Here is a 202972-nt window from a genome sequence, read left to right as displayed (position 1 = left end):
TTTCTTCGTTCAGAGCGTCGGGAATTATAATTAACGGATGCCTTTGTTGGTTTTTTACGGTGGAAGCGTTTCGGCGAGACTAGGTTTCAACACTGGCGCTAATTAGTTTGCTCGAAAAATAAACGCTTTGGAGGTTTTCTAATTTTAGAGACGTTCCATCTTAGCACTTTTTAATACTGGTGATTGTATTTATTTCTCCTGCTCCAGAATTAGCGAGTGATAAAAACTGGTTACAACTAGGAAAATACTCGGAAACCAGTTTTCAGGAGGAAAAACGGATGTAGACACGTTCTTAATTAACTTTTAATTTTAGTTTCATTTATACACTCTGTGTATGGATTTTAACAAAAACTAGTTCTACTCGCCGCTACGATTGTATCAGATGCAAATTGCACAACTTGAGGCCGTAATCTATAATTTTCACGTTTTTTCAGCCCTTTCGATAAGAACTTGTAATTAGTCTCGATTCGTTAAAATCCGAAAATTATTATCATATAGGAACACCGCAGATAACACATTCTCGTAAATATTCATAGAAATCCATTAGTTTAAAAATTGTTTATCTTTTTAATTTGACTTTATTTTACTTGTTTTTAGTTATTTACTGTTGAAACGAAGAGAATAAATTAAATATTGATGGTTCTATGTTTAACCACCTACAGCTTCTAATAGGAACCAAGGATGACTATAAAACTTGAGCTTAGCTTGTACTTGTTTGTAACTCAAGTGTCAAGGTTTCAAACGAAAAAATTTATTGACTGGCTGAGCTACTACTTTATATAAAAATTTGATAACTTTGATTTATGTCCAAGTGGTCTGAATTTTATTTCCTCTTGTATCAGTGTCATGTAAAGAGCTAAATCTCGAGAATTTTACAATTTGTGAGTTGTTAAAACCGTTAACTTGGAAAGAAGGAAGGAAGAGAATTAATGAATTAAACGATGAGAACGAATTTTTGATTTTGAGTTGGTTTTACAAGAAAAAAATTTCTGAAATTTTCTCTTTTTGTTCTAAAATTCTATAATTCAATACACTTAATAAACATCTATAAAGTAGTAAATATGCGAAATTTGATTGTTCTAATCTTAAAACTGTTAGAGTTACAAAATTTAAAAGAAAATTTTTGATTTTGAGTTAATCCTGCATATAAAAAATTCTAAAATTTTCTCTTTTTGTTCTAAAATTCTGTAATTTAATACACTTTATAAGCATCTTTAAAGCAGTAAATATACCAAATTTTGTTGTTCTAATTCTAAAACTGTCGAAGTTAAGGAATTTAATGTAAAATCTTAGATTTGGAGTTAATCGTACAAGTAAAAAATTCTAAAATTTTCACCTCCTGTTCTAAAATTCTATAATTTAAGACACTTAATAAGCATCTTTAAGCTAGTAAATACACCAAATTTCATTGTTCTAACTTTAGCAGTGTCAAAGTTACAAAATTTAATAGAATTTTTTTTATTTTGAGTTAGTCCTACGAGTAAAAAGATCTAAAATTTGTTCTTCTTGTTTTAAAATTTTAAAATTTAATACACTTAATAAGAATCTTTAAGGTAGTAAATACAACAAATTTCATTGTTCTAACTTTAAAACTGTTTTTGATTTTGAGTTGGTTTTACAAAAAATTCTGAAATTTTCTCTTTTTGTTCTAAAATACTATAATTTAATACACTTAATAAACATCTCTAAAGTAGTAAATATGCGAAATTAGATTGTTCTATTCTTAAAACTGTTAGAGTTACAAAATTTACAAGAAAATTTTTGATTTTGAGTTAATCCTGCATATAAAAAATTCTAAAATTTTCTCTTTTTGTTCTAAAATTCTGTAATTTAATACACTTTATAAGCATCTTTAAAGCAGTAAATATACCAAATTTTGTTGTTCTAATTCTAAAACTGTCGAAGTTAAGGAATTTAATGTAAAATCTTAGATTTGGAGTTAGTCTTACAAGTTAAAAATTCTAAAATTTTCACCTCATGTTCTAAAATTCTATAATTTAAGACACTTAATAAGCATCTTCAAGCTAGTAAATACACCAAATTTCATTGTTCTAACTTTAGCAGTGTCAAAGTTACAAAATTTAATAGAATTTTTTTTATTTTGAGTTAGTCCTACGAGTAAAAAAATCTAAAATTTGTTCTTCTTGTTTTAAAATTTTAAAATTTAATACACTTAATAAGAATTTTTAAGGTAGTAAATACAACAAATTTCATTGTTCTAACTTTAAAACTGTTTTTGGTTTTGAGTTGGTTTTACAAAAAATTCTGACATTTTTTTTTTGTTCTAAAATACTATAATTTAATACACTTAATAAACATCTCTAAAGTCGTAAATATGCGAAATTAGATTGTTCTATTCTTAAAACTGTTAGAGTTACAAAATTTAAAAGAAAATTTTTGATTTTGAGTTAATCCTGCATATAAAAAATTCTAAAATTGTCACTTTTTGTTTAAAAAATTTAAAATTTAATACACTTAATAAGCATCTATAAAGTAGTAAATGAATCAAATTTTATTGTTCTAACTCTAAAAGTGTTCGAGTTACGAAATTTAATAGAAAATTTGTGACTTTGAGTTAGTCCCACAAGTAAAAAATTCTAAAATTGTCACTTCTTGTTCTAAAATTCTGTAATTTAATACACTTAATAAGAATTTTTAAACCAGTAAATATACCAAATTTTGTTGTTCTAATTCTAAAACTGTCAAACTTACGGAATTTATTGTAAAATCCTAGATTTGGAGTTAGTCCTACAAGTAAAAAATTCTAAAATTTTCACCTTGTGTTCTAAAATTCTATAATTTAAGACACTTAATAAGCATCTTTAAGCTAGTAAATACACCAAATTTCATTGTTCTAACTTTAGCAGTGTCAAAGTTACAAAATTTAATAGAATTTTTTTATTTTGAGTTAGTCCTACGAGTAAAAAGATCTAAAATTTGTTCTTCTTGTTTTAAAATTTTAAAATTTAATACACTTAATAAGAATCTTTAAGGTAGTAAATACAACAAATTTCATTGTTTTAACTTTAAAACTGTTTTTGGTTTTGAGTTGGTTTTACAAAAAATTCTGAAATTTTCTCTTTTTGTTCTAAAATACTATAATTTAATACACTTAATAAACATCTCTAAAGTAGTAAATATGCGAAATTAGATTGTTCTATTCTTAAAACTGTTAGAGTTACAAAATTTACAAGAAAATTTTTGATTTTGAGTTAATCCTGCATATAAAAAATTCTAAAATTTTCTCTTTTTGTTCTAAAATTCTGTAATTTAATACACTTTATAAGCATCTTGAAAGCAGTAAATATACCAAATTTTGTTGTTCTAATTCTAAAACTGTCGAAGTTAAGGAATTTAATGTAAAATCTTAGATTTGGAGTTAGTCCTACAAGTTAAAAATTCTAAAATTTTCACCTCCTGTTCTAAAATTCTATAATTTAAGACACTTAATAAGCATCTTTAAGCTAGTAAATACATCAAATTTCATTGTTCTAACTTTAGCAGTGTCAAAGTTACAAAATTTAATAGATTTTTTTTTATTTTGAGTTAGTCCTACGAGTAAAAAAATCTAAAATTTGTTCTTCTTGTTTTAAAATTTTAAAATTTAATACACTTAATAAGAATCTTTAAGGTAGTAAATACAACAAATTTCATTGTTCTAACTTTAAAACTGTTTTTGGTTTTGAGTTGGTTTTACAAAAAATTCTGAAATTTTCTCTTTTTGTTCTAAAATACTATAATTTAATACACTTAATAAACATCTCTAAAGTAGTAAATATGCGAAATTAGATTGTTCTATTCTTAAAACTGTTAGAGTTACAAAATTTAAAAGAAAATTTTTGATTTTGAGTTAATCCTGCATATAAAAAATTCTAAAATTGTCACTTTTTGTTTAAAAAATTTAAAATTTAATACACTTAATAAGCATCTTTAAAATAGTAAATGAATCAAATTTTATTGTTCTAACTCTAAAAGTGTTCGAGTTACGAAATTTAATAGAAAATTTGTGACTTTGAGTTAGTCCCACAAGTAAAAAATTCTAAAATTGTCACTTCTTGTTCTAAAATTCTGTAATTTAATACACTTAATAAGAATTTTTAAACCAGTAAATATACCAAATTTTGTTGTTCTAATTCTAAAACTGTCAAACTTACGGAATTTATTGTAAAATCCTAGATTAGGAGTTAGTCCTACAAGTAAAAAATTCTAAAATTTTCACCTTGTGTTCTAAAATTCTATAATTTAAGACACTTAATAAGCATCTTCAAGCTAGTTAATACACCAAATTTCATTGTTCTAACTTTAAAACTGTTTTTGGTTTTGAGTTGGTTTTACAAAAAAATCTGAAATTTTCTCTTTTTGTTCTAAAATACTATAATTTAATACACTTAATAAGCATCTTCAAAGTAGTAAATATACCAAATTTCATTGTTCTCACTTTAAAAGTGGCAAAGTTGCAAGATTTAATAGAAAATTTTTGATTTTGAGTTAGTCCTGCGAGTAAAAAATTCTAAAATTTTGACTTTTTGTTTTAAAATTTTGTAATTCAATTTCACAAGTTGTATATCTACTAAATTTGATTGATCTGTGAAGTATGTTAAATGGTGGAGGAGCATAAAGCAGACTTTTCTGGATCTGCGAAGACGACGAAGAAAATAGCTAAAAAACGTAATTATTGTTATTATAAAATATCAGTATAATTGCTTCAGTATCAACTCTTTGGATTACGGTAAATCGTGGAACGTTTTTCGAAATGTAACAAAGTTTGTTGTTGCTCAAACGTGAGAGTTGAGGTCATTAGCTAAAACCAGTCCATCTGAATGATTTGGTTGAAAGATCTGCAAGAGGAGTTCCCGAAAGTAGAGTTTATGCTATTGAAATATGAAATTGTGAGAAAAACCGTAGTAATCTTTTGTCGTGTCTGTCGGATCCTCCTATTTTTCTACGACGATATTAACTATCACATTCTTAGCACAGAGTCCGTGCGTGCCGCGTCCATGTTATTACACTAATTATTTCAGAGAACTCCAATCCCATGGGTTTTTATCAAGGCATGAAAGTGGCCCCGACGAAAACGTTGTATGTACACAGGAAACCAACGGCGCTACAAAAGCACACAGAAAAATCCAATGGTTTCACACAATGGATCGAATGAAGCGTATCACTTCATACCTGCCGAAATGATTACCTGGCCAGTTTACGGCGTCGCTTCTTTCGGGAAATCGGAGCCGTCGAGGTCGTCACGTCCTCTGGAATCGTTTCCGCTAATTAGTGGATATGATAGGCCTTATCTGATCCATGCCCGACACAAATTTATTTGCAATTAGAGGAATTTCCCTCGGTGCACGTATCTGATCCTTTCTCTCGACCGAGTAAAATTTCTCTTCGTTTTTTCAGAAGGAATGACCATAGGATGAGTCGACAAAAGCGGCTCAAAACAAAAAACTTACTTAATGTCGGACCGATAGACCACGAAAGATGAAAGAACGAGAGTTCGTGGAAACGGAACGTTTCGAAAAAAGCGGATTTAGTGTTTTAAGCACTGATGAGCTTAATGAAAGGAGCGGACTAAAAAACGGCAAGTAACGCGATTCTCACGCGGATTTTGATTCCTCGACCAACGCGCTGGGAAGGTCACAAAAATTCTAGCATTCGTTTATTTTTCTTCTAAGCGAGGATTTTTGCAAAAATCGCACATCATTCCTTTGCGAGATAACGAGTGCTCGATAATCATCAGTAATGAATTATTAGGTTTTTTAGATCCGCAGTTGCTGCTTCACGTCAAAGAAGTTTTGACGAAGCAGCAGTCCACCTTGATTTAGAAAAAATACACAGGTCTTCCTCTTTTCGATACTCGGTAATGAAACGAGTAATTTATTAACGCTGATATAATTTGAGATCGTGATAGTTTTCTCAAGTAGCACCGCAAATTTATAATTTGTTTGCAACAGGAAACTGACGCAAAATGAAGAGTCTTCATAAAGTAATGAATTTACCAAATTTCATTGTTCTAACTTTAACACTGTCAAAGTTCGGAATTTAATAAAAAATGTTAGATTTTGAGTTAGTCCTCTACAAGTAAAAAATTCTAAAAATTTTAATTCTTGCTCTAAAAATCTACAATTTAATACACTTAATAAGCATGTCCAAAGTAGTAAATGTACCTAATTTCATTGTTTTAGCTTTAAAGCTGTCGAAGTTACAGAATTTAATAGCAAAATGTTAGATTTTGAGTTAGTCATACAAGGAAAAAATTCTAAAGAAATTTCTTTTTGTTCTACAATTCTATAATTTAATACACTTAATTAGCATCTCCTAAGTAGTAAATTTACAAAATTTCATTGTTCTAACTTTAAAACTGTCGAAGTTACGGAATTTAATAAAAAATGTTAGATTTTGAGTTAGTCCTCTACAAGTAAAAAATTCTAAAAATTTTAATTCTTGCTCTAAAAATCTATAATTTAATACACTTAATAAGCATGTCCAAAGTAGTAAATGTACCTAATTTCATTGTTTTAGCTTTAAAGCTGTCGAAGTTACAGAATTTAATAGCAAAATGTTAGATTTTGAGTTAGTCATACAAGGAAAAAATTCTAAAGAAATTTCTTTTTGTTCTACAATTCTATAATTTAATACACTTAATAAGCATCTCCTAAGTACTAAATGTACCAAATTTTATTGTTCTAACTTTAAAACTGTCGAAGTTACGGAATTTAATAAAAAATGTTAGATTTTGAGTTAGTCCTCTACAAGTAAAAAATTCTAAAAATTTTAATTCTTGCTCTAAAAATCTACAATTTAATACACTTAATAAGCATGGCCAAAGTAGTAAATGTACCTAATTTCATTGTTTTAGCTTTAAAGCTGTCGAAGTTACAGAATTTAATAGCAAAATGTTAGATTTTGAGTTAGTCATACAAGGAAAAAATTCTAAAGAAATTTCTTTTTGTTCTACAATTCTATAATTTAATACACTTAATAAGCATCTCCTAAGTAGTAAATGTACCAAATTTTATTGTTCTAACTTTAAAACTGTCGAAGTTACGGAATTTAATAAAAAATGTTAGATTTTGAGTTAGTCCTCTACAAGTAAAAAATTCTAAAAATTTTAATTCTTGCTCTAAAAATCTACAATTTAATACACTTAATAAGCATCTCCAAAGTAGTAAATGTACCTAATTTCATTGTTTTAGCTTTAAAGCTGTCGAAGTTACAGAATTTAATAGCAAAATGTTAGATTTTGAGTTAGTCATACAAGAAAAAAATTCTAAAGAAATTTCTTTTTGTTCTACAATTCTATAATTTAATACACTTAATAAGCATCTCCTAAGTAGTAAATGTACCAAATTTTATTGTTCTAACTTTAAAACTGTCGAAGTTACGGAATTTAATAAAAAATGTTAGATTTTGAGTTAGTCCTCTACAAGTAAAAAATTATAAAAATTTTAATTCTTGCTCTAAAAATCTACAATTTAATACACTTAATAAGCATGTCCAAAGTAGTAAATGTACCTAATTTCATTGTTTTAGCTTTAAAGCTGTCGAAGTTACAGAATTTAATAGCAAAATGTTAGATTTTGAGTTAATCATACAAGGAAAAAATTCTAAAGAAATTTCTTTTTGTTCTACAATTCTATAATTTAATACACTTAATAAGCATCTCCTAAGTAGTAAATGTACCAAATTTTATTGTTCTAACTTTAAAACTGTCGAAGTTATGGAATTTAATGGAAAATGTTAAACTTTGAGTTAGTCCTACTAGTATAAAATTCTAAAAATTTCTCTTTTTATTCTAAAATTCTATAATTTAATACACTTAATAAGCATCTTCAAAGTAGTAAATGTACTAAATTTTATTGTTCTAACTTTAAAATTGTCGAAGTTACGGAATGTAATAAAAAGTGATAGATTTTGAGTTAGCCCTACAAGTAAAAAATTCTAAAAATTTTAATTTTTGTTCTAAAAATCTACAATTTAATACATTTAATAAGCATCTCCAAGGTAGTAAATGTACATAATTTGATTGTTTTATCTTTAAAGCTGTCAAAGTTACGGAATTTAATGGCAAAATGTTAGATTTTGAGTTAGTCCTGCAAAAAAACTTCTAAAAATGTTTCTTTTTTTTTTAAATTCTATAATTGAATACACTTAATTAGCATCTCCTAAGTAGTAAATGTACCAAATTTCATTGTTCTAACTTTAAAACTGTCGAAGTTACGGAATTTAATGGAAAATGTTAAACTTTGAGTTAGTCCTACTAGTAAAAAATTCTAAAAATTTTAATTTTTGCTTTAAAAATCTACAATTTAATACATTTAATAAGCATCTCCAAAGTAGTAAATGTAGCTAATTTGATTGTTTTATCTTTAAAGCTGTCAAAGTTACGGAATTTAATGGCAATTGTTAGATTTTGAGTTAGTCCTACAAGGAAAAAATTCTAAAAATGTTTCTTATTGTTCTAAAATTCTATAATTTAATACACTTAATTAGCATCTCCTAAGTAGTAAATGTACCAAATTTCATTGTTCTAACTTTAAAACTGTCGAAGTTACGGAATTTAATGGAAAATGTTAAACTTTGAGTTAGTCCTACTAGTAAAAAATTCTAAAAATTTTAATTTTTGCTCTAAAAATCTACAATTTAATACATTTAATAAGCATCTCCAAAGTAGTAAATGTAGCTAATTTGATTGTTTTATCTTTAAAGCTGTCAAAGTTACGGAATTTAATGGCAATTGTTAGATTTTGAGTTAGTCCTACAAGGAAAAAATTCTAAAAATGTTTCTTATTGTTCTAAAATTCTATAATTTAATACACTTAATTAGCATCTCCTAAGTAGTAAATTTACCAAATTTCATTGTTCTAACTTTAAAACTGTCGAAGTTACGGAATTTAATGGAAAATGTTAAACTTTGAGTTAGTCCTACTAGTAAAAAATTCTAAAAATTTTAATTTTTGCTCTAAAAATCTACAATTTAATACATTTAATAAGCATCTCCAAAGTAGTAAATGTAGCTAATTTGATTGTTTTATCTTTAAAGCTGTCAAAGTTACGGAATTTAATGGCAATTGTTAGATTTTGAGTTAGTCCTACAAGGAAAAAATCTAAAAATGTTTCTTATTGTTCTAAAATTCTATAATTTAACACACTTAATTAGCATCTCCTAAGTAGTAAATTTACCAAATTTCATTGTTCTAACTTTAAAACTGTCGAAGTTACGGAATTTAATGGAAAATGTTAAACTTTGAGTTAGTCCTACTAGTAAAAAATTCTAAAAATTTTAATTTTTGCTCTAAAAATCTACAATTTAATACATTTAATAAGCATCTCCAAAGTAGTAAATGTAGCTAATTTGATTGTTTTATCTTTAAAGCTGTCAAAGTTACGGAATTTAATGGCAATTGTTAGATTTTGAGTTAGTCCTACAAGGAAAAAATTCTAAAAATGTTTCTTATTGTTCTAAAATTCTATAATTTAATACACTTAATTAGCATCTCCTAAGTAGTAAATGTACCAAATTTCATTGTTCTAACTTTAAAACTGTCGAAGTTACGGAATTTAATGGAAAATGTTAAACTTTGAGTTAGTCCTACTAGTAAAAAATTCTAAAAATTTTAATTTTTGCTCTAAAAATCTACAATTTAATACATTTAATAAGCATCTCCAATGTAGTAAATGTAGCTAATTTGATTGTTTTATCTTTAAAGCTGTCAAAGTTACGGAATTTAATGGCAATTGTTAGATTTTGAGTTAGTCCTACAAGGAAAAAATTCTAAAAATGTTTCTTATTGTTCTAAAATTCTATAATTTAATACACTTAATTAGAATCTCCTAAGTAGTAAATTTACCAAATTTCATTGTTCTAACTTTAAAACTGTCGAAGTTACGGAATTTAATGAAAAATGTTAGATTTTCAATTAGCCCTTCAAGGAAAAAATTCTATTTTTTTTTCTTCTAATTATAAAATTCTGTTATTTAATACACTTAATAACCATCTTCAAAGTAGTCAGTGTTCTAAATTAGATTGTTGTAACTTTAGAACTGTCTAAGTTACGGAATTTAAATGGAAAATGTTAGATTTTGAGTTAGTCCGACAAATAAAAAATTCTAAAACTTTCTCTTCTTGTTCTAAAATTCTATAATTTAATACACTTAATAAACATCTCCAAAGTAGGAAATATACCAAATTTGATTGTTTCAACTAGAAAATTTGTTGAAGTTACGGAGTTTTATTACAAAATTTTTACTTTCGAGTTGGTCCTACATACAAAAAATTCTAAAATTCTCATTTCTTGCTTTAAAATTTTCTAATTTAATACACTTAATAAGCATCTCTAAAGTAGTAAGTATACTAAATTTAATTGCTGCAGCTTTAAAACTGCTGGAGTTACAAAATTTAATAGAAATTTTTTGATTTTGAGTTAGTCCTGCATATAAAAAATTCAAAAATTTATTCTTTTTGTTTTAAACTTCTGTAATTTATTACACATAATAAACAATTCTAAAGTAGTAAAAATACCAAATTCGATTGTTCCAGCTTTAAAACTGTCGAACTTACAGAATTTAATGGCAATTGTAAGATTTTGAGTTAGTTCTACAAGAAAAAAATCTAAAATTCTCATTTCTTGTTCTAAAATTCTGTAATTTAATACACTAATTAAGCATCACCAAAGTAGTAAATGTACCAAATTTGATTGTTTCAGCTTTAAAATTGTCGAAGTTACGGATTTTTTTTTTCTTGTTCTAAAATTCTATAATTTAAGACACTTAATAAGCATCGTCAAGGTAGCAAATAAACCAAATTTGATTGGTTTAACTTGAAAATTGCCAAAGTTACAGAATTAAAAAAAAAATGATTTGAGTTAGTTCTAGCTTTAGCAGTCCACTTGATTTATGAAAAATCCTTAGGTCTTCCTCTTTTCGATCCTCGGTAATGAAACGCGTAATTTATTAACGCCGATATAATTTGAAATCGTGCCAGTTTTCTCAAGTAGCACTGAAAACACCTAATTTGTTTGCGACAGGAAATTGAAAAGAGTTTCCATAATGAAAAATGCAGACCCCGCGTTTTCGTGCCGGTGTCCTAGAAAATCTATGGATTTATATCTTTGTATTTTTTCACCGAGAGTCGTTCTCTGCGCGATTAATCATCTCGCTATCTAATACAAGTTGTAATTTGTAATGCTCGCCAAAGATGGAATATTGCAGGATATTTCACGAAGAGTTATGTGTGTAGGTTGAACATTTTCAATAATAACTTGTTTAAACAATCTCGTTGTTGGACCGTGATATATTTTTTGCAGGGTCGTAATTGAGCGATTAGCGAATTCTTCAAACTTTCAGACTTCATGTCAGCAATTAATTTGAATATTTCGCATAAAAATATATCGGCGATCCGCCATCGACTGATTTATCGTTATTGATATGTCATAATAATTATTTATATAGAAAACATGGATATAATTAATTATAACATAAAAATACTTATAAAATTTAATTAGTCGCTATCTTGCGGCGCATAAATAATCGATGGATTAAGGAGACAACGCTGTTTATTATTCGTTTTTTTGTACGAAAATGTATGACAGGTGATTTCGTTGATTATGAGACGCGGAGGAAATCGCAGCATCGATAATGACCGCTCAGTATGGCGCTCTTGCAACATAACGACGAGAAAAACGGAAAAAAACGATCAGAAAATGTAACAGATTAAAAGAACTTATGGAAACCAGAAGCATATCTCAAGAATGTGATATGATTGAAGTGGACATGCTGAAGAAATTATATAACTTAATCAACCTTTTAGTGAATAGAGGAGATTCCCAGAAATAAAATTCATCAAGGGAGAAGTGGGTAGAGTTTCTGTGGTGAGATGAATGCGAGCGAGTTAGTTGGAAAAGGTCCCGTTTGGCATGTGCAAGGTAGTATTTTAAAATATTCGCAAATACCGTCTTAAAGAAGTCACGTTACATTTTAGCCTGCCATATTTATCGTCCGGGCCGCGTCCGCATAAGTCCGGGATTTATTATAATCATATGTGCATGAGGTTCGCGTTTTGAGGTAGCGTCGAAATCTCTCGTGGACGGATTTATTGTCGGTCGTCGTAGTCATTGGCGAACGTGAGCACCGGCGGCCCGCGAATAGACAAGACAATAGTTTGTTTCTGTGGGTTTGAGACAATGGTCCCCTTTTCAAACTTGCCGCCGTAGGTAAGTGTATACCTGTGCGCCTCGGCCTCGGCCAGGTAAGACAGGTTGCGGGGCGCGGCAGGAGGCTGTTTGGAATGCGGGGAGGGCATTCGCAGTCGCCGCTTCTACGCTCTCGCTCAGTCCATCTCAAGACCGTAGACGACGAGGCGGTCCGCGTTTCTTTTCGCTGTTTCGTCATTCAACAAGTGAGCGACGGCGCCGCCGTCACCGAGTCATAACCGGGGTGCGTGCGGAGACGTCGGTCGCGGCGTCGCGGTGCCAGTGATCTGTGTGCGAGAGTGCGCGCCGGTGTCTCGAATACGCTGGATTACGAGTTCTTCGATGGTTTGATGGTTTGATGGTTTCCCGCAGGTGAGCCAAAGACACGGCGGCAGCGCAGGAGTCGGAGCCTTTTAAAATTCGCCTTTTTTCGACGCACATTTTCCTCTCCTACACGAACGGTTAACCTCGCGAAATCGCAACGCTCACGCCTCCGGATTACCGTGCACCCGTTTTTAATCCCCGGAACGGCACCTTCAAAAGAATCCGGTAAATTGAGGAACCATTACAAACATATTTAGAGAGCGGGCGCGCGACCGACGTTTTCAGCGACGATAGTAGCGCTTTTGTTCTGGTTATTAGCAGCTCCGTATCAAGGGATGCTCCGGCCTTCCGCCTTGCCGTCGAACCACGCATTTCACCAATTTACCTCTTTTACGACTCCCATTCCTTGTCTTTTTGTCCCTTGCTAACTCTCCCCGTTGCAGGATGTGCCGCCCCCCACGATGACGACGTCAGCGACCATGTTGCTGCTCCTCCTCCTGCTGGCGGCGTCTCGGGCGGAGCACGTGCGCGACCTGGAGGTGTCCGAAGGCGCCCCCGTCGGCACCAGAATCGGCTTCATCGGCGATGGCGCTTCCGACAGTGGCCCTCCTTACCTCATCGTCCCCGTGGGTAGTGCAGTCGACACGGACCTCGCCATCGACCAAACCACCGGTGAAATCCGCACCAAGGTGTCTTTAGATCGCGAAACTCGTTCGAGTTATTCGCTTGTGGCCATCCCAATCAGCGGAGACAATGTGAAAGTGGTTGTTAAAGTGCTCGACGAGAACGACAACGCGCCGACGTTCCCTATGGCGGTGATGTCCATCGAGTTCCCGGAGAACACGCCGAGGGACGTAAAACGGACTTTGCATCCAGCGAAAGACCTGGATTTGGATGTGTTCAACACGCAGAAATACAACATCGTCTCTGGGAACGTCAACAATACGTTCAGATTGTCTTCGCATCGAGAACGAGACGGGGTGCTGTACCTCGACCTGCAGATCAACGGGTTTTTGGACAGGGAAACCACTCCAGCTTACAGTCTCGTTATTGAAGCTTTAGATGGAGGAAGTCCTCCTCTGCGAGGAGAGATGACCGTCAACATCACCATACAAGACGTTAATGATAACCAGCCGATTTTTAACCAGAGCAGGTATATTGCGACGGTGCCAGAGAACGCCACCGTGGGGACGACGGTCCTCCAGGTGTTCGCCGCTGATAAAGACGCCGGCGAGAACGGCCAGATCGAGTATTCCATCAACAGGAGACAAAGTGATCGTGATAACATGTTTAGAATTGATGCGGCGACGGGTTTCATCGTCGTGAACAAACCTCTGGACTTCGAAACCAAAGAGTTGCATGAACTCGTCATCGTCGCCAAAGACCACGGATTACAGCCTTTAGAAACCACCGCTTTCGTCTCCATCAAAGTGACGGACGTGAACGACAACCAACCCACAATTAACGTCATCTTCTTGAGCGACGATGCGACTCCTAAAATTAGCGAATCCGCGCAACCGGGTGAGTTCGTGGCGAGGATCTCCGTCAACGACCCTGACTCCAAGACGGAGTATTCTAACATCAATGTTACGTTACGTGGAGGTGATGGACACTTTGGGTTGACGACGCGGGATAACATTATATACCTGGTGATCGTCTCCTTGCCTCTAGACAGAGAGTTGCAGCCCAACTACACGTTGAATGTTGTGGCCACGGACCGTGGAAACCCTCCGCTTCACGCGTCGAGGACCATCAACTTGATGGTGACAGACATCAACGACAATGCTCCCGAGTTCGAGCAGGAGATTTACGAAGCGAATGTCATGGAGGTTTCCGACCCTGGAACGTCCGTGATCCAAGTCCTCGCCACCGACAAAGACGAAGGCAACAACAGTGCGATAATATACTCGTTGAAGGATAGCGCCGCGACGCATTCCTCCTGGTTCCAGATAGATCCACGCAGTGGTTTAGTGACAACTCGCGCTCATGTCGATTGTGAAACCGATCCGGTGCCGCGTTTGACCGTTGTTGCAACAGATAACGGGTTTCCGCCGCTATCGTCTTCGGCGACAGTGCTAGTGACCATCCACGACGTCAACGACAACGAACCCATTTTTGACCAGAGCTTCTACAACGTCTCCGTCGCGGAGAACGAGGCCGAAGGACGTTGCATTCTTAAGGTAGGGAAAAAAGGCGCTGGGATAGGTGGTGGGAATCATCGTCGGAACGCGAAAACGAACAAACAAAAGTAAAAGTTCAACCGCGAACGACACTGTTAATTGGACAGGAGGTATGACACGGTGGGTTACCGCGAACGGACGAGATATGCGACATATTTCAACCGTTTGCATTGCTGACAACACGCGGCCAATGACGACGTTAATCGACTATTTTCGCTCGGATCGGGGCGGCGGCGGCCACCCATCGATACCATTAAAAACGAACCAAACCACCAAATTTACTACAAGACCAGCCTATTTCATATGCAGGACCGCAATCAGTGACCGGCGATAACAGTTTTTCCGGTGGTGCTTGTAACCTCATCTGGCGTTCAAGTTTTACAAAAATTCAATATAAATCGTTTTTTTTAACGTATTTCGATAGGGTTCGTCACTTACGAGAGTTGAAGTCTCCAGTGAAATCACCTCTTTCTGTTCTTTTGAATAAACTTTAGAACTCGGATTTTGAAGATCCTTCAGGTTGGTGTTTAAAATTATTGTTCGGATTCTCTAGAGTCAATTCAAACTTCAAATTTCAATTCCAATTAATCTTCTCCAAAATGGATAGGAATATTTTAGTTTTATTTTTGTTTTCGACGTTTTTCCGGGAAAGTTAGTCGCTTAAAAGCGTTGAAGTCTCCAGGAAAACCGCGTTTTTTCTTGTGGAAACCAGTACACGTTTTGTAACCAAACAATAACCACCAAATTTATTACAAGAGGAGCCTATTTCATATGCAGAATCGCAATCATTGCCCGGCGATAACTGTTTTCTTATTTCCTGAAGTTTCCCAAAAAATTGGAGATATTTGCAGTTCTTATTGAGCATTGAAATCACTATTATACATGCGGCACGCACATTTTCAGCCGATTTCTTGGCTTTCAGAGCCAAACTCGCTGCACCTACCGTTCTTACTGGGCGTTTAAGTCTCTCTCTAAATCCTACAAATTTGCAGTTTTCGAGTGATTTGTCTCCGCGAAATGCGCGGTTTTGGTCGACGTAGAGATTTTCCGGTCATCGGCGCGTAAAACCGCTGCATTTTTTCGACGGATTGGTGGATTTGGGCCCGGGCGCCCACGTCCCGATAAAACATCTTGGAGTTTAAGTGCGAATCGGTGTTAGACGACTATAAAATTTCACTCTCGAGATACCGAACGAAGTGGGTCACAGGCGCAATTTGCATTGACAACAAAGTAAATAAAACTGGTAAAGTTGAAAGTTGAGGCAGCACACAGGTGCCTTAGCAGGTCGTTTCCGATTATTTCATTCGAGTCTAATTAATCATAAATCCTTTCTCTCTTGCATTCTAATGAGCGCTGCGCCCGCTTTTCACAATTCGCAGATGATGTGAACGGGGTCGAAATACAAATTTCCTGATTTCTTTCAGGGACACCTGCTTGACATATGAAATATGAATACGATGATTATGCGATTGTGTAATATTTGTATTGTGAATTTACGGTCGATTGGATTTTTATTCGAGCTGATGTCATTTCCGGGGAAAGTGCAGGATCGGTATCAAAAATTCGTTTCGTAATGATTGTCAGCAGGAACGCGAAATTTTTGGGAATAGTTTTCCGTGTAACTGGTTTTCGCTCGCAGCCATCAGAACCATATCGAATAAATAATGAGGCAAGGCCGGCGTTGACACTAACGGCTGTCCGAGCCTCCAATTATCAAAAAAACGCTTTTCTTTTAAGTTCTTTATTTTCTGTCCCAATCTACCGTTAAAATCGCCAACGTTCCTAGTGTTAAAAACCTGTTGAAACGCCGAAACTAAAAATCTCGCTTCTTTTTTTCAATGGTGAAACTTTTCTTAATTCGTGCTGGCACGGTTGTAAAAACCTAACTGTAAATGTCTCGTCCTGTATATCTCGTATTACGAGCTCTTAACGCTCACTTTCATGTTAATTGCGTTACTCAATCATACCATTGAAATTGTCGAAACCTGTCGGATCGTGGGAGGTTGGGAAAAAAAATCTGAAAGTAACAGGTTGCATCGTATGCACAGAAAAACACGTCGATGACCCGTCCAAAATCATAACATTTTTTACAGGACATCACACCGCCGCTGCTTATAAAACAAGCGTTTAAAACAGCGGGAGACACTTAATAAATTCTGTTTGGAAAACCGGCAATTTCCCGCGAGTTTCCTTTTCGGTTATTGAGTCGTTCGCTCGTGCTCTATGGTCGGCGGAGGATTTATGGCCATCGCGATTAATACCTCTTTTACATGCGATATTTTGATGGCGGACGTAAACTGGATTATTTAGGTCCTTGGCTGCAAATCCGGTCATTTTTCTCTATTAAGCAATGGTTTTTCCGGTGATGCTTGTAACCTCATCTGGCATTGAAGTTTAATAAAAAATTAATATAAATCGTATTTTTAGCGTTTGTTTGGTAGGGTTCGTCGCTTAACGAGAGTTGAAGTCTCCAGCTTTCGTCTTTCTGTTCATTTAAATCGTTGAATAAACTTTAGAATTAAGATTTTGAAGATCCTTTAGATTGACGTTTAAAATTATTGTTCGGATCCTCCAGAATCTGTCAGCACCTACTTTAGTTTAATTTTTGTTTTTGGCGTTTTGCCGGCAAAGTTACTTGCTTAAGAGCGTTAAAGTCTCCAGCAAAACCGCGGATTTTTTTTGTGGAAACCAGGTGGGTCTTGTAACCTAATCTGGCATTCAAGTTTTACAAAAAATCAATATAAATCGTATTTTTAGCGTATTATTTGGTAGGGTTCGTCGCTTAAGAGAGTGGAAGTCTCCAGCGAAATCGCGAGTTTTCTTATGGAAACCAGCACAGGTTTTCCCGGTGATTTATGGGAGAATGGCGTCCGCCGCCTCCGCTCCTCTAATTTTTCTCTATTAAGCAATATTTAAAAATCCATTAAAGCCAACACGCCGGTTTGACAAACAGGTCTTTTTTTATAAACGTTACATAAAATCGTCTGTATTCGTACAACCGGGCCTCGATAGTATCTATGGCTCGTTTTATAGCGGCAATAAAAAGGATGTTTTAAATTGTACACAGGGATTATAATTAAAAAAATATATAAAGAAATACTTAGACTTTATTATTTCGTATGGGCCGACCTCCGCATTTTAATGCCCCGGAAAATTGTCTATTTTTAATGCGGCTCATAATTTTTATTATTACAAGAATCCCTCGCAATAAAAACGATCTTTACGGCTCCTATATTGATTATAGTCGCCCTCGAGCCCAACTTTCTTTAAACTTTAATCCCAATTCATTAAACTGCTCTAAAATGAGTTTTTCCGGTAGAGTTCGTCGCTTACGTGCGTTGAAGTCTCTAACAAAATCGCGATTTTTCCCGTACAGTGCTTGTAATCTCATCTGGCATTTAAGTTTTACAAAAAATCGATATAATGCACCGGAAAATTGTCTATATGGTTCCTATATTGATTGTCGACGCCCTCAAACTCAATTTTCCTTACATTTTAATTTCAATTCTTTGAACTAAACTGCTCTAAAATGAGCTTTCTCGATAGAGTTCGTCGCTTACAGGCGTTGAAGTTTCCAGCAAAATCGCTGTTTTCCTCGCGTTAACCAGCACACATTTTTCCGATGGTGTTTGTAACCTCATCTGGCATCGGAGTTTAACAAAAAAATTCATATCTATAACGCTCAGGAAAATTGTCTTTTTTAATGCGGCTTAAAATTTTTGTTATACGAATCCCTCGCAATAAAAACGATCTTTGCGGCTCCTATGTTCTCCTCAACCCCAATTCTTTGAACTAAACTGTTCAAAAGATGAGTTTTTTCGATAGAGTTCGTCGCCTAAAAGCGTTGAAGTCTCCACCAAAATCGCGGTTTTCCTCGCGTCAACCAGCACACATTTTTCCGCTGGTGTTTGTAACCTCATCTGGCATTTAAGTTTTACAAAAAATCGCCATAACGCCCCGGAAAATCGTCTATTTTAATGCGGCTAATAATTTTTATTATTACACGAATCCCTCGCAATAAAACGATCTTTACGGCTCCTATATTGATTATCGACGCCCGCGAGCCCAACTTTCTTCTCTTTTTTTTCGAGTTGACCAACCCACCGGTGCGTTATCAACTCAATTCGCCGCAAAATCACGTCGTAAATCTGCGAATTTTTCGTGAAAGTCGCGGAGCGCCCAAGATGCCACCGGTTAATTTATTAATAACACCGATGATAATTTGTCGACTTTCACTGCTTCGCCATAAATAATCGGCACGGAGAGGCGGACGAGCGGATAAAATTCGGTCTTGCAGATCGAAAAGTCGAGGAAGAGATGTGACCTCTTGTTCTCGTTTCGGAGTTTCAGCGAGCTCCAGAAAGTGGCGCAGTCAGTGGCTTTGTTACGTGGGAGCAGATTCGCTTCAAATCGAAGAAAAATGTTTGTAGTTCTGTGGCGTAGACAGTCGTCCGTATCTTCTACGCCACATGAATTTCAAATGGTACTTACCGACCAGAAAATAGTTACAAATCGCAATTAACTCGTTCTTAGATAACATTAACATAGTCGTAAATATTTATCCGCGTTTTAGCTAAAATTGAGTTATTAGGAAGCGGCGGCTTCGATCATTAATGTTTCCGGGTAATAAACCGGAAAGAAGAACTCGCCCACTACGTTTCCGATGAATTCGTTTTATTGCAGTGGCCATATTGTCGATTTTTTATTGGGCACTCAGCGGCTATTCTTCGGATAATAAAAAAGATCTTGATAACGGCGCGCCTCTGGAGAGGTCCTTCGTCCTTCGCATAGAAAGTCGTGCGGTTCGTTGTCAAATCAATTTCTGCATTCTAACAGTGTCAGATCGACTGCGGCCGCGTTTAATTGACACATATTATGATATTAAGATGAAACGATATGCAAATAGGGGCGTCCCGTGTTTGGGGAAACGAGATCCTGCCGGTCGATAAGGACGATTGCCGGAAAATCGAGAGCAGAATGGTTTTTTGCCGATTGAGCCATAAGGTGAAATGGAACATGATCGATATTAATGAAGCAATTATACACTTAATTAGGTGGAATCGTTTGGTAGCGCGGTGGAATTTCGACTTAAATGGAACCAGGATCAACAAGAATAAGCGGAAAATTAATGGCGTGTATTTATATTGTCGACCTTATAGATAAATTTTCGATGGTACCGTTTAGTTTTATTGGACTTTACAAGCTCGCTTTTACTATTTTAAGTATTCGTACCGAAGGAATGTCGTGGCCTGATAAGTCTCGACTGTTAAAATTTAATTAATGTGTAGGAAAAGCATAAAGCTGTGGAATGACCGACGGACGATATGTTCCAAATTTTAAATTTTTAATTGACAAGAAAAAGTAGAACGAGCTTCTCAGATTTGTACACTCTTGCGAAAATTAGAGACAGCTGTTGGTACCCAGGAGCAGTCTATAAATTAATAATAATGTGGCGTTTTATTGGCACCAAATTATTGTTTGGAAAAGTCACGACCTCTTGACATTGCTGTTGTCATCTCGAGTATTAAATATCCGAGCATTGTTTACAATAACGTTAAATAACAACGAATGACTTGTGCTAGGTTTTTATGCTTCCATTGAACTTGAACGTTTGCACGCTTTTCTGGGCTTTTAAATCGCTGAATAAACTTTAGATTCAGATTTTGAAAATACTCTCAATTCTAATTAAACTGCTCTAAAATAGTTTTTGGCATTTTTTCGGTTGGGTTCGTCGCTTACGAATGTTGAAGTCTCCAGCAAAATTGCGATTTTTCTTGCGGAAACCAGCACAGGTTTTTCCGGTGGTGCTTGTTACCTCATCTGGCATTCAAGTTTTACAAAAAAAAATCTGTATAAATCGTTTTTTGGCGTTTTTTTGAAAGGGTTTGTCTCCAGCAAAATCACGACTTTCTGTTCTTTTAAATCGTTGAGTAAACTTTAGATTTCAGATTTTGAAGAACTTTTAGACTGACGTTTAAAATTATTGTTCGGATCCTCCAGAATCTGTCAATTCAAACTTCAAATTTCAATTCCAATTAATTTTCTCTAAAATAAATAGGAATATTTTGGCTTTATTTTTGTTTAGGGCGTTTTTTTGCTAGAGTTCGTCGCTTTACGAGCGTTGTAGTCTCCAAAAAATTTTGCGGCTTTTCTCACGGAAATCAGCATAGATTTTTCCGGTGGTGCGGTAACCTCATCGGGCATTCAAATTTTACCAACAATCAATATATCGATCTAGTTTTTGGCGTTTTTCTGGTAGGGTTCGTTGAAGTTTTCAACAAAATCACGTCTTTCTGTTGTTTTAAATCGTTGAATAAAGATTTTGAATATCCTTTAGAAGATTGACGTTTAAAATTATTGTTCGGATCCTCCAGAATATCTGTCAATTCTTAAACTTCAAATTTCAATTAAAATTTTTCGAAATAAACTGCTTACAAATAAATAGGGATATTTTGTTAAAATTCAAATTCTCTTTTAGAAAATAGTTATTTATGTACCAAGTCAGTAAAGTGATTCTTTATCGACCGAGTCTGAGATTACAAGCCGAGTTCGATAAAAACACATTACTGACGTGGTGCATACAAACTTTGATCGCCAACAGTTAAACCATTAGAATATAACACTAAAAAAGCAAAACTTTCATTTAAGATGTTAAATACATAGGCCTCGTTGTGTTTTTTTTTTCAAAACGTGAAACATGCAAATATGGAATATGCGTCAGGTAAATAACTACGATTGTACAAGTACAATAAAGTGAATGTTTACTTCCGCAAATCACTATGGTAATGTGTCGCTTTCTAGGCGGTGGGCGATAGGTACATTATTTTTTGACTTGAGTGGTTTTGCATAAAAAAAAATATTAACCAATAAGGAAATATCATTATTTTAAACACATCCCATAGCGCTTTAGTCACACGCTGAAAATGGCGCCGTCATTTTAGTCACAAGTTGAAATTAGCTAGCCTAACTGAAATTGACAGTTGGTTGGAAATAGATTTGTTTTAAATTTGACGTTGTAGAAAAAGTACAGTATGTAACACGGTTATAACCTACTCGAGATAGTCGTACTTTAAACACTCGCTCCGCTCGTGCTTAAATAAACTCGTGCCTAAGACGACATTTATAAGTGTTGTTACATAATATACTATTAAGTGGCCATTTTAGTGATGCTAATTGACATTGTAACACTAAAGTGGTGCTTTACTCACGAGCTGAAGTTAGACACTGATGAAATTGTGATTAATTTGTGGTTTAATTTTGAATTTGAGGTCGTAGAAAAAGTATAGTTTGTAACACGTTTAAAACTACTTAAATTTTATCCAAAAATGGACTTTCTAAGGATGTTACAAATTTGTTAAAAGACTGAAAGACTGAAATTTTTTATGTGACCTTTTCTAAGCTATAATTTCGAGCCTTTGTCCTTAGAAGCTGTGAAAACTGTAATTTCCCAAGCATGTCAAAGCGTAAACGTGAATATTCACTGTGTCATATTAAGCGGTATGAAGAAAGAGTAAACCAGATTGGGAATGCGGAATTAAGCGCGCTTAAAATACAATTAAAATTTATTGGATTAATCCGCTATTAATTAATCAGTAATATCAATTTCTAGGCAATATTTTTAATCTAGACATCTTTATGCATGGCTGTATAGAAACAAGGTCGAACAGTCACTTAGAAAATGGACCAAATTTCATTTTAGCCGGAATAATTTATTGTCGTGTTGGGAATAAAATCTTTGTTCGAACACGTTTTTCTGCAATTTCGATTGCGAAACAATAAAACTCACGCATTTTTGATCTTTCTCATTGATTAAGTGTGAGAACTGTCATATCCGCTCGTTGCAGCAGCGCCCTTGACATAAGTAAAATGTTATATTCATAATAAAAATGGAAATGACTGTTAAAACACCTAATTTAAGTCACCCACATTAATTGCCGATCAAATTTGAATAACAGAATAATAAATCTGGAAATTGGCAGAGAAGGTCCTCGCACCACAATGGCGACAGAAACGTGTAAATTCCGTTTGATTTATCCGATTAGATGGGAGCATCTCGTTTTCGTCTTAGAACTCCGCGTCAGATTGTTGACCATTTTGTCATGTCGTTGGACACATTCCACACATGACACCCGTCGGTCGTTAGCCCGCCGATCCATAACACATCCAGATCGCAATCGATGTGGCTGATCTAATTTGCTTGCACTATTAATCAACAGATGTCGCTACTTATCATGGTCGGTCGGCAAAATGCCACCATTATGTCTTGCTTCTAGCATCGCGTGTTTCCAGACACTGCCGGTTATCTGTCTTATTCCATGTCAATTAAACTTGTACACAAGGAAGACGTCTCCGCTGCAAATTAAACGAGACGAAAATCACTTTTCGGAGGTCAAACTTTCTCGTGGACATTGATTTGTTTATCGCCGCGTGGGATGCTTCAGAACCGGCCGTCATACCAACAGGAATTAAGAAATTAACAGAGAAATCAAACCTGATCGGATAATCTGAGACGGCTTTTCCATAAAAGCCCACGAACGCCAAAGGCTCCAACTTCCCTCCAATTCGCGCGCTTCTCCCCTGCGTGTTTTCTTCAGTGGCCATTTTTAACCTCCATTGTGTGCAAATCCGCGCTATGAATTTGTTAAACATTCAAATAGCCGCTGTCAAAGAATAGATAAATGATACTTTTACATCTAACTAGTTATTAAAGTTGGAAAAAAATGAATTAGGACACATTACTTCCATAAATTAAAGCCTGCTTATGATCGCGGACTGTTATTTCCTTTTCAATAGGGTCCATCTGTGCGGTCAGGGTCGGTTCGTTGCTTCACCTCGCGTCGAAGTCTCCACGCAAAAGCCCAATTCCTCCGTTTTTCGTCATGTTTTTGTGTTGCAAACGTAGGTTCGTTGCTTCACCGCGCGTCGAAGTCTCCACGCAAAGTCCCGATTCTTTCCTTTTTCGTCATGTTTTTCGGTTGCAAACATCGGTTCGTTGCTTCACCGCGCGTCGAAGTCTCCACACAAAAGCCCGATTCCCCCGATTTTCGTCATGTTTTTGTGTTGCAAACGTCGGTTCGTTGCTTCACCTCGCGTCGAAGTCTCCACGCAAAAGTCCGATTCCCCCGATTTTCGTCATGTTTTTGTGTTGCAAACGTCGGTTCGTTGCTTCACCGCGCGTCGAAGTCTCCACGCAAAGACCCGATTCCTCCGTTTTTCGGTTGCAAACATCGGTTTGTTGCTTTACCGGGCATCGAAGTCTCCACACAAAAGCCCGATTCCTCCGTTTTTCATGTTTTTCTGTTGCAAACGTCGGTTTGTTGCTTCACCGCGCGTCGAAGTCTCCACGCAAAAGCCCGATTCCACCGTTTTCCGTCATGTTTTCGCGTTGGAAACAACGCGGAAGGGTAAAACGAGGCCGGGAAAACAAATGTGTCGGAAAAATCCTCCGGTGATTTACGACGAAAGGTCACAACATCGTCAACATAGGACACCGAGCATATAATTAGCCAACTTCGCATAAATCAACGCGATTTATGGATTTCCCAAAGACAATACATTTGTTTGGTCATGCAACTGGTTCAAGGTATTAAATCTGGCAATCTTGGTGACCATGGAATTAAACCAAAAATGAAAACGATAACGCCGTTGACACTTGACCACTCCCAGCCGGTTTGATTTCCTCGTAATTTGTACGTGTAGGAATTATTTTAAAGATAATTGTCATTTTGATCAATTAACTGACAAAACGCTGACATGGAAAAAAGAAGGGGGCTCCATAGGTGGTCGTAGAGAAAGAGGTTTTCGAATCAAGGTAATGCAGGATTTTTTACCATATTTTGCATATACAGTAATTGGGATAAGGTCAAGTAGGCTTGATAAGCCGACTAGATCAAGATGTGAAATTCTAAGAAACTCTCACTGTAACGCCAAGTCATGTTTCGAGCCTATTATTAAAATTAGAAGCTAGAAAATTTTCGTCGCTTATTATTGCGTTGAAGTCTCCACCCTCGTGTGGGGTCTCAGCTGTGACGTCGGCGCTTTTTGGTGAATACTTGCGATTTTTGTTCTTGGGCGAACAGGTTTGTTCAGTAATAAAATTAAATGTAATTGTCACCTAATTAGTTATGAGCCGCGATTAGCGCGTTATAAATCCTGCCATATGTCCTGCATTCATTAATGGAGATCGACGCTTCGTGCACTTGTTCTAATGGATTTATATTAATAATAAAACTTGTATTAACAAATTTATGTAAATTATATTCAACGTTGCAGGAGTGCGTTCCAAAAAAAATTCCTGCGATGAATGAACAAACGATGTTTATTAATAATATTTGCTATTGTAACCTTGGTGCACGGCACCTACACGGTCGCAGTCGGCCAGGACAAAAAAATATGCAAGGACAACTACCGAAGTGATTTTAGAAATATTTCAAGCTTAGTTGCATTAAAATTTCAAATTTGTCTGCGAAATGCTGTTTGTCTGGATAATTTTCGGGATTGTCGACGGGCCGTAACACTCGATTTGGACGTTTTTCTTTGACCGCATACCAGCGATCTCGGCGGATTTGCTGCCGAGAGATGGCCAGGATAAGGAATTTCGTTTCTTGAGCGACGAAATTTCGAACGCATTTTAATTATCCAGCGCTGTGTTAATTTTAATATCCGCAATAATTGTACGCAGGCCATGATTTATTCCGCAATCAGAACGAGTATAATAATGAAACCATTAAGCGGGTTTATCGTGATTATCCCAGGCGATCTCGGTCGGCCATGCACCGAGAAAACAATTCAAGATCGGAGGCCCGCGTGGATATATTGCGGGTATTTTTCCTCGAAAGCGCAAATAATAAAGTGGAAGGTTGGCTCATCTATAACCGGCGATCGGGCCGATTATTAAAATTCCTCGCAGTCTGCTACTGTCAACAAATTGCATCTTATTCCAGCTATCCAACACGGCGAACACACGGAAATGCTATGCTTTGATGCATTTCTGATTAATTGCGTACAGCGACATTAATTACTTGCTTGGAAACGCACGCATCATTCCGAGACTTAATTATTGCGATTTTTCGTCGTTTTTCACTCCGGAAAAAGCATTTCGGAAAGCCGGACTTGGATCGACGCGTTCGAATCATACATCAAACCCAACTGTCAGATGGAATATAATTGAAAATTTATTATAATTTTTCACGAAGATTAATGACTCGGATAATTAACGTGCGAGCCTTTATTATAAACAAAAACGCAATTTTAATAAACAATTTCGATTTCTATTAAAACTAAGACTTTTTGTCCGCTCGATCTTTAATAGCTCTCGGGGTGATTATAGTCCTGACAATTTAGGTGCAGACTTTGCTTATTTCTTGATGCTCACATTTTTGGCACTCGTTGCACGCTATAATAAATCGGGTAATAAATCCTCCTTTCAATGCATTACAGAGCCTGCTATTTTTAACGGAATTTGTAATAAAGGTTAGGAACGCCTTCCCGGCGGGGAGTCTGTTTCTAATAATTACAGTCAATTAGTCATCTGTCGTGACCACATCTACAGGTTTTTGGCGTTTTTCCGTAGGGTTCGTCGCTTACAAACATTCAACTCTCCAGTGAAATCGCTTTTCCGGGGGTGCTTGTTGGCTCATCTGGCATTCAAGTTTCTCAAAAGCGCTTTAAAGGTGTCGACAAACCGTAGGTATGTTATTGTTAACTGTACAGAAATCTGAGTTCTATTCATCCAATCTAGTTTTTGGCGTTTTTTTCGGTAGGGTTCGTCGCTTACGAAAGTTGAAGTCTCCAGCAAAATCGCGTTTTTCCTTTATTTAAACCGTTAAACAAACTCTAGATTTAGATTTTTCAGTTCTTTCGCAGTCAAATTTTGAAGATCCTTTTGATTGACGTTTAAAATTATTCTTCGGATTGTCCAGAATCTGTCAATTTAGCGTTTTTTCGATAGAGTTCGTCACTTACGAGCGTTGAAATCTCCAACAAAAACGCGTTTTTTTACTAAAACCAGCACACGTTTATTCTGTGGCGCTTGTTACCTCATCTGGCATTCAAGTTTTACAAAAAATCAATACGAATCGTTCTGTATGACCGTGTATCAAGAATCAACGGCTAAATCTGGAGAAAACGGCAAAAATCTGCATGAAATCTCCAAAATTAGTAGAAAAATCCGCTAAATTTGATCTTAAATGACCATTGTTCGCACATTTAGACGATTTTTGGGCTGTATTCCCAGAATTCACCTCAAAACCCACCAGTTTTTATCAAGATTCAACGGCTAAATCCAGAGAAATCTGCAGGTTGTTTTATTAAAAGTTAAAATCTCCAGGAAAATTGCGTTTTCTGTTCTTTTAAACCGTTGAATAAACTGGAGATTCAGATTTTTCACTTCTTTCGAAGTCGAATTTTAAAGATCATTTTGATCGACGTTTAAAATTATTGCTCGGATCGTCCAGAATTTGTCAATTTGGCGCTTTTTCGATAGAGTTCGTCGCTTACGAGCGTTGAAGTTTCCAACAAAATCGCGTTTTTTCTTACTAAAACCTGCACACGTTTTTCCTGTGGTGCTTGTGACCTCATCTGGCATTCAAGTTTTCTTGAAACTCTTTTTATCAATATCCAACGGCTAAATCTAGACAAAAAAGGCAGAAATCTGCATAAAATCTCCAAAATTTATAGAGAGCTTCGCTAAATTTGATGTTAAATGACGATTTTTCGTACATTGAGACGGTTTTTGGGACTGCCTCCGCAGTTTTTGTCAAGATTCAACAGCTAAATCTGAAGAAAACGACAGAAATCTGCGGTTCGTCGCTTACGCGTGTTGAAGTCTCCAGCAAAATCTCGCTTTTCCGGTGGTGCTTGTAGCGTCGTCTGGCATTCAAGTTTTACAAAAAAATGAATACCTATAAATCGTTTCGTAGGTACAACCATTTTGAAAAAACGCTCGTGTATGTGTTAAAAAGTGTCGACAATCCGTATGTTCTTGCAAATTGTAATATTAAACAAAGATCTACTTATCTGATCTAGTTTTTGGCGTTTTCCCGGCAGGGTTCGTCGCTTGCGCGCGTTGAAGTCTCCCGCGAAATCTCTCTTTTCCGGTGGTGCTTGTAGCCTCATCTGGCATTGAAGTTTTACAAAAAATCAATATGAATCGTTCCGTATAACCATTTTGAAAAAGCGCTTGTGTATCCGCTCAAAGGTGTCGACAATCCGTATGTTATTGTTAATTGTATCAATCTGTGTTCTATTCATCCGATCTCCATAGGACGCCGAGGTATTTGCTCCCTGCGGTGTACAAACATCCATCGCTCCAAGCACGATAATAACTTCAGAAATTGTGGGTCATTCGATAAAAACGCCTCCGGAGCTCCGACTCTTCAGCGGATTTTCAAAAATCGCGCCTAGCCCAGTCGTACCAAAGAAGAAAAGCGGTCAAATCGTAGGCAGCTTCTTTGTGCGAAACAAATATGTCAGCGGCGGTGATTAATCCTGTGCCTGAAAACGGGACCTGAAATGTAAGAACTTAGTTAACATACATGAACTACTGGCTTTTACTGCTCTTTGTTCCAAGAGAATCTTCCTCGTTTCTTTGCGGGAGTTATGGGCGGCATTCTTGTTATTACGATGTCTTGTTTTAGCTGTAAAATTCAAGATGGGAGGTTTTAATGAGGGTGATTGGCTCCGGGAGAAAATGACGAAATTGCCGTTTGAGATTTAATGGGAACACTTGCTGCTGATTAGGGATAATGGGGAGGAACTTCTACGAACACTCAACTTTTGCCAGATTTTTATGGCACAAAGAAAAGAAAGGTTCTTCGGCATCGGAGCGATAGACTAAATAAATATCTGCAGAGGTTTTTACGGCTGCTAAATGAATGCGTGATCTCACCTACCTGGAGATTTGAATGCTCATAAACTGAAAATAAAAATTGTTCTTCATTAGATATTTCTTTATATTCTTGCGTTTCTTTGGTCATTCTTGAAAACCTTCAAATCCCGGATATCCTTTAAATTTTCTACCATTTTTAGGTTCTGCAAATCGGTCGAATTTTATACTTATCTGGAGATTTGAATGCTCAAAAATTGAAAATAAAAAATTGTTTTTCATTGGATATTTCTTTATATTCTGCCACATGTTTATGGCACAAACAAAAGAAAGGATTTTCGTCATCAGACGCTAGACTAAATAAATATCTGCAGAGGGTTTTACGGGTGCTAAATGAATGCATGATCTCTCCTACTTGGAGATTTGAATGCTAAAAGACTGAAAATAAAAAAATGTTCTTCATTAGATTTGTCTTTATATTCTTCTGTTTTTCTGGTCATTTTTGAAAATCCTCAAATCCAGGATAACTTTTAAATTTTCTACCATTTTTAGGTCCTGCAAATCGGTGGAAATCTAGATTTACCTGGAGATTTGAATGCTCGAAAACCGAAAACAAAAAATTGTTTTTTATTGGATATTTCTTTATATTCTGCCACATTTTTATGACACAGACGAAAGAAAGGTTCTTCGTCATCGGACGCTAGACTAAATAAATATTTGCAGAGGGTTTTTACGGCTGCTAAATCAATGTGTGATCTCCCATACCTGGAGAATTAAATGCTCAAAACTGAAAATAAAAAATTGTTCTTCTTTAGATATTCTTCCGTTTCTCTGGTTATTCTTGCAAATCTTCAAATCTTGGGAATCCTTTAAATTTTCTACCATTTTTAGGTCTTGCAAATCGGTCGAATTCTATACTTACCTGGAGATTTGAATGCTCAAAAATTGAAAATAAAAAATTGTTTTTCTTTAAATATTTCTTTATATTCATTTGTTTCTCTGGTTATTCTCGAACATCTTTAAATCCCTGAAATCCTTTAAATCTTCTACCGATTTTAAGTCCTGCAAGTTCTCGCAAATCGGTGGAATTCCATACTTATCTGGAGATTTGAATGCTCAAAAACTAAAAAAAAATATTTTTCATTAGATATTTCTTTATTTTCAGCCACATTTTTATGGCACAGACAAAAGAAAGGTTTTTCGTCATCGGACGCTAGACTAAATAAATATTTGCAGGGGTTTTTACGGCTGCTAAATGAATGTGTGATCTCCCATACCTGGAGAATTAAATGCTCAAAACTGAAAATAAAAATTGTTCTTCATTAGATATTTCTTTATATTCTTGCGTTTCTTTGGTCATTCTTGAAAACCTTCAAATCCCGGATATCCTTTAAATTTTCTACCATTTTTAGGTTCTGCAAATCGGTCGAATTTTATACTTATCTGGAGATTTGAATGCTCAAAAATTGAAAATAAAAAATTGTTTTTCATTGGATATTTCTTTATATTCTGCCACATTTTTATGGCACAGACGAAAGAAAGGTTCTTCGTCATCGGACGCTAGACTAAATAAATATTTGCAGAGGGTTTTTACGGCTGCTAAATCAATGTGTGATCTCCCATACCTGGAGAATTAAATGCTCAAAACTGAAAATAAAAAATTGTTCTTCTTTAGATATTCTTCCGTTTCTCTGGTTATTCTTGAAAATCTTCAAATCTTGGGAATCCTTTAAATTTTCTACCATTTTTAGGTCTTGCAAATCGGTCGAATTCTATACTTACCTGGAGATTTGAATGCTCAAAAATTGAAAATAAAAAATTGTTTTCTTTAAATATTTCTTCATATTCATTTGTTTCTCTGGTTATTCTCGAACATCTTTAAATCCCTGAAATCCTTTAAATCTTCTACCGATTTTAAGTCCTGCAAGTTCTGCAAATCGGTGGAATTCCATACTTATCTGGAGATTTGAATGCTCAAAAACTAAAAAAAAAATATTTTTCATTAGATATTTCTTTATTTTCTGCCACATTTTTATGGCACAGACAAAAGAAAGGTTTTTCGTCATCGGACGCTAGACTAAATAAATATTTGCAGGGGTTTTTACGGCTGCTAAATGAAAGTGTGATCTCCCATACCTGGAGAATTAAATGCTCAAAACTGAAAATAAAAAAATGTTCTTCTTTAGATATTTTTCCGTTTCTCTGGTCATTCTTGAAAATCTTCAAATCCCGGATATCCTTTAAATATTCTACCATTTTTAGGTTCTGCAAATCGGTCGAATTCTATACTTAGGTATCTGGAGATTTGAATGCTCATAAACTGAAAATAAAAAATTGTTTTTCATTAAATATTTCTTTATATTCTTTTGTTTTTCAGGTCATTGTTGATATCCTGGAAATCCTTTAAATTTTCTATCAATTTTAGGTCTTGCAAATCCTGTAAATAGGTGGAATTCCATACTTATCTGGAGATTTGAATGCTCAAAAACTGAAAATAAAAAATAGTTTTCATTAGATATTTCTTTATATTCTGCCACATTTTATGGCACAAACAAAAGAAAGGATCTTCGTCATCGCACGCTAGACAAAATAAATATCCGCCGAGGGTTTTATGGTTGTTAAATGGCTGCGTGATCTCCCAGGTGGTTTAATTTGGGCTGAGGTTAATTTAAATGTTCAGTGGTCCACTAAAAGTGTAACAAATTGGAGTGTTTATGAACATGACGTTATGACAAAAAGGAAGAGATTAAGAATGTGGTCATACGGTGGGCATAAAACGGCCATAAAGCGTAGATTTTACTGTGAGGGTTTATATCGAGAGTGACTTTCGAATTACCGCGCTAAAAATACATCCGCAAATTGGCCGGGATGCAGAGTTGGGTTTTATGGGATTTATACGGTTGTTTAAAATCGAATCGAGCTTATGGCGTGTGTGGCATGGGAATGGTACCAGGAGATAGAAGAAACCTAATCATCATTACGCATGGAACATCGGGTCCGTAATTAGGCACGAGGTGAATAGTGGCCGTCTTTAAATAAACATTATATCGGTCGAAAATTCCATCAACAAAACAGAAATCCAAGTTTATTGACCGCATTCTCGATTGTTATTCAGCCACCTTTTATACGCTCGGCATAAAAGGAACATTTGAAAATTAATTGGTGGCCTTCGCATTATAATTGACACAACTAATTCACAAGAATACGACGCGTAAGGCTTATTACTTCTTTCGCTAGCTGAGCAAACATAAGTGAATTATCATTACGTCTCGTTATCTCCGCCATTATCCGCGGAAATCCAATTGTTATTATGCAACGTGATCAAACATCTTTTTCGATTCGAGGAAAGCGTCTTCAACGGAAATTAACTTCTGACAGATTCACATATTTTCGCATTTACCATATATTCATTAATTAATTCGATTTTCTTCACCTGCTGGTAATCACAGTTGAAATAAGGGGAAATGGAGCATAATCACATTAATAACATTAATATCTCTTGTTTTGTCTAGATGACAGAGCAGTTTACACCGCTGAATTATTGCTGGCGGTTTAATTTGATTCTGACAAGTCTCTTCTGTGTTTTTACTCAAAACAATTAAATCAGACGAATGGATTTCGGATAAATTTAATTAAAAGTCTGCGCGAGAAAAAATTTTGTGCGGGATTTAAAAAAGGGGATTCAATCAACGCTTCGAAAATCATTTCCGGCTGCCAAATTTACCAAAGAGATTTAGTCCGTCATTTTAATTTTGTGTTTGGATTTGTGCCTGGAGATTTCAATGCTCAAAACTGAAAATTAAAAAACACGTTCTTTAATAGATATTCATTTATATTCTTCGGTTTCTTGTTGAAAAATCTTTAAATGCCGGAAATCCTTTAGATTTTTACCACTTTTAGGTCCTGCAAATCATGCAAATCAGTGGAATCCTATAATTACCTGGAGATTTCAATGCTCAGAAACTAAAAATTAAAAAAAAACCGTTATTTATTAGATATATCTTTATATTCTTCGGTTTCTTGTTGACAATCTTAAAATCTCGAAAGTTCTTCACATATTTTACCACTTTTAGGTCCTACAAAACGAATTTAATGCTCAGAAACTGAAAATAATAAAGTTCTTCATTTGATATTTCTTTATATTTCTCGGTTTCTTTAGTCAATCTTGAAAATCTTCAAATTCCGCTTGTGTATCTGTTAAAAGGTGTCGACAATCCGTGTGTTATTGTTGATCGTATTAATCTGTGTTAGCTAGTTTTTCCGGTAGGGTTCGTCGTTTATGAACGTTGAAGTCTCCAGCAAAATCGCGGCTTTTCTCGTGGAAACCAAAACATGTTTTTCAGTGCCGCTTGTAAACTCATCTGGCTTTTAAGTTTTACAAACATTAATATGAAATGAAATGTTCTCCATTGGATTTCTTTATATGCTTTGGTCATTCTTAAATATATTCAAATCCTTGAAATCCTTTCAATTTTCCGGATGTTTTAGCTCCTGCAAATCCTGCAATCGGTGGAAATCTATACCTGCCTATCTGGAGATTTGAGTGCCAAAAATTGGAAATAAGAAATAGTTCTTGATTGGATATTTGTTAATATTCTTTGGTTTTTCTAGTCATTCTTATTGAAAATTTTTCAAATCCCGGAAATAATTTAAATTTTCCACGATTTGCAGGGTTTGCAGGACCTAAATAGGGTTGAAACTGTATATTTAGCTGGAGATTTGAATGCTCAAAAACTGAAACTAAAAAAATGTTTTTCCTTAGATATTTCTTTATATTCTTCGCTTTCTCTGGTCGATCTTGAAAATCTTCAAATCCCGGAGATCCTGCAAATCTTGTAAATCGGTGGAATTCTCTACTTAACCTGGAGATTTGAATACTCAAAAACGGGAATTGCAAAAAAATGTTTTTTATATTCTGGTTTCGATGGTCGTTCTTGAAAATCTTGAACTCCCGGAAATTCTTCAAATTGTCGAGCCCTTTTAGCTCTGCAAATCGGTGTACCTCTAGACTTCTGGAGATTTGAATGCTCAAAACTCCTTAAAAAACAGATCGTCAAGTCATATTTCTGCATTTGCCCGAGTGAATGAATGAATAAATTCCAGTTCTTCGTTCGGCCTCAGGTGCGAATTAAAAAAAGCACTCGACGACCCTTCATAAAAAGCTCCGATTCTGGCGATTATCAGATCACAGGTGAAATACGGTGAAATGGGGCATAATGACTAATGTATTGTCTAGATGACAGAGCAGTTTAGACCGCTGAATTATTGGCTTATTCTGGTGGCGATGATTGGTTTAATTTGCTTCTGACAAGTGTTTAGTCAAAATAATTAAAGTTCGCTTTTTCGATGTTTCGTTTGAGTTTTTGTTAATTAAATTCAGTCAAGTCAATTAAAAATGTGAGGGAAATAAAAAGATGCGCCTCGAACTCTTGTGGCTGATCCAATCAAGATTCGGTACGAATCTTCTTTTTTTTCGTGGAAAAAATGACATCTCGGAAATATTTTTGAGGGTGATGTTGCAATCTTATTATGACTCGGAGGTCTGGTTTTTAATACCTGTAATTTAGCAAAACCTCAAGTATTGCATGCAAGATTAGATAATTATAGGCCATCCACCGGAACCAAAAAAATTCGAGTTTTGGTAGTGAAGCTAGAGATGGTCTGGGCGCCCTTCCGCGACCTCGACGTCGCGTGCAGCAAACAGAGACAAGTCGCAATGACTGTTAGTCTCACTCCATGAAAAGAAACGTCCATAGACGCACAAGAAGGAAAGAAAAACACGAGAGCATCGGGCTACCTCGCGGCCATCGCCATATTTCATGTCGTCTGTGGCTCGGTTGCCACATCTCGCTACCAGAGCGAATTCGAGCGTACTTTTCGAGCACAGGACGCCAACCACCCGATGACGACTTATCTACATACAAACCTGTACGTAAGTCAATCTCTTACGAAAAAATGGCGGCTTGTCAGCGAGCGCATACCTAAAAGGACATCCCAGGACGAGGACGCGATCCTGAGCTTTGTCCTGCTAATGTTATAATTAAAGCGCGGACACTTTGACGGGTTGGCTCGGCAGTAAAGCTGTCACATCATGTTTAATGCCAAGCGGCTTCGTCGTTCGTTTGCAACCCCGCTAAGAAGTAGTTGGCCGTCGGTTAATGAGTTTATGACTGCCGAGATTTCAGGAGGTGAGCGTCGGATTGAAATTTTCAGGATGGCGTCACGTGCTTTCAGGAAAAAACACAATTAAACGTCGTTACCAATTAGCGCCTACGTAAGGCATGGAGGTAATTACCGAGCGAGTTTATACGGTCCGTAATGCTCATTTTTCTGCCGGGAAAATTATACTTGCAAGTAATTGCGAATTAAGTTGATAGCAGTTCTCGCAAAACTGGTAGTGCCTCCATACCAACTCGAAATTTCAACCGTTTTCGTTTCATTATTTACCTCAACTTTACTAGATTTGGCCCCGACAGTTTGCCCCTGACAGTTCGTCTCCGGCAATTTGTCCCCAAACCTTTTCGTCCCCGGTCAATTCGTCCCCTTGAAAATTCGTCCCCTGCAAATTTGTCTCTGAAAGCTTTTATTTATTATCTGCATATGTTCTGGTACCAAATTTTACATTACTTGCATCATTTGTTTAAAAGGATATTTTATTTTTTATTTTGTCGTTTCAAAGTCTACGTCTGTATGGATTAGGTTTTCTAAGTAAATAATTCCACAAATGAAACAAATTATTAATTATTTTTACCCTCTTTTCTTATTAACTAGTAATTTTTATATTAATACTAATTCCATATTTAAAAATTTGAAAAAATCTTATAAACTATAAAATATGGGGATTTTTTTTGTCTAGAAGACTAGAAGTCAAAAATTAACTTCTAGATGTTTGTTCTTAAAAGGATGTTTTTTCCGATCATTGAAAAACAAATTTACCGGGGGACCAATTGGTGAGGGACGAATTTTTACGCTATGGCAATAAAATTTGGGGAGTTTCTAATTTTGAGAGAGATGATCAACCCCACCAGATTTGAAAGTTGCGTTGCAAAAGGAACGGTTTTTAATAAATATTAGTTTAAGAATGAACTACAAATTTCAAATTTTTCAAATAAAAATTCGTAATTTAGGTAATTTTCACTCTATAGCAATGAAATTTGAGGAGTTTATTGTTTTGAGCACAAATATCAACTCCACTAAATTGGAAAATTCTGGTGCCAAAGGGGCAGTTTTTGTAAATTTTTATTTTGGGAATAAACTAGAAATTTCAAATTTTTGAAATAAAAAGTTGAAAGTCCGGTAATTTTAATGCTATGACCACGAACTTTGGGGAATTTATTGTTTTGAGCACAATTCTGAATTCCACTAAATTAAAAAGTTGCGGTGCAAAAGGGACACTTTTGGAAATTTTTATTTTGGGTATAAACTACAAAAGTTTTTAAAATAAAAATTCGTAGTTGAAGTAATTTTTATGCTATGGCAATGAAATTTAGGGAGTTTATTATTTTAAGAGCAAATATTAACTCCATCAAATTTGAAAGTTGTGGTGCAAAACGGACAGTTTTTGGAAATTTTTATTTTGCTAATAAACTACAAATTTCAAATTTTTTAAAATAAAAATTCGTAATTCAGGTAATTTTCACTCTACAGCAATAAAATTTGAGGAGTTTATTGTTTTGAGCACAATTACCAACTCCACAAAATTGGAAAGTTGTGGTGCCAAAGGGACAGTTTTTGAAAATTTTTATTTTGGGAATAAACTAGAAATTTCAAATTTTTGAAATAAAAAGTTGTAAGTCTGGTAACTATTATGCTGTGACCACGAACTTTGGGGAATTTATTGTTTTAAGCACAATTCTGAATTTCACTAAATTGAAAAAATGGGGTGCAAAAGGGACACTTTTGGAAATTTTTGTTTTGGGCATAAACTACAAATTTCAAATTTTTAAAATAAAAATTCGTAGTTCTAGTAATTTTTATGTTATGGTAATGAAATTTGGGGAGTTTATTATTTTAAGAGTAAATATTAACTCCATCAAATTTGAAAGTTGTGCTGCAAAACGGACAGTTTTTGGAAATTTTTATTTTGCTAATGAACTACTAATTTCAAATTTTTAAAATAAAGATTCGTAGTTTTAGTAATTTTATGCTATGGCAATGAAATTTAAGGAGTTTTTTATTTTAAGAACAAATATTAACTCCACCAAATTTGAAAGTTGTGGTGCAAAACGGACAGTTTTTGGAAATTTTTATTTTGCAGATGAACTTCAAATTTCAATTTTTTTAAATAAAAATTTGTAACTGTGGTAATTTTTATACTACGGCAATGAAATTTAGGGAATTTATCATTCTGAGAACGAACATCAGTTGCACTAAATTGTAAAGTTATGGTGCAAAAGGAATAGTTTCTAGCATTTTTTATTTTGCGAACAAACTAATTTAATTTTTTAGAGAACGCAACACATGCAAACATTTTCAACTTGTATCCGTTAATTGGGTCAATCGGTTAATCGGTTAAGATCGGATTCTTAGATGGAAAATCGCAAGAAAATCGGTGATAAAAACCGCATCTTCCTATCTGTCATAGTTGCGAAGATATTGAGTTTATACTTTTCAGACCTAAAAATTAACAATCTGCAAGTTTAAACGCTTCTAATTCGGTTATTTATTGACGTACGTTAAAAATTCAAACGGTTTTGAATTCTGCGTCAAATGAGCACTAATAGATTAAAAATGATTTGTAAATAAGCGAGATATTCAGATTTTTAGGTAGAAAAGCGACAAAATGCCCCATTTTTTCGATCATTAAAAATAATTTAATTTTTTTTTTAAACAATAATAATAATCTAATTCTTCGTCGGACTCTTTTTAATTTGTAATGCGTCTTTATCGCATGCTAATATTGCAACTTTTTGTATGCCTTCTCTATAATAATTTTTATTTCCCAGGGAGAATTTTATTATTTTTGATTTTTTTTAATTGAATAAAACGAATTTTCTTAGAGCCGAGGAGAAATTGACTGGTCGCATCCCACTTTACCAAAACAATAAAAGCTTCGCCATTAAGCTCGAGGTCCAACATTTCGGTTTTATGCCTTCTTTATTGGCATATTTACCATTTTGAGTTTTTACTGTCGTGACAGATGCGTCCGAACTTGAATTTTATCAATCACATAAATTATGTCATTTTATTCATCGATGAATCGTAAATCCAGTCCAATTAACCGTTTTATAGACCTGTTGGATTTCCAATTTTCACCGAGGTCAAAAAGTGCGCGATTCTTCAGGTGAAATCCTCTCCTCACCAATTACATTGACAAACAAAAGAATGAATGGAACGAATCGGTTGTTGGTTTTTTGTGGCACTTGTCATCTCGTGTATAATACAATTTCAACCTTTGACACTTTGAGAAAGTTAAAATCACAAACGATACAATAAAGAAGACTCGAGGCGGTGCGGATCGATTACCATTCCATTATGTAAATAATAAAATCTTATTGATTGGGACTTTCACCTGTTTTTTGATGGGTGGAAAAACGACGGGCCTTGACAAGACGGGAGAGGTGCCAAAGAAAGGAACGAAGGGAAAGCGCGCGCTGATTTCTAATTGCGCATTTTTAACGGTTGGGGCTAGTTTTCCACAGCCCATTTCTAAACTGTTGGGTAACTGGATAGACGCCGAACTTCTTGCAGGTAGTTGCATCAGCTTATAATTTTCTACTCTCAGCTTATGAACTGTTGAATCTAAATTACAGGTATCCACAAAAATTAATCCCACAGATTATAGAACGGACCTAAATTCAGAGATTTCAAGCTCATTTTCCTAAATGGGGGGAATTTGGTTCTGTTTCTAACGGAAAATCTAAGAACAAATTAAAAACGATGGCGAAAACAATTTCTTTTTATTTGTTGTAGTTTCGAAACGGCCATAAATCAGTTATTTGTTGCCGTACGTGAATTTCAAGCCTAGATTTGGAATCTGCACAAAATTCTGCGTAAAATGAGCCCTAATATCGCCAGTTTTCTCTAAAAATAAGCTTGAAATCGACCGAAAGTTTACACAGTTTGGATCATTTCTTTTGCTGCCGACTGTACCCATCCCATTTTTTTATCCAAAATCGCCGCAATTAAAACTGACAGCCTCAAACGCTCCACGCCGAAAAAATTTATTAATGCAAATTCTCGTTCCAGCAAAGTCATATTTCTATATTAACACAACTTAATTGATTAAGAAATTCGAGTTTCTTCGATGCCGCTCGAAGTGCGAAGAAGCGCACCAAAAAGGGTGATATGGGCTATGTACCCTCTAGATAAAGGGCAGTTCGCACTGCTAAATTCTTAGTTTTAGGGAGGGTTTAAAGGGCGAATTTTTCTGTATTAAACTCGTTCCAAAAATGCTGACGCGCGTTTCGGCAGCAAGACTACCATCATCGGAGCGATTATTAAACCGATTAATTAACAAATGATTAATCATCCCTCTGATGATGGTAGCCCTGCTGCCGAAACGCGCGTCAGCATTTTTTGAAGTGTTTCGTGATAATTGAGACCGGAATTTCGAGATTTAGATGTAATTTCGATTTCCGGGTTTAATTACCCGCAGGATCAAAGCAGATCAAAGTAAAAATGTGTAGTTGGAGCTCCCGTTGCTCCACGTCTGCAGCCATGATGCTGTCACGTTACAAGAGACTTTTTACTTATCAGAACAGGAAGTAACGTTCAGTAAATGCACGGCGGTCCGAGATATCTATGTTAGTGTTTCTTACCTCTGCATACACAATTACTAGGCGGCGGCTTAGGATGTTCCCCTCTCGATTGTATTCGAGAAGGTAAAGGTCATAAAGAAGAGAAATTCTAAACTGCACCTTATCAATTTTTCTTGCTAAAGAGGTTAGATACACTTTCCCTTAAGACATTCCAAATGATGTGCGAAATGACCTTTTCTGTGGTCATTTGTAAAGCGCCAAGACCACCAAGAATGTCACTGTTAAACTCACTGTTTAGTGGTTGCGAATTTTTCCCAACAATCGGAAAGATAAGATGGGTACATGCAGTCACCGGATGGGAATTGATGTTCCATCTACTTCTTAACGTTTGTTTGCAAGTACTGGTAATTTGTACCATCCAGACAAGTGGTGAAGTGCCGAGACGAAGACGAGCATACCAAACACCGCCTCCACTAATTTTATTCGCGAGTGATTAAACGCGTTTTGAGAGAATAGTCAGGCAAAATAGACACAAAAATATCAAAAGCTTTTATTTAAATTCCGTAACTTTGTCAGATTTTATCCTAAAACTGTGAAATTTAGAGGTTTTATTACTTTAGACTTGCTTATGTACTGCTCTAATTTTCAAAATTTTAGAGCCAGTAATAGAGCTTTTAAAAATTTTTATTTCAAAGACGGACTAAAAATGCTCAAATGCTCATGGTTTTTACTTAAATTTCAAAACTTTGTCAGATTTTATTTTAAAACTGTGAAATTTTGAGATTTTACTATTTTAAACTTGTTAATTTACTGCTCTAAATTTCAAAATTTTAGAGCAAGAAATAGAGTTTTTAAGAATTTTTATTTCGGAGACGAACTAACAATTTTCATGTCTCTCACTTAAATTCCCTAATTTTGTAAGATTTCTTTTTAAAACTGTGAAATTTAGAGGTTTTACTACTTTAAACTTGCTAATTTACTACTCTAAATTCCAAAATTTTAGAGCAAAAAATAGAGTTTTTAGAAATTTTTATTTTGAAGACGAACTAAAAATTTTCATGGCTTTTATTTAAATTCCGTAATTTTGTCAGATTTCATTTTAAAACTGTGAAATTTGGAGATTTTAATACTTTAGACTTGCTAATTTACTGCTCTAAATTCCAAAATTTTAGAGCAAGAAATAGAATTTTTAGAAATTTTTATTTTGAAGACGAACTAAAAATTTTCATGACTTTTATTTAAATTCCGTAACTTTGTCAAATTTTATCCTAAAACTGTGACATTTGGAGATTTTACTATTTAGAATTTGCTAATTTACTGCTATAGATTTCAAAATTTTAGAGCAAGAAATAGAACTTTTAGAAATTTTTATTTTGAAGACGAACTAAAAATATTCATGACTTTTATTTAAATTCCGTAACTTTGTCAAATTTTATCCTAAAACTGTGACATTTGGAGATTTTACTATTTAGAATTTGCTAATTCACTGCTATAGATTTCAAAATTTTAGAGCAAGAAATAGAACTTTTAGAAATTTTTATTTTGAAGACGAACTAAAAATTTTTATGACTTTTACTTAAATTCCCTAACTTTGTTAAATTTTATCTTAAAACTGTGAAATTTGGAGGGTGTATTACTTTAGACTTGCTAATGTACTGCTTTAAATTTCAAAATTTTAGAACAAGAAATAGAGTTTTTAGAAATTTTTATTTTAAAGACGAACTAAAAATTTTCATGTCTCTCACATAAATTCCTTAATTTTGTTAGATTTCATTTTAAAATTGTGAAATTTAGAAGATTTACTATTTTAGACTTGCTTATGTACTCTTCTAAATGCCAAAATTTTAGAGCAAAAAATAGAGTTTTTAGAAATTTTTATTTTGAAGACGAACTAAAAATTTTCATGACTTTTATTTAAATTCCGTAACTTTGTCAAATTTTATCCTAAAACTGTGACATTTGGAGATTTTACTATTTAGAATTTGCTAATTTACTGCTATAGATTTCAAAATTTTAGAGCAAGAAATAGAACTTTTAGAAATTTTTATTTTGAAGACGAACTAAAAATTTTTATGACTTTTACTTAAATTCCCTAACTTTGTTAAATTTTATCTTAAAACTGTGAAATTTGGAGGGTGTATTACTTTAGACTTGCTAATGTACTGCTTTAAATTTCAAAATTTTAGAACAAGAAATAGAGTTTTTAGAAATTTTTATTTTAAAGACGAACTAAAAATTTTCATGTCTCTCACATAAATTCCTTAATTTTGTTAGATTTCATTTTAAAATCGTGAAATTTAGAAGATTTACTATTTTAGACTTGCTTATGTACTCTTCTAAATGCCAAAATTTTAGAGCAAGAAATAGAACTTTTAGAAATTTTTATTTTGAAGACGAACTAAAAATATTCATGACTTTTATTTAAATTCCGTAACTTTGTCAAATTTTATCCTAAAACTGTGACATTTGGAGATTTTACTATTTAGAATTTGCTAATTCACTGCTATAGATTTCAAAATTTTAGAGCAAGAAATAGAACTTTTAGAAATTTTTATTTTGAAGACGAACTAAAAATTTTTATGACTTTTACTTAAATTCCCTAACTTTGTTAAATTTTATCTTAAAACTGTGAAATTTGGAGGGTGTATTACTTTAGACTTGCTAATGTACTGCTTTAAGTTTCAAAATTTTAGAACAAGAAATAGAGTTTTTAGAAATTTTTATTTTAAAGACGAACTAAAAATTTTCATGTCTCTCACATAAATTCCTTAATTTTGTTAGATTTCATTTTAAAATTGTGAAATTTAGAAGATTTACTATTTTAGACTTGCTTATGTACTCTTCTAAATGCCAAAATTTTAGAGCAAAAAATAGAGTTTTAAGAAATTTTTATTTTGAAGACGAACTAAAAATTTTCATGACTTTTACTTAAATTCCCTAACTTTGTTAAATTTTATCTTAAAACTGTGAAATTTGGAGAGTTTATTACTTTGGAGTTGCTAATGTACTGCTTTAAATTTCAAAATTTTAGAACAAGAAATAGAGTTTTTAGAAATTTTTATTTTAAAGACAAACTAAAAATTTTCATGGCTTTTACTTAAATTCCGTAACTTTGTCAGATTTCGTTTTAAAACGATGAAATTTGGAGGTTTTACTACTTGAACTTGAAGATATACGATTATCCATTTTATTTGTTTCAGTATCTTTTGAAACTATAGCAAGTTCTTTGAGAAAATAGAAGAATCATAATTTCATACGATGTTAGAAAATCTGGTGAATTAGACTTTTTTTTGATTATTCCGTTATAAAAAACAGGCTTAAAATTTTCAATTTTGAAAATGCTGTGAAAAAGAGACTATTTCTTGTAAATCCCAAAAAAATCACTATCTTGAAAACGATTAGACCTACGGAAAAAATATTTTTAGCGGCACATTTTTTAGGGACAGTAGATAATTTTTTTAGAACAAAAAATCAGCCTTACGCAAATTATTCCGAGGTTCATGTTTATTTTCCCTGTAGTAGAAATCTTTGAGTAATTACAATCTCTCATTAGCACAGAATTGAGCCGTTGCCTACTTCGAAGCGATTTTTAATGAAATTATCCTTTCACCACCTGTGACCCACTGCAAGTTTTCGCGTTTCGCTTTCGACCGGAAGTTTCCGCGCAAATATGACAAATCAGCGAGATTTGATCGTGACAACGTCGATACGTCCATCCGCAGTCATATCTATAATTGCATGCGTTCGTAAAAGGAGAATACCACTAGAACGTAAGGAATACATAACGTGAAGATGTTTTACGACGGGGAAGCTCAGTATACATGGTGTCGGCGAAAATTACGATACAGATTGTTTATCGACATGTTTTACATACGTAAGATGAGCCGTGAGCTTTGTTGTACAGGTGATTGAACTTGTTCTAAATTGGGTCGTCCGATTTATGACTTATTTAACTTTTAACTTGACAAATCTAATCATGGATATTATCAACTTAACTCTAACAACGCCCACGTCTTATTTGTATCGATATCCATGAATTGTTTAAGATAGTTATTCGTAACGTTCTCTAAGTGATTTTCACAGCCGTTAAATTCTCTTCTCTTAAAGCATGGAATGTGGTATTGATTGAAGATTCCGAAGTTTCGCTCAATTAATGCAGAAATTTGCTTCTATTCTTAAGTAAAGTTATGAGAACCTAGTGGGTCCGAATTACCACTAATTGCATTTTATGTTCTTTTTACTACCGGTCGTATGTACATAAGGAAACAGAAAATGATTATAGAGGAACCTGGAGATGGGAAAAAACTGTAAAAATATTAAGTGCTTATAATGAACTTCGATTTAACGATCTAGGAGGAAAAAATTACGTACAGAGATCTATTGCAAATCTACGGACGCTCAAAGGAATTATCTTCATAATTTCCCAGGTCTTTAAAACAGCCGAAGATGTTAAATGAACATCTCTAAAGAGTCTTGGGAATACAAAGAATTCAAGCGCCGTTACAAAGCCACGGATCTAAAATTTAAGAATCTAAGAAAACTTGTAAAGTTGTCTGACAGTGTTTTAGTAAGCTAATTTAACGAGTTTTCCAATGACCAGGAAAACTCGTTGCTAGGGTAACTACTTTCCATGATATTTTTGAAAAACTGATCGTATGTCAATAAAAACGCTCGATTTTCATGTAACTCAAAAATTATTACATCGATTTTTATTCTGAATTCAGTTTTGTATTTTTAGTCTTTTTCTATTGTTGTTATTCTCCAAATTTAATTGTTTGACTTCCATTTTTTTGTCTGGTCTTCTTCTTCGTCCATTTTTGCTCCGTTTTATTTGTTCTTAGCTCACTGTAATGGAGCAACGTGCAACAGAAAACCTTTAAACCTGAAAACTTTCAAATTTTGCAACCTGAAACCTGAAAATATAAACATCTGTGAACTCGAATTTTTTATTTCAAACCAAAAATTTCTTCATTTTTTGTTAAAATCTGTAATTCTGGTAATTTTAACCGTAGCGCAACGAAATTTGGGGAGGTTACTATTTTTGACTTGCTTATTAAGTGTGCCAAATGCCAAAATTATAGAACAAACGGGACCAAAATTAGAATTTTTTATTTTAATAGCGACCAAAAATTTCCTATTTTTTTGTAAAAACTTGTAATTCTGGTAATTTTAATCGTAGAACAATGAAATTTGGGGCGGTTATTACTATAGACTGGCTAAGTAAGAGTGTCAATTTTCAAAATTATTGAACAAACGGGACCAAAATTAGGATTTTTCATTTTAAAAACGAACTAAAAATTTCCTGATTTTTTTCTTAAAATTTGTAATTCTGGTACTTTTAACCGTAGAGCAACGACATTTTGGGAGGTTACTATTTTTGACCTGCTAATTAAGAGTGCCAATTTTCAAAATTTTTGAACAAACAGGACCAAAGTTAGAATTTTTCGTTTTAAGAGGAAACCAAAATTTTTATAACTTTTTTCTTAAAATTTGTAATTCTGGTACTTTTAACCGCAGAGCAACGAAATTTTGAGAGGTTACTATTTTTAAGTTACTAACTGAGTGTGCCAAATTTCATAATTATCGAACAAACGAGACCAAAATTAGAATTTTTCGTTTTAAGGGCAAACCAAAAATTTCTTAACTTTTTTGTTAAAATCTGTATTTTTCGTAAATTTAACCGTAGGGGAACGAAATTTGGGGAAGTTACTATTTTCGACTTGCTAATTAAAAGTGCCAATTTTCAAAATTATTGAACAAATGAGACCAAAATTAGATTTTTTCGTTTTAAGAGCGAACCAAAAATTGCCTATTTTTTCTGTTAAAATTTGTAAATCTGGTAATTTCAACCGCAGAGCAACGAATTTTGCAGAGGTTACTATTTTTTACTTGCTAATTAAGAGTGCCAAATTTCATAATTATTGAACAAACGAGACCAAAATTTGAATTTTTCGTTTTAAGGGCAAACCAAAAATTTCTTAACTGTTTTGTTAAAATCTATATTTTTGGTAAATTTAACCGTAAAGGAACGAAATTTGGGGAGGTTACTATTTTCGACTTGCTTATTAAGTGTGTCAAATTTAAAAATTATAGAACGAGCCAAAAATTAAAATTTTTGGTTTTAGGAAACGAAAATTTTTTTATATTTTTTGTTAAAATTTGTAATTCCGGCAATTTTATCGTCAGAGCTACGAAATTTGGGGAGGTTACTATTTTCGACTTGCTAATTAAAAGTGCCAATTTTCAAAATTATTGAACAAATGGAACCAAAATTAGATTTTTTCGTTTTAAGAGCGAACCAAAAATTGTCTATTTTTGCTGTTAAAATTTGTAAATCTGGTAATTTCAACTGCAGAGCAACGAAATTTGCAAAGGTTACTATTTTTGACTTGCTAATTAAGAGTGCCAATTTTCAAAATTTTTGAACAAACAGGACCAAAGTTAGAATTTTTCGTTTTAAGAGGAAACCAAAATTTTTATAACTTTTTTGTTAAAATCTGTAATTTTAGTAATTTTAACCGCAGAGCAACGAAATTTGATCAGTTTACTATTTTTGACTTACTTATTACGAGTGCGAAATTTCAAAACTATAAAACAAACCAGACAAAAATTAGAATTTTTCGTTTCAAGAGCGAACCAAAAATTTCTTAACTTTTTTGTTAAAATCTGTATTTTTGGTAAATTTAACCGTAGGGAAACGAAATTTGGGGAAGTTACTATTTTAGACTTGCTTATTGAGTGTGTCAAATTTAAAAATTATAGAACAAACGAGCTAAAAATTAGAATTTTTGGTTTTAAGAGGAAGCCAAAATTTTTTAATTTTTTTTGTTAAAATCTGTAATTCCGGTAATTTTATCGATAGACCTACGAAATTTGGGGAACTTACTATTTTCGACTTGCTAATTAAAAGTGACAATTTTCAAAATTATTGAACAAATGGGACCAAAATTAGATTTTTTCTTTTTAAAAGCGAACCAAAAATTGCCTATTTTTTCTGTTAAAATTTGTAAATCTGGTAATTTCAACCGCAGAGCAACGAAATTTGCAGAGGTTACTATTTTTGACTTGCTAATTAAGAGTGCCAATTTTCAAAATTTTTGAACAAACAGGACCAAAGTTAGAATTTTTCGTTTTAAGAGGAAACCAAAATTTTTATAACTTTTTTGTTAAAATCTGTAATTTTAGTAATTTTAACCGCAGAGCAACGAAATTTGATCAGTTTACTATTTTTGACTTACTTATTACGAGTGCGAAATTTCAAAACTATAAAACAAACCAGACAAAAATTAGAATTTTTCGTTTCAAGAGCGAACCAAAAATTTCTTAACTTTTTTGTTAAAATCTGTATTTTTGGTAAATTTAACCGTAGGGAAACGAAATTTGGGGAAGTTACTATTTTAGACTTGCTTATTGAGTGTGTCAAATTTAAAAATTATAGAACAAACGAGCTAAAAATTAGAATTTTTGGTTTTAAGAGGAAGCCAAAATTTTTTAATTTTTTTTGTTAAAATCTGTAATTCCGGTAATTTTATCGATAGACCTACGAAATTTGGGGAACTTACTATTTTCGACTTGCTAATTAAAAGTGACAATTTTCAAAATTATTGAACAAATGGGACCAAAATTAGATTTTTTCTTTTTAAAAGCGAACCAAAAATTGCCTATTTTTTCTGTTAAAATTTGTAAATCTGGTAATTTCAACCGCAGAGCAACGAAATTTGCAGAGGTTACTATTTTTGACTTGCTAATTAAGAGTGCCAATTTTCAAAATTATTGAACAAACGGGACCAAAGTTAGAATTTTTCGTTTTAAGAGCGAACCACTAACTAACTAACTTTTTTCATAAGATTTGTAATTTTGGCAATTTTAACCGCAGAGCGACGAAATTTGGAAAAGCTACTATTTTAGACTTGCTATTTAGAATCAGGAGACAATTCTCCTTCAGAAATGACTTTCCACAGCTCCTACACGAGTTTCTTGTATAATCTATAAGGATTTTGAAGATTTTCTAGAATCGAACGAGTCAAAAAATGCAAGGAATGTAGATAATCCAGGAATGAACACATTTAAGCATTCTAAAATCAAAATAATCTAATAATAAGAATGACAGGAATCAGATCTCTAGACTCTAATAAAATCTCATTGATTCTGAGAAACCAGAAACTCCAATTAATCCAAACTATTCAAGAATCTACGAGATTTAGCAGTTAAAGTCTCAAAAAACCTGAACAATCTCAAGAATATTAACAACGTAAGAAACTCAGAATGTAAAAAATTAAGAATCCTCCTCAAGTCATTCTCATTTCGTTGTACTTCAAAAATCCGTGTTTTATGGGACAAATTTAATAATGATCCTCCAAGTCCAATCCAAAATATCCGTCGTCGCGTTCCTCGACGTATTTTATCAAAATTGACATTAGCGACCTCATCAATGGTATAAAATGTAAATTTTTTGATCACATTAAGAGAAGAATTTCCTTCGTGACATAAAACTTTACAGCCGGTTATTTAATTTAAATACCTCGTACTTGCTGGCTAAAGAACCGAAACAAAATTCTCCTGTCCATTTTCGACGGTATTATATTTTTAATTTCGCCGGTCCGAACATTACCGAAGATTGACCGCTTCGCATTAACCCATTTCTTGTTTTTCTCCGGATGAATTTTCAGCTCCTCCGCCAGGGCCGGCTCGCCCCGGGAATAATCGAGGTCAATGGGTTTTGTGCGGCATTTACGGTAGCTCAGCGATCGAACCGGGTATTACCAGAGACCGGTAGGCTGCCTGATAAGAATCTATATGCTCTGTCAAATGTTTAATTTGTTCAGACTATTTATTAATGTTCGGTATTTATGAACGTGGACCGCCCTTTAGCCGAACAACGCGATAAATTCTTTTTCCGTCCCAACCCAATCGATTTTGTTCTTCTCTTTCGATTTTAATAACAACAACAAGCGAATTCCTCCGGCTGGTAATGAACAGCGACGACCCTCTGTTATTTAGTGAAATCATTCCGAAAATTGTCTGTTATTAAAATGCGATTTGGTCAAAGGACCGGACCGGACTAGAATTGACTTTAATTATGGTTTCTAGGCAGCATTACGGCGGATAATGGCCTCGGCTTTACCTGCTCGCTGCGTTATCTATCACCTGTCCCGGATGGGAAAATTGTCACCACTTGTAATTTCAGATCTTCACTTGCTCCTTTTTCTGTTGCAGGTAAGCCCGAGTCGTAAACCAACTCAAATTACTTACGAGCGGACGCAAATGGTAAGTCAAAATATTTATTGCGCTCGGTAGCCATTGTTCGGCTTAAAAGAATCATAAACGACGGAAATTGCGCCTAATTTCATAACCAGTCACCTTTACCTCTCTCGCTTGTTTTAGCCTTTTTCTTGTTCTCTTTTAGTTTGTTGTTTATTGCCGACGAGCCTACATTGTCGATGTAATGATTGTTAACGACTGCTGGATTTGAGGCTGTTTCACGGGTTCATGGACCGCTGCCCTCGGGGCTAATTTCACAAATTTCGGTCCGGGAAGGGGCTGGAAGCGAGGGGTTTTAAGTGTACATAAAAACGACATTCCTCGGAGGATTATTTCAATCATTTTTTTCAATTAAGGTTGAACTATCCATATTTGGAGAAAAGTTCGTTCAAAATAGCACGAAAACGAACAGAGCTATTTACATGCGGTTTTTGTGCTTGAAAGAGCACAAAAATTTGTAGTGACGCTACCCTAACTTGGTTTTAAAAATATTCTTTTTCGATTTAAAAAAAAATATTTTTCGTTATGAAAACAATAAACCGATTGGCGCAAGAAAAAAGTCAATTTAATAATTAGGGCGGCTCTACTTTTGTTTAAACTTTTGAAATTTTAGCAATTTTGGAATGGTTTTTTCAAAGATGAAAAATTTTGTGATGCGATAATAATAAAAACTGAAAGAAATGGTAACAAAATTGCTTTAGTGGGATTTTTTTATTTCTGTTTTAGTAAACTTTTCATGTTTTTTTTTGTTTTCTATATCTTTATTTATTTCTTACATTTTTTTTGTTATACACCGTATGCAAAATTGATTGACTAATTTTTAAAATGGCTTTAAAAAAATATTGACGATTCACACCAATTTGACAGAGCTTTAATTTGAAAGAGCATTTAATAGGACAATCCGAAAATGCAAAATTGACTGATGCGGCAGCATTCTGCAATCCTTTCAGAACTAATAATCTACTGATTTAACACAAATGTGAAAAAATCGCAAGAAGTTAAAAATTTAATTGGCTGTTAGCCACAAAGAATACTGATTGTTATCAATATTCGAGGAGATAAAACACTGTGTCAAGGCCAAGCGTCAAAACTCACCACAATCCCCACTTTTGTTTTACGCAATTTTTTGGAACAGGGGCGAGTTTTTTGGAAAAGTTTTGATTTTAAATTGTGAAAACTGCTTGAATAAACAATCATGTACAAGGTGTTTATAAATGTTTCTAGTATCAAGGGTGGCTCTGGAATTCCTGTCGTTCACTATTTTGCCGCTTTGTTTTCATAGTGAATATAACTATCTTGAAAATTATTTATAATGTTATTTACGTCAGTGACGTTTCAGTTACAGTTTTGTGTCCAAGTTTTTGATTTTCAGGTTTCAAACCACAATTAGAACAGTTTTTTTTTCAAAACTTACTTTACTTCATGTTTGCAAATGCCAGTTGAAAAATCGAAACCCACATTTGTAATGAGCGGCAAATTTCTTTGACATTTCATTGCCACCCTTGATGCTAGAAACATTTATAAACACCTTGTATTAGAGACCAGATTGAGAAAAAAAAATTTCATAGAAAATTAAATTTTAAAATTTTTTGTTGATTTTTGGGCGCAGTGTATTACAGTAGAACCTGCATTATTCGGACTAATTGTTGCAGAGGTCGCCCGGATAATCAACACTCCAGATAACAGAATATATGGAAAAAAAACACAAAACATGATGCAAAACTTGGATTATTAAAAAAGTTAAACAAATACAAATATTATACAGGGTCCGGCAACACTTGTGTCCACCCCCAAAATCGTCTTTAATTTTAACAGTCACAGTTGACAAAGCTCTAGAAGCTGACGCAAAAATTGTTTTTAACACTGATTGTTTTGGCGTCACGACGCCTTAAAAATGTAATTTTTAGTTAATTGTGAGAGTTTGTGATATCAACCCCTAATTCAATTTTTTTTCAATATAAATGTGTTAAAAATATCTCCGTTGTCATTTTAGATTCAATGCAAATTGTCTTCAAAATTGGGAAAAAAAAAGCTGTTTTATTAAGTTAAGTGACTTGAGAAATTTTGGTGTAAACGTAGTTTCCCACTGCGCTGTCATAATTTTGAAAACTAACTTGATAAAACAGCGTTTTTTCGCAAATTTTAAACACAATTTGCATTAGATTTAAAATAAAAACTCAGATATTTGTATCACTGTTATGTTGAAAAAAATTTAGTTCACGAATATTTCCGCAAAAACTCAAAAATCGCTAAAAATTATACTTCTTAGGCGTCGCGACGCCAAACAAACCGTCATAAAAATAAATTTTTGCGTCAGCTTCTAGAGCTTTGTCAACCATGCAAATTTCTAAAATTTTATCTTTAAAATTAAAGACGATTTTAGGGGTGGACACAAGTGTGTATATTAAGTTTTTTTTTCAAATATTTTGAAACTGATAAGGTACAGTTTTGCCTCTTGATGGCGGCCAAGTTTTGAATTCGCTTGAGGTTCAGTAAAGCGACAGTGTCGAACTCCGGTTGCTTTTCGAACCACTTTTAGCCATAGAAACGAAACGTTTTTAAAAAAAACTCTTGAGCACGCATTTTTACTGGCGTGAGATAACAATAGATACTTACATAACAAGTACGGAAAGTGACCAATTTCGCACGAGTGTGAATGTAGATGCACGAGTGCAAGAAAGAAACTTACCGACGAGTTACGTACACTATTTTTCCTACGACCTTCCATCATCAGGATGAAACTATAGGTCTTGACAGTTCATTTCTTATCTGTTCAAAATGTCATTTTTCTATGGCCTCATATAAAAGTGACGTATTCCACTTATGGTTGATGTTTTCATACATCCATTTGCGAAAGTAACAGTCACTAGTATGATATGAATATATCCGCACAGACCTGTCAAAATTGTCTTGTTAGACACGACCTAACCAATTTATTTTTACCATTATGCATGTTGTTTTGCAGTGAATCGTCTAGAAATTTGAGCCTAAAATTCAAGAGTTATAACTGTCAATTTTCGGAGTCATTTAACCATGTGAAAAATGCCACTTTCTTATGGGGTCGAGAAAAAACCTTTCGCCACGTATTTTTTTTTTAAATTGGTGATCCGGATAATCGAGGTTCTACTGTAGTGGCTTCGAAACTGAAATTTCCCGTTATGATTTTGGGAAAGTTTGATGCAAATGCCGGCATCCATTCCATTGTTTGGCATCAATTTGTACGAAGAGGGCACTTAAGATTGTGTTAGATTAGTCCCAACATATTGCGTTAATATACGAGCCGTACTACCCGAAAATTAATCACCGTTTTGTCCTCCCCCCGCCGGTTTTTCTCATTAGCCCGCCGCTGAAGGACTGACCGGAGGAAATTAGGTTCAAAAACCGGCTCCTTTGCATCTCCGCCTTGTGTGTTGTGTTATGATTCGGACCTCTTGCGTGGTCGACACAGAAAGCCAATTACGTTACACGTGCAAGAGTGTCGAAGGATATAACACAACACATGTAAGTTGGTGCATACGCCGATGATTTTTGAGATGCTCGCCACAATGGCTCAATTATCCTCGGGATAATGCAAAGACAAAGGGCCGTTTCCCGGTCAATGGACAATCGCCACTCGAGGAATCGGCCCAAGTGGGTGGCACGAAAAATGCGGCATTGTGCGAGGGGTGGCGGCGGACGTAGCCCCCCTGCGGCACGATAAATTAGTTTGATTGAATCGAGACACCTATGGAGGTGGCGAAGAGCAACGCGGAGATTTTTGTGGTGAAACTTGGTCGAAAATCGGCGATTTTCGAGCAAGTCGCAAGGTCACCGACCCGACTTTTGGCACACAGCCATCCGCGATGTGACTGCCAGTCGATGGCTGATGAATAAGTGATAAGGATGGCGTTTGACGGCGGACGAAGAAGGTTCACGGGACGTCCGAACGGCGGACCTTCTCACGTTTTCTCTTATTTTATTATGTGGACGATTGACGGACGAAATTCTGGACCAGATACCAACGATTAATAAAAACGCTGTACGAAGACGAGATTTTCGAATTAAGTAAACAAGCAATAAAATTGATAGAATTTCCTGCCCGTTAACGACTCGCTGCTCGTCGGCCCTATGCTGTCGGCCGAAACACAATATAGGAGTTGGCTAAAACGGCGGATTCCTGCCTTTATTACTGGAATTACGTCGTGTTAGTTTGCATTTAATGATCTGAGGCGGCGTTGCCGCAATGATCGCTTATTACAAGGCCCACCTCGACGTTTTTCCCGGTAAATGCAACACTGTAACAATGAAAACACGTAAAAATTACAGTGAAATACGGGATAATTTTAAAAGGCATCCACAGCACCATAAATTACACATCCATAAAGTACGAACGGTGTACAACGTGTATTTCAAATTCGCTACGACCGGCTAATATTTCCTAGGATTTATCTCGAGTTGCATCATTTTAATAGCGCGCCGATAACATTCCTCGTCAGCACGAAAACAGCGAAAATCGAAGAAAACGATTAAGACGATGCCCTCTTGATTTAACAATAGGAGACCATCAGGAACAGGTGTACGAGAACCTAGCGCTATTATGACCGCGATGACAGCGATGATCGAACATCGCTATCAATTTGCCGGGGAGTGGGGGGCGTCCTGCTGCGAGACATGTCACCTTGAGAAGGGGTAACTCCGGGGGGCACACGAACACCCCGTACGCAACATTGTCGCCATTGTTAAACGCATCATTAGGTCTTTATCGTTTTTTTGGACGAGCCGCGACGAGGTTCTAACTGTGTCGCACTAAACTACTATTTTTCAAAATTTCAAGAATTTTATTCTTTTGTGCGCCACAGGCGAAACATGGAATTTTGTGCCTTTTTTTAAATTGAAAAAGCAATTTTACACCAACTTCTGCAAATTCTTTTTCATGGTACTTATTTTCTTCATGAACTTCTTCTAGTTTTTGAGAGCGCTCAAAAGAACAGGATGGATTTTATGTATATTTTTGTTGAAATCGTACAATTTTGACTCATTTACCTAAGTTTCAGGTAGTTACCACATACTGTTAAAATAAAATTTAACTTTTTCACGCAAAATTAAAACTATACGAAAACTTTTACCACCATTAAAACAATTATTTTTCACTAGTTTATTTGAAATAAATGAAGACAGTTTTAATTGCCTTCTAAACTTCATTTTAGTCTTCATGTCTGTCTTCAGCAACAATCAGCAATAATAAAGTTGGTCATTACCAATATTTAAAATTGGTTATGCTCAACATTTTTAACCATTTTGTCAATGTAAAATCCTTTAGAGTTCTTAACAGCAAAAATGGTTCTAAGGTCTTTAAAATACTTTGTTATACATTAAAACTTTACCATTAGTCAACGTTTTCGTAGGTAGGTACACGTGAAAATTTAGAAAATTTTAGAAATTTTCTTTTTGAAGACGAACTAAAAATTGTCATCACTTTCAATTAAATTCTCTACCTTTGTCAGATTTTATCTTAAAACTGCGAAATTTGCAGGTTTTATTACTTTAATCTTGTTAATTTACTGTTCTAAATTCCAAAATTTTAGAGCAAGTAGTAGAATTTTTAGAAACAAGATTCAGTAAGTGTTAATTTTTATTTGGAAGACGAACTAAACATTTTCACGGCTTTTACTTAAATTCCGTAACTTTGTCAAATATTATTCTAAAACTTATTTGGAGGTTTTATTTCTTTAGAGTTGCTAATGTACTGCTCTAAATTTCAAAATTTTAGAGAAAGAAATTGGGTTTTTAGAAATGTTTATTTCGACAACGAACTACAAATTTTTATGACTTTCACTTACATTTCGTAACTTTGTCAAATATCCTAAAACTCTGAAATTAGGAGGTTTTACTACTTTAGACTTGCTTATCAACTGCTCCAAATTCCAAAATTTTAGAGCAAAGAATAGAGTTTTTAGAAATTTTTATTTCGAAGACGAACTAAAAATTTTTATGACTTTCATTTAAATTCCGTAACTTTGTCAGATTTCATTTTAAAACTGTGAAATTTAAAGGTTTTACTACTTTAGACTTGCTAATTTACTGCTCTTAATTCCAAAATTTTAGAGCAAAAAATAAAATTTTTAGAATTTTTATTTTGAAGACGAACTAAAAATGTTCATGGCTTTCACTTAAATCTCATAACATTGTCAAATTTTATCGTAAAACTCTGAAATTTGGAGGTTTTCCTACTTTAGAGTTGCTAATGTACTGCTCTAAATTTCAAAATTTTAGAGCAAGAAATTAGGTTTTTACAAATGTTTATTTCGAAAACGAACTAAAAAGTTTTATGACTTTCACTTACATTTCGTAACTTTGTCAAATTTTATCCCAAAACTCTGAAATTAGGAGGTTTTATTACTTTAGACTTGCTTATCAACTGCTCCAAATGCCAAAATTTTAGAGCAAAGGATAAAGTTTTTCGAAATTTTTTTGACTTTCATTTAAATTCTGTAACTTTGTCAGATTTCATTTTAAAACTGTGAAATTCGAAGGTTTTACTACTTTAGACTTAGTAATTCACTGCTCTTTAATTCCAAAATTTTAGAGCAAAAAATAGAATTTTTAGAATTTTTATTTTGAAAACGAACTAAAAATTTTCATGGCTTTCACTTAAATTCCATAACTTTGTCAAGTTTTATCCTAAAACGGTGAAATTTGGAAGTTTTATTATTTTAGAGTTGCTAATGTACTGCTCTAAATTTAAAAATTTTATAGCAAAAAATAGAGTTTTTAGAAATTTTTACTTCAAAGACGAACAAAAAAATTTCATTTTGTTTAAATGTTTATTTAAATTCCGTAACTTTGTCAGTTTGCATCTATTTATTTTATTTTATTTATTTATTTGTTAGATATTTGTAGAGAATTGTTGTCTTTGACATTTACCACCGTGTATCTTTTTAGCTACCAAAGTTTTGACAATTTGTTTAGAACAATAAAATGAGGGTCCACTCAAAAAATGAGCCTTATGCGAATTATTCCGAGGTTCGTGTTAATTTTCCCTGGCCTATAGGGGAGGCCCGTCTATCGGGCGCTGATTTTTTTTTCGAAACAACAATTTCACACTCCACCAATATTCGAAATGCAACGTTTCTCCCACGAGTTAACCTTTGAACTTCCCCGAGTCAATTACACCACACCTCGGGGACTTTTTACGAGCAAAGTACGAACAATGGCGAGTGTGACATTTACAGGGCAGGCAATTAAAACTCACTAAAACGCGATCGAAAGACACATTTTGATCCCGCAGCCGTTGCCTTCTCAAATTCAGTCGTAAACGAGCAGATACTCCTCATTACTGCAAAGGTCAAGCTTGCAGGATAATAAACGCACGCCGCTGCGCACGGCTCTTAATTGGCAACGGGGTCCTGCAGGAATATCGCGGCATTCCAATGTAGACCCGTGCACGGAACCACCCACACCGCACCCGCGCACCTCATTACCAGTACTCTGCAAGTACCGCTCGTACGTTATTCGAACCCGCGCATAAATACGTACTGTGAAGCTATTTAGTGGCGTGCTAAACAAAGGACTGCATTAAAAGTTGCGCCTATAAAGCGCAATCAGAGAGACAAACCGGACGAAAGCGGGAAAAAAATACTTTTCCGGAGACTGCAATGATGGGTCATGAAAGATTCGCTCGTTGCTGGTAGTGCCGCGACGTTTCTAATACAAAACGGAGGTCAGCAGGGCACCCATTAAAGTTTCGCTATTGATGGTTAGTGCTGGTAGTACCGGATTTACAGAGAGGAGAGGAATCGGACGTGCGCGTCGTAAATGAAGATGAAAATCGTCGCCGTTGTCGCTTTTCTTTGCCGAGGAAAATTAACAGGTGAACTCCTGTAATAAGATATTGTGTGAGACGCGTCGAGAGATGTTACCTCGTGGTGGAAGAACACGTTTAACGCAGCTCTTAAGGCAATACATTCGATTAGAAAAACTGCCAACTTCTATCTGATTAAGCGTCACTGGATTTTAATTTATGATCTGAATTATTATTACATATGTATAAATTCAAACGAGCGTTTGATATATAGAGTGGTGGCCGGTGGAAATGAGTCGATTTCCTATCGTTGTGCACCGGGCCGCCCATAAGTGTCAAAATACTTTTATTTATTTGAGGAGTGTGAGAGCGCGGTGGCTTTGTCGCACTGTCTTCGCCGATCTTAATCTGACGAGCGGCCGGCTAGAGGAGCGTTGGGAAAGTTGAAGTAAAAACTGAAAATTGTCACTTAAAGTCTGACTGGAGATCAGATAAACACCGACGTGCACCCCCAAAAAAAGAGAGCTTTGATTTTGCATAACGAGGCGGTCTCCATGCAGATTCTGTCAGTGTCGTTATCCCGAAACCGGCGAACAAAAGGCGCGTAAATTGGCCTTGCGATCGAAAAAATGCCGGCGTCCTGTCCGTCGTTGCCGAAATCCTCAACAGGTATTTTAACTAAGTATATCGTTAAGTTACGGCATTGTCTTTCGGGCCCCGTTGTGCCGCCGTTGACATCCTCGTATTTTCGTTTCGGGCGCGCATGCATCTCTCAAGACGATCAGATAAAGTGCAACCCTTAAATTCGCGAGTCGATGAACTGCTCGTTCCTTCTCTCGGTCTTCAGCATAATAAGCTCGCATTTGTGCGCATGCAAATGTCGAGAAGACGACGACGACAGAGCTGCCTGCTCCGAAGAAGTTTACTGCCCGGATCGGTTACGGCCATGTAGGCTCTTTCTTGCATGCAGATCTCGCACAAGTGTCATTTATCGTTGCGGCTTGACGGCGGCACTGGATTTCCGTATTTAGCGACCGAATTTTCCTCGGAAGTTTCATTCATTTCAACGAAATCCCAGGGAATTAAACGCGGGGATTTCTAAAAACTTTATTTTTTGCTCTAAAATTTTGAAGTTTATAGCAGTCTAAATTAATAAAACCTGCAAACTTCAAGGTTTTAAGATAAAATCTGACAAAACTTAAGACCTTAAGTTCGTCTTCAAAATAAAAAAATTCTATAAATTCTATTTCTTGCTCCAAAATTTTGAAATTTAGAGCAACACATTAGCAAGTCTAAGGTAATAAAACCTCCAAATTTCACAGTTTTAGGATAAAACCTGACAAAGATAAATAATTTAAATAAAAGCCATGAACATTTTTAGCTCGTCTTCGAAATAAAAATTTCTAAAAACTCTATTTCTTGCTCTAAAATTTTGAAATTTAGAGCAGTCAATTAGCAAGTCTAAGGTAGTAAAATCCCCAAATTTGATAGTTTTAAAATGAAATCTGACAAAATTACGGAATTTAAGCAGACGCCATGAAAATTTTTGTTCGTCTTCAAAATAAAAATTTTCTAAAAACTCTATTTTTTGCTCTAAAATTTTGGAATTTAGAGGAGTAAATAAGCAAGTCTAAAGTAGTGAAACCTTTAAATTTTATAATTTTAAAATAAAATCTAACAAAATTAGGGATTTTAAGTGAGAGACACGAAATTTGTTAGTTCGTCTCCGAAATAAAAATTCCCAAAAACTCTATTTGTTCATCTAGAATTTTGGAATTTAGAGTAGTTAAATAGCAAGTCGAAAGAAGTAAAACCTCCAAATTTTACAGTTTTAAAGTGAAATGTGACAAAGGAATTTAAGTAAAAGTCATGAAAATTTTTAGATGGTCTAAAAATGTCTAAAAACTCTATTTCTTGTTCTAAAATTTTAAAATTTAGAGCAGTAATTAGCAAGTTATTAGCAAGTCTAAAGTAATAAACCTTCTAAAATTCACAGTTTTAGGATAAAATTTGACAAAGTTACGTAATTTAAGTAAAAGTCATAAAAATTTTTAGTTCGTCTTCAAAATAAAAATTTCTAAAAGCTCTATTTCTTGCTCTAAAATTTTGAAATTTAGAGCAGTAAATTAACAAGTTTTAAATAGTAAAACCTCAAAATTTCGCAGTTTTAAAATAAAATCTGACAAAGTTTCGGAATTTAAGTAAAAGCCATGACCATTTTTAGTTCGTATTCAAATTTCTAAAAGCTCTATTTCGTGCTCTAAAATTTTGAAATTTAGAACAGTAAATAAGCAAGTTTTAAATAGTAAAACCTCAAAATTTCAGTTTTAAAATAAAATCTTTAAAAATCTTTTAAAAAATTTTTAATTCGTCTTCGAAAAAAAAAAATCTATTTCTTGTTCTAAAACTTTGAAATTTAGAGCAACACATTAGCAAGTCTAAAGTAATAAAACCTTCAAATTTCACAATTTTAGGATAAAATCAGACAAAGTTACGGAGTTAAATAAAAGCCATGAAAATTTTTAGTTCGCCTTCGAAATAAAAATTTCTAAAAACTATATTTCTTGCTCTAAAATTTTAAAATTTAGAGCAGTCAATTAACAACACTAATGTAATAAAACCTCCCAATTTCAAGGGTTTAGGATAAAATCTGACAAAGATACAGAATTTAAATAAAAGCCATGAAAATTTTTTGTTCGTCTTCGAAAAAAAAATTTCTAAAAAAATTATTTTTTGCTCTAAAATTTTGGAATAAAGAGCAGTAAATTAGCAAGTTTAAAGTAGTAAAACCTTTAAATTTCACAGTTTTAAAATGAAATCTGCCAAAGTTACGGAATTTAAATGAAAGTCATAAAAATTTTTAGTTTGTCTTCGAAATAAAAATTCCTAAAAACTCTATTTTTTGCTCGAAAATTTTGGAATTTGGAGCAGTAGAGAAGCAAGTTTAAAGTAGTAAAATCTCCTAATTTCAGAGTTTTAGGATAAAATTTGACAAAGTTACGAAATGTAAGTGAAAGTCTAAAAATTTTTAGTTCGTTTTCGAAATAAACATTTCTAAAAACCCAATTTCTTGCTCTAAAATTTTGAAATTTAGAGCAGTAAATTAACAAGATTAAAGTAATAAAACCTCCAAATTTTACAGTTTTAGGATAAAATTTGACAAAGTTACGGAATTTAGGTGAAAGCCATGAAAATTTTTAGTTCGTCTTCAAAATAAAAATTCGAAAAATTCTATTTTCTGCTCTAAAATTTTGGAATTAAGAGCAGTAAATTGGCAAGTCTAAAGTAGTAAAACCTTTAAATTTCACAGTTTTAAAATGAAATCTGACAAATAAAAAGTCATAAAAATTTTTAGTTTGTCTTCGAAATAAAAATTTCTAAAAACTCTATTTCTTGCTCTAAAATTTTGAAATTTAGAGCAGTACACTACCAAGTCTAATGTAATAAAACCTCCAAGTTCTACAGTTTTAGCATGAATTTAATTGAAAGCGATGACAATTTTTAATTCGTCTTCAATATGAAAATTCCTAAACTTTCTAAATTTTCACGTCTACGAAAACGTTGACTGATGGTAAAATTCTTAATGTAAAACAGAGTGTTTTAAAGACCTTAGAACTGTTCTTAGAATTCACTTAGACCCATGAGAATTTAACATTTTATTTTATTTAGAGAACTCTCAACAACTAGAAGTTCTTAACGAAAATAAGAACCAAGAAAAAGAATTTGCAGAAGATTAATTTCACAAGTTGCTAAAAATTTTCGTGGGTTAAGTTCACTCAATGTAACAAAAGCCACTAAGTTGTATGTTTGGACTGTGGTGAAAAAGAATAAAATTCTTAAAATTTTGAAAAATACTTTCATATCTCATTTCTGCCGCTTAACGGCGGCACTGGATTTCCATATTTAGCGACCGAGTTTTCCTCGGACGTTTAATTAATTTCATCGAAATCCCAGGGAATTAAATGTGAGCTTTGTAACCGTAAAAGCGGGGATTATTTCGTTTTGAGACGCGAGCTCCGGTGCAGGAAATAGATTGAAACGTTTATTGCCGCATAAATCCAGCTATTTATTTCTTTAATTATCTCTATGAATACGACCGCCATGTTTTAGAGCATCCGCAGGACCGATCGGAATGCCACACCATATTTTACTCCTTCAAAGCAGTCCTTTAATTACTCATCCTTTTTTTCTCGACCGAGATTTTCCTATTCATCGCCGAGACGCTAATAATACAAGAATTTATTCAGGAACGAATTTGCATATGCACATTTATTTATTCCAACAGAGTCTCGTCCTTTTTTCAAAGCAAAAATGTCACGTATCTTTCCTGCAACACAATTTTATAAACGAGTGGGTTCGTCGCCTATTCAAGTCTCCAGAGCTAAACTTAAATTTACCTTAATTAAAAAACGGGCTCGGTATAATTTGCGTCCGTGGAGTTAATACCACGTAGTTATGAACAGATCCTGGTGTTTTTTGACCGGAAAAATCTCGACTTTTTATGACTAGGAATTTTATTGCTTGTTTTATGTGGTCGTTTTATGGCTCGCGATGACACAAGATATTAGGGCTAAGAGGCGTTTTCTGACATCGAGAATGTTCCTCCGCTCCTGGTAATGACCTATCAATCCCAGATGGGTCACATGAACCATGTGCACTGTTATTAACTACCTCGCATGGAAGATTACGCGTAATTTCCCTCACGGCGTAATCAAGCTATTATGAAAATAGAATAGCGTTAGGACTGCCATTAAAAACGTCACGATGAAGCCATCATAAGAGTCCGCAGATTTCTATCGGTCGTCTTGGTTTTGTGGATTTTGGCATTCCGGGAGTCGGAGAATTTGGTGAATTATTAATTGGCAATCTTCATTTAACCGGAACGAGTTAATAACGGCGTGCAAGTGTGGGGTTTCGCGTCGTTTACGTTTTATGCGTTTTGAATTTTTCCTCGTCGCTGACTAAAACGATAAAATGGCGGCGTACCCGTTTATTAAGGTCCGTAAGCAATCAAAAAACCAATGTTACCCGCCGAACAAATGACGAAAATTAATCGAAATTTCGGGGAACATCACAATCTCGCGAAAATTATATTATTCTGAATTTCGCAAATCAATCCGGGCCAAATTACGCCTATTTACGAATAATGACGGTGCTATTACGTTGACCGCTCGACTCTTGTTGCATTATAAGACATGGAAGTCTTTTATTTTGTGGTCGGGATGGAAAATCTCTTGCTTGGGGAGTTAATGACGTCGTCACACCTTGATCCTCATTAGGCCGAGCCGACCGTTAAATCGCAACTAACCACCCACAATCGGCTCCGACAGCTCAAATACTAAATCGTTGGTAACTAGACGGTTTCCGCCAGCATTATTAACCCAATTCTACGGGCGTTAAAATCGTAAATGGTCTACGAGGGCGGCGATTGATATTCTTGCGAAACCGATCGCTGATTAAGATCTGCGAAAGGGAAAAGTAGTCCAGGCTAAATAAACTTGAACCTCGGAATAATTCGCATATCTAAGGCTTCATTTTGTTGTTCTAAAGAAATTGGCAAAAGTCCCCATCGATAGGTGTGTTGCTAAAAAAGTTACGCGGTGGTAAAAGTCAAAGAAAACAATTTTTTTCAAAAACACCTGTTATAAAAATTGTTCCTTATCAAATTTGCAACAAAAAAAAGTGATTTTTTTAGAATTTACAAGAAATTGCCTTTTTTCAGAGCATTTTTTTCAAGATAGAGTCTAATTCACCAGGATTTCTAACATCGCATGAAATTAATTTTCTTCAGATTAAATGTCTTTGCGTATATTTTCTCCCAGAACTTGATATAGTTGCTAAAGATCCTAAAAGAAATAAAATAGATAATTTTATATCTTGAACTTCAAGTAGTATAACCTTCAAATTTCACACTTTTAATTTATTTTTTATTTCTTGCCCTAAAATTTTGGAATTTAGAGCAGTAAATTAACAAGTTTAAGCTAATAAAACCTCCAAAATTCACAGTTTTAGGATAAAATCTGACAAAGTTACCGAATTTAAATAAAAGCCATGAACATCTTTAGTTCGTCTTTGAAATAAAAATTTCTAAATATTCTATTTTGTGCTCTAAAATTTTGAAATTTAGAGCAGTAGATTAGCAAGTCTAAAGTAAGAAAACCTCCAAATTTCACAGTTTTTTGATAAAATTTCACAAAGTTACGGAATTTAAGTAAAAGCCATGATCATTTTTAGTTCGTCTTCAAAATAAAAATTTCTAAAAATTCTATTTCTTTCTCTAAAATTTTGAAATTTAGAGCAGCATATAAGCAAGTCTAAAGTAATAAAACCTTTAAATTTCACAGTTTTAGGATAAAATTTCACAAAGTTACAGAATTTAAGTAAAAGCCATGAACATTTTTAGTTCGTCTTCAAAATAAAAATTTCTAAAAATTCTATTTCTTTCTCTAAAATTTTGAAATTTAGAGCAGCACTTTATCAAGTTTAAAGTAATAATACCTCCAAATTTCACAGTTTTAGAACAAAATTTCACAAAGTTACAGAATTTAAGTAAAAGCCATGAACATTTTTAGTTCGTCTTCAAAATAAAAATTTCTAAAAATTCTATTTCTTCCTCTAAAATTTTGAAATTTAGAGCAGCACTTTAGCAAGTTTAAAGTAATAATACCTCCAAATTTCACAGTTTTAGAACAAAATTTCACAAAGTTACGGAATTTAAGTAAAAGCCATGAACATTTTTAGTTCGTCTTCAAAATAAAAATTTCTAAAAATTCTATTTCTTTCTCTAAAATTTTGAAATTTAGAGCAGCATATTAGCAAGTCTAAAGTAATAAAACCTTTAAATTTCACAGTTTTAGGATAAAATTTCACAAAGTTACAGAATTTAAGTAAAAGCCATGAACATTTTTAGTTCGTCTTCAAAATAAAAATTTCTAAAAATTCTATTTCTTTCTCTAAAATTTTGAAATTTAGAGCAGCATATTAGCAAGTCTAAAGTAATAAAACCTTTAAATTTCACAGTTTTAGGATAAAATTTCACAAAGTTACAGAATTTAAGTAAAAGCCATGAACATTTTTAGTTCGTCTTCAAAATAAAAATTTCTAAAAATTCTATTTCTTTCTCTAAAATTTTGAAATTTAGAGCAGCATATTAGCAAGTCTAAAGTAATAAAACCTTTAAATTTCACAGTTTTAGGATAAAATTTCACAAAGTTACAGAATTTAAGTAAAAGCCATGAACATTTTTAGTTCGTCTTCAAAATAAAAATTTCTAAAAATTCTATTTCTTTCTCTAAAATTTTGAAATTTAGAGCAGCATATTAGCAAGTCTAAAGTAATAAAACCTTTAAATTTCACAGTTTTAGGATAAAATTTCACAAAGTTACAGAATTTAAGTAAAAGCCATGAACATTTTTAGTTCGTTTTCAAAATAAAAATTTCTAAAAATTCTATTTCTTGCCCTAAACTTTTGGAATTTAGAGCAGTAAATTAACAAGTGTAAGGTAATAAAACCTCCAAAATTCACACTTTTAGGATAAATCTTGACAAAGTTACGGAATTTAAGTAAAAGTCAAAAATTTTTATTTCGTTTTTAAAATAAAAATTTCTAAAAATTCTATTTCTTCCTCTAAAATTTTGAAATTTAGAGCAGCACTTTAGCAAGTTTAAAGTAATAATACCTCCAAATTTCACAGTTTTAGAACAAAATTTCACAAAGTTACGGAATTTAAGTAAAAGCCATGATCATTTTTAGTTCGTATTCAAAATAAAAATTTCTAAAAATTCTATTTTGTGCTCTAAAATTTTGAAATTTAGAGCAGTATTAATATACTGCTAATGCACGTCTAAAGTAATAAAACCTCCAAATTTCACAGTTTTTTGATAAAATTTCACAAAGTTACGGAATTTAACTAAAAGCCATGATCATTTTTAGTTCGTCTTGAAAATAAAAATTTCTAAAAATTCTATTTCTTGCCCTAAAATTTTTGAATTTAGAGCAGTAAATTAACAAGTTTAAGGTAATAAAACCTCCAAAATTCACAGTTTTAGAATAAAATCTGACAAAGTTACGGAATTTAAAAAAAAATCCATGCAAATTTTTAGTTCGCCTTCAAAATAAAAATTTCTAAAAATTCTAATACAAGCTCCAAAATTTTGAAATTTAGAGCAGTAAATTAGCAAGTTTAAAGTAATAAAACCTCTAAATTTCACAGTTTTAGGATAAAATTTCACAAAGTTACGTAATTTAAGTAAAAGCCATGAAAATTTTTAGTTCGTCTTCAAAATAAAAATTTCTAAAAACTCAATTTCTTGCTCTAAAATTTTGAAGTTTAGAGCAGTAGATTAACAAGTCTAAAGCGATAAAGCCTCCAAATTTCACAGTTTTAAAATGAAATCTGACAAAGTTATGGAATTTAAATAAAAGCCATGGAAATTTTTAATTCGTCTTCAAAATAAAAATTTCTAAAAACTCTATTTCTTGCTCTAAACTTTTTAAATGTAGAGCAGTAGATTAACAAGTTTAAAGTGATAAAACCTCCAAATTACACAGTTTTAAAATGAAATCTGACAAAGTTACGGAATTTAAATGAAAGTCATGAACATTTTTAGTTCGTCTTCGAAATAAACATTTCTAAAAACTCTATTTCTTGCTCTAAAATTTTGAAATTTAGAGCAGTAGATTAACAAGTCTAAAGTGATAAAACCTCCAAATTTCACAGTTTTAAAATAAAATCTGACAAAGTTACGGAATTTAAATGAGTCATGAAAATTTTAAGTTCGTCTTCGAAATAAAAATTTCTAAAAACTCTGTTTCTTGCTCTAAAATTTTGAAATTTAAAGCAGTAGATTAGCAAGTCTAAAGTAATAAAACCTCCAAATTTCACAGTTTTAAAATAAAATCTGACAAAGTTACGGAATTTAAGTAAAAGCCATGGAAATTTTTAGTTCGTCTTCAAAATAAAAATTTCTAAAAACTCTATTTCTTGCTCTAAAATTTTGAAATTTGGAGCAGAAGATTAACAAGTTTATAGTAATAAAATATCCAAATTTCACAGTTTTTGAATGAAATCTGACAAAGTTACGGAATTTAAGTGAAAGTAATGAAAATTTTTAGTTCGTCTTCGAAATAAAAATTTCTAAAAACTCTATTTCTTGCTCTAAAATTTTGAAGTTTAGAGCAGTAGATTAACAAGTCTAAAGCGATAAAGCCTCCAAATTTCACAGTTTTAAAATGAAATCTGACAAAGTTACGGAATTTAAATAAAAGCCATGGAAATTTTTAATTCGTCTTCAAAATAAAAATTTCTAAAAACTCTATTTCTTGCTCTAAACTTTTTAAATGTAGAGCAGTTGATTAACAAGTTTAAAGTGATAAAACCTCCAAATTGCACAGTTTTAAAATGAAATCTGACAAAGTTACGGAATTTAAATGAAAGTCATGAACATTTTTAGTTCGTCTTCGAAATAAAAATTTCTAAAAACTCTATTTCTTGCTCTAAAATTTTGAAATTTAGAGCAGTAGATTAACAAGTCTAAAGTGATAAAACCTCCAAATTTCACAGTTTTAAAATAAAATCTGACAAAGTTACGGAATTTAAATGAGTCATGCAAATTTTTAGTTCGCCTTCAAAATAAAAATTTCTAAAAATTCTAATACACGCTCCAAAATTTTGAAATTTAGAGCAGTAAATTAGCAAGTTTAAAGTAATAAAACCTCTAAATTTCACAGTTTTAGGATAAAATTTCACAAAGTTACGTAATTTAAGTAAAAGCCATGAAAATTTTTAGTTCGTCTTCAAAATAAAAATTTCTAAAAACTCAATTTCTTGCTCTAAAATTTTGAATTTTAAAGCACTACTCTAACAAGTTTAAAGTAATAAAACCTTCTGCTTTGACATTTACCACCGCGTAACTTTTTTAGCAGTTATAGATGGGGCCTTTTGACGTTTTGTTTGAAACAATAAAATGAACGTCCATACAAAAAATCACCCTTATGAGAAATTTGTGTGTCTATTTTGCCTGTACTAAGGGGTCAATTCGCAGCTGGAAAACCTTTTGGGGCTTTTCTCTGGAAGATGTTTGGAATAAATCACGCCGGTTGTAAAACGTTTTATATAAACGCTCTTGTAGCAGTCTGGAATAATGGCCGCGACAGACATTTAACTTTATGGGCAATTAAGCTTGTTAGATTGGAAATTGAAATTCCTAAAATGCAAAACTAATAAAATATGTAAATCTAAAACAATAGCTGGTAGCATTTCTGCGAATCGTCTTGTGTTAAATTCTTTATTCGGCGAAGCTAATAGTAGCATTCCGCTGATAGAACAGCAGCAGCGATGCTAATTCGACGCATTGTATTTTTTCGGAAAAGCAAAAAGGTCGTCGTTCTGGACAATCAGAACGGTAAAAATGTGTGCGCCCCGTTAATTAGCAAGGCAAATATTGAAGACAAATACCGAAAGAGAGAATCCAGCATTCGTGTTGCGAGCGATAATTAAAATAATTGCTCAAGTCGCTTCGCAATTTTACAGATCAATAAATCGCAATGAACTGGATTATAACGTTGAGACGTACAACCAGCGACCGCCGTAATAAAATCCACGAAAACCTTGAGACCACCCCGCGAATTCTCATTCTCGTGTCGTTAATAAGTTGGAAATTTTTGCGTTTTCGTTCGCGGGCAACTCGTGCCGTCATCCGTCAACCGATGCGATCTTCATGTCTGGAATTTTTTCCCGAATTTATAAATCGCGTATTCAATTTCGTCGAAGGCTGATCTTATCAGCGACTCTCTCAAAATGAAAAAGCACGATGCTAATTACGAACGCGGCCGTTCTCAGGGAAGTCGACGACGACCTCTTTATTATACAGCGTGTTGGACGCAAACGAAAACGTTAGAGAGTTTATTGCGAGATCCGGACCATTTAGTGCGCTGCTCGCGCCATTGATATGTCAATTATGGCGGGAACCTGTTGAAATGCCCTAACGAAGCCGCGGTGGAGTCCAGGCCACGACCAAGAACCCCATTAAAAAACGCACACTCTAACGAGCCAGCCTGACACCTGACCTCCGCCAAAAACATACACTTTCGACGCATTATTAAATACAGTGCAACCTTGATTATGTTTTCAAGCATTTTTGTTAGTCTTTTCGAGCATCGACTTTTGGTCAATTTGGCTATAACTCGGTTATTTGTTAACGTTCATGAATTTTGAGCACGGATTTGGATTTAGCGTGAAATTCTGCCTAAAATGAGCTTTTGTAACGTCAGTTTCCTCCAAAGATAAGCGTGAAATCGATCTCAGAACTTTGACATGGCGATTTTTTTCTAAAAACTCAAACTTTCGACTTTTGAAAAATTTAAAAACGATTTCTTAACTAGAAGATCGCGATGAAAACGATGGCGCAAACCGCATCTCAATATCTGTAATAGTTTTCGAGATATTGAGCACGGAATGTTTGGAACCTTCAAAAATTCGGCCCTCTGGCGACAACCCAAAAATTCAAACGGCCATAACTCAGTTATTTGTTGACGAAAATTGAAAATTCTCATGTTTTTGAATTCAGCGTGAGATTCTGCGTAAAATGAGACCCAAATTTGTTGAGTTTGCTTAACAAATAAACGCGGCATTGACAAAAAACTATTTTGAAGAGGTTATTTTGGGGTGATTTTCAATCAATGTTTTCAAAATGAAAACAACGTTTAATAGCTTTGAATTATACATCAGTCGAAAGAGGAGCTCGAAATCTATCTACTGGCCAAATTTGAAATCGATCGGACAAATAGTTCACCAGCTATGGCCAAAAATAAAATAAATGAAAAATTTTCATTGTTTGAGTCGCAATTTTTTTTCGAGAAAAATCGACTATCGAATTTTGGGCTTTTGAGAACATTTTTTAACGTAAAATGAGCCGAGAAAAACAATGGCGCAAACCGCATCTCGATATCTCAAATAGTTTTCGAGATATTTAACTTTGAAAATTAGGAAAAATGAGGAAAAATGAAAATCAACAATTCTAAACTTTGATCGGCCATAACTCAGTTATTTGTTGTCGGATCTAAAATTAAATTACAGATTTAGAATCTGCGGAAAATTCTGCGTACATTGATGTATAATAACTCAAGTTTTCTCAAAAAATAAGTGAGATATCGATATCGGAAATTTGGCCATAGTTTTAGTCATGAATTTTTGCGAAAATTTGGAAATTTCGACTGTAGAAAAATCAAAAAACTATTTCTTATGTAAAAAATCGCGAGAAAAACGATGGCGTAAACCGCATCTCAATATCTGAAATAGTTTCCGAGATATCGAGCATGAATTGTTTTGAACCTTGGAAAATTTGGTCCGTTATTTGTTGACAAAAATTAAAAAATTATCATGTCTTTGAATTCAGCGTAAAATTCTGCGTAAAATGAAACACAAATTTGTTGAGTTTGCTTAATAAATAAACGAGTTATTGGCCAAAAACTGTTTTGGAAACATCATTTTAGGGTGATTTTCAATCAATGTTTCCAAAATGAAAACGACGTTCAATAGCATTGAATTACACATCGAATTTTTGGCTTTCGAGAACTTTTTCTAACGTAAAATGAGCCGAGAAAAACAATGGCGCAAACCGCATCTCAATATCTCAATTACTTTCCGAGATATTTAACTTTAAAAATTACGAAAAATGAGGAAAAATGAAAATCAACTTTCCGAAACTTTGATCAGCTATAACTTAGTTATTTGTTGTCGGATCTGAATTTGAATCCCAGATTTGGAATCTGCGGAAAATTCTGCGTACACTGATGTAAATAAGTTTAAGTTTACTCTAAAAAATAAGCAAGATATCGATGTCAGAAGTGTGGCATAGTTTTAGTCACGAATTTTCGCGAACAACTGGAACTTTCGACTTTTGGGAAATCCAAGAACAATTTTTTATGTAAAAAATTGCGAGAAAAAAGATGGCGCAAACCGTTTCTCAATATTTCTAATAGTTTTCGAGATATTTAGCTTTAAAAATTAGAAACTTTTTCGCAACTTTGATCGACCATAACTCAGTTATTTGTTGTCGCATCTGAATTTCACTTCCAGATTTGGAATTAGCGTAAAATGAGCCCTAACATCTCTAAAAGATAAGCGAGAAATCGACCGAAGCAGGTTTGCATATTAAAAATTCGATTTGTGCACCCGGATAATCGAGGTTCTACTGTATCACATTTAGTTACTTTGTACGCCAAACCTCCACGTCATCTTCAATATCAATCCCGTTGGTAATAAAGTTTGCTGTCAGATTTGAAATTTGCAAAACATTGAAAACATCGCGAGAAAAACTGATGCAAACAGCTGCGAGTTTTTACACGATTAATTAAACATTGATTTATTTGAATGTCGAAGAGTTGGGGTGAAACAGTTGTTTTTGCGGAGGGTTTAGGAGAATCTGTCTCGTTATTAGCGATGCGCTGGCGTATTAGTTTAATTGCAGTGGAAGAGCGGCGCGAAAAAACGGCAGGCACAATCTCCATTAGGTGGAAGATTTGCGATTCCCAATTACATGCTATGAGCCAGCAGATTCTTCGTGTCGCGACTATTTTCTACATATAACACGTCGTCTTGGTCGCTTTTAAATTCCGAAATAGTGTGCGTTCAGGAAATAAAACGTTTCAGTTGAATACCTGTCGGCCGACTCCAGGACAGATTGTAGAATAAATAGTGCTATTTACTGTATACGATTTACATCGGAATCGAGGGATAAACTCTGGCCTTTTGTGCCGGTTGAACATAATAAATAGCGATCGTTATAACGGGGATTTAGCCAGAGTTGCGTAAAAGTGGTGAAGTTGGTCCTTTCGATTCAGTTTCCGTCCACTTGACCTACTGTTACAACTCTCGATGGCTCCATATTTGGTCCATCCGAGAAAAACGCGGCGAATCCCTCGAATAATAACGAAAGTTGGCATCGAACTGAATCAAAAAAGACAGAAACTGACCAATGCATCAGGTTCTTAATATCGCGAGTGTCCAATTCGGTTAAAACGGGTTTCGTCTCGAAGATTCGACGATTAGTGGTCTTTCTCCTCCTGCATCTTTGGCAGGAAACGACTTTTGTTCGCTCGTTTCATTTCCCACGTCTGCTCATGTTCCGGTCGCTCGTTGCTGTTATGCAAGGACAATAGTTCCGATCCTGCGATAGGGTCTTCCGAGTGCATTCTTTTGGGCGTCTGTTTTTGCAGGCGATCGAGCCGTCGTGCATCCGAGATCTCGATAAAGCCTTATTATAGTGCAACAGAACGAAGAATGTATAGGAATGCTTGTTCCAATGGGACTTAACGACACCTCGTTATTTTTTATATTTCCAATTCTTTATACCGAACTATACAATCCAAATAATAATTATGACAAAAATGTGCCACGCCGTATAATTTCCGATGGCTGGTGCCCCACGTAATGACAGAGTAGAGCCATGTCATTGCGAGCCAAGGTTGCTGCCGACAGCCTCTGGCGACGAACCCTCCAATTCGAGGGGCAATCAGACCCCGAACACTATTTTCACCACTTCCTGCGCCACAGAGAATTTTAGTCGAAAAAAATGTGTTCTACAGCACCGCCGTTTTTCAAAAAGAGGCAAATTTTAAATCATCACAGTCGAACTTCTATTACTCGAAATTTTTCAAAATTAGTTTGTAAAAGATGATATTGTAGTACTTTCCTGAATCTTCTGAAGTTGATTAATAGCATTAAATGCCATCAAAAATCTAGAATTTTATCAAAAGTGCTAGATAGTCATGAAACTCGCAACAAGATGCCTAAAATTGATCTTCTGGGTTGTGTAGAATAAATCCGCCATATGGAGCTCTAATGTAAACAAAAAAACTATTCCAAATTTTATTTCGAAAATCTGGTTTTGGTAAGTTTTGGTAATTTCTAAGTGCAAGAAGAAGAATATTCTAAAAAATCAGATGAAAATCAGATCTTTAACAAAAATTTCAGAAAATTATTAAAACTGCAACTCGAAACGATGCAGATTTTGAAGATTTACATTTACAAGTGAAAAATGCGTTTGAAATATTGAAACTCTTTTTTTACTATGACATTAAGATATATAAATTTTTTATTTTAGTTTTAATTTTTCTTTAACTCGAACCAATTGTGGTTTCCCTTCAGGTTTCAACTGTATTTTTATTTTGAAAAATTATGAAAATTTATGTATCAATATTTGAATTTTCCTTATTTATGTTGTTATGTTGGAAAAATTTTATGTTCGACCTAAGAAATTTTTTTTAAATTGCGTGTCCTTGGTTCGATCGTTTTGTAACTTATCACAGTTAATAATCAAGTTACAAATACTCAGTACCCCAAAATTCATTGTCATATCTTTAAAATTGCCGGAATGACAGTTTTTAACACAAAATGTTGGAAAAATTTTATGTTCGACCTAAAACAAAAAAATTATAGATTGCGTGTCTTTGGTTCGATCGTTTTGTAATTTAGCACACGTAATAATCAAGTTGCAAATACTAAGTATACCAAATTTTGTAGTCATATCTTTAAATTACCAGACTTACAATTTTTAACACAAAATATCGAAAAAATTTTAGTTCGACCGAAGACAAAAAAAATCTAAATTGCATGTCCTTGGTTTGATCGTTTTGTAACTTTGCGCAGTTAATAATCAAGTTGAAAATCCTAAGTTCTCCAAATTTCATTGTCATGTCTTTAAAACTACCGGAATTACAATTTTTAACACAAAAGATCGAAAAATTTTAAGTTCGACCGAAGACAAAAAAATTCTAAATTGCGTGTCCTTGGTTCGATCGTTTTGTCACTTAGCACAGTTAAAAATCAAGTCAAAAATACTAAGTTCACCAAATTTCATTGTCATATTTTTGAAATGACCAGAATTACAATTTTTAACACAAAATATGGAAAAATGTTTAGTTCGACTGAAGACAAAAAATTGTAAATTGCATGTCCTTGGTTCGATCGTTTTGTAACTTAGCACAGTTAAAAATCAAGTTGAAAATCCTAAGTTCCCTAAATCTCATTGTCATGCCTTTCAAATTACCGGAATTACAATTTTTAACACAAAATATCGAAAAATTCTTAGTTCGACCGAAGACAAAAAAATTCTAAATTGCGTGTCCTTGGTTCGATCGTTTTGTCACTTAGCACAGTTAAAAATCAAGTCAAAAATACTAAGTTCACCAAATTTCATTGTAATCTTTTTAAAATGACCAGAATTACAATTTTTAACACAAAATATGGAAAAATGTTTAGTTCGACTGAAGACAAAAAATTGTAAATTGCATGTCCTTGGTTCGATCGTTTTGTAACTTAGCACAGTTAAAAATCAAGTTGAAAATTCTAAGTTCCCTAAATTTCATTGTCATGCCTTTAAAATTACCGGAATTACAATTTTTAACACAAAAGATCGAAAAAATTTTAGTTCGACCGAAGACAAAAAAATTCTAAATTGCGTGTCCTTGGTTCGATCGTTTTGTCACTTAGCACAGTTAAAAATCAAGTCAAAAATACTAAGTTCACCAAATTTCATTGTCATCTTTTTAAAATGACCAGAATTACAATTTTTAACACAAAATATGGAAAAATGTTTAGTTCGACTGAAGACAAAAAATTCTAAATTGTATGTCCTTGGTTCGATCGTTTTGTAACTTAGCACAGTTAAAAATCAAGTCAAAAATACTAAGTTCGCCAAATTTCATTGTCATGTCTTTAAAACTACCGGAATTACAATTTTTAACACAAAAGATCGAAAAATTTTTAGTTCGACCGAAGACAAAAAATTCTAAATTGCGTGTCTTTGGTTCGATCGTTTTGTAACTTAGCACAGTTAAAAATCAAGTTGAAAATCCTAAGTTCTCCAAATTTCATTGTCATGACTTGAAAACTACCGGAATTACAATTTTTAACACAAAAGATCGAAAAATTTTTAGTTCGACCGAAGACAAAACAATTCTAAATTGCATGTCCTTGGTTCGATCGTTTTGTAACTTAGCACAGTTAAAAATGAAGTCAAAAATACTAAGTTCGCCAAATTTTATTGTCATATCTTTAAAATTGCCGGAATGACAATTTTTGACACAAAATTTTATGTTCGATCTAAGAATTTTTTTTTAAATTGCGTGTTCTTGGTTTGATCGTTTTGTAACTTAGCACACTTAATAATCAAGTTGAAAGAACTAAGTTATATAAGTTAACCTACGATGATTTAAAATTTGACTTCTTTTGAAAGGAGGGGTGTTCACGACCAGAAGGTTCGTTTTCGTTTTCATGAGCAATTTTCTTCTTCCGGCGAACTGTGGCGCATTTCTCGTCCTCGATGAAATGTGTGCCACGATGCAGATCCTCCGGTGAAGGAGGGAAAGAAGTCGTCCCGGTGTGCGGCCTAGCCGCTGATGTTTGGTCTGTAAAAGGCGTCGTCGCCGTGAAAGCCGTCCGAATGGGGTCGGTTTTTTGTGATTCGGCGAATTCCACTCATGATGGATTGGTTTCGAATTAATATGTAAATGACGTTAAAATGTTGCATATTCATGTCAGAGGACGTCGGCGACGGCTCTCACAACACGAAGCGGCCATCCACGAAAATCCCGTACAAATGTGGGATTGTTAATGAGTTTCTTAATTACTTGGTAAGGTCATTTAGCTGCAACGCATACCCGAGACCTCAACTTTGTAATTAATGGTTGCCTTTGTTATGATTATCCCACAAGTGGAGCTAGAAAATTGCTGATCGGGTTTTGATTGGTTTCTTAAGAGGTCGATGTTGCCATCCTCGTCTGCGGAAGAAGGACGAAGACGATCCAACCAGAAGAAGGCGACCGCACAAAAACTAATGAACAGATCGAAGCCTTTCCCTTTTTCATTTTATTTTTTATGCTTCGTTATTAATATTTTAACTCATTTTGGCCGGTGCGGATGGGCGCATGCGTCCTCGAGAGATAACATCGCGTCTTGTGCATAATTTCGGGAAATTATCGCTGGAATCGTCGTTAATTAATATGATATATCACGGCGTAGGATCTGATTGGGTGCTCTTTTAAATTGCTTTAACGTCCATCAGGTGACGATGCCTTGCACCGCTACACCACATTGTCATTACATCAATAAAACGCAACTTGATACCACCAAACGGGTTTCGCGCTGCGGACGACTCCAAACGTGCTCAAAACTCGAATAAATTCACATTTCTAGAGGCGCTTTTCAAACTCTATTAATACACGCTTTCCATCGGGATTTTCGACAAGGGAGGATGAAGCAATTACCGCCGCTGCACCTCTGAAATTTTTACGGCACTTTTATGGATTATGGTGGTAATTAAATCACTGGTCCAAGTTAGAAAACAGGACGAGCTATAACTTTCAAAATTATGGCGGCTTCTGAAATCGAAATTACCAACATGTGTAATTATACCAACGACTTACTTATTATGAGGGTAGGAAGGAAAGGCGCCAGCAGACCTGAAAAATTCACCGAGATATAGCGTATCCAAAGGTTACTCTTGTTGTTCCATTAAAACAAATACTTATTTTATGCACGAGATATTGTTATTGGGAAAATGCTCACAATGCGTGAAATAATGAGAGCTGTTATAGCAGTGATTTACAACAAAGTATTTCCTTTGAGCTCGTTCTTTCCTTTCCTTCTTTTGCTAAAACTTAATTTTTAGATCGGTTTTTACATCCGAAAATTCACAATCGTTTTGATTCCCCGGAGACTTCAATGCCGATTGTTTTTGTTCACTCGATAACAAAAAAATTGTCAAACGCGATTCTTTTGCGCGATAATTTTGTAACTTGGCACAGTAAATAAGCAGGCTTGAATAAGTAAGTTCCCTAAATTTCATTGTCGTATCTTTAAAATTACCGGAATTACAATTTTTAAACAAAATATCGAAAAAAATTTAGTGCAACCGAAGACAAAAAAAAATAAATTGCGTGTCTCTTTGGTTCGATCGTTCTGTAACTTAGCACAGTTAATAATCAAGTTGCAAATACTAAGTACATCAAATTTCACTGCCATATCTTAAAAACTACCCGAATTACAATTTTTAAGACAAAATATTGAAACTTTCAGTTCGACTGAAGACAAAAAAATTCTAAATTGCGTGGCTTTGATTGGATCGATTTGAAACTTAGCACAGTTAATAATCAGGTTAAAAGTACCAAGCACCCCAAATTTCATTGTCGTGTCATTAAAAATCACCGGAATTACAATTTTTAAACAAAATAGCGAAAAAATTTTAGTGCAAGCGAAGACAAAAAAAAAATAAATTGCGTGTCATTGGTTAGATCGATTTGAAACTTAGCACAGTTAATAATCAGGTTGAAAGTACCAAGTACCCTAAATTTCATTGTCGTATCTTAAAAACTACCGGAATTACAATTTTTAAGACAAAATATTGAAACTTTCAAGTTTGACTAGAGACAAAAAAATTCTAAATTGCGTGTCTTTGGTTGGATCGATTTGAAACTTAGCACAGTTAATAATCAGGTTGCAAATACTAAGTACACCAAATTTCATTGTCATATCTTAAAAACTACCGGAATTACAATTTTTAAACAAAATATCGAAAAAAATTTAGTACAACCGAAGACAAAAAAAAATATAAATTGCGTGTCTTTGGTTCGATCGATTTGAAACTTAGCACAGTTAATAATCAGGTTAAAAGTACCAAGTACCCCAAATTTCATTGTCGTATCTTTAAAATTACCGGAATTACATTTTTTTAAACAAAATATCGAAAAAATTTTAGTGCAACCGAAGACAAAAAAAAATATAAATTGCGTGTCTTTGGTTCGATCGTTCTGTTACTTAACACAGTTAATAATCAAGTTGCAAATACTAAGTACACCAACTTTCATTGCCATATCTTAAAAACTACCCGAATTATAATTTTTAAGACAAAATTATGAAACTTTCAAGTTCGACTAGAGACAAAACAATTCTAAATTGCGTGTCTTTGGTTCGATCGATTTGACACTTAGCACAGTTAACAATCAGGTTGAAAGTACCAAATACCCCAAATTTCATTGTCGTATCTTTAAAATTACCAGAATTACAATTTTTAAACAAAATATCGAAAAAATTTTAATGCAACCGAAGACAAAAAAAAATAAATTGCGTGTCTTTGGTTCGATCGTTCTGTTACTTAGCACAGTTAATAATCAAGTTGCAAATACTAAGTACACCAAATTTCATTGTCATATCTTAAAAACTACCGAAATTACAATTTTTAAGACAAAATATTGAAACGTTCAGTTCGACTGAAGACAAAAAAATTCTAAATTGCGTGGCTTTGATTGGATCGATTTGAAACTTAGCACAGTTAATAATCAGGTTGAAAGTACCAAGTACCCCAAATTTCATTGTCGTATCTTTAAAATTACCAGAATTACAATTTTTAAACAAAATATCGAAAAAATTTTAATGCAACCGAAGACAAAAAAAAAATAAATTGCGTGTCTTTGGTTCGATCGTTCTGTTACTTAGCACAGTTAATAATCAAGTTGCAAATACTAAGTACACCTAATTTCATTGCCATATCTTAAAAACTGCCGGAATTACAATTTTTAACACAAAATATTAAAACTTTCAGTTCGACTGAAGACAAAAAAATTCTAAATTGCATGTCTTTGGTTCGATCGTTTTGTAACTTAGCACAGTTAATAATCAAGTTGAAAATCCTAAGTTCCCCAAATTTCATTGTCATGTCTTTAAAACTACTGGAATTACAATTTTTAAACAAAATATCGAAAAAAATTTAGTGCAACCGAAGACAAAAAAAATATAAATTGCGTATCTTCGGTCCGATCGTTTTGTAACTTAGCACAGTTAATAATCAAGTTGCAAATACTAAGTACACCTAATTTCATTGCCATATCTTAAAAACTACCGGAATTACAATTTTTAAGACAAAATATTGAAACTTTCAAGTTTGACTAGAGACAAAAAAATTCTAAATTGCGTGTCTTTGGTTGGATCGATTTGAAACTTAGCACAGTTAATAATCAGGTGGAAAGTACCAAGTACCCCAAATTTCATTGTCGCATCTTTAAAATTACCGGAATTACAATTTTTAAACAAAATATCGAAAAAATTTTAATGCAACCGAAGACAAAAAAAAATATAAATTGCGTGTCTTTGGTTGGATCGATTTGAAACTTAGCACAGTTAATAATCAGGTTGAAGGTACCAAGTACCCCAAATTTCATTGTCGTATCTTTAAAATTACCGAAATTACAATTTTTAAACAAAATATCGAAAAAAAATTTAATGCAACCGAAGACAAAAAAAAATATAAATTGCCTGTCTTTGGTTCGATCGTTCTGTTACTTAACACAGTTAATAATCAAGTTGCAAATTCTAAGTACACCAAATTTCATTGCCATATCTTAAAAACTACCGGAATTACAATTTTTAAGACAAAATATTGAAACTTTCAAGTTCGACTGAAGACAAAAAAATTCTAAATTGCGTGTCTTTGGTTGGATCGATTTGAAACTTAGCACAGTTATTAATCAAGTTAAAAGTACTAAGTACCCCAACGTTCATTGTCATATCTTAAAAATTACCGAAATGACAATTGCATCAATGATTTACAACAAAGTATTTCCTTTGAGCAGTTTCTTGGCTTTCCCCCTTTTGCAGAAACTGAAATTTTCGGCACGTGTCGACCTCGCCCATTCCATTTGGGTCAGCCCGTTTTTTACGTCCGAAAATTTACAATCGTCTTGATTCCCCGGAGACTTTAACGACGGGTCATAGCCGTAAAGCGCCTCTTTTTTATCGGGCATCATTCAATTTTAGTCGAAAATATTTATAGTGCGTTTGTTACGACCCTACCTATCAATTTGTCACGGCACGTAAAATCCGCGCATAATTTATGGCCCGGGGGTGTGTGGTTGCATAATCCACGAGCGCCTCTTTAGCGGTCGTGGTGAAAAAACCCCAATAATTTTTATGACCGAATCTTATCTTAATACCGCCGTCTTATCAAGCCTATATATTTTTTCAACAATGTTCTGTTGCTTTAATGAAATCGAGCACTATTTCAGGTTATAAAGATAGACTTGTACGCTCGGTTTACCGTAAATTTAATTATCTCCATGAAGACACATAAAATTTTAAACGAGTTTTCAATTTACATCTATGTGGCTTGGGAATGTGATAAATTAACTTGCATCGTTTTATTTTTTTTTGAGGAGTCAAATCGTCGCGCACCCATAAAACTGGGTAATTGCGGCGACCTTCGAGGGCAAATTCGCCTTCGTCTAATCGCGTGTTTGGGTTTCTATGATTAGCCCGGAGGATCGGATGCCTAGACGTGAAATTTTCGTAAACAACGCGCTAATTTGAGGTTTTTACAATTATTTCGAAGCGAAATTGGTGTCTTTGTGGCATTTTTTGCCATCAGCCATAATAACAGATTTCTTCGTTTGCGTTTTTTGTCTGAAACCTGCGATTAATTTTTAAAAGTAGCAAGATTTGTGTTTTCATCGCGAGAGAATAAATAACGAATTTAAAACAATCAGATCGGCCCGTTTATAATCGAATAGAAATTTATAGCTCCGTCTATAATACAGTTAGGATAATTTATTTTTATCGAATAATTAATACGTTTCGACACTGTTTTTCCTGCGCTCGCTTTAATACGAAGAGCCGGAATGGTTTCAGCTATTAGAAACTAAGTACCTACATACCAAACTAAAAGCTGTTATTATCCAAATTCTATGTCTACAGATCGATGGAATTGCTCCCGATGGAATTATCCGAGCTCGCTACCATCAAGAATTTTTCTTAAGGCTAAGGCACGTCATCTTATACACGCCTACCATTAAAAATAGGCAAAAAAATTTCAGCAGCGCGGACCGTTTTCAATTACACTTGTCGACGAATTTTGGAAAAAAATTGTACTGGGGAAGTGGAAAGTTGTTTTTTTCTGTTTTGTTACATCGATTTCCTCCGATTTTAAGTCGATTTTTCGATTTTTTCTTAGCATCGATTTTAGGAAAACTGTTAATTTTTGAACGATAACTTTACAGAATGTTTAAATTGGTGAAAGAGACATTTTTGATGTTTTATCAGTTATCACACATTTTTCTAATTATTTCTGAGAGCCCAAATTTTGGAATTTTGGAATTTTGGAATTTTCCACACACAATTCACAAAAATTTTTTGTTCGACCAATGATAAACTATTTCCTTTGCCTTTTTTGTTTGCTTTCCTTCTTTTGCTGAAACTGAATTTTCAGATCGTTTGTTACGTCCAAAAATTTACAATCGTTTTGATTCCTCGGAGACTTCAATGCCGATTTTTTTGTTCGACCGAAAACAAAAAAATTGTCAAACGCGTTTCTTTTAATCGATGATTTTGTAGCTTGGCACAGTTAATAACCAAGTTAAAAGTATTAGGTATCCCAAATTTCATGGTCATATCTTTAAAATTGCCGGTATTACAATTTTTAACACAAAATATTGAAAAATTTTAGTGCGTTCGAAGACAAAAAAAATCTAAATTGCGTGTCTTTGGTTCGATCGTTTTGTAACTTCGCACAGTTATTAATCAGGTTGAAAATACTAAGTACTCCGAATTTCGTTGTCATATCCTTAAAATTACCGGAATTACAGTTTTTAACACAAAATATCGAAAATTGTTAGTGCCACCGAAAACAAAAAAATTCTAAATTGCGTGTCCTTGGTTCGATCGTTTTGTAACTTTGCGCAGTTAATAATCAAGTTGCAACTACTAAGTACCCCAAATTTCATTGTCATGCCTTTAAAACTACCGGAATTACAATTTTTAATACAAAATATCAAAAAAATTTTAGTTCGACCGAAGACAAAAAAAATCTAAATTGCGTGTCGTTGGTTGGATCGATTTGAAACTTAGCACAGTTAATAATCAGGTTGAAAGTACCAAGTACCCCAAATTTCATTGTCATATCTTTAAAATTACCGGAATTACAATTTTTAAACAAAATATCGAAAAAATTTTAATGCAACCGAAGACAAAAAATATATAAATTGCGTGTCTTTGGTTCGATCGTTCTGTTACTTAGCACAGTTAATAATCAAGTTGCAGATACTAAGTACACCTAATTTCATTGCCATATCTTAAAAACTACCGGAATTACAATTTTTAAGACAAAATATTGAAACTTTCAAGTTTGACTAGAGACAAAAAAATTCTAAATTGCGTGTCTTTGGTTGGATCGATTTGAAACTTAGCACAGTTGATAATCAGGTTGAAAGTACCAAGTACCCCAAATTTCATTGCCATATCTTTAAAATTACTAGAATTACAATTTTTAGCACGAAATCTTGAAATATTTTGAGTTCGACCAAAGACAAAAAAAAATCTAAATTGCGTGTCCTTTGTTCGATCAATTTGTAACTTAGCACACTTAATAACCAATTTAAAAATATTAAGTACACTACACTTCATTGTCATATCTTTAAAATTGCCAAAGTTACAATTTTTAACACAAAATATTGAAAAATTTTAGTGCGATCGAAGACAAAAAAAATTCTAAATTGCGTGTCCTTGGTTCGATCGTTTTGTAACTTTGCGCAGTTAATAATCAAGTTGCAACTACTAAGTACCCCAAATTTCATTGTCATGCCTTTAAAACTACCGGAATTACAATTTTTAATACAAAATATCAAAAAAATTTTAGTTCGACCGAAGACAAAAAAAATCTAAATTGCGTGTCTTTGGTTCGATCGTTTTGTAACTTAGCACTGTTAAAAATCAAGTCAAAAATACTAAGATCGCCAAATTTCATTGTCATATCTTTAAAATAACCAGAATTACAATTTTTAACACAAAATATAGAGAAATGTTTAGTTCGACTGAAGACAAAAAAATTCTAAATTGCGTGTCGTTGGTTGGATCGATTTGAAACTTAGCACAGTTAATAATCAGGTTGAAAGTACCAAGTACCCCAAATTTCATTGTCGTATCTTTAAAATTACCGGAATTACAATTTTTAAACAAAATATCGAAAAAATTTTAATGCAACCGAAGACAAAAATTATATAAATTGCGTGTCTTTGGTTCGATCGTTCTGTTACTTAGCACAGTTAATAATCAAGTTGCAAATACTAAGTACACCTAATTTCATTGCCATATCTTAAAAACTACCGGAATTACAATTTTTAGGACAAAATATTGAAACTTTCAAGTTTGACTAGAGACAAAAAAATTCTAAATTGCGTGTCTTTGGTTGGATCGATTTGAAACTTAGCACAGTTGATAATCAGGTTGAAAGTACCAAGTACCCCAAATTTCATTGCCATATCTTTAAAATTACTAGAATTACAATTTTTAGCACGAAATCTTGAAATATTTTGAGTTCGACCAAAGACAAAAAAAAATCTAAATTGCGTGTCCTTTGTTCGATCAATTTGTAACTTAGCACACTTAATAACTAATTTAAAAATATTAAGTACACTACACTTCATTGTCATATCTTTAAAATTGCCAAAGTTACAATTTTTAACACAAAATATTGAAAAATTTTAGTGCGATCGAAGACAAAAAAAATTCTAAATTGCGTGTCTTTGGATCGATCGTTTTGTAACTTCGCACAGTTATTAATCAGGTTGAAAATACTAAGTACTCCGAATTTCGTTGTCATATCCTTAAAATTACCGGAATTACAGTTTTTAACACAAAATATCGAAAATTGTTAGTGCCACCGAAAACAAAAAAATTCTAAATTGCGTGTCCTTGGTTCGATCGTTTTGTAACTTTGCGCAGTTAATAATCAAGTTGCAACTACTAAGTACCCCAAATTTCATTGTCATGCCTTTAAAACTACCGGAATTACAATTTTTAATACAAAATATCAAAAAAATTTTAGTTAAAAATTGCGTGTCTTTGGTTCGATCGTTTTGTAACTTAGCACTGTTAAAAATCAAGTCAAAAATACTAAGATCGCCAAATTTCATTGTCATATCTTTAAAATAACCAGAATTACAATTTTTAACACAAAATATAGAGAAATGTTTAGTTCGACTGAAGACAAAAAAATTCTAAATTGCGTGTCGTTGGTTGGATCGATTTGAAACTTAGCACAGTTAATAATCAGGTTGAAAGTACCAAGTACCCCAAATTTCATTGTCGTATCTTTAAAATTACCGGAATTACAATTTTTAAACAAAATATCGAAAAAATTTTAATGCAACCGAAGACAAAAAATATATAAATTGCGTGTCTTTGGTTCGATCGTTCTGTTACTTAGCACAGTTAATAATCAAGTTGCAAATACTAAGTACACCTAATTTCATTGCCATATCTTAAAAACTACCGGAATTACAATTTTTAAGACAAAATATTGAAACTTTCAAGTTTGACTAGAGACAAAAAAATTCTAAATTGCGTGTCTTTGGTTGGATCGATTTGAAACTTAGCACAGTTAATAATCAGGTGGAAAGTACCAAGTACCCCAAATTTCATTGTCGTATCTTTAAAATTACCGGAATTACAATTTTTAAACAAAATATCGAAAAAAATTTAATGCAACCGAAGACAAAAAAAAATATAAATTGCGTGTCTTTGGTTGGATCGATTTGAAACTTAGCACAGTTAATAATCAGGTTGAAGGTACCAAGTACCCCAAATTTCATTGTCGTATCTTTAAAATTACCGGAATTACAATTTTTAAACAAAATATCGAAAAAATTTTAATGCAACCGAAGACAAAAAATATATAAATTGCGTGTCTTTGGTTCGATCGTTCTGTTACTTAGCACAGTTAATAATCAAGTTGCAAATACTAAGTACACCTAATTTCATTGCCATATCTTAAAAACTACCGGAATTACAATTTTTAAGACAAAATATTGAAACTTTCAAGTTTGACTAGAGACAAAAAAATTCTAAATTGCGTGTCTTTGGTTGGATCGATTTGAAACTTAGCACAGTTAATAATCAGGTGGAAAGTACCAAGTACCCCAAATTTCATTGTCGTATCTTTAAAATTACCGGAATTACAATTTTTAAACAAAATATCGAAAAAAATTTAATGCAACCGAAGACAAAAAAAAATATAAATTGCGTGTCTTTGGTTGGATCGATTTGAAACTTAGCACAGTTAATAATCAGGTTGAAGGTACCAAGTACCCCAAATTTCATTGTCGTATCTTTAAAATTACCGGAATTACAATTTTTAAACAAAATATCGAAAAAATTTTAATGCAACCGAAGACAAAAAATATATAAATTGCGTGTCTTTGGTTCGATCGTTCTGTTACTTAGCACAGTTAATAATCAAGTTGCAAATACTAAGTACACCTAATTTCATTGCCATATCTTAAAAACTACCGGAATTACAATTTTTAAGACAAAATATTGAAACTTTCAAGTTTGACTAGAGACAAAAAAATTCTAAATTGCGTGTCTTTGGTTGGATCGATTTGAAACTTAGCACAGTTGATAATCAGGTTGAAAGTAAAAAGTACCCCAAATTTCATTGCCATATCTTTAAAATTACTAGAATTACAATTTTTAGCACGAAATCTTGAAATATTTTGAGTTCGACCAAAGACAAAAAAAATCTAAATTGCGTGTCCTTTGTTCGATCAATTTGTAACTTAGCACACTTAATAACTAATTTAAAAATATTAAGTACACTACACTTCATTGTCATATCTTTAAAATTGCCAAAGTTACAATTTTTAACACAAAATATTGAAAAATTTTAGTGCGATCGAAGACAAAAAAAATTCTAAATTGCGTGTCTTTGGTTCGATCGTTTTGTAACTTAGCATAGTTAATAATCAAGTTAAAGATACTAAGTACCCAAAATTTCATTGTGATATCTTCAAAATTACCAAATTTACAATTTTTAACACAAAATATTGAAAAATTCTTAGTGCCACCGAAGACAAAAAAATTCTAAACTGCGTGTCCTTGGATCGATCGTTTTGTAACTTAGCACAGTTAATAACCAAATTGCAAGTACTAAGTATCTCAAATTTCATTGTCATATCTTAAAAATTACCGGAATTACAATTTTTAACATAAAATATTGAAAATTTTTTAGTCCGGCTTAAAACTGAACATTTCTAAAATTTCAAAATAACAGTCTTTGAAGCATCTTAAAATAGTTCTGAAAGACCCTTAAAGAATCCTAGAAGAATCCAAATAAAGACATGCGAAGTTCCAAGAAACAAGAAAAATCTGAAGAATTTGAAAAACAACTCGAACAATTTTTAATGTTCTGAATTCTCAAAGATCTTCTTTAAATTCAGCATGTCTTCCTTGAATTTCAAGAAAAAATTGCATAAAATCTAGAACTCTCGAAAATCGCTAAAAACTCTATTTTAAAGCGTCGCGACGGCAAAAATATGTGTGATAAAAAACAATTTTTTTTGGGGGTGTTCACAAGTGAAGAGTTAAAAATAGAAAGTGTTGGTAAATATCCCGATCGAATAAATCGACGTTTGGACGTTTTTAGTGCCCGGTTGCCGATGATCATCCCGCAGTGGGATCGTAAATGCCCGTCTGATAACCCCATCATCAAAGCCGTGAAGATTTACGGCACGCTTGTCATCATCCAGAGGTCATCAGCGTCACCGTCGTTGATTAATCACCGTCGCCGTCGTCGTTAGTGAAAAATCCCGCGTTTTGAGGAATGCATTCCACAATGAGAAATCATTAACTGCATGCTGGCGTCGATTTTTACGAATTTAATTACGCGATAGCGTGGACACAAAACCGAATTCAGCCCAGATATCCTTTCTTCGGCGATTGGATTTTCAATTGAATCCGGTTGATTGAAATCGTCATTGGTAGTGAATGGCGATGGCGCGCAACAATTTACGATGGGCTTTCTTAAAGAAATTGCCTGGATATCGTGGTTGATTAATATTTTTACGGATTCCGGCATTTTTCTGTTTGGTTTGGCTGTAAATGTTTTACGACATGTCTGCGAAAGGACAATAAAGCTGGAGCTTCAAAGAATGGTCTCTCAATTATAATGTCTTTGTTAGATCGGCGTATCGCATTCGTTAACGAAGCTCAACTTTGTCGATAAAGAGCGAGAAGTTATTAATTACCAATATCCATGTAGAAATGGTCTTTGGTCTCATTGCAAATAACGATTCGCCGTATTGCAACCGTGGAATTGAACTCGGTCCATAAAACCTATGATGGTACATTCGCACGGTTCGCGACGGTGACACCCCCGTTCCAAGCGCGTTATGCTAATTAAGAGCAAAGAATGATAAATCAAAGCTGAATCTGCCGCTTGACGGCCGCCATCTTGTAATTGCGTCATTATTCCGTTTCTAACACTCATTATTTCTTTGGGTGGGCCCTCGCGGAGCATAAATCAGATTCATTGGCTTTTATCATTGATAAGTGGTCGGCTTTATGGTCGTAATCCTCTCAAAGACAAACGTGCCTACAACACACACATACATACCGGTAGTGGCTCAATTAAACGCACGAGGTTGAATGTTTTGTGTTGGTAACGCTGTTGGCGTATTATTTGCTTGCTCGGGATCTGAACTGTGGGAATTAAAAAAGTGCAGCAGTAGCGCGCTATACTTCTAATTCATTTGCTGCACGACTTGCTTTTGATATCCGTGCTGCTGTTTTTGCCGGTCGAACCGAATCGGGAGGAATTCCGATCTTGATTGAATTTCGACAAAAGCGCCTAAAAGCGATTAGGTCGACGAACGCCGATCCACACAACGACAATTTCGCCATAGAAAAATCGATGCGATTTCGGTTTTAATGACACTGAAAAAAACTAGTTCTTTCACACCTCCTCGCCAAAGATAAGGCGATTGAGCCATTAACTCGAACCCGTTTCGTCAAATTCACGGATTTCAAAGAGAAAACTCCTTTTTCTCTTTTCCGAACGGCTAAAAGCCGAAGAATCCGTTGATAACACTGGCCGACAAAAAAAAGTTAAAACATGGCGTCTTGATAAAAATAAATTAGTATACTCTATGTAATTTTTACAGGATGTCTAGTTTTTGATAATTTGAGTGCAAAAGCATCTAAAATCATCTCAAGATAGTGTAAAATATTACGAAAATTGATGAATCCGTTCTTGAAAAATTAAGATTTTATAGTAAAATTTCTGAAATTAGATATAAATTTCTGTCGTTTTCATTCGTCTATCTGGAAGTCTTAGTTTTAAATTAAAATATTGTTTTAATAAAAAAAAAGAAAATTATGTAATTTTACAATTTGGTGGAGTTCATACTTGTGCCCAAAATAATAAATTCCCGAAATTTCATTGCCATGGCAAAATTACCAGAATTACAAATTTTTTATCCTCAAAATAAAAATTTCTAAAAACTGTCCTTTTTGCGCCACAACTTTCCAATTTGGTAGAGTTTATACTTGTGCTCAAGATAATAAATTCCCCAAATTTCATTGTCAAAGCATGAAAATTACTAGAAATACAAATTTTTATTTCAAAAATTTAAAACTTCTAGTTTATCCCCAAAATATTTTTTTTTAAAAACTGTCCTTTTCCAGCCACAACTTTCCAATTTGGTGGAGATTAGACATGTACACAAAACAACAAATTCCCTAAATTTCATTGCCACAGCACGAAAATTACTAGACTTACAGATTTTTATTTGAAAACATTGAAATTTGTAGTTTATCCCCGAAATAAAAATTTCTAAAAACTGTCCCTTTTGCACTACAATTTTTAAATCTGGTGGAGTTGATAATCGATTTCAAAATAATAAACTCCCCAAATATCATTGCCATAGTGTGAAAATCACGAGAATTACGATTTTTTATTTTAAAAAATTTGAAATTTCTACTTTATTCCCAAAATAAAAACTTCCAAAACCTGTCCCTTTGGCACCACAACAATTTGGTGAACTTTATATTTGTGCTCAAAACAGTAAATGCTCTAAATTTCATTGCCATAGCATAAAAATTAGCAGAATTACAAACTTTTATTTAAAAAAAAATTGATATTTTTAGTTCGCCCGCACAATAAAAATTTCTAAAATCTGTCCCTTTTGCACTACAACTTTCTAATTTGGTGGAGTTTATACGTACGCCCAAAATAATAAATTCCTGAAATTTCACTGTCATAGCATCCAAATTACCAGAATTACAAATTTTTATTTTAAAAATTTGAGATTGTTAGTTCATTCCCAAAATAAAAATTTCTAAAAACTGCCCCTTTTGCACCACAACTTTCCAATTTGGTGGAGTTTATACTTGTGCTCAAGATAATAAATTTCCCAAATTTCATTGTCATAGCATGAAAATTACTAGAAATACAATTTTTTATTTGAAAAAATTGAAATTTGTAGTTTATCCTCAAAATAAAAATTTCTAAAAACTGTTTCTTTTGCACCACAACTTTTAAATCTGGTGAGGTTGATAATCGATCTCAAAATAATAAACTCCCCAAATTGCATTGCCATAGTGTGAAAATCACGAGAATTACGATTTTTTATTTGAAAAAATTTGAAATTTTTACTTTATTCCCAAAATAAAAATTTCCAAAAACTGTCCCTTTAGCACCACAACTTTCCAATTTAGTGGAGTTTATACTTGCGCTTAGAATAACAAATTCCCTAAATTTCAGTGCCATAACATGAAAATTACCAGAATTACAACTTTTATTTTTAAAAATGTTAAGTTTCTAATTCATAAGTAAAATAAAAATTTCCAAAAACTGCCCCATTAGCATTACAACTGTTTACTTTGGTGGAATTCATACTTGTGCTTATTAATAATAAATTCCCCAAATTTCATCGCCATAGCATTAAAATTACCAGAATTCCAAATTTTTATTTAAAAAATAATTGAAATTTTTAGTTCGTCCGCAAAATAAAAATTTCTAAAAACTGCCTCTTTTGCACCACAACTTTTAAATCTGGTGAGGTTGATAATCGATCTCAAAATAATAATCTCCCCAAATTTCATTGCCATAGTGTGAAAATCACGAGAATTACGATTTTTTATTTGAAAAAATTTGAAATTTTTACTTTATTCCCAAAATAAAAATTTCCAAAAACTGTCCCTTTGGCACCACAACTTTCCAATTTAGTGGAGTTTATACTTGCGCTTAAAATAACAAATTCCCCAAATTTCAGTGCCATAACATGAAAATTACCAGAATTACAACTATTATTTTAAAAAGATTTAAATTTCTAATTCATAAGTAAAATAAAAATTTCTAAAAACTGCCCCATTAGCATCACAACTGTATACTTTGGTGGACTTCATACTTGTGCTTATAGCAATAAATTCACCAAGTTTCATCGCCATAGCATTAAAATTACCAGAATTCCAAATTTTTATTTAAAAAATAAATGAAATTTTTAGTTCGTCCGCAAAATAAAAATTTCTAAAAACTGCCTCTTTTGCACCACAACTTTTAAATCTGGTGAGCTTGATAATCGATCTCAAAATAATAAACTCTCCAAATTTCATTACCATAATGTGAAAATCACGAGAATATCGATTTTTTATTTTAAAAAATTTGAAATTGCTACTTAATTCCCAAAATAAAAATTTCCATAAACTGTCCCTTTGGCACCACAACTTTCCAATTTAGTGGAGTTTATACTTGCGCTTAAAGTAACAAATTCCCTAAATTTCAGTGCCATAACATGAAAATTGCCAGAATTACAACTTTTATTTCAAAAAATTTTAAGTTTCTAGTTCATAAGTAAAATAAAAATTTCCAAAAACTGCCCCATTAGCACCACAACTGTTTACTTTGGTGGACTTCATACTTGTGCTTATAACAATAAATTCCCCAAGTTTAATCGCCATAGCATTAAAATTACCAGAATTCCAAATTTTTATTTAAAAATAAATGAAATTTTTAGTTCGTCCGCGAAATAAAAACTGCCTTTTTTGCACCACAAGTTTCCAATTTGACACAAAGTCATATTTTGAATATTACCTAATAAATTTTTAAGAAATTTCACTTAATTATGGGTATTAGAGTAACAAAAACATTCACTTTTTTTGTTTTTTTTTTCTTTTTTGATATTTATCTTTATCTCAAAAATCTTTTGGATAAAAACAAGTGATTATTTTGAGTATTTATACATATACCCCAAAAACTAGCAAATTTTCAAGGTCACCATCGCGTTCAGGGGATGAAATTACACAAGCATATCAACTCATAACACCGGCGACAAAAATCGTGTTGACCAGTGTAATTAATCAACGTCCGTGACGTTGATGACCTCCACGCGATGACAAGCGCACGTTGTAAATCTCGACTTCATGAAGCGTCATTTCACACATCGAGGGCTGGAAGCGCGAATTTAAAGGGAAACCATTCGAAAGGAACGAATCTATTGTTCCCCGGACAAAAACCTCACTCTTTTCAGTTTCAATTTGTTGCATTCCGATCGGACGTCCAGCGGTCCGGCGCGCATCCCCAAAGCGGAGTTTTTTGCCCGCTTTTTCGAACTTCCCGGAATCGATTCAGAGGGTATTTTTTCTCATCGCCACGAACCCTACCGCATTGCGACTCTTCAAATAGCATTGCGAACACGTGTAGAACCCGTTTCGTGATTTTTAAATGCAGCTTCTGATAAATTCGATTCATTTGTTGTTGGAGTTGGGAATTTGTCACCTCCAGATGGCCGCATACTTGGAGCTTCTCCGTCTTCCGCCTCCGTTTCAAATCTCTTTGTTTATGATGGACGTCGAGATAATCTGTTGTGTGTGCGTTTCCTGGAGTGGTGGGGCTCTCGAGAGCGCTCTCCAAGTCAGCACTCGAGAACAGCGCCTAATTAGCAATTGCCCACGAGCCCCATTGTAGCCACTTTAATCGATACGACTTATCGAAACGGAGGAAAAATATGAAGACAACAATTAATTAATTGATTCAGCGGCGGTACGAGGGATTTCTCGTTTTCTTGGTTTTTATGAGAAAGTCATGAGAAAGCGCTGTGGCTTAAAAGGGGGCAATTTACTCAGTTCTCACTTCCTACAGCCTGTAGCTTTGCTTGTTACTAATTATATTGTAAACAGATCATATTCGTGGATGATTGTGCGTTGGAAACGCATACCAGGCTCTCATTATATGAGGCATACAGTACTCATTTTCAGTAGGTGGATTTAATGCAGAAAGCACAAAAATTTGCAACGGGAGACAATTTCCGGTAACGGACTTTGAAGTCGGCACACAGAAAAAAGGGCATTTTGTCGCATTTTTCCGAAAAAATCTGGATATCACACTTATTTACGGAGCAATCTTCATCTATTAGTGCTCATTTTACGCAGAATTTCACGCGGGATTCAAAACTGTTTGAATTTTTTACATACGTCAATAAATAACAAAATTAGAAGCATTTAAATTTGCGGATTGTTCATTTTTAATTTAGTGAAGTTAATATTCGCCCTTAAAATAATAAACACCCCAAATTTCATTGCTATAGCATAAAAATTACTAGAACTACAGATTTTTATTTTAAAAATGTTAAAAATTTGAAATTTGTAGTTTATGCCCAAAATAAAAATTTCCAAAAACTGTCCCTTTTGCACCACAACTTTTAAATTTAGTGGGATTCAGACTTGTGCTCGAAACAATAAATTCCCCCAAAGTTCGAGATCATAGCATAAAAATTACCAGACTTACAACTTTTTATTTCAAAAATTTGAAATTTCTAGTTTATTCCCAAAATAAAAATTTCCAAAAACTGTTCCTTTTGCACCACAACATTCTATTTTAGTGGAGTTTATATTTGTGCTCTAAATAATAAATTCCCCAAATTTTATTGCCATAGCATGAAAACTTTCAGAATTAAAAATTTTTATTTTAAAAATTTTATATTTCTAGTTTATCCCCATAATAAAAATTTTCAAAAATTGGCCCTTTTGCACTACAACTTTCAGATTTGGTGGAGGTGATACTCGTTCCCAAAATAATAAATTCGCCAAATTTTATTGCCATAGGGTAAAAATCCCGAGAATTACAATTTTTTACTTTAAAGTATTTGAAATTTTCAGTTCTAACGCAAAACAAAGATTCTTAAAAATTGGCCCATTTGCACCACAACTTTTCCAATTTAGTGGAGTTCATAATTGTGCTGAAAATAATAAATTTCCCAAATTTCATTGCCGTAGCATGACAATTACCAGAATTACAACTTTTAATTTCAAACATTTGAAATTTCTAGTTCATCCCAAAATAAAAATTTCTAAAATCTGTCCTTTTTGGACCACAGCTCTTCAATTTAGTGGAGTTCCTACTTGTGCTCAAAATAATAAATTCCCCAAATTTCATTGCCGTAGCATGAAAATTACCTAAATTACAAATTTTTAACTTGAACTGTTTAGAATTTCTAGTTCATCCGCAAAATAAAAATTTACAAAAACTGTCCCTTTTGCACCACAACTTTCCAATTTGGTAGAGTTTATACTTGTGCTCAAAACAATAAATTCTCCAAATTTCATTCTCATAGCGTAAAGATGACAAGAATTATAATTTTTTATTTAAAAAAATATCAAATTTTGAGTTCACCTGCAAAATAAAAATTTTCAAAAACTGTCTTTTTAGCACCACAACTTTCCAATTTGGTGGACTTGTGCCCAAAATAATAAATTTCCCAAATTTTATTTCTATAGCATGAACATTACCAGAATTACAAACTTTTATTTTAAAAATTCATATTTTTGGTTCGTCCGAAAAATAAAAATTTCTAAAATTTATCCTTTTTGCACTACAACTTTTTAATTGGATGGAGTTTATACTTGTGCTCAAAATAATAAATTCTCCAAATTTCATTTCTATATCATGAAAATTACCAGAATTACAAACTTTTATTTTAAAAATTCATATTTTTAGTTCGTCCGGAAAATAAAAATTTCTAAAATTTATCCCTTTTGCACTACAACTTTTTAATTTGGTGGAGTTCATACTTGTGCCCAAAATAATAAATTCCCAAAATTTCATTGCCATAGCATCAAAATTATCAGAATTACAAATTTTTATTTTAAACATTTGAAATTTTTAGTTCATCTCCAAAATAAAAATTTCCAAAAACTGTCCCTTTTGCACCACAACTTTCCAATTTAGTGGAGTCTTTACTTATGCTTAGAACAGTAAATTTCCCAAATTTCATTGTCATAGCACGAAAATTACCAGACTTACAACATTTTATTTGAAAAATTTGAATTTTCTAGTTTATCCTCACAATAAAAATTTCTAAACTCTGTCTCTTTTGCACCACAAGCTTCCAATTTAGTGGAGTTTATACTTGTGCTTAAGATATTAAACTCCCCAAAGTTGAATCTCGTAGCATAAAAATTACCAGAAATACAAATTTTTATTTCAAAAATTTGAAATTTTTAGTTTATCCCCAAGATAAAATGTTTTAAAAACTGTCCTTTTTGCACCACAGCTTTCCAATTTGGTGGAGTTTATACTTGTGCTCAAGATAATAAAATCCCCTAATTTCATTCCAATACTGCCATTGTGAAAGAATTTGGTGATTTTTATTTTTGCATGTGACAATTTTTTTAATACATTTTTCATTGATAAAAATTTGTTATATTTATCTTAGAAAATGGTCGTAGATAAGGCACAGTATGACACTCGTATGTTATGGCATCTGACTAAAACGTTGGTAAACTACTTTTACAAAATTATAAACTAGACACTGATCTAGGCCACCTGGATCGCTGAAGGGATAAAACTGCCTCAACCTCCGCTTAGTTTTTCTGTTTGTTGTTTAAATAGTTTCCTTTATGTCGATTTTGACGTTGGACAAGTGCCACTATTGACAAAACTCCAAAATGCCAGAACGTTTCTGCGTCATTTTCTGATTTTGTGGTGTGTTCGGCATAACACTTTCCAATAATTCTTACACTTTTCATGTTCCTTCGTCATTTTACGATGCTTTTATTGCACTCGGATAATAAATTACATAATTAAAAAATCTTCGAAAGCCATAAAAAGCGTCATTTCCATATTTCGCATATTTATATGCATATTCCGTCCGTTCTTTCGTTCGCCTAGCTATTTATCGGCTTTTAATAATCCAACGGATATGTTCTGTTGTTGGTAATAATTGCAAAAATCCGTCGGTGTGACCGCGGTCAAAAGAGTCGACTGTGAAAAAATCTTACCTCGTCATCTAGACTAATTAAGCGACCCGGTGTACCCTAATAACACCAATACACAATCCTCCTAATATAATTACAATGCCGTCTGTCCCGAATGGCATTAATTTGGTTGAAGGTGGCAATTTCGCGTCATCAAAAAGGGCAGAAATTTCCGTTTTGAGGAATTTCGTTTTTTTCGCGCGTGTAGGTGATGACACGTTGGAACTGCACCGAGTGTTAATTAATCATGTTGAAGAAGAATAGTCGTGACGTTAATCAATTGATGGCGTCTTTGTAAAGTGCGCGATTACCGTCCATTTGTACACACAGATGTAACAAATAAAAGCGTCGTCCCATGGCGATGTGGGTGGTTTTACAGCCAGCTTTGTCAGATAATAGAACTATTTTCTTGGCGCAATAAATTATCGTCAACAAACGGAGCTGTTGATGAACAATTGTAATGCTTATCTATAAACACAATAAGTATGCAAAGTAAACGCGATCTACATAACATGACTCCTCGTCATTTCTTCGTCTTCGGACGGAAGCCACAACCCACTTGTTCAAACAAGTCGGTTTTAACACCCTCTTAAACCAACAACCCTCTGGGACCTATCCAAACAGACAGAGGCGTGATATTAGCAACGCAACATCCGCGTCATTGACATTCTCCAGAGGCGTTTTCTCGTGCTCGCAGGAATAGTCCGCGTCAATTACTGGTTATAAATATGTTGTCCGACAATTAAAAACTTCCCGCCAACTAATTGTGTTTTCTTTCCGTTTCAGGTATGTGGCCGAGCACCTTTTACACGCTTCTATCGCGAGTTATGCGAAGAAGTCCCATGTCCACTGGCTTTTCTTGGAAGAATTTCCGTTTTCATCGCTCACCGTCTTAAATCACTCCTTCGACCGTAACTTTCTGCAAGTAGCCAGCGTATTTGTAGAGCTTTCATCGCAGGTAATTAAAGGCTAGATTCCCTTTAACGCCGTCGTATAATTCACCGTCGCGAATCCGGACTTTTCCGGATGATTTACTCCGGGAAAACGTGACGACGGCACATTCATCATTAAGGTTTTTAGAAAGCGGACGCGCCCGCGTGTGCTCTCTAATAGATTTACGACGCATTATTCCACAAGAATTTTCGAGATACGACTAGTTCGTCCCCGACAATTCGTCCCCCGGTCAATTCGTCCCCAATGCAATTTGGCCCTAGTTTAATTCGTCCTGGTGTGATCTGAGATAATAATTAAAATTTTTTTTATAATTTTGCTTAAAATTACTAAATATACTAAGAAAATTCGTTTTATTTCAATTAAAAAATCAAATATAACAAAATTGGGCATTTTGTCGCTTTTTTACATAAAAATCCGGATATCTCGCTTATTTACGTAGCATTTTTAATCTTTTAGTGCTCAAAACCGTTTTAATTTTTTACGTACGTCAATAAATAACCGAACTAGAAGTGTTTTTATGTCTAAAAAGTATAAAGCTCAATATCTTCGAAACTATGACAGATAGAAAGATGCGGTTTTTACCATCGTTTTTCTTGGGGTTTTCCATCTAAGAATCCAATCTTAACCGATTAACCGATTGGCCCAATTAGGTTGATACAAGTTGAAAATGTTTGCATGTGTTGCTTCTCTGAAAAAATTAAATTAGTTTGTCCCCAAAATAAAAAATTCTAGAAACTATCCCTTTTGCACCATAACTTTACAATTTAGTGGAAATGATGTTCGTTTTCAGAATGATAAATTCCCCAAATTTCATTGCCATAGCATAAAATTTACCAGAATTACATATTTTTATTTTAAAAAAATTGATATTTTTTGTTCGTCCGCAAAATCAAAATTTCTACAATTTATCCCTTTTTTCACTACAATGTTCTAATTTGGTGGAGTTCATACTTGTGCCCAAAATAATAAATTTCCCAAATTTCATTGTCGTAGCATGAAAATTACCAGAAATACAAATTTGTATTTTAAAAATTTGAAATTTCTAGTTTATCCACAAAATAAAAAAATTCTAAAAACTGTTCTTTTCCCGCCACAATTTTCCAATTTAATGTACGTACCTGTCCTCAAAACAACAAATTCCCTAAATTTCATTGCCATAGCACGAAAATGACTAAACTTACAACTTTTTATTTGAAAAAATTTAAATTTGCAGTTTATCCCCAAAATAAAAATTTCTAAAAACTGTCCCTTTTGCACCACAACTTTCAAATCTGGTGGAGTTGATACTTGCTCTCAAAATAACAAACTTCTTAATTTTGTAGCGTGAAAATCACGAGAATTACGATATTTTAATTTAAAAAATTTAAAATTTTTAGTTCATTTGCAAAATACAATTTCCAAAAACTATCCCTTTAGCACCACAACTTTCTAATTTGGTGGAGTTCATACTTATGCTCAAGTTAATAAATTCCCAAAATTTCATATCTATAGCCTAAAAATTACCAGAATTACAAACTTTTATTTTAAAAAAATGATATTTTTTGTTCGTCTGCAAAATAAAAATTTCTGCAATTTTTTCCTTTTGCACCACAACTTTCAAATTTGGTGGAGTTAATATTCGCTCTTAAAATAATAAACACCCAAAATTTTATTGCCATAGCATAAAAATTACTAGAACTACAAATTTTTATTTTAAAAATTTGAAATTTGTAGTTTATATCCAAAATAAAAATTTCCAAAAACTGTCCCTTTTGCACCACAACTCTTCAATTTAGTGGAATTCAGACTTGTGCTCGAAACAATAAAATCCCCAAAGTTCGTGGTCATAGCATGAAAATTACCAGACTTACAACTTTTTATTATCAAAATTTGAAATTTCTAGCTTATTCCCAAAATAAAAATTTCCAAAAACTGTCCCTTTGGCATCACAATTTTCCAATTTGGTGGAGTTGATGTTTATGCTCAAAACTCTTCAAATTTTATTGCTATAGAGTGAAAATTAACTGAATTGCAAATTTTCATTTGGAAAGTTTGAAAATTGTACCTATAGTTCATCCTCAAACTATTTTTTTTTTAAACAGTCCCTTTTTGCACCGAAACTTTCAAATTTGGTGGAGTTGATACTCGCTCTTGGGGATTTATTTTCATATCGTGAAAATTCGTCCCCTGGTAAATTTGTCCTCGGTTTTTTCGTATCGCGGTCAATTCGTTCCCGGATCTTTTGTCCCCAATGCAATTTGCCCCAGTTTAATTCGTACCGGTGTGATCTTTGATAGTAATTGAAAAATGCGACATACAAAAAGTTGCAATATTAGCATGCGCTAAAGACGCATTACAAGAAGAAGAAGAAGAAGAAGAAGAAGAAGAACTAAATAATGATTATTATTGTTTGAAATTTTTTTTAAAACATTTTCGATGATCGGAAAAAAAGTCTTTTTAAGAACAAACATCTGCAAATTAATTTTTAACTTTTAGAAATATACAAAAAAAACAGCATATTTTATAGTTTATGAAATGTTTTTTCAAATTTTTAAATATGGAATGAGTATTACATATAAAAATTACTAGTTAATGAAAAAAGAGGGTTTAAATAATTAATAATTGGTTTCATTTGGGGGAATTATTTACTAAGAAAACCTAATCCATACACACTTTGGAACATACGGCAAAATAAAAAATGAAATATAATTTTATTAAAAAAAATAATACAAATAGGTAATGCAGATAATAAATTCAAAAAAACGGATTACATTTTTATTGCATGTGACTTTCCGGTACAAATTTGCAGGGGACGAATTTTCAAAGGGACGAATTGACCGGGGCCAAAAAAGTCGGGAACAAAAACTGTCCGCAAGTCGAATTTTCTTGTAAAACAAGTTTAGTCCAAGATTTATCTTTCCGTTTTCGCGCATTTTCGGCGCTGTTTCCATCGTTGATTCGAATGTCACGTTTGGCATTCCGCGCCTGGTGTTTATATCTTAATCTCGCATTGAAGTTGGAAAAGTCGGTGACATGTGCGCCTGTATCCACAGATCACGTTGAACGGGACATTCACGTCGATCGCCCGGAGTTTACCGTTAAGCTATTTGAATTTAAATAATTGAGAAATGGCGCGCGTTCTCGTCCCGGTCGGGATAAATTCGTGGTTGTTCTTTTTGTGTCGAGTTCTTCTACCTGTTGGAAATGAGTCCGTCTAATGGGCCGTCTATCAAGCAGGCTCCGAGTTGGCCCTGGCGTTGTGCGGTTCGAGACCAAATTATAGGATTGGAGGTTGTTCAGTCTCTCCTCGTTATAGACAATGACGGAATGCTTCTTCGAGGGTGTTTCACCCATTCGCGGGAAAATGCTGCGACGATTTATCTAGTTTTGACGTAACGGGCTAATAGAGCAATTATATCGATAAAGCCTAATTCGAATCAATTTTTCCGTGTTTTAACGCGCGCCCGTTGTAGTAAAGCGAGTTTTTTCGCTGAGAGCATTCTTCAGAATTCTAGCGACATCGGTAGGATAGCCATTAAATATTTTATGGCTTTTATATCTCTGTTTAGTTTCATATGAACGTTCGAAAAGCTGTTAAAAGAACGACTCTCTGAAAATAGAGCTGTGTAAGCAAATAAATAAAACTTTAAGTGCTTTTTTAATTTGACTCCAAGGTTTCTTTGGAAAACTACTTAGGACCAACCCCCGAATTCAATACCAAACTATTAATTGCCTCCAAAACAACCAACTCACCGTAAATTACAACAATTCCAAGCTTTTAACGGACAGCCAAAACCCGTTTTATGTCATTTCGTCGTATATTTTAATAACAGATTAGGCGATTTTACATACTTTTGGCTCGATTATCAAGAAATTCTTGTAATTAGTCCAACGGCGCCTTGACTTTTTCTGATCACACGTTAAATCCCTCGAGCTGTGAGATTCTTTCGATGAAAAAACACGACGAACTCGGGGTAGCATCTGTTGGTGGCAGGCTGTCGCCCTCGCTGTGGGTTCGTTGTTCGATCTCGCATCGATGTCTCCGCCATTTTCGCGTTTTATCTCCTCTGGCGCGACCAAAACAGCGTCGTAATACTTTTTATTTCGACCGAAGCGACCTCCGGTTCTACCGCCCACACATTCAAATACCCGAGTACCTCTACGTCGTACGTAATTTATAACATCTAACGACCTCTCGAGGAAAATCGAAAATGATTCGCGCCCCGTTAATTGAGAAGTCGTCTTCTAACAACGAAAAAATTAAATTCTCTCCTCTGAAGACATTCCGGATTCCTTCATGGTGTTTGAAAAAGTAATTGCACCACTAATGCGTTTGTTTTCTCGGAATAATAATTTAATCGTGTTAAAAACGACGATATGGAAATGTAATTTGCTTTCTGGAACGTCACGTGACTCGGAAAGGCCGTGTGTAGTTTGATGGTTGCCGACGAAATACTCGCTTCACGAAAATTTCACGGAGATTAAATTTTTCTTCAAACGTGATCATCAGCCGCTCTTAAATACCGATGGTATGTCTTTGTGTTGCGTTGTGCTTCGATCGTCGATGTTTAGTCACCGTGAGGGCTTTGTACAAATACCAATAGAGATTTTTTCGAGGGGGAGCCTTCAAAGCGACGACCATTTTAAGCCTCCTTTCCACAGTCCGATCTAGAGTGAACCAAATTTGACTTATGAATTTATGAATATTGCGGTCAGATTTCTTAGCAAAATAGAATGTAGAAAAACGCGAAAAAAAATTCTGTGCGGCAATAAATTGTTCCTGCGCGGAGAAAAGGATTTTATTCGGGCTTTAAATCTAACGAGCCCGTTAAACGGTCTTGTTTTATAGCGCAAAATGACCCAGTGTGACTCTGCCGTCATTAACAATAATTATGAATGTGTTTGATGATTTATATCTCGCATCGTCTAGACAAAATAAAATTAAGACGATTAGTGCCTCGCTTGGAAATTCGCTTGGTCATTTCCGAAATTAATTATCAAATAAGAAGGAGAGATCGGTAATTAGGTAGTTGGAGCGGTGTTTGGACGGAAAGTCAAACAAAACATAAAATTGAAAGACACTGTTTTAACATCCCCGGAAGGAGTGGCGTGTTTGTTCAGTCTACCGGGTGTTATAAAATAAACATCGCGACGTTTCGTCAATGATGATGTCCTCCCACCCCGAAGGAGATCGTTATTGATTGGAAATCACCGGTTATTACTTGGTACTGACAGTAATAGTCGTCGAGGCTTCCTGGCATTTGATTCATGGTTGTTAGTTTGCGATGCTACCACCAAATTACGAGGACTCCCGCCCACGAGCGGCCGATTTCTGGTTGCTGGAAGAGCGGCCGTACATAAATCCGCTCTTTTATCTGGGATGATATCGATTATCCCTTAATAATACATTTAGCGAGCGCCGTAAATTAAAAATAATTAAACAGTGTGTGAGGACGCCGCATTCGGCATTCCATATATTATCTCCCAACTTATGATACCTTTAACAGGTGATTTATGCCCGTCATACTTTTATTTTTAACGAGCTTTCTCAAGGTTCTGTTTTGGTTATTACCAGGTCAACAACTCCGCGCCACCTACCACCCCTGGAAACGTCAAGAATCACTTTCCCAAACATCGTTCCATCAACATTATGCGAAGGAACGCAATCATCAGTACCCACATAATAAGCGTTGCCGTACTTTTTCTCAATTAAAATGTAAATTACGACGCCATTTTGTAACGCCCTTTCAAGATCCGCCTCCGAACCGTCCATGCTACGATACGCATCCATTAATTCATTAAAACCGTAAATGAATAATTTAACCATTGTGCCGAAATTCCCAAGCCCAGATACCATCGCAGGAAATTTTGCGACGGAAACGGACGGGTTCGTCGCCTGATCGAGCATTGGGTCTCTGCGAATTTCTCGATTTATATCGACTCCTAGGGCCGATTTCAACTGGGTTTAGTTTAACTGGTGATTTTAAACTTAGTTTTGTTTGTTCTGATTTCACCAGGGAAATCGAAGTTTCCCTAAACCGAGATTTAGAAAACTGCGAGGAAAATTCATCTTTTTAACAGTGAGTATTGATTAAAAAAAAAGCACCAAGGGTTAAGATTTCTTCGGCGTTCTGTAGAGCTTCTTTTTTTGTAGAACGATCATTAAGTCTGTAATAGACTTGAGAGAAACTCGCGACACTTCTCGCGCGAGTTCTTGCTTATGTGTTTACACTGTTTACAATAAATTCTGCAAGTTTCTCTCGCGAGAATTTGAAGAGTTCTGACTCCTTATTTGAAAGAGTCGCGAGAACTTGAGCAAGATCAAAAATGCTTGTATACACTGGAGAGAAAATCGCTCGCGCGAGAATTTTCACGAGTTCCAGAGAGTCAACTTGACTAGGAACTGCACTGTCCGACAAAAATTCACGCGAGATTTCTCGCGAATCTATTTCCGCCTTTACCATTGCTTAAGAACCTTTAAAAAAATCTAAAGAAAAAGTGAAACACTCACTAAAAACTGTTGATTGCTTGAAACACAATAAAAATGTTAAATCGAACTTCAATTAAATTAAAAACTAATTCCCCGTGATTTCTCCCAATTAATTGCAGTTTTCTTGTTCTCAAATGTTCAATGTATCTCAAAGTAATTGTCTACCAGCTACTGGCGTTCGATGTTCTCGATGACTTGAATTATCTCTTTAGCATGTCTAATAGGATCTTAACAACATTTTTGAATTGTTTCTTTGGCTATGAGATAATTTTAAGACACAAGAGGGAGTTACCTAAATTTCCGGAATCCTCTAGAAGAACGTCTTCCTCTGCTCTACGAATTATGTGCAGAAGATCAGTTGCTGCAAGAAGAATGATAAATTAAAATTGTGTTGAAAATTCAAGTAACGTTGCAACTGGCTTCAAAACAAATTACCTTTGACAGTTTTTACTCCAAAATAGTGAAATTTGGTTTTATTACTTTAAACTTGATAACTAATTGTGCTAAATTTTAAAATTTTGAAACAAAAAAGAAAATTTTTGATTTTGAATTTTCTATTAAATTCCGTAACTTTGATAGCTTTCATTATAAAACAGTAAAATTTGGAGGTTTTACGACTTTAGACTTACTAATCAAGTGTGCCAAATTTCAAAATTTTGGTGTGAAAATAGAATTTTTGGGAATTTTTATTTTTTAAGGCAAATCAAATATTTTCCCCATTTTCTCTTAAATTTCGTAACTTTGACAGTTTTTACTCTAAAATAGTAAAATTAAGAGGTTTTATTACTTTAGACTTGCTAATCAAATGTGCTAAATTTAGTTTTAGATCGTTAACTAGTTGAACTTGGCCAGTTACTTGCTGAACGTAGATTAGTACTAAACCCAGTTTAAAAATGTTGGTAAAATCATATTTTATGTTGATCTAAGTGGGTGGTGAAATCGGCCCTCAGTGAAAATGAGCCACATCGATAAGAGGAGCTTTTGGCACCACGAATGGATGAAATTGAAGGAAAAAGCGCGTATTTTTCACCCGGCAGACAATGGGTGTTTTATCGTCCGGATTAAAGAGGATTGGAACAAGTGCCCTGCAGAAATGCGGTTTAATTTCGTCGATAATGGTCAAGTCGTGCCGTTTGGTCGTGTAATTGAACATCCGGCGAGTTCCGAGACAATGCTTTTCTACATATTCTACGTGGCGGTTGGGTCCAAGTGGACCATCCACAGGTATTAATTAACAATTGTGAATACAAGTGCGAACTATCAATCAAGTTTGAGTGTTTCGTAATTTGGCCAATGTAAAGGGTTAATATCCGTTCCGGGCAACGAGATGTCAAACCGGAGGATTCGATATGATAGGTGCAGCGAGGCAGGTGGACCCGGAACGCCTCTCTCCTAATTACAAGATCACGTTTCTATCATTCCTGTTTTATTGTCGATTCCTTGAGCTAACGCGCCTTATTTCGATTCCTCGCGCATGAGTTATGTTCGTAAAAACGTGTAATTAAAGCTCACAAATAGATTGGATTTTCGTCCGGAAGATTTTCGCCCAAACGTTTTTAATTAAAATTTGGACAATCAAGATCGGCGGAGGGATAAAAAAATTCCAATTAGTTTCCGTTTTAATGGAATTTTCGGGCGCAAAACGTACGATATCTAGTTATTTATCGGCGCGTATTTAATAATAAATTCGTTAATTGCGGCGCGCTGCATTATCGGCGCATGGAATCGAACTTTCCCGGATTAATTGTGGCCCTTAATGTTATTCATCGACCAAAAAAATGACGTAACATCGGCCGCCGTTGCAAATAAACTACTGTCCGGAGCACGGCCACTTATCTTTAATAATATCGCGAAAACCTTTTAAAATTAATTGCATGCAGAGTCGCTGTTATTTTATTACTAAATTAAAAATATAATACATAGCGCTGTTCAATCTTTCGGAGCATTTTCATAATATCACGTAGGTTCAGATCGGGTCGAAGAAAATTACACGATAATAACATACTGGGTCCTGTATTTTAAACACTATCATAAGTCCGCGCGCCTCTCCCGGACTCGGCAAGCACATTCGCATTATTCTCATTATTTCGACCATTCGAACGCGCAAAAAATTCATTTTTAGGCGACTTAAACTGAAATTGAAATTTTTAGGCCTTAAAACCGGCCTAAAAGTGAGTCTTTTCGGGCCGCAGACATTTTCGGCCTATCTATGGTGGCGCCATCTATCCATAGTTTTATAATTATTTTATAATTATTTGGGTAAAATCAAACCGAATTCATACAAATTGTGAAGCTACACATGCCGAAACTGCAAATGTAAATAAAAAAAATATGAACTTTTCTGAAGGATTAATAAGTATTTACAATTATTCAGTTGTTATAAATGATTAAATCAATAAATCATAAGTAAAAATTAATTAACTAGTAAATTTAATGATGTAGCCTAAAAAATCTTGTGTGTATCACGACCAAAAAGTGCCATTTTGCCCTCGCCTTCTTTCGCCTCGGCCATTAAAAAAAGGCTCGGCCAAAAAAGAAACATTTTTTGGCCTTGGTACACAAATAACTATTCTAGGCGACCGTAACTAAAAACTGAATTTTCAGTTCTCAAATGCGGACGTAAAATGACCGTTTTCAGGCCGCTTTCATTTTTGACCGTACTAGGGTTACGCCATCTGTCATTAATTTTTTAAACTACCGACAATTCGTCCCCCGGTCAATTTTATAGTTTATGAAATTTTTTTTCAAATTTTTAAATATGGAATGGATATTAAATATAAAAATTACTAGTTAATAAGAAAAAAGGGTAAACATAATTAATAATTAGTGTCATTTGTAGAATTATTTACTAAGAAAACCAAATCCATACAGAAGTAGACTTTGAAACAATTTGCAGGGGACAAATTTTCAAGAGGACGAAATAACTGGGGACAAATCACCGACATTATCCCCAATTTTATAATTATTATTCAAAGATTCATTAATATTTACAATCATTCAGTTGTTAAAAATGATTAGATCAATAAATCGTAAATAAAAATGAATTAACTTGTAAATGAAATAATGTCGCCTAAAAATCTTGTGTGTATTATAGGCAAAAAGTGCCATTAAAAAACGGCTCGGCCAAAAAACAATCACTTTTTGTCCTTGGTACACAAATAAGAATTCTAGTGCGGCCTCGGGGCAGCGAATAGCTCTATGTTTTGACAGCGCCCAAAGTGAGTATAATTAAGGGTGGTGGGTTAAGCGTTCCTCAGCGGCGCATTAATTAAAACTCGCCTCGTTCGCCCCGAATGCAAATGGCGCGTCGTAAACCAAAAAGCTCTCGCCTCTCTCGGGTTTCTTTTGTGGCCATAATTATGAAATACGATTGCGAAAAAATGAGGGATGTAAATCTGGTCGTGCGGACGGGCGAATCGTCCGAAACCGTTGAATTAGTGTTTTCCATATGGACCGGGACGTTAACACGATACAATAAATAATATCGGGTTCACGGGGTATCGCTTTTGAGCTTCCAAGTGGCCGCGTGCTTGGTGGGGGAAGATTACCAAGGACACGCGGGGGGGAAGGTGCGGTCGTAACGCACACTCTCACAAACATGCCGTATAAATTATTTGTTTCATAATAAATACACACGCCGTCTTATAATTACATCGCGCGAATGATTAATCTGCCGGATCTAAATTACTGTACCGAAAATGATATTGGGCGATCGTAAATTCGGCGAGCTTTTAATTGCTTAGTATTGTAAAGTGTGCTTTATCGGAGTGAAAGCTGGCGGAGAATGAGGAGGCGTCAAAACACTGGATATTTTACATTTAAAACAAATTAAGATTAACTGTAATGAGAAGAAATATTTTTAATTAACATTCCTTTGAACCCTTGAGAGTTTTCGTCGTTTCCAGCATCACTTCCGCCGTCCTGGGACGCCTAGACTTGGGTTAATAACCGCCGAGTATTCGATAATAACAGTATGTGCAGCACACATCCAATCTTTGGCTGATGAGCAAGGATGTTTGTCAAAGAAGCGACTCCACCCAACGACCACATCGCAAATTGCGAGAGCTCGGGACGCCCATTATTACAGTACGTGAACTGGAGGTGCTCCCCTTTGGGGGGCTGTCTGCATCTGATACTAGCTAGTCTACTGCTGTTAATTAAACAAAAATGACAGTCTGATGATTTACTGTTAATAATTATTAGGTTAAATGCGAGCCCAGCAAGAATGAAGAAATTTATTAGATAATCGAGAAAAAAGACAGTCCATCAGGCCTCCACTTCCTGTTGGATATTTGCATAAACAACTTTCATAATTCCGTGTCTGCTGGTGTTTCGCGGAGGTGTTAATCAGACCGTTTTTATCTATTAATCAGAGAATTTATTATCTCGTCGACTTGTCTCACCATCGAAATAATGTCTCGTGTACGACGACGTTATAATTATTATCTAATTGCGATAATAACCTCCGTGTAGTAAACGGTGCACTTGGAAACGTTTAAATACCTCAAAGAAACTAGTTTAAGGCATTATCGGCCGCGCCACGTAATACGAAATACCACAGCTGCGACCTTTGACATCCAAACCTTATGCATCAACGTCAGCTTTCGGAAAGCTCCGTTCTTAATTACTACAAGAATGTGTTCAATGAACGCTCAGCCCGCTTTCCACGAAATTCTCTCGCTAGGAGTGCACAGTTCGAGAAAAATTGCTCATGAAGACGAAGACCAACAAGGTGTTCTACAACACCCCTCTTTCAAAAGAAGTCAAATTTTATGTCATCCTAGGTTGTTTTTCTGGTTAAAATTCTATAATCAACAACAGAATATTTACAGAAAAAAGCATTTATTTATGTCATACAACTCTAAAACCAAGACAACAAGAATTTTAAACGGGTAAGCCATCAAAAGTTTAAAAATGATTTAAAATTTGTCAATTTTTTTCGAATAAAACTTGCTTCCGCCAAACTGTGAGTGAACTCTGTCAACTTGGCGTCGCGTTTTTCTGCTAGTTGCGCCTGGTGCATACAGGTTGTATTTTTTGCGTGCAGGCAGAGATAGTGTTGTATTATTCAGGTATGCCCGGTGACAATGAGCGGACGGCACGCCTTCCCGATACCAGACTACGATAAAGAGCTAACTTTATATGCATGAATTTCATTATTGGCCTTAGTGCGCGCGTCTCCATAGACCACTTTAATGGCTCTCCGTGCGATCGTAATAAGTCTATTATGGTCGACCAAAGTGTATTGTTCTGGGTCACTGTTATAGCCACCGTAATAAAATTATACTACAATATTGTTCTTTGTGTGTACACACACGAATTTGTTTACTCGGGTTATTACGAGCTCGCATACAAGCCATAAAACAACGACATGGCACTGACTACACACAATCGAACACGAATATCAAGACATCAGCTTGACGATTACGTGATTTTACCCCGGGAATTGATGCCTCCTTTCCGAGTAATGACGCAGCTGCGCTCGACATCGATTCTGTTGTGTCTAGTTTACTGGAACGTGATCGGACAGGAGTTGCTGCCAAACTCCTGGAGTTGGAATTGCAGGCCCAAGCAGCGCCCGTTCGTCCCCGACTTTTTTGTCCCCAGGCAATTCGTCCCCTGAAAATTTGTCCCTGAATGCATTAGGTTTTCTTAGCAAATAATTCCACCAACGAAACTAATTATTAATTATTTTTACCCTTTTTTCTTACAAACTCGCAATTTTTATATGTAATACTCATTCCATATTTAAAAATTTGAAAAAAATCTCATAAAAACTATAAAATATGCAGATTTTTTTGTATTTTCCTAAAAGTTAAAAATTAATTTGCAGATGTTTGTTCTTAGAAAGATGTTTTTTCCGATAATTGTAAATGATTTAGATTTTTTTTCAAACAATAATAATTATTATTTAATTCTTCAAAAGAGACAGTTTTTGGAAATTTTTATTTTAAAACTACAAATATAAAATGTTTAAAATAAAAATTCCTAGTAATTTTTATGCTATGGCAACGAAATTTGGGGAGTTTATTATTTTAATAGCGAATAATAACTCCACCAAATTTGAAAGTTGTGGTGCAAAACGGCCAATTTTTGGAAATTTTTATTTGGCGGATGAACATCAAATTTCAATTTTTTTTAATAAAAATTTGTTATTCTGGTAATTTTCAGGCAATGGCAATGAAATTTGGGGAATTTATCATTCTGAGAATGAACATCATTTCCACTAAATTGTAAAGTTATGGTGCAAAAGCGATAGTTTTTAGAATTTTTTATTTTGCGGACAAACTAATTTAATTTTTTCAGAGAACGCAGCACATGCAAACATTTTCAACTTGTATCGGTTAATTGGGTCAATTAGTTAAGATCGGATTCTTAGATAGAAAACCGCATGAAAAACGATGGTAAAAAACGCATCTTTCTATCTGTCATAGTTTCGAAGATATTGAGCTTCCTACTTTTCAGACCTAAAAATTAACAATCCGCAAGTTTACACGCTTCTAATTCGGTTATTTATTGACGTACGTAAAAAATTTAAACGGTTTTGAATCCGCCTGAAATTCTGCGTTAAATGAGCACTAATAGATTAAAAATGCTCCGAAAATAAGCAAAATATCCGGATTTTTAGGTAAAAAAGCAACAAAATAAATATCATTAAAAATGCTTTAGAATTTTTTCAAACAAAAATAATTATTATTTAATTCTTCGTTAGACTCCTTTTAATTTGTAATGCGTCTTTATCGCATGCTTATATTGCAACTTTTTGTATGTCTTCTCGATAAATATTTTTATTTCCCAGTGACAATTTTATTATATTTGATTTTTTTAATTGAAATAAAACGAATTTTCTTGGTACAGTCGAATTTCCATAACTCGAGACCTGAAGGAAAACCACAAATGGTTCGCGTTAAAGAAATTTCGAGTTACAGAAAAACTAAAGAAAAAATGAAAATTTTATAGAAGCACATAATCCGTTTTAAATTTTAGCACAAATGTTTGTTCTTACAACTTTTTTCGTAAAATTGTTTTTTAAAGAATTATAAAAGTCAGTATAGCATTGTCATAGTAAAAAAAGGATTTCAATATTTCAACCGCATTTTTCAGTTGTAAATGTAAATCTTCAAAATCTACATCGTTTCAAGTTGCAATTTTTATAATTTTCTGAAATTTTTGTTAAAGATCTGATTTTGATCTGATTTTTTAGGATATTCTTCTTCTTGCACTTAGAAATTCGTTTTCTGGTTTGAAATTTTGAATAGTTTTTTCGGTTACATTGGAGCTCCATATGGCGGATAAGATTTTTACACCACCCAGAAGATCAATTTTGGGCATCTTGTTGCAAGTTTCCTAGCTATCTAGCACTTTTAATAAAATTCTAGATTTTTTTGACATTTAAAGCTATTAATCAACTTCAGAAGATTCAGGAAAGTACTACAATATCATCATTTTCAAACTAATTCTAAAAATTTTCGAGTTATGGAACTTTACAGATCGTATGTTGGCAAAATTTAATTCGATTTATAGAAATTTTTGAGTTATAGAATTTCGAGTTATAGAGATGAAATAACATGAAAAATTTAAAGGAAACACCAAGTTTCATTAGGCAAATTTTAAGGCACGAATCCAAGTTTTATAAAGGCTGAGTGCCTTAATGGCCTTATGAACGAAGTTTTTATACTATTTTTTCTAATTTGTTTTTATAACAGAGCTATAGTATCGATACGCGATGCTATAATAGCTTTGTTTCCATAGCAACATGGGAATCTTTAAAATACAAAATTGGGAAAAATAAATTTCGAGGTGTAGAAAAATCCGAGTTGTGGAAGTTCGACTGTATTATCAAAGATTACACCGGGACAAATTGTGCATTGGGGACGAATTGGTCGTATCCCACGCAGCGCATCTCCTAGGCTAGTGCGCCGTGGGCTCGTTTTGCATACTTGCATAAGTTAATGAGGCAGCTTGTTGGCGATGCACCAAGGCTGCGGACACGTGTCCGCGTCCGTAGTTAAGCGCGTAAGTTAGTGGCTGACCTGCGAATAAATTGTTGTGTTCATTATGGTCGTCGTGTCTTACTTGCTCGAATGTTGAAAGTCCGGAACGACTTATCGACCGAACAGATTTGAATTCTTATCTATCTCGCAGCATCTTAAATACATCTGCTCTTACATGCATCTCGTGGAGCGTTCGTTTCCTCCATCCCGGATTGTCACCGGAGCCGCGCCGACTCCGGTCATTACTGTCTCGCTGCGCTAATGAGCTCGCTCACTATTCATGAGTGCGGAGGCGGTCGTGGATCCACACCACACTAGAACACGACCGGATTCTCGGGAATTATTTATACAATTATACGAAAATTTACAAGTCAGTTGGGAGTTTAACGACTCAATCTCTGAGCGATGACAGCTTAATTACTTCGTTTTCCCGAAGGCGGATCTATTTTCGCACTCGATTCGGGGGGTTCCGCGTCGCAGACACTTTATGGAGCGCCGTGTGCGGTTATTTTTATTCCAACAGTGTAAAATTGATCGTTTACAATAGTTAACGCAGCATCCGATCTGATATGTGCAACTTTACCGTTTGCGCAACGACGGGTGGCCTCATAATCTTCGATAAACGCAACTGGAAAGATAAGCGCAGCGTGTGCTAATTGCGCCAGGTCGAGGGACATCTGACCGCGACAAAAATCATTTCAATTTGGGCCTTTGGAGGAACAAAGCTGCACCGATGTCATTGCCTGCGAGAGCCAGGCCAACTCTCTTTTTTGGAACGATGACGAACGATATCATGCCGTGTTTTAATTGAGTGTCTGAAAGGGACTTTTGTGACTAATTACCGTATAACGTAGCAGGAGCAGGTAACGTGATCAATCTGCAAAACAGCTTCATAAAGCACAGACCGCACACTCGGCCCGGACTGTTATTATGATTGGGTTTAATCAAAACGGAGCCCTGGACCGATTTATCTGAATCGAGAATGAGTGGGCGTCGGAGTGTTTGCGTTCAATGGAATTTCGGACAAAAGTCGCGTGGAAATAAATCAAGGAAGTGGTGAACAGTTAATCAGGATCATACAGATTAAAGACCTCAAGTTGATTATATCTGTACTTATCAAAGTTACTTTTCATACTTATTTCATATAGAGACGTAATTATTGTAATAATCCCGTGCGTTTATCTCTACCTTCCGGTGCAAAACCACGTCGACAACTTGAAGGAGACAGCTGCTTTTCTAACTAGATTTCTCGTTAGCTCCATTGGGATTTTTCGCGAAATCTGGGCACAGCCGATTAGTTTTATTTCTTCGTTGATTGCTTGTAATGATGTCGTTAAAATGGAACCATTTTCAATAACCCGTGCCGTCCGGCGTGTGGAAAGTCGCCCATAAACAATAGGTCGTAAATTAAACTAAATACCCGACGATTGGATAATGATGCATGCATTAAGTACGAAATTCGTTTAATTTGCGTTCGAACAATCGAATCTAAACTTCCTGACAAATTCTTTTACTCGCTGGTAAAAAATGGGCTATTTTTCCTTCCGGGCTCGGTTATTGGATTCCCTTGAACAATTTCGATTATTGATTGCGGTCGCCGCCAGACACTCGAAACAATAATCGGCAGACCACTGGCAGGATATCGGCAATCAACCCCGACCGCAAGAAATTGTGACTTATAAAGCGAACGGATCGAAATTTCAAACGAGATAAATCAGAGCGGAAAACTGCACCCACTCCTGGAAAGCAATGCAAATCGCGGCTCATTTCAATACAATAGTCGGGATTCAAGGAACAAATTTGTCCCTAAAAACAAAAAATCTCATAACTATAAAATATGCAGTTTTTTTTTAACATTCCTAAAAGTTAAAAATTAATTTGCAGATGATTGCAATTCTCAGTGACAATTTTAATTGAAATAAAACGAATTTTCTTAGTATAAACTCTAGGAGCAAATTGCATTGGGGACGAATTGACGGGGGCGCCCTTAAAGTCCCCGGAGCGGAGAAGAAGCCATGCTGTCTTGGGCAATTACCGGCGATCGTCGCAGAGCTCATCATTACGACTACTGTTATTATTATCATTATTATGTGACGATGCGGCCGCGTTAGCCAACCGGTAGCCGGGCAGACTCCGGCGTCCACCAATCCCAACAGAGCTAAGACCGGTCGTCCACCGCCTCTTGATGAGAGGCCACCAAAAAATCCAAGAACGTTTTCCTGGGAACCGCACAATTACACACCGCTCGACCGATCAAATGGTTCCATAACGATGCCGAAATACTCCCAAATTGTCCACACCGCCGCGTCTTCGTACTTCTGGAAACGATGATAATTGTTGCTTGGCTTTGTTGTTGATTGTTATTTTCTCGACTCTTTCATGGCTTGACGTGAAGGCAGATCTTCTTAGACAACTGGTTTTGATTTTTGTCTTGCATTGTTTCACCTTCAAACAAGAGTTGCAAGCAACAGTTTGACTTCTTGTTCGCTGCTTTATGTGTGCGAACGTGAAAGGTAACGTCAAAATTGTGATATGTTGGAACAAAACGCCGTTCTTGGATCCGAAAAAAGGCGAAAGCTGCCTTGTTCCAATGAGGCAACTCCTGACGCGGTTGCAGGATTTCAAGCCGAAATGTCGTTTTTATTTTACTGCAAATTCCTCCAAGTTTGGGGCTAAGCCTAATAATAAAAAAAATCCTGCATTTTGCATCAAAGCTACTGAAATTTCCTGTTCTCTTTCGCTTTCAAACTAGCAATCAAGCCGCGGATAATCCCATTTCGGCGTAGTAAACAAGCAGATATAGAGCTTATAGCGGCCGATTCCTGCTGTTTGACTTCTTGTTCGCTTCTTTATGTGTACAAACACGAAAGGTAACATCAAAACGGCGCTTTTGAATTCGAAAAAAGTCGGAAAGATGCGCCGTTTCACCGAGGCAAGTCCTGCCGCTGCAGGAAAATTTCGGAGTTTGGGGAGATTTTTGAGCGATCAAGCAGCAGATAATCCCATTTCGCCGTAGTAAACACGCAGATTAAGGATTTATAGCGGCCGATTCCTGCTGTTTGACTTCTTGTTCGCTGCTTTTTATGTACGAACATAGAAGGTAACATTAAAAATGTCAAAACGGCGTTAAAAAGGTCCAAAGATGCGCCGTTTTAATGAGAAAATCCTGTCGCTGCTTGCAGGAAATTTTTCGTCAAAATTTCCGGATTTTAAACCTCTTCAAATATTTCATTGTTGTTTATTACGAATTCCTGCAAGATTGGGAAAATTCTTAAACTTTAGAGCCTGTTTTGCAGGATTAGATCAAATAATCAAAGAAATAAATTCCTGCTATGTAAAATTGACAAAACGGCGGTTTTGAATTCGAAAAACGTTGAAAGATGCGCCGTTTTAATGAGGAAAATCCTGCCGCTGCAAAAAACTTTTGGAGTTTGGGGAAATTTTTTGAGCAATCAAGCAGCAGATAATCCCATTTCGGCGTAGTAAACAAGCAGATTAAAAATTTATAGCGGCTGATTCCTGCTGTTTGACTTCTTGTTTGCTGTTTTAGGTGTACAAACATGAAAGGTAACATCAAAAAAAATGTTCGAAAAAAATCGAAATGTGCGCCGTTTCAATGAGAAAATCCCGCCGCTGCTTGCAGGAAACTTTTCCCCAAAATTTCCGGTTTTTCAATCTCTTCAAATTTTTCATTCTTTTTAATGCGAATTCCTGCAAGTTTGGGAAAATTCCTAAACTTTAGAGCCTGTTTTCTGGATTAGATCAAATAATCAAAGAAATAAATTCCTGCTTATGTGTACAAACAGGGAAGGTAACATCAAAAATGTTCGAAAGAAGTCAAAAAATGCGCCGTTTCACCGAGACAATTCCTGCCGCTGCAGAAAACTTTCGGTTTTGGGAAAATTCTCTGCCGGAAATAATGCCATTTCGGCGTAGTAAACACGCAGATTAAGGATTTATCGCGGCCGATTCCTGCTGTTTGACTTCTTGTTCGCTGCTTTATATGTACGAACATAGAAGGTAACATTAAAAATATCAAAACGGCGTTAAAAAGGTCCAAAGATGCGCCATTTTAATGAGAAAATCCTGTTGCTGCTTGCAGGAAATTTTTCGCCAAAAATTTCGGTTTTTTTTGTTGTTTAATGCGAATTCCTGCAAGTTTGGAGAAATTCTGATCATTAAATCAAATCATCAAAGAAATAAATTCCTGCTTTTTCGTATCAGAGAGGTTCCTTCTTGCTATTGGAGTCTTATAGCAGCCGATTCCTGCTGTTTGACTTCTTGTTCGCTGCTTTATTTGTACAAACATGAAAGGTAGCATCAAAAATCTCAAAACGGCGTTTTTGAATTTGAAAAAAGTGAAAAGATGCGCCGTTTTAATGAGAAAATCCTGCCGCTGCTTGCAGGAAACTTTTCGCCAAAATTTCCGGATTTTAAAACTCTTCAAATATTTCATCATATCATATCATTGTTGTTTATTGCGAATTCCTGCAAGATTGGGAAAATTCTTAAACTTTAGAGCCTGTTTTGCAGGATTAGATCAAATAATCAAAGAAATAAATTCCTGCTATGTAAAATTGACAAAACGGCGGTTTTGAATTCGAAAAACGTTGAAAGATGCGCCGTTTTAATGAGGAAAATCCTGCCGCTGCAAAAAACTTTTGGAGTTTGGGGAAATTTTTTGAGCAATCAAGCAGCAGATAATCCCATTTCGGCGTAGTAAACAAGCAGATTAAAGATTTATAGCGGCTGATTCCTGCTGTTTGACTTCTTGTCTGTCGCTTTATGTGTACAAACATGAAAGGTAACATCAAAAATGTTCGAAAAAAGTCGAAAATTGCGCCGTTTCAATGAGAAAATCCAGCCGCTGCTTGCAGGAAACTTTTCCCCAAAATTTCCGGTTTTTCAATCTCCTGCAAGTTTGGGAAAATTCCTAAACTTTAGAGCCTGTTTTCTGGATTAGATCAAATAATCAAAGAAATAAATTCCTGCTTATGTGTACAAACAGGGAAGGTAACATCAAAAATGTTCGAAAAAAGTAAAAAATGCCCCGTTTCACCGAGACAATTCCTGCCGCTGCAGGAAACTTTCGGTTTTGGGAAAATTCTCTGCAGGAAATAATGCCATTTCGGCGTAGTAAACACGCCGATTAAAGATTTATAGCGGCCGATTCCTGCTGTTCGCAGGAAATAACTGTTGCAGGAAAAACTTCCTTGCAACATTAAACAACTGTTTTGAGACAAACGTGTAATTTCGCTTTTTCAAATTACAAAACGACTTGTTGAAATGAGTGAAGGAAATGTATCGACATTCTTCTATTCCTGCTGGCATCCTTCCTAGCATTTAGGAGGTTGTAGAGGTGTGGGCATTGAACTGTTTTGTGGCATGTATCGGCCGCCATTTTGTAAAAATGTCGGTTAAAGGCCATCGAAGCTATTGTTTACCGCGCTCTGCTCTAGATAGTCTAAATCGCTTCTAATAAATTTATTTATAAAGAGAAAGGGACTGGGTATGATATATAGAGTCTCATAATCCGTGATTAAGCCACGCTTATAAATAATAGGAAATGCAACGTATTATTTATGGTGTTAACTCGGCGGATGATTGATTTAATGCTGCGTCTGTTGTAATTGTCTTGTCCAACGAACACATATAACTATATTACCGATTAATTTTATTAATTCTAACGGTTTTTTCGCCTGTGAAATTATGACCACTGTGTGAAAAAAGCCCATTATCTCGGAGGCGACTATAGATTAGGAAATTATGCAAAACTGAATGTCTCAATCACGGCGAAGTTTCAATCAATGATAAAGATGGCGGATCGCGAGTTTTTTCCTTCTAAATGACGCTCCACTGTAATTGATAAATTATAGTACCAAAATATTCCAGAAAAAGTGCGCGCCATTACGCAATTACCCACGGATTTATCAGAAAAAGTGGTGAAATCGTAAATTGAGAAAATGACGGATAATTACCCCTAAGAGGGCCCACTTGGGGCCCAATTAGCGTCGTCTCTAATGCTGCTGAATCATCCCGCTTTTAATGGTTTCGACACGATCGGACGTGTAATGTAAATACGTTGTCTTATCGGTTCCATCTGCTTTCGGGTGACCGAAGTGTGGTGGATACGGTCCTGGTTCGGTTCGCAGATAGAGATTAGATTGCATAATATGAAAACCGATGCAACTACTCCCAGTGCCACTTTCCCATGCACCTGCTCGATGGGTTGAAAGAGAATGAGGAATGCTCGAAGGTGCAGGCTGCACCCTGCTCTACATCAAGAGGTGCTTAGATAAGTGCGCGAAATACCACCAAATTCTCGGAGTTTCAAAGGAGGCGCTATCGCCATTTCAGACGTCAAATCGGAATTGAACACGACAGTATGAATGTTATAATCTCAAACGTGCATTTGATTTGATGAAATCTGACAGGTGAAGGTTATTGTCGACGATAATTAATTTAAAACGGACGATTTATTAATATTAAACTCTAGTGTTCTAGATTAGATCGCGATAAAGAATTTGCATGTTTTTATACTTTTATTATAAAACCAGTGATACATTCTGATTGTTCTAGTGAATTGAACGGCGCCAGAAATAAAGAAAATTTTGAAATAGTCAGAATGGAGATTGCACAGAATTTTTGAGAATTTTTTAAACTAGAGCGATTTAGTAATTCAAGAAATATTCAACACATTTATAAGTACGGAAATTTACTGCAAAATCGATAAACACGAATTTTGGAAATTTTAATTTTTGGAATGAACCAAAAATCGGCAACTTTTTAAACTAAACTAAAATGACCCGTTGATTGCTTCTAACTTCATTATTAACAGTGCTACATTACAAACTTGTAAAGGAAATGAGACCAATTCTAGGGAATTTTGTTTTTAAGAAGAACCATATTTAACCAAATTGTAAAAATTGATCAAAGTATGCAAAAATTCCACAAAAATAATCGAAAAATCACCAATTTTTGAAGCAAAATGAAGATTTCTAGTACAGACAAGCGGTTTTGAGGGCCAAGTTCATCAAAAAGTCCGTTTTTATCAAGATCCAACGAATAATTATGGAGAAATGGACCGAAATCCGCAAAACACCTAAAAATTCTTAGATTGTTGCAAATTCGAGCCCGCGCAAAAATATCGCGAATGAAAAAAGTGGCTCCATAATTTCCAAGAGCAGGTTTCTGACTATAAAACAGTGTTGACATTTATTCGTTTTTAACAACTGATTAGAAACAGGTGGCAAAACTCGCAAGAGAAGACGCCACCGATAAATCACCTCGTCCGATGTTAGTTTTGGTGTCTTTGCGCTGAGTGTCTGTTTTTTGGTTCGGTTTATGAACGTGTAAAGAAGTTTAACAGCTTTTAAATGCACTCCCAGCTGCCTCGGAATATTAACACCGGAGCGCTAATTCTTCGAGTGAAGAAAAACAACGATTTCGCTTCGGCCCATCATCGGATTAACGTTATATTGTGCAAAAGGCAATTAGCGAAGTGAATGTGGTTTATAAACGAGGCTATCGTGGGTATTTGTGTGTCGCTGCTCCGACTGCACCACACTTCTGGATGCCTTACGTAAACAGTAATTACTCCTAGTTACGCAAATGAGAAATGCTGAGACCGTTCGCGAACGCCGCTCGGAATGTCGATTGGGAGAGTCGCGCTTTTGTCAGCGATTTTTCACTTTTTGCCGCCACCCCAACCCTAATGACGCCACCGCCGGCCATTGACAATTGAAAAACGGACTTAATAACGACCCAGCTTAGGTGAAATTACCGCTTTCGAGGCTTTTTCTGACGAATGCCGCGTGTTTATGGCACATAATGAGCAATTTTCTTTGTCGTTGCTTCTTCAAAGTCTATAATTTCAGAAGCGCTCATTTTTCAACAGACCGAGAAAAAATCGAGGATCTCTCTAATGGCGCGTTTCCGGAAATGGACCAACTTGTTTCGTGACAAGAATTAAATATCAAAAAAAAAATGAAGAAGTCCTAGTTCAAAAAGTTGCAGATTTCTGCTTTATTTAAAAAAAAATCAATTTGTAATTTGGCACAGTTGATAATTAAATTAAAAGTAGTAGTCTGTCTAAATTTCATTTGTCATCCTGCTAAAAGGGCCAGAACGACAAGTCCTAGTTCAAAAAATTGGAAATTTCTGCTTTTCTCTATTTTTGGAAACCTGTCTTTAAAATTGTCAATCTGTTGCAAATATCATCATTTTGCTATAAAAAACGATAATTTTCTACGATTTTTGTAGATTTTTTGCATATTTTGATCAATTTCTTCATAATTAACCGTTGGATCTTGATAAAAGAGCGCTTTATGGTAAATTTTAAACTCTACTTTACGAATTCAGCCTTCAAGGCCAGAAATCGTCATTTTGCTTCAAAAATAGGCGATTATTTGATGATTTTTGTGAAATTTTTGCATATTTCGATCGATTTCTCCATTATTAACCTTTGGATCTTGATAAGAACTCACTTTTTGATTAATTTCGACCTCTACTTGACAAATACAGGCTTTAAAACGCCTGTCCATTGCAATTTTTGTGGATTTTTTGCATATTTGGATTAATTTCTCTATTATTAACCGTTGGATCTTTATAAAAACTCACTTCTTTATGAAGTTGGACCTCTATTTTACGAATACTGTCTTCAAAATCGTCTGTCTATAGCAAAAATCGTCATTTTCTTCAAAAATAGGTGTTTTTTTCGACCATTATTGTAAATTTGTTGCACATTTTGATCGATTTCTCCATAATTAACCGTTGGATCTTGATAAAAAAGCGCTTTTTGGTAAATTTCGAGCTCTACTTTATGAATTCAACCTTCAAAACCGCCTGTCTATAGCAGAAATCGTCGTTTTGATTAAAAAATTGGTGATTTTTCGACGATTTTTATGGACATTTTATCCAATTTTAACATAATTCAACCTTGCCAAAAACTGACTTTTTGATGAATTCCGACTTCTCTATGAATTCAGCCTTCAAACTCGTCAGTTTATAGCCGAAACAAGCCAAGCCAGGAAATTTTGCGATGGGTTCGTCGCCTGATCGAGCATTGGGTCTCTTCGAATTTCTCGATTTATATCGACTCTTTGGGCCGATTTCAACTGTAGTTTTAATAAACTGACAAAAGGAACACTGACAATGCTGCCAATTATTGTCACTATGACAGACTAGTACGTCGTTTTGATTAAAAAATTGGCGATTTTTCGACGATTTTTATGGACATTTTGTCCAATTTTAACATAACTTGACTTTTTGATGAATTCCGACTTCTCTATGAATTCAGCCTTCAAACTCGTCAGTTTATAGCCGAAACCGCCGTTTCTGCTCTTCCCCCGTGAGAAAAAACCGCATCTGGCATAAACGTAATCTCTATAAAGTGGCATAGACCTCAATCTGGCCGTCATCGTCGTTTCACAGACAAAAGCCCGAATCTGTTTCCGCCGAGCCCCGTCTGAACCGTGACCTCTTACGTGCGCACGTCGAAGGGTTCCTTATCTGTCAGATTATATCAATATTTCGGAGCCGGAGTCGGACGTGGGCCGCCTATCTCGTCGACAATAAGACGTAGTTGCTCGCGTTGAATACAAATTCGCTCATTTCACAGGGAAACGCCACGACTTTCCTTCGTCTCTGCGACTCCGGAATTGACACTAATTGAAGAAGTCGATTCGTTGCACAACTTGCAAGATGCAAACAAATCTAAATAGTCGTCAAGGAGTTGTGTAAAAATCCAACGCTACAATTACACAGTGTTTAATAGTTGCTGCCTATCATAATAACATGCTTGTGGTTTCGTATCAGCGGACATTTTGTTTGTTTTTCATTCCGTTGCCTTGGAGCACGTAGAAGAGGCGTGTACCAACTGGGTATTGTCACATTACTTTGACAATTTCACGTACGTTGGACTATTGACCACTTCCGACTTCTTCAGCAGCGCGCTGCTAACATTGTAACGCGAAGTAATTAAATCCGGCATCGCCAGCATCTTTTGTTTGCCCATCTCGAATTTTGTGCAAAGTCATTGGCGGAGTGAGATTGCTTTCGTGAAAAAACGCCGAGCTACATAAATTTCGACAAAATTTGACTCGGTCAAGTGTAAACGCCTCGGAATGAGAACCAGAAAAAAAGCGAATTACTCAAATGCTTGGAGGAGGGCTAAGGGCCGCATCCATTAATTCATCGAAACCATCAATGAATCATTTAACCATTGGGCCGAAATTCCCAAGCCAGGAAATTTTGCGATGGGTTCGTCGCCTGATCGAGCATTGGGTCTCTTCGAATTTCTCGATTTATATCCACTCTTACGGCCGATTTTAATGGCAATTCTGCAAATTTTGTCACTGTGACATTACAGTACGTCTTGTATCTTGAGAAACGCAAAAAAAATTCAAGATGATCGGATGATTTGTCTTTGAGTTAGAATTGCAGCAAATTTGAAAAATGCAGTTCCGAGAAAAACGCGTCTAAAGTTAACTTTATTATAGTTAATAGCTGTAATAGTTTATTATACTATTAGGTATATAACTCAAAACTATTTAAAATATTTATTTGAAATTTTTGTATGTTATTTTAAAGGGTATAGACTATCGAAATATGCAAAAAAATGCCTCTTAAGGGAAACTAATTTTAAGTGGGTGGTGAAATCGGCCCTAGTCGAAGTTTGTCGCCATCAAAATATTTACCTGCAGCATCCCTTCGCCGGGTGAAATTACCTGAGAGAACAAAGGGGCCGTGCAAGCCCACAGAATTTTTTTCGTCGCGCTTATGCTCTTTCGTTCCACATTTCCGAGGAGAAAACCTTGCAGGTATCAAAGCCTAATTTTCTGGTGTGGTAAAAATCCGCAAAACATAATACATTAATTCTTATAATCAATGAGGCATGAAACTAGCAATTGTGCATGAGACGTAAAACAAATTACCTTTAAGCGAGGTAATACTAAACCAGATCTTGAGCTCCTCCGTGACCTCCGACCCGGATTTCCAAGGCGTCGGTCGAGAAAATCAAGGTTGGCCGCGGCGTGACAAATCGTCAATTAAATAAGTAAGTTTATTGGACAATTATCGCTTCTTAATTCAATAAATGCGCAATGATAATTATGTATATCGAGGAACATTGGAAAAAACAACGAGTGGGTTGAGGAAGGTAAAAAGCGCGCTTGCCTTCGCACTTTTAATTACCACTCAATTTGAATATAAAACCAATCTAGCCGGCCGTGATTGGACACCTGCACGATGCACTTTTTCATATTTTTTTATCGAGACGTGTATGTTTGTCATACGACGGCCATCTCGATGTGGTTGATAAGCCACTGGTTTCTGGGTGCGGTGTAATTGCATTAATTATACGCCCGCTAAGAGGGTGCTTGCGCAACGTCGCAGGTGTTGGAGATTGCAGATTCTTCGCGAAAAACGTTTCCTAAGAAAGCGCCAAGTTCCGGTTAACCACGAGCGTGGGTTTTATCAATGATTGATTTATGTGGGCTTACATATTCAGCTCGCCGGTTTCAAGAACCGAGATAAGGTCAAGACGCATTGATAAAATAATTGAGATAGCATTTACTACGGATCTCACCTCACCTTTAAAACGATTATTATTTATAAGTTGCGATTGAGCTGTTTCGACATCGCTTTTTTCACATTACTGTTAATTTTATTGCAGGTGGCATTAATAACTATTTTATTACCACCGTTAAACAAATGCGAGATTTATGCATACCTCTGATATGATAACAAATTAGAAATCAACTTGATGTTAAAAGATCCATAACTCCATTGTCGTCGAAACGGGAGCCCCAACGCTTTGAAATCCGCTAGTTACGACATGAAGCCGTCGTAAGTCAGACGAGGGAAGTTCGTGACTTGCGTCCGCCACCGGGTGTCGTGCAGTCGTCGTTGACCACGTCGCTGCCGATCGTGTTCATCCCAGCATTCCTCCGGATTTTTCGAAAGCAAACAAACCAAATCCGTTACGACCTCGTCTTAATGAATGAAAACGTTTCATAAAATCTTTGGAAAACGGATCGTGCGCGTCCCGCTGCGAAGACGCTACCATCTTAATCCGGTGACTACCGAACTGTACGATTGTCGTGCGGTTGATATTGTTGATGGGCTAGATTTCGAGGGATCGGAGATAAGTGGATGGCTAGTCAAAACAGACGTCAGAGGCGCTGACGGATCACCGAGCTGCCTCGATCAGACTCTGGTATTGGGCGAATTTTGGAGGTTTTTGTTGGCGGACGGGGGTTTTGGGATCGGATTTGGAATCTGCGCGAAATTTTGCGGAAAGTGAGGCATAAAAACGCAAGTTTGCTACAGTTATAAGCGAGATAACGACCTTAGAATTTTGACGTAGTTTTAGGCATGTATTTTTCCGACTTTGCACTTTTGGAAATTCTAAAAACTATTTCTTATGTAAAAAATCGCGAGAAAAACGATGGCGCACACCGCATCTCAATATCTAAAATAGTTGCCGAGATATCGAGCACGAATTGTTTTGAACCGTCAAAAATTTGGCCCTCTGGCTACAACCCAAAATTTCAAACGGCTATAACTCGGTTATTTATTGACAAAAATTAAAAAATTATCATGTTTTTGAATTCAGCGTAAAATTCTGCGTAAAATGAGACCCAAATTTGTTGAGTTTGCTTAATAAATAAACGAGGCATTGGCCAAAAACTGTTTTGAAAACGTCATTTTAGGGTGACTTTCAATCAATGTTTTCAAAATGAAAACGACGTTTAATAGCATTGAATTATACATCAGTCGAAAGAGGAGCTCGAAATCTATCTAGTGGCCAAATTTGAGATCTATAGAACAAATAGTTTACGAGTTATGGCCAAAAATTAAAAAAATGAAAAATTTTCATCGTTTGAGTCGTAATTTTTTTTCGCGAAAAATCGACTATCAAATTTTGGGCTTTTGAGAACATTTTCTAACGTAAAATGAGCCGAGAAAAACAATGGCGCAAACCGCATCTCAATATCTCTAATAGTTTCCGAGATATTTAACTTTAAAAATTAGGAAAAACGAGGAAAAATGAAAATCAACTTTCCAAAACATTAATCGGCCATAACTCAGTTATTTGTTGTCGGATCTGAATTTGAATCCCAGATTTGGAATCTACGAAAAATTCTGCGTGCACTGATGATGATAACTCAAATTTACTCCAAAAAACAAGCGAGATATCGGTATTTGAAGTTTAGCATACTTTTAGTCATGAATTTTCGCGAAAAATTGCAACTTTTGACTTTTAAAAAATGTAAGAACGGTTTTTTATTTAAAAAATCGCGAGAAAAACGATGGCGCAAACGGTTTTTCAATATTTCTAATATTTTCCGAGATATTGAGCACAGATTGCTTAATAAATAAGCGAGATATCGAAAATTTTAAAAATTTTCATCGCTCCTTTATGGAACGAAATAAATGAATCAGCAGTCAAAGTTAAATTTAGATTTATTGGCTATCGACAATAACGATTTTTTGGGAGAAAGGGAATTCAGTGGCCCCATGATCCAGAAAGTCGGTGCCGGCTTTATGGAGCGTCCATTTCTAAATCGATTATCACGTCCAATATAATAAACTGCCTCCTTGTGATTGAATGCGGTAATCTAGCGGTACTTTGTGATACTTCCAGCATCACTATGTTATTTGCTTCATTAATAAATAGCTCCCCGTTGATTACTTCTTTAAAGCGCGACGGTAAGTAAAGGGAAACAGTGAGAATGCAGTAATTAATTCAGTTTATGCATACCACGCTATTCCACAGTTCAATCGTCATAATAGCAACAGACTTCTTGTCGCTAACATTTCAGGGACAATTAAATGGGAAAACAACAACGCCTAAGCGTGTAGCGCACCCATTCCATGAAGGCCATCCAGAGTTGCGTCAAACTCTTGCACTTGCTCTCCAGTCAGCGTGTCTACTTCAGGATTATCATAATTGGAATTCTTACAGAATGCGGAGAGAAACTCCAGGATGTCGTCGCGTTTACGCAAACTAGAACTGGAACATTGCACAACAGCTGAAACTGAAACTGCTCGGTGAAGAGATCTCACATTTAGATGGTTCAGTTGAGGCTCCGATTTCCTAATTTGGCGATGCCGAATCGGCTTATTTGTCAACGCTGATTTATTCTCGTTTTGATTAGAAGTTTATTGCACAATACGATTGTAGGTTCGGTAGGCTGTCACATCTACGATTGTATGATCCTATTCAATATACTTTGTCGGATAATTTATGACCCTATTATGTTAAATATGCGCTTACTTTCCATTGGGCGCTCGAGCGGCGGAGATTTCGATTGCGTTGACACGAGAAATTCCTTTCCAAAATCGATTGAGACAAAGTCAAAATCAATGAAATTTGCGACGAGGTGTTGATTTACTGACTTGTGTCGCCATTCAGCAATTACTTGCTATTTATCGTTTTCTAGTAAAATATTGTAATTGTTGCTACTGGTACATTAATTAAACGCTACTAAACTGATTTCTCCGGCGAATAATTTATCACTTATTTACCGTATTATGCCAATTAGCGACTGTATGAAATTTCCATGCCCATATTATGACAAGACTTATTGTACGGAACGGTCGTCGTAAATTCTGAGGAACAGCGGAACCGATAAACGACGAAATCAATTCGTTAATGAGAGACGAAACCGCGGACGAGATAATAAAAACGCTCGTTTCTATTAAACTGGGAAGTTATTTCACACTGTATGTTTACTAATCGCAGATTGAGAGGGTCAAGTTTAGAATTTATTGAACAAACGAGACAAAAATTAGAATTTTTCGTTTTAAAATTGAATCAAAGATTTCTTAATTTTTTTGTTGAAAATCTGTAATTCTGGTAATTTTAACCGTAAAGCAACGAAATTTGGGGAGGTTACTATTTTCAACGTAATAATTAAAAGCGCCAAATTTCAAAATTCTAGAACAAGCGAGACAAAAAATAGAATTTTTCGTTTTGAGAGCGAACCAAAAATTTCTTAATTTTTTTGTTAAAATTTCTAATTCTGGTAATTTTAACCGTAGAGGAATAAACTTTAAGGAGGTTACTATTTTCGACTCGCTTATTAAGAGTGTCAAATTTCAAAATTGTAGAACAAACTAGAACAAAATGACATTTTTTTCGTTTTAAGAGTGAACCAAAAATTTCTTAATTTTTTTGTTAAAATTCATAATTCTGGCAATTTTAACCGTAGAGTAACGAAATTTGGGAAGGTTTCTACTTTTGACTTACTTCTTCAGTGTGCCAAATTTCAAAATTGTATAACATACTAGACCAAAATTAGATTTTTTTGTTTTAAGACTGAACTAAAAATTTCTTACTTTTTTTCGTTAAAATTCGTAATTTTGGCAATTTTAACCGTAGAGCAACGAAATTTGGCGAGCTTGCTACTTTAGACTTACGTATTAAGAGTGCCAAATTTAAAAATTGTAGAACAAACTAAACCAAAATGACATTTTTTTCGTTTTAAGAGTGAACCAAAAATTTCTTACTTTTTTTGTTAAAATTCATAATTCTGGCAATTTTAACCGTAGAGTACCGAAATTTGAGAAGGTTATTTCTTTTGACTTACTTATTAAGTGTGCCAAATTTCAAAATTGTAGAACAAACGAGACCAAAATTAGAGTTTTTCGTTTTACGAGTGAACCAAAAATTTCTTATTTTTTATGTTAAAATTCGTAATTTTGGCAGTTTTAACCGTAGAGCAACGAAATTTTGGGACTTTACCACCTTAAACTTTCTAATTAAGAGTGCCAAATTTCAAAATTGTAGAATAAACGAGACAAAAATTAGAATTTTTCGTTTTAAAAGCGATCCAAAAATTTCTAATTTTTTTGTTAAAATCTGTAAATTCTAGTAATTTTAACCCTAAAACAACGAAATTAGGAGAGGTTTCTATTTTTGACTTTCTTATTGAGAGTACTAAATTTCAAAATTATAGAACAAACGGGGCTAAAATTAGATTTTTTCGTTTTAAGAGTGAACTAAAAATTGCTTACTTTTTTTGTTAAAATTCGTAATTCTGGCAATTTTAACCGTAGAGTAACGAAATTTGAGAAGGTTTCTGCTTTTGACTTACTTATTCACTGTGCCAAATTTCAAAATTGTAGAACAAACTAGACTAAAATGACATTTTTTTCGTTTTAAGAGTGAACCAAAAATTTCTTACTTTTTTAGTTAAAATTCACAATTCGGGCAATTTTAACCGTAGAGTAACGAAATTTGAGAAGGTTTCTGCTTTTGAGTTACTTATTCAGTGTGCCAAATTTCAAAATTGTAGAACAAACTAGACCAAAATTAGAGTTTTTCGTTTTACGAGTGAACCAAAAATTTCTTACTTTTTTTGTTAAAATTCGTAATTCGGGTAATTGTTACTGTAGAGCATCGAAATTAATGAAAATTACTACTTTAGACTTACTAATTAAGAGTGCTAAATTTCAAAATTGTAGAACAAACTAGACCAAAATGACATTTTTTCTTTTTAAGAGTGAACCAAAAATTTCTAACTTTTTTTGTTAAAATTCGTAATTTGGGTAATTGTGACTGTAGAGCATCGAAATTAATGAAAATTACTACTTTCGACTTACTTATTAAGAGTGCCAAATGTCAAAATTGTAGAATAAACGAGACAAAAATTAGAATTTTTCGTTTTAAGAGCGATCCAAAAATTTCTAATTTTTTTGTTAAAATTTGTAATTCTAGTAATTTTAACCCTAAAACAACGAAATTTGGGGAGGTTTCTATTTTTGACTTTCTTATTGAGAGTACTAAATTTCAAAATTATAGAACAAACGGGGCTAAAATTAGAATTTTTCGTTTTAAGAGTGAACCAAAAATTTCTTTTTTTTTGTAAAAATTTATAATTCCACTAATTTTAACCGTAGAGCAACGAAATTTTGTGACTTTACTATTTTAAACTTTCTAATTAAAAGTGCCAAATTTCAAAATTGTAGAACAAACGGTACCAAAATTAGAATTTTTCGTTTTACGGGCGTACTAACCAAAATTTTCTGAATTTTTTTGTTAAAATCTGATTTTAGTAATTTTAACCGTAGAGCACCGAAATTTGGGGAGATTACTACTTTAGACTTGCTAATTGAGAGTGCTAAATTTCAAGATTATAGAACAAACGAGACAAAAATTAGAATTTTTCGTTTCAAGATTGGACAAAAAATTTCATATTTTTTTATTAAAATTTGTAATTGTGATAACTTTAACAATAGAGCACTGAAATTTGAGGAGATTAGTATTATGACAAGACTTATTGAACCAAAAACGTTCGTCGTAAATCCCTTGAGACCGCGTGGTTGATAAACGACGAAATCAATTCGTTAATGAGAGACGAAACCGCGGACGAGATAATAACAAAGCAAGAACAATGACTCGTTACTATTAAAGTGGAAAGTTATTTCACACTGTATATTTTCTAATCGTCGATCATGTACTCAAGTGGAACAAGAATCGCTTCTCTGAACATTACGGCCATCACCAAACGAAAAGAAAAAAAAAGGTCCGCAACAACGAAGCTTCCATCGCTTTGTCTTAAATTGTAAATATAATACACGTTTCATTGTGGTTAGCTCGGACTAATAAAACAAGTCGCATTAGATTTTATTCTAGATTCCAACGGGAAGCGGTTTTTTCAAAATGAAAAAATTTAATTGCGTTCCCACCAATTCCGCCTCATTAACCGCAAAAAGAGAAAGGGCACGAAACAAAACATCCAATTCTCATGCATTTTCTTTTTGTTGCAGGTGAGCGCCAGCATTTTCCCCCCGAACATCTGGTCATCGAGTTGACACCGTCTTTAACTCACGCCCACGAACATCTTCAATAGTAAACTAATTATCGGAGATAAAAGTGCACAAGGTTTGACGTTCAATTTGCCGGAGCCATACATCAACGAGCCGGAGCGCGCTAACAACACCGAAATAAATGCGCGATGATGACGGCCAGTGTGGTGTGGTTTTTTTTGCTCACCGGGTATTCGACGCGATTTCTATTCGAGCAATTAAGTAATTACGCGGGGCAAATTGCCCCCTTTCAAGACACGATCCTCAAAAGTGACATAATTTATAGCCGGATCAGATTCAATTATCCAACGGATTAACTGAAGAACGCGCAAAGCTGTTTTGCTGAAATTGCCATTTTATTGAACGGTTATGATCCTACTTTCGCATCGATTTGGAATTAATTGATGATTGTGGACAAGGATTGGATAAATCGTTCAGTTAACAGAGCAATGGTCTAAAATGATATCTGATCTAAACGAAAAAAAAAATAAAATTTTTAAGGGCGATCCAAAAATTCTTTAACTTTTTTTGTTAAAATCTGTCATTCTGCCAATTTTAACAGTAGAGCAACGAAATTTGGGGAGGTTACTATTTTCGACTTACTAATTGGGATTGCCAAATTTCAAAATTTTGGATCAAACGAGACAAAAATTTGAATTTTTCGTTTTAAGAGCGAACCAAAAATTTCATATTTTTTTAGTAATTTTTGTAATTCTGGTAATTGAAATAATAGAGCAACAAAATTCGGGGAGGTTACTACTTTTGACTTGCTAATTAAGAGTGTCAAATTTCAAAATCGTAGAACAATGGAGACTAAAATTAAAAATTTTCGGTTTTACAGCGAACCCATAATTTCTTCATTTTTTTTGTTAAAATTTGTAATTCTGGTACTTTTAACAGCAGGGCAACGAAATTTAGCGAGGTTACTACTTTTGACTTGCTAATTTAGAGTACAAAATTTCAAAATTATTGAACAAACTAGACCAAAATTAGAATTTTTCTTTTTAAGAGTGAACCAAAAATGTTTAATTTTTTTGTGAAAATTTGTAATTTTGCTAATTTTAATCGTAGAGCAACAAAATTTGGGGAGGTTACTATTTTTAACTTGCTAATTAAGAGTGCCAAATTTCCAAATTATTGAACAAACGGGACAAATATTAGAATTTTTCGTTTCAAGAGCGAACAAAAAATTTTTAATTATTTTTGTAAAAATCTGCAATTCTGGTAATTTGAACCGTAGAGCAACGAAATTTTAGGCAGTTACTTCTTTGGACTTGCTAATTTACAGTGCTAAATTTTAAAATTATAGAACAAACGAAACCAAAATTAAAAATTTTCGTTTTTACAGCAAACCAAAAATTTCTTCATGTTTTTGTTAAAATCTGCAATTCTGGAAATTTTCACTGTAGAGCAACGAAATTTGGGGAAAATTTTACTTTAGATTTACTAATTAAGAGTGCCAAATTTCAAAATTTTAGATCAAACTAGACAAAAATTAGAATTTTTCGTTTTAAGAGCGAACCAAAAATTTCATGTTTTTTAGTAATTTTTGTAATTCTGGTAATTGAAATAATAGAGCAACGAAATTTGGGGAGGTTACTACTTTTGACTTGCTAATTAAGAGAGTCAAATTTCAAAATCGTAGACCAAAGGAGACTAAAATTAAAAATTTTCGGTTTTACAGCGAACCCATAATTTCTTCATTTTTTTGTTAAAATCTGTAATTCTGATACTTTTAACAGCAGGGCAACAAAATTTGGGGAGGTTACTACCTTTGACTTGCTACTTTAGAGTACCAAATTTCAAAATTATTGAACAAACTAGACAAAAATTAGAATTTTTCGTTTTAAGAGCGAACCAAAAATTTCATGTTTTTTTAGTAATTTTTGTAATTCTGGTAATTGAAATAATAGAGTAACGAAATTTGAGGAAGTTACTACTTTTGACTTGCTAATTGAGTGTCAAATTTCAAAATCGTAAACCAAAGGAGACTAAAATTAAAAATTTTCGGTTTTACAGCGAACCCATAATTTCTTCATTTTTTTGTTAAAATCTGTAATTCTGGTACTTTTAACAGCAGGGCAACAAAATTTGGGGAGGTTACTACTTTTGACTTGCTAATTTAGAGTACCAAATTTCAAAATTATTGAACAAACTAGACCAAAATTTGAATTTTTCGTTTTAAAAGTGAACCAAAAATTTTTAATTTTTTTGTGAAAATTTGTAATTTTGCTAATGTTAATCGTAGAGCAACGAAATTTGGGGGGGTTACAACTTTAGACCTGCTAATTAAAAGTGCCAAATTTCAAAATTATAAAACAAACGAGACAAAAATTAGAATTTTTTCTTTTAAGAGTAAATCAAAAATGTTTTAGTTTTTTTTGGTAAATTCAGTAATTCTGGTAATTTTAATAATAAAGCAACTAAATTTAGTGAGGTTACTATTTTTAACTTGCTAATTAAGAGTGCCAAATTTCCAAATTATTGAACAAACGGGGCAAAAATTAGAATTCTTCGTTTCAAAAGCGAACCAAAAATTTTGAATTATTTTTGTTAAAATCTGCAATTTTGTTAATTTTGACCATAGAGTAACGAAATTTTGGGAAGTTACTACTTTCGATTTGCTAATTTACAGTGCTAAATTTTAAAATTATAGAACAAATGAAACGAAAATTAGAATTTTTCGTTTTAAGATTGGACCAAAAATTTGTACTTTTTTAGCAATTCTGTTAATTTTAACCGTAGAGCAACAAAATTTATGGAGGTTAGTACTTTAGACCTGCTAATTAAAAGTACCAAATTTCAAAATTATAGAGCAAACGAGACCAAAATTAAAAATTTTCGTTTTAAGAGTGGACCGAAATTGGTTTTGCTGAAAATGCCATTTTATTGAACGGTTATGATCCTGCATTCGCATCGATTTAGAATTAATTGATGATTCCGAACAATGATTAGATAAATCGTCCGGTAAACAGAGCAATTGTCTAAAATGAAATCTGATCAGATTGCATAGAATGCAAATGGGGGGCTTTAGAGCCTGCAAATTAGATAATGGTATTTAAGACAATCTCAGAGAAAATCTGACGTCTGGTCGAAAGATACGACATTTCGAGCCAATAAATCCGAGATTAGGCATCAAAACTAGGAGTTTTTAGCCTAGCAACCCTCCGTTTAATTACATGTTAATTAAAGCTTTCCGCGTCTTTCTCGTCGGTTGTAAATCCCATCACAACCACGACCGCAGTTTGTATGGTAATGAATGGATGAGCTCGGACTGTGGCGTGGTATATGTGCAGAGATGGATCTGTAAATTCCGGGAAACAAGTCCGGGACCTCCGGTGTCATATCGACGGACGTGACCCAGCAAAAGATATCAATTTAATTGCAGTTGTGTCTGTCGACAAAAGACAGTGAGAAGGTCGATTTTTTGCAATAATTCACGGAAACCATAAACACTTAATTGAAAATGTTCACGGCGTGTTTTTCTCGTGGTTTTTTTCGGTAAATAAACGCGCATGTGGGTTTCCGGACGATAAAATTGTTAATCAGGATCGACTCTATAACTTACATGTTTATGACAGCCGTAAATGAATTAATTCGTTGGATTTGTTTAGGTCGCTAATCCTTCCACTCGCTTTTTACAGGATAATGGCGGTCGTAACATAACACGAGAATTAAATCAGGATTTGCTTCAGCAACTAGTTCTAGCTATGCATCCGATGCGAGCATATTTATTGCGACGTGTCGATTAAAGTAAATATGGCGCCCGTAAAATTGTTATACTAAGAATTTTATTGACCGTTTGCAACTACATGACGCGCAAGTAACGCTCACCGTCTCACCAATTAACCAACTTCACGTCTAGCGGAATTACAAAGGCTTCTGAACGACTATAAAAGCTTATCAAAGTTAGTAAAACAACCGCCAAGCACTCATTTCTATAAGCAATAAGAAATTGTTCTTGCAGCTTCTCAGGCTTCAGATTTTTATTCTCAAATTCTCAAACTTTAAGATTCAATTAAAAATTGTACTGATGAGGTGGAAAGTCATTTCTAAAGTGCCTCATGATTTCGAATATGAAGTCCGTTTTGCTCCATCAGGGCTGGATTCAGAGACATTCTTGATTTTTTTATTAAAATCTATATCTATCGTAATTTTAACAGTAGAGCAACGAAATTTTGAGAGGTTACTATTCTTGACATGCTGAATGAGATTACCAAATTTCAAAATTATAGAGCAAACAGGGCAAAAATTAGACTTTTTCGTTTTAAGAGTGACCCAAAAATGTCTTAATTTTTTTTATTAAAATCAATAATTTTGGTAATTTGAATCGTACAGTAACGAAATTTGGGGAGGTTTTTATTTTAGGCTTGCTAATTAAGATTGCCAAATTTCAAAATGATCAAACAACCGATACAAAAATTAGAATTTTTCGTTTTAAGAGGGAACAAAAAATGTCTTACTTTTTTTGTTAAACTTCGTAATTCTGGCAATTTTAACAGTAGAGCAACCAAATTTGGAGAAATTACTTGCTTTGACTTCCTAATTGAGAGTACCAAATTTCAAAATAATTAAACAAACGGAGCCAAAAATAGAATTTTTTATTTTAGAGCGAACCAAAAATGTCTTACTTTTTATTGTTAAATTCCGTAATTTCTGGCAATTTTAACCATAGAGCAACAAAATTTGGAAAAATTACATGTTTTGACTTTCTAATTAAGAGTACCAAATTTCAAAATTATGGTATACACGGGGCCAAAATTAGAATTTTTCATTTTAATAGCGAACCAAAAATTTCTTACTTTTTTTGTTAAAATCCGTAATTCTGGTAATTTCAACAGTAGATCAACGAAATTTGGACAAAATACTTGTTTTGACTTCCTAATTAAGAGTGCCACATTTCAAAATAATTAAACAAACGGGGCTAAAAATAGAATTTTTTATTTTAGAGGGAGCCAACAATTTCTTACTTTTTATTGTTAAACTCCGTTATTCTGGCAATTTTAACAGTAGAGCAACGAAATTAGGAGAAATTACAAGTTTTGACTTCTTAATTAAGAGCGCCAAATTTCAAAGTTATGGTACAAACGGGGCCAAAATTAGAATTTTTCATTTTAGAGCGAACCAAAAATTTCTTACTTTTTATTGTTAAATTCCGTAATTCTGGCCATTTTAACAGTAGAGCAACCAAATTTGAAGAAATTACTTTCTTTGACTTCCTAATTAAGATTGCCAAATTTCAAAATAATTAAACAAACGGGGCTAAAAATAGAATTTTTTTTAGAGCGAGCCAAAAATTTCTTACTTTTTTTTGTTAAAAATCCGTAATTCTGACCATTTTAACAGTAGAACAACGAAATTTGGCGAAATTACATGTTTTGACTTCTTAATTAAGAGTGCCAAATTTCAAAATTATGGTAGAAACGGGACTAAAATTAGAATTTTTCATTTTAGAGCGAACCAAAAATTTCTTACTTTTTTTGTTAAAATCCGTAATTCTGGTAATTTCAACAATAGAGCAACGAAATTTGGAGAAATTAATTGTTTTGATTTTCTAATTAAGAGTGCCAAATTTCAAATTGATTGAACAAACTGGACTAAAATTAGAATTTTTCGTTTTAGAGCGAACCAAAAATTTCGTACTTTTTTTGTCAAAATCCGTAATTCTGGTAATTTTGACAGTAGATCAATGAAATTTGGAGAAATACTTGTTTTAACTTCCTAATTGAGAGTGCCTAATTTCAAACGTATTGAGCAAACGGGGCCAAAAATAGAATTTTTCATTTTGGAGCGAACCAAAAATTTCTTACTATTTTATTAAAATCCGTAATTTTGGCAATTTTAACAGTAAAGCAACGAAATTTGGAGAGATTACTACTTTTGACTTGCTAACTAAGAGCATCAAGTTACAAAAGTATAGAACAAATGAGACAAAAACTCATCAGTTCAATTTCGTCCGAAATTTGTTGGCCAGTGTAATCGTCTCAAGGTGAAATTCCTGAAAATTATCAAACTATTTACCTTTAAAATTCATGTTCTCGTTTAGACATTTTTCCAAGTCATCGAGGATTTGATTTTATCGTCCAAGCTGTGAGTTTTTGGCCTTCAAAGCGGAATTTTATCTGTTTGGAGCTGTTGATTTTATTTCGAGGTAAAACTGTTTTTAGATATTCCAGTGGCGTATCATTGTGGAACTGCGCGTCCCTTGCAATCCTCCCTTATTAATTCCCCGATTGTTATTCCGGTCAATTTATCTGTCCAGCTCGCGAGAAACACGACCGCAAATAAATTTCGCATGTTATTTTACACGCGTGCAAATGCCCATGTAGATTTTATTATGACAGGCGTTACGAGTCGCCTTGTTTTGGAATTTTTGCCGTCGAAAAACTAATCTCTGTGTTTATAGAGGTAGATTAAACGTTCTCGAGACGCGTAATCCAGAAAATACGGTCCGCTTCGTATTAATTGTAGCGCGCCGTATGCATGCGGTCTTATTTATGAGGGGTCGGGTTCACTAACATCTCTCTACGCCACTGCTATATGAATATCAATGAGGAATTATGATAGTCTCCGCACATAATCGTTCTACACTGCTATTTTACATTCGACATTGCGGTTCGCTTTGTCCGACTCGCTAATAAATTACACTGGGGGTACATTTCACATGAATTAACTCTTTTTATTTTGCAAATATTTGTGTATCACCTTTATTTATTTCAGTGTAGGAACATAATTCTGGGCGTTGCACGCACGCCACTTGAGATACACATGGCCGAGGAAATAACGCACGTCGGACCTCACCGAAAAATCACGCCGAGAATTATTTCTTTGATTACCGGTTTAATTAGATTAGCTATTTGCGCTGGCTCTAACGAGCTTTCTGGAGCTGCAGGAAACGAGATTTAATTGCCTTTTCGTATACGGCAATGCTGGATTTATCACGGCCGGCACAAAGCGAAACTAGTGAAAATTAACGCAGCTGGAGAACCGACTTTTCCTTTTAGCACTTTTCATCGACGAAAATCAAACGGCGCCGACACTTTTTCCACGAAGTTCAATTGGTTTTTCACCAAATTTTGCGAATTCCAAGCACACTTTGGGCGATTTCTCCAAACTTAACAGTTGAATTTTGATACAACTTCATTATTTTGCGGAAAAAGCTTCAAAAACCTTTTTTTTATAGAGAAAACGTCAACAACCTTCAATTTTATTGATTTTTCGACGAATTTTAAGCACATTTTACCCGATTTCTCCAAAATTGACCGTTGAATCTTGATAAAACTTCATTCTTTTATGCATATTGATCTATATTTTTCGAAAAAAGCTTCAAAACCCGTTTTTTTTTAGAGAGAAAACGTCAATAATCTTTAATTCTAGTTGATTTTTCGACAAATTTTAAAATTAAAATTAAATAATTTTTTTTTAATTTTGTTGTTAAAATCTGTAATTCAGGCAATTCTAACCGTAAAGCAACGAGATTTGGGGAGGTAACTACTTTAGACTTACTAATTAAAAGTGCCAAATTTCAAAATTGTAGAACAAAGGAGACCAAAATTAAAAATTTTCGTTTTTACAGCGAACCAAAACTTTCTTCATTTTTTTGTTAAAATCTGTAATTTTGGTAATTTTAACAGTAGAGCAACGAAATTTGGGGAAGTTACTATTTTTAACTTGCTCATTAAAAGTGCCAAATTTTCAAATTATTGCACAAACGGGACAAATATTAGAATTCTTCGTTTCAAGAGAGAACTAAAAATTTTTAATTATTTTTGTAAAAATCTGCAATTCTGGTAATTTTAACCGTAGAGCAACGAAATTTGGAGAAGTTACTACTTTTGACTTGCTAATTGAGAATGTCAAATCTCAAAATCATAGAACAAAGGAGACCAAAATTAAAAATTTTCGTTTTTACAGCAAACCAAAAATTTCTTCATGTTTTTCAAAAGCTGCAACTCTGGAAATTTTAACACTTATTTTCAACGTAATAATTAAAAGTACCAAATTTCAAAATTCTAGAACAAGCGAGACAAAAAATAGAATTTTTCGTTTTGAGAGCGAACCAAAAATTTCTTAATTAAAAAATTAGAGTAGTATTAGCTTCAATTTTAGTTGATTTTTCGACGAATTTAGCGGATTTCAAGCAGATTTCGGCCCGTTTCCCTAGATTAAATCTTGCTAAGATAAATAAATGTGCAGTAGAACCTAAAAAAAGAACCTGACGGAGCAAAATTAGGAATTAGAAGGGAAGCGAACGTTTACCGAATTTCGTTTATTTGCAGGTCGTTTTAGAAAACAATTTAAAGAACCCGTTTCTTTTCTAGCAGCTGTGAGCGTCACGCAAGCCTCTCCTCCGAGTCCACTACTGTTTACATACAAATACAAGCCCATTAGAAAGATGTGTTATAAGAAAACCGAGCGATTAATCGTTCTCCTCGTGTTACATTCTTGGTGATTATTTCGCGTCATGAATTTGTCCGCTATGAAACTACCGTTGCGTTGCTGTTTCCATCAAAACGACATGAGCCAAGTCCCGGGGCGTTCGAAAAACGGCAAATGTCCCCAATAAATCACCTCGGCCTTAACATAAAACAATTTAATAACACAACCTATTAATTAGAGTTTTGATCTACGACTTCAATTATATAATCGTCACATAGTCGCCAATTAAAATATAATTTTTCCTTGCACCTCCGTGTAACGTTTAATTTACAACGATTAAGGCGTAATTAATAAACAAATGACGCAACTGACATTTAAGATTCTCCGCTAATTAGCTTGATTTTGGCGAAATCAATTAGGAGCGTCCCTGGGCCTCGAAAATGCGAGCACGCCTCTGGTTGTAATGTAATGCGTTATTAATTTTCTTTGTTTTTAATTTATCGAATCGTCGCATGTACTGGTGCTTGCTCGCGTTTATTTATTTTATTATTCTCGCGACAGTATTTATGTGTTTGAGCAGGCTTCTGCTGGTTCGTTTTTGCTTGTGTACACACAAGCGAGAATGCTAAATGTGTGCGCGCTTTTCATAATCTTGATAATTGTAACGAAGCTGCGGAAATTATTACTTCCAGCACAAGAGCGACAAACTCCGGAACCCACGAAAATACAACCGGAATTTCTTAAATTTATATATCTGGTTCTGGAAGAATTACGGTTGACAGTTTTTGGGTTTTTCGTCCGGTGGTAACAGCGGGCGGTCCGCCGGTAATTGAATTTAATAGAGCAATTAATAATTATATGGCCAGCGTATTTATTTGACCTCAGACTGTAAGTACGGAATAATAAGCGGGGATGTCCATTAATCTCTGTGTACGAGTGTGTGTACTGTTACGGCATGACAGACGACGTGTGAAAAGAACTGTGGAGATTATAGTTATTAGACTGTCAGGAGAGATAATAAAATGGAGCACGACGCGGAATTTTCGGACGGAAAAGCGAGAAGTCGCAGCTCGCTTCGCTCGCCGAAATGGAAGCAAGACCTAGCGATGGCATTCCTATATATATTTTTTTTAAATCTGTAATTCTGATAATTGTAACCGGCAGGTTACTATTTTCGACCTGCTAATTAAGAGTGCCAAATTTCAAAATTATAGGACAAACTAGACCAAAATGACATTTTTTCGTCTTAAGAGAGAACAAAAAATTTCTTACTTTTCTTGTTAAAATTCGTAATTCTGGCAATTTTAACCGTAGAGTAACGAAATTTGAGAAGGTTTTTTCTTTTAACTTAGTTATTAAGTGTGCCAAATTTCAAAATTGTAGAACAAACGAGACCAAAATTAGAGTTTTTCGTTTTACGTGTTGACCAAAAATTTGTTAGTTTTTTTATTAAAATCTGCAATTCTGCTAATTTTAACAGTAGAGCAACCAAATTTTGGTAGGTTACTACTTTTGACTTGCTAATTAAAAGTGCCAAATTTCAAAATTATAAAACAAACGGGGTTAAAATTAGACTTTTTCGTTTTAATAGCGACCCAAAAATTACTTAATTTTTTTTTGTTGAAATCTGTAATTTTGGTAATTTGAATCGTATAGCAACAAAATTAAGGGGGATTACTATTTTAGGCTTGCTAATTAAGAGTGCCAAATTTCAAAATTATGGTACAAACTTGGCTAAAATTAGAATTTGTCATTTTAGAGCAAACCAAAAATGTCTTACTTTTTTTGTTAAAATCCCTAATTCTGACAATTTTAACAGTCAAGCAACGAAATTTGGCGAAATTACATGTTTTGACTTTTTAATTAAGAGTGCCAAATTTCAAAATTATAGAACAAACGAGACCAAAATTACAATTTTTCGTTTTAAGAGTTGACCAAAGATTTGTTACTTTTTTATTAAAATCTTCAATTCTGCTAATTTTAACAGTAGAGCAACGAAATTTTGGTAGGTTACTACTTTTGACTTGCTAATTAAAAGTGCCAAATTTCAAAATTATAAAACAAACAGAGTTAAAATTAGACTTTTTCGTTTTAAGAGCGACCCAAAAATGACTTAATTTTTTTTGTTAAAATCTGTAATTTTGGTAATTTGAATCGTACAGCAACAAAATTTAGGGAAGTTACTATTTTAGGCTTGCTAATTAAGAGTGCCAAATTTCAAAATTATAGAACAAACGAGACCGAAATTACAATTTTTCGTTTTAAGAGTTGGCCAAAAATTTGTTACTTTTTTTATTAAAATCTGCAATTCTGCTAATTTTAACAGTAGAGCAACGAAATTTTGGTAGGTTACTACTTTTGACTTGCTAATTAAAAGTGCCAATAAAACAAACGGGGTTAAAATTAGAATTTTTCGTTTTACGAGCGAACCAAAAATTTCTTAGTTATTTTGTTAAAAATCTGTAGTTTTGGTAATTTTAACCGTAGAGCATCGAAATTTAGCGAGGTTACTACTTTTGACTTGCTAATTGGAAGTACCAAATTTGAAAATTATGGAACGAGACCAAAATTACAATATTTCGTTTTAAGAGTCTGAGATCTGCTCAGATGGAGCATTAGAATCAGGGGGCAAATCTACTTGAGAAACGACTTTTCACACCTCCGTATTATTTAAGAAAAACAATGTAAAGTTCTCCGAACAGATCCGGCACGCTTTTTGCGCAATTCTCCAAAATTCATCACGGTACTGTTGGCGAGTAAAATTCCAATGAAATTAGCGTCGAACCGGCTCGAAATGATGAGAAATCAAAGTCATAAGCCACAAAACGTAATATATGCAGCTTTCGCACCTGAAGAGCCATTAGAACCGTTCCGCTATTTATTATCAGCAATCGTGTGCAACGTTACTGCAGAAACATCTCATGTTAACCAAAGTGGACACTTATGTTTCTCAAAGCAAGTTTTGAATTATAATGGTAAAGTAATAACAATAATAATAATACTCTCTATAATGTTTTTACTGGCAACCGGTTCCGAGTGCAAGGTCATCTTCTGCAACGAAATATTGTCACACGAGTGGCAAAAATCCGCTTCCGAGTTGGACGTTTTTCCCACACGTAATTATACATATCAGAAATTAATTAATCAAGAAATAAGGTAAGTATGTTGATTGTAGATCCCAGCGTGATTAACGGCAGTGTTTTTCAGCCGTAATTCCAGTTTATTTCAGCCCATTTCGCGTCCGTTATCCTCTGCTCGTTTTGCTCGTTGTTATGAAAAAATTTAATGGGTTTCGATCTGGAGTGGCGTTCCCAAAAACCCGCCGGGAGAGCCCGTATTGTAATGGCTTCATTACCATACAATCTGGCATTATGTTAATACCGCAACTACCGGTGTTCACAACTATTTAATTTCATAACAAATCGTCCGCAATAAAGCTCGGAAGCGTTTAACAAAAACCAACAAATATCTAACATTTATCACCGGTTTAAAGCGTCAGTAATCTCCGCAAATTAAATAAACGCTGCCGGCATTAATGCGCATGCGTTAATAGCGGACATTTCTTTCTGTCACTTTGGCGCATTCCACAATGCCCGGATTTATGCCGTCGTATTTATCTCTACGACGGAAACGGAAAAGTCCCACAGAGGAGGGTGCGTTCGAATTTCCAAACCGTAATTTAATTACGCCATAATTATAAATGGAAATTAAATTTTAAATCGTATTCAAACGATATCTAATACACTAATGAATTTAAATTGATTAATTAAGACGTATCATATCGGAGCTTTTCCAATATTAGTCACAACAGAAATATTCGTGGCCATAAATTTCGACTCGCCGCGTAAACTTTTTTTTTTATGGCGGAATTGTCAAAAATATCAAGGGCGTTACTCCATTTTGTAAGTTCGTTGTCCTACGAGAATATTCAATAATGCAAATGGACCCATTTTCGGATAATTATGCAGAATAGAAGCCAACATGCAACGAAAATTGGACGTTTTTTCGGAAAACTTGCGCCCAGACAAACTCGTGCCACATAATAACACCCGTTTGTCTGATTAGGCTGTAAAGATCGTCTTTATCAATGACGCAAAAACTTGGCAAATCCGTGCTTCTGCTAAGTCATTTTAAATTGATGAGAATTTTAATAGTTTTAACCGACTTTAACTAGATTTTAATGGTATCCGTGGCCTCAAATGAGCTAATTTAATTTGCAAGAGGAAAAGTTATTGCGCCAACAATATGAAATTGTTTACTTTTATTGGCTATTGCCGTGTTTGTTTAATCACTTTCGATGAGTTTCACCTTGATTTCGAATTTATGGCTGTGAACAACATCGGTCCTGGAAGTGCCTCTTGTGGCGCACCCAAAATCATTTTTTTGGCATTTAATTTGCAATTAAGGCGAATTTTTTTTAATTTCGCTTTTTACTGAAATAAAAAAATTCTTGGGGTCCTATAAAATTCAGTACCTTGGGAAGTTTTCAGTCAAAAAGAATGAAATTTGGAGGAATTTTACGTTAAACCTGTTTGTTTAGTAAATTAAATTTCAAAATTCTATTTTTAAAATTTTGATTTTTTCTTAAAAAAAACATGCAAAATTCCATAACTTGGCAAATTTGAAGACAAAAATAATGAAATTTGGACAGCATATTGCATTAGATCAGTTTCTTAAGTCTGTTAAATTTTAAAAATTTAGAACAGAATTTTTTTTAAAAATTTTGATTTTCACTCAAATGAAATTTTTCTTAAAGGTCCTATAAAATTGCGTAACTCAGTAAGTTTTAATTCAAAATTAATGAAATTTTAAGGAGTCATTGCTTTAGATCCGTCTCTTAAGTGTGCTAAATTTTAAAATTTTAGAGCAACCATTTTTCAAGAAAATTTGATTTTTACTTAAAAAACAATAAAAAATCCTGGGGTCAAATAAAATTTTGTAACTTGGAAAGTTTTAAGTTAAAAACAATGAAATTTTGAGAGATTGTTGTTTTAGACCTGTTTCTTAAATGTGTTATATTCCAAAAATTTAGAACAAAAATTTTTTTAGAAATTTTCACTCAAATCAGATTTTTCTTAAGGGTTCTATAAAATTACGTAACTCGGTAAGTTTTAATTCAAAATTAATGAAATTTGGGGGGATTGCTGCTTTACTCCTGTGCCTTAACTGTGCTAAATTTCAAAATTTTAAAGCACGAAAAAAAATTAAAAATAAATATTTTCATTCAAACCAAAAATTTCCACAGTTTGCAACTTGGGCAGTTTTATTTCACAAAAGAATGAAATTTGGAGGAGTTGTACTTTTAGATCAATTTTTTAAGTCTGCTAAATTTCAAAATTTTTGAGCAAACATTTTTTTAGGAATTTTTTCACTTAAAAAAAAATTGGGGTCTTATAAAATTCCGTATTTTGGGAAATTTGAAGTTCGAAATAATAAAATTTGGAGGGCTTATTGCTTTAGACCTGTTTTCTAAATGTAATAAATTTCAAAATTTTAGAATAGAATTTTTAGAAATTTTGGTATTTACTCAAATTAAATTTTCCTTAAAGGTAATTCGGTAAGTTTTAATTCAAAATTATTGAAATTTGGAAATGATATTGCTTTAGATCTGTTTCTTAACGGCGCTAAATTTCAAAATTTTAGAGCAAAATTTTTTTGCGAAATTTTGATTTTCACTTAATACAAAAAAATCCTTTAAAACTCCCTAACTTGGGAAGTCTTAACTCAAAAAGAATGAAATTTGGAGGAGTTACTACTTCAGACCCGTTTCTTAAGTCTGCTAAATTTCAAAATTTTAGAGCAAAAATTTTTATAAAAATATTGATTTTCACTTAAAAATACATCCATGGTGTTCTATAAAATTCCGTAACTTGAGAAGGTTTAAGTCAAAAACAATGAAATTTGGAAGTCTTAAAGTGTTAAATTTCAAAATTTCAGAATAGAAATTTTAGAAATTTTGGTTATCACTCAAATCAAATTTTCCTTAATGGTGCTATAAAATTTGGTAATTCGGTACGTTTTATTTCAAAATTATTGAAATTTGGAAGTTATTGCTTTAGATCCATTTCTTAAGGGCGCTAAATTTCAAAATTTTAGAGCAAACATTTTTTGAGAAATTTTGATTTTCACTTAATTAATAAAAAAAAAATCCTGAAGTCCTTTAAAATTCCCTAACTTGGGAAGTTGTAAGTCAAAAACAATGAAATTTGGAGGAGTTACTACTGCAGATCAGTTTCTTAAGTCTGCTGAATTTCAAAATTTTAGAGCAAAAATTTTTATAAAAATATTGATTTTCACGTAAAAATACATCCATGGTGTTCTATAAAATTCCGTAACTTGAGAAGGTTTAAGTCAAAAACAATGAAATTTGGAAGTCTTAAAGTGTTAAATTTCAAAATTTCAGAATAGAAATTTTAGAAATTTTGGTTATCACTCAAATCAAATTTTCCTTAAAGGTGCTATAAAATTTGGTAATTCGGTACGTTTTATTTCAAAATTATTGAAATTTGGAAGTTATTGCTTTACATCTATTTCTTAAGGGCGCTAAATTTCAAAATTTTAGAGCAAAAATTTTTTGAGAAATTTTGATTTTCACTTAATAAATAAAAAAAAATCCTGAAGTCCTTTAAAATTCTTGGGAAGTTGTAAGTCAAAAACAATGAAATTTGGAGGAGTTACTACTGCAGATCAGTTTCTTAAGTCAGGTAAATTTGAAAATTTTAGAGCAAAAATTTTTTTAAAAAAAGCCATGGTGTCCTATAAAATTCCGTAACTTGAGAAGTTGTAAGTCAAAATCAATAAAATTTCGAGGGCTTATTGCTTTAGATCTGTTTCTTAAGTGTGTAAAATTTCAAACTTTTAGAGCAAGAAATTTTAATAACTTGTGATGCGTTTCACCTTGAATTTATGTCTAGTGCCACACGGTCCTGAAAGTGCCCAAAAAAATTTCTTGTCCATTTAATTTGCAATTAAGGCGAATCCAGTTCCCAATAATACGCAGCAAAGGAAATAATTACTTTGTGATCTGATGTGAGCTCCAGCGGAATGTGCATTTCTAATTACGGTTATTTGCGTTCCCGGCCATCTCGAGCTCAGAATCACATATCGAAACGAAATCATCATTCCGTCCCAGAGCTGTGATTTGAATTTTTATCAACGGAACCGATTTTTATCAATTATATACGGGGCTCTTCGCCTAAGAAAAAGTACTGTTAGAGGAGGAGGTACTCGTAACCTCGTCGATTTTCGGTCCATTCCTACACAGAATTTTTCCGTTTCATCAGTTGGAACTGATAGAGTGTAAGAATGCGCGATTGTTAAGATAAGAAGCGAACAGTAGCAACAACGAGCGAGATTGCGGTGCATGTTTACGATTTTGCGCAAAGACCGTTGCACCGTTTCCACTTTGCATTTCAAATCGGCTTGTTTTTACGCCGACTTCGTGCCAGATCGAACTCGGATATTTAACATAAAGATATGTATTGGACGTGTCGTGGTGCTTTTGAACCTACACGTCGACTCTCGGCTTCAAATGAAGATCTACGGTTCCCACAGGAGCTCTAAGGGTGGATTCGCTCTGCGCCATCGATGGAATACCAAGGCATTGTCCGGCCACCTACGCACCAGCGGCAAACTTGTTTATTTCAAAACCGTCGATAGCGATATCAAGTTGGGAAAAAATCCGATGCGACGAAGAATTCACACCTAGTCGCGCTCCGGTCGGAATTAACATGTCACATCTGACTGGTGAAAAAAAATAAGAAAAATGCGGCGCATCGCCGGGGCTTGTCATAACACATTTCCAGATCAATTAGCGGCAAGTGGCGTATTTTGACAGGCATTGTGGAATCGTCGGATCAACCAGAAATTCGAGCTGTCAATGAGAGCCGCTGCATTAATTAAAAGCCCCATTTCGTTATGATTATTGTTATTACGGATTTTTTTTTCTCGCGTGATTTAGTGCGAACGTGATGGGGGCACCGTTTCGTAATATTTATACATCAATTAATCAAATACGGTTTTTGTTTTGTTAATTTAAACCTTAATCAAAAGATAGTATCAGCGGGACACTCGTTAAAATTTCGTGGCGATTACGGCTCCTTAATAATAGCTCGCTGAAAATAGACTCTATTACGGTATTACCGATTTAATTTCGGCGATTTCTTCAAATCCAATTAAAAAAGTGGAGCGGGAGGAGCAGCAGGAATCCGAAGAAGCAGGAAACGCCGCGAAAACGTGACTCTCCGACAATTCGTGGGATTTTTCGGTCGGCGTCGATTGTATTATGGAAATTTCCCCCATGGCTCTGAACAACATCGGTTCTGGAGTGCCTCTTTTTGAGAAATTTTGGTTTTCATTGAAACTAAAAAAAATCCTGGCGTCCTATAAAATTCCGTAACCTAGGAAGTTATCAGTCAAAAACAATAAAATTTGGAGAAATTATTACTTTAGACCTGTTTGTCTAATGAGTTAAATTTCAAAATTTTTGAGCATTTTTTTAATTTTGATTTTTACTTAAAAAAAAATTTGGGGTCTTGTAAAATTCCGTACCTTGGGAAGTTTTAACTGAACAACAATGAGACTTGGAAGGATTGTTGTTTTAGACCTGGTTCTTCAGTGTATTAAATTTAAAAATTTTAGAGCAAAAATTTTTTGAAAAATTTTGATTTTCGTTTAAAAAATAAAAAAAAATCTTGGGGTCCAATAAAATTTTGTTACTTGGAAGGTTTTAAGTAAAAAACAATGAAACTTGAAGGGATTATTGCTTTAGTCCTATTTCTTAAGTGTGTTAAATTTCAAAATTTTGAAATAAAATTTTTTTAGAAATTTTGATTTTCTCTGAAATAAAACAATACTGGGGTCCTATAAAATTCCGTTACTTGGGAAATTTTAAGTCAAAAATAATGAGATGATTGCATTAGACCAGTTTCTTAAGTGTGTCAAATTTTAAAAATGTAGAACACAAATTTTTTTTAGAAATTTTGATTTTCTCTCAAATCAAATTTTTCTTAAAGGTCCTATAAAATTTATTAACTCAGTAAGTTTTAATTCAAAATTAATGAAATTTGGAAGACTTATTGCTTAAGATCTGTTTCTTAAGTATGCTAAATTTCAAAATTTTAAAGAAAAAATTCTTTGAAAAATTTTGATTTTCACATAATAAATAAAAAAAAATCCTAGGGTCCAATAAAATTTCGTAACTTGGAAAGTTTTAAGTAAAAAACAATAAAGTTTGGAGGGATTATTGCTTTAGTTCTGTTTCTTAAATGTGTTAAATTTTCAAATTTTGAATCACTAGAATTTTTTGAAATTTAGATTTTCACTCAAATCAAATTTTCCTTAAAGGTCGTATAAAATTTAGTTCCTCGGTAAGTTTAAATTCAAAATTAATGAAATTTCGAGGACTTATTGCTTCAGATCTGTTTCTTAAGTGTGCTAAATTTCAAAATTTTAGAGCAAAAATTTTTTGAGAAATTTTGATTTTCACATAATAAATAAAAAAAAATCCTGGGGTCCAATAAAATTTCGTAACTTGGAAAGTTTTAAGTAAAAAACAATAAAGTTTGGAGGGATTATTGCTTTAGTTCTGTTTCTTAAATGTGTTAAATTTTCAAATTTTGGATCACTAGAATTTTTTGAAATTTTGATTTTCACTCAAATCAAATTTTCCTTAAAGGTCCTATAAAATTTAGTTCCTCGGTAAGTTTAAATTCAAAATTAATGAAATTTCGAGGACTTATTGCTTCAGATCTGTTTCTTAAGTGGGCTGAATTTCAAAATTTTAGAGCAAAAATTTTTTGACAAGTTTTGATTTTCACATAATAAATAAAAAAAAATCCTAGGGTCCAATAAAATTTCGTAACTTGGAAAGTTTTAAGTAAAAAACAATAAAGTTTGGAGGGATTATTGCTTTAGTTCTGTTTCTTAAATGTGTTAAATTTTCAAATTTTGGATCACTAGAATTTTTTGAAATTTTGATTTTCACTCAAATCAAATTTTCCTTAAAGGTCGTATAAAATTTAGTTCCTCGGTAAGTTTAAATTCAAAATTAATGAAATTTCGAGGACTTATTGCTTCAGATCTGTTTCTTAAGTGTGCTAAATTTCAAAATTTTAGAGCAAAAATTTTTTGAGAAATTTTGATTTTCACATAATAAATAAAAAAAAATCCTGGGGTCCAATAAAATTTCGTAACTTGGAAAGTTTTAAGTAAAAAACAATAAAGTTTGGAGGGATTATTGCTTTAGTTCTGTTTCTTAAATGTGTTAAATTTTCAAATTTTGGATCACTAGAATTTTTTGAAATTTTGATTTTCACTCAAATCAAATTTTCCTTAAAGGTCCTATAAAATTTAGTTCCTCGGTAAGTTTAAATTCAAAATTAATGAAATTTCGAGGACTTATTGCTTCAGATCTGTTTCTTAAGTGGGCTGAATTTCAAAATTTTAGAGCAAAAATTTTTTGACAAGTTTTGATTTTCACATAATAAATAAAAAAAAATCCTAGGGTCCAATAAAATTTCGTAACTTGGAAAGTTTTAAGTAAAAAACAATAAAGTTTGGAGGGATTATTGCTTTAGTTCTGTTTCTTAAATGTGTTAAATTTTCAAATTTTGGATCACTAGAATTTTTTGAAATTTTGATTTTCACTCAAATCAAATTTTCCTTAAAGGTCGTATAAAATTTAGTTCCTCGGTAAGTTTAAATTCAAAATTAATGAAATTTCGAGGACTTATTGCTTCAGATCTGTTTCTTAAGTGTGCTAAATTTCAAAATTTTAGATCACTAGAATTTTGATTTTCATTAAAATTTTTAAAGTTTCTATAAAATTTGATAACTCGACAAGATTTAATTCAAAATTTGGAGGAGTTATTGCTTTAGATCTGTTTCTTAAAGGCGCTAAACTTCAAAAATTTATTTCAGTTTAATTTTAGAGCAAATTGTATTATGTAAATTTTCCCCCCATCGTATTAATAGAACTGGATATTTTAATCTACATAAGGAGATTATCGGAATGAAACTATTTTAATAATCTCCGAGTTTCTTTATCTGGTGTCTCGGAATGCTCGAATTACCATAATCCCGCAACAGTGGCGAATTTTTCAAATTTCAAATTATCCACACGTGCATCATGAAAAGGGCTTCGGTCTCGGTAAAGGATGATCGATCGAAAATAATTCCCTGATAATGAGGATGACAGTTTTGGACGTCATCCATTACCCGAAGACAGGCCAACATGTCTGCTGAGCCCGACTGTCGCGTCCGGACCCGATCAATTTTCGTAAATGATTTTTATTTTGGTTTGTGCTCCTCTTTATGTCGCCGCCTTGTTGTGACGTCTCTACAGAACCAAATTTCATAAATCCGTTCATCAAGCTAACCGCAATTAGCGAAATTAATTAAAACCATTGTGTCGCGCCACCACCTGGCCTCTCGTAAATCCGCCCGAAAGCCCCATCCAATTATCGTAAGTAGCGACGACTTAACACCGGATCGCTCTGGTAAGTCATATTCGTCCGGAGGGTTCCTTTCGGGTGTCGTCAGACGAAAGTGTTTCGCTCGTATCTCCGACGACTATCTCTTCACGCCGTTGTCACGAAGTGTTCGATTCCGAGACACGACTCAACTTCTTCACAGGAATTCCGACTTTATCAGCCGCTCGCTTGGCTTGTCGTTGAAATCTCCCGATCAACTCCCGGAAAATCATCGAGACGGACAAATAAAATCCGGAAAAAATCTCGATCGAGAAACTCCACATCATGGGCTCATTAACGGATTAATTGACTGATCAGGTTTAGTTCTTTTTATTGCGTATTTACAAGAGTGGAAATGCTTTTCATGTCAATACTCTTAATAGAACTTGTAATAAACCTATTATGAAAATGTATAGGCCGCTCTTTGTCATTTTTAACGTGGCATCACTTCATTATCATCGCTGATGAAGGCAACAATCACACATCATTGTTGTAATGCCGCGACGTCGATGAGATTTATCGGTTATTTCGGCGTCGCGGACGGATATTATCCCGTCGCATGCGAATCCACATTAACAATAAATTACGGTATTAAAATCCCATCGCAGTAATGGCTTCTTGCTGTTCGTAACGGCCATCCAAAGTGTTCATTCATAATTGGCGCGGTTAAAGGGAAAAAGCGTGGCTGCTGTCTAGCCGGAAGGAAAGAAGAGGCTCACTCCCTTCGACACGTAACCTCGCTCCAGGTGGCCCTCCAGCTTCGCCTCCATGGAGGCGATGGCAATATCGCGATAAGCGCTTTCTATTAGCAAGCTCTAACATTGTTCACAGATTGAAGAGGATGACTGTACAGAACCGTTGATTTTTCTTCGGCGCATAATTGATTGTTCTGTTGGCGGGTGTGGCGCGATCCGGGATGAAGAGAAGACCGAAATTCCTCGACGTTGCCCCTTATCTAAACAAGTTAGGGCACTTAGACTGCGGCATCGTGTGTCGGACGGCGATAGGTAAACAAGCTGAAAGGAATTGAGATGTGACCGCTCCCTTTGGGTTCACGATCGATCAAAACGACACCTCGCGACCCAAAAAATCGGAGGAAACGATCCCCTTTGTGGCCTTCACGACTTTATTAGTGGAGCAGGTCGTTGACAGAAGGAAATTAGGCAAAGCGCCACAATATAAACAAATTTAATTGACAAGTAAAATAAATAAAAATATCACAATGCGGAAACTCATTTTCATAAGGCTTCTGCAACGTTATCTGCAAACCGCAAACATCTCAAGCGTCTCTTCTGTGGTGGCTGTTAATCGAATCAATCAAACATTAACCTCGCTCTTCTTTTTGCAATCGCCATCACCTATCAACAACTGTTGAATCTCTTCCAGCGTCTTGCCTTTCGTCTCAGGCACGAACTTGACAATAAAAACCAATCCAAACGCTGTACAAGCGGCGAAGAACCAAAACGGCACGTACATCCCGAACTCGTCTTTTGTAATCTGGAATACCTTCGACGCTATCGCCCCCATGCTCACTGAAAAACTGTCCGCCGTCCCCAAAGCCACCGCTTTAACACTCGTCGGGAAAAGCTCGCTCAAAACTGAAACCGCCGCGAAAGCGAGTCCCACACTAAACAAGACGTTGTACGCCACCAAAGAGGTTATAGGTAACCAGTCGAAGGTCTCCGCAAGATCAGGGAACCAGTCTTTGATGAAGAAGTACGTCGCCAAGAAGAAGACGGAGATGCTACAACCAATCGTGGAGAGAATGAGGAGAAGTCGCTTTCCAAACCTGTCCACCACGAAGACGGCCACTAGAGTCGCCACCAACTCCACGGAGCAGTAGATTATCACCGAAAGATCAGAACTAATACGAGTACCAGCCTCTTCGAAGATGGTGGTGGTGTAGAAAAGACACGGATTTTTCCCACTGAACTTGTTGGTCATGCAAATAATAACGTAGATCATGCAGGCTCGTCTGTTACTTCGTACAGTAAACAAATCCGTTACTTTGGCTTTCTTGCTTTGTTCTTGTCGCGTTACCGCCTTACACAAAGTGTCGAGTTCGTCTTGAACATCTCCAGTCCCTCGCAGAACAATCAAACTCTTCTTAGCGTCCTCCACTCTGTGCTTCTTGATGTAAAAGTAAGGAGACTCGGGCATCGCAACGAAAGTAACGAAATGTATCAAAGGAATCACCGCACAGATCATCGACGACGTGAAAATCGAGTACTTCTGCCCCACCACGTTGATGAAGAGCGTCCCGACAATCCCAGCGATTGTCGGCATCGACGTCAAAAACCCCCGAATCTCCGGGTCGGAAATCTCACCAATGTACATCGGCAACGCGGTGTAGAGCGCTCCTTCCGTGGCTCCAATCACGAACCGGATGGCCGAAATGACCCAAATCGAATCGGCGAATCCGATGCAGATAAAAGACGAGAAGATGATGGGAGTCATGAGGAGGGTTGTGCTCTTGCGGCCGATCACATCGCACAAGAGGGCTGCTAGCAGAGCGCCCATAGGGGCGCCCAATAAGGGCATCACAGCGCACCAGGAGCCTTCATCGCTGCTGGTGGGGATTGAGGAGTTGGCGCTCTCCAGCTTCGGCAAGTACGGTGAGGTCCATCCTAGGTTGATGCCAGAGGTGATGATGGAAAAAGTGCCTAGATTGGAGCATTAGTTGGGTTTGGAGCTGGGGGTAAAAGACGTACCGGAGAAGGCGGCCAAGTACTGAAAGAGGCGGCGGGTGTGAACGGTCTGCATGGCGAGGTGCGTTTTGCCGGCTCGGTTTCCTGGAGGTGTTAAAAAGGAACGCAAAGCAAACAGAGATTAAGTGGTCAAATATAGTAATCCTTCCACAAATTGACGTGTGTTTGCGAAATTAACCCCCAAGTCAACAGGATTAAATCGGCAAATAAACAAAGCCTGTGCAAACACCAAAACGAAAAATATTGTTAATGGGTGGATTTGAGGCCTTCGGGGTCAAAGAGTCGTGTCGTTACAACGCTACTTCCTCCAAAGGGGTTATTATGGTCGCTACGGTGCTTGCCATGTTTGCCGGTCTCTAGGTCACTGGAGACGCCGGTACCAAAACAAAGGGATTTGAGCGAAAATGGAAAATTTTCTTTCGTAATCTCGTTCAAATATTTGCCGTTCTATAATTAGATGAATTTTGAGGTGGAACAATGCGCCTCCCGGCAAATTACCGCAATCCAATACCATTGAAAGCGACTTAAAAAATCGTCCTGCGTCACGTCTTTTAGGACGGTTCATAAATAACTTGTTTTTTGTCGGGTTTTAAGAAATTCTGAAGTCGTGTGGCTTTGGACTTTAGACGGCTTCGTCTTGGTAGTTCTATAACTCTCGTTCACGATCGCATTTCAAAGTATTCTCTTCTGTAATTGTTATGTGCCATAAAAACCTGCACGGACATGTTGTCTTCCATCAAGCTCCATTCGTAATTGTGTAAACCAGCTGTGCGAATTCGCTTCAAATGACTTAATCTGCAGTTTTCTCCGAAACACTAGTACCAGTACTGGTGGAGTGGAGATCGAAATCGGCGTTTCCGGTGTGGTTTTTTCGGAAAATGGCGATTTGTTTTGACGTGACGTGACAGGCGTACCACTGGGAGGAACTCATCCATAAATGTATCGATTGCGCAACGCTGTAGATTAGTTATTAAAACAATAATGGTAGCGTTGGGAAGCTCCATCCTTGTCCGACAAGTGTGCACTTTGTGGAACATTACCATTACAAGTGTTAGACTTAAAGACGAGTCTTTTTCTCTTGTCCGCTGCCTTACAAGTTGAGTTTTTAAACTGTAATTGCGAAGTTTACTGGTTCGAGCAAACGGCATTTGTCGAGGTGGTCTTCGGATTGATTTATCGCGTATGTTATGCGCAATTATACCATAATTAGCTTCCTTCGTCGGTTTTTTTCTTGTTGAAATTAATAACGTACTCTCACTATTTGGTTTTTTTTCTGAATATCTAATCGACTTTTTCCAAGTAAAACAAACAAGTCGATCCCGCAGACATGACACATGAAGGCCCTAATTAGGCGCTGAATACGGACAGACTCTCATTAGGATGCAGAAGGACATTATCTCGCTCTGAAGCGGCTCTATCGCCCAAGTACCGAAAGCAATACAGATACGAACCTTAACACGGTTAAATCCAATGTCGAAAAAAATTGTCCATCGTTTTTCACAAATACAAATACAAAAACAGCTACATATAAAAAAAACTACTTCATACTCCTTCTGGAATAGCGCAGAACTTTTTTGTACAGACATTTCAAAAACACCCTGTATATTTACATACAGGTACTATTAAAAATCCTTCTCCTCCATCAATCCCAAGTTTAAGATGACAAAATTATTTATTTAAATTTCGTTCTTCGCATATAAATTTAATAAAGGCCGGTAAATTAGTGCAATACACAAGTTTTGGTAATAGATAGAAACAAAACGTATTTTTTTAATACTTTGCGTCATTGTTTTACAAAATTTCCGCATATTAGAAATTATACGCGATAAATTATCGTCCACGTCACGTTTTGATTAGGCCTACCAAGAACGCACTCGAGTCGTCGAATCGATTTCGCTATCGGTACCATCTCAATTCATAACGCCCACGGGCGGAACCAGCAGAGGGTGCTCGCCATTTTTATAATTTGGGAAAAAAGTCGACGCGATCGGACTGATATTGATATAACTATATTAAGTCTTAAGTGGTGCTGTTGATGGTCGATACCAACCTATTAAGGACGCCGTGAAAAATGTCGCCATTATTTCGCGACCGGCGGCAATAAATTTCGTTCGAGATCTGGCCAACATTCGGCAATTAAAAAACCCAAGAAAAAGACGCAAAACCAAAAAGAGCAGCGCGCGTACGTTTCCACGACGCGGCTATGAATAACATCGTACATTTTTATTGACGTTTATAATAGATCGGCGCACATTCAACAGTCGTTTACGATAAAATATGGCGCCATCTCGCGACGATTTACGATTGCCCGAATATGATATAGCGGAAAAGGGTGACGAGGATTCTTTCCTCCTCCGGAGCGACCAATTCACCCTTTGGCTACCATTGTAATGATGCTAATAAGTCGGCGATTACAGGGTTTGCGATCCGATCAATTCACCTCGGATCGTCTGACGTGAACCATCGACACTCGACGCCACTGTCTTATCGATGAGGGTGTGTCTGCACAGTAGCGGGCCCGGGGCGCAACACGCGGTTGCACTTTTATGCAAAATATGCCGACAACCCTTCGGCCAAGCTGGTTATCTTCTAATTTAGGAAATGCGAAGCTCTACATTTTTGACTTTCCAGGCGAGTCAAAGTTCTTAAATGGCGTTAAAGATAAAGCACAATGGCTTGCATTGTTTGCTTAGCCACGGTGTTGGGTGCCTATTGAAACAGAACGAGCTTCGCTGCCTTGGACTTGTGGAAACGCGTGTTAAAGAATATGGTAGGTAAAGTAACACCTTCCATTGTTTCGAGTCAAAACGGCCCACAACCGCGAACAATATCATAAGCATTATATTAAATCTCGCCGGTTCGTCTGCGCGACCGATCTGCATACAAAACCGTGAGAGAGCGCTTTCGATTTACATGTGCCAAAATTGTATTCAAATGGATAGATAGGAGCTCGAATTTGCAAACAGTGAAGCTTGAATAAAAAGCGCACTCAATTACCAACTTACAATGCTCCAGGAAGTCGTTGCGTTTTCCAATTAGAACCCGCGATTCTATCGTTTCATTAAAGCCTGCGTAATTACCACATGGTGATAAATCAATTGGCGGTTCCGGACCTCCGGACCCGAATCCTCCGGACCCGAATCCTCCGGGGGAATTTTGAATTCGGCCCTGTAATTTTGGTAATTCTAATGCTAACGTAATGAAATTTGACAAACTTGCTATTTTTAAGTGGCCTAACAACTGTTCCAAATCTCAAAATTTTTGAATGACAGGGACGAATTTTAGAAATTTTCATTTACAGAATGGGCCAAAAATTTCCAATATATTGCGTTCGGCCCTCTAATTTGAGTAGTTTTAATGCCAGCGTAATTAAATTTGGGAAACTTGTTACTTTTGAGTGGCTTATTCACTGGTGTAAATCTCAAAATTTTAGGGCGACAGGGACAGGGCTTAGAAATTTTCATTTATAAAATGCACCAAATATTTCCAAAATTTTGCATTCGGCCCTATAATTTTGGTAGTTTTAATGCCAACATAATGAAATTTAGGAAACTTGTTACTTTTGAGTGGCTAATTGACTGTTGTAAATCTCAAAATTTTAGAACACGGACAAATTTTAGAAATTTTTATTTAGATAATGGGCCAAAGATTTCGATTATTTTACATTTGGCCCTGTAATTTTAGTAATTTTGATGCCAGCGTAATGAAATTTGGAGATTTTGTTACGTTTGAGTAGCTAATTAAGCGTTGTAAATTTTAAAATTTTAGAGCAACAGGGACAAATTTTAGAAAATTTAAATTTTAGAATGGGCCAAAAATTTCCAATATTTTGCGTTCGGGTCTGTAATTTGAGTAGTTTTAATGCCAGCGTAATTAAATTTGGGAAACTAGTTACTTTTGAGTGGATAATTTCCTGTTCTAAATATCAATTTTTTTTTAACTACAGGGACGGATTTTAGACATTTTTATTTATAGAATAGACCAAACATTTCCAATATTTTGAATTTGGCCCTGTAATTTTGGTAGTTTCGATACCAACGTAATGAAATTTGGGAAACTTGTTACTTTTGAGTAGCTAATTGACTGTTATAAATCTCAAAATTTTAGAACGACACGGACAAATTTTAGAAATTTTCATTCAAATAATGGGCCAAAGATTTCGATTATTTTACATTTGGCCCTGTAATTTTAGTAATTTTGATGCCAGCGTAATGAAATTTCGAAATTTTGTTACTTTTGAGTAGCTAATTAAGTGTTGTAAATTTTAAAATTTTAGAGCGACAGGGACAAATTTTAGAATGGGCCAAAAATTTCCAATATTTTGCGTTCGGCCCTGTAATTTGAGTAGTTTTAATGCCAACGTAATAAAATTTGGGGAACTTGTTACTTTTGAGTGGATAATTTACTGTTTTATATTTCATAATTTTGTAACAACAGGAGCGAACTTTAAAAATTTTCATTTACAGAATAGACCAAAAATTTCCAATATTTTGCATTCGGCCCTGTAATTTTGGTAGGTTCAATGCCAACGTAATGAAATTTGGGGAACTTGTTACTTTTGAGTAGTTAATTGTCTTTTGTAAATCTCAAAATTTTAGAACGACAGGGACAAATTTTAAAAATTTTCGTTTACAGAATAAACCAAAAAATTCCAATATTTTGCATTCGGCCCTGTAATTTTGGTAGTTTTAATGCCAGGGTAATAAAATGTGAGGAGCTTGTTACTTTGGAGTGACTGATTTAGTGTTCTAAATCTCTAAATTTTAGAACGACAGAGACAAATTTTAGAAATTTTCATTTTTAGAATGGGCAAAAAATTTCGAATATTTTGCATTTGGCCCTGTAATTTTGGTAGTTTTAATGTCAACTTAATGAAATTTTGGGAACTTGTTATTTTTGAGTGGCTTATTCACTGGTGCAAATCTATAAAATTTAGAGCGACAGGGACGAATTTTAGAAATTTTCATTTACAGAATGGACCAAAAAATTCCGAAATTTTGCATTTCACTCTGTCATTTTGGTAGTTTTAATGCCAACGTAATGAAGTTTGGTAAACTAGTTACATTTGAGAGGCTTATTTACTGTTGTAAATTTCAAACATCTGGAGCGAGAGGTACGGATTTTAGAAATTTCCATTTATAGAAAGTGCCAACAATTTCGAATATTTTGCATTCGGCCCTGGAATTTTGGTAGTTGTAATGAAAATTAGGGAACTTGTTACATGTGAGTGGCTTATTCACTGGTGTACATCTAAAAATTTTAGAGCGACAGGGACGAATTTTAGAAATTTTCATTTATAGAATGAACCAAGAATTTTCCATATTTTGCATTCGGCCCTGTAATTTTGGTAGTTTTAATGCCGATGTAATAAAATTTACGGAACTAATTGACTGTTGTAAATTTGAAACTTATAGAGCGGCAGAGACGGATTTTAGAAATTTTCATTTTTGAACGGGCCAAAAATTTCGTAATTTGGGTAGTTTTAATGCCAACAATGCTCCAATTCCGTTTTCCAATTAGAATCCGCGATTCCATCGTTTCATGCGTAAATACCGTATGGTGATAAATCAATTGACGATTCCGGACCTCCGGTCCCGAATCCTCCGGGGACGTTGACCCGCCGAGAGATGGCGCTGATACGCGTCGTCGACAGCGTGGGCCACGCGATGTCGCGTCCCGCTAATATATGTCCAACGTCACCGTCCCGTTGTCCATTAACATAACGGAATCGGACGACGCATCGATATTGTACGGAATTCTCAAGTGCATGTTCGGATTTACGCAACCGTTCGGTGTGAAGATTTATTTGAGAAGAGAGCGGCGCCACCGAGCTAATAGTTTGGGCCAACAAGAATAATTAGGACTAAAAGCTGTGCCACTGTAAACTGAAAAGCGTCTCCTTGGGTATTACAGAAAATTCAGCTCTTGGAGGCCGTGGAAGCAGCGGTTTTATAATTAAACAAGATCCATGGCTCGGCCGGCTCTGTCTCTATTCTAGTAATAATTGCATCAGCATCCATCTTGCTCATTTGCTAACGACTCTGTTCTCCGTCTTCGTCCCGTGTTCGCTCTTCGTGGCGAACTTCTTCTTCTGCCATCAGTAACCGCCGGTAATGATGAACCTCCCACTTCAGACATGCGGTATAATCAGTCATGTCCTGGCAAACACCTATAAACTCACTTGACCAAGACTTTGATATATTATTTGTGTGAACAACACAAGATTAAAAACAGGCAAGATTTGTTCTTTAAACTTGTCATGTTCCTTCTCTTGTCCGCTTCACACCTCCTATTATAACGACACTAATGACCGATTAATTTTTTTCGCAGGTCTCAGCCACTGATCCCGACTGCGGTGTCAACGCCATGGTCAACTACACCCTCGGCGATGGCTTCGCCAAACTGAAGGAGTTCGAAGTGCGATCGGCAACCGGAGAAGTCTGCATCACCTCGAGTTTGGACTACGAGACAAGGAATGTGTACGAGTTTCCGGTCATCGCCACCGATAGAGGTAAATCATTTTTGACAAGAAAAAATTAGATTCTTCTATATTCAAACATCTCGGGATTAATGAAAGAGTCACGAGGACATCTCCATCGGCGCTGTGGTGTTGGAATCCGCGACATCGCGGAAACCGACCGTGAATGTTCCCCATAACGCATTAACTATTTATGAAGTGCAAAACGAAGAGAACAAAGCGAAAATCACGATGTCATTCCTCTTCGCTCACGAAAACGTGCTTGGCCTTTTCAGCAGCACTGGTGTGTTGAAGTGATCTAAACTAATCGCTTTAAGCTTGCTGTAATTGGAAGGATTAATTACTCGGACGGGTTTGCATAGGAGAACATTCTCGCTTTTTTCGTGTTCTGATCGTGTTCCGGAAGTCCGCACAAAAATAACATCGATAAATACACGCTGATCCGACACACATAAATCATGAACCGCGCAGATTTTCGAAATTGAAAAGTCCAGTGCATGAAGAATGGCCGGCAAGCCGTTTACCGTAATATTTTCCATAAAATGCGCAAGATTAACGATTCGTTGCTTTCCACTCAACATACCAGGTCGTGCAAGAGGATTATTATAATCATTTCCATATAACGGGCGCCCACAAACTAATGGACCGGCGAAAATGCCCATCACACTTACCCTCGAAACTTTGGAAAACCCGCGGCGGATAACAACTTCACAGTCTGAAAACCAAAAATTTATTCTTCAGAGCGCCAAGGGACTTTTTGCTTCATAAATACCGAGATTATCCAGGCTAATGTACTAAAACCAAAGATTAGGATTTTAGTAAGTACACTTGTGGCCTCATAAGAATATTATCAATATTTTGCATTCGGCCCTGTAATTCTGGTAGTTTTAACACCAACGTAATGAAATTTGACGAACTTGTTACTTTTGAGTTGCTAATTTACAGTTTTAAATTTCAATATTTTAGAGCGACAGGGACGAATTTTAGAAATTTCCATTTAGAGAATGAAATTTCCAATATTTTACGTTCGGCCCTGTAATTTGAGTAGTTTTAATGCCAGCGTAATGAAATTTGGGGAACTTGTTACTTTTGAGTCGTTAATTTACTGTAATAAATTTCAATCGTTTAGAGCGACAGGGACGAATTTAAGAAATTTTCGTTTTTAGAATGGGTGAAAATTTTCCAATATTTTGCATTCGGCCTTGTAATTTTAGTACTTTTAATTCCAACGTAATACAATTTAGAGATCTTGATACTTTTGAGTAGCTTATTAACTGTTGTAAATCTCAAAATTTTAGAACGTCAGGGACAAATTTTAGAAATTTTCATTTACAGAAGAGGCCAAAAATTTCAAATATTTTACATTCGGGCCTGTAATTTTAGTAATTTTAATGCCAGCTTAATGAAATTTGGGGAATTTGTTACTATTGAGTAGGTAATTAATTGTTGTAAATTTCATAATTTTTAAGAACGACAGACGAATTTTAGAAAAATTAATTTTTCGAATGGGCCAAAAATTTCCAATATTGTGCATTCGGCCCTGTAATTATAGTAGTTTTAAAGCCCACGTAATAAAATTTTGGGAACGTGCTATTTTTGAGTGGTTAATCAACTGGTTTAAATCTAAAATGTTTGCATGACAGGGACGAATTTAGGAAATTTTCATTTATAGAATGGGCCAAAAATTTCGGATATTTTGCATTTGGTCCTGTAATTTTAGTAGATTTAATGCCAGGGTAATGAAATTTGGAGAACTTGTTACTTTTAAGTGGCTAATTTACTGTAGTAAATCTCAAAATTTTAGAACAACAGGGACTAATTTTAGAAATTGTTATTTACAAAATGGGGCAAAAATTTTCAATATTTTGCATTCGACCCTGTAATTTTGGTAATTGTAATCCCAACGTAATGAGATTTGATGAACTTGGTACTTTCAAGTGGCTAATTTACTGTTATGAATTTCAAAATTTTAGAACGGCAGGGACATATTTTAGAAATTTTCATTTATTGAATGGACCAAAAATTTCCAATATTTTGCATTCGATCCTGTAGTTTGAGTAATTTTAATGCCAATGTAATGAAATTTAGGGAACTTGTTACTTTTGAGTAGCTAATTGACTGTTTTAAATCTCAAAATTTTTTAATGACAGGGACAAAATTTAGAAATTTTTATTTACAGAATGGGCCTAAAATTTCCAGTATTTTGCATTCGGCCCTGTTATTTTAGCAGTTTTAATTCCAACGTAATGAAATTTAGGGAACTTGTTACTTTTGAGGGACTAATTGACTGTTGTGAATCTCAAAATTTTAGAACGACAGGGACAAATTTTAGTAATTTTCATTTATAAAATAGGCCAAAATTTTCGAATATTTTACACTCGGCCCTGTAATTTTAGTAATTTTAATGCCAGCGTAATGAAATTTGGGGATTTTGTTACTTTTAAGTAGCTAATCGACTGTTTTAAATCTTAAAATTTTTTAATGATTCGGACGAATTTTAGAAATTTTAATTTATAGAATAGGCCAAAAATTTCGAATATTTTGCGTTCGGGCCTGTAATTTGAATAGATTTAATGGCAACGTAATGAAATTTGTGGAACTTGCTACTTTTGAGTGGTTAAATTACTGTTTTAAATCTCACAATTTAGGAACGAGAGGGACGAATTTTAGAAATTTTTATTTATAGAATGGGCCAAAAATTTCGAATAAATTGGTTTCGGCCCTCTAACTTGAGTAATTTTAATGCCAACGTAATGAAATTTGGGCAACTTGCTCTTTTTGAGTAACCTCATAGACTGAAAATCAAAAAAAAATCTCGAAATCGCCAAAGGACTTTTTGCATCATAAATACCCAGTCTAATGAACTAAAACCAAAGATTAGGATTTGAGTACACTTGTGGCCTTTTACGGCGCTGAAAAATGCGCTAATTACGGTCGTGAAGCCTAATGCCTTTAATACCTCCAACTCAAGTTTTTATCAAACCCCCGTTTATAAAAATCCGCACTCGGCTCGTAAAACATAATACAACAGCCAAGTAAAATTTAATGGTTTCCCCGTACGTTTTAACAACAAAATCCTTCTTTGCAGGGGGCCTCAGCACGACCGCCATGGTAAAAATCCAAGTCTCCGACGTGAACGACAACCGCCCGATTTTCTACCCCCGCGTCTACAACGTCTCCCTCCGCGAGGGCGGCGCTTCATCATCTGCGACGACGCCGGTCGTCGTCGTCGCCACCACCGACCCCGATTCCGGGCGTTTCGGCTCCGTCACCTACAAAATCGTCGCAGGAAACGACGCAGGACTCTTCCGCATCGATAAGAACAGTGGGGAGATTTTCGTTAGCCGCCCCAATTTGCTGTCGACGCGGAGCCAACCCTATCATCGCCTCAACATCAGTGCGAGCGACGGGGGTAATTTGAAGTCGCTAGCCGACGCCGAGGTCTTCATCAGTGTGATTGATTCCGCGCAACGACCGCCGATTTTCGAGCATCCGAGGTACACTTATTCGGTGAAGGAGGACGTGAAGAAGGACGCTGTGATTGGAAACGTTCGAGCAACAGTCCGGGATTCTGGTAAGTTGGTTTTTATAGTGCGGCCTTGAACCTCGATGGGTTAAGCTCCCTCGGTGCCGGTGATGGATGCAAAAGAAAAAATTAGATACGTAGAGGTCGGAGCAATTCTCTTTCAACCATTACATCTAGATAGAGAGCCGTATATTATATTGTAAAACGGCGGAAAAATGACAATCACGCGTTCGTGTTTACAGTAACAACCGCAGTGATAAAAACGTGTACCGTTGCATGTGGATATGGTGCTTGGAATAGAGAATGATCGTGGAATGTATGTGCAGGTAAAATCCACGAAAGCCGGAGTAATTTATCGTAGACGAGGGTCGAAGCTAAAAAGTGAAAAAAAATAGTGGGAGGATGAAACCTATTGGAAGTGGAAGAAAATATAACAAAAATGAAAGGAAAAATAAATTATGGGCGATCTGGGTTCGGGAAGTGATTTTGCATTCGGCCCTGTAATTTTGGTAGTTTTATTGCCAACGTAATCAAATTTTGGGAAATTGTTACTTTTGAGCGACTTATTGACTGATCTAAATCTCAAATTTTTTTTATGACAGGGACTAATTTTAGAAATTTTCATTTTTAGAATGAGTCAAAAAATTCCAATATTTGGCATTCGGTCCTGTAATTTTGGTAATTTTAATGTCAACGTAATAAAATTTTATAAACTTACTACTTTTGAGTGGCTAATTTACTTTTTTAATCTCACAATTTTAAAGCAACAGGGACGAATTTTAGAAATTTCCATGTTTAGAATGGGTCAAAAATTTCCAATTTTTCTACATCGACCCTGTTATTTTGGTAGTTTTTATGCCAATGTTATACAATTTGAGGAACTTGTTATTTTTGAGTAGCTAATTAACTGTTGTAAATTTTAAAATTTTAGAACGACAGGAACGAATTTTAGAAATTTTTCTTCTGAGAATAAATCAAAAATTTCCAATATTCTGCATTCAGCCCTGTAATTCTGGTAGTTTTGATGCCAATATTATGAAATTTGGGAAACTTGTTAATTTTGAGTGGCTTATTAGCTGTTGTAACTTTCAAAATTTTAGAGCAACAAGGACGAATTTTAGAAATTTTTATTTTGAGAATGGGTCAAAAAATTCCAATACTTGGCATTCGGTCCTGTAATTTTGGTAATTTTAATGCCAACGTAATAAAATTTTATAAGCTTACTACTTTTGAGTGGCTAATTTACTATTTTAAATCTCACTATTTTAAAGCAACAGGGACGAATTTTAGAAATTTCCATGTTTAGAATGGGTCAAAAATTTCCAATTTTTCTACATCGACCCTGTTATTTTGGTAGTTTTTATGCCAACGTAATGCAATTTGGGGAACTTGTTATTTTTGAGTAGCTAATTAACTGTTGTAAATTTCAAAATTTTAGAACGACAGGGACGAATTTTAGAAATTTTTCTTCTGAGAAAAAATAAAAAAATTCCAATATTCTGCATTCAGCCCTGTAATTCTGGTAGTTTTGATGCCAATATTATGAAATTTGGGGAACTTGTTAATTTTGACTGGCTTATTGGCTGTTGTAACTTTCAAAATTTTAGAGCAACAGGGACGAATTTTAGAAATTTTTATTTTGAGAATGGGTCAAAAAATTCCAATACTTGGCATTCGGTCCTGTAATTTTGGTAATTTTAATGCCAACGTAATAAAATTTTATAAGCTTACTACTTTTGAGTGGCTAATTTACTATTTTAAATCTCACTATTTTAAAGCAACAGGGACGAATTTTAGAAATTTCCATGTTTAGAATGGGTCAAAAATTTCCAATTTTTCTACATCGACCCTGTTATTTTGGTAGTTTTTATGCCAACGTAATGCAATTTGGGGAACTTGTTATTTTTGAGTAGCTAATTAACTGTTGTAAATTTCAAAATTTTAGAACGACAGGGACGAATTTTAGAAATTTTTCTTCTGAGAATAAATCAAAAATTTCCAATATTCTGCATTTAGCCCTGTAATTCTGGTAGTTTTGATGCCAATATTATGAAATTTGGGGAACTTGTTAATTTTGACTGGCTTATTGGCTGTTGTAACTTTCAAAATTTTAGAGCAACAGGGACGAATTTTAGAAATTTTTATTTTGAGAATAGGTCAAAAAATTCCAATACTTGGCATTCGGTCCTGTAATTTTGGTAATTTTAATGCCAACGTAATAAAATTTTATAAGCTTACTACTTTTGAGTGGCTAATTTACTATTTTAAATCTCACTATTTTAAAGCAACAGGGACGAATTTTAGAAATTTCCATGTTTAGAATGGGTCAAAAATTTCCAATTTTTCTACATCGACCCTGTTATTTTGGTAGTTTTTATGCCAACGTAATGCAATTTGGGGAACTTGTTATTTTTGAGTAGCTAATTAACTGTTGTAAATTTCAAAATTTTAGAACGACAGGGACGAATTTTAGAAATTTTTCTTCTGAGAAAAAATAAAAAAATTCCAATATTCTGCATTCAGCCCTGTAATTCTGGTAGTTTTGATGCCAATATTATGAAATTTGGGGAACTTGTTAATTTTGACTGGCTTATTGGCTGTTGTAACTTTCAAAATTTTAGAGCAACAGGGACGAATTTTAGAAATTTTTATTTTGAGAATAGGTCAAAAAATTCCAATACTTGGCATTCGGTCCTGTAATTTTGGTAATTTTAATGCCAACGTAATAAAATTTTATAAGCTTACTACTTTTGAGTGGCTAATTTACTATTTTAAATCTCACTATTTTAAAGCAACAGGGACGAATTTTAGAAATTTCCATGTTTAGAATGGGTCAAAAATTTCCAATTTTTCTACATCGACCCTGTTATTTTGGTAGTTTTTATGCCAACGTAATGCAATTTGGGGAACTTGTTATTTTTGAGTAGCTAATTAACTGTTGTAAATTTCAAAATTTTAGAACGACAGGGACGAATTTTAGAAATTTTTCTTCTGAGAAAAAATAAAAAAATTCCAATATTCTGCATTCAGCCCTGTAATTCTGGTAGTTTTGATGCCAATATTATGAAATTTGGGGAACTTGTTAATTTTGACTGGCTTATTGGCTGTTGTAACTTTCAAAATTTTAGAGCAACAGGGACGAATTTTAGAAATTTTTATTTTGAGAATGGGTCAAAAAATTCCAATACTTGGCATTCGGTCCTGTAATTTTGGTAATTTTAATGCCAACGTAATAAAATTTTATAAGCTTACTACTTTTGAGTGGCTAATTTACTATTTTAAATCTCACTATTTTAAAGCAACAGGGACGAATTTTAGAAATTTCCATGTTTAGAATGGGTCAAAAATTTCCAATTTTTCTACATCGACCCTGTTATTTTGGTAGTTTTTATGCCAACGTAATGCAATTTGGGGAACTTGTTATTTTTGAGTAGCTAATTAACTGTTGTAAATTTCAAAATTTTAGAACGACAGGGACGAATTTTAGAAATTTTTCTTCTGAGAATAAATCAAAAATTTCCAATATTCTGCATTTAGCCCTGTAATTCTGGTAGTTTTGATGCCAATATTATGAAATTTGGGGAACTTGTTAATTTTGACTGGCTTATTGGCTGTTGTAACTTTCAAAATTTTAGAGCAACAGGGACGAATTTTAGAAATTTTTATTTTGAGAATAGGTCAAAAAATTCCAATACTTGGCATTCGGTCCTGTAATTTTGGTAATTTTAATGCCAACGTAATAAAATTTTATAAGCTTACTACTTTTGAGTGGCTAATTTACTATTTTAAATCTCACTATTTTAAAGCAACAGGGACGAATTTTAGAAATTTCCATGTTTAGAATGGGTCAAAAATTTCCAATTTTTCTACATCGACCCTGTTATTTTGGTAGTTTTTATGCCAACGTAATGCAATTTGGGGAACTTGTTATTTTTGAGTAGCTAATTAACTGTTGTAAATTTCAAAATTTTAGAACGACAGGGACGAATTTTAGAAATTTTTCTTCTGAGAAAAAATAAAAAAATTCCAATATTCTGCATTCAGCCCTGTAATTCTGGTAGTTTTGATGCCAATATTATGAAATTTGGGGAACTTGTTAATTTTGACTGGCTTATTGGCTGTTGTAACTTTCAAAATTTTAGAGCAACAGGGACGAATTTTAGAAATTTTTATTTTGAGAATAGGTCAAAAAATTCCAATACTTGGCATTCGGTCCTGTAATTTTGGTAATTTTAATGCCAACGTAATAAAATTTTATAAGCTTACTACTTTTGAGTGGCTAATTTACTATTTTAAATCTCACTATTTTAAAGCAACAGGGACGAATTTTAGAAATTTCCATGTTTAGAATGGGTCAAAAATTTCCAATTTTTCTGCATCGACCCTGTTATTTTGGTAGTTTTTATGCCAACGTAATGCAATTTGAGGAACTTGTTATTTTTGAGTAGCTAATTAACTGTTGTAAATTTCAAAATTTTAGAACGACAGGGACGAATTTTAGAAATTTTTCTTCTGAGAAAAAATAAAAAATTTCCAATATTCTGCATTTAGCCCTGTAATTCTGGTAGTTTTGATGCCAATATTATGAAATTTGGGGAACTTGTTAATTTTGAGTGGCTTATTGGCTGTTGTAACTTTCAAAATTTTAGAGCGACAGGGACGAATTTTAGAAATTTTTATTTTGAGAATGGGCCAAAAATTAATGTTATGTAATGTTAGTAATTTAATATTTTGACGGGAGAATTTTTGATTGAAAATTAGGGTGTTTTTTCGATATTAAGTCAAAATAAGGGGAAGAAATAAATATGTTAAATCAAAAAATTTACACTGTGTTAACAACATAAAGAAGTAAGTTAAAAAAAGTAGAAGATAAAAATATAAAACCAAAACAAAAGTGTAAAAACAAATGTTGTAAATCTTGTTATTACAACTTTGCCATTTAACTTTCTTCCATAGAACTTACAGTTTTGCCGGAAATCGCGATAAACCGTTTTTTACCCTTAAAACTCACCCCCTTCCGCTTCCCGAACTCAGATCGCCCGTATTTATTTTTCCTTTCATTTTTGTTATATTTTCATCCTACTATTTTTTTGCTTTAAAAAATTATCGACGCTGGCTTATCGGGTTCTGTCGCAGCGTCAAAACCCATAAATCGCCGATGAAAATCCGTCCGAGTTTGATATTTTCGCAAAAAGACGGCGATCGTTAAGTTAATGAAGGCCGTGGTTCTTGTGTGTCGTTAGGCCGATTTTACGACGGTTTTATTACTTATTTCTTGTTGGATTGCAATTTAAAATCAAATGAAACATGTAATGTCGCTTTTTTTCGTTCCCGGTAAGCGTTAAATGCGCCCGTTTTACGACCGTCATCCCTCGAAAGACGGGTTAATTAGCCGAAAATAAAAATGATGGGTTGTAATTTCAGATGGGACGTCAATCCTCACCTTCGCCATCATCGATCTTTGCGGAATTATGTAATCGCTGACCGGAGTTTTATCTCGGTCTAACATGCAAACTTGTTTAAATAAAGATATCAAATTAAAATTAACCGTTTTCGTCAAGATAAAAAGTAACACCTCCATTAGCCTAATATGCAAAGTAACACGTCAGGTGTCACTAATGAATATATTTCATCGTATAAATACGAGTTTGTACAACAATGACCAATTTAGCATTGTAATGGGACCATTTCAGAATCCTGTCTATATGATAATTTTTTTTCGCGCCCGGAGAAAACTTCCAGCTTCGACGACGTGAGAACCGATTCGGTTTTCAATTAAAATAAACAACGGCCGTGCATGTCCCATTAAGGTAGAGCAGTAGCCGGGAAACGCCGTGAAATAAATGAATACTACTGAAACAATGACCACATGGGCGGACAACGGCGAGAGACAGGACAATAGTCGGTATTGAAGACCGACACGCTCGATTATTACCGTGCAAATGTGGCAGAATGCGAATACCGGACGATTTGCAGAGGGACGGTCATTACAACTAACGCTAAAATAAACCCGGACTTTACTTAAGTCACCGGATTCCTCCGGTGCACAGCGAGTTCAAGCTGACATCTTTGGCAGTTTTTCAATTTTTCATTCTTCTCTATAAAATGGAGAATGTGATGGGATTGAGATTAAAACCCACCCAGAATTTATTCATTGGCTCAAATTATCTTTATCACTGTAGTTTTTGTAGCAAAAAATGCGCGCAAACATCCCACAACTTTTCTTTCATTGGCTGGAAAAAAATCTGTTGTTTATTGGATATATTTCTAGGCAAATAAGTGATGCACAAAAAAACGAGTCATTTTATTGGATGTTGATAATGAACAAAAATGCACAAACTAAACCAAGAGGGCGTATCTTTCCTATTGATGGTTTAAAGGTCAAACAAGAATGAATTTAAGAATTAGAAAATATGAGAAAATTTGTAACTTTTGAGTGGCTAATGGACTCTTCAAAATTTCAAAGTTTTAGAACGACAGGGTGGAATTTTATAAATTTCTATTTAGAGAATGGGCCAAAAGTTTCTAATATTTTGCATTCGGCCCTGCCATTTTATTAGTTTTAATGCCAACACAATCAAATTTGACAAACTTGATACTTTTGAGTGGCTAATTTACTTTTCTAAATCTCAAAATTTAAGAGCGACAAAGACGAATTTTAGAAATTTTTATTTTGAGAATGGACCAACATTTTCTAATATTTTGCATTAGGCCCTGTAATTCTGGTAGTTTTGATGCTAACATTATGAATTTTTAGGAACTTGTTACTTATGAGTGGCTAATTGACTGCTGTAACTTTCAAAATTTTAAAGCAACAGGGATGAATTTTAGAAATTTGTATTTTTAAAGAGGGCCAAAATTTTCCAATATTGTGCATTCGGCTCTGTAATTCTAGTAGTTTTGATGCTAACATTATGAAATTTGGAAAACTTATTACTTTTGAACGGCTAATTGAGTTTTGTAACTTTCAAATTTTAGACTGACAGGAACAAATTTTAGAAATTTTTATTTTGAGAATGGGCGAAAAATTTCCAATATTCTGCACTAGGCCCTGTAATTTTGGTAGTTTTAATGCCAGGGTAATGAAATTTGGGGAGCTTGTTACTCTTGAGTGCCTAATTGACTGTTGTAGATCTCAAAATTTTAGAACTAGAGGGACGAATTTTAGAAATTTTCAGTTATAGAATCGTCCAAAAAATTTCGATATTTTGCATTCGGCCCTGTAATTTTGGTAGTTTTAATGCCAGCATAATGAAATTTGGGGAACTTGCTACCTTGAAGTGGTTCATTAACTTTTGTAATTTCAAAATTTTAGAGCGACAGGGACGAATTTTAAAAAAAATTCATTATAGAATGGGCCAAAAATTTACAATATTTTGCATTCGGCCCTGTAATTCTGGTAGTTTTAATGCCAACATTATGAAATTTGGGAAACATGTTACTTGTGAGTGCCAAAATGACTATTGTAAATCTTAAAATTTTAGAACTACAGGAACGAATTTTAGAAATTTCCAGTTATAGAATGAACCCGAAAATTCCGATATTCTGCATTCGGCCCTGTAATTTTGGTAGTTTTGATACCAGAACAATGAAATTTGGGCAACTTTTTGTAATTGAATTGGTTATTGACTACCTTCAGTCTCAACATTTGAAAGCCACGGAGACAAATTTTAAAAATTTTGGCCCCTCTGTGCGGTGTCTATAATTTGGCAGTTGATTTGGTTTTCCCGGCAGTGTTTCTTAATGACGTATTAATAATTAATATCTTTTCTTTATGAGTGGCTGTCAGGCAATAAAATGGCCAATTAGTAGCGACATTAACAGGTTTTATTAATTCAATTAGGTTATAGTTTGGCGTCGGCATAAAACATGTCTAAAAAAGCTCCACGCCTCGAAAGTTTCTCATTTAAAGAAAGAGAAAAAAATCCGTCGTCTCCATCGGCATGCAGAACGTCCTCGCATGAATCACCATCGTACCCACGCGGACCTATTGAAACTCTGTAAAAACGAACAAGACGAAAAAAGTCCCCAAAAAGACTCTCCGGCATTAATTAAACGTATATACGCGCGTATAATAAATACCCCGTCGCTTTTTGTTTGTGCGGATTTGTAAAGGACCCTTATTAGCATTTAGGCAAACAAGCACTGCTTGACAGCATCACAAGGGGGCAATTATCCGGAGGGACGCCATTGTATCCTCTTCGTCCAGCGGCGCCCAAAATGTCCCAACATTGGCGCGCGCGCCATTCATAATCCCGGTACAAATTTATTCAAACGCGCTGATTGATTTAAATACCGTGCCACAAATAAATGATGGCCGTGAAACCGGCATCGCGCCGAGAATCCACAACGACAAGGTCGATAAATATAAAAGAGAGCGCATTTCGGATGGAACGTACACCGTTTGGTGTGCTCGGGTCGTCGCGACAGCAAACGTCGATTTATTACATTGCTGAAAAGTTGGTTTGCTGTTTGAAACCCCCAAAAGCTCGCCGGACGGGTTCAACCGCGGTCGCGACAGAAGGCGATGCAATGTCACGGACCGAAAGAAAACTTCCTCGCGATATCGTCGTCGATTTATATTCGCGATTTTTCCGGAGAAACTATAGTTCATAATTCGTTCTAAACAACTTGGCAAAAGTTACCATCGATGCATTGTTTATTAAAAAAATGTACATTTTATAATATCAACCAGCTTCTCCCGCACCAATGATTTTGGTCAAATTCCTAAATCGAAAAAAAATCTCGAGATCTGTCTACTGGCCAAATTTAGGAAAAATTAGGAAAAATGAGGAAAAATGAAAATCAACTTTTCGAGACTTTGATCGGCCATACCTCAGTTATTTGTTGTCGAATCTGAATTTAAATTCCAGATTTGGAATCTGCGGAAAATTCTGCGTTACACTGATGTATAATAACTTACGTTTACTCTAAAAAATAAGCGAGATATCGATATCAGAAATTTGCCATAGTTTTAGTCATGAATTTTTGCGGAAATTTGCAAATTTCGACTGTAGAAAAATCAAAGAACTGTTTCTTATGTAAAAAATTGCGAGAAAAACGATGGCGCAAACCGCATCTCAATATCTGAAATAGTTTTCGAGATATCGAGCACGAATTGTTTTGAACCTTCAAAAATTTAGCTCTCTGGCGACAACCCAAAAATTCAAACGACCATAACTCGGTTATTTGATGACAAAAAATCAAAAATTCTTATGTTTTTGGATTCAGCGTAAAATTCTGCGTAAAATGAGACCCAAATTGTATTGGCCAAAAACTGTTTTGAAAACGTCATTTTAGGGTGATTTTCAATCAAAGTTTTTAAAATAAAAACGACGTTTAATAACTTTGAATTATACATCAGTCGAAAGAGGAGCTCAAAATCTAGCTACTGGCCAAATTTGAGATCTATCGGACAAATAGTTTACGAGTTATGGCCTAAAATAAAAAAAAATGAAAAATTTTCATCGTTTGAGTCGCAATTTTTTTTCGCGAAAAATCGACTATCAAATTTTGAGCTTTTGATAACATTTTCCAACGTAAAATGAGCCGAGAAAAAGAATGGCGCAAACCGCATCTCAATATCTCAAATAGTTTCCGAGATATTTAACTTTAAAAATTAGGAAAAATGAAGAAAAATGAAAATCAACTCTCTGATACTTTGATCGGCCATAACTTAGTTATTTGTTGTCGGATCTGAATTTGAATCCCAGATTTGGAATCTGCGTAAAATTCTGCGTACACTGATGTATAATAACTTAAGTTTACTCGAAAAAATAAGCGAGATGTCGAGTTTAAAGTTTAAAATTTCTAAAAATTTCTAAATTTTCACGTGTACGAAAACGTTGACTCCTGGAAAAATTCTTACTGTACAACAGAGTATTTTCAAGACTTTAGAATTCCTCTTAGAATTCACAGACCCATGAGAATTTAACATTATCTTCCAATTTCCAAAAAATCAGCCTTATGGGAAAATTCCGAGCTTTTGAAATGTTAGCGTCTATTTTGCCTGGACTACTAAACACCTAACCAGCACCGGCATTCACGGCGCAGCGCGGACATAAAGCCGGTTTACAGTGAGCTAATCTGTCTTCCTTTGAATGTAATAGTATTTCAAGGAGCAAAGCACTAATAGTGATCGTTGTTATCATCATGGGAGGTATCCGTTCCGTAATTTGTATTTTTCGCTCGCGATGACCCAATTACCTCACAATTCCGGAATCCGGGTGTTATCGGCTCAGCCGCCGAATAAAAACAAAATGACATTCTTGAAGCGGCCATTCAACACCTCACGTGCACCAGCGTGAGATTCATTTGTTTGATTCGGTTGTGACTTTTATTAATTACGGTCCTTTTGTTTTCTGGGCTCCGCTGGGAGTCATTGCTTGCTTTCGATTTGATTTTCTGTACGAGCGGCGTGCCGGGGATTCTTCGTTTGCCGGTTGAATAAAAACAGATTTATGCACTTTAATTATTTAATTGCCACGTGAAATATTCCGGCTTTTCATAACCGCACAAAAGGCGAATAAGTGGCCGCGATTAATTGTCCTTAATTAGCCGCGTTTCCTGATTTGATCAAAGGAATAGTTAGACCGTACCAAAACCCAGTGCAAATACAAAAACCACCGTTGCCTAGACCAAGTAATTAACTTCCTCGTTTTGTATTTATTAGCATCATCATCAGCGCTTTTTGTTGTTGCAGGTGAGCACAAGAACATTCGGTACTCGATCTACTCCGGCGATCCGGAAGGCTTTTTCCGCATCGATCCTTCAACCGGAGTGATCAAGACCGCCGCTCGTTTGGACCACGAGACCCGGAGCAACGTCCTTCTGAACATCCAAGCCACGAACGGAGATCCCCCGGTTTACGGTCACACGCAAGTCAACATCGAGATCCGGGACGTCAACGACAACGCTCCGGAATTCGAGTCGAACGTCGTCCGGATTTCCGTCCCGGAGAACGTCGAGACGGGCATCGCGCTGTACGCCGCCCACGCCCGCGACAAGGACTCCGGGGCCAACGGCGTCGTCCGCTACAAGATCGTCAACAACGGCGCTACCGGGGGTCTGTTCAACGTTGACCCTAAGCTGGGTCACTTGACTCTGACAAGACATTTAGATTACGAAACGACCCAGCGGCACAGCTTGATTATAACAGCGACCGACACTGGAATTCCACCATTATCTGCCAACTTGACGGTGTTGGTGGAAGTGCAAGATGTTAACGACAATCCGCCGGTTTTCGAAAGGAACGAATACAGTAAAACCGTGGAGGAGTCGAGGGCTGTGAACTCGCAAGTCCTGCAAGTCACTGCGGTGGATCTAGACACTGGAAACAACGCGCGATTGACCTACAGACTCCTCTCTGGAAACAACTCGGGTGACGTCTTCGGCATCTTCCCCAACAGCGGGTGGTTGTACCTCAAAGGAAGCCTGGACAGGGAGAGCCGCGACCGCTACGAACTAACAGTGAGCGCCACCGACAACGGAACACCTTCGCAAAGCGCCACCGCCCGCGTCATCGTCCACGTCAGCGACGCCAACGACAACGACCCCAAATTCCTCAAAGACGCCTACGAGTTCAACGTGGAGGAGAACCAACGACGCGGCACCTCCGTCGGGAGAGTGGCTGCTCTAGACGAAGACATCGGAGACAACGCGGTGATTCGATACAGCCTCATCCCCGGAAACACGAGTTTCCAGATAAACCCAACGAATGGTAAGTTCAAGGTTGCAGCGCGCGGCCTAATAGCGAAATCGTGTAGTATTGAGCAAATGTTTGTAAACGAAAACGTTTTAATGCGGCTGATGTCAAATAAAGTAAATGAAAAACAAATATGCTCTGTGTGGCCGAAGACTTCCTCTCAATAAAAATGTGTTTGCTCTCACAATAGCTTAAGCTCATCGTAGGTTTCGGAATGTTAACGCGGGTTTTGTGGAAATTACTTTTTACAATAGAGCAATTCCAGAAATCAGCGGGATTTTCTCTGGTGTGGTTTCAAAATAATGACATTTGGCGATACAACCCAACTCCCCTTGGTGATAATGGACCAACCCGATTTTGACGGAAAAGTCGCGAAATTTACCTTAATTTTCACTGTTTTGGTCGGAGAACACGCATGGAACACTCAGAACACTTCCATTAAAGTTTTAGAACATCTGCAAGATTTTCTCTGATGTGATTTAAAATAATGACATTTGGTTTTACAACCCAACTTCCCTTTGTTGGTGATAATGGACTAACCCGATTTTGACGGAAAATTAGCAAAATTTACCTTAATTTCCACTGTTTTGGCCGGAGAACACGCGCAGAACACTCGGAACACTTCCATGAAAGTTTCAGAACACGAAAATCCACGTGGGAACACTAAATACTGGGTTTTTCGCGGAATTGAAAAGCCGCACTTCGAATCAAAACACTTGCGAACTTACCGACAGTTCCACAGCCGTCTCAGTCGAGCTCGAGCGCGGGAATTTTGAAATTTGGTGGAGTTGGAAAATAATCTACAGTTGGTGTGTTAACCTCAAAACTCGCTATATTCAATTTTTGAGTTGAAAGCCTGATTTACACTCAAGAATTTTAGGAAATTGACACCAACAATGTGTAACTCGCTCAGCGAACAACCAATCCAAGAGCCAAAAATAGGGTTTAGATGAATTTCATTAAAAACACTTGCGAATTTACTGACAGTTACAGCCGTCTCAGTCAAGTCAAGCTCTAGGGCGGGAATTTTAAAAATTTGGTGAAGTTGGAGTTGGAAAATAATTTACAGTTGGTGGGTTAACCTCAAAACTCGCTATCTTCAATTTTTGAGTTGAAAGCCTGATCTACACTCAAGAATTATACGAAATTGACAATGTGTAACTCGCTCAGCGAACGACCAATCCAAGAGCAAAAAATAGGGTTTAGATGAATTTCATTAAAAACACTTGCGAATTTACCGACAGTTCCACAGCCGTCTCAGTCAAGTCAAGCTCTAGGGCGGGAATTTTAAAAATTTGGTGAAGTTGGAGTTGGAAAATAATCTACAGTTGGTGGGTTAACCTCAAAACTCGCTATATTTAATTTTTGAGTAGAAAGCCTGATTTACACCCAAGAATTTTGTAAAATTGACACCAAAATTCTCTTTCGATGAATTTTATGCCGGTGTTGAGGCGTCAAACGGATGAGTTTCCCGTCTGTAATGCAGCCTTATTAGTTCCAATTAACACCTAGTAGTAGTCTGTGGCCTTCGAACCGGAACAAAAAACCGGAGGCTGGTCTTGAGAGTGGCCATTTTACCGAGTGAGCTCCAATTTAGGCAATAATTGGGAGTGATTAAATCTGGGGAGTGCATTAGAGGAAAGAAAGTGGCTTTCTTACGTAGGCTCGAGCCCTTTTTTTCCACGCAGAGATGTGGAGATAACACACAAGTGTGGGATGCGCCCCTTCCCGCCCGACAGATGTTCCCAGTGTAAGCACTAATGATGTCGTAAATAAAGCTCGCATTGAAGCAGAGTCGCGAAACTTTTTCCTATAACTCGTCGAGTTTTCTCCCATTCGGCAGCTAGTCCTTATCCAATCGTAACCATTATCTGTGCAGACGTTCGTTAAATCGCGAGATTTCCCGCAATAACGGCAATAAACCCATACTAGAAACTATAAAATTAGCCGACCACTACTTCGAGAAAGGGTCTATTATTAAAAGCAAGCTGTAAACGTCCGTGCTTAGGTCATTAATACCGAAATAGCGTTAAATTACCGGCACGTCGAGACGACTGCTTTTTTGCATCTCGCTGATCCTTTCATGTCGTAAAATCGTCCGAGGTTATCAAAAGCGACAATTGAGCCATAAGACAAACGCATCCTGCGAGAAAAAAAGTGGAACGTTGAACCTGGACCCAGATTGATTCATGGACTTAAATGCGATTAAGTACTGCATTTATCATGTTTTCAATACGAGTAATCCGACCTGTGATATACTAAATATGATTTATGACCTGAGTCTGATCTCCAATTTAATATCGTGAAAGTTTACCTCCGATAAATTTTCGATTCGTCTTTTTGCGACGAGAGCATTATTCAATGAAATCCCCGGATTAAGCGCGCACCGGCCGACGCGCGATTTATGGGCTTGCCACCACGGGAAAACGCCAATTTCGGACGGCCAACGGTACCATCAAACCCAGTTTCAACGCTCCCCAGATTCTAACTCAAAAATCCCCAGAAAACGTCGCTTTTTCATCGATAATGTACTGTAAATAGCCCACCCAAGATCACGAATTTTAAAATTTTTATCCTATAATTCGGCCCTGTCGCAAATGTGCAATGGAATTGAATCGTGTAACTGCAAATAGTTTGTTTGAGTTGCAAATTCCCACTCAAGGTCACAAATTTTGAAAGTTTTATCGTGTGATTCGGTCTTGTTGCAAATATGCAATGAAATTGGGTTTTAGGATACACAAGACGATCGTGTAAGTTCTGTCAATGTAATGTGTCAAAATTCTAGGGACAACGATGCCAACTTTGTGATCTCAAAATTCCCAAAGCTAATTCGTCAAGATTTCAACTTTAAACAAACAAATAACTGTCTAAGTAGACTTTTGCAACCTAAACCGATTGTTTAAAATGCGACTTTGTGATTGGTCGTTCAATAAACGTCCTTTTTTAGTCGATTATGTACTGCAATTAGTTTGTTTGGGTTGCAAATGCCTAGCCAAAGTAACAAATTCTAAAAGTTTTATCGTGTGATTTGGTCTTGTTGCTAATGTTGGAGTAGAATTTGGTTTTAGGGTACAAAAGACGATTGTGTAAGTTCTGCCAATGTAAAGTGTCAAATGTTTGGAAGACAATGATGCCAACCGTATGATCTCAAAATTCCTAAAGCTAATTCGTCAAGATTTCAACTTTAAACAAACAAATAACTTTTGCAAACTAAAGCGATTGTTTAAAATGCGACTTCGCGATTGGTCGTTCAGAAAACGTCTTTTTTTAGTCGATAACTAATTGCAGTTAGTTTGTTTGGTTTGCAAATGGCCACCCAAGGTCACACATTTTGAAATTTTCATCGTGTGATTCGGTCCTGTTGCAAATCTGTAATAGAATTGGTTTTTTGGGTAAAAAAGATGATCGTGTAAGTTCTATCAACGTAATGTGTCAAAGTTCTGAAGAACAATGATGCCAACCGTGTGACATTAAAATTTCCAAAGCTAATTCATCAAAATTCCAATATTAAACAAACAAATAACTGTCAAAGTAGACTTTTGCAACATAATCTCATTGTTTGAAATGCGACTTTGTGATTGGTCGTTCAGCAGAGCGAGTGCTGTCTGCAAATCCTGCGGAACGTCAAAGAAGAACTGTCATATTTGTCAAATTGACACCAAATAGTGGAAGCATCATAATTTTGTTTTTCCACATGATATTTCAAATTTAAAAAAAAATCAGTTGCTTATGAAGCCATCTATTAATCAAAATTAGCATATATCCATTACAGGTATCTAACTTATCCCTTTAGATTCCTGCTGATGTCTAAAATTGCTCCTTTGTAAATTTGTACAGAACAAAATCATTTAAAACTTCAAAATTGATATTTAAGTAGCAGATAAAAGTAATTTCACTTATCATTATGACATTAAAATGACAAACGGCAGTTGACAGTGCCCACAATTCTAAGATTGCATGTGTATTAACTACAAAGTAATCAGAGTTAGCTGGTGATTTATGTAAATGACAGGTGTCAATTTAATTCAAAATTCTAGTTATAGTTAAACACTAAACTTTCTAGATTTCCCTAGATTTGTTCGAAAATTGTAAAAAAAATCTTAGATTCGGGGAAAATTACTCTCCTGGGTTAAAACTGATTGTTAAGTAATAAAGATAATTTAACATCTTGTCATTATGACATTAAAATGACAACGGCACTTGACATTGCCCAAAATTCTAGAGTCGCAAGTGTATTAACTACCAATCAGAGCTTATCTAGTTGGCTGCTACTTTATGTAAATGACAGATGTCAATTCAAGTTATATTTGAACACTAAGCTTTCTAGAATCCCCTAGATTCGTTCGAAAATGTGAAGAAGTCCCTAGATTCGGAGAAAGTCCCTAGAAGACTATGAGTGAATTTGATTCTTAAGACTAGAATATTGCGCGTCTCGTTAACGGGACGCCGGTCTTCATGACAGTTTTTTCTGCGAGTTTTTGCGGCGGTGCTACCGGCAGAATTCATTTGGGAATTTCGTCGATTTAACGAGACCGAATAGACAGCGGGTCGTAATTGGTTTCTCGAAAAGAAAAAAGGAGAAAATCGCGGATCCTCCCAGAGCGAAACTCCGTTGACATCCGACCAGTGGAACACCGCGTCGCCGTCATCCATCATGGTCGCTTTATGATTCGTGAGAACCCATTTTCAATTAAAACCGGAATAAGAGACGGGCTAACAGGTGCCTGTAATTAAGTACAACAACCGCCGGTAGATGCCTCCGTGATTTGTTCGTTTTTTCGTTTTTCCCCCGAGTGGCCCACCGAAAAGGACGTTTACTGCTCAAAAGTCTCATTGTTTATGGCATACGCGTCCGAGGAACACGTCGCGGGAAATTGAACGAGCGTGACATTCTTGATATTATACAATTATGATACCAATTTCTCTTGCAATTATTATAATGAACAGTTTATAGGGAATCGCGCGCCATCTGGGGGATGCACGGACATTCGATTTAATTATCTCGGCTTTTGGTGAAACGATTAAGGGCCGATTTCACCGACTCCGACTAGCGTTTAACTGTAGTTTTAATAAACTGAGTTTGAGTTAAGTGGTGAATGTTTGTTCTGATTTCACCAAGAAAATCGAAGTTCCCCTAAATCTTTTTAACAGTCAATATTGGTAGATCTTGGAATAAAAGTGATTAAAGAAGAAGCACCAAAAAATTAAGATTTCTATAAAATTCCGTAACTTTAATAGCTTTCATTATAAAACAGTTAAATTTGGAGATTTTACGACTTTCGACTAACTAATCAAGTGTGTCAAATTTCAAAATTTTAGTGTAAAAATAAAATTTTCGTAACTTTGACAGTTTTTACTCCAAAATAGTGAAATTTTGAGGTTTCATTACTGTAGTCTTGCTAACCAACTGTGGTAAATTTTAAAATTTTGAAACAAAAAATAAAATTTTTGACGAATTTTGTTTTAAAAACCTACCAAAAATTTTCACCACTTTTTATTAAATTCCATAACTTTGAAAGTTTTAGTCATAAAATAATGAAATTTGAAAGTTTTGCGACTTTGGTCTTATTAAACAACTGTGCCAAATTCCAAAATTTTACATCAAAAAACAGACTTTTCAGAAATTTTTATTTTGAAGTCGACTCAAAATTTTCTGGCAGATCCAATTTTTTTATTTTTATTGATTGTTTCTTTTTTTTCAATTTTTTTTTTATTTTATAACTACAAAAAAATTTAAACAAAATTAAACTAGATAGAAAATGAACAATTTGACACATTATCAGGGTCGCCAACATCGATGACTCTATCACAAAAACACTAAACTTTTGTAAAATAAAACTAGCAGTATCGCTCGCTTCGCTCGCTACTGACCCCAAATCCGACTTTTTCTCTCAATTTTGATAAAAAAACAAATGTCAGAAATTGACAATTCATTAATCCCAGTTTTAGATCGTTAACTGGTTGAAATTGGTCTGTTACTTCCTGAACGTAGATCAGTAATAAACTAAGTTTAAAAATGTTGGTAAAATCATATTTTACGTTGATCTACGTTTGAGGGAAACTAATTTAAGTTTAAGTGGGTGGTGAAATCGGCCCTAAATCGTGGATTTTATGAACGGCAAAGTCGGCTTCGAAAAGTTTTACGGCACTATTATCATATTAAAGTTCGATTAACTGGCGGGTTTTAGCCGAAAAGTCGAGGAGGTGCAGCCACCTAATTAAGTTAACTTCAAAAACGCCGGTCGGGTGACACTTATTGGCGATAAACCGAGAAAAATGACCGGTGGCACTAGACGAGTATGAAAAGGAGCCTTAGGCGCAACGTGTCGCTCCAATTAAATCATCTCCGGCGAAGAGGCCCGTCTATTACGTTTCGGAAGTTTGATTTTACGCGGATCCGCCACGAACCTCCAAACACGTCTAGAATGCAGCACCGCGGGCCGCCAGACGAAGAACACATCCACACATGATTGAAATGTATGAGGGTCCACATGCCAGTCACGTTGCCAGAATCTCGAGCGGCTACAGAAGCTATGGAATGCTTTTAGCATTCCGCTTTAAGAACAAATAATAAACCGCTGACACTTTCCATAACTACTCGCTGGCGTTTTTGCTAGGGAAAGTCGCTGCGGCTTTCCCAGGGCGTTTTCCGTGATGGCGCGGGCCCTGCGAACTCCGTTTCGGTGCGTTTCGTTCAGTGGCCGGGAATGTGACCGGACCGCTTCTTCAGCCCCGGCCCCTCGACGTCGCGCTCGCTGAATTCCACGGACATACTTCACGCGCGGCCTCCGCTTCTCTGCAGCTGCAATTGGATCAAACGCACGAATTTCGCTCCTGACCCAAAATACAACCAATAAAGAAGGGTATTTCGACGCCGGCATCGCTTTTCACCTGCTCTTCGCGGTTCGATTACTCCGCCAGTAATCAACGCTAAGCCTCTTAGAGCCGAGGTGTCGAGATTAATCATGTGTTAGAGCCATGGACCGGCTCATCTTACGCGGACCTTGAAACCGAAAGTGATATTTATGTGAACTCGATCCAATCTTATTCTCTGTAATTTCGCACGATCGATCCTCTCTGATTACTTTTTTCCTTGCAGGCGAGATTACGGCCAAGCAACCCCTCGACCGCGAGCAAAAAGAAGTCTATGACTTGGTAGCCGAAGCCAGAGACCAAGGAACGCCTTCAAGAAGCAACAGAGTCCCTCTGAAGATCCACGTGTTGGACGTCAACGACAACGCGCCGGAAATCATCGACCCGCAAGAAGACGTTGTCAGCGTCCGCGAAGAACAACCTCCAGGCACCGAAGTGGTCAAAGTACGCGCCGTCGACACCGACAGTGGTGAGAATGCCACCATCACGTACTCCATCCTCAAAGGACGCGACTCTGACGGCCACGGTGTCTTCAACATTGACCCTTTATCGGGAGTCATCCGCACGAGAATGATGTTAGACCACGAAGAAAAAGCCATCTACCGTCTAGCCGTGGCTGCTAAAGACGACGGAAAACCACCCAAGCAAACCGTGAGGATGCTGCGAGTCGAAGTCTTGGATCTCAACGATAACAGACCAACATTCACGAGCTCGAGTCTCGTCTTCAGAGTGCGTGAAGACGTAAAGATTGGGTTTGTAGTCGGATCGGTTGCCACCTCCGAATCCGCCGACCAAGAAAACGTAATCAGTGGGAGTACCGGAGGGCACATCACCTACACTCTTACGTCTCTCATGCCGGAGAACATCATCGACGCGTTTGATATTGACCGCAGCACCGGGTCTTTGGTGGTGGCCAGAGAACTCGACCGAGAAAAAGAGTCGGAGTATCGATTGGAAGTCCGCGCTTTGGACACGAGTGCCATGAACAACCCCCAAAGCAGTGCTATAACTGTTCGGATCGACATCGCCGACATCAACGACAACGCTCCACGTTGGCCCCAGGACCTGGTGACGATTTCCCTGCCGGAAAACACAGAAATCGGTACTTCCGTCCATAACTTCACCGCGTCGGACGTGGACAGTGGAAACAACGGAGATGTTCGCTACCACGTCGCTCACCAATACCCCACGAACGACACCTTCTCCATTGACTCCCTCACGGGGACTCTGATCCTCTCCAACAGTCTTGACTACGAGTCCATCGAAGAATACACGGTGATCATCGCCGCCACCGACCAAAGCGCCAACATCTCCGAACGCAAAACCACCTCAGTCACCGCCAGAGTGATCATCACCGACTACAACGACAACTCCCCCAGATTCGTGCTTCCAACGCCCCCAACAGCCTTCATAAGTGAAGTTAGCACCGTCGGAATGAAGATCGCGCATTTGGTGGCTGTGGACAGTGATAGTGGTGACAACGGTCGAGTGACTTACGTGATCTCAGGCGGAAACGAAGGCAGTGTGTTCGCGTTGGGTTATGACACGGGCGTTTTGACCTTAGCCAAACCTCTTCCTGACGCACAAAGAAATTACATTCTAAATGTAACAGCCACCGATCATGGAACTCCCACGCGGCATGCTGATATGGAGTTAAAATTGGTCGTCCAAGGTTCCGAGCTCAACCCTCCCAGGTTCTTCAACTCCTTGTACAGAGCGAGTGTCCCAGAGGACGCGCCGGTGGGGACGTTCGTCACCAGAGTCACCACCAAATCCGGAGCGGTGGAGGATGGTGAGTTTTCTTTTAGTCATTATCGCTAATTCCCGGTCCTGTTACCACTGCGAGTGTTAACGGAAATGCAAAATATGCAAAAAATGGGAATAAGGAAATGCGAGGCGCTCGCGGGTCCCATTGTACAGAGAAGCGCTAGAGGGTGCCATCATTGAATAACCTGATTCCATATTTACATTTATATTAATCTTGTATCGACGCCAAAGAAATGAATATTCATGCGCGCAAAGAGAGATTAATACCCTTCTTGATCGGATAAAAGCGGCGATTTTCCGCGGAATTTGAATTTTATTTTTTCCCGCCCTGTCGAAGCTGCGAATTAAATTTGTGGGACTGTGTATCCCCGCTTTATACCTAAACTAACCTTTTTACTCCAGAAATGCCTTTCTAAAGCAATCTTGTGGTCCCTGTTCACCTTTGGCACTTTCTACGCACAAATAAACTTAAAAAGTGAGGTTAGTTTCGACAATTTTTTGCCAGTTTTCAAATTTTCAGTAGCACCAACTTCGAAATTTTGAGTGGGAAATTTGAAAATTTGCGTTTTTGATTCGATTTGTTGAATAGTGCCGCAATAACTTTGCATTCGAAAAATGGCTGTCGAATTAAGAACCTCTCAAAGCACAATCCACAAATGACCGAACTTTATTTGGAGGTTTGGGAGAGTTGCAAAAATATAAAATTTAAATTCCCATGAGAAAACCGAATTTTCTTAATTTTAGGGAGCAACACCACTTTTTACATCCCGCAAGAGTTCGCCGAAGCCTTCCAGATCGATCCAACATCCGCAAGAATCACGACGACCCAACCTTTGGACCGCGAAACCAAAGACTCCTACACCATCCCCGTGTACGTCACCGACAACTCCACCCCCGGGAAAACCCTCTTCGACGTCTCCACCCTCATCATTAAGATAACAGACGTCAACGACCACCCCCCTCAGTTCAAACCTGGCTCCTGCTACCGCCTGTTCGTCCCGGAGAACAACGACGTTGGAGTCATCCACACCGTGGTGGCCAACGACCTGGACGAAGGCAATAACGGCGACATCGCCTACAGCCTCACCGGGGGAAACGTCGGGAACAAATTCAGCATAAATTTGCGAACGGGAGAGTTGACAGCGAGGTCTTTGGACCGCGAGAGTCATGCCCGGTACCACTTGACCATCACAGCTCAAGATCGCGGAAAACCCTCATTAGTAGGAACTTGCAACATCACAGTGGTTGTTGAAGACCAAAACGACAACGATCCCAAGTTCGATATGTCCAAGTACTCGACGGCGATCCCTGAAGATGTTTCCGTGGACACTTCAATACTCAAAGTGCACGCGTCGGACGCCGACATGGGAATCAACTCGAGGATCATCTACTCTTTAGCTAATGAGAGTCAGTGGTTGTTTCGGATTGACAACAAAACCGGCGTCATTACCACCGCAGGGTAAGTCGTACCATTCCAATGACTGTAACCATCAAGTTCTTGTTTTAGGTTGTTTGACCGGGAGCTGCAGCCATCGTACGAGTTCTTAGTCGTGGCGACGGATGGTGGAAAGTACAACGCGCGGTCTCAGAGAGTACCAGTGATGGTACGAATCGACGATATTAACGACAATAAACCGATTTTTGCTGAGTACCCCTTTCGGGCGAAAGTGGCGGCGTACCAACAACCCGGACAAGCCATCTTGAAGATCTCCGCCAAAGACGCGGATCAAGGAACAAACTCCGACATTGTCTACAGTTTGGTCAATGAAGGCTCGTACTCCAAATTCCGGATTAATCCAAACAGTGGGGTTTTAACAGCCACGCAGAGTTTAGCCGGTGAAAACGGCAAAGTCGTTTATATCAACATTCTCGCCACTGATAAAGGAAATCCTCCGATTAGTTCTTCAGGACTTGTGGAGGTGGTGGTGGGTGACGTCTCCGACGGCACTCCGCAGCTCCGTTTCCAGAACTCCACCTACATTGTTAACATCCCCGAGCACACCGAGAAATACAGAGATATTCTTCGAGTATCAGCTCTTCGATCTGATGGGCGCCGCCAACGCATCTTGTACTCTTTCGGCACGGGGAATGAAGATAACATTTTCAGTATAGATGCAGAAGGTGGGATGATCCAAGTTCGAGATCCTAGATATCTAGACTACGAGCTTCACAAAGAGATAAGAATGGTGGTCGAGGCGAAAACTGAAGGAGGGCCTGTCTTGCACGGCTACTGCGAGGTTGTCGTCCAGTTGTCGGACATCAATGACAACGCTCCTAAATTCACGCAACAACAGTACTCGGCCTCTGTTTGGGAAGGCAACAAGAAAGGAGCGTTCGTGCTTCAGGTGGTCGCGTTCGATGACGATCAAGGCCCCAACTCGCGGATCCTCTACCACATCGTCGATGGAAACCACGATAACGCGTTCAAAATCGAGCCTGCTTTCAGCGGGATTCTAAAAACCAACATCGTCTTAGATCGCGAAATAAGAGATAATTACAAACTGACCGTTATAGCGACCGATGAAGGTGTGCCTCAAATGACCGGCACAGCAAGAATCGTCATCAATATTGTCGACGTCAATGATAACCAACCGACGTTTCCGCCACGGAGTGTTATCAACGTCAGCGAGTCCACGGACGTGGGGACGGTGTTGACCACCATGACCGCCAACGATGTCGACACGAACCCCACGCTAACTTACAGCTTCTCGCATGACAACAGCCGGGAAGATCTTGAGTTTTTCAGCATCGACAGGTTCAGTGGGAAGGTCATCTTGAAGAAGAAGTTAGATTTCGAGACCTGGCAAGAGTACAAGCTGAAGATCGAGGCGTCGGACACCGCGCACACGGCCAAGACGACGCTCACCATCAAAGTGAAGGATGTCAACGACAACGCGCCGGTGTTCTCGCAGCTGGTCTACCAAGTTAACTTACCAGGTGAGATTCTTTGGGTGTTGGAAGTTGAATCTTGATGAAAACTGGGGGTTTTGTGGATTTCGAGCTCTTCTTTGCGAATCCAAGACAGAAAACGGCGAGAATCTGCTAGAAATCGTCATTTAGCATCGAAATAAGCGGATTTCTCTAACGATTTGTGCAGATTTCAGCTGTTTTCTGACAATTCAGCTGTTGAATCTTAACAAAAACTGGTGGTTTTGTAGATTTAGAGTTCTTCTTTGCGAATTCAAGCCAGAAAACTGCGAGAATTTGCTAGAAATCGTCATTTAGCATCAAAATAAGCGGATTTCTCTAAGAATTTGTGCAGATTTCTGCTGTTTTCTCACGATTCAGCCGTTGAATCTTGACAAAAACTGGTGGTTTTGTAGATTTAGAGTTCTTCTTTGCGAATTCAAGCCAGAAAACTGCGAGAATTTGCTAGAAATCTTCATTTAGCTTCGAAATGAGCGGAATTTTCTAAGAAATTTGATGATTTCGTGCAGATTTCTGGTGTTTTCTCGCGATTCAGCCGTTGAATTTTAATAAAAAATGGTGGTTTTGTAGATTTTGAGCTCTTTTTTGCCAATCTATGCCAGAAAACGGCGAAAGTCTGCGAAAAATCGTCATTTAACATTGAAATAAGCGGATTTTTCTAAGAATTTATAACCTTATTAATTCCTTTTTGCAGATGGGCACTCGACGGAGCTCACGGACGTCTTAACTGTCAACACCACCGATGGAGACTCGGGGGAGAACGCGAGAATTGAATACCTCCTCCTTAACCCGGTGGCGAGCTTCTCCATCGGACGCACGGACGGAATTCTACGGGCAAATTTATCCAACATCTCTTCAGCGGCGCAGGACGTTCAACTCACCGTCCAGGCAGTGGATTTGGGGACGCCGCCGTTAAAGGCCGTGGCGTCGGTGCGGGTGAAAATGAACACCAGGTCTGGGCACCTCTCCTCCGGCAATAAACGGGACTACAAGTAGGTTTTAACACCCCCCAGGTACCTCCAGATGCTGATTTTGTTTCTTCCAGGATTCAAATCCCGGAGGATTGTCGCAAAGGCACCACCATCCTCCACCTTGTAAAGCCGACGTCCCAGAAACAACCCACGAGTTTCTTCATAACCGACGGCAACGACGATGGTACTTTTGAAGTGTCCAATCCCTCAGGAGCTCTTATTGTCGTGAAGAGTTTAGACCGGGAGCTGCAGGAGGTTTACAATCTCAAAATCACAATGGGGGATCCGACTTTCACCTCCAACTACTCCATGGTGGCGGTCTTCGTCAGAGTGGACGACACCAACGACAACGCCCCCGTGTTCAAACAAGCTGATTACGAAATTGCAATTAGTGAAAACACCCCCATTGGTTCTTCCATCAAGAAGATTCTCGCCACGGATGCGGACTCTGCTGGGGTAAATTCTGAAGTTACATACGATATTACTTCTGGAAACGATGAAGGGTTGTTTCGTCTGGACACAACCTCTGGGATTCTTTCAGTGAATAAGTCTCTGGACTTTGACAGTGGTAGAACTGAGTATAATTTGGTCCTCCGCGCGTGCGATCGCGGCGTTGTTTCTCTATGCACCCTCAACACTTTCTTGGTTAGTCTCCAAGACGAGAACGACAACGAGCCCAAGTTCCCCGTCAGCGAATACCTGGAGTTCGTGGGCGAGAACGAACCTGTCGGCACGGCAATCTTCACCGCCCACGCCACCGACCTCGACAAAGGTCCTTTCGGGGCCTTGAAGTACTCCATTGTGAGCGCGAGCTCCGCCAACTACCCAGGAATCGACGACTCGTGGCGTCTCTTCCACATCGACGCCTCCACTGGGCTGGTGACCACCAACTCCAAGTTCGACTACGAAGAGCACAACCGCTACATCTTCATGGTGCGCGCTACGGACGTCGGAGGAAAATCCTCAATGGTGAAAGTCCGCATCGAAATCGAAAGCAAAGACGAGTTCCATCCGCAGTTCACCGAACGGACGTACAAGTTTGTTTTAGCCACGTCGGTGACGCTTCCGGTGGGGTACGTGGTGGGGCACGTCACCGCCACGGACAGAGATAAAGGCCCAGATGGACGCGTGGTGTATCAGTTGACCACGCAACACTCCGACTTTAAAATCAACAGAACCACCGGAGCTGTGATGGTGAAGAAGAAGCTCGAGCACTCGGAGAGTTTAGAGTCGGGACGTGAAATCAGTCTGGTGGTCACCGCGAGTTCTGGGCGCCAAGGCTCTTTGACCAACATGACGGTGGTGGAGATCAACCTCGATCCTCTGGCTGATCCTGGCACTAATTTGGCCATAAACCGTGAGAACAACACGACGGTGGCGGCGGCCAATGGCGGAATCGCCGATTGGGCGCTGGGTCTCTTAATTGCGTTGATCCTTCTGTTGATCACCTTCGGGGCGGTGTTTGTCTTCCTGCACATGCGGAATAAGAGGAATAAGAAAATCAACAAACCCAATTTGAGTAGTGAGAGTGTTAGTACTTCGAACAATTACGTGGATCCGAGTGCTTTTGATACAATTCCGATACGTGGAGGAGGTGTTACAAGTAGCGCCAACCAATTCGCGCCGCCGAAATACGATGAAATTCCGCCGTACGGTCCTGGACACGCCGCGAGTTCGAACTCCGGTGCTGCAACCACCTCTGAGTTGTCAGGTTCCGAGCAGTCCGGCTCCAGTGGTCGAGGTTCTGCAGAAGACGGCGAAGACGGCGAGGATGAAGAGATCCGAATGATCAACGAAGGTCCACTTCAGCGGGATTCCGGCATCCACCGACAGAACGACGACGACGACAACTTATCGGATGTTTCAGTGAGGAACACGCAAGAGTACCTCGCCCGCTTGGGGATTAACAGTGGAGGAGTCCCGCAAACCGCCTCGCGTTTGTGTTCAGACCCTCGCGCTGGGAGTAGTAAGGAGTCCCTCCACCACCACCAAGGAGTGCCGTTGGACAGCCTCCACATCTTCGACGAGGAAGGCACCACCGAGAACGACATGACGTTAATCTACGCCAAGTTAAACGACGTCGCTGGAAGCGACCGCGCGAGTTCAACCGACGAAGGCGGCGTCGCCGCATCAACTCTAGAACACGTGATGGCCATTGGCGGGTACGGAGAGGTGCCGGCGGTGACGCACCAACCCTCCATGAACGGTTCTCTAAGTTCCATAGTGCACAGCGAAGAAGAGCTCGCCGGGAGTTACAACTGGGATTATCTGCTCGATTGGGGGCCGCAGTACCAACCGCTCGCTCACGTGTTCTCCGAGATTGCAAGACTGAAAGACGATACCGCGTCGGTGAAGAGCGGCGCCAGTGGGACGTCGAGCGTGAAGAGCAAAAGTTCCGCGCCGGTGAAGAACTTGCCGCCGCCGCTTATCACGAGTGTGGCCCCCAGGTCTATAGCGATGCCCGTTTTGAATTCGAGAGGGGGTTCTAGTCATCACGGCGGGAGTCACAATCAGATGATGCTGTTGCCGAGGTCGCCCATCAACCATGACGCTTCCGGGGCGACGTTCAGCACCTCCACGGCGATGTCGCCGAGTTTTTCGCCGAGCTTGTCGCCGTTGGCCACCAAATCGCCGTCGATTTCGCCGCTGGTCACGCCAGGATTGCCCACGAGTCATCATGTGATGGGGCGCCAACCGCCGCAGAGTAGAACAAAGACTGTGGTTGATACCGAAATGAGAATTTAATGTCGTGTTCATGGACTTGTTTTTTAATCGATTGTACCATAATTTCGTGTATATAATTTATTAGAAATGCTCACTAGGTAGTGTTTTCTCTGCCTGCCATGTTTAGCCATAAAGACTAACTTTCTGTAATAAGCTTTTACAATGTTTTGTATAAATTTCTTAAATTATTGTAGATATGTAACTATCAGATTTTGTAATTATACATAGCGACGAATCTAAATTATTTCGTTTTGAATGTTGTTAACCAAATTTATGCAAAATGTTTGTGTTGTTGATTGTGCGCGTGATGACGACGACGAATGTTTAGATTTAGTACTAAATACTTGTGTCATAAGAATGTTGCTGTATAAAAATGTACAAACAAATTAAACGAAGTTTTAAATAAATCCCAAGTTTTATTTTTATATTTGACGCGCGGAATTTTGAAAATGTTCTCACTGCCAATCATAGACATACGCCACGGGGCCCAGATTTCGGCGTCTTTTCAAAATCAAATAAAAAAATAACCAATTTTTAAATCCTAAATTTGAGTTGACATTCTTACTCCTGAGGTACGAATTAATAAGGGAAGTAGTCTTTTGTTTTTATTTTTGCCGAAAACTTACAAGTGAAAACAAAATTTTAAAAAATCGATAAAAAATTAACGGAGCGTCGGATCGCAAAAATTTTTTCAGATTCTTGCTCCTGGGGTCCGAATTAATGAAAAAAAATAGTTTTTAAGAAGTTTTAATTTTTGGCGAAATTTCAAAATCCATGGACTATAGTCTTTGGTCTTTTTTGGCCAAAAAAAAAAAAGTTGCCGGATCAATGCAAAACTTTACGCACAACACAATTAGGCACTGCCAAATTTATTTCTGCAATTCGTTTCGCCCAATCTGTAATACTTTTTGAGAAAATTTAAATTGAAAATTGTAATAAAATTTCACTGAGTGTCAATCCAAGACATGCGGCATGCAATTGCGTTTGTGTATTGTTGGTTGCATACCATTAAACGCAATTTTTAGAATTAAATAAAAACAATAAATAGACCCAAGTTTTAAGTCATAAATCAGAGAGCTTAGAGTTTTTTTCTTAAGATTCAAATTAATGAAAAAGGTAGTGTCTTATTTTTATTTCCTCCGAAGACAGAGACTTTGTTCATTAACAGTTGGTACCTCTAAAACCACCAAAATGAGATTTGACATTTATCATAAACAAACTCTTTCCCCATTTTTCATAAATATCTCTTTATTTACCCGATTTTACCCCCAGATTTTAGCACCCAATGTTCAATTAGCAGAAAAAGTGAGTACAGCATCCCACACTACTTTCAATTCCAACTTTTTTTTTTAGGTTAGATTAAAATGCCGGTAGAGAACATTCTCTACTCTGAAAAGTACGCAGATGAGTACTACGAATATCGTCATGTTATTTTGCCCCCGGACTTGGCGAAATTGGTGCCGAGACCCCACTTAATGAGTGAATCGGAATGGAGGAATTTGGGGGTCCAGCAGAGCCCCAATTGGGTTCATTATATGTTGCATGAGCCAGAGCCGCATATTTTGTTGTTTCGGCGACCGCTTGTGCAGACTATTGTGAACGGGTGACTTGATTAGATCTGTAGGTTGTAAAGTTTGGTATATTTGTGTTATTATAGGTTGGTTTTATGTTATATAGGGATTAAATTTTATTTGAGTGAGTTAAAAATTAAATAGATATTATCTATTCGTGGTTTTACTCTGTTTGTCACCTTTTTGTGCTTTTTTCTTTCTCTTCTGCTTCTGATTTCTTCGAATTTTGCTTTTTCTTTCTTTCTGTGTCTTCTAATTCCGTTTTTCCATTTCCAAATCGCTAAAAAACTATGTGTTCAATAAACACCCAAGAAAATTTTAAAGAGATAAGTTAGATTCCTGTAATAGATTCATGTCAATTTTGACTACTAGATAGCGCCACAATCAAACGTCAAATTTCTTGACAATTAATCCGACAAATGTGACAGTTCTTGTTTAACATTCTACACAATTTTAAAAATCGGCATTGCGTTACTCCCTCGACCAATCACAGAGCCGAATTTTAAATTTGCCGCCATCAAAAAGTTCCAAAACCACCATTTTATTAGACATCTTTACACTTCAACTTTTTAACATCTTGACAATTTCGGGATTATCATTCTCCTCCCACTTAACACAATGAACCTTTTCTTTCCCTTTAAACTGCCCATTTGGCTTCGAAGTGTTCGACAGGGCCCTCTTAGAGGTGCTGCTCCTCATCACCGCCCCCAAATTCACCTCATTCGTAGACTTCCACACCTTCGTCCCCGCAATCTGCCTCGACCTCTTCATCTCTTCAGTCTCCACCAACGTCACTTGTGGTCGTTTCTTCTCATCGCCCTTCTTCGAAACTTTCGGAAAAATCGTAACAACCTGTTGTCTCTTCATGGCGTTCTTCGTCGTCCGTCGCATGTGAGAGTTCGATTTGCTACTTTCGACAATTTCCAAAGACCCGGCCATCGAATGTGTCTCTTTGCGGTCTTCTTTAACCGAATTCTTCGTGGCTTCTTTCAGTTCTTTGTACAACCGGTACCGGTCAATCTTCAGATGATTCGTCGACATGCTCTTCTTCACTGGTTCGTCAATTTTGCGCTTCTTGCCTTCGGTGGTTGTGCGGATGGATTTCGACGACGACGCCGGTTTCTCGATGAAGATTTGGACGGTGCGAACTGCACTCTCTAGTTCTTGGAACGCCTTTTGGTTCACGTCGATGAGGTCCGCTGAGGTCTTCAGGTCTTCACTGGAGACGGTTTTGGTGGTTGGGGGTGGCGCGGCCACCAGCTTGCCGGCGGTAGTGGCGGTGACCAACAGTTTCGTGTCTTTTGCCAACGGTTCTGGCACGCTCTGCAGAGAAGTTTCGACGATCTTCAGCTTCGCCAAAGTGGGGTCGGAAAGAACACCACGCGGAGGCTGGTTTTCCTCTGATTGACCACTGGAATCTGTTCGGAGCTTCGTGATCTGAAGAATTTCTGATTTTGTCTTGATTGGAATCGGATATATTTTTCTTTCTATTTTAGGTATCTTTGAAGCCTCTGGAGGAGGTAGTTCAGGCATCACCAGACTCGTGGGTCTCAGAATTATCGTCCCTATCATGTCTTTCTTCGGTGGTTCCTCCTCCACCTTAACTTTCTCGCTTGATCGGCCCTCAGAGTCCACATCTCCAGGAATGGGATAAATTCTCCCCGTTCTTCGCTCTCTTCGATTGATTTCCTTCCTTAGTTGCTCCAGAACTGAACTCAGCGTTCCTTCAGGAATAGGCTGGATCTTCTGGAGCGACCTTGGTGCTTGAGCCTCCTTCGGCACCGGCCAAATTTCCTTCGGAATTGATTTTAGCTTCTTCAAGTCTTCTTCAAAACTCCCTATTTCAATTTTTTCGATAGCTCGTTCCTCAATGTCTTGAGGAGGAAACTCGTACAGCTTTTGCACAGCGAATTGTTCCTCCAGCTTCTCTTCTCTTTGCCGCCGCTTGAGCGACTCTAGCAGAATCCTGCCTTCAACCTCTCTGAAGATGGCCTCGCTCATCTTCAGGAAGTTCCGGAAATTCTCCGCCTCCATCTCTTCATTTCTTTTGGCAATGGCGGACTCCGTCGCCATAAACTGTCTTTTATTATAAAACGCGCATTTGCACAAGTTCAAGTATTCCTCCTTCAGCGCCAAGAACTTGGTCGTGGTAAGTGAGTGCCACAAATCATTCTCAAACTTCTTAAAATGCTGCTCGCTGACTTCAATAAGCTTCATCGAGTTCTCAATGTCAGTCCGCGTCTGTTTCAAGAACTCATCAAGATCTCTTCGTGTGGTCATTTTCTTCGTCTTCGTGGTGGTGATGCTGATGGTAGGATCGGATTCCGAACGCCTGAGATAGTTATAAAGGTTTGTTTTGAGTTCGACTTCCATGTCGTGTCTTCGCGCTTTGCCTCTTCGGATGTGGTGGTAAACCACACTGGGGTCCTCCGCAGACTTGTTGGTTTCAAGGGCGATTTCAATGCCTGCAGGTCTGGAGGGTTTGCAGTCTCCTGAGCTGAGTCGGCGCGCCTCTTCTTTGTTGGAGAGGATGTTGGTGCACGCTTGAAGTTGCTCTTTGATTGTCTTCATCTTCTTGATGTTCACCTGCTCGTTCTTCTCCAACATTTCGATGAGTTTTGACATGTTCTTGAAAAGAAACTCTTGCGACTTCAGGATGGCGTGGAAGTTGTCAACCAGACCGTCTTTACTCTGCCGATGTCGCACTTCTTGCGTCTGAGGGTGTCTCGGTAGTTCAACATGTTTGGAGGCCGTTCTGGCACTTTGAATTTTACCTTCTTGTGGCGCCGCTTGACGTTTCTTTTGGTGTTCTTCTGGAAGTTCGTTGACGACCACAAAACTGTCTTCACATTTATATTCGCTTGATTTCTCGTTGAAGAACTCCAACATGTTGATGGTTTGTGTTCCTTGACTGTAATCCACCGTCAGCTTCTGTTTGTATTCCAAACATTTCTTGATGGCTTCGTGCACAGCGTCGGCCGCTTTAGTTGTAAGAAATTTACCTCGAATTAACAATAAATTTAAAAGAAATTCCATAATTTCCGCCATGAAATTGATACTATTCTCACGTCCACATTTTTTAAAGTCGACGTGACATCCGCGCGCTTGATTTCAGCGATTTGTGAAGGTGGCGCCATCTATAAATGAAAATTGACATCTACCCATTACAGGTATCTAACTTATCTCTTTGGAATCCTGCTGATTTCTAAAGTTGCTCGTTTGTAAAATCTTACATAGTTCGTACAGTGAGAGATTGAAAGACAGAAAAGTAACTGAATCTACGCGATAAAAAGTATTTCATACGCGCGAAATTTAAATGGGCCCACTTACTTTCAGGTCAGTTTGCGTAGGAATTTAGTGATTTTAGTGCATTTTGCAGCAGAATTTGCTGCCAACCAATATGTCGACTGTCAAGATCTCCCAATCTCTCACCGGATATACAATAGAGCTCATTACTAACGGTTCACTTATTAAAAAGTTAAGTTGGCAGCAACCCTTGGTGATTTTAATCGGCAACAGTTGGCAGCTAAGGTGTTTGACCTTGACGCAACTATGGTAACCGTCCTGCGCAAGATTGGCAAAACTTAATTAAAATTAAATTCTCATTGAATTTCTCGTTTGCAACCAACTCTTTAATTAGTTATTAATTAACACTCAACTTTGACAACGTGTTAAGTTGGAAGTCGGATTTACACCCAAAAAATTTCGAAAATTTATAAAGGGCAGCTCATTACTATCAGTCCACTCTCCTGTGTACATTTTTGAAAATTTTTGGGTGTAAAACAGGCTTTTAATTCCTTAGGGAGAAAATTAGGGGAAAAGTGAATGTAGCGATTTTTGAGGTTAACAGATTGTCAAAGTTGAGAGTAATAATTGATAACTAATTAAAAATTTGTTGTAAAAGTATGATTCTAATATAGATTTAACAAGTTTTGGCAATGTGAAAAATAATTAGATTCTACGCAGCCACAGTTGCGTCAAGGTCAAACACTTTTGCTGCCAATTGTTACCGATAAAAATCACCAAGGGTTGCTGCCAACTTAACATTTTAATGAGTGGACCAATAGTAATGAGCTTGGTTGAGTGTTGGATAATGATATTATTAATGTATGATTTTGGGAAGGGTTGTAATAAAAAAAATGTGAATATCATATACATGTTTTAATTTTACTTATAATAATAATAATGCATTACATATAGGTGCAGTGCAATATAGAACTATTTCTAACAATAACGTTACATAAAATAATATTGTATCATTAAATTATCATTAACAGTACATTTCTTCTACAAATATAAAAAAGTAAAATATGAGCACACAACTTGTATTGATGTAATAAGAATATAATATTATGTAAATATATAAAATCTGATATATACAACTTGCCGCAATCTTATGTAAATAAATTGTTTATGTTGAGGTAGTTGAATAAAGCATCAGCTTCTAGGTATTTGAGATCTGCATTACAAGTACTAACTGATAACAACTATCAATACTTTGGAAAACAGTTAACAAAAATAATAATAATAATAATTAATCAGTCTTAAATAAAAATGGCAAAACTAATAAAACACAACAATCGATCGGTGCAAAACTCTGTGTGAATGAAAACGTGTCGGAACTCGTGTGTTTTGACGAAAACCAGAAAGTAAAATCTAATGGAATGTAATTCAGACTGAGTAAAAGGCACATGTGTGTTGAAAAATTGGTCCATCTTGTTGTGTTATAGTCGCTTAGGAAAAATAATAACGTTAATTCAGTCTTGTAAATCGTTAATAATAAATACGCCCGAGGCAATCCGAGGCAGATGCCTCGGCGAGCCTGCGTACAGTGTTGCAACAAGAATTGCACTTTTGGTTAATAAATGAGCTGCTGCAATGAATCTGGTGACTAGACCTTGTCAGTCTAAATCCACGTGTGTATTGTTGTGATGTGTTCAGTCTAGGAAATCACAGCTATGGCTATACAAGGCCATCTCGAGGACCTATGGCATCGTGCAACTACCACTGACAATTATGTACCTTTGAGGTGCTTCAGTGCTACACAAGACACGCTAAATACAATTCCTCATTATCTTACATTAGACTTATCCTATCCGAAAACCCAAAACCAATATATAATCACATCTATTGTTAATTAAAGAGGACAATTGTCGGCTCCTCTGCAGCAGGCTTAATGCCCCCCAGCACAACTATTTACATCTTTTTTCAAAGATCAACAAACACCGGTGCAAGCACAAAGACCGCCAATTTGCTACTATCAGTCTCATTGTGAAGTGACATAAACCTATCAGTCTTACGAGTTACATTCCGTGAAGGAACTTGTAGGAAATGTGAGCTGGTCTCGCACTTGGCAAACAAACAGGCACTCTGAGATAAAAATCTTACCCTAAAAGACTTATTTCTAGAAGTGAGTACGGTGGGGTGACCACAGATAATACATATTGCACTGAACTCAGTCATTTTGCAAATGCAACCTTAAAATACATAAAATATATATAATAAAACTTAACACTGGTTTAAAACTATGTCAGCAGTCTTTGACTACTCCGCCTCCTCCACGCTGATCTCCCGACGCGCCTCCTCCTTGATGATGTCTTTCAGCAGCTCCTCCTTCTTCATTATCGTGGAGACCTGGTTCATGGGGGGCATAATCACCCGCGATTCCTGCTTCCTCCCCACGGACAAATCCTCCACTTGGTCGTCATCATCGTGTTCCCTCTCCGAACTCCCGTTCGTCTCGCTGTGGGGCGCCGGCGAAGGAGTCAAACTGCTCTGCCTCATGTACTTCATCAAAGTCGGACTCGGACTGGGACTGGTGGCTTGGCCGTGGTTCGGAGGACTCGTCATAGCGTGCGCCGCCGCCGCCACCGCCATCGCCGCCAAAGCCTCCCGATCGTCGCCCCCACGACTATCAAACGCGTGCTGCAGGAACGTCGCTTCCAGCAGCGACGTGTTGTTGTTGGTGGGAGTGTCGTCGTTCTCCGACATGTACGGCGACCCAGTGCCACTCAAACCATAGGGGAAACACGCGGGACTCCCGTTGGAGCCGCGCTTGAAGGGGCGACTGGTCGTGATCCCCAACTTCTTCACTTTGTCGTAGAGAGTCCTGGAAGGAACGCCGTACTTCTTCGCGGCTTGGAGGGCGGACATGCCGTTTCGGACCGAGTCGATGGCGGAGAGGATGTCTTGGCGGGTGTATTGCTTGTAGCGCTTCCATTCGGGCCTCTGGGTCGGGACGTACGTGGCGATTCCGGAGGACACGGCGCGCATTTCGTTCGAGTGCGACTGGGGAGAAGAGGACGGAATTGCGAGTTTTGATTTTTCTTCGTCGTCGTTCATCATGGTGAAGTCGGTGTAGGGCGACTGGGCGTCCTCGGACGGCTCGCTCTTCAAGTGCTGCAAAAAACATACAAAATTTTTCAGCAAAGAGTAAAAGCTGCCGATAAAGATTTCAAAAAAAACGCACTTTTGGCGAGCGAAGCGAGCAAAAATGCAAATTATTTGAGCACCTGCAGTAAGATGGCGCTTTTAAATTACAGGAAACTGTTTTTAACCAACTGCAATGATCGAACATAGGTGGCGCGTAATTAGTGTCATTTACTGAAGATAGATTTTCTCTGTTTAAGTGAGCCAACTCTAATAACCATCGGATTTAAAAAAGAAAGAATCAAAAATAAATAAAACTGTCAGATTTAGAATAATAACAAAATCTGCCGCAAGATGTCGCCGCCTCGTGTCGTAAAATTTGAAAATAAATTAACCTATGCCATCGTGTTTTCGGAAAAAATTTAATTTAAAAATTGTAATATAATGTCATTGAGTGTCGATCTAAGACATGCGGCATGCAACCACATTTGTGTATTGTTAGTTGCATACCAGTAAACCCAATTTTTAAAACGAAATAAAAACAATAAATATACCCAAGCCTTGAATCTTACATCAGAGAGCTCTGATTTTTTTTTCATAAGGTTTAAATTAATAAAAGAGGTATAGTATATCCGGTGAGAGATTGGGATATTTTGACAGTTGACATATAGGTTGGCAGCAACTTTTGTAACAAAATACACTAAAACACTAAATTCCTACGCGAACTGGGTGGACAGACTGACAGTAAGTAGGCTTATTTTGTTATTTTAAATTTTGCGCGTATTTTTAGTGACTTTTCTGTCCTTCAATTTCTCACTGTACGAACTATAGTGTCTTATTTTTATTTCCTCCAAAGTCAGGAACTTTGTTCATTGACAGTTGGGACCCCTAAAACCAAAATTTTTCAGCAAAGAGTAAAAGCTGTCGATATTTGATAAAGATTTAAAAAAAAACGCCCTTTTGGCGAGCGAAGCGAGCAAAAATGCAAATTATTTGAGCACCCGCAGTAAGATGGCGCTTTTTAAATTACAGGAAACTGTTTTTAACCAACTGCAATGATCGAACATAGGTGGCGCGTAATTAGTGTCACTCACTGAAGATAGATAGCGCGGCGATTTTTTTTGTTTTGTCTGTTTATTTGCCCGTTACATTATTGATATTTGAGCGAGCAAAGTGAGCCAACTGTAATAACCATCGGATTAAAAAAAAAAAAATCGAAAATAAATAAAACTGTCAGATTTAGAATAATAACAAAATCTGCCGTAAGATGTCGCCGCCTCGTGTCGTAAAATTTCGAAAATAAATTGACCTATAGCACCGTACTTTCTGAGAAAATTTAAATTGAAAATTGTAATAAAATGTCACAAATTGTCGTTCTAATTTTTAAAACGAAATAAAAACAATAAATATACCCAAGCCTTGAATCTTAAATCAGAGAGCTCTGATTATTTTTCTTAAGGTTTAAATTAATAAAAGAAGTAGTGTCTTATTTTTAATTCCTCCGAAGTCAGGGACTTTGTTCATTGACACTTGGTACCTCTAAAACCAAAATTTTTCATCAGAGTAAAAACTGCCGATAAATTGATAAAGATTTCACAAAAACCGCCCTTTTGGCGAGCGAAGCGAGCAAAAATGCAAATTATTTGAGCACTTGCCGTAAGATGGCGTTTTTTTAATTACAGGAAACTGTCTTTAACCAGCTGCGATGATCGAACATAGGTGGCGCGTAATTAATGTCATTTACTGAAGATAGATAGCGCGGCGATTTTTCTTATTTTCTCTGTTTATTTACCGTTACATTATTGATTGATATTTGAGCGAGCAAAGTGAGCCAACTCTAATAACCATCAGATTTAAAAAAAAAAAGAATTGAAAATAAATCAAACGGTTAGATTTAGAATAATAACAAAATCTGCCGTAAGATGTCGCTGTCTGGTGTAGTAAAATTTCGAAAATAGGTTGGCAGCTCTGTTTTAACAACAGGTTTACCAACTGGATGGTTTTCTTACCTTGTCCATGCGTTCTTGGTCGGGTCCGTTTGACTGTTGATCATGGCTATCCGGATGACACACTAAACTCACAGGTTGCGATGAATCGGCTTGACCTTGTCCTAGAACAGTCCTCAAAATAGGAGTGTCTCTATTCATGAGAAGACTTGACAATTTCTTCCTCCTCAGCGGCGACATGTCCGTCGCGGCTTCGTAACAACTGCTCAACATGGCGGCGGCGGCCGTAGCGGCATGAGGATGGTTTTGATTAGGAACAGGGTTAGAATGTGGCGGGATTGGTAGTCCCGGAATCGCCCACATCGGTAAATTCATTCGAGAGTTCCTATCCATGCTCCCGGACTTCCCTGAATACATCCCACTGTAAGGATTCTTGTAATGGCTATTCGTCGAATGCGGCGGCGAGTGGTTGCTGCTGCTGTGGACGTTCTGGATGCTTGAATTCGAGTTGCTAGTTCCCGTGGGAGAGTGCTCCATCGGCTCCTCATCTCTGCAGGAGAAACTAGCACCGCTGGATCTGTTTTCTTCGACTAAACCTTTAACTTTGAGCGCTTCGGCCACTTTGAGCAGAGCTGCGAGTTGGTCTTGAGCAACGTTTACTTCACCACGATACATGTATTCTAATATGGCTTTGATTTCGGTGTATTTGACGTCTTTGAGGACCACCACGGGGTGCTTGCATGGGAGGTCCGTGAAGAGGTTTTGGAAATACGGGGAGCAGGCGGCCAAGACCATTCGGTGGCATTTTATAGGATTGCCGCCTTCGCAAGCGAGGGTTACATCGGTGAAGGCTTCGTTTTGGAGGAGTTCGTCAAAAACTGTTAGTAAATTCGAGCGGTGGTTGTTCCACCGGAGGCAGTATTGCTGAGCTGCACACATTTTGGGGGAGACGGGGGTCTCTCAGGCGACTGCAAGAGAAAAACTTCTTAAAAATGCAACATCAATTTACCGACAGTTTCAATCATTTTTTACAAGATTTTTCAGTTTAACCAACTTTCCCGACAGTCTTTAGCAACAAAATAAACAAATTGGACCGACTTTTTACCAATTTTCCTGTCTTTAATGAGCGAAAAGAGCAAATTCCCCATAGACTCAATGATTGTTTTACAAATTTTCCGTTTCACGAGAGGGGCAAACAATTTCCCCAGTAGATGGACCAAATTTTCGCCAATTATCCAATTGCCCGAAACAAACAAAGCTTCCAGCAGTTTCACCGTTTTTTTCAAATTCGCCGAGTGTCTTTTATGAGTGAGGCAAACAATTTCCCCAGCAGGTGGACCAATTTTTCGACAATTCCCCTCCTTTCGAAACGCACAAATTCCCTTACAATTTCACCTGCTTTTTTACAAATTCTCAAAATTTCAATAATTTTTTACATGTTCCCCTACTGTGTTTAGCGATCGGAGCAAACAATTTCTCCAGCGGAAGGTAAAACTTTTTGCCAATTCCACAACCATTTTTAGTAGTAAAAACGCAAAAATTCCACAAATTTTTAACAACTTTGTTATAAATTTCTTAAATTTTAAATATTTTTTCAAAAATTCTCTGATTGTCTTCATCGAGGACAGTTTCCCCAACAGGTGGACCAACTTTTGCCCAATTCTCCGTGATCGAAACGTACAAATTTCCTTACAATTTTACTTGTTTTTTTTACAAATTTTAAAAATATCAATGATTTTTTACATATTCCCCTACTGTGTTTAGCAAAGTCCAACTTTTTGCCAATTCCCCAATAAAAACGCAAAAATTTCGTAAATTTTAAATATTTTTTCAAAAATTCTCTGACTGTCTTATCGAGGACAGTTTCCCCAGCAGGTGGACCAACTTTTGCCCAATTCCCCGACAATTTTTAGTGATCGAAATGCACAACTTTTCCTACAATTTCACCTCTTTTATAGCAATTCCCCAACTGCCTTTCATGAGTGGGGCGAACAATTTCCCCAGTAATTTTTTCGCCAATTACCCGACTGTCTTTAATTACCGAAACGTACAAATTTTACTACAATTTTACCTGTTTTTTTTTACAAATTCTAAAAATATCAATAATTTTTTACATATTCCCCTACTGTGTTTAGCAAAGTCCAACTTTTGGCCAATTCCCCAATAAAAACGCAAAAATTTCGTAAATTTTAAATATTTTTTCAAAAATTCCTATCGAGAACAGTTTCCCCAGCAGGAAGACCAACTTTTGGCCAATTCCCCGACTGTTTTCAGCGATTAAAACGAACAAATTTCCCATTTTTAAACAAACGTTCCAATTGTTCGAGAAATTTCCCTGAATAACCAATTTTTTACAAATTCTCCAACAGTTTCACCAGTTTTTTACAACTTCCCCGCTTTTAATGTTTTTGTTCACAAATTCCCCGACTATCTTTAACGATAGATTGGAGCTAACAAATTCCCCAACAGGTGTACCAACTTTCGCCAATTCCCCGACTGTCTTTAGCGACGGAAATGTGCAAATTCCCCAAACATTTCACCAAGTTTTCACAAATTCCCCGACTAACTTCAGCGAGTGGGGCAAACAATTTCCCGGCTAGATGCACCAACTGTTTTTTGACCAAAATGGGTAAATTCCCCGCTTTTTTACAACAGTTTTCGCGTTTTTGCTCGCAAATTCCCCGCCTGTCTTTAGCGATTGGTTGGAGCAAAATAGTGGAGTAACTTTTCGCCAATTGCCCGATATTTTTTCAGAAGTTTTTCAGTATCTTCAGGTAAAATTTTCCGAGAGTTTCACAGACTTTCGCGATTTGTTTTTAGCGATCGAAACGTGCAAATTCAACGGTTTTACCAATTTTTTACAAATTCCCCAATAGGTCGATCAACTTTCCGCCAATTTCCTGTCTTTAACACATTTTTTGACAGTTTCGCATTTTTTTTACAAATTCCCCTACTTTCACAATTGGACTGAACAATTTCCCCAACAGGTGGACCAACTTTTAGCTAATTCCCCGATTTTTCTGAACTATTTTTTGCTCGTGCGAAGAAGTTCTCTAAAAGTCCCAAATTTTTGGCCCCAACCCCTCAAAACTCTACTTTTTTTTTATTTTTTGACGGTTTTTAACGAGTTTAAATGTTTTAGTTTAAAAAAAATCAAATGAGATTTGACAGGTAGCAACAGGTAGAAAAAAAATGTAATTTGTACTTTAAAAATTCAAAAATTCAAATGTGGTGAAAAAATATTCTTTTTGGGCAGGTAGAGAGAAAAAGAAAGAAGTATAAAACATAAAAAATAAATAAAATTTATGAAAGCACAAAACAGTAAAAAAAAAATAAAAAAAAATAAAACTGAAAAGTAAAGATTTTTGAAACTAAAACGTAAAATACAGTAGAAAACCGATGCTTGGGTTCATAACACGTTCTAAGAATGTTAACCTTGATTAACTAGGTTGCTCAAAATAAGAGAACGTTCCGAAATTGATGTGATATTAACGTCAAACGTGGCGTCATTCTGTTTATAAAAATTCGTAGAACATTTAGACTAATTAATCAAACAAATCTATTTTAATAACAATACACAGTAAAATCGGAACTCTCCTGATTAGCAAATTATTTACTTTGATTAATGAACTTTGCCACAGAAAATTTGTCATGGATAAAACAGTAGCGTGTCTTGCAAATGAAAATTTTAGTTGAAACACGTAATTGTAAGACTACTTATATCGATTTTATAGACGAAGGGTTGAAAGTCGAGTCGGAGGGTTCAAAAATGAAGTTTTCGTTTGCAAAATGAGTGAAAATTTCGGCGTGTCTCGCATGCAAATAATGAAAATAATGAGCGTAGATTTTTCCGATACTTCCAAATAAGGCATGCAAGGATTTGGGAGCGCACGCATTCGAACTAATCAAGTTCCAGGTGCGCCCCTTGTAAAAAATTCGCTGCAGGGGTGGAAAAAATAAAAGCAATAATTACGCAACACAAAATCCAACCTGGCGAAACACAACCCTCACATCAACACTGGTGACGTCGGACTAAAAGCGAGTTTTGCTTTTGCACGAATTCACCCCGTCCCGTAAGCGGACGGCGTTTCCATTGGCCGTGCGTTTCCGCACCCCGCCCAACCCTTGTTTAATTCCGCGGGTGCGTGTGAAAAATAGAGAAAAGCGACTTACGCAAAGACAATTCACCGGAAAAGTCCTAAAGGCACAACATATCAAGTCAATTGAAAAAAACTCTGAGCAGTTGCAATGACGTTGCAGCGGGCCAAACTGAAATGATACCGAAATGCGATGATGACGTTCGAATGCACACGCACTGCGCGCACTTTTTTCACGCACCAGCACGACTTTTCATCAAAACGCCCGCACGAATTCTGAAAAATGTTTATCGAAACCCCACGGTTAGTGGGGGTTGGATATCAGACACACGCAACAAGCGGGGGTGCGGGAGACCATCGCGGCTGCCTGGGTGGGGGTAAGTAGCAGACTCGCGGGGTAAGGTGTCTATTATGGGATCGCACTAGGGCCAAATAGATACGATAGATGCAGTCTTTCTGTCCTTTTCTGCTAGGCTAGAGACTAGGGCAACGAGGTGGGGCGGGCGCGCCGCCCCACGCCACGATTTTGGACGCGGACACCGAATTTCACGCAGCTAGATGCGTTTTACAACAATCTGCATTCGGACTCGTCGACGATAATGTCGACGATTAGCACCGAAAATTGGACCGCTATGACGTCATTACTACACTTCCAGATTGCTTGATCGCAGTTATAAACTAAATTTGTCAAAAAACCCGGAATTTTATGCCACTTCCGGAGTTAACAGGGGAAAGTAGAGCAATGGAGGCGATAATTATCGTATAAGACGATAAAGTGGACGGTAATCATAGAAAAACTTCGGATTTTCGGACTATGTGACGTCAGAACGAAACTTCCAGGTGACTTGATCACAGAATTGTATGCAACTTTTGGAGTTCACAGAGGAAAGTAGAGCAATGGAGGCGATAATTATCGTACTAGACGATAATGTGTACGATAATCATAAAAAATCTTCACATTATTGGACTACGGTGACGTCAGAATGAAACTTCCAGACAACTTGATCGTGTTGATAAAAAAAAATTGTCAAAAATTCGAAAATTGTACGCGACTTTCGGAATTAATAGGGGAAAGTAGAGCAATGGGGGCGATAATTATCGTATAAGGCGATAATGTGGACGATAATCAGAAAAAATCTTCGGATTTTCGGACTCTGACGTCAGAACGAAACTACCAGGTGACTTGATCGCGTTTATCAGTAAGAATTTGTCGAAAATCACAAAATTGTTTGCAACTTTTGGAGTTCACAGAGGAAAGTAGAGCAATGGGGGCAATAATTATCGTACAAGACGATAATGTGAACGATAATCACAGAAAATCTTCACATTTTCGGACTAAGGTGACGTCAGAACGATACTTTCAGGCAACTTGATCGTGTTTATAAACAAAAATTCGTCAAAAATTCGACAATTGTACGCGACTTCCGGAGTTAATAGGGGAAAGTAGAGCATCGGGGAAGAGCAATCTTATTGGTTCTCACTTCTACGTTACGACAGAAATGACGAATCATTGGGAGATCAACATCAAAACAAAACAATGACGCACATGCGAAATCTGAAGGTTGTGATGTAATGATCGAAAAATGGAAAACAAGTTCTAGTGAAAATGGAAATTTTGGTCTATAAAAAATCTATGATTGGTTATAAACAGGATGTTTTTGTGTCGTATTATGTTTTGGCAAAAAATCGCTCAAATTTTGATTTAGGTATTTTCAAATGTTTATCGCTCAACTGTCAAAAAAGTATAATTTTGGAAAATTTGGTTTAATTATGATTTTGTAACTTTCAAAATGTTTAAAGTAATTTTCGTTCAACACGTTTATGGTTAAAATTTTGATTACCAAATTTTCAAAATTTAAAATATTTTTCCCTAAACACAAAAAAACGGAGCCTTTAAATACTTACCATTGTATCTTCCAAGTCACATACTTACTGACAAATTTACGACAAAAATTTTGAAAGTAATTAAAATTTTGGAAATTTCCTTACATGAACTATAAAGTAAGTAAACATTTGGTTAAATTTTAATTCAAAACTGTCAAATATTTCTTATTTAGCGGTCAAAAATCGCATATTAATTATTACAAATTATAACAAACAAAGAAATAACAAATCAAAATTTTGTCAGATTTCAGCCTCAAAATTTTCAAAATTTCCAAAATATATTTTTTAACATTAAAAATTAAACAAATTTTAAAATTTTTTGTATTTTGCAAGTATTTTTTAAAGGTTGAAATTTTGAAATTTACGAAAATTCTACAATAGTAAATAAAAAATATGCGAATTGATTCAATTTTGGTTTTCAAACTTTGCATTTTAAAGTCAAAATAATTAAAATTTTGAGCATTTTCATGTTTCTTCCAAATTATATTACAAAAAATTCAATAAAAACCAAAGACTTAAACATTAAAAATTTTTATTTTAAAACAATCGTTATAAAGTGTCGTTGGGCAAAAAATCAGTCCAACTTTTATTTCAAAATTTTCAAAGTATTTCTTATTCAACTGTCAAAAAGCGCAAATTTAAATAATTAATTTCATTTCCTTAAATAAGTGAAAAACAAATAAATAATGAACACAAATTTGGTCAAATTACAGCTTCAAAATTTTTTAAATTTACAAAATATTATTTTTTAATGGTAAAAACTAAAAACTTGTATTTTGCAATTGTTCTTTAGTTCTACTAAAAAATTCACTATTGAAATTTTGAAAATTACGCGAAATTTTGGAATAGTAAATAAAAAATAAGCGAATTTGAACCAATTTTTGATTAAAACTTTTAAAAATTTTTAAATTTGACGGCCAAAAAACTAAGTAAAAATTTAATTCCATTTTGGTTCTCAAATTTCTTAATTTAAGGTCAAAATAATTTTGACATTTTCTTATTTCCTCCAAA

At 35.8% G+C, this 202972-nt stretch overlaps 4 protein-coding genes across 6 annotated transcripts; 2 read left to right on the top strand and 2 right to left on the bottom strand.

The window, feature by feature from the left end:
* Window positions 1-12323: 12323 nt before the first annotated feature.
* LOC148166516 (protein dachsous-like) lies at window positions 12324-186501 on the top strand. The gene is made up of 10 exons (XM_088049396.1): window positions 12324-12560; window positions 12956-14692; window positions 155454-155634; window positions 158690-159175; window positions 169830-170846; window positions 177931-179496; window positions 180216-180930; window positions 180979-182408; window positions 183094-183391; window positions 183445-186501. Exons 2-10 carry the CDS (start codon window positions 12974-12976, stop codon window positions 186113-186115), a joined length of 10083 nt encoding a protein of 3360 aa, XP_087905522.1. The 5' UTR covers window positions 12324-12560; window positions 12956-12973; the 3' UTR covers window positions 186116-186501.
* LOC148166517 (facilitated trehalose transporter Tret1-like) lies at window positions 147710-149237 on the bottom strand. Its single transcript, XM_088048976.1, has 2 exons — window positions 149127-149237; window positions 147710-149078 (listed from the first exon to the last, which is right to left on the bottom strand). The coding sequence occupies exons 1-2, from the start codon at window positions 149176-149178 to the stop codon at window positions 147733-147735; spliced, it is 1398 nt and encodes a 465-aa protein (XP_087905102.1). The 5' UTR covers window positions 149179-149237; the 3' UTR covers window positions 147710-147732.
* A 780-nt stretch (window positions 186502-187281) lies between the features above and the next one.
* Window positions 187282-187819, top strand: LOC148166515 (cyclin-dependent kinases regulatory subunit 1-like). Its single transcript, XM_088049397.1, has 2 exons — window positions 187282-187399; window positions 187448-187819. Exon 2 carries the CDS (start codon window positions 187459-187461, stop codon window positions 187699-187701), a length of 243 nt encoding a protein of 80 aa, XP_087905523.1. The 5' UTR covers window positions 187282-187399; window positions 187448-187458; the 3' UTR covers window positions 187702-187819.
* Window positions 187820-193157: 5338 nt separating this feature from the next.
* On the bottom strand, window positions 193158-200243 carry LOC148166514 (uncharacterized). 3 transcript variants are annotated; one of them, XM_088048781.1, is made up of 3 exons: window positions 200154-200243; window positions 196044-196948; window positions 193158-194064 (listed from the first exon to the last, which is right to left on the bottom strand). In XM_088048781.1, exons 2-3 carry the CDS (start codon window positions 196917-196919, stop codon window positions 193210-193212), a joined length of 1731 nt encoding a protein of 576 aa, XP_087904907.1. In that variant the 5' UTR covers window positions 196920-196948; window positions 200154-200243; the 3' UTR covers window positions 193158-193209. The 3 variants fall into 3 exon arrangements, with proteins under 3 accessions (XP_087904907.1, XP_087904909.1, XP_087904908.1); XM_088048783.1 differs by lacking the exon at window positions 200154-200243 and adding an exon at window positions 199954-200008; XM_088048782.1 differs by lacking the exon at window positions 200154-200243 and adding an exon at window positions 199971-200008.
* Between the last annotated feature and the right edge of the window lie 2729 nt (window positions 200244-202972).

This window comes from Gnatocerus cornutus, unplaced genomic scaffold (genome assembly GCF_029298725.1).
Source record: "Gnatocerus cornutus isolate USDA-ARS CGAHR unplaced genomic scaffold, icGnaCorn1.1 ctg00000023.1, whole genome shotgun sequence".
Classification (NCBI taxonomy): domain Eukaryota; kingdom Metazoa; phylum Arthropoda; class Insecta; order Coleoptera; family Tenebrionidae; genus Gnatocerus; species Gnatocerus cornutus.
The sequence above is the reverse complement of the archived record's forward strand: the minus strand, read 5'-3'. Positions and strand labels throughout refer to the sequence as shown.

Excerpts from the sequence above, each read along its gene's own strand:
- LOC148166517 (XM_088048976.1), bottom strand. The coding sequence starts at position 149,178 with ATGCAGACCGTTCACACCCGCCGCCTCTTTCAGTACTTGGCCGCCTTC. Across the intron at positions 149,079-149,126 it reads GTACTTGGCCGCCTTCTCCG|GCACTTTTTCCATCATCACC; the intron begins GTACGTCTTTTA and ends GCTCCAATCTAG.
- LOC148166514 (XM_088048781.1), bottom strand. The coding sequence starts at position 196,919 with ATGTGTGCAGCTCAGCAATACTGCCTCCGGTGGAACAACCACCGCTCG. Across the intron at positions 194,065-196,043 it reads ACCAAGAACGCATGGACAAG|CACTTGAAGAGCGAGCCGTC; the intron begins GTAAGAAAACCA and ends TGTTTTTTGCAG.
- LOC148166516 (XM_088049396.1), top strand. The coding sequence starts at position 12,974 with ATGACGACGTCAGCGACCATGTTGCTGCTCCTCCTCCTGCTGGCGGCG. Across the intron at positions 180,931-180,978 it reads GGCGTCATTACCACCGCAGG|GTTGTTTGACCGGGAGCTGC; the intron begins GTAAGTCGTACC and ends TTCTTGTTTTAG. Across the intron at positions 182,409-183,093 it reads CTACCAAGTTAACTTACCAG|ATGGGCACTCGACGGAGCTC; the intron begins GTGAGATTCTTT and ends TCCTTTTTGCAG.
- LOC148166515 (XM_088049397.1), top strand. The coding sequence starts at position 187,459 with ATGCCGGTAGAGAACATTCTCTACTCTGAAAAGTACGCAGATGAGTAC.